The sequence below is a fragment of the Anser anser genome (genome assembly GCF_964211835.1).
Source record: "Anser anser genome assembly, chromosome: 17".
NCBI classification, from domain to species: domain Eukaryota; kingdom Metazoa; phylum Chordata; class Aves; order Anseriformes; family Anatidae; genus Anser; species Anser anser.
This window is the reverse complement of record NC_139738.1, coordinates 4,431,499-4,717,211: the sequence shown is the minus strand read 5'-3', so window position 1 is coordinate 4,717,211 and position 285,713 is coordinate 4,431,499. Positions and strand designations below refer to the sequence as shown.

Sequence of the window (285,713 nt, the reverse complement as noted above, 5' to 3'; positions counted from 1 at the left end):
AAGTTCTTGGCCTGCATGAGCTTTAAAAACCAAAAATGAAATCACTATGAATGCAGTCCAAAAATCCTGTAATGAACTCATGGTATTACTGCCAAAGAACATTTACCAAAATGCAGTGAGTGCAATTATAAACAATGGAAAATACTGATGATACAAAAAATCATTCTAATTTTAACAGAGTATTCTTCGAGGTTTAGCAACTATAAAAGTCTATTTGGCTTTACGCCAAGAGAAATGGAAAACAGCAGTATCTTCAAGTCAACATCATAACTTCTATTTATAATTTTTAAAGTGGTAAACCACATGCTGAAAGACATGTACATCCATAATATTAAGAGTTTACTGTTGAAGCCTTTTTAACAGATAATACAATTAGTTATTCCACCTTGGAAACCAAGGGAACAAGGCAAGTATCTTCTGCAAAACACAAAACAGCGCAAGCACAGCTAATGCTGTGCTGTTTCTGAAACTGTAAGTCATCTGCATGACTTCTATTTATCAGACATGTAAACTTACATGCAATCCTATGGCTACGCCAAAGAGCCCAAGCATCCACACACCATATTAAGTTATAATAAATAGTGTTAAGTCATGTCATGGAATCCGAAATACTCTGAAGATCAATCCAATCCTCTTTTAAATGGAAAAGTCTTCTCACCAATTTGAGCTGCCTTGTGTAAGTAATATCCTCCCTCCTACTATTACTTGCATTCCTGATGCAAGCCACAGTCCCTTAATGTAAGCAAAATCCATAACTGCCAGAAGTATCAGATTAACAAATGGTTACAAATGATCTCTGACAATTTGTTGCTGAGTATCCTCATTTCCATGAAGTTTGTAAGACCTGCCATCATGGAAAAAAAAGACGTTGGTAGAACAGCAGGGGACATACTACATAACAGCTTCTAACCTGTTGAGTTCCCTGATGGCCCGCAGTCTACGTATGTACCGACGGCAGCTTGGCAGGATGGAGAGATGATGGGCATGCAGGGTTAAGAAGAAACATTCTGTTGGAAATTTCGGCTCAGAAAATGGAGACGGATCACTGTCTAGAAAACAAACAAACAAAAAAGTGTTGGTGAAGAAGTTAACAAACGGACTGCCTTATGTAGGGGTGAGACCTTGAACTCTTTTTTTTTTTCTTTACATCAAGTTTCTTTACATCAAGTAAGAGCAGACAGCATCGAGAAAAAAACACATTTACAAATATGGGAACTATCTGCTAGAATCAAGTACTTCCATGTTCCTCCAACAGCAAAAACACAAAGCAGAGTAAATGTTCAAAATATACTCAGTAAAGCACTCACAAAGCTCAGCAATCCAGGCTGCAACATCCTCCATTGTTGCTTTCACTCTCGTCTCATCTGTTGGGAGGTCAATACGACACCTGGGATGAAATATGTACATGGGATCAACCGTTTCCAGCTTTATCTTCGTACTTAGTTGCTGCAGTACCCATAGGAAGTTGAGCATAAAACCATCTGTAGATACCAAACGATCATCTGTCTGTAGAGACAAAGGAAATAGTTCAAAACCTAAGTTTAGAAATACAAGCGTATTTTCTGATGCTTTAATAGTAGTCAACAAAGTATATCAGTTCAAGAAAAGGGAGAAGCGAGTAAGAACACGGATCTGTAAGGCCTTCCTGACAACTGGAAGATCATTTACTAACATGTATTGTCTTTTTCTTTCTCTATGGTTCATGTTCAAACAGGCATTCTCAGTAACATTAAACAAACAAAAGTAGTAGAAAACATTAGAAATGAAAAGGCTTTAAAAGTGTTTCTTTCAGAAATGGTTTGCTACAGGTAGTCAGCGACAGTTGTCTCAAATAGTTGCTGAGTTTCAATTTGTAACTTCTATCCTAAACATAAAGTTTCTATTCTTCATTGGAATTTCACAGAAATACAGTGATGGTTCCAAATGTTTCGTTTTGAAATTGGAGTTGAAGACAACGATTCAAACTTCAGTTGTTCAGAATTCATGCACAATAAATGAATGCAATACATTAATTAAACGATGACAAAATAATGCCCTGGTCCTTCATTGGAACCACACCAGCTCATATCTGCATTACTCTTTTTATGGGACCACACAAGCAAAGCTTAGCAACTTACCAACTGGGGAAAAAGGGTTTTTAAATACAGCCAGCTGGAAGGAAACCCTCAGACTGGAGTGTGTTTGTTTTTGGGGGGGTAAGGGGAGAGTTATAAAGCAGAATCCTTGTTAATGAAGTGACATGTCAGTCCCAAGGGAGGAAATAACACAAGTTGATCAAGTACATAGAACAGAATTATTTCAGAAATGGGAAATGTACTGAAAGAGCTGATAACTGATGACACAGCTTCCCGCCTGCTGTAGTACAAAAACAAAATTCTTTAGTATTCCATTCAAGAACCACCACTGCACCAGGCATCTAGTGCTAGTTCCGTAAGTCACAGAAAGAACTTTTCCTTTATTTACCTGCATTTGTGCCTTCTTCATGTTGGCATTGACAACAGCTGCCATGTAACTGAGAGCTGCTTCTCGAGTTTCACCATTCAGTAAAATACTATGTAAAATCTTGAACAGTTCTTGCTGGAATTTCAAATAAACACCATGTCAGGTTGCACAGACTTTTCAACATTGTATTCCTGCTATCTATTGCTTCGTATTTTTATGTTCTACAAATACCACTTGCTACAGCTACTGCTATGATCCTATTTGTCAAGATTATATGGACGCATTAATTACAACATTAGTTACAGAAAGGATGTATACGGAAGACAAGCGCAACACAGATCTAATATAGAAGGCGATTTTTATTTATTTATTTTTTTACTCATCCTAACTAATTGTTCTAATACTTTCTGAATTGGCTTACAGCCTTAGAAAAAGGCTTGTAGAGCTCATCAACTTTTTTTCTTAATTCCCTTCAGCCATATCCTAACAGACTTCTTGTTAACATAGATGAAGAATATAATATAAAAAAAATCTAGTTTCTATGTGAACACTCTCCCCTGCAAAACCACAACATTTTTGCAGTTGTTTACACACAAGGATACTTACCCTTGCTAATTCCAGGTAATGTTGCAAGGACTGGCTAACAACCCGGGTGTTTTCAAGCGTGATGGCAGGCCCTGAGAAGTACTTTTCAACTACTTTGTTCTGGAAGTGGAATGAACATTGGCAAACATATTAAACACATTAAAAATAAAACATGCTACTGTCAACATCCTTCTGTAACACTTACATCATCTTCAGCAAAGACAGAGAGACTGAAGAAGGCTCCAAGATAGGAAAGTCTTTGCAGTTCTCTTCCCGCACCTGTGCTTAATGATTTAGGCAGCCACAATGGTAAAGAGACAACCTAGAAAATCAGAAAAACAGCAAGTTGACCATAAAGTTGCCATGTCAACCATACTCCTTTATCTGCACTGTCACTATTCAGTGTTTAACCACACACCCTTGATTCTTCAAAATTCAGTCATACTGTTTGGTAAATGGGAATTCTCCTCAGCATTTCAGAAATCTAAGCAAGTTAACTTCGTTCTAGTTTTTCTAAATTCTCAGGGAAAAGGACTTCCTTTATGAGTTTAAAGTGAACTATTATTTAGCATGAGATATTACATTAGTCCCTCTTCAGAGTTCTAAGGAAGATTATAAATATAGATTGTATCAGCCAACAAACTAAGTTACATGATTCATTTAACTTGAAAATCAGCCTGGATACACTTACCAAACTGCACATGGGGTGTGTTTTCCCAAACTTGATTTCACAAAGTTCACATAGTGCCTATAAGGAAAATACAAGAAAAATTACTTGTGTGTGTAATTCTTAGGTAATCTGTCTGCAAATAACAAGATAAACATTGTAAACTGCTGAAAAAAGAGCCAAACCTTTTTCCCCTCAATCAGTGGGAAAAAGAACCAAAAAAAAAAAGCCTAGAGCACACCCTGCTCCCATTTTAGTTCTTACATCTGTTCCAAAAAGTTTCCATCTGTCTCAAAAAAGCTAACATCTCACCAGATAATAAGATATTGCACTTATTTCAAAAATTAGCTGTGCAAATTATTTGCTTGTTCAGAAAATAACAATAGCTTTGCTGGGCGCCTGAACTGCCACATAAAAGTCATTAACAATAATAAATAGAGCAATTGTACTATACATACACCAAGGCCTTTGTCTTTTGAGTCAGAGTGGAAAAATGTCAGATGAACACAGTAGCCAGAAACAAAGAATCCTATCCCAGATCTCTAACTCACTTTCAACTGCAGCACAGAAAAAAGAAAGCAGTTATAACAGACAATTTTGAAAACACAAAAATACTGTAGGCTTTCACGTATCCCGCTTCTCCTGAATTTTATTTTCTCATACTTCAATTACACTGCATCTAGTAACTATATTCCTTCTTTTTGATGCACACTGTGCCCACTAAAGATGACCAGAACGGAGTATCATTTTCAAATAGCCCTTACTGTACCTGACAGTCAAACTTGCAACAGTTTGCAATTTAACATGGAGGGGAGTTGATTTGCAGCACACACCCCCGTCCAACTAATTTCCGGAGTTATAAATTAAACTCGAGATATGAAGGAATGCCTTTATTGGCACGATGCACTGAAGATCTTAAGATCTGAAGGTACTAGCTGCCAATGCTCAATTTAGTCAAGAATTTAGCTTGCTCTTATGTGGCCATGCATGCTGTTCCGAAGTTTTTTTTTGTTTTGTCAATAAAAGCAGCAGGAGGGAAGCAGATCGAGGGACTAAAATACACACTTTAAAAAAAACTTTTCAGACAGGGAACATTACATTTTCCTACAGTACACAGCCATCAACTCATAATTTTGGTTTTAATGCAATAGATTTTAATTTGCTACATACACAAGTGAGTCCAACAAATATGGTTATGAATTAGTCCTTATTTCCCAGACTTAAATTTGGAAGAACTTAGCATCCCCAGTATTTAACAAGTATGCATGATGAAGTCCATACATTTGTTTTATATAGAGCAATTCATATAAATATTTGAATAACCCACTATACCAAGTCTGCTGTACCTTACGTTTGAGATATCACTGACTTTACAACATCTCATATCACATTAAGCTTTCAGTATCAAGTTTAATATTAACCCACTAACCAAAGGAGATCCCAAAATGTTAAAGTACGTTATCTTGTATAGAATTTCCTTAAGTTATCAATAATCATGAAGGCAAAAAAAAAACTTGTAGTAACGTACAGCCCTTACCATAAGGGGGTACTTAAAATTGTCACTATCAAGGGAGCACTCTTTGGAAGCTAGAGCCAGGCCTTGTAAGATGGGGATAAAGATCTGTAAAAACAGAAATAGATTACTTTCTTCAAGAATAGGAAGCAATCAAATGACACAGCATGAAATGCCTGCTCATTCTTCAAATACTGCAAGTTACACTACAGAAAAATTAAGATCTTCTCTCCAAATTTCCTTCAGTTATGTCAGGGAACATTTCAATGCCTGAATGCACAAGAGTATCAATGCTAAAAAAAAAAACACAACAGCTTTCAGCCAATTGTTTTGCTCAAAGCTTTGAAATAAGATCCATAAAATGGCATTTTTTGTTACATGCTGAGAAAGTTATCTGGCCTGAATCTTCTCTGTAATCTGACGTAGCATAAATGATATATTGACTTCATGCCTGGGCATAACAGCTTACGCACACAAACTTCTTTCCAAGCACTTTTATGTATCTTGCCTGATCACTTTCTAACTTGTTTCTACTTTGCAAACTAAATAACCCCAGAAATATCTATATTTAGATGTAAAACTAATAGATACAAGCTGAATCTGAAAAACAGTAATGTTAGCATTCCAACAGAATCAGGTGTTATTCCATTAAGTTTTCTGCACGTGGAAACCACAAGGGGAAGCACACATTTCATACAAGATCACTGGAAACAGTGCTTGTGTACAAGTGTGTTTGTTAATCACACAAATGAGCACAAGTACTGTGGAGATCTCCAACAACTCGATAGCCAAGCTGGTATCAATTTATTTGCCTATACACTTGGGGAAATCATACAGCTTTAATTTTTACATGTCATGGAAGTAAGTTGTTTTTGTGCTGGTAAATTTTAAGTGTGGTAGGTGTAAAGATAATAAGCAGTCATCACAGACTGTTATGAAAGAGGAAGTGACATCTCAGTGAACTACTCTGACACACAGGATAAGCTAATGTTTTTCAGTCATCTCCTCCATAAAATATAAAGACTTCATGACCTAGGATTTGCAAGGCGTTCTTAGCACCTTAGATATAAGCTATTACAGTTGCAAAGAATAGTAAAAATAGCAAGATAGCAATCTTCTGTAATTATATACAGAACTGTAATTTTTTTTATATCTTAGATATACATTTTTAAGATATTTTGCAGAGAAACAGACGGATGGAAACAAAATCAATCCTGTAATGTAGATCGGTAATACAGACATATTCTGAGTAGCATACTTCAACATTTCATAAATGTGCGCTGCTTAAAACACATTTAATAAAGAGAATCACCAAATAAGTTGGTCGTCTTCACAAAACCATAAGCGAGTTACAAACTCCTTTTGTTTAACAGTTTGCTAGCCCTTGAAGTAATAGGTACAGAACTATGACATGCAGAATAAACTTTTGAAGAGATGCTCTCTTGGATATGGAAATCCTCCAATTTTTATTATTTTTTAACCTATGCCTTACCTGTTTGAACACCTCTTCATCCTGATAAGTTGTTCTCACCAATTCTTGGATGAAACCAAACGGGAGATTCCTACACAGCATATAGGGTACCAGCAAAGACTGCTGCTGCAATGACCTTTATTTATGTAAAAGAAATGCAAAACTATTGATTACTAGCAGAAAAAAAACACAGACATCACATTTAAGGATGTGCCAGAAAGTAGATCATCCATATGTAGACACCTGCTCTTTTCAGAAGTAACCAACCTTGCCTTCTCTAGTGTACTTGTGTAAAGATTATTCTCAAGCAGATGCTGCTGCCAACATCACACTTCAGTTTAATGAGTCTGGAAGAAAATAACGGCTTCTGTGTAGTAATTGGCTCTGCCTTCTACTCCTCTCTAATGAAAAGACCTTTTGTTAATCTCAGCTAGTGAAAGAACATTTTTTGTTGTTTTACCAGCATTAAGAAAAAAATTAACATTAGTCTGTGCTGAATTAATACAGTCATTACTTTTAACTGCTCCCGAAGTTTCTGCAAAAATATCTTTGTCTTATTACATATACAGAACTTATTCCAGTGTCAACACTGATTCACATAAAGACAAAACTAATCTCACAGCACAATGGATAAAAGGTACAGTTTGAAAGATAATCAAGTAGCTATCTATTTCACATCCCCCATTTAAACTGTTCCAATCAACCTGAACTGTTTTATATAAACACAATTTAAAAGCACCTAAATTGCTCTCCAACGTATTAATGGGAGTATTCAATAGCAAAAGAGTAAATTATTCTTCTGGCACATTAATGTATCCTGTTCCAAAAACTTAGCCTTTTTTTTTTTTAACCTAATCTTCAGAAGAAAATAAATCCCCAAACAGTCTAGCTTTCGTGATTAACATCAGCTGTATTTACCTTGGTTGCGTTAAGGATCCCTGTAGCACCAAAGCAGCATGTGAAATGCACTGTGATCGAATGTTGCTCAGTAACTGACTAACTGTCGGCTGGCTACACATCTGATAAAAAATAAGGTCATTTTAATACAAACTAAAAGTATTCAGATACAGAACAAGCAGACAATATGATAAACTTCTTAATTCATGTAGTATGAATGTAATATGCAAATTAAAATTTGCACTACTTCAGCTAAAAACTTACAGTTTATACTTAGAAAGTTGTGTTTTGTTTTGCTTTTTCACCTAGAAGCAAAGCTTACAGGAAAATACACAAACCTGGTTGGGAGCTGGTCTCATGAAAGTATGTTTCACATAGAACAAATGCCAAGTAAATGCAGAAGATCCAAAGAGGAAAGACAGCTTCTAATAGAGTGCTTATTTTAGAGATGTAAAGCATATACAAGATTCAGATATGATGATCTAACAAGTTAGAGAGTAAATTCTCTAAATCTGTTTCTACAAAGCCATCAAGAACGAACTACCCATTTCCACTAACTTTCCCCACTAAAGACTAAGAGTCTGCAACAGCGCTGACATGATTTCAGTCTGCTCAAATATACCTTTGGTGCTTTTCTCTCCTCTATTCCAACTCGGTCAAAACACTCAATGAGGTAGTTCAGCATCTCTGTCTCCTTACAACTTTCAATGGTGAAGTGGTCGTTGCAGGAATCAGAAACGCTTGAGCTGCCAGAGCCTCCCATACTTTAAAAACACACACACAAAAAGAAAAGAAACAGAGCATAAGGTGCAGTTCTTCACTCTTGCACAATCTAATAATTTATGAGCTCTTGACTTCTTCTGTCAATTCTCTGAAGACTCCGCTCCATCACACACGTGACCTTCTCAACAATTAATACCATTTCTGTGCCCTATATGAAGAGCTCTCCATTTAACAATTCGTCCGACACACACACAAAAAAAATCCCTCAGCTGTCCTGTAACGAGTGAAGAATTTGTTATCTTATTAAATAAGATATATTGGAGATGGCAATAAGGTGCAAGAAATTAATGGGAATCAGTAAATCGTTACTATACGGCAACACTGAAAATGAACAGCCTTTATGTTGTACTTGACATCAACACTCTTTGAACTCCTAAGACATCAAGACACTTCTATGCAATGATGCAACCTCCACACAGTTTCTGCAGAAATCCCTGTGTATATCACTCATGAAATTATAAATTTCACCAACTCTGTTAACACTAGCCAGCCCATGGAAAGCAAAAGTCTCCCACTACAAAGAAGAGACCCCAGATTATAGATGAGGGCTACAGGCAATCATGCTATATACTCTAAGGAAGGAGAAAAAACAAAACAGGAGGGAACACATCCAAGCAACTGTTTCTTTTGACATTTCCACATTAAAGATTATTTAATTTCATCTCAGTTCATTTTAATTCCCTTATAGTAAAATAGGCCATTTCATTAAGTAGCACAGCTACAGGGGGAGAAAAAAGAAAACACTGATATTGTAAACATGAAAACTAAACCCAAAGACAAAACTATGCTTGAGACAAGTGAGAAATTAAATAGGAGAACAGACCCCCAGACTCACAGCCCCAGATTTGTTATCTCAACAGAATTCTTCTCTATGTAACAGCTTAACAAAGCTAATTAAAAATGAAACCCTCATTTTACAGAAGGGAATCAAGATATATTCATCTTATGTAGATAAAATACAAAGAAAATAAATTGCAATCATGTGGATGGTCTATTCCTATTCCTCACTGAAGAAATCAATGTGCACAATCAGGGTGTATTTAAAAGGAAGATCAATTTAAAAGCCCAAAACCTTAAATTTAAAAATAAGAGTATTTTTCCTTAGATGCAGCTTTATAAAAATATGGTTAGAACTACAAACTGCATCAAAATTGGGATTTCCTACAAAACGTAAAATATTTTCTGCTTTACAAAACTAATAGGTAAGTTTTGCAGTCCAACCAATGAATTGCATAAAGGTTATTACTTGTGAAGTATCTAGTAGTTGAGCATCTGAAGAAACGTAACTTCCAGGAGCAGTCTCTTTTGCAGAGAGAATTTGTTTTCAGTTATTCAATTGAAACTAATGCACGTAAAATGTAGCTCTAATAAAATAGTACTAGGTGACCATGAAACCGTGCATCTGTTCTCTGTTGTCTCTTATATGATTTTATGGTTCTAAGGAACAATGTCCTGGTTCTATGATTCTAAGAGGCAATAGAACCTCTTGACTTCTCACATTCAGCTTAAAAATTACTCCTTTAAGAATATCTATTTATTTACAAAATTACTATTTCTGTAGTTACTCATTCTGGTAATGATTTCACTGCAGCAGTAACTGAAATTATTCCAATGCAGAGCTCATACATCCCCTACAAACATATTGAATGCCTTGGTATTTTCAGAATGCAGTTGCTGCGTAATTGTATAGTCACTGTGTTCATAATTTAACTAACATCTACTGCTGTAGAATGCCAGGACATAATATAGAAACCAAGATTCCAGATGCATAGCAACCTCAGGAATCCTTACCAAAGGCCATGCAACTCAATCCAATATTTACATTGAATTGCTAACAGCAAAAGAATTAAACAAAACAATAGTGAAAAACAATCCTAAATTCCATGTACATGTACACACACAAAGGCCTAAACCTCTGCTATCGAGTTCCCTCTCCGCAATTTAGACTGGTATGGAAAAGAGGAGAGGCAACTGGAAGGTCTTCTAGTTAACTGACTTACCAGTAGTGTCCCAACATACCACAGGAACAGTCATGGACAGAAATGCTAGTGGGGGGGTGGGAAAAAGATTTGTCTCATACCAAGTCTTTTAGGGCATTCCTTAATATCCCAAGATACTTCCTAAAGTCTGCACCTAGCCAGTTTTAAAAGGCTTGAGCAATTAGCCTTCCCTGACTTGCTGTAACTGAAATACTTCAAAAAGGATTGGCAGTCTGAAAAAATTCTTTTCATCACATTTGTTCAACAGGAAACATTTTTAAGCTGTCACTGGCTCTGTGTATTACAATAAGACAACGTGGCCAGCCATAAGGCACCTCCAAAGTACTATCAATAGTAATCAGAAACCTGAACAATCATAGAAAATGTTCAAAATACTAGCAAGACTATAGAAGTATCATTTTTCAGAAAGTCTTCCTAAAATATACGGTTTTGTATATCACATTTATTCCCTTTCTCCTGTTTGGGTTGATACAAGACAATTGAGCATTACTTTGGGAATTTTGGTGCATACGATGAAGCTGATGAATGTCAAATTTTAATGGGAAAAGAAAGAATCACCTGCGCCAACAGACAGAGAAAGAACACAAATCACTTGGATATGACAAACAACCTTGTAGGAGGGCTGCTCATTTTTTCACATCAAAAACTCACCCCTCATATGAAAACACTTCTGTACGTGCCAAGACCTTGCAGTATTACTCTGCAATGGGATGTAAAACTCGAGATCCTACCCCACATTCACATTTCCAAAAGCTTTTTTTTTTTCTCCTTGGCACATCCAGTGTTCTGTAGGTTGTGTTATTTTTGCACAACTACCTGGCTAGCCTCCAGACAACACTAATAACAATCCTCATTTTGCAGAGTGAAAGGTTTTTGCTATATGATTCCTAAGCCTGTTTCACAGAAAAATATTCTGCTCTTCCCTCCATTCTTGTCTGTTTCAGCTACATCAGCTTCTACTACCCACCACATCAAAACCTGTCAGTCCCCAGCGGGTCCAACTTTCAGGTGTGTTTTCTTTATAGGCTAGAGGAGAGATCCTCAGCTGCCAAACAGCAATGAATCTGAGACAAAACGATAGTGATTGCATCAACTGGCTATTTGCCACTGTATTTTAATATTTGTCCTAATTTTCCAACTTTTGATTAGGAAAACATCAACTGGTTTTAAAATTACAGCCATGGGTGAATAATATTCCTTCTCATAGTCAACGAGGAGTTCAACTCAAGCATCGTTTCAGAAACCATGCTCATTAAACTTAAAAGGCAGCATGATTAACATTTCCTTTATCTTAGTCATCTCTTCAAAAAAATAGCTGACTAACTAGCATTCATTATCCATGTTTATACACCATCTTAAGAACCATCCCAGTCAGCTGCTCGGCTTTACTCATTTCCCAAGTTACTCTGCAAAACACTTGACGCTGCACATACTGTTAGTGCCTAGGCAACCAGACATGCAGGTTACGTTCTCTTTCTCCAATACCTGGACCCAAACTGGACACAAGAAAAATCATCATCTTCATTTTCTTCATCACTACTGTCCTCAGACACATCAGAAACGGCAAGGAAGAGGAGGGAGAAAGGGTTGTCGTATATACTACCACAACAGAAATGAAAAAGGCCATCAGATATTTTTTTTAAGCCGAAAATAATACACAACTTTTCTTTGCAAGTCTGCCAAAAAACATCTTCTCTAAACATGCAGACAACGGATAACCCCACGTTAGTAAAAACCAAGACTACACTAACATGCTCCATGGCACTATTACAAGTTATTCATGTATCCAAACACCACACAGTCACAAACCAAAAATTTAACAATTTCGGAGACCTTATAAAGAATATGGCTGAAGTGGGAATATTTAGATATCGCTGAACAGTATTACAATTGTAAGCTACTGAGCTGTAAAGCAGTGGTTCCAAGACCTTGCCTTTCCATTTTTCCCCCCTGCAGGAAATGGGGATTCGAAGAGCAGCCAGGGAGAAAATGCAGCAGTACTTGGCCCAGCCTACAGAAACAGGCTAATCTGTAATTTAAATGTATGCACTAGGGAATCAAATCTAACACAGCCCAGCAAGTAACAGCTTTCATCAAATCGACTAAAGCCCTACTGAGAAAACTGCTTTCAAAGCAGGAGGTCTGCTTGGTTTACTATCCAGCAGTAGCAACTGAACAGAAAGCTAAGTTTAGCTGGGATGGATGTAAAAAGCAGAGAAAATCAAAACAATATTGCTACCTTTAAAGCAATAGCATACACCTCAAATGCTCACAGAAGCAGCTTTAACATTTTGGCAAAGACAGCTTGTTAGCAAGTCAATGTATTAGTGCAAACCGAAATACAGAAATCATCTCTGGGTGAGTAGGGTGAGCTCGGCACAAACATAAGTTCTTCCAAATTGCAAGATCATGCCACACCCTGCACTGCACACATGAAACGCACTCTTGTGCTCTTGTGAAATACCTAGAAGGAATCCTGTTCAGTAAAGACGAACGCCTGCGCGAGGTACTGGGTGAAGCAGTAAACAAAGGCGGACCCATTGTTGTGGGTCTCTGTCTGGATGCGGTGACTGGCATGGCTGGAGGGCTCGCAGCCATGACCGAAGGACTTGGTGAACTAGGTGGGATGGAAATATTCAAGGAACGCGGGACAGAAGAAGCTGAAAAGCCTCCAGAATGGGCAACAGTGTATGGCCGGTACCTCGGAGAGGAAGGCTGCATCCAAGAAGGGCTTGTTGCTGTCAGGTGAGAGCTGACAGTAATGGAAGGCACAGAGGTGGTGGCAACTGAACTGGCTGGTGGGGTAAGAGATGAACCAGTCATTGGTACATAGCTTGTGAAATTGGTAGTAGGAGCTGGACTAGTCCCATAGAGACTAAACCAGTTACAGGGGAAAAAGAAAAAACAAAAAAGCAATGATTTAGGATATGAAGAAAAAGGGTAAAGAAGATAAAATGAGCAGCAGATGCCCTTTCCCTTCTGTTGACTCTTCAGCTATAGCTCTGCAGCTCACACACATTAGTCCTTTTTATTAATGTTGAATAAAACTATGTCACAATCTACACGTTAAGAGCCACAGCCTTTGCTGATGTATGTTAGGAATACTTCTTGGATGAAATGACCTACATGGCTTTAATCTGTCAAATATGTTTCTAGCCACAGCAATGCAACAAAAAAGGGTGAGACTGCAGGGAGACATTCACATGAAAAAGAATGAAGAACTTTTAATATCTATTCTATTTATGGTTCTTGGGACATTTCTATGCCTCTCTAAGTCTACCAATCAATATTAAAGTGAAATCAATATTCAGTTATAATCAGAAGTCACCTGGATAATGAACTGGAACCAAAGGAGCCCACATTACAGAACATAGGGCTGGTTCCTGGGTTGGAGCCTGTGTTTAAAATTAGGCTTCTGTCAGGAGACCGGGCAGTTGCAGCAATTGGCTGTGATGTAGCTGTCAGACTGGCAAATGGGTTTTCATCCCTTGACTGGGTGGACATCATCAGCACTTCCATCAAAATCTGCCCGATCAAGTCTTTAAAATCTGAAAACACTGTAAAGAACAAAAGAGATTTAGTACCCTCATCTACTGTCTTCAACTACACATTATTCAGAGATTTCAACTAAAAAGGACAGTAATTTACGCGTGAAAACAGAGCTGCTCTTGGCAAAAGCAACTAACGAAATTTACATTTATAAATATGCCAACTACGGTTCGGTCTATATTAGCTAGCTTCTGAAATTACAACTACACAAGAATACGACTGTCATAGGAAGTGCCGAAGATCATACGTGACCTAATGCTGTTACTACTCATTAATACAGTTGCCTTGTCCATCCCTCTCACATACTCCCACCCTGACGCTGCATGGGAAAAGGTATGTCATAAAACAAAGAAAAACAGCACAAAACACCATCTACACATGCCTACATATAAAAACAAGTTTCATTCTGGCCATATCTTACAGCTGACAAAATATGAATTGTATAAAATAATCAGAAATTGTTAGCTTATCAAATGAACTGCTAAATTTCTATATATATCAATAGGTTATCTTGAATCATAACTAAGCCAGTAAAAGTTTTCTGAAAAAAATTCAACAGCATAACAGTATCAGCATAGTAGTCTCCCAACAGAAGAAATAACTAGCAAGATCATAGCAATTGACTACAAGAACTATGACCAAGCTGTCCCATGTTTCTTCCTGGGAATTCCATTTCCTGGTACGACTGCTGACTGCACATGCACTTTCCTCCTACCCTTGAAATCAAACAAAGACTGCAAGTAGGTGGCTCACAGCAAAAATACAAAAAGCTAAAGATAAGGGGAGGAAATATGCCACTCAACTGAAACCACCTCTAACAATAACAGCTTGGATTCCTACCTTCTTTAGGGTTCTGCTTAAACTGGGCAGAGAGGGAATTCAGGAATATAACATCTCTGTCTCGGTCCTTCCAAGAGACTCTGAAGATCTTACAGACCAGCTGTAAAGCTTGCTCCTCAGATACTTCAGACCCAGACAGAGGTTCCTTGGTTAGAGGGGAGAAAAGAAGTTAACTTATTTACATTAATTACAACCGTACTGGTCAAGTCACAATTTTATCAGATGTAGGTCTTTTTTAAATAGCTTCAGACTAACTCTCAATGGAAGATTTGGCATATTTATGAAGGAATGCAGATATCTGTCAGTTTAGAGAAAAAAGGAAAGATGAAGCAGAACAGATGTAGCAGAAACACACTAAACCAGCAGGAAGCAAATTTCCCAAGCACATTAGAAAACGGTATAATAAGAAGGCTGATAACCAGACAAGAAAACGTTTTGCTCATAAGTGAGGACCACACTGCCTATTCACTTACTCATTTGGAGACACCACAAAGTTAAGAGGAATTGAGCCAAGTGTGCAAACCTTCACTTGACTCTCCGCTGAGCCCCCCCTTTCAAGACTGTCCTTGATTCCAAGCTATTTATTTCACAGCAGCACAATGCAAGCTGTCCAGCTGCCCTGTTTGCAGCTAGGAATTGACTGGAAAGGATTCTGCAGCAGGGTTATTGCTAGATGGCTTTAAGCCAGGCTTTTACCAACTGAGCTTATTACTGACAGTGCAGGAATAAACAAAGGCATCTAATGAGCACTGCAAGAATTGTAGAAAATTCTCTCCACCAAGCTCATGTCCCATTTCTTTGTGGTTTTATTTCACAAGGGCCTTAAAACCCAATGACAAAGAGGACTATCTCAAAAGTGAATTAAGGCTTTGTACATGCTTTCTTCCTTTTTCTATTTTAAATGATTTTACCTCCTGTGTAATCCTTGATAGCTAAATATTCTTATTTACTTTCATATAATATCATTAAGAACAAAATCTTATTACATAGCATTATTTCAGCTTACATAACATTTGAAGTGGCACTTAGTCGACTTCTAAAAGCTACACATAATCTGCAACATATTCTTCAAAAGTATCTTAAAAAGTGTTTCTTCTTAATATTGCATATTAAAAAAAGTAGACCTGGACAATAATAGGTCACTTTGTAGGATACATAACAAAGTATTTTCCTTCAGAGCTTTCAGAAATCATTCATAATCCTATTTCTGAGAAAATCCAAACGCAGCTTAGAGGTTTGGAGGTTGTTTCTTTTTTTCTTCAGGCAAATTTCAATGAGGAACAGTGAAGAAGTTTTTCACAGGTGACATCTGAAAGCTAGTTCCATCCTCTCAAACAAAGTGTTCAAAACAGGGAGACAGCTGAACTTTCTGCGAGCTAATGTTCTGCATCAGTCCTCCGTCCTAAACCCCTTGCTCCTGTTTCAATTCCACTATTTGGGACACTTACCTGCACGCGGTTCTATTAAGAAAGTTTCTCCAAAAAACAATGTTGTCCATTTTGAGAAAGAAGAAAACACCTGGCAAACATCATTAATATTACAGATGGCAAAGCTGTAGCCACGTAAGGTTATACCAGTAAGAGAAAACTTAGCAGTAGAAAAAAAGGCAGAATTTATCAAGTCTGAGGTGAAGTCTTCATAAAATAAACAAAGTTTTACATAAGAGAAGCACATGCTACATTGAAAAAAAATGAAAAACCAACACTGCTAACTGCAAATTGCATGATTTGAACAGGTATGCCATGAAATCCTGAAGCTTGATGTTGCAATAACCTACATATGTAGTATGGAAGAGAACAGCCAACATAATAGGCTAACCTTATCTGTCAGACTCCTCTTCTCTCTGCGATCATTCTCATCAACCTCCATGTTTTCAATTCCTGAATCCACATCTACCTGGGACATGCTGTAAGTGGAAATAAGAGGAAAAAGTCCATTAACTTGCAGAAAGCCACAGACAGTCCTCTGTATGATGCTGACCAAAGGAACATCACCTTAAGCAGCCAAGAAAGAGCCAATGCAACAGCAGTAGACGTGCACAAACAGCAATTAAAAGTCACTAGTTGATGAACGCTTCTCATGTTACATTTATTTTGAATTCAAGAAACACAATATTAAATTTCTTCAGCAGGCAATACAAACCACATTGCTATCACACTCCATAATCTTTTCTTTTTTAAATAGAATAGTTGAATCATCCCCAACAGACATGCTCATCATTTAATGCCTGAGATGATGCTTTGTCTTTTATCATTTTAGGTAAGGAATTACCGTCAAAGACAGACTAGAAAAAGCATTACAATGGTCTAAACAGTGTGTCATGTTTAAGCATTTAAACCTACTGTATTAACATGGCTGGAAGTGAGAAATAGCAGAATATTTTCCTGTGTAAGTGGTTTTGATGATTAGCACAGTGCGACATTTTCTGGCTTATACAAACTGCTTTCTTTATTATTATTTTTACCTTTTCTCACAGGAGACACTATCAATATCCATGCTCTGAGACCGAGAGAGAGATTGAGATTGTGTTTCAAGGCTGTTAGATGGAGAACTGCTGAGTGAACTCACTCCTTCGCTGCTCTGGCTTCGGTGGGCTACTCCTAAAGAAAAGGCACCACCAAGATTACTACTACGGAGATGAGAAGGCACTACACAATTACTTGGATGGAAAGGGAGAGGAAATACTGTTCTTCAGTACAACTGTTAAGCATTCTTAGTAATGTATTAGGAAATAAACGCTAATAATAATCACATTTGACTAAAGATAATGACACTTTCTACCTCCCTTTGCAGCAGCAATATAGTAATGCTTACCTGCATTATAACACAGAACAGAATTAAATTTGCATCCATGAGTGCTCAGAGACTCACTCCCGTAACAGAAAGTACTGGCAAACTGTCTGGACTTAAAATCTGATATGGTCTAGCTAAGTGAATGATGTCAGGCTTGAGGAATACTTAAACCTGACTTCATCACAGTTAATGAATTAGCATGGACTTATAACAATGTTAAAAAAAAAACAACAATAACTTTTCACTCATGTGCATCCTTCTTTTTCCAGCCTCATCAGGTGAGAAGTGAACATCAAATCCATATACTAAAACACAACATACATGGAACACAAAGGTGGCCACTGAAGAGCAAGTCTGCTTTTAGTCGGATTTTGAAACAGGGGTTAATTTAAAAAAATCCATGCAGATGTTAAAAATGAAGTTAAAAAAATCCAGCTAGTTTAAAAGAACATCATTGAAACAGTTTGCTGAAGAACAACTGGATATTCAGCATGGGAAGTAGGAAAAGTTGCTTCATTGTACCACTCTGAAACTCCTGTTCCACTTCCCTGTGCACAAAAACAGTTTATATTTAACTCCTCCTTATTTAAGTTGGAAATTAGTCAGTATCCAGAAAACACAGAGATCTTCATATAAAAAGTGGAACAAAGCATGAGGTCAAATTAATTTGCACTGGTATTCAGAAAAGAATTGAACCAGCAGATTATCCAAACAGCCACCTTCTGTAGCTGAAGACACCTAAGATCATCTTGCTAGAATGCGTAAGTAACTTGTGCCCACCACAAAATACTCTGACTTACAATTTTACTCCATTTTGTCCAAAGCTTCTATGTTTTGCTTAGTATCTTTCAGGCTCTAACTGGGTATTATCACTCATTCACAAACAACATTCTGGACTACTTTTGTTTTTCCCCTATGAAAGGAGAAGATCCTTCAAGAAAGTTACATTTTGCTTAAGCACCTATTTACCCATGTTCATGTCTACAAAAGATTTCACCCAGGAAGCAGGAAAATGTCAAGGAAAGCTGTCCATTTAGAACTGGCGTTTTTATTTCCTCCAGCCCCGGGACTGCAGGGATGGCTATTACAGCTCTGACACTGCAAGCCCTTACAGAAGGCTCAGACCCAAACCCCAGCACAGTCTCTGCCCCAAACCCAAGGATACAGAAACACCCAACGCGGCCTCTGAACTAAGTTGCTCAGGTCAGTCAGGTTAAATCTATATAAAGGCAACTTTCAAAAGCAGAACTTCAATGATGCAGTTTCCCCACAGGTAGCACCTAGCAGAAACACTATCCATGGCAGGGGAAGGCTGGCTTCAGGAGGGTATTCCAGCACGTCTCTGATTCAAGATATCCCAGCGACAGCCTGGTTCTCTTTCAGTACATCAGTTATAAAGACGCAGTCTTGCTTGAGTCACTCCAAGGCACAATCCTTCCGCCTCCTCCTTCTTCCCAACTCGGTGGAGAAGTGGACTAGAGCAAACACGGCTTATCACGGTGAAGAGCACACTGTCCTACATTCTCTTGGGGTCTTTCTCCCACCCTCTTTCTGCCAGGTAAATGTACTTTAGCCACTGTACTGCAGCAGTCACTAACCAGCCTCTTTAAGCACAACAGCATGCAGGGACTTGTAAAAGTTCCGAAGACCACACACCCAGTACGCGTGGCTGTCCATGATACACTATTTTTAGGCTCTCCAAAATATTTTTGAAGTGCATACAAAATAAATGATCACACTTTCCTTGAAACCAATGTATGAGTCTGATCTCATCCTGACATGCAACTCCTTACAAAAACAGATGCTTACAAGGACATTATTCTGACGGGGCTGCTTTCTGTACATCCAAATGAATTTAAATCCTCTGCAGTCATTTCAGTCCACTGCTGCAAAGGAACTCCTGCAAACCACACAGCGTTAGCCGAGTCCTCGTTTATGCTAAACAAATACAGCAGATAATCCGTTGTCAAGACTTTTTCGTGATTTATTCCCCAATTTAACCATATCCCTTATCCTGATGAAAAAAATCAAGCCTTATTAAATTGCTGCTATGACTGGCACTCTAGGAAGCAAACACTGGACTGACTAGATACCTTCTGTTGCTGGTGATCAGTCTAGTCCGTGTATTTAGCAACCGTCCAGTGCAGATGGATGAACTCGTTAAAAAAAAGTCTCTAAGGTCTTAACCGTAAGACCACTTTAAACCACAACAAACCTGTCTGCCAATGTATGAACATTTCTACCCTCAGGTAAGTGTTTCCACATGTCCTGTTCTGTTGGCATTCGTGTTTATACAGTTGTGCAGTCACATGGATCAGGACTTCATCTGTTTAAAAACTAGACATTAATTTTTTTGTGGGTTAGTTTCCACCTGGATTAAGTCCACAATCCACCTCACCACAGAGTTGCTACTGACAGCAGAGGGAGAGGCAGAGAGAAACACTCCTTTCACCAAGGGCCAGACCTAAGAGGGATTAAAATAGTCATGTAACCACAGGCTGAGTGAACGCAGCAAGTGAACTCTGCACTATTCGTAAAATAAATAAGTGAAATAAAAGACACCTTTGCTTCTGGGTTGCTGTGTATAATCATGAGGACAATATGCAGTGTTAAATTCCAACTGCAACGAGCTTTGCTCAGGAAATGCTTTTGGTAGCTTTTCTCTGGCCTGCCCTGGATAAAAGGCAACAAACTAAGCAGAAAGCAGTGCCTTCCAGATATCTCACAGCAGCACTGTAAATAATTCATTTACAAGCTACCAGAAGACTAGACATCTCAATTTATTGTTCTTGCCAAAGCAAAAAACATAACATTTCAGGAAGCAAATATATTAGGATTTCTGCATGCTCACCAAGGATCATCAGAAAATTATTTCTATCAAATTATTAGAAACCATATTGAAAACCTGCTTAAAACAATCTTGACATATTTCTTGTGAGATTGGTGTGTTTTGTGTTAAGAGGGTCACAAAACCAAACAAGTTTGCAGATGAGAACACCTTATTGCAGAAACATGCCAATTTGTTTTGATTTCCAGGATATACAATTGTAAATCCAAATATGTTAGGTCAAAAGCGGCATTATATATGAGAATACAGTCTTGACCTCTCTACAGAGACTCTCCCAACTTTCCGTGCTTTCTACATTGTCTGACTTTAATAGATCAAGAACTATTCATATGTTCTAATAGCCATTTATAAATATGCTACTTGTACCCACTGCAGTAAAAACTGGAACTGTCAGAACCTATAGTTTTTCAAAAACATTGAAAAGTAACACAAACGAGAAAGTAAATAATTTATTCTTACATTGATAATGCAAAGTCACAGCCTACTACGTTTTATTACGCCAAACACTAGTAATTAAAAATCAGAAATGAACTTGGGACTCATTGTTAAAACGTATGTAGGAGCCAAACATTAAAAACTGTGTCGCAAGACTGGAACGCTTTTTTCATTTCTTGTTGGTAGACTGGCATTCTTTCTGTAATATTCCTCAGCTTAAAACTGTATTACAAACTTCAGCAATCTTCAGTAAGATTTTAAATACCATCGTTAGTTTACTGATACCTGGAAAAGAATTGTATCTAACCATTTATTTTTTGGAAAATGAAAACCGAAGTACCTTCAGTCACTATTTTAGAACGTTTCTTTCTGAAAATTATTTTTAGTAACAGCAGAAAGAATGCCAACAACAGCATTCATGCTTTCAACATAAGGAGTCGCATAAAAACCTTCAGCAGACGTGTAGTAACAACTGCTGTCACTCAGACATCAACCTACCTGATGCACCAATTGGAGAGGTAGCTGGGGTCATGCTATGGACATTTAGGCCTAGACTATGGGATGGCCCCGGGGCTGGTGCTACTGCAGGTGGTCCAGGCGGGGTCTCTCTCTGCGGTGACGTAAGGGGTGTAGTCGGCTGGGAAGATGGTCCGCCTGCCAACCGAGCAAGGCGCCTTCGACGGATCTGCACAAAGGAAATCAAACAACACAAATGCACAAATTCATTTGCATGTGCATACACACGTACGTACACCCCACTATCTCCCCCTCTGCGCCTCCCACACGATATGGGTATTTATTCCTGCAACACTGCAAACAGGGCGGCTTTACCTGATAACCTGCCACCTGTAGCTGAGTCTTATTGCCATTCTTTGCTCTGTGTGACAATATTAAAGTACCTCTGATGTTTATTTTGAACGTATGTATTTGCTGCCTTGGAAAACCATCTGCACTGAGAATTTGTCCTTCAAACAGTTGTGTAAGACAAGTTTAACATTTACTATTCGGCTATTTCAAAACCCCTAACACACCTCCTGCTTTATTTTGGCATTTGATTAAACAAACGGCATTAATCTGATAAAAAGGATAATATGAATGTGACCTTTGCCTTAATTTCACACCACGTAATACTAATAAAAACTTCTGCTTAAGAAGATCCAACAAAATGTTATTAAAAAAACATTATCCAATACCATGTGAAACATCTGCAACGCTAAAAATCTACAAGGCAACTGCTGGACAGAAGCATCTCAAGTAGTAACTGAAGACAGCAAATAACATCCTCTCATCATCTGGAGAGGTTGAACTGAACAGAATTAAAAAAAGCAGTTTTTGCATGTTACTAATAGGGCGTAGAAGCATCTGCATTAAAAATCTAACTTCAGTATACTATTGTGAACCTATTTATTAAAATTAATCTGTGACTGCATAGCACTAATATGATGCATGAGAAACAAATGGACAGAACAACTTATAGAACTTGTAACTTAGAACCATGAAGCTTGAAGCATAAATGAAAAAAAATTATACAGGCTGCCTCAGAGGATCCAATACAAAAGCTTCAGCTAGAGATAAATAAAACCATCATATTTGAGGGTGCCCACACCCTGCAAAACTAAGCCATTCATTTTATTCCCTATTTGTGTTACGATGCCTGAGCGCTGAATGCAATATATCAGTTTTCATCTCTGCTCATAATCCCGAAGAACTGGCAAGCAAGTGAAAGAGTGAACAAAAGATTTGTGTCAAGTCAATGTCTATGCCACATCACTGCAGTCATTTAATGGTCTGTGAAATCTACCCCAAGAGGAAGAAGAACAGATCAAATTAAATCAGACTTCAAAAACTGTGGGAAAACAGTGTCTGGAACAACATCTCTACCATGAGTGCTGTCACCACATGAGTATGGAGGGCAGCTACAAAATAAATCCTTTTTTGTTGTTGTTGCTCTTTATACATTTTAATCATAGCGTTTTTCTATTTAACTCCTCCTCCTCGTTGAGCAAAACAGGAGAGCTTATTATTGCATAAACAGTTTAGTTTTGCCACAAGTAGAAGCTGTACATACTAGTGTCTCTCAAAAAGAAATGTAAAAAGTTATCTCAATTTCTCTCCACAATTGTTATCTGGAAGAAAAAAAATACCAAAGAATTCTCACTCCTCAGAGGCATACCTGAGAACATGTCAGCCACACATCCCCATATCTATTTTCCCTATTGCTGGGTCCAAATGAGTTGTTCCTAGCTAACAAAGCTGTGCTAAAATATAAAAAGTTAAACAACCTGAATTGAAATCTAATTAGGGGGCTGAATTAAAGTTTTAAAAGCTGTTTCTTCATCATTCACCTAATCCATAACGGTGTTTTTCAGATAGAGGAAGAGCAAGCAGGAATAGAGGGGGGGAAAATAGTACGATGCACAAACGCCCCCCATATATGCACACAACCCTCCCTCCGCCCATATATGCAGAAGTGGCTGAAGGAGAAAAATGGAGTAATTATGCAGAGATCAAGAAAAATAAATGTGATGTGAAACTCTTCCCCAAGTGTTGATATTCTTTCTTGCTAGCCATTTCACTTCTAACATCAGAATTAGAACTGTAGGAGGAGAAAGGGGAACAGGCAAATATATTCAAATATTAATATTCATCAACTTATTTATCATTTATTCTCAAATACAGCCAAACCTTGATTACTCAAACAAGCTCATCTCCCTCACAAGGTATAATTTGCACAAATCCTCTTCATCATCTCCCAGCTTCAAGCAAATAATTGAGGTCCTCTGTGCCACTCAACATTTCTTCATCTACAGAGCTGGAGTAGATCAACACCAAAGTTACGTCAATAGCAGCTGCAATCAATGCTTTTGAAACAGGACACTGAGCCGGACCTTTTGCTGTTTGTTTGTCGCTCCGAGTCCATCAAGCAGGCACCTATCTTCCTTACGGACCTACACTGCAGATTGCAAACTGCCCTGAAGAAACTCTGAAAAAGGGCAGAGGTAACAGAGGAACCTGCATAGACACTGAGATGCTTTTAGATAAGATACTGCAATTAAAGCAATACAAGATTTTCCCTACCCGTTTAAGGATGACAGACAAATTATACTTACCCTTCCTACTGCTGAACAAATTAACATAAAAATATAAATACATTCTGAATATTTTTACACTGAAAGAGACAGATTTCATGAAGGAGGTTACATCTAACGATGGTTAAAAAAACAGATTCGGTTCCTAGATACCCAGAGTTACCATATTCCTCCAGGTTTACATAATATTTTCAAGGAAATCTGAAATTTGATTTGCAGATTAGAGACTTAAGTAAGAGAGGAAAAAAAGGGGGACTGAGAAACAAAGATATGATGCTCGAACGGGAAATCCGCAGGCTGAAAGAGAGGTCTGAGAAGACAACGTAAAACCGGTGCACACCTTCTACCCAATTAAGTCACTTGGGCCTGGAGACCAAGCAGCATCGCGATGGGGAAAGGAAGAGAGAATTTCTGCTCGGGGCACAACGTGGGGACTTGGAAGACGCAGCGTGTTTGTACGGTACTAGGCCCAAGCGAGGCCCCGACCTCCTGCCTCCTCACAACACAAAGACCATACGCTAGAATTGCGGGTTCAAAGTCAGTGACCTGGTTTCCTTTCGGGTTACATCACTATCCACATCACCACGAAGTAACACGTGTGTTTTTTTTATATTAAATATTTTGTTAGGGACATTTCGGGTACCTCGGTAATACCCAACCCTTGAGTTCAACAATAACTACTTGCAATAGCAACCTATAACAGGCTGTTACACGTCGTTAGGTTACCTAATAATGACAAGTTATTTGGGACCAATTACTACATGGGCATTCTTTGCTCCATAGCCTACCTTCCCTACAGAGAACAACTCTGTAATATACGCTTTAAAGGGTTAATGAAAAAATCTAATTGGTTGAATGGAAATGGGACATTGTTTTTTTAATTAGTACTGTTGTTGCTGGACACATCTGGACTGTGTCTCAGGATAGTATCTTTCAAAAATGCATTTTGGATCTTACTGGACTTATAAACAACTCTTAGCTGGGCACACTACAACAAAGATGTTAAAATAGTACCCTGCTAAAGACAGTCAAACAATAATTCAATTACACAGCAGACCAGTAAAGACACAAGCAAGAAGACTGGTCCCTCTGGTTCACGTACCCTGTTTATATAAAATTTCCTGAGTCAACAACTGTTTCAGTAGCAACTGCTCAGTGAGATTTTAAGGAGAATTTTCATCCTTCCACAAGCACAGAAGAGTTCCGAATTTGTACATTAAGAGCTAATTTGAATGGATACCTTTATTGTCTTGCACCCTTTACAGCCTGTTAAAAGAGTTTAAAGAATGCTTCCCTTTCTGGGGATGCTGGTCATGGTCTACACTCAGAAAGCACAATGCTAAACTACTCAAAAATCATATGTAGATAGTAAAAGATGCTAAGTTCACATCATTCTTTCCCACTTTATGCCATGCTTTTTTCTATGCAGTCCCTATTCTCATTACATTATTTATCACTCATGTTAAATTTCATACACAGAAAAAGAATTTTCTCCCTGTCTAAAGATTTTACTATGGTCTGTAGTGAAAGACAACTTTACTGCTTTAATAAAGTAAACACCAAAAAAATTTCAGTGAGAGAAAAAGCAGTGGGAAGCATCTTCTTGAAGTTATAATACATTCTATAATCCCAAAGCCGTTAATCAATTGAATCTCATCTCTCCTCTTTTAAAGTTAAAATCTGTTAACGTTATACTTAATTATGTTTCAATATAGGGATATAATCAACTTAAGTGTTTTTTCCCCTTCAGCTAATGCCAGATAAGAAGTTTTTCAGATACAAGTCGCACGTAAGATAGAAACATTTCTATTTTAGAAGGCTTTTTCTATGCAGTTCAACTCTGATGCAGGATCCACTGCATCAAATAACAGTAAATGGTGATGTGGTATTAAAATTGTCTTGGCTCTGTCTTTTCAATGAGGGGCCCATTAACAATAAAAAGTGACAGCACAACTCTCTTAAAATGCTACAAGATTAAGCTTGTCTCAAGCCATCACCTAAAAGATGAATCAGTTCTGGTCCTAGATGAATTGCACTAGAAGGACATGGGAAAACTCCAAGTCACTTGGGACAAACATTTTGCCAGAATAGGTGGATGACTCCCTACCAGAGAGCTCATTTTCTGCAACCTCAGTTCATAATGCAGCATTCTGAATGATGTCAGAGACTTGCAGAAGCAGTGACACAAACAAGCTTACACAGATTAAACAAGTCCGAAACCATAAAACACCTCATAATCAAGATGCAGTTTACAGGAATGATCAGAAGGATCACAAGTAAACAAAGCACTCATAAAATACAGCTATAAAATGAGAGATCCCTTTTGACGGCAGAAATGACAACACTAGCATCCTACCCGACTCTCCCCACCATCGGAACTGGGCTCCTTTTCTCAGTGCTTCCCTAGCATATAAAGACCTCATCAAATAAACAGCATGAAGCATTTCCTCCCAGTTCCTGCTGCAACGTAGCAGGATTGCTAAATCACGAGGCACAACATAATCAAAACATCTCAACTTGTTGGAATACAAACCTGAGTGATGGCAGTGGTCACCTTGATCTACAATCCAGCCATAACACACGGTACAGCACAAAAATAACTTCTTTTGATCTTCTCTGGAGTACGAGTATAGCAAGAAGCCTAGGCTGTAGCTGGTCTGATAAGCATGCATTACATACAATGCACTTTGATGTAAACCCATATTTTATGGAGGTGAGAGAAGAGTTGAAGATGCATATGAATTGGGCAGCATAGGAGGAAACTCCCTACATCCTGATCAACACCATGGCAGAATTCATTTGAGAATCCACCAACATGTAAGCAAGGCATAAGACCTTAGTCTATACTAAAAAAAAAGGGGTGGGGGCACCCTTTTAAGGGAAGAAACTAGAAATAGTTTCATGTCTGATGCTGATCACAACACCTATGACTTTGAAGTGAAAGAATGAGAGGTTAAATTGAAAAAGAGCAAATCAGAAGGAAGCATCAGAAGATTGGCAAGCCTGTTTCAAGGCAAAACTATATTCAATATAAGACCCCCACACACCTTGCTGTTCAGCAAAGACCCCAAGAAAGCAATATTTTAAGCGTTGACTACATAAAAGATAGCGTATGTGTAATCATTTTTAAAATCACAGGCAGAAGACGCACACAACGCCCGTCGCTCAGCACAAAGACATCCTCCAGAGGAAGGCAAGCGGAAGGCGGGGGACGGGCAGCGAGCAGCAGAGCAGCAGCCCGACCCCATCCACAAGCCGGGGGGGGCCCGGACACGGGGAGGAGGCAGGGGGCAAAGGCACGGGGCTCCCGGCAGCACCCTCCGGGCACCGATCCCACCGGGATCTCCAAGACGGGAGCCGGGAAGAGCCAGCGGGGCTGCCCGGGGGGGGAGGCGAAACCCACCCTCCCCACAGCCCCCCCCCCGGTCTCAGCCTCACCTCGTCCGCGCTCAGCTCCTCCATCGCCTTCCTCTTAATGGTGACCGCACCGAGGGCGCTTATCCTCCGCCCCGCCGCGGGGCAGCTCCGGGGGAGCGCTCTGCCGCCGCCGCCGCCTCTGCCCCCCGGGCCGCCTCACAAGGGCATCGCCGGGGCGGCCTCGCCTCGCCTCGCTCCTCGCCTCGCCCGCCCGCAGCCCGCCCCAAAGCAGCCGCCGCCGCTGCCGCAGCCCCCGGTCCGCTCCCCCGCTGCTCGGCTGCTGCCGCCGCCGCCGGCCCAGGGGGAGCCGCCGCCGCCGCCGCCCCCCGCCCGCGCCCCTCAGCCCCGGCCCCCGCCCGCGCCGCGGCCGCTGCCCCGCGCAGGGATTATTCATCAAAACAACAGGGCGGCGGCCGCCATCTTGCGGCGGGATCACGTGAGGCCGCCGAGGGCAGCGGGCATGCCGGGCCCCGCGCGGCGCCGGCCAATGGCAGGGCCGGGAGGAGGCGGCGGGGAGCGCGGGGAGAGCGGGAGGGGCGGGGCCAAGCGGCGGCGAGTCGTGGCGGGCAGGGAGGGAGGAGAGGGGCCCGGCGGCGCCATGGCAACGGGGGGGGGGCGAGGGCGGTGCTGAGGGGTAGCGGCCGGGAGGGGTGGGCTTGAGGTGGGAGTGAGGGGCAGGGGGGAGATGTCCGCCTGCAGGGGCGTCGCCGCTCGCCCACAGGAGGGAGAAGCCCCAGAGGGAGGTGAGGAGCCGCTGGCTGTGGTGGCTCCGACCTCCAGCTGTGGGTCCCTTCGTGCCCCGCTCCTTGAAGTCCCCGTCATGGGTTAGCCCGCCCCGCGCCTTGAAGGGCTTAGCCCGCTTCTCCGTGACCCGTAATTAAGCTTTTTGTCTAATCGTCACATTCGGTGTGATATCCCAAGGGAAAGCCGAAGCGCTGAGCACTCAATACTGGGCCTTACGCCTAACTCTTGTTTGAACCTGATGTATATTTTTCCCCTTCCTGTGGAAAAACATCTAGACATCTGCATCTAGTCACGGAATCACAGAATCATGCAGGTTGGAAAAGACTTCTAAGATCATCTAGTCCAACCTTTAACCTAGTGCTGAAGTCCACCATTAAACTGCACTGCTAAGCTCTACATCTACACAGGTCTTGAAGACCTCCATGATGACTCAACCACTTCCCTGGGCAGCCTATGCCAGTGCCGCACAATCCTTAAAAATTATATTTGTGTGGAAAATATTAATATTTTCTTTCGCTTTCTTTTCTTTCCCTGTCAAAAATCGTACTCCAGTTAGAGAACAAAGCGGCCAGGGGCTGTGCTGACTTGGGGTGAGTCGGATGTTTGCTTCGTGCTCCGTGTTACATCAGTTACAGGACAGGTAGGCAAAAAGAAAAGGGATTTGAAAAGTTGCTCTTTTGGAAGAGGACCAAAAAAAAAAAAAAAAAGGGAGTTACATCAGCAGACTTGCCCGTAGGATGAACACTCACTAGTAATAAGATCTTAGTAGACAGCTCTGTGCCATGCCGTGTAGTTTGACTCAGCTGGTGAAAGAATCCCATAAAGGAAGGACAACAGGATATGAGACGGAAGCAAGCCAGTCAGTGTGAACAAGGAATCAAATTAAGACATATTTCCTTAAGTACCATGAATAATTATAAAGCAATACAATTGAACAGCTCTGGGTTTTTTTATCCATATATGAGGCAGATATCCTTGCTATTGTATTTCAGCACACACCTTTCTTAATTTGATAGGAGCTTTTTATTTTTTTGAATAAAAATGTTTTTTGATGACTTAACCAAGTTGCCCAGAATGGAGAACAAGTTCTCTTGTAAATAATTGGATCATAATATATACTGCTGGTCTTTTTGTTGAACACCTACCTATCCTTACCATTGATTTTAGATTATGTTTTATCTCGTGTTTCTTCATCTTCTTGGGACAATGTTTAATTTTGTTATATTTTATTGTTTGGAGTTGGAGCTGTAATCTAAAACACTTGCTAGTTTGTTCTTACACTAAATTAGTCCAGTTTATTCCATATAGTAAGTACACAGAACATTATCCAAGAAAATGACTACGGGACTACACACAAATGTATGTCTTAAAACACAATTTTTAAATATACGCTTCTGAGTGAAAATTAGTAACCTTGATGGTGCTTCTGGTGCTGTCATGGTGACACCATGTCATGGTCATATACCACCTGTATAACTAACTTTTTTCTTTTCATATAATCTTTAAAGAAACTGTTTTACAGAGTGTGAATTCTGGCTTTTCTTTTGAATGTTTGTTGTCTATTTTGATTGTAAAATCCAGAAGGCAACACATATCCTTCAATTCATCCACCTATAAAGTACTTTTACATGCAGCTGACATATTTTAAACTCATGTAATACACATAGTCAGCAGTTACACTGACTAAAAAACTCAAAGGTTGGTTGCTGAAAAAGTTTCACCATCAAAGCTTTAGAGATAATTGAAGTGGTCTGAAACACCTTTGAATAAAACCCTTCAAGTGCTTACCTGGGGAATTTTGTTCCTGTCCTTCAGTTCTAGAGTTCAAGTGCATGTCTTCTTGGCAAAAACTATCTTAATATCTTTTTTTAAATTTTATTTATTTATTTTATTTTTTGGCCAGTTACAGAATATAGGACTGTTCCCTTTCTTTTTTTCACCTTGAATTTCAGGATGCTTAATTTGTATTTTATAAAAGCATGCAAAATAGTTGGCATAAAAATGAAATTATAAGCAGTTCTCTCACTGTAGTAGCTTGTCTCATCCTCAAGATCTCCAAACATCCTCAAGTGAGTTCTGCATGGCATCACCTGCTTTCAAATTATCAATTTGAAGTAGGAAGGTAGCAACAACAAAGTAATATCACAGCTGATAAGTCTTCTATAGTTTGTTTTTGTTTTTAGCAAAGGCTTCTGAATAGCAGCCTTACTACTGAAGTATTACAGTTCTTGTCATACAGTCTTTGAAGATTGCATTTTTCTGATTTCTACTTGATTTTCTCCCTGTACTAACAGACTTCTTAAGATCATCATGGCCTTTCTGTGTTGCTTCTCAAGTACATCTGATTGGAGCATACAACTTCAAGCTGTGCAGTTTAAGCGTTTTTGCAATATTTAACACTTAAAATACTGCTGTTGGAAACCTCAATTTTAAATAAAAAAGCAATGTGTTGCAGTGGTGCCATCTAGTGGAATAGTGAAGCCTGTGCTGTTGCAGTACACTGCCGGTAGACATGACAGAGCAGATTTGAGGCATTGTGTTGTTTATATTAGAGTAACGTGGTAGCATTAATCTTATTAATCAAATAAGTAAAATCATCACCCAGTTCCATAAGGAAGACACTGTCAGGAATCATAGAATATATGTAATGTTTTACTCCCTGTCCACCAGATTTCCCTGTCCAGAGTACAAGTTGTTTCTTCATATTTTAGAAGCTACTGTACCTTTACAGAGTCTGATGGTATCCCACATAATTACCACAAATCTCACAAAATCTCACGATGTTTTTAAGCCCTTCAAGCTTCAACAGGTTTTGTATGCCTCATTTAGTAGCTGTAGTAATTCTGAACTGACAGTGAGGAAGAAGAAATATCTGTAAGATACTTAAGTGTCAGGGGTAACTTCAGTTTCTAAAAAAAAAAAAAAAAAAAGTTCTAATTAATTTATTGTGCTTAAGCTAGATTTAAGTTAAACTCCTCTGTCTTTTTCCACTAGCAAGCCCATCCCTGCAATACTAGTGTTATCAGAGAGATACATTGCACATGCAACAAGTCGGTCTGACCGCTTAAAGGTATTTACAGGAGGCAGAATTAAGCTTCTGTGCAACAGCACACAGGGTCAAAAATGAGAGATATGTTAACCTAATTGAACAACCATGTGCAAGTAAGTCTTGAGTAGCATTGTTTTTACTCTGTATATGTGCTAATAGCATTCAATTGCTTTGCAGACTGGAACCTACGTGATTGCTCAAACCTCTTGTCGTTATTGTGGGATGACACTATTTTGTCATAGGCTTGCTCCCCCTCTGGTAAGCTGAACTTAATTATTTTGTGAACAAAGCAGCTATGGCACAACATAAAGTTTACATAACACATTTAAAATGCAAGCAAAGTTAACTTCTCCTGAAATACCAATCTGCAGCTTAAGGAGAAGTATTTTGAATAATGACTTCGTATCTTGTGTTGTCCTTTTTACTTTTTACCATTCCCAGAATTACACAGGTTTAAGTTCTCCTCTTGTTTGATGTTGGCAGGCCTGTTTAGACTGTTTTTTTATTTATTTTTTTATTGTTCTGGTTTAGACCAGCAGTTAAGTGGAAACCAAGCCCTATCATTTGTCTTTTTTCTCCTCCCCTCTGTCAATACATTCAGAAGACAGGTACTTAGGATTGTTTTTGGTGTTTATTAGCAAAAATCAGATATTTAACATGGCTAACAGACAGCATTTCCTGAGCCAGAAACATCATATCATTTAGATTAACAGGTAGAAGGAATCAATTCTTGTCTGTACAGCTATCACTGGACATGAGGATGCATGGCCTCCTGTATATAGCTGTCTTTCCACATAGTGACCAACACTCATATTCAAGCTCTCTTGAATACTTGTTTACATACTTGATTCTCACAACGAAGCTCCTAAAAAAATAAATAAATAAATAAATAGTAATGAAAGGGATCATCTCCAAAAGTGAACACCAATCATTTGCCATGAGTACTGACCATCACTCACCTGCTATGCTAATAAGTTATGGTTAATATTCTGCATTTAACTATGCAGAAGAATGAAGAATGAAACAGTAAAATTGTTACAGCTAGACTAGCTGAAAGCAGAATGTGTTTCTTATGTACTGTCAATTACATATACTACTGAGCTAGAAGAAAACTTGTGCATGTTATGACCACAATAAAGACTGTATTTTTGTCATAGATACAATTCTGAAATATATATAAAGATCTGAAGTAAAGCAAATACCAAGTGGAGGTCATCTCCTTCAAGCCAGTGAGTCCAGCCCCTGTTCTTCTTCTCACCAATCTGGACGCAGACAAGTTTGTCGTTGTCCCAGGTAACTAGGCTCTGTTGAAGAAGAAAGAGTGTTCCTATATGTTATCTCAGTTCTGAAATATACCTAGTAGTTAATATGCTTTTTGATAAAAAAAAAAAGAGGACTAAATACTATTGTGCAGGAAAGTGAAAATAACTCAGGTTCCTGCCTCTGTGTCACACTAGAAATAGTATTCTTGATAACTTCAGCCGAAGTAGCAAGATTGATCATGGCATCTTAATTCTGTAAGAACTTCTTGATTATTATTATTTTTAATAGTCAGTCTTACCTTGCATTTCCTGTTGTCCAGGCCTTTATTGTCTTCTTCAAACTCTTCTCCAATTTTGAATTGGAGCATGTAGTCTCTGAATGTGCTTGTGGTATGGATAGATAACATGTCCCCATCCTGTTTGATCACTTTCTGAGGCTTCAGCATTTTTGCTATCTTGCGTGTTGCGAAATCAATACCTTTGACAGGAGAAAAAAGTATAAGTTGTGCTCATCACCAGCCATTCTGACAGCTGGGATTTACCTTTGTTGCTTCTAGAAGCATTTCTTAAGAATAGCTTGCTATGCAAGGGTTCGATGGATTTTTTTAGTTGCTTTGTTTTTTTGTGTTGTTGGTTTGGGTCCCCCCATCCCAAACTGTTTTATGTTGTACAGTTCAATGAATGTTCTTCAAAATTTGATTTCCCCACACATACCCCCAAGAACCCCTTCTTTATTTGATACAAGGAATAATTAATACCTATTCTTTCACCCTTTGAAAGAGGAAAGGCATTATTCAAATTAACAAGAATTTTTTGTACACTGTACCTTAGAGTCAAATGAAAGACAGTCCTAAAATTGAATTACTCAGGCTCATTTTCAGGACATGCCACTGGCTATTAAGACCTTTTGAGTGCAACTAGAAAACATCACACTTAAAATATTGCCTAGTTATCTGTAACAATCAGTTATCTTGAACATCATCCTCATGGTCTTGGTAATACTGGGCTTGAAGTATTGCTTTTAAGCTTTATTCCTATTTTTCTAGTGAATGTTTATTTATTTAGAGGAACAAACTATCTATTTGGCAGACAATAGATACATGCTCCAGTTTTTCATAGGACGGGGTGTTAAATTTCATTTAAAAGTCCTTTATATAGGTGGACAATATTTACTATCATGGAAAAAAGTGAATCTATTCCTTGTAAAGAAATTGGTTTGTATTCAAATTGCAGAATAGACCTTGGGAATAAATCCTCATTATGGAGTACCCTCCTCCCCCTACGACAACACAGCAGGATGAAGAAAGGGAGGAGTTTTCAACATGGTAAAGCTATCAACTAGACGATTAAAGTAGGTCACCCAGCATATATATGGATAGAAAAAAGATTGCATTCTACTTGCACATGCAATTACCTGCAAGCGATACTGCTAGCAGTCAGCTTACACAAATCTACAAGGCAGAAAGAGGTGGGAGAGGTAGGTGAGGGGAAGGGGATATGCAGGGTTACCTGCTGTCAGTCTGTAATGAGCTTTGCACATGAAAGCTAACAGAGTACCAAGAACTTTTAGTTCTCATTACAGCTCCATTAGTATCTCCATAAAGATCTGAATGAGATAAGAGGTTAACTTCAAGCACATGAGGAAAGGGATAGTTAGAAGGACTGCTCAACAGGTCACAGAATAAGTGAAGTCTTTTGTGAGCTGTTTAAAGGTTCATGATATTAAGCAAAATAGTTGCCTTGAATCGACAAATACACAAGAACTTGTTTGTTATTTAGTAATTAACCCTAAGACATAAGGTCTATAAGTTTGTTCTGGAAAGCAAGAGAAACTTAGTAGACAGGAAGAACTCTTCCTCATCTCTGATAAAAAGTATTCAAGAGTTCTACTTTAACAACTACCAGGCTGAGAAGTTCCTGGAACCTGCCAGGATGCCTGGGTTACAGATTAAAATAATTGTTAATACTATGTAATTAATCAGCAAACAAATATCTCTCCATTGCTTTTCAAAAAAGCTTCACCAATATCTAGATTTTAGAAGAACTCGAGCATTTAAATTCAGAAGGAATCTCATGGGGGAAGGAAGAAGGATAGAATGAGGTATTTCACCTACCTAAAGCCACCATATAGCCTTCAAAATTGTCATTGCTGACAAGGTTCCAGGTTCCACTGAAATCTACAGGCATTTCTAGACTGCAGAAAGAAGTTGCAATCAACCCCTGAGCAAAAAGCAAAAATAAAGAAACAGCTTTCCAACCAGGCCTTATATGAGGAAGACTGTGGGTGGAATTACATCAGAGATCCTTTCTGATGGAGGGGAGGGGTACTGTTGCTGAGCCAATAGGTGACAGGATATTTGTGGATTAGCTTCGGCTGGGTTGGAGGGAAAAGTTCACAGTTTCTGAAATCTTTGTATGGAGCAAATGTTATTAACCCAAGAGTCACAGTACAAATGAAAAACTGGTTAAACTTCTGTCTGTCTTGTATACTTTAAAGGGAATCACGGACACAATTTGTCATTAGTCAGATTTCTTGCGTGTATATTGGATATGGGGGTTTATGATCTGAAATCTACATATTTGTTGAAAAGACGATCTACCCACTGCAAATTCATGATGTGTTTTAGCAGGCAGGGGTTGACTGGTAAATTGTTCATGGTACTCTATCTGCAAGTCTTAAAGTAGTACTTTACGATACAGTAATAGAACTAAGTAGAATATCTCATTGGTTTATGTCTGGAGTGAATAACAGGCAGCATTGTTGTCTAGTGGCTGTAACAGGAAAGTGAAAGACCAATCATTTTTGCATATGTTATTCTCTAATGTGACTCTCAACACAACTCTGCTGTGCCACAGTTTATCCATTTGTGTTCTGTACTTCTGTTAGTTATATCTTAGGTAAATAGACATCCAAGCACATGGGAAACATGAAGAGCGAACACCAAATTCTCTGGTTTGCCTGGTGCTTTTACCAGACAGAAAGTTTATGTAACAGCTAAGCATGAGACACCAATCTAGAGGCCTGAGCTCTGTTCACAGTTCTACAGCTCTGTATTTATCAGTTTTTCTAAAGGAAAGAAGTCATTTTCTAGAGGAAAGAAATCTAAAGGAAAGAAGCACCTTTCCTTGCAATTCCCATTTAACTCCTAAAAACTGCTAATAACAGTAAGAAATTCAAAAAGTACTCATGTAGATAGAAGATGTGGCTCTCCCCTTGCTTTTTATTCTTGACGCATACAGTAAAGGGGAGATCATATGGAGCAGTAATCCTGATGATGCTTTATTAGGTGCTATGCATTGTGGTAGACTATACAGGGAGTATAGCACATGGTGCAGCTGGGAAGCTTCAATATTGGACTTTATCTTCAACAAAGTGAAATCAATTCCTTAAGTGATGACGCAGTAATATATTTTGGAAAATGAAATAGAAGAACACTTCACTTCAAAGGGAAATGATATGTGAGGAATTTGGAAATAAGACTTGAACTCCTACAGAATACATACAATTCTCCAGTCACTTGCAGTTCTTCCGTCTGTGGCCACTTTTTGCAAACTGTATGCCTTATTGTGACAATTTACAAAGTACATTTAAAAGGAAATAGGAATTTAATAACCCTGAAATAGTAAGCACTCTAGAATTTTGAAGTACTGGAGTTCCTCATCTGTAAAATGGGGAAAACAACAGTTCCCCAAATTGTGCATATGTTTTAAGCGTCACCTTAATCCTACATTTTAATTTGTCAGATGGGACAGTACCAATCACAACCATGAAGGCTACATTGAAAGAAAACCCCAAAACTGATGGACAAGGGAAATCTTAACTGCTGCTAGTAAAAAGAGAATTTGGTATTCAGAATCTTGAATGAAAAAAATCACCTATAGCTACTACATTTACCTGGTCACTGATACAGGTCAGGCTGAATAAAAGGATAATATTTTGCATAGAAAATTGTTTCACTGAACTTTAACTACATTTTTGGAGCTGACAGTTTGACCTATATGACTCACAGAATCATGTGAGTAGGAAATTAGGACGTCAAAGCTTCTTTCCTGTTTGCAGATGGATATTGTTCTCTAACCTATACTAAAATGGGAATGGTACAGAGAAATGCAAATTAATGTTTCCCCTGGACTCCAGTAGTAGCATTTCACCCACAATTTGTTATTACGAGGTTACAATACTAAAAGAGCACTGTTGCAATACTACTGACTCTTCCAAGTAAAGAGAAGTCAGTACTAGTATAAATCCTACACAAAAGTCTGGATTAACTTTTTAGTTGAAAATTAAGATTGTACTGATTGTCTGGGATGTGGTGCTTCTTTCTGTAAATCAGTTCTAAATCTCAAACTAAGATACATAGAGGATACTCAGGTAACTATTTCAAGACTAAGCCAAAGAACTGTGTATCTAATTTTGTGAGAACTCCCTAATGTCCTGGCCACCTCCTGTGATGGTTCATTTCATCTTCCCTTACAAATTCCCCTATTTTCCTTTTTTTTTGTGGAAAGATATTTTTTTCCATCTCCCTCTTAATTGTTGTGCAGCACTGAGCATATAAAACATTCTGCCAACGATGTGGCCTCATTACAGAAGTAAATTAAATGGTTCCTACTGCTGTTGCAGTATTTGTAAAATAATTTGAATCTGAATTACTTACGTGGTATAAGGACCCTATGTTCTCTTAATAGAGTAGAACCAAAAGCAATAACATTAAGAAAGCAAGCCTCACTTTTTCTTGCAGAATAGCTGTGAATGCATTACAACTCTTTTATAAAGAAGTGCAATGAACTGCATGATTCACAAACCTTACAAGTATATACATTCTCTCTTAGATTTAGTCCACTCTTGCAAGTTTTACTACTTGAACATTTCAGAATATGACACCTCACTGACTGTGATGCTGATATTTAGAACTGATTGGAACAGCAGATTGTCAGTATATGTTTACTTCTAGTGTTGTAATAGGGAGATTTCCGGATCCCACTGGTAAAACAAAAGATCAATATTCACCACAATTTTTGAACAATATTCTGTTTTGTATAGACAAAACAGTACTGACATCATTACTACTTAAAAGTTATGCAGTCATCAAACATCAGATTTGGTTAATGATTAAAATTATCATATTCCATGCAATTTATTTTATCGAAAGACCCATCACATAAAACTACATTAAAACTCGGTGAAATAACTGTCTGAAGATCACAGCTTTATAAACATGCAGTTAGATATGCAGTTTCTCTAGAATTATACAGTGCACCAATATATACCAGTGTCATTATTTAGAAGAATAATCCTAAAGTGCAGTTTTACTCTGAAAAGTGACCACATAAATGGGGTGCTTTCCTACTGGAAATATCTGCTCTGTTTATTCAGAAGCACACTAGTTGACGTGCATGCTGAAAATAAAACTTTTCTGCTCTCTGTTCTTGTCATCCATTAAGACAGACAACAGACGAAAGAGTAACAGAGATCTTATCCTTTCACATGCACCATCAATAATATAGTTTATCTTCAATGGCAGTTTGATGCTAAGGTGTGACAGAGGGGCTTAATATGTCCTTCAGTGCCTTTGTAACTGTTGATAATACATGAACACAGCCTCATTATCAAAAGACTGTGTAAGCTTGCCTAAGCTCTAAGGGAAAAAATGGCAGACTGAGCACATTTGATGCAGAAATCACCAAGGGAAAAAAAAAATAAGATCTATGATGCTACTCTATGTCACAGTAGAGTTACAGATGACCTTCTAAGCTGTGCCTTGATTTTGTTACACTAATGATCTCCTTGTACATTCTCTGTAGATGGCGTGCCTTTGAAGAGGGGGAGTTAGAGAGCGACCGTGGTGGAACTCGGCTGGCCACCCGAGTAAAACCACCTTTACAGGCTAGAGCTAGCAGAACAGAGGTTCTAGTACATGGTAATTTTATAATATCGTGGGGCTCCAGGTTTGTATGTGTGATCCTAGCTCCACTGCATGTTACATGTTCTCCCACTAGAGTCTTTACTCTCCTGATGGGTTCTATATGAGCCCTGCACATTCTAGGGCAACCCGTGATGTTCTGTGTTTGGCTTCTGGCTTCCAGATTCACCCTAAGCTCTCAGTGAAGCCCACACCTCTGCATTAGTTTTTGGGAATCACCTGCCAGGGAAGGAGGATGACAGGTTGTCACAGTTATGATCCCAAAGCAAGTTCATGGTTCTAGACTTGCCCACCAGCAGCTACGCTCTGCACACCAAGAACTTCATGTTCTGTTGGCTTTGTTGATCTGAAAAATGTGAACAGATTTGTCTTGAGGAGATAGTATGAAAAAGCTGTTGACCTGTTAGCTAGCATCTTGGAAACCTTGACATTTTTATTAAGGCACATAATCCAAACCAAAAATGGGATGACAGCAAAGAAAGGGAGGTAGAATTATATTACCATGACATTCACAGTGCCTCTTTAGTTTATATTCACTTAATACAGACAATATGTTTTTAGATTCTAAACCAGATTTCCAGCAAAGAAAAACATTTCACTTATGAACAGTCCTAAGTGTCCTACTGTTTCTTTTCAACTCCACTAACATAAAAACATATCTAGCTATATACATTTGGCTCAAAAGTAAAGGCTCATTTATTATTTGAAATAAAGGGACAACTGTCTGAGAATCTGCAATGACACTATTATTAACTTCTTTCCATTAAATCAATGGCTATAAACCAGTTTCTGAAGTAGGTCCCTCCTCTTGTGAGAAACATTGTTGAACTGAACCTACAGCTCTGGAAACATGAATGGGAAAGTAAAGCACAAGGCATTTTGGGGAGCAAACTGTGTGAGACCAAGTAAACAGGCTTCATATTTGAAAGGCAGGCAACTAAAAGCGTGATTATCTAGAGCCATTTCAGCAAGGAGTAAATTTTTCCCTTCCAGGGTATAGCTAAATCATTTATTTAAGTTGCATCATGTGTTAGCAACTTAAAAAGTAATAATTATAGGGATTTACTATCAGTAAGTGGTACATTTTGAAATGAAATGGCTTTATTACTTACAGCACAGTTATTAAAAATATTTGTGCTCCTATTTTATAAATAGCAGTCAGAGCGGTCTGAGATAAAACACATCAGAACATTTTCATTTGTTCTGTTCATCAATTTGTATTCTCATATACCACTGTGAATTCTTGTATTTAGTTCATGAACTGTGACAATATGCTTAAAAGTGAAAATCTTCTAACTGTATTTTTAAAAAAATTGTGTAGGCCCAATTCTTAAGCAAACCAAACCTCAACAGCAACTACATGTCTACTAAAGCCACAGAATTTGCCTGCTATTTGATAAAAAAGTCACCAAAACCAAACAAGCAAATAAAAACTAAAAAAAAAAACATTTTCCTCTACTGAACTAGTACCTTTTCACAGCAGAAATAAATTTGCTGTATAGTGCCTGTTAGTTCTTGGAATCACTTGCATATTTTTGTAAGGGAGCTAAGACAACCCCAGCATTCTTGTCTTCACTCTCTGGATTATATAGATTATTTTTTTCTATGTATGCCTGAACTACATCAGGCACTAGGTAACGAATACTCTGGCCTCTCCGCAGTGCTCTCCTGATCCTGGTGGAGGAAATGTCATTTGTGATCCATTCTTCCACAAGGTGAATATTATTCTTATGTCTCCACAAAATATCAGATTCGTAGATGAATTTCTGAACGTTGCTTCCAGCCCTACTGATGCATACAAGGCCATGATTTTGCACAATTTCAGTGATGTCCTCCAACTTCCACAGGTTGGGGATCCCAAAGGATTCCAGCACGTCACTTCCACAAAGCAGTTTAATCTGTGGGGTACCTTAAAAAGAAAAATAAATGAGAAGCTGGGCTTGGTTTAGGCCACCAGATTTTAGCTAGCTTGATGGGGACATTTAATATCTAGGCCAACTCTTCCCATCTTGGTTAAGATGAAATTAAAAAAAAAAAAAAAGATTCAGAGCATATAGTTTACAATTAGTAGCCTTAACACAGGGTTTCTCTGAAAAAAGGTTATGGAAGCCTTTTCATTCAAGAGGACCAGAAAATATACTCTAATACGCTTATTTAGCTTTGGGGTGAGTCAATCAAAGGATCAAAGTAAAAGAAAATCTAGAGAGGATTTCAGAAGAGCTAATTAGGAAGGGATACTGTAATGGTTTTAAAACTTCATGTGACACTCCATAGAGTTACAGAAGAGGAGCTAGCTTTTGCATGGCAGGGGGTGGAGGGGATTGCATAAAAGGAAAGAAAAAACAAGCAAAAACCACCTATTTATGCTTTGGGATCTAGATGAGTAACCTTTTTCGCTAAAATCAGAAACAAGAAGTAGCATAAAAAAAGTTACTCATCAGCACAATTCCCTTGAAATAGCAACTATTGTTAAGCATTTAATTTGCAAATAGACTTAACTTTTTATATCTGGACTCTGATTTTTCTTTTTAATAGGGTCGTGTCTATTTGGTTCCTGTTTCCTCTTCCGTCCTGGCTTTGTTAAAGGTAAAGCATTCTGCAGACTGTTAGTGGGATCAGAAGACAAAAGCTTTTGATGATGGTACCTGCAAAACAGAGGTATTTTAGATATTTTAAAGATGCAAGAGAATATAGGGAAGAGTATTATCTACTAAATAACCTTTCACCACTTCCTCTTGTAGTGTCTTCACAGAAAACCCATCCAAGAACTGAGCTGCTGAAAGAAGGACTTCTGAGAGTTGGCTTATAAGATGGCAAAAGTGCAAAGATTTCAAAGCAACAACTACAAGGTTTGTTTCCTTGTTTTTAAAGAAAAAGAAGAACCTCAGTTAAGTAGCAGTGACTGAAAGAGGGAAAAACATAAAATAAATAAATAAATGCCTTTAGATGATTCTCATGCCAGCCTTTAAATACACAAATGGGCAGCCTAACACAAACAAAATCAAATGAGGGAAGCTTGCATAGCTTATGCCCACCCTATTTTAGTCTCTTTTCTTTCCTTAGGAATATCTTTTCAGCACAAAAACTAAACAGAGCCTAAGAAAAAATATATGATCTTAAAAATTGTTCACAGGCACATTTTGTGTACGTTTAGGACTGATATTGCAATCCTTCATTTACAATGTTTATAGAAATAGTATTTTTGACTTCACTGAGTTTATTCAATGATTTGGGGTTAGTTTAACTTGTAATAGCTAACACCATTCCTTATTATTCTACAGGTTCTTGATACTTTTTAGGATTTTGCAGAAGAATACCTTAAAACTTTTACTGTTTCCAGCCACTCACTCTGGGTGCTTTCCCAGTCATCAACTTCCACCCAATCTGAGTTTTTGGTAGCTAATTTTGCCATGGTTACTCGGTGATCAGCACTGATCAGACCTTTCTTCTTATATGCGTCACATACTGGTGAAATTATTCCTTTGATTACTTTGTATTTTCCTGTGGGGAAAAAAAAAGCATATCACACAAGAACATGAAAAGTGGCTGAGCAGATGTTATTTCCACAGTACTGTATTTAAACTATTACACACTCATTGTTCACTGCAGTCTCTAAGAACATCAGTGACAGCTCTAATAACTAGCCCAGTGGAAAAGTACGGTATATTTCTGCCACTGTACAAGGAGGCACAATTAAATATTCAGTAAGAAATATAAGAAAGATATATCTCTATGACATCTACTCATGCCTTTCTAATTTCAGAAAGAAAAACTATAAAACCAGTGCTTTAGCTCATTCGAATTAGTAAAAGGCAGCAAATAAGTGAGACTGTATTTAGCCTACAGGAGTCAGTAGGATACATACTCATACTAGCGTCAATACCTAATTAGTTTTCCAAAAATATCTATCGCTGTCAAACAGGCATAAACAAAATATTCACCTTAACATTTAAGTGTCTGGATAGAGAGCTGTTTTAAATGATACAAATTACCATCCTACCTGTTTCATCAAAATAGTCTTTAGCCAGCTCAAATAGCCTGAGATGCATGTTGGTAATGGGATTAAAGGACCCACAGGCCAGCAGTACTACTTCAGTCTTCTTGTCGGGATCTTCCATAGCCATTCCTCACAGCTACAGAGCCAAGAGGAGAATGTTGGGCCTAGTTACTGCAAGAGAGATTAAAAATAGTTATTTCTACTTATTTGTGCTGCCAATAAGCAGATGATTTCAAGGGCAAATTGATCACCGTATTTTCCTTCCATCAGCATTTGGCCTGTGATCATTCATGTGATACTGCATTATCCAGCTTTTAAGAGATTAAAACCACTGTCTCTAGTTCTTCCTTGTTATTTCTGAATAGAATGCAAGGAGGACGACATATGTAACAGATATGTGAACCTACCTTTGCCTTGTCCATGTATTAGCTTGGCAGTTGCAATTCCTTCCTATACGCAAGAGAAGGAAGCACCTTTAAGAAGTTCATTAAAAATGGGCAGCTCACCAAGAGAGGCCAGTGTACTGCCCACTCTGAAGAAAAGCAGCTTGTGCAAAAAAAATCCAAACAAGCAAATAAAAATACCCAAAAAAACAACCAAAAATCAGGAGGAGAGATTATTAAGGTCTCCAACTTCAGAACAAACTTTATTAGAATGTCTTTTTTTTTTTCAGATGCCAATGCCAATCAACTGCCAAGAGACATGTTTGCAGAGAACTTCCTTATAAATAACTTCCTTACTTTTGGTGCTTATAGAGGGGAACAGAACATCCTCTGAGAGTTCCCAGTGCTGCTGATGTACTTTGCAGTGAATATTTTCAGCAAAATCTACATAATTAACATTATATTGAATTAAATTCTGGAAGAGAGGAGGGTTAACATTTCTTTGTTTAGGATTTATTTACATTTTACAGGTTCCTAGTATGCAGAAAGACAGTGCTATGGCCTAAACATGAAAACAACCAATCTACTTGGTTTTGTGGAAAGCGGGTACTGTGTATACCAGTGGAACTAACGATAGAAGAAAAGTGAATTTTAAAAAGTTTAGTGAAAGCTGCAATTAAATACATTTTTTTCCCTTTTTAAAAATACAGCAGCACTGTTTCAATTCTGCAACTTGAGTTTCAGAAAGGTGTTTAAAAATTGGGGAAAATAAGGAAATTTCACCACTCGTCTTTTTAATTTCTCCTCCCACTGCATGGATTTTTGCTCCTCAGTGCTTCATGAGAACATCCTGGCTTGCCAAGATGGTTTCTCCTAGGCTGGCCCTGAACAAGCACATGAAAACTGGAATATATTATGGGCCATTCTCTTGCTTGTTACTGTTTGTGAGATGTCTGAGGCATTTGTGTTGAGCACTGAATAGTCTGCCATTATTTCAACAGCACAATCTGCCTGGAAAAATCCCACAAGGTCAACCTCATGATCAGTCTTCTTTGCAAAGAAACAGCAATGCTCGGTGCCGCCACAGTGGTGATATATCTCATCACAGCTGAATCTTCTAACAGCTCCTACCTACTAACATCAAATAGCCCTTGAATAAAAGGAAATCCTGCAAGGCATCTTATGAGGTACATTTTGCAAGTTTTGGTACTTTTCTGTGCTTTTGAGTTTCACAAACTTTTAAAATATTCTGTATTATTGCAGAGTAGTTCAGCGTTTGAAGGGTTTGGTGTTACTTGGAATGCAGTCTTCACAGGGGCATCAGCTAGAAGAGTTACTATGGGAACAGGCAAGGAAAGGAGTTGGACTTGCCTTTGTAATGCATAAAGCCCCACTTGCTAAAGAAAGTGACTCATACTGCAAATTGGAAAAGGATTGATTTTCTGTTTAAAAAAAAAAAAAAGGGAAAAAAATGGAAGATTTTAAGGTAAAAATGTGTAGTGCCTTCTCTGGAGTTAGTCAAACGTCCTTGTTCATCCTTTTTTGCACTCTTTAGAAACAGGCAGGTATTGCATCATAAAATCACCTTGTAGCACTGCATATCTGCATAGCAATTAAGAACATAACAGTATGCCCATACCCTCAGCCTCCTAATCTGCGTTGACATCCTCTGTCTAGGACCATTTGCATAGAAAACAGCTACATGGCTGATGTGGAGAACAGCGCAGATGACAAGAGGTATCATTGTGATTACTGATGCTATTTTGTCATCATTATACCCAGCATAGTACCTACAGAGCTGGGACCTGCTCTGTACAAAATGACCTTCATACAGCTCTAACTCTTTGGTATGAGCTATGTGCATGGTCAGTTAAGTGTGGTTTGTTTCACAACACTGCAAACAGCCACATCCGTTATTGTTCTCTTATATCAAGTACTAAATAAAATGTTAGTAAAATCTCTCTGTAGAGACTTTAAAAGTAACAAGGTAAGGCTGTGCTCAGTCAATGTTTCTGTAAGCACTGGATGCCGTGGATCATTTTCACTTTTTCATAAGGAAAAAAATGTGCATTGTAATGTATATGATCCTTTACATGTATGTTTATATAGTCTCAGCATGCTTATACGTGATTTCATGTAGTGTGCACCACTTGCAGCCCTGACACTCGACATGTATTAGCACAAACCCCATCAAGATGTGCCTACAGCAAATTTTGGCAGTCCTGAAAACCAAGCTGTTCGCTTCCACGGGTGCGCAGGCAGCGTGGTGAGTGCCCTGGCCTACCACCTTTACATTTCCGAGGAAAACACTCATTTATTAAGAACAGCCGAAGAAATAGAAAGATTCAGACGTATCACGCCGCCAGCGTGCGGAAGGAAGCTCCTGCTGGCAGCTGCCCCGCGCTGGGCCCGCCGCTGCCCGGCCCGTTTCAGCAGCCACCCCCTCCACGAGAGCCCGGCCTCCCCTGCCCGGCCCCCCGGGTCCCCTCGGTCCCTCCCCGGCCCCCCGGATCCCCCCTCTCTTACCGCCCGGGGCCTCCCGGCGCCCAGAGCCGCAGCGGGCGGCGCCATCGCAGTGGCCCCGGCGCTCCGGAAGCGGCCCCGCGGCGCCCCGCTCCCGGCCTGCCCCAGGTGAGGCGGCGACACGGGGCCGGGCGGCGGGAGGGCACCGGGGGGGTCCGTGTGGGGCTCGGGCCCCTCTCCGCGCTCCCTGCCCTGCCTGCGGGCAGCCCTGCGGCCTCCCCTCCCTGCCCCGCGGAGCCGCAGTCCGGGCGGTGCCGGCCTCGCGTCTCTTCCCCGTCTCCTCCCTCAGCCCTTCGCGTTTACCGCTCGTCTCCCGCCGTGGCCGCGGGAGGGTCGCGTCTCCTCCCCGGGTGCCTTCCAGAGCCGGGGCGAGCCGGCGGCATTCGTGCAAGTGCTGGGAGCCGGCTGCTCAGTACCGGGGGAGCCGGCGTGTCGCCCGGGTGCAGCCTTCGGATCGTTGCGCTGAGGCCACTTGGCCTATTTAATATCCGAAGAAGTGCGGATTTTCTCTAGAACGTTCTAGTTTTCTCCAGCTAATGGTTTCAACTGGGGTGTTTACGTGCTTCAAACTCCTAAATTTGGGTTGTTGACTCTTACGTAGTTTCCCAAGGGGCAGTTGTAGAGAAGGCGAAGAATAAAAATTGAGGAGTTTTAGGATGCAAGGAGACGGCCTCAAGATGTGCCAGAGGAGGATTAGGTGGGCTATCAGGAAGAATTTCTTCACGGGAAGGGTGATTAGGTGCTGAAACAGGCTGCCCAGGGAAGTGGCAGTCGCTATCCCTGGAGGTATTTAAGGGACGTGGACTTGATAATGTTGATGGTTGGGCTTGATGACCTTAAGGGTCATTTCCAACCTAAAGAATTCTATAAGAGCCTGCTGTTCCGTATAGAGAGACATGAAGTCATCAGTAATTGATGCTAGATTTTGGAGTTGTTTCTATGTGATATAGCTGTTTGAGTTATTATCTTGGTGTATGATTTCTTGCTAGAAAAAGAATGGTCCTGTAGACCCAGCCTAATATTCCAGTATTTCTGCTGCTGGGATCTCGAAGTGCTTATATTAGACATTCCGTCATCAATATATTGATCAATTAGATCACTTTAAAATATGTTTTAAGGTGTTGATACATAACAGTAACACGTTCTTTCTCCTAGGAGTGTTATGTTACAGCTTCGGATTTTCTTATGAAAACTGAAAATGGCTTCAAGGGGAACAACAGAGACCACTAAACTAAAACAGAACTTGGAAGAGCAGTTGGATAGGTTAATGCAGCAGCTTCAAGATCTGGAGGAATGCAGGTAATAGAAGTAGATGCTTTCCTCTTAAATGGGAATATTTTTCCTAAGTGGTTGGCAGAAGGGAACTGTACCTTTCAAAAGTCTTGTGTTTTTTTGTTTTTGCTTTGTGTTTTGATGTGGCTTTACTTTTTAAAAATTATGATAGGGTGTTAGTATTAGGTAGTAAAAGTGATGTGGAAAAAAACATTTTTTATTAAGGTCATTCTATTGTCTTGAGGAAAATGAGGGCAAAAATACTCATTACTATTTTCTTTGAAATTTTATATTTCAGTGGGACTTGTTAACCTGCAGTAGCTGTTCACAGAATTCTCAGTTTTCATATATGTTTTTTTAATAGCAGTTATTTGCTTTTGTGTGCTTTTATTTTGCTTTGTCTTATAATTACAGATTTGGTTGTGTATTTTTTTCCATGGTTTGTTTAACATCTTCATGTGATACTCCTGACTCTTTTGGTCTTTGTAGGCTAGTAAAATCTGAAATAGATGGAATTGCCAGGGATTTTTTTTTCCATCTCATTAGTGGTACTTAAGCGTCCTGTCTGGTTTTAGATGCTTTCTCTGGCTATAATTCTAACTAGCCTAAGCGATACATATTTAGTGTATTTTCAAGAACAATTCTGTGTGTCATTCTTTGAGTTTACCAAGGCTTAAACAGCAGGATTAAGGGCTGATGTTTTTTTTTCCTGAATTGCTTGATGGTTTGGGGGTGAAGAGGTGGGCTTTTCAGATAATTTGATCCACCTTACCTTTAAGTAAGGCAATCTCACTGCATTTTGTTGTTGAGATCCCAAATAAATTTTTAAATGTTGCACCATGTGTTTAGTACCTTGTAGTTGTCAGTGTCTTTTTAATGCAAGTGAATTTGTACAAGCAACACAACTGCAAGGACAGCTATGAAGAGGTGCAAAAACAAGAAGCAAACTCATGTTCATGAGCCAAATAACAGCTAAGAGGCCTAGAAGCAGAATAACATGAAGTGATGTGAATATTTTTATTGCTATTTGAGGATACGTGCTTCATGATACACACTGATGTCCTTTTTTCCATATTACATCTCAGCTTTAATCCTGTGATTTAATACGTCTTGTTGGCTCTTCTTTAGAGAGGAACTAGATGCAGATGAGTATGAAGAAACAAAGAAAGAAACTCTAGAACAGCTGAGTGAGATCAATGACTCACTGAAGAAGATTATGTCCGGAGATATGACTTTGGTGGATGAGCTCAGTGGCATGCAACTGGTAAAGAAGTTTCTTACTCAGATCTGTCTGACTGATGTGTTATTAAAAGTAGGTTGTATTCTGCTTGGACTCAGCAAAACAGGAAAAAGATCTAAGTGGTCTATTATAATATCTATACAGGGGCACGTGAAACCTGCATCTCTGCACTGAATGTTTTTATTATTTAATGTATGTGTACATATTAAAAACTTGGTTAGGTCTCTTCATTTTACAACAGGAGGGGAAAAATAGTATCAGTGATAACACTGTAGAAAAAAAATGTGGGAAACTGCAGGGCCTGAATATTAGAAAAAGTTACTAAATAATTTAAAAGGTGTGAGAGACAATCCAGCATGATACATGGTGAGAAACAAAGTTCTTGCCTATTTGTTAGGAAGGGTAAAGATAGCATTTCATATGCTCGTATCACTGGTTTGTATTTCAGAGAGTCATCCCAGTCCAAATGAAAAGACTAATGGTGACTGTAAATTCACGTTCTTCTGGTGTATTGATCTTATGTCAACTTCCAAACTTTTGATCCGTTTTCTGTCTTTTCAAGTGTTTAATGAAAGCGTGGTTTGTTCCTTCTGAGCCCTATGTTTTGAGTTCTGTTTCCAGAGAAATGATGATTTGTTGAAAAATAACTGTGGTGAGATTTAATATAATAGCTCTGATATTCTGTAGAGTATTTTGAATAGCAACAGGAAATTGACCTCATCAATTACATTCTGCTTACTCTTAGAAGAACTGTAATTGTCAGTGTGGGCATAAAAACTGCTTAAGATAGCACAGCACATTCACTTGTGTCCTGATAATATCAGGAAGATGTTGGAAATTTAATTAAGACCTGGACTCTAATTAAAAGTTCCACATCTTTTTCTCAGAATAATTGCACCAATTAGTGGATTTTTCAAGCCCTGTGTAAATGTTGGATTTTTTTTTCATCTAAGTTCCATGGTTATGCAAACAAAGAGAAGCTCTCTTATCAAATGATGCAGAGGATACTAATGATGCTTTCCAGCCTTCATTAATCTTGTCATGCAGCTATAGTTTATGATTGCTATTAGTTCTGGTCATTCTTGTTCTTTTCCTTGCAGGCAATACAAGCAGCCATCAGCCAAGCATTTAAAACTCCAGAAGTAATTAGAATGTTTGCAAAGAAACAACCAAGGCAATTGAGGACAAGGTTGGCAGAGGTGAAGGTTTCTGTTTTACTTTAAGAACGGTTTATTAGAACTAGACTGATTTAGATTTGTAATGTTTGCAAGGAGAGTACCAAGTGTGTTAGGAAACTTGGTGGTGGCATCACAAGGAGATAAAGAAGTTATCTTTCAGTTTGTCCAGTTTCAAATGTTCATTGTGGTAATGGGGACAACAATGTATATGAGTTGTTCTCTATCTTGCTGTTTCAAAACAAAAATGTGGTTAACAAAAAGTGAGCTGAGTATAATTGCAGATGGAAGATGTGAAGAGTTTGAATCTAGAATTGTGTTGGGGGCATTTGAGTGCATTAGTGTTTCAGATCATGACTGAACTTGAGATTTAGATTAAGTGAAATGTGATTCCCTTGTGTATCAGTGATGTGTGAATCCGTAATTTTGGATTAGAAGAGTTTCAAGTCTTTTATTAGAAGAATTTCAAGGTCAGAGACATTGAGAATGCCAATGTCAGGTGCAGAGTATCTGGAGAATGTCAGAAAAAATGTGCAGCCATCTTTTAAAGTATAGTTAGGTCTGTCCCTTACTTCCATGGGTACCGTGCTTACTGATGGTATGTTTAGGCTGTTGCAGTGGTCATGCTGTTTTATTGAGTGAAACTACTGGGATGTTTATGTGATTTGACTTTTTATTTCTTGGTATACAGATGGACAGAGACTTAATGGTTGGGAAATTGGGACGAGATCTGTACACGCAACAGAAAGTTGAAATCCTGACTGCCCTCAGAAAGCTTGGTGAGAAGGTAAAGTGTTAGTATGAAAGCTAGTTGATGAATAGACTTTTTTATCTATATAATGAAGACAAATCTTATATATTAAAATAAGAAATTACAACTTTTTTTTTAATGAACAAATCCTAAAATGTAGCTTGCTTTCATAGCAGACGTCTTGAAGCGCTCACTACTAAACATGCCAAATAGTATTGTACATTTATATAAGACTATTACTATCTTTGTTGGGCCATAGGAGTGAATCATGTAGAAGCTCATACAAGATGATGATACGAAAGCTGCAATACGAGTCTTTTACTAGCTAACTACCGCCTATCCACCCAGCAGGGACTGTCAAAGACTTTTGACACACATTGAGCTTCAACTCAGTTCTGTATTGTTGATAATATCTGTTCCTTGGTGTGAGATATATACATTTGAGAGGTAGATGTTAAACGTTGTATTTCTCCGATAATCGCATCAGTGTGCAGAACAATCCTGTTTTTTTTGTGTGTGTGTGTGGTGTGTTTTTTACCGCTAGAGGGAGGAAGAGAAGTTATTTCTTTTTGTTGAAGGTGTATGAAGAAAATGAGTTGCTGTGTCTCTCTGTAGTTAAACTTTCCTAGTAAATGAGGGAATGTGATAGAAAATATCAAGTGTGGTACTAAAGGGAGGTACGTTCCAGGTAGGTGATATTAGCAAGTGCTTTCCGTCAGAATATTGTTCTTGTTAGACTGTCAGAGGAAAAAAATGTTTTGGAAACATTTAATTAAGGTTCACATCTAATTAAGATTGTGAACTGAATGTGTGAAGTTACCTAGACCTGGCATGAGTTCCTTGGGTCACCTCAGACAAGCTTTATGTTATGCTTTGACAGCCTCCTTATCTTTTAAAATGATCAGTAACCTACTTCACAGAGGACTTCCCAGGATAGCGGTTTCACATCTATTCTGAATGTGACAAATGTTGGTAAATATTAAGTGCTTGTCTGCACAGTACTGCAAAATGTTAGGTAGTTTGATGCTTGCTTACGAAATACAGCAAAGACAGGTAACTAGTAGTTTTTCCCCTACATCTGACATAATTTTCAATGTTTGTACCTGATGTTCCATTGTAGCCTGTATTTTTAATTGTTAAATTGACACAATTGCTGTGGGTAGTTTGACACATTTAATTCTTCATCACTTTAATAAGGATGTATATCTGAGGTACTTAAATGAGTGAATTTTAACTTAGATACCTGAACCTTTCAAATGTAGGTTGTTGCTTCATTATTGTAAATATTTTATGGGCATCTGTCACCAAGGCATCAGAACACAAACATAAAAGCAAAATCTACATGTGTAAATGTCACTGATGGTTCACAGCACTTTAAAGGAAGAGACGGTTTTCTAGGTCACTGACTGTTAATGTGGTCAAAGCTGGCTGTGGCTCTGTTTTGGCTTTTGTCAGTAGATGATAGGAGGTGAGCTGAGAGCTTAGCTCAGTAGTGTATGGCCCACATGACAAAAAAAAGTGGTTTGCTTCCTTTGCCTAGTTTTGGTACAGAGATGCAGGGTGACCATTTCATCAAAAATTATCACTGGAGGGCTTGAAAACCTAGTGCATACGCTGTCCTTTCTGGACTGACAGAGGATATTGAGGAAGGTAATTCAGTGCAGGGCAGTAGCTTGCGTTTTTACTTTGGCTTTTAGTATTAGATAAAACTGCAAATTGATAATCCCTTTAAGCTGTCATATTTCATGATATAGATGATGGGAATATGGTGGGGATATGCATAGTTAAGGTATCAAGTTCAGTTCGGCCTTTTTTGATTTAGCTGACACCCGATGAGGAGACCTTCTTGTCAGCAAATGCTGGTGCAGCCCTGAGCCAGTTTGAGAAAGTCTCCACTGACCTTGGTAAGTTTTCGTTCTCATAAATTCCAATTTCTTTGCCTCTTCAAACAGTGATAAATAGAAATACCTGTGATTCTACATGAAACAGAAAATACAAGCAAAAGATTCATGCCATTAAATTCTGACATGCGTTTTTCGATTTTATTAACAATAAAACTCTGATACACTGTCCATGAGGGAAAAGAAATGCAGCAAATAAACTCAGTGCGAAAAAGCCACAAAAAGGCAAGTGTTCCACATAATGCTGAAGCCTTGAATGCCCTGTCTCAAGCAGACATATCACTCGTACAGTTAAACAATACTTTTTTGCATTAATGACTCCTCAGGAGAGCCTTTTCCTCTGCTTGATGCAGAGAACCCTGCAATTACTGGCACACTATCAAAATAGAGCTTTAAAGCACTCTTCTTGCCGTGATGGTTGTAACTCTAATCATGTTGACAAGACCAAAAGTTCATTTATAATATGCATTAAATAAGCACGACACTTCATTCTATTTTTACTGTTAGAATTGTGATGAAAGAGCTATGAATGGCAGGAATGTGCCAGACTAGGTCAGGCTACAGATGAACTAGTTCTGTGACCGAACTCTCAGTACTCCTCTTTCTGAGTGCAGGCAAGGTGGGAACCCTGTTGTTCAAAATGGTGCTTCATTAGCAGCTCTCTACATAGTTTTGGAGCTGTCCAATCCAGTATATCTCTGTTTTTTCTTTTTATGAGCTCAAGTGTTCTACTTTTTAAAATGCAGGTTTGATTTCTTTTGATTTCAAATGTTTTGCTTGATTTATATTGCATGTAAGGAAATTCTCTAAAATACGATTTCTACTAATACTGAAAATATTTTTCCTTTCACAGGATCAGGAGACAAAGTTTTTGCTCTAGCAAGTTTTGAAGTAGAAAAGGCAAAACAGTGAAGAGGTGTGTGAGGCTCGAGTCTGTCCAGTTGTCAGCAGCATTGGACTTCTGTCATTGTAATTGTTTTTTCTATTTTTAAGATGTTGCAAAAAAAAAGGGGCAAAACCTATCAACAAACCCTAAATCTCCTGGGTTCTTAAACAGAAGATATGAAGTAAAAAACCTTAAAGTGCACTTGGTAACATTGGTGTCTGTGTACCTCTTGGTAACGTAAGTTCTGAGGCTAAACACTAAGTGGTACTCTAAAAACAAAACCTTGTTATGACTGTCTTTGAAAAGAATCGGCTATTTTCAACTTTTCTGAATGTGTATTTCTCTAACTATTAAAATACAATTTTTTTGCATGTGGTTGTACCAAGCAGATCTTTTTTCAGGAACAGTCCTAATGAATGAGTTATTTTTTGGGTGATTATTTGAGTTGCTCTCGAGTTGTCTTAATTCTTGTCTGGGCCCCCTACTAAGTATTTTATACTAGGAATCCATTGCATCTTTTAAAAACTGACATAGCTTATTTGAAGTACCATCTTTCTACAAACTGTTTGCAGAAGAACCAAAATGAGACTGTATGCTGATCGTTGGCCCTTGTCTGCTTGTTTACTGTGCACATGAATGAGTGTCATTGTGTCCCAGCTTTGATTGACAAACAATGGAAGCCCTGTAGAGAGACTTCTGGAGAAATTTAACCTTCTGTGTTGAAATGACAGGGCATTGCAAGGAAATGGCAATGAGGAGCCCTTTCTGTGACCTCTTATTTGAGCTCTCAGTGTATAACTGCATGCTACCATTATTTCCCAGGATTTCTGAGATAGCATGGAATAACTTTAAAGTAGAAACAAATTAAAAAAAAGGGAGGGGGAAGAAGCTCTCGTTAGATGATTGATGCAACTGTAGCTGTCTAATTATCAGGTGGTGGTGCTGTGCAGAGAAGAAGGTCAGTGCTTCCACAAGGAAGTTAGAATCCTGAATAGTTTCAGATTATAGGGTGATTTAAAATCTTGTATTGTTGAATTTTTAGCTCTGATGGAGGAGAAACTACTTGGGACTCTAGATCTGTGTTTAACACTGATAAATTATTTTTTATATTTCTTTGTAAAATCAATATTAGGGATCTTGTTCTTCCAGTACTGGCAGCTTCATGTTTTAATTCAGCACTATTTCTCCTTATTTTATCACTAACTGAAGAAAAAGGATATGAATAGAATACATAAACCTCTCTGATCATCTTAGCTATTAACAATTGTATCTTTTACGTCTTAACAGAAAGAGGAGAAAAAGTTTGGCTTTTTTTATGAGTGTTGCTTCTGAAACTAGAAGCAGTAAATCATATTTTTTTTTACACAGTGTAGCTGCATGTAGACATATCTGTTCATCTTTCTGTTTCTAGCCCATTCAAAAACAAGCAATTCAAAAAGAATTCAAATATTGGATAGTTTTTGGTCATTTGGACTAGATGTTGTAACAGGGAGTTAGCACTTCCTTTCTTTGGAGAAATTCAGAAGTGGAGAAAGCACGTGAAGCATCATTGGCAAAGGGAGCATTTGGCTGCAAGAGAATCGATGTGCTGTTAATACAATACTGGGAGGGGGACGGAGCACTGGGGCAGGTTTCCCAGAGAGGTTGTGGAGTCTCCTTCTCTGGAGATATTCAAAACCCGCCCGGATGCCATCCTGCGCAACCTGCTCTAGGTGATCCTGCTCAGCAGGGGGGTTGGACTGGATGATCTTCAGATGTCCCTTGCAACCCTGTCCATTCCGTGATATGGCACCTGTCAGAGAATGTGTAACTAGCCAGTTGCAGACAGACAATTCCCCTTCCTGTAAGATGGGGCAGAAACGTATCAAGAGAGGAAAGCTACCACTTTGCTGCTTAAACTCCACATATGATGTGCTTTTTCTAAGTGATAAATTTGTATTTCCTTAAACGAGAACAAAGTACATAAGCAAATAACCAAAGGCCACGCTGTTTATTCTAACTTGCCAGAAAATAATATTAAAAAGAAGACATTTTTGTATTGCAAAGCTGATAGGACAACAACATTGGTGATAGTCAAAAAATAGGCAGTGTGCCTATTTAAATTTTAAGCATGTTTCTGAAACTGTGGCTCTTCATTCAGAGGTTTTGTCTGTCATGGTAAAAGCAACCTCCTAAAAACATGATTTTAAGTTTTGAGTTTCTGTGAATGCATTAGGAACCTTGACAAGCTAAACGTTTTCCTGAATTGTTGTTGAATTAAATTTATCTTTTTGCTGCTGCTCTGTAAAATGTAGTAACTCCTGTCACAGTAACTTTGTTGCTAGAAAGAAAAGAATGGCAATAACACTGGAAAGAACTCCTAGGGAAAAAAATATCTAGATTCCATCTTGCTAGTGCTTCGGGTTATAAAAAAAATAAGAAATTCAGGTACCAAAAGTAAGGATGCTACCAAATTATTTTAGAATTGATAATGGTTTAGAAACCAACTTTTAAACCCAAACGTTGAGTAGATTTAGTACCAGTTCTTGATGGCATGGCTGTTTTTGGCAACAGGGGAGTTGTCAGCACTGTTGCATTTGTCAGCAATGAAGGTGACTGACTGTTTTGAGGAATCCTGTGCTTAACATAGTGCAATGTCAGTGTTTTACCTACTGTGTGTGTATCTTAGGCTTTTATAGCAAGATCCGGGCTTCATTGAGAACAGCCATTAAACCGAGTGGAGTAAAAATAGTCTTAAATGTAAATAGTCCACTGTGATGTTAATGTCTGTCACATAATAGTCACTTAGAGGATAGGTGGTTAACATAGACTAGAAACAGAAAATTAACATGATCAGTTGTAATGTAGATTGCATTTATAGGGCATAACTGCGCTGTAAATAAGCAAGTTTGTCTAATTGTAAACTAGGATTGGAGTAAACCAGATAATGTTTTTTTTAGAATGATTTTGCTTTAGTAGTTAACCTTTTGAATTCTAGTCTTTTAGAAATGAAAGGCTATATAGTATAGACAGCATAATTCATTCATTTAACTAATGGATTTTTTTCTCATTTCTGTTTTTTGAGGAGCTTTTATTTAGACAGGGTCTTTTGTGCATTCTATCAGAACTATTTTCCTGTCTGGGACAGTATTATCTGCTCTGACAAAGGCTGACTGCAGCTTTATAGCTGAGAGCAGCTTATTAAAGGCTTTATTAGACAGTCTGAAATTATTGAAAACAAAACAGTCCATGGGGACTGTTGCTGCCTTCTTTTTCTTTCTGCTCATTACTGGTGCTAAGTAACTCTTCTCCCTCTCCCAAACTGCTTGCAGCATTAGTATGTAAATTAAATCTCTCACTCCAACAGATCACAGTAAGTTTACTCTACAATAACTTGCAAATCTTTTTCCTTGCAGTTTTAGAGAGGTGTGTACATTTCCGGGAGAAACTTTTTTATTGATTTGCAAATACTTTGGGATTTTTTTCAAGTTTTCTGTACTGCAGGCAGTTGTAAAATTCCTATTAAAATGATTTCTGACTGAATATCTTCTTAGTGTTGTGCTCCTTCTGCTCTTGAAAAGATCTCTTGTGATTTAGATGGACAAGATGAGACTGAGATTAATGATCAATGTTATTGAAAGATTCTGTATGCCAGGCCAGACTTCCCTTCTCACAGCCATGACGGGTCAGAAAGCATAGCTCTAACCCAGAGGCTGGATATTTCCTGCAGAATAACTTGACTACAAATGTAATTTAACCAAGGAATCTGTTGCCAATACGAACCTATTTATATGTTGGCCCTAGCAGACATTTATTTAAGCTAACCTACTTGAAGTGGTTAGATTAATTTCAGAGGCATAGAAGATTAATTGGTGTGCTATGCTAAAGGTTTTGCCAAATAATCCTGGGAATTACCTCCGCCAGTATCTCTAATGTTTCTACAGGGGCTGGATAAAAAATGCCATATTCCATTTATCATAATAATCATTTGCTCAGATAAAAACCGCTAACAAAAGAACAGATTCTACATGAATGTCTAGTTTTGCAGTTTAACATAACAGCTTGTGATGTTTGAGTTCCATCCCTGGTTCACCATTAGACTCAGGCAGATCACTTATTGTCTACACTTTTTTTTTTCCAGAATAAAATACAGATTATGATACTTGACTCTCAAGTGCTGTGAAGTTGTCATTGATCATGCATTGCTTTGAAGATTAAAAGTGCTTTGTTTTTTGTTTACCATTTTGCTTCTGAAATACAAAATATAAAGTACAGTAGCTTTAAACGCATCAGCAAAGTTGCCCAGAGTTCTTTTTGGCCACATATAAGCTCCTTTATCTAATTGTTTTTCTCTATAGGGTGAATCTAGTGACTGCACTGAGCTGAAATAAGAGGTGTTAGAAAATTGAAGCTTCAGATGCTGTCAGTTTCTTCTGTTTTTTGTCTCCTTGTATTATTTCCCTTCTTTGATCTTGAATGGAAAAGTAGCAAGTTACCTTTGTATTAAAGGAAAAATACAAGATTTCTTAGGAAACCCCTTATTTATAATTTGCCATGTTAACTTATCTGTTAAAATCAAGTTCATTTTGACAGAGAATTTTGTATTAATGACTCTGAAGCCTGTATTAGTGATACCCTATTGACCAGGGTATTTAAGGCTGTATCATTAGTGGCTGAAAAGGTAGCCAAATTAAAATATAACCATTTATTTTTGTTTCCAGTGTGGCCTCTGTAAGGACAAATACAGTTTTTACGTTGTAAAGATCTGAAAGTCAGCCTGCAGGCATCTTTTGTTTTCCCCACATCCATCGTTTTAAAATCATCCTCACTGAGTTCTGGTAAGTCTTTTCTGGTAGGGAAGTCAACTCTTATATCAATTCTCTCTGCTGAGCTACCTGCAAGAGAGGAATAGGAGTGCTCATAGCAGAGTTTTTCTTCAGGAGTTGTGGAAAATGTGACACCTTGCATTGCTATGGGGTGGGTTTGGTTGGTTTGTTTGTTTGGTTTTTGACTTCATAGAGTTTTTACACCTGAGGGAGGGACAGTTAGTGAATTTTCTGTTGCCCAAGATTTCTCTCCCGTGACTTTTAAACATCCAAGCTTCCACCTCAATCATATGGGAGCTGCTGATGTTCAGAGCATCTGAAGAGGCGAGCCTAAAGTATCTGACACTACGTGTCCAGGATAAATAAAGACATTTCGGAATAAGTAGTCTCTGAAACAAGATCTTAAAAGACAAAATGTTAGTGAATATAACTATATGTATTGCTGTATCATGCACTGAAATGTGTACTGTAATTGAATACATTTTACTGTATTAATGATAGATTTAATAGCAGATTTCTTAATTAGAACCTTAAAATCAAGTTCTAATTGTGAGAAACAATCTGTAGCCAATAACACAGGCTCAGGCGTAGCATTTTTATTGCAATGGTGGGCATCCTGCAAGCAGGAGAGCACAGCATAACCTTATCTTCCCTATTACCCAACACTTGATTCCTTATGTTTCCACATTGTCTGAGTACTACAGGTTCACGAGCTACTCAATGCTTTTTACTACATATATGTACAATTTTGTATGACCAACCATTACTTTCTCCTTTTTCTTTTTTTCCCTTCCTGTCTCATGACCATAGGGACTCGTGATTTTTTATTTTACTGATATCAAACTTCTCATCTTGTTTTTCTTATCTATCCTCCTTTTTTGGGGACAGTGGGACCTTCCCCTTTTCTGCTTAACATAGACCTTACTGTTCAATCACTTTTGAATATGCAAGATCACTGGAATTTTCCTCTGCAAAAACAAAACCTTATGTCACGCAGGTCTACAAAAAGGCTTCCATTGTGAGCACTTTTTGATGGGAGAAATCGGCGATGTATGTGTTGCCTTAGGGTCGTAATTAGGGTTAGGGTTGTTAGGGTTAATGTTAGGGTTGTTAGGGTTTGGAGAGCGAGAAAGCACAGAGTCCTGTTGTGTGTGGGGTTGTGTAAAGGCTCCCCAAGGGAGTTCAGGTCTACCCAGAGGCTTCCATTGGGAGCACTTTTTGACGGGAGAAATTGGTGACGTAGGTGTTGGCTTAGGGTCATAATTAGGGTTAGGTTTACTGTTAGAATTAGGGTTAGTTTTAGTCTCTTGAGCATGCAGCATGTCCTTTGACACTAAAAGTGGCTATTACAACAGAAAGTTGTCACCTTACTTGATAGCATAACTGAGTAAGGTTGGTGGTGATAAACTAAGGTGGGTCAAAACCTGGTTTATACTCTATTGTTTTAAGAAAATAAATATAAAATTTCCCAAAGGTTTAGGAAGCCTTCTAGTATCTTGGTCCGCAAAAATCTTTCTAAATAAATCTGGGATGTTAAATTTTGTGACATATGATTGTATAATACTGTTGTGCTGTCGCCCAGCTAAACTAGGACAGGAGAGCTATACAGTACTTAGTTGTGAATGGTTTGTTGCCCATGATGCTATCAGGAAAAAAACTTATATTATTGCAAGGGTGCAGACAATGGCTTAATTGTACGGTCCTACTGGCATAAGATGCTTTTGGAAATTTTCCTGAGACTCATATGCTGTGCTAATAAACAGTAATCCAACTGGAGGATCCCAGAGCGATGCTTCTGCATATTTTTTTTTCAGCTTATGCTGGTGCTCTTATGTTCTTTTCTTAAATAATTAATAATCATTACTGCCTGCTGTGCTGTGGGTATATGCTAGTGATCTCAGATCTCAACGTATTTGCACCATTCCTGTTCCTGTCAACAGCTTGGTTTTGCTCTTTGCATAGGCTTTCATGTTAAGACCTTCATTAACTGGCAGTGGGGTATGGATTTCAGTGGCATCGGGCTTTGATGTCATTAAGTAGCAAGCTGTTAAAGGAAGTGCCACCTATTTCATTACTGTGACTATTTTTATGCAATTAAGTTAAATAGCAAGTAGAAAACACGTGCCTGTTACTAAACAGCACTTAGCACACAAAGCCCTTTATCTTGCTGACCCCACAACGACTATTACAGGTACGTGATGTTACTGTTAGCCTCAGTGGGAAGCCACAACGTGGGTTAGTGACAGCAGGAGCGGATTCTGCCTTGATTTCTCTGTGTTCACCGTGCTTTTACTCGGCTTCGGTCTGCAGCGGGGACGGGCTGCGCCCTCAGCACCTGAGATCGGGTTGATTCGGAGAGTCACGGTAACGAGTGGTTGGGCAGGTGAACGGATGTCTGGCCCGGATGGAGGCTGTCAGAGAAGGTTGTTGGAAGATAACTCCTGGTGGATTAGCTTGAGTTTATGACTTTTCACAGAACCTACTGACGTTTCATAGCACCATAGAATAGCCCGAGCCGGAAGGGACCCCCAGGGACCATCGAGCCCAACTCCTGCTTTGCAGAATTTAATGTTCTTAGCACGCTTTTATCCGGCTACGTAGGTGCCTTAACAGCCCGGGGATTTATTTACCCCGGCACTCCCACAGTCGCCCCGCGCAGCTCAGAGGCCAGCGGTGCGCTCCTGGCGACGCATTTCGGGGGCGGATCCCAAGGGCAGGTAGGCCCCGCCCCTACCCCATCCGAGGCCACGCCCCCTCGCACAAAGCCCCGCCCCCTCCCAATACGCCACGCCCCTACCCTGCGGAGCCACGCCCCTCTCGGGCAACACCACGCCTCCCTCCCTCCGTAGCCCCGCCCCTACCCGCCGTGACCACGCCCCCGGGTGCAGTGGCCCCGCCCCCGGGTGCAGTGGCCCCGCCCCCTGCCGCGCCGCCCCGCCCCTTCCTGCCGGCCGGCTCTCGGGTGCTGCCTGCGGCGCCGCCGCTGCCCTGGGCCCGGGGCCGCGGCGGGTCCCTCCCCCGGAGCCGCCCAGGCGCCTCCCTCGCCGCCCCCGTCCCCGCCCTCCTTCCCCGGGCCGCCGCGGTGAGTCACGACGGGAGGAGGCGGCCGCACGGCACCGCACGGCTCCGCTCCGCTCTCGCCTCGCTGCCGCCCGCAGGAGCACCGGGGCCGGCCCGGCCCCGCCCGCAGGTGAGCGCGGCCGCCCTTTGTGCGCGGCGCCCGGCCGGGAACAAAGGCGTCGGGGCGGGCAGGGAGGCGCCCCGCGGCCCCGGGCCTCCCGCCGTGCCCGGTGAGGGGCCGCAGCCCCGGGCCTCCGGCTCCGTCTTGTCCTTTCCTTCCTTTTCTTCCTCCTCTTCCTCCTCTCCTTCCTCCTCCTCCTCCTCCCCGCCCCGGGGCCCGGCCACCTGCGGAGGCGGCGGCCGCCAGGCCCGGTGCAGGTACGGGAGGTGCCCGCTTCGCCTCCTGGCATCATCACGGGGCGGCCGGCTTCGGGGTCCCGGCCCCGAAATGGCCGCGTTTCGGGCCGCCAGCCGGGGGTCCGCTCGTCCCGGTGCTCCAGGTGCGCTGGGGCAGGTGGCCCGCCCGTGGGCCGTACGGCAGCAGGCAGCCGCCCTTTGCTTCCCAAAGGCTGCGGTGCTTGCGGCGTCCGAGCCACGGTGAAGCGCAGGCAACCTCCGTGCAAACACCTCGCCTCGGCCGGTGTTTAATTCATTAGATGTCTTCGCCTATTAGACGTCTTCTGGAGCATCCGAAGCAGCGCTCCGTAACTTTCTACTTGGCGTAAAAATGGACAGCATCCGCAGGCTCACCATAGTTTGGTCTCTCTTAGATCCACGAGCAGCATCGCTTCTAAATCAGAATACAAATTGTGCTCTAGAAGCAGCTGAGAGCTGATGGTAGCTTCTGCTCAACGTCCAGATGCGCTGCATCAGCGAACGTTTGACTTGCAGACTTGCGTTTGCTTTCTCTCTTCCTCAAGAAGGGGATGTTTTGGTCTGTTGTATATCATCTTTTATTTGACCGTTCCTCATCCTGGTACGTTTAACAAAGTAAGCTTTGATGCTTTATGGGATGAGAGCGAGACATTCTGCAGATGTGATGGTTAAAAAAAAAAAACAATAACAAACCAGACACTGGAGGCGAGTTAGGTTTACTTGTTTAGTTTTCTGACCAGACTTACCTCCGGTATGGCGATAGCTATCTCTCTTGAGAATTTTGGGAACATCACTTTTCAATAAATTTACAACATCCAGATTTTCTGTTTAGTTTTTGTTGGTCACTGAATTTGCAAGCTGTCAACTTCTTTTGCCCTTGATACTTGTGGACATCATGTGTGACGTGAAGTAGCCTTCTGAAAGAGAAACATCGTGTAAATGGTGAAGAGTGAGGCTAAAGTTTATGCCTAAAGAAGTTTGTTTTAGAAGTAGAGGCCTTCAAAGTGAAGGGACGTACAGAAAGCTCAAGTATTGCATCTTTTGTAAATGCAGGCTTATTTTCTTATTAATCTAAAAGTTACTGTTTGCCTTGAAAAATAAATACAGATAGCAAATAGTGGCAGGTGTACTTCAGATACACTGGAGTTGCTTCGCTTTGGCACTAGCTGGAAAAGCATCATCTCTTATACCGTAATTCTTGCCCCTTGGTAGAAATTGGCATCTTCTTCAGTACAATTTAAAGTTGCTGCTAAGCTGCTTTGCGTGCTCTCTTACTTTATGTGGTGCATGGTAAGAGCGGAAATCTGCACGGAAGCCTGTAGGATTAAGCAAATGAAAGAGCAAGGCCATTTTTAACAAGTTAACTGATAGTGGATTGGCTGAAGCGTTATTATGGCTTACCTAAAACTGCTTCAAAGCAATATCTTTGGTTCAATTCATTTTAAACATTGCAGCAGAGATTAGGGAAAGTCTTACAGGACATAAAGGCTTTCTGTCATCTTTGACAGCCAAACGGGAAGACACTGAATTCTTCATCAGGAAAATCTTCCCAGAGCTTGATAGCGTAATAAATACATATCAGATATACCACGGTTGTTACTTGCTTGGATGCCTGTTTGCGGTTGTGTATAGGAGCTCTATTTATTGCACAAGCACTGTAGGTGTGTAGGCAAAGAGGGTTATTTCTTTCCTTGCGATACGAATTGAAGCCTCTATCATCTTAACACGAACTGGTTAATACTAGTACCTTTCAATAAATATATAACAATAATGTTAGGGAATAGAGGAGCGCAAAAAGGAAGTTACGAATCCCAGTTTAGTGGGAAGTCTGTAGTACTGTGAAGTTCTTCCCTCTCTGCCATCCTGGTGTCTCAGTACAGTTGCTTTGCAAGAGAAGAGAGGTTTCCAAAACAATTTGTTATTTTCTAACAAACACAACTGAACTGAAACAAAATTTTGTAATCGCAAACGTTGACTGATACACATCTATTGCTAAAAATTAGTCTGCAGTTGCACACAAGGAAATAAACTGAACAACTGCATGTGTTTGGTAAGGTGTGACTAATGTTCAAGATTGATGATTTGCTTAGAAAACTGCTTGTGTAAAGATACCTATTTGTATTAGTTTAATTTGATTTTTTTTTCTTTCCAGAATGTTTGTCAATAACTAATGTGTACACTTGTGATTTTACTAAATATTTCAGTTTGTAAGTTGTTAACTACAAAGCATCCTGAGCATCTGACCTAGTTTTAGGTGTCAAAAATGCACCAAAGTGGAGTTTGTACGGAGAAACAAGAGGCTTTTGGAAGCTGCTGTTGAATATGCATGGAGAAACTTCCAGTAGAGTTTTTTTCAAAAAGGAAGGATTAGGTATCTTCAGAAATATTTCCATGCGTGTGGATGCAAAGCTGCATTTCCTTTTATTGCAAGCTGTCATCAGATTGGATTTCCTGCTGAAATGCAGCAAAGGTAGTAGCAGCTGTCATAGCTATACCGGTACCCGTGTGTACATAATGCTGAAGTGACTGGACCTGATGTTAGTGTTTCTAATTGTAAAAATTGTAATCCCAAGAAATATGCCAAATATTTACATTATGGGAGTTGACCTAAGTGTATAGCAAGAGGGTGGTTATAATTCAGTTTTCAGACAGTGAGAGTAAATGACTTTCTGCTAGGTTTCCAGATATTTTAACAGTGATGATGCAGCCAGTCAATCATGTTCTTTATTTAAACTATTACTGTTCAAAATGGTACTTCAGAAATGGTACGGTAGGAAATTCAGCCAAAAATAAATTTTGGTTTGTAACAACAAACGTGTCAAGAACAGCAAAGAAATCTTAGCACATAACAGTTTTGATTGAGCCCTCTTTAAAAAGCAGTTAGTCCTGCATGTTTTTCCAATAGATTAACTAAAATCCATCATATCTTGTAAGATTCTTTCTGAAGGTATGTCCGTAAATATTTTTTGTCTTCCGTGTTATGTACGGTTTCTGCTTAGATGGTTTAACTCTTATTTGTGATGCCTCTTTGTAAATTTTAGTTTGAAATAACTCTTTGTATCACAAGTATTAGAGTTTTTGTTTTTAGTTTGAGTGTTCTGATTTGCTGCCAAATTAATGGTATTCATTAATTTAATTTCAAGAAAGCTCTTGCAAGTATACAAGTAGGTGAATAGTCCCAGAAGATGTTAATATTTTGACGCTGATGTACACAAAAATGTAAATTAGTATAATGAAAGCATTCTGTCACCCACTCCACACCCTAAGAAATGATGGTAGTCTAATGGTCTTGCTTGTAAGTACATGGGAGAAATAATAAATATGTTTTAAATTTAATAAAAACTTTGTACCAACAAACTTGACTTCAGTTAGAAAAAAGCAAAGCATTCTGTTACTGTTCATGATGATGTTCTGTCTCTAATAATAGGTGAGACTCACGGTTCTTTTTTCCTTTTAAAGAGCCATGGCCTGACCACGAGCTTTTTCAAAAGAAAAAAAGACCAGAATGAGTAAAACTACGGAAAGTTAATAGGTGAGAAGAAACCAAAGATCAGAAAAATAACTGAAAATCTTCAATCGATGATTGAAAAAGGAGAATACTCTTCTGACTCTGGAATTTGTTTTCAGACTCAGTGTTGGGGAAACATTATGTAAAACATATTCCTTAAAAATGAGGAAGGGGAATTGCTTGTTTCTGCTCACTATTGTTGATTTGATAGAACATTACAGTGCTTATGCATAGGTTAAGTGTCACTGTGAAGAAAGGAGGTGTAATCATACTTCTTCACTAAGTGTTTTGGGGGTTTTACAGAATATCAAATCCGCAAGCGTATTTTTTGTTGGTAATTGTGATTTTTTTTGTGTGTGTTGTTATGCTATTTTAGCATTAAAACAAACAAACAAGAAAACCATCTGTAGATAAAATGCTGCAGAGGGGGAACCAAAAAATTCTACTTGGACTTGTGGAACTCCTGTGACTGACTTGTAACAACTATTGATCAGGGAACAGAAATGCAGCCGATAGGTTTGTATAACGCTGCACTTGACTCGGGATGTTCTGTTTCCTGCAAGTATTTAGACCATTTATCTGGTTTTGGAATGTCTATTTTCTCAATATATTATGAGGATAACTAGCAAATATGGAAGCAACTGAAGTAATCAGCTCTGTTTATGACCATGACCAAGCTCTGAAACTTTCTGACTCAGTTTATCCTTCTGTAAAAATGAGTTGACTAATTCGCAAGAATGTTGTGATGTTTAATTAAGTGTAATTGTTTTGCCTGTGAACTCATCCAGGTCTTGATTCAGTGCACACTGAAGTCAGTGAGGAGCTTTTAATTAATTTGATTGAGCTTTAACTAAGTGTACGTGTACAGGCACCCATGTGCGCTTAAAGGAAGCGTGACCTAAGTTTTTGCTACAGACTTTATTTAGAGTGGCAGCATGAAGGCTGAAACAGTTTCAAGTAAAATTACTGATAGAGGCTTTTTGTAGAAATGAGAAGGGGATAGTGTGGTTCTGGTCACCTCTGATGTCTGTTACCATACTCATTTAAATAGATTGCTAACTTTGTGCTGGATCTTATATGGAATGCTGGTAATTTCATTGTGTCCTGGTGGCTTGCTCAGTCGGTCTGGGGATGCAGTACCAAACTTCAAGATAAACATGGTAACTGAATGTTTATGCAGAAATAATCAGCAATAACACACTTAAAATATAATTAACTTTAAGAGTTGATGCCAAATTGAGAAAAATAGGAGCATTCATGTCTGCTTAGCTCTTTTTTTTTCCAGGAATGTATGTAGATGCCAAATCATACTCATTGGTTTATGTGGAATTCGTGAAAGGGTTTGCTTAACTCCAGAGGTCAGAAATGTCTTTTTTTTTTTTAAACAGAACTGTTATCACTGAAACTTTATTTAGCAGCTCCAGAAGACTGCAAAATACATCTTTCACAAATCACATAAACCTTTTTGCAACAAGTTTCTCATGCTTTACTGCCATGATTTAGTTCACTAGCTCTTACAAAAGATGTTTTAAACCTTAGGTAAGATTCCATATGTGTAATAGTGCTTGTATGTGAGGAAATATAGTTTTGGCACTCTGTTTTTAATATATCTATTTCATTGTTCTTAATAGCTGTGATTTTTGATATAACCGCTACAAGCTCCTTCCTTTGGTTGATGTTAATAAAGATGTACTGTAATTGTACTAACAGTTTGGAAAGTGTAAAAATCTGCCTTCAGCTTCAGTAATTCTCTTTTCTCAATCTGCCTTAAATTAGGTGGCTATTGCATGCAGCATCTTCCTCGGGGAAGCTTTCTGAAGCGGTGTGAGATCTCATGGTGCTTTTAACTTGCAGAAGAATCTGCCTTGTCTTGAATGTTGTTGTTAATGGTCTCTGAGCTAAGACCTTTTGTTATAATTCGTATATATTGGAGTTTGATTAATCAAAATGTATTTTATTGCATCTTTATGATTCTCCCGTTCTTAGTGGAAGGAGTGACATTTATCCTGTAGATGTACTGAACTCTACGTATTTAGGAGATCTTGAAACAATCAGTTTTAAGTATTTAGCTTTGTTACTGTTAATCCTTGAATAAATCAAACCTGCCAGGCAGTTCTGCTTCCAGTTTTCCATGAATCTCAGGTTGGTTGCCTTTAACACGTGAGTGTCCTCGATCTTGCCTTAGCCTGTGATTCTTCCTGTTGTTTTGGGACTCTGACGTTGGCCGGTCCAGCACTGACTGGGACTTCATATAACGCCTAAAGCTCCTGTAGGCAGTATTTACTTCTCTCCAGCCTGTGTGTGTGTTTGTAGGGTAGTGCTAAAGAGTGATTTCTGCTGTCAAACAATGACCTCATACAGGATTATTTCACAGTTCAGGGCTAATATAATTACCTTTACATACAAAATTGTGGCTAGGGAGGAAGGAAATTGCATCCCTGTTCCTGAGAAATAGGAAGTCTCTTGAAGGCAAGAGTTCCTTCCTTGTAATTCCTCTTTACCAAAAACCATAGATAGCAAAACATCTGCAGTGAAATTGGGTTGTAACTAGGAATTTGTATCAAGTTTGTGAACATTAAATACTCTCTTTAATTGATAAGTTTTTTTCTTTCTCTCTGTTGACCTAAAGAGACTAACAAAAATCCTTTTGTTTTGCTTTTTTAATAGATCCTTCAGGAAGTAGGCGAACTGGTATACTTCTGTAGATGTGATTAGAACAGCCATTTAGACCAATTTATCAAACATTACCAAGAAACTTTTCAATGAGTATTCTTTTATGAAGGTCCTAGGGGAGCAAGAAGGGTCTCTTGGCCATATCATCCAATAATAAAGATGCTACCAGATCACTGAGGAGACAGAGGTTCTGTGCTGGGGTCAGGGGAAAAAAGGTGGATCAGAAACATTTGTATTAGACAAATAGCCATTAAGTCTTAGTTTGAGCAAGAAGTATTAATGAAATACCACTCCAAAGGGTTTGAAAACCTGAACTATGAAGGTTCAAAACTGAAAGCATTTGGCTTCTTTGCTTATGCAGCGCATCCATGCAGAAAGGGATGCAAAAGGGTTATGGTGTTCATTTTTTTTTTTCTCTGAAGGGGCAAGATAAGTTGGTGTCATAAGGGGTTTATTTGTAACTCTTTTCCAGCAAATGTTATTGATGTGTGAGGCCAGAACAATATTACATGCTGTTATATCCAATGGTTAGGCAATTTTGGTAGTCAACAGCTATTAATCTGAAAGTGTCCTTGATTCTAACACTGTACTTTGATACAGTATTGCAAAACATTAAAATGCTAAATAGCAACCTAATAACAGCTCACGTTTTAATTGCTTACAAAAAATCTAGTTAGCCATAATCTCTCTTATAAAAGAGCTGTAGGTATTTTCAGTGTTAAATGCATATGATCTGGCATTAATGGTGTTCAGATGTCAGTACAAATTACAGGGCAACATAAGTCATGTTTTAAATTGAAAGCTATCCCTAATATGCTAGGCATCTGTAGAAAGATACTATGCTGATGAGTACCAAAGTACTGCCTATAAATATAATGGTGCTTCAGCAAGTGGGATAGTGGAGAGAAATCCTTTGCAGTAGGCATTGCTTGTGATGTCTGCCATTTCTGGTTAAATATAACAATGCTGTGTGCTTAAGCTGCTGAGAAGTTGGTTGCTAGACCACAGGCAGCTTGCCTCCAAACGTGGTACTTCTATTTTGGGGGGGCATGCTTGTAAATTAAAATTAAATGTTATTGTTAGTTTAACTGCTTGCAGATACTTACTGGCATTTTGCGTGTTCTGGTTTTAGACTGTTCTGTATGGGTTTGTGATCTGTTAGCAGTGTCACTTGCCTTTTTGCTAACAAAGATTGAGGCTGCAAATTTTTGTACTAGCCAGAGGTTAACAGAGCAGTTTAATTTAAAAATCTGAACGCAAATACAGTATTGAAGCTGGCTGGAAACATAGCAGATGCTGAAGTGTTTTTCCATTAGTGCTGCCTGGTAATTCTGAATGTGTGATTGTTCATGCGTTTCATGTTCCATTTCAAGCCACTTGAGAATTACCGAGGAATTCAGAAAAAACATCCTACCTAGGGCATTCATACCTACTTGCATCAATTTTGACATTGTATTTTGTTGCAGGGGAGCACAATGTAGGCACAGTAGGCTTTTTTTAGGGTCATTAGGAAGACTGAACCAATTTCTTGCTTCTCCAGTCAACTAATTGTTTATTAGTGTTTATAGTGTAAGGTCTTTATGCCCTATGAATTAAGTTTTTTTTTTGTAGCCTGTTGAGTTTGGTTTCTGTAATATTAATGGCAGTCTCCAGGAAAACCCAGTTTTACAGGTAATGATCTGTAAGTCTTCAGAAGTTTGCAAGTTCAGTGTTACTACTTCTTGCAGAGCTTCTTTGAAAGCATGACTTCGGTCATAAAGCTGAGTTTACAAGAAGATGATGTGACCACAATTGCTGGCCTTGATCTTCTTTGTGCATGTTGTGTATTGCCCCTTGGGTCAGTTCCTGAAATGAACATGGGATAGACGTGTGCTGCAAGAGTCTGTCATTGGTGACCATAATTAATAGCCCCAAAATATGATACTTCATTGACGGAGATGTTGTACGGATATGTATTTGTCTGATGTGTGTAGCACGCCAACTACGGAAAATGGGAGAGAGATACAGAAAATAATTTAATTCCTGTAGGGTATTGATAAAATTGTTACTTCTGATGCTCATTTTTTTCACTAGTTTGATTCAAGAGAAAATCAAACTACGCAAATAAAGCTAGTTTCTTTAGAACAAAAGAGGCACCACAAGTTGTCTCGTATGTTCACATGCTGGAAGCTTGGTTTTTTGTTTCCCAAAACCTAGAATATTTAGAATTTACAAAGAGATCCATAGAAAGCATTGTTTTGTCTTGAGGCACGTGTGGCACTTGTTTTACAGCCCTAATTCTTTTGTGAGAGATGCCTGGTAGTTAAAATTATTGGCTATCTATCATTATGACCTAATTTCCTGTTTAGAAGATTTGTAGCTTTGTTATAAATAGGTGCGTGAGCCTATGTGAAAGGTGCTAGCGATCAGGACAAGAGCAGCGCTCTTCAGTTCAGCTGTTGAAGATCATCTTGACTAAAGTAAAGTATTGTAATATTTCTTTAGTTGTTTCTTTGGCTTGGGATAAAATTTGAGGATGAACTGCTGTAGTTAAGTTTTGTAACTTTTAAAAGATTTTTTTTGACATTCCTTTTTGAAGTGTGAATACATACATGAAATTAAAATCTTATTTACAGTTGTGTTGATGTTACTACGTTTAATTTCAGAGGCTTCAAGACGACTGACGTGAACTGCCTAGAAATCTGTACTGCCTCTTTTAACTATATGAGGCATGATAGATGTCTTCTGTTATAAAGCTTGCTGCTGTGGTACACCAAAAAATATAAACCTAGTTTGTGTGTGCCTGAAGGTCAGGAGACAAGCATCATTTTCATAAAAATTGTGATTATAAAGCTAGGATTGTAGCTTGAACATTGATGGAAGAACTGCTTTATTAAATTGGGGAGCTTTTCTCAATGCACTTCATTACCACTATTGAAGTGCTTTCTGAAGCTCTGGAGGGTGATCCAGCACTGGGGGGAGAGGAAAAAAAAACACAACTGCCTGTTTTTGTAGTTTTTCATGTCTAAGTGGCAGTGGTTTGGGTTGTTTCCCATCCCTCTTGAAGAGGGAGGACTGTACTGTTGTGTTCAAAATTTAAATCTAATGTTTAAAAGATGTGAACCTACCACTGGAGTTCCAGCTGACTGGGACTAAATTGAGTAAATTGACTAAAATCTGGGATTCAGATTCAATAATCGTATAGAAGATTATACTTAACATAAAACAATAAGATGAAAAATGCATGTTAAATATTTCAGTTCTTACTGTTCACCTATAAATAGGTAGCTGTTACGAATTCTCCATTGTCATGTCCCTCTGGAGATGGGAATTAATCCAGCCTCCAGCTGCCTGTGACTGAAGGTCATGAGTCAGATTGAATTAGAGGAAAATTTGTAGCAGGATTTTGCAGACTCTGGTTCCTGACTTCAGGTTTTAGGCTCCAGCTTGGAAGGTTTTTAGGGCTCAAGCTGTTCTCTGAAAAATGTCATTTGAAAATTAACAAGGCTTAAAGGTGCAGCGTCCCCTTGCGCTTACAAGTTTCCCAGTGTGACCATATTTTAACCACTGAAGTACTCAATAGTACAGCTGTGGAGGCTAATAGCTTAACCTTGGATAATGATATCACAGAGTTAAAGGGACCTCTTCACGCTGGCTGTTAACTCAATTTGTGTAGTGCAAATGAAAGCTGCAGTGGTCGGTCTTATTCACCCTAACTTCTTATCTGAGCTTTTATAATCCTATCCCATTAATTGAGGTTTTTAGCTGCCTTGAACAGAACCTGCCAGATTCAAGGAAAAAAAACCCTAGCTCCTATTGGATTTCTTTTGGCTATAACTAGAAATGATATAATGCATTAAAGAGGTAGTCGGCTGTAACCTACATTTTAAAAAGCTCACCAGGTGGCTGCTGTAAGTACCCTAAATTATTAAGACTGAATATGTAAAATATTACTAACATTTACTGACAGTTTACTGCCTTTTTTCCCCTCAATTTAGGCTGTGCAAACTGCTTCATTTCACCTTTTTTCCAATACCAGTAAAATGGCGATGTTCACAACGGCAGCAGTAGGAGATCTCCAGTGTTGGGGGAAATACGGAATTGGAAGGAACAAAAGCTCACGTTGCTTTTTGTTGCATGAAATAAGCATGCCTTTAAAATGAAGTGAGGTGCTTAAATAGTTCGATTTATGCAAAATTTACCAACGTTCATTTTTCAAATTTTTTTTTTCTGTTGGGATGTGAAATTATCTTAGGTTCTTTCTCTTTTTTTTAAAGGGTGGGGGCGTTAGTAATTTAGAAATTCTTTATTTTAAACCCTTCTGTGGTGTTGCCCAGCAAAAAAGCCTTTCCAGGTTTTGAATTCATAAGAGTGTAGGTGGAAGTGAGAGAAATACAGTTATAAATCTGTGATTTCCAATTGCTGCGTGCTGGAATCCTTCTTTACTGAAGGAGCTTGGTGAAAACACTTCTTGCCAGCGAGCTTCGGTTTCCTTAGGAGCTGTTTCCATCTGTTCATAAAACAGAGCTGTTAAACTGAGTGTGTGTTCACATTTCTTCTGTCTACATTTTTTTTTAAAGTGAAAACGGGGTAGTTGATGTTCTAAATGTGGCAAGGAAAACAAAGGGGGCTGGCTAAGTGGAAAGGTCGTATTTTTTCACTTCATACTGGACTGTTGTGTGCAGGGTAGTAATTGAAGGGAAACCTGGTGTGGTCTTTTCTTTCACTTTTGGGAGGGATTTTCTTTTCGCAATTGACTTTTCAACTTAACACTGTGGAAAGGTAGTTGAGCATCATTTCCATTAGCGGAAAAGTTGAAAAATATTTAGTCGTCTTCTACCTTGGCAGCGTTCTTGTGAAGTAGCCCAACTGTTCTCGGGCATACATACGTCTGCTTCCAAAGTATGTCCATTTTACTCGCATCCCTAGCTTGCTACCTTGCTAGAAAGTGCAACTTTTTGCACGAAGAAGGTGATATTTGCCCTTCCTTTTGCACAGGGGACAGCATTGCACACACTTTTTCCACTACCAGACAGATCAGTTTGGTAGGCAGGCAAACGGGGACTGGAGCAGGGATGTCAGACGTGCTTGGCTCTGCCCAGTCCACATGTTGGGCCTTGCAAAGCAAAAAGCATTCCAGTGATCCTCGCCCAGCCCTTCTGCAGGCAGAGCGAGGAATGAAGTGCTGAAGAACAGGGCAGCTTTTCCATTTGCTTACTGACCCGCGTTTACTGCTCGAGAAAGGGAGACAACGTTTTTAAACCCAGATTTGCGCTCTGGTAAAGCTGGGCTGGCAGCTTTGGCTGTAATATACGGATCCTCCTCATTTATTATTCTGCCTTGTGAATCATATTAATAATACATGAGGCCCAAGTTTCGTTCCCTATGTGTGTGCCAAACAAGGAAAAATTAGGTGACCCAATTATGTCTGTTTTGCAGAGTTGGATGCAGCAGGACAAACTTGTAGGATTTGGTCTTTTAACACAGTTTAGTGAAAGATACAATTATTTCAGCCAAAAAAAAAAAAAAGCTATGTTTTTGAATTGCACAGCTGAGTCTTTTTCATGAGAGAGGCATTAAATAATGGCACTGGGAAGTACAACTGTGCTTAGCTGCAAGATAGACAAGGTATTGGCAGCTCAAAACATTCCTTTTGACCTTGCGAAACTGTCTCACCCGTACCTGGAGAGACCAGTTCCAGCCGTGATAGAACAGGGCATCCCGTATGGCTTCACCAGCTTTTGGTACCTCTTCCTTCAGCACTAGTAATTTAGGTGTGATCACTGGGAATTCGACAACATTCAGAAATACTTTGCTTAGACCAAGAAATATCAATGGATGTGTAACTGGGCTTATGAATATCCTTGGGTTCTACCTCTTTATTCTCAAAAAGTTTACGCAGAAATCATTATTAATTCAGTTAAATCTTTCCTTTTTTAGCTGGGAGATAACAACTGTGTTTATTTTTAGATTCAAATTCTTCTAGGCCCATATCCCATTTGTTCTCTTGAATGAGCAGCCTTCCAGTGAAGTCCGGTTAATGCTGTGGAAATCCCTTCAGTACATAACTGTTTGTATTTTTCTATCTCCCTGTCTGGCTTTTTGTGCTGAAAAGACAGATCAAAATGTTGTGGGATTGTTTCTCGTATGCAACATAATGTATTTGACAAGAATAGGAAAACACATTAATTCTGTGTTTTTCCTATTACAGTAGGATTCAGTGGTTCTTTGATAACAGTTTGATTTATAGGACATGCCAAATTAGTTGCTGGTTGGTTTTCCTCTTTGCTGATCAGCTGCCGTTGAGCCGCCAGCATCCTTCACTCGGCATGCTGCGTCCTGGTGCCTGTTCCATTTCCTTAAGCTGCTGTAATTCAGTGACATACATATTTTAAACCATGTTTCTTTTTGATTATTATGCCTTATGTTTTAGCTTAAAAACTCATTTATCTCTCTGGTTGGGGCAGCATCGTGAGTTAAATGTTAGAGCCTAAGACTTCCACCTCTTGCCAGCTCCTGCATGGACTACTCTGAGCTTGTAAACATTGCTTCACTGCTGGTAAGACTTTTGTATGTTAAAAAATACTCTGACCCAAGCATACAGCATTGTAAGGAAGTAGAATTATTTAGGAGAGAAGGACAAGCATGGAATGAAACTGGAGACTTTGTGCGCAGTGAAGTTATTTCATTTCCGTGGTGAAGGACCTTGCATGGTTTTATCTGTTCCGAAGTCTTTGCCTGGGAATGTAAGCCCATTGGGGCTGGAAGAATTTTGATTGTAAGTCTGAAAAATGGTTTTATGTTCTTGTATTCCAGTGACACCTTAAGTGAAAGGTGTTTGGTTATGCTTTCTCACGCGTGTGGGAGTACACAGTGTGTAGCTGGGCTTCAGCAGAATCTCGCAACCAGGAGAAAATCTGCGTCTTACTTTCCGTGGAGGAGGTCCTGATCGGCGTGACTAGCCCAAGCAGCTGTTTTTAGTACCTGTACAATTGTTGAGAGGCTTGTGCGACGATCAAGTGACGCCAACCTCCCCATGTCCTGCAGCACTCACAAGCTGCACGAAGCAGTCACCATTTGTGTAGACAGAGGGACAAAAAATTGAGCAGAGGCAAAATAAGCAATGACTTTGCAGGAGCGGAAGGTGGGTGCAGGTGAGCGACGAATTAGCAGAATTTAGAGATGGTAAAATTCTAAGAGCCAAAGAATTAACCTGAGCTGAGAAGTGTTTTGGGATGGCTCACTGTGTTAGCACACAGGTCCATTGGGGCTTTCAAGGCTGTGAGCATAACTCATCCTGGTGATGATTCAGCTGTCCTTCAGCTGTCTTGCTAAACTCTTTCTCACATTTTGCACTTCTTCCCTCCCACCCCTAAAATACATAGTTGCGAAATATTTTTAGATCCTATTTCTTAGGGTTCGTTAGGGATGAATGTGGAAGTGTTGATGTATAATGGAAAGCGCTGGCCGTGTGAGCCGATGGTTGTCGTAGCTGGGAACAAGGAGGTAGAATGTGTGGCTTTGGACTGGTCACCAGGCCTTTTGTTTTGTCCTCACACCTTTAAGAACAAGTGATGAAACCTGATTTATATCATTTACTCCAGGCATTTGGAAGCCTTTAGCAGTAAATATGCACATTCAGAGGATTTGCCCTGCAGTTTAGCAGAGATTTTTTCGAGGTACGGTGTGCAAGCTTGATGATCTGTCCATTTATTTGCTGTGACGATGGTGAGGTGAGTTCAGCTGGTGAGCAACTGTGCGGATCTGACAGAGGCAGCATGTTTTTAGTACTGTTGGTGACATGGAAAGGGGCTGCTGTTGTTTGTAAGTGAGACTATGCAATTGAAGCCTTCTAGCTGGTCATGAAAATGACGTGTATAGAGTGTGTTTCAGTTCTCAGCTGAATTCCCCTGAATTTATAGGGTCAGGAAAACGTTTGATCTTTCTCTTTTAATTTGTGTTTGGTGTTAAATATAACATAAATGCATAATGACTATTCTTAGCAATTTAGGGGAGGATTGGGAATTCTGCTGGTAGCCATAAATACTCTGTAACTGTCAGTAGGACCTAAATGCATCTCAGAAGTGGTTAGTACCTGTGTGCTGATCTTTTCCTTTAGGAAGGAGCTCTCACAGGTGTGTGGTGAGTATTTGTACAGTCTGTGTGGGTTCTTTGAGGTCTACAGAAATGAGAGCAGCAATTAGATCCTGTAAATGGTCCTGTTGTCAGTGCTGTAGATAATCTTTCCTGGGACTGCGTTGCATATTTAGAGGGCAAGAACAGTGGGAACTAATTAGCGAGGTATGGCTTAAATAGAGCAGGCAATTTTTCTCCTCTGGAGAAATGAAATGAATTCTTTTAAGCCCATGATAAAGCTCAGCTGCTGCAGCGCTGCTTAGTAAGAGTCACAGTTGAGAACATATGGGTGAAGCTAGCACGTACCTTGAATTTAGCCTTTTTCTGATAAACCTGTTGTACAGAATGGATGAGTAGCCCTAGCTACTCCGTCCTTGTTTCTCTGCTAGTAAAGGCGTCTGCATGGGGTCACCATGAACAGCCATGAAAGAAACTGGATTAGTCTAGATTTGCCTTCACTTACTAACTTTATTTTAAAAAAGAGAGTGTGTTTGATAAGTTAACAAGTGGTGCAGGTATGTGTATCTTCCCTAATCAGAAGTTCTTAATTAAATATAGCAGCTTATGGTAATTATTACATAGTTCTAGCTGTGATGCTGTCCTAAGTAGCAGGCCCTTACTATTTCATTGCACGTAAAAGGACCTGAACTACCACTTCATTTGTGAGCTTGAACAGCTTGTCTTGCAGACTAATGTGATGGCAGTAAGAGTTGTAAACTCTTACCAAGCCGATGTGCCCAGTGTAAGTTGTGAAATATGTTCAGAAATATGTCACAAGTCTAAAAAAAACGCATGTAACTGTTCGACATTGGGGACTGAACAGTGAGGTTGGTCTGAAACGTTCTGAGCAAAAGAATTTTATAGCCCAGCACTTAATTGCCAGTCTTTGTAATTGCTATATTCACATAACATATGCATAGCTGAAAACAATAATTTTGGTCAAAGTCACCATGCCTTCCATTTCTCCCTAGTTTTCCTCAAATCTTTGGTAAGCTACGCCTGTTTTTTTTAATCTAGAAGAAATTACATGTCCCTACTTTTATTGGCTTTTCCAGGGAGCTGGGGTTTATGCTGAAAGCTTCTTAAAGAATGCAAAGCTGAATGCATTCCATTCTCAAGTGATTGGGAATGTCATTGGTATGGACAGGGTGTAAATCTTGCAGATGTAGAATGGCTTGACCTTTAAGAAAACTTATTCTTTAAGAATAAAAAGGATCTACAAACTCCAGACTAGCCTACGCTTTTATGAATTTTGGCTAGACCAAGATATAAAGCAGACTGTGATTCAAAACATACTGAATAGTTTTTTTTTTTTTTTTTTTTTTTTCTGGTTCTCGGCTTTTCTGCATATATTTCTGTAATGCTTTGCTCATTTTCTTTTCACAGGGCAGTTTCTCCATCCTGTTTTTCCCAAATCTGACCATTAATCGGGACTGAACACACGGATTATCTGATCTTCTGTGGTTTTTAGAAGCAGGTATGTTGGCAGGGAAATCTTTTAATATTTTACTTGTTTGGGACGGTGGGGGAGCTTTCTTCATATATGTACCAGAAAGAGTTGTAGGTTTAGAGAAATTCTGGTAAGTAACATTTCATTATGTATAGCATATTAATGTCACTTTCTTGAGAAAGCGAATTGGCTAAGTACTTCAATAAGACTTTCCAGTCCTTCGTTTGTAGAGATGGATTGTGCTGACTTCTGAGAATAGACTAGCTTTGTAAGTGGTTGTGGAAATTTACTGGTGTAATTATATGATACATATGGTGGGTATTATTTGTCATCCTAAAGGATATGATTCTTCTATGATTCTTCATGAAAGCTTTATGTAACAGGGACAGAGATAGGTTTAAAGTTTTCAGTCTCAATATTGACTTAAGACTTTTGTTTCTACTTGAATGTCAAGTAGGAAAAGCTGTGGTAGCTGAAATTCACCCAAAATAATTATGCGGTGTATGAAGAACAAAGCACTGTTGCGCTGTAATCTTAATTTAGCCTCTTTATACATATATTTTTGTAGCTTTTGAATCATGCTGCGTATTTTCACACCATGTTGCTACTACCACTGTAAGGTATTCACCGAATGGGTAGATTTTAGTATTTCTTAAAACTTCCTGTTAAATAGGTAGCTTCATGATGAATCCATCTTGGTTGAAGCTTGCTTCGGAAGAACCAGATTTAAATAGGAATATTTCATCATCCCTTTTTAAAAGTTTGATAAATTAATAAGCAACTGGAAGACTATTATACTGGAAAACAATGAATAACTACATATGATTGACTGTCAATCTCTCAAATCATCTGATGTGTAATGAATGGGATGCTGAAATGTGTGGATCTCCCCAGCTGGCATGGAAGCACCAGCGGTATTTTCTTGGAGCTTGTGGATAGTGCCACCTATTGGTTGATATTCCATATAACTTCCATTCTTAAACCCTAGGTGTGTTACCATGTTTCAGGTGTCTTGGTTTTGTTTTTTTCCTGGAGAAAGGAAAAAACAAAACACTTCGGCTTCAGAAAGAGCTTTTTTTTTTTTTTTTTTTCCTCAGTGCAATACATGGCATGCTGATGGAGGCCTTGAGACTGTGAAAAGACCTCTTATACAGTGTTACCGAGTTCTCTTTCTGTAAACATGATTTTTCATCCAGTTTCTTTAGAAGTATAAAGTCATGCACTTTTAAACTACTTCGAAGCACTTATTTGCTGTCTCTGGCTGCTCCACTCGTTGCCCTGTCAGTCTTTGTTCCCAGACTTTACTGATTGCGTTTCTTAACAGAACCGTTGGATCCATTTGGAAGGAGAGATGTGCCCATTTGTCTGAGCAGACTTCTGTGAAAGCTAAAGTAGTGAGAAGTTATGTCAGGTATCATTATAGAGTATATTTATATGAAGAACCACATAAAAGAATTGAGGAAAAAATACAAATATGATAAACTCTTAGATTAATTTTTTTTAATTACCTCCTTATTTGTGGCATTTGATGCTGTAAGTCAGACCAGTCAAGATATCCATGCATTTCCAAACATGGATATGACAAAATATTGTAATTACTCCTAAGAACATTGTATCTTTTTCTTTATGATTTTCTAATGTAGAAATTTGAATTATTTTTTTCTACTGCTGCAGGACTAATTAAGTTCTAACAGATTAAATTGTCCTATCACACAGGCCCATTAGGTGTGATATTATTAAACCTTGCTGCTCTGAGTGTTTTGTAGAGTGATAGATTGGTGCAATTTGGAAATGCTGGAACGGCATATATTGGCGTAATCTAGCAGATCAAAACAGTACTGTAAGACATATTACATGAATAGAATTTCTCTATTGACAGTAAGTAGAAAATGAGGAAGAATTCAATGCCTTTTTTGGGAAGGACCAGGGCAGGGGGATAAGTGCGTAAAGAGAGGTCTGTAGGAGAGTGGAGAAAAAAGTAAGTTGGACTTGATGACATAAATGTATTGTGTATTTGAGAGGGGACTGTGCAGATGAAGAAATGAGGCAAAAATGTATACAGGACAGTCCTGTTATATTGTTTGTTCTCTTCTAAATTGATTTCTTTGGCTATTAATACAGCACCTTCCTGCTTCAAGTAACAATATTAAGGAGATAAAATAGTAGTATGTATCAGTTCAACATGAAGAACCAGTCGCACATTTTCAACCTTTCAAACTTGTTTGGTATCTTGATTTAATGGTTATTGTTTCATCTGTCTCAGGATAGACATAACATCTCTTGCTCACTGTCTTACTTGGTTCGTTAGCTTACTGTTGACATCACTTGTTACCACTCACAAATTGCACTGAGGATTGCACTCCTAGGAACCTAATCCAATCTACTTATGTCAGAGCTGATGTACGAAATTATGAGATCACTTCATTCCCCCTTCAGAAAGCAGTTTGCTGATTATAGCAAAAAATAAAATAATCACCACCTTGCAAATTTACAGGCTACAAGTTTTTGAGCCCAACCATCTCTACCGAATGGGTACAATGCAAATCTTCCCAGTGGGAACTTCTTCAGACAGGACTGGTGATAGAGCTTTCTCCACTCTGCTGTCTTCATGCTAAGTAATGTGGGTGGTAAAGCCTATCCCTGCAGCTGCTACTTAAGTTTGCATTATTTCTGACTCATTCAGGAGGGCCCGTGTGTAATTTTGAACTGTTTCCACACCCAGATTACTTTCCCTTAAAAATAATAGTGATGATAAAGTGGGGGGAGAGGTTGGTAATGACTACAGGAGAACATTACATGGAAAAGAGTGGTGTTTGAACCTGCTGTGGTACAGTCTTCACTAAGCATATCTCATGTCTCAAGTATTCCCTTCGTTACTAAGATTTAAGAAATCAGATTTATAGATTCATATAGGACCAGACCCAGTTGTGTGAATGAAAACTAATTGGAGGATGATTCTGGAGCCAATTCTCTGAGCTGTGCATTGTGGAAGAGTGGCTGCTTTACACTTCCATCCAGGGATTCCTTAGCAGGGGTTATGTTTCTCCAACATACAGTACTTGTAATAGGTTTATTTAGTTTATTATGCTGCTGTATCGATGTATTATTTGAAGCATTATTATTTCCTAAATTTACAGTTAAGATTTTTACTGTTGTTGACTTAAAAATCATCTTGGAACATATTTATTAGTAGCAGTTGAAGGTTATTCCTGAACACTTTTACTTTGTCTTGGTAAACATGGTATCGTGGACTTTGAAGAATTATTGGATACTCAGGCAATAAATTACGATCATGTTATACCATCTAGAATTTACTTGACTGTTTAGTCTGTTTATTCTCTGATGTTGCTATTCTTAATTAAAATAGAAAAGCGAAACTTCAACTTAAGCGATGTGAGAAAGGATGCTAAGCTGTACTCCTTCTCTGTTCCTCTTAACTCTTTTTTTCTCTCCACAACCATTATACGAACTGTTAAGAACTTTTATAAAATGTGAAGTGGCTTTTTTTATTATAAAAGAAAAGGACTTAAGATTTCATTCAGCTTTTTTTTTCTCCAATGTAAGCTTGATGGCTGTACATTCTGCATCCTGTTTTCGTGTTGGCTGTGGTTATTTACGGGGGAATAAAACAAAAACACAGGCTGTTCTGTCAGGGTGATTCTTTCATCTAGTTAGGTTTCTCTTTTTCTACTCATGCAGTAATGTAACAACAGATAATGAGGTACTAGTGATTTTAATATCAGACTCTTTGAATCTTTGGGTTGAGTAAGGCCCAGTTTAGCTATTCAGATTTTTAAGGGGTTTTCTGATAAAGCTTGTGATTCCTCACTATTTCAGGCTACTTACTGTTCTGCCTGCTGGTGAAAAATAGATGGTTTAAGAATTAAACTTTATTATTGTTCCTATTATACCCCATTACCTGTTTGGTTTGTCTTTTTCTGATCTTATCATGCCTTCAGGAAATCCAGGAGCTGGCAGGAGGGGAATGAACCGTGAGGGCGTCCCCGGAAAGAGTCCGGAGGAGATGTACATTCAGCAGAAAGTGAGAGTCCTGCTCATGCTGAGGAAGATGGGATCAAATGTAAGATGTCATAAACTGTCACAGCCCATGTTTTATAGCTTTCAAATATAATTTCATAGCAACTGGGATTGTGCTGACTGAGATGGGCAGGTGATGGTCTGGTTTTATTGCTGAATTGTTTTAGCCATCATTGATTTAACCATCACCTGTGGTTAAATACAATTGATTTTTTTGCAAAAAAAAGTTATGAGGCTTGTGATGCCTGAAACTGCATCTGAACACCTGATTATTACTCTATATAAGCTAAAGTTTTTCATTACTGTGAAACGAGGAGAATAAGGCATCTGTTTTAAAGTGGCTTTGAATCTCTCCATGAATGCATGATGTACCAGTTTGCTGCTGTTATTGCTTGCTGGTATTATAATTTGTACAAATAGCAGCTTAAACTGTTGAAGAGTAGAATAGAGACGACTGTGACATTTCTTACTGGGGAGTCAGAGATGATATCTTCAGTGTTTCTTCATTGTAGTTTTGCTGACTGACTCTTTGTACATTTCCAGCTGACTGCTAGTGAAGAGGAGTTCTTGCGCACATATGCAGGTGTAGTGAATAGCCAACTTAGCCAGCTTCCTCAACACTCAATTGATCAGGGTGAGTACCGGATTTGTTTGCGTTTTGTTTAATTAGTGAGAAACAGTCTCAGAAAATACTAAATTTAGATTCCTATTTTTCTTAACAGGTGGTTTTATTTTGTCAGATAAAGTAAGTCTTGGATATACCTAAGATTACTTAGGATTAAGGGCATTATTCTCCATGATAGCTCAAAACATTTTTGGCTAAAATCTTGTGAAATGAATTAATGTGTATCACTTTCCAATGTATTTGATAAATATAAATGAATTCTAACCTCACTGATTTTTTTGCTATAGGTGAAGTTAAACTCAGGCATGCCTAGGCCCCTCTGATTCTGAGTGTCTTACTGTATTCAGTATGGGTCCTCTGCCTAAGTCAACTTTCATCTGAATTTTTGTATTTATTCTTACTGTGCTGAAATGGCCCCGTTTCAGAGAAAGTTTAGCAACAAGAGGAATTTGTTTCCCATAGCATTTCTTTAATTTGCACAACTCAATTCCCAAACAAGGGTGGTGGATATGAAATAACTTCACAATCAAATCTGCTTAATGTATGTGGCACATAAACTCTGACAGTAAAAAAAAAAAAAAAAAAAAATCTAGTTCATACTAAAATAATACAATACCTTTGAGATAAAGTGCAGCCAGAGATAACTGTTGCAGTAGAACTTCCGTACTTGTTCTGGTAAATGCTGAATTATTTAGTACACTGTTTTAATTAATTGCCATACTGTATTATTTTAATTTGATTCCTTCAGGTTCCCATTAGTGGAATGAAGTAGGTAGTATTTTTGTGAATTCGTTACAGAAGCCGTGGAAAACAATTGTGTGGTGGTATTCTGAAGCTACAAATATGTTCTGAACCTGAATGTTTATTTCTGAATATTTTTTCCCCTTCGTAGGCTTCCTACCAGACCACATTTATAATGTGGGATTTGGTTTTGAAGGAAAATTGCTAGTCTCTTATGCCAGAAAGAACTGAGTTGAACAGAAATTTAATATAGATCTGAGACATTTAGAAAACCATTAGAAACACGACCTGTACAGACTTGCTCTTCAGATTTAAGCCTGTGTGTTCATTCCTCACATAGCTGGGGGACTGATAGAGATAGATACACCTGTGTATTTTGGCTCAGAATTGTTAAACTTTTCTGCCAGTCTAAAGAGAAAATCTGCCAGTTTCTCGTCAAAAACTAAAGATGACGTATTCGGTTAAGAATGACTGCCTTAGTTACCAGACAGTTACTATCGTGCTGTCTTAAGCAGTTGGCATTTGTCAGCTTTATCCCTAAAATAGTTACATTTCTCATAATAAAAGTGTATGCTGAATTGTCTGAACTTTGGCAAAGACGAGATAATAAAAACAGAAGTCCAGCCAGGGGACGCTGATACTTTGTGCAGCTGTGCTCCAATACAGCTTAATCTAACTCTCCTGTCTAAGCTGTCTGCTTTTATCATTTGTGAAATTAACAAACTATTTTCTTACTTTACAAAGGGCTTTGGAAACTTAATTCTAATAATGTTGGAGTGCTTAAAAATTCCTGGCCTAGTGTTGTAAAGAAAGCCCAAAGTACTGTTTCTGATTGCTTTCAATTTGTCAAGATGATATGAAAAGTAAGAACCCCCAAAGGGTGCTCTTCCAGATAAGGGTCAGAAACTTGCAGCTGAAAAAAAATTTGACTTAAAATTTGAATGTAGTCAAAAGAGAGACCAACAGTTATTTATTCTGCTTCTAGACTCCCTAATGATGCAACGCAGGAAATCTAAGAGCTTTATGCATTGTTCAAAAAGTTGTCTTTGTTCCATGGTTGAACAGATGCTAAATGATTTCCCTGTCAGCATTTTCTTAAAGTCCTTGAAGATTCTTTAGACTTTTTCCATAGGGAAGCGAAGTCCTCCCTGTTGTTGCTCGCTTTGATCTGATCTGAGGCGCTGCTGTCTTTCCTGTGTGATTTGACCATACGATCCACCTTCAAGTCTCCTAAATTATAGTGAAGCTGTTGTCCTGACCATTAAGATTTTTCGTGGTAGAAGAAAATAGAACGAAGAAAGAATATACTTAACTATTTAGAAAAGCGGGAAAAGATGTTGGTCCTTTTCATATTCAGACATGCTGTCTCTCCAAATTAATGAGAGCGTATCATGAAGAATAAATTGAAATGAGGAAACCCAGCCAAATACCATTTCCTCTGGAGAAGGATGGAGCTGCAGTATGCTGTAAAGGCATGAGCAACTGTAATTTGTTGCTCAGGACTTTGATATTTGGAAAACCTCTGTAGATTTGTAATAGTCAATTATGATAATGTTGGTCTTTGCTCTTTTTCTTCTGTGATTTTACTTTATTAAGAAATGTAATGTGTCATTTCTTAATAAAGAAACACAGCAGTGACTATTACCAGCTGTCAGTACCTTTTGCTGTCTCCTAGTGTTGGTGAAGCATGAAGGGTAGATCATTAAAGTACCAAAACCAGAGGATAAAAATGCCACGGGTGTCAGGTTTGGCATTTTAAGGGAGATTCCATCTCCACTAGATGGCATTATCTTGCACTGAAAAACCCTGTCCCAAGTCCGCACACTTGAGGAACTTAAATGTTTTGTGTCCTTCAAGATTCCTTAAAGGAATTTTCTTCCCTGCTTTTTTTTAATATTCTCATTGAGTCTCCTTCAGAGGCTTTTAGTCTTTATGCGGTTTGCCTTACACAACAAATAAGAGGTGTGTTATTTAAGGAGTTAGTTGCAAAGACTTGGTAGACTAGCAGATTTCACAGTCCTTTTTTTTCCAATAAAAGCACGAATTGCTCTCGGCCTAATTTGTCCCAGACTTCAGAGCCATTTTTCTCTAGCGGGCACACACAAGGCAGAAAGCTGGTTTCATACTCTCATTTCTTTCCCCAAAAGGGAATGACATTCGTGGCATTCTAAAAGCTTCGGTATAGACCTGCAATTTTTCGTGAATCACATATGCTGTAGTCTGGCCCCACAATTGCAGAAAGCTTGTTCTTGTTGTTAAGAAGAGTATAGATGATGATTTAGGATTTCATAAGTACATTACAGTCCCCATTACAATTTTTATGCTTTTCCTTGTTGTGCCTCCATGAAATAGTGTCCTAGAACAGCTGGCAGGTTGCCTCCCAGTAATTACCTGAGGTAGGACTGCTGAGCCTTGTCACTGTCTGGTGCTCCCTACTAAGTTTTTTTGATAAAGATCTGTCAACTCCTTAGTTGAGTCTATTTGTCTGACCACAGGGAGTCACTCTGCAACCTGTCCAATATATATTTGCAGCTATGTGACAGTGCACTGAGGAAAGAAGTTTATACTTGTCCCTGCTGAATTCAAGTAATTGTGCTATAAACCTTCATTTAGCCACTATTTAATAATAATAACACTGACATTTAAAGTGCCTGCATGGTACTATGCTTACCTTATTAGGATTCAGCAATATAATTTAATCTCTAACTTTCATCAAAAAGCACCTTAGAATGCGTTATTTTTAAAGCAAGTCTGAAGTCTGACTCCCCTTCAGTTTGTGTTTAGTTTTCTAGGAAGAGGGGAAATTAAATTCTTAGCTTTTTGTTTCCTGTTTTGCTTTCAGAAGAAGTTTGTCAGTTTAGAAATACAAAATCATTGTTTTAGGATTATTTGCAGATCTCCTTTTATATTTGACACAGACATCTGGAGCAACTTAACTCCTGAAGCACCTACGTTGTGTCCTGTTGAACTGAACCTTGATTTCCTGACAGGGAGCTCAGAGTTAGTCTGACTGCATTACTAAACGTATTTGTGTAAATCAGATGATAATAACAAATGTCCAGGGCTCTCTACTGTGTTCCAGCAGATAGCAAATTGAAATAGGTTCTATCTAGTATGTCTTCTATACCCCTCACTTTCAGAGGCACAGCTTATATTAGAGCAACAGATCTGTGAAGGCATCTTGAATACCCAGAACATGTATCCCTGTCATAACAGAATTGTCTTTTTATTCCAACTCTATTTGCCCTTTCTTTTTAGGGTATTCCAGAATCTTAGGAAGTGCTTGGCCTTTTGGTGTGTTGCCTTTGATATGCCTCTCTCGAGTTGCTGTTTCCTTAATCTGGACTACAGTTCACCAAGAACAAGGAATGTTTGGACAATTTAGATGTCTGGAGTCAGTTCATAGCTTGATATTTTGGCTGGTTTTATTAATACTTGGCCTGCTCACCCATTCTCTTCTTTAAGGGATCTGGCCATGTTGCATCCATAGCAATTATGAGGCTTATCTGATAAATGAAATACCTGATTACCCATCAAAAGGTACTGCTGGCAGAGGGGATGAGATCTCACTAACGCAGGAAGGTCTGAACAAAAGTTTAAAAAACTAGACTGAAGTATTTAATGCTTAAGTTTAGTATTAATTAAGAGTCTAAACCTTTGTACTGTGTTATTAATGTTATTTTATAAACATTTTATCTTTGGATCATTGCTGAAATCTTGTTAAAGTGCAAAATATATCGCATTTTTCTTAAGGAGCGTTTTTTAGCTGACATCTGTGGTTTTTTTTTTTTTTTTATATCCCCAAGAATAACTGAGGAACCCAAAGCCATCCCTCTTCAAATAGTGTCTGTTCTAAAGGGGGGATGTGATCATGAGCTGTTTTGAGATATTGCATATTAGTGCTCTTCCCTGCATTGCAGCAAGAGCTAACGCAGCTTAGACTCATTAGGTTTCTTGAGCTTGAAGTGATGAAATTGAGGCTTTCTTAAATATTTTTAACACAAGCAAAACGCCTCTCAGGAAGTTATATGCATAGAAGCATCACCTAAAAAAAAATAAAAAATCACAACACCATATTTCCTGCTTCCCAGTTACTTAAATTTCTAAATGGTAGGCTAGCACTTGGCTGCCTTAAGTCCCTGCTCTGTGGTGTATCTGAAAATGGAAGCTATGCAGCTAGTAAGCATGATATGTGAATTATACCAAGACCTTGGTGATTACAGCTCTGTTGTTCCTATAGCAACAGGAGTGCCATGCTGGTTCTTGAAGAAAAAGCTGGTCCCTTGGGGAGGGCAAAGCTGAGATGCAAACGCACGCCTCAGCTCGGTGAGACACATTCTCTGGATGGTAGGGTATTGAAAACAAATCTAGGCTGCTTGTGGAGCTAAGAGGCAGACTGCAGCCATGAAGTATCAAATACTGGTGGAGAAATGGAGATTTCAGAGCTCTTCTCAGTGTAGGGATGTTTTTTCTTTTTTAAACACCGTGCTTGTCTTAATGTGTTCCTCTTCTCAGCAGTGCACGTTGTATTTTTAGAATGCCAAACTAGGATATTAAGACTGGGAATTTCAAAGAAAAGTTAATGTTTAGAAGATAGTTGCTGGAAGGTGATTGAAGAAGTGTGTATCTAAAGATCTTGAGGAAAGTAAAGATTTTTATTTTTTTTTTCAATTTGGCATCCTTTCAACACTCACAACAGGTTTAACCTTCTGATCTCCAAAAGCTTTTTAGGCTTATTAATTTTGCAGGTGGCTACAAACAAGACAGTTCTGTGTATCTATTCATCATTCCTGAGACACTAGGAAATAGCAGTTACAGGTAACATTTTGCTCTGTGTTAAGGCAGTGTGTTTTGAACCCAGCTTGTACCCTACTGGCTTGATGTCCCTGTAGGTGAGTACTTCTGTGGAAAGCATTAGATACGAGTTAAATATGGTCAACTTTCAGGAAGGATAAAGGTGCGAAAGTATAAGGTGAAAGAAGTGGGAAAAGGATTTTCATTTCTTAAAGTTTGTGGCAATCAATGCTTTGCCCCTGTAGGTAGATGGGAAACATTTTGTTGGGTATATGCAAGTCTCTATTTCAGTGTAGAAATGTGTGCCCAGAAAAGGGAAGCTTGGGGAGGGAGATGTTGTATGTATAGAATGTGTTAGGTCAGGTGTACGTGTACCTTCCTCATTGTTCTATAAATTAATTACTGGAAGTGCAAAGCTCAGTGGAGGATGTGCTGAAAGTAAACACGGTTCACAGTCCTATTGTCTTAATTGCAGACTTTTGGCAATGTGCAGCTTAACTTTATAACCTGTGCTCTGCTTTTTCAATTTTTTACTTGATTAGAAAGAAAACATCCGTTATGAGAGCCAAGTGAGACTGCTGCAGAAGCCTTATTCATTAGTACTTTAATCCCAGCCTTCCTTTCACTGCATAGAAACCCCTGCTCCATTCTCTGGAAATGTTTGTGTTTGCACAGGAGTAAAAGCGGCTGTGCAATTGCTTAATGAGCAGACTTGCTAGATTGGTTTCATTTAGCTCTGGATAGCTTGGGTTGCAGGACTGGATTTGAACAAAACCTGCTTTTGTGCTGAGAAATGTGGATGAACTTTTTCTAGACAAATGTCACCAAGGATTTTTTTTTTTTTTTTTTTTTTTTTGCTACAAGGTATCTTCAGAAATAATGATTTACTGTAAGCGGCCCCTGGAAGGTTAAAAGTGGTCACGAGGGTATCCCTTTCAGTTGCAGACAGTGCTGAAAATTATTATTCAGCAGATAATTTTTTCGTTCTGTTTTCAGGTCATTGAAATATCACTAGGTAGATGCTTCTCAATCTTACAGCGCCTTCTCTTTGAGGAACTGAAAATGCTTGACAACGCTCTTCTGCTAGAACATCAACATCTGTATTAGAGGCAGCATTTTGTTGTAGGGAGGATAAAGTGAGTAGCCAGAGATTACATGCTGCTTTGAGGCACAGTCACACCTAGTCCTGAAATTCCAGATTGGTAGAGTGAACCCCAAACTCTAAGAAATAAGTTTAGGGAACTGAGGCATCGTTTTACTAGTACAATATTTCTTCTCTCTTTCTATTGATTTTGCTGCCTCTGTCTCCTGTCAGGTCTCCAGGTATGTATTTATTTTGGGGAGCTTCCCCCTCAATATCACGCTTCACCTGAAAGTATATTTTTGGTTTTGTTTAATTGGCTGTTTTCACCAGATATGTGGTAAGGCTTTTGTGATGGTTCTTGTACAGTGAGCCTTCCTTTGTTCATCCAGAGGCTTGAAGCATGGTACAGAAACCTACCCTAAAAACATCCCTTCTCCTTCCCCTTCCCCTCCCCCCTTTTTTTTATGCCAAAAACATCTGAATTTGGTGTTTTGACAACAGTAATTTGGTTCAGACTGTTTAATGTCATTTCTGCTTCATTTTTGCAAAAACGGAGGCACAACAAAGAAGGCCATCCTGGAGTTCTTAGAAAATTGACATTTTCTGTCTCTTTCAACATCCCTGGTGCTCCTCTATGAATCATAGAACTTACTGCCATTCAAGGCGTTGTGGTGGTGGTGTTTTATCGTTCTCTACTCACCCTATGGACATGGAGATACCTTCCCTCTTTGCAAGTCCCTTGAATAAACTGGTCCCAGATCTGCGGAACGATATTGCTTTTCATATCTGTCAAGAGCCATGGTGCTCTTGAATAAAAGAGAAATGCTGAATAATGAACTCCTTTGTTAGTGAATATAAAGTAAGGCCATGAGACCGAATAGCCAGAAGGTAGTGGCACATGTGTTAGAAGTGACTGGATTGACATCATCTGAAAACCACTGGGTTTGGTGTAAATTTCTTGCTTCTGTGCTCGTGACTTCATGCTAGCGTCAGATTTGGTAGCCTGCAAGAACTATCCATGCGGCTGCTATTATTTGGAGAAAGGATGTCTACCTCTTTGTAGTAATGCATCAACTCCTTAAGTATAAAATTGGATCCTTAATGTGGGAATAAAAGAAATCAGCATTGGCTTGAGTCTTTATTGCAAGATGAGTGGTATTCGGTTGGGTGTTGTGCCCTGGGGGTTACCCACCCACTTACTTCTACCTTGAAGGTGTTGTATTATGTTTTATTTGATAGATCAAATTGTCTTCTTGAAAGAGCCTCAGGCAATTGCATTTAAATGCTGGCTTGCATGTAATTCTGCAAATGAAAACATTGCTAACCTTCTGTTAAAATAGCAAAAGGAACCGAGGAGGGAGCAGGAAGTAACATTGCTAGAGTCACGTATAAAATCCATCCTTTACAGATCTTGTTTAAAACTGTACCATGGGACATAGGAATATATCACTTTTAATGTTAATCTTCTTTTCTTCCCGTCTAAAATTAATAGCTAAACCCCTTTAGTCACTTCTGGTCTTCACTGTTCTCCTGTTCGTTCCTGTATATTGTTTTGCTGCTCCCTGGTGTTTTGGCTGAACTCTTTAACTTTGAGCTGCCGTGAAATTTCATTAGTATGTGGCTACTCTTGTGTTCCAGCATAACTTACGAAAGTAGCAAGTAAACTTGGTACAAAGGCCAATCATTGATAAAGTGCACTAGTAACCTTCCTTTCAGCTCAAGGGTTATCCTTTTAAATACAGTTCACGATCTTTCCTTAACAAATTTTTTACCCTCTTTGGTTCTTGCACTGATTGTCCAATTTCAGTTAAAAGTGCTATATGGGAAATAATATGTTATGAAGTACTGAAGAAATCAGAGAGGGAGCATGCTTTTTGATGATGATATACTTAAAAAAAAAAAAAAATAATAAAAAACACTAGATGTTTTGTTCACAAATTCAGATAACTTTAAAACTGTAGTTATGATTACATTGGTGACAAAGCAGGAGTACTAAAGTTTCTACTTTGTTGTTAGCTTTGGCTGTGAAAGACTGAAACCTGGAATTTCAGACTTTCTTCATCCACTGATCACCATTTAGGATGCACATAGTAATAATGCAGAAGTATTACAGATATTCAAGCATTTTCCATACTTTTATACCATATTCTTTACTGTACTCTTGCTTTTTTTCCTCCAAGTAGAATATAATTTTTCTTTTTTTTCCCTGTTTTCTGGCTGTATTTGCAAGCTGTGTTTCTTCTGTTCCCTTCTCTTCTATTCATAGTCCAGGCAAAAGGCAAGTTACCAGTTCCTTCCACCAGTGACACTGGTATTGAGGCAGTGCCACGCGGGCCTAGAAAAGGAGAGCGGGAGCTAGTTAAGTGGGACCTTACTCTTCAGTGATAGCTGTTTTGGTTGTGAAAGCCCAAATGAAAGGCAGAATTCCCGGCGTCCTTTGCCGAAGGCTATTTCTGCTCATCATGTGCTTTAAACTGCTGCATGCCCGCCACACAGGAGCAGCGCTGAAAGCTGAAATTGCTCGGGGCAGGCAGAACCACCGACCAGCAGGCTTGTGGGGTTGCGCCATTAATAGAGAATGAAATTTCCTTTTCCACACCAAACTTACAAGAATACTTGTAAGTATTTTTTTCATGTTCAGCCTGTGGAGAGGGGAGACCTCAGGAAAACAATCGACATCTGTTAAGTAATCCCGCTCATCTCGGTGCTGTGACGTTGCCTGTGATTTCGCTGTTGCCAGGCTGCTCCAGCTGCTCGCGGCTCACACAGCAAAGCTGCTGCAAAGCCTCCCCGGCTCTGGAGGAGGACTCGTGCAAAATGCAGAGGCATAGGTTGTGCTTCATGTGCACTGGCTTTGCTAGTGCTTTTAATTATTGTTACTCCTCCTTCTTTTTGGCACACGTTTGTTTTTGCAGGCTCCTTACGAGTAAAATCCCTCTTTCTGTACAGGCTGGTAGTTGTTATACTTATGCACGTTTAAGAAAAAAAATCAACATGGTAACTTGCTAATTCTGAGCTGGGTTCCAGCACTATATATCATTTATGTTTTGATCAAGGAAAAAACAGTTTGTGGAGGAGATGAAAAGGGAGAAGACCGCAGGGCTTCTGAGTGTTGGCAAGAGGGAACATCAGAGCAGGTTTTGATGTACTTTTATAAAATGTGGGTCCTGCGTAAGAAAAACAAATTACTGCTTGGTCCTTAGTATTTCCTCCTGTGAGTACATATAACAAACTGTGAAGTGTATAAAAATAAATGTAGTTGCATTTCATAAGCATTGATTTAGTTTATAAGGACATTAGCAAGGGGAATTAACAGCCTTCTCTTCCTCCATGTTTTTTGTCACTTTTCCTTCTGTATTGCAACTAGAGAGCAAATCAGATAACTGAAATTTCGGCTGATGTTCATGCAGTCATAAGAGGTGAGGAGTTTTGGTTAGTCCTCTTTCTTTTACCTTGTGTGCAGGTGTATAGGCAAAGTTCCTTGGGGCACAAAACTGAAATCTGCTGCTTGATATGCCTCAAGTGAAAGCCTCTGGAGAGTTTTACGCGCTGATGCTCAATCCAACCTGAATCTGAACTTTCCAAACCTCAGTAAAAGATTTCTTTCTGTAAAAAAAAAAAAGATTTTTTTCTGTAAAGCTGATCAGTTATCTGAATGGCACAGGCAGGCAGTGTTACTTTTGGCATTTCCTACTTTGTTGTCTAATCCTTTAATAGAGGCTTTGAAGGAAACCTTATTAAGCAAAATTATCCCAAGCAGGCCAAATTAATTAATGAAGGCCAAAATGGTCATTTTCAGTCATCTGTTGCACTGAAGTGTCTAAGATCATTTCAACAGAGTAAATAATTTTTAGAAATTATATAAACGGTGACTGGATGTTTCATCATATTTTTCTAATAAGTTAAATGCTGTTACAGGATCTACAGATGAAAGCAAGCATTTACTTTTATCTAACTTTCTCAGGGATCAAATTTTTACCAGAAATTTAAAATATTGCATTCAGCCCTTCAGGGTTGTTTTCCAGTTCGTGTCTAGACTAGAGATATTGATTTAAATCACTGCTTTGACACTACTGTATGATGTATTTTTATTTCCCTATTGTCCTGAAGACATTTCTCTTGAAGTGCCTGTTAGGCTGTGCTCTATATTTAGGAAGTCCAGAGAGGTGATTTTTTTCCTGGATATCTCAAGGTATCTTTTGAAGAATGAGACCTTAGGATGGAAGGCTCTTTACAAGCCTATATCAGGTATGATTCTTCAGCCATTCAGGACTTTCTACTGTAAAGGCCCACTCAAAAGACCACCCAAGTTTGTAAAGACTTGGAGGTGGTTCACAGGAAGGTAATAGCATCTTTCTGTATTTAGGGGACATGAGTTTTGGTGGTAATTATACACAGTTGATAGCCTCAATTGGAAAAAAAAAATGAACGAAGAAAGTCTGAATTATTCTGGAAAGATTTCTTTAGTGTAGGGATAAAACCATTACTTAGCAAAGCTGTATCTGTTCTCTGGGCAAATGGAAGGTTTCAGTTGGGAAGAAAATACTGTATTTCTACTACAGAATGGAATGCTTGCAATATGTGTTAGTTCATAAAAGGTGCTTAAACAATTTTCAGTGAAGAAAATGCAAAAGCCTTTCAGTTGGCCTATTAACACAATTTTTATTCTTATAAGTTAAAAAAGGCAGTAAAAATCATCTAGATGTCACTGAAAAGGACAGGGCGATGCACAAGGCAGTACAATTTTTGTTGAACAGTTGAGTTCCTCATACTTCAGGTGGAAGCTCTATGAGTTTCCTATGCAGTGTAAGAATTTACAAAGCAATGAAACCAGAAGAAGATTATCTCTAAATGCCTGTGGTGACAACCTTGTGATTTTCTATCAAGTCTGTCTTCTTAACAATATTTGGGATCAAGGAATTCTTGGTTTTCTCTATAAACAAACTGATTTCTGTAGTCTTGCAAAAAAAAAAAAAAAAAGGTTTAAATCTGCTGTTGAAATGTGTAGTCTGCTTTAAGTTCCAGTCCCAGAAAAATAATCAAAACCAAACTTTTATTCTCTCTATGCTCTTTTTACTTTCCTGTTGATTTGGTTTAGCGGATGACATTGGTAGTAAGGGGATGATTGGACCAGATGATACGGGAGGGCTTTTGCAACCTTTATGATTCTATAATCATGGCACACATTTTGCTGTCATTATTACAGGTGCTGAGGATGTTGTGATGGCATTTTCCAGATCAGAGACAGAAGACAGAAGACAGTAACTACAGGATACCTGAACAACACAGAGCTGGAGAGGACAGTGAGATTCCTGAAGATAGAGGACGATGGCTGAGCATTAATAAGTTCCTTTGCCCACCCTAATTTTTCCGTGGTAGTCCTTCTCCTTTATAATTCTGTTTCCTTTTGCCCAACCCTCAGAATGCATCTCACAGCCATCTATTCCTATAAGTTGTTGCTACTCAGCTGGGCTGTGTTAATTAAGGACAAACCTAAAGGTGTATTTTCGATTGGCTCAAAGGGACAGACTGATTGGCTAAAGGAAGACAATTTTTTAAACTTGACCAATGAAAACCTTTTCTCTCTTATTTTATGTTTTAAAGTAAGTCTCTTGACATCCTACTTCTAAAGAAGCTTTTCATGCTGTGGTGCTTATTTAGGTCAAACTTGTGAATTTGAAGAGGGTTTGATTTGGCTGCGTAGAACTGGAAGCAAGGTGTGATTGGTTGACGATGCAAATGCTTTCTTCAGTTGGCTTGCAGGTGTTTTGCTGACATCGACACTTTCATTGCAGAAAGCTGATGTTTTGGTGCATTGGTTATTACTTTATCCTTACTTGGGGAAAAAACAAATGTGCTTTGCGATATTTATTACATCTATACACGTATACATGCTTGCTTTTTTGTTGTTGTTTTTTGTTTGTTTTTGATTGGCTTTGAAATCACGTTTTTAATTTCCTCTTGGCTGCAGTGTCTCTGATGCCATCAGTTTTTCCATACTCATCTGCTCTGTGGCCTCAAGCTCTTTTGGGAGCATGTGTTGAAAGCATATTCAGTTCAGTAAGTCTACCTGTTTCAGCTGGAACAGAGAGATTACCAGCCGTTCTGTGCTTCTGTGTGGGCTGTACTACGAACTCCTGGTCAATCTGGTCGTTCAGGTGGCTTCTCTCTTTGCTTCTGACAGAGGAGCTGTCGTTATTTTGCAGGAATTGCAAGAATGAGATCTATGGCTGTGACATGAATTTGCCAAATTTGTATAGAGAATATGTGAACTTGTTTAAAATAACTATAGTTCCACTTTAACCCTTTAATTGCTGCACAAGACTCGCTCTCATACAAGGGAAAATTATTGATCGTTAACTTAAATCCGAGTTTCACGGGGCTTTAATAAGCTAAGTTCCTAGTCACTTGAAAAAAATTGTATGCAGTTTGGTTCCCTGAAACCGCTTGGTGAGTTGGAAATTATCTGGATTCTAGGCTAATACCATTTTCTCTAGGCACTGGTCCCAAGAGGCAGCAGCACTGCGTTAAGCTGTCCGACAGTGAGTGTACAGGTGACATTCAGGTTTACTCTGTTGGTAGTTCCAGGGCCTTCAAGCAGATGCATTTTAAAAGTCAAAAACCTGCCGTGAAATTCCCGAATTGCACTGACTGTTCAGGAATCTGCACATAAAATATCAGAAGCCTAGAATTTCTAGCACTGCTGCCTAAAACCTAGCACTTCATTTTCTCCAGTGTGTGCAGGTGATTTTTACAATACTTCTAGATTTTCCTGTGGTTGCACTGACTTTAAGATGTTTCAAAGCCTATTAAAGCAGAACTCCATTCATTTACCTGTTCTTGGCTCTTTTCATGTGGTTGTTAATTATTTGGAGTAACGATTACAGAATCTGGCTGTGACAACATGACCATTTTTCATGGCAAGAAGTTCTGACGACAGGATGCTGTTACGGTCTCAAAGCGGGGAAAAAGCTTGAAAGAAACCATGGAATGTGTGCAAAAGGAAGAATGGACTTGTGAGCATGAGGAGGGAGATTATCTTGAGCAAATAAATATGAAATGAGAAAACTTGTACGTCTATTTATGAAAAAGTTCCTTTTCGTTCATTTGCGGCTTTGTAAAGTTCAATGTGAAAGTGTCATTGCCCCTGTTGGTTGGGGCTGGATAAGAAGCTACTTTATTAAAATAAACCAGGAACGAGCCCAAATGATTCCTTAAATCTTGACCTTGTTGCCTAAGAGGCACTTTAATCTTAATTTAGTGCAAATGGGGCAGCCCTTCAAGGGTTAATTGAGGGGGATACGTGTGTTTCTGGCTGCTGGCTGGATGAATGGGGTGGATTGTGGTGGCCTGTTGTTGTCAAGCTAACGTGCATCCTCCATGTGTATCTATGGCATTTCTGAGCTGTTGAGTCTTCAAGGAGAAAAGTGAAGTGTTTATGTTGTTCAATCTTTTCACTGAAAAATGTAACTGTTGGGGGGAAAATACAATTTTTAATAGCTTCTCTTGTTTCTTACTGATTTATTATATAGTTAACCTGCCAAATGGTAACTGTTTGCTCTACCCTTGTGGAAGACTTCCAGTCTTGGAGTCCTGAGTAACCTGTTGAGAAGGATACATTGAGAAAAGTTAATGTGTTGTGTAACAGCGTGATTTGAGATTCAGAACCTGGAGGAAATCCAGTCTCTTGAGAATATTTGTGCTTTGTTACCTGTGTGCTCCCCAACTCCCCGCAAATGATTTCTTGCCTTTAAACCAGGGCCAGAAGATTTATAATAAAGAGTTGATATATAAATCAGTGAGAAAGTGGAAAATACAGCTTTCCAATGTTCCCCTTGAATTACATTTCAAATTAATTATCTTCCTGCTATGAAAGCTAAATGTCTATTAACACTGTGGAGCCTGGATTAATTGGGAGTTAGAGAAACCTGCACAGAATACATCAGCATGGTTGACTTGTTTATTGCACGTACAAATTTCTCTAGCTTTACCTTTGTGCTTCTGGCTTCTAAGGCGAACTGTTATTAATAAAAGTAAGAAACAGTGTTTTAGAGGTCAGAGATGAGTATAGGACTGGATTGAAAGACATTTATAAACACAAAAAGCTGTATAGTTCAATTACCAACCAAACAGTGCTTAAGGCATTCAGAGAGCATAAAAGCTTTAGAGGCAATTTCCAAAAAAGCACGCATCCTTTGGGTGGTCTTTTTGGGGAAGACATGTTCCTTTTAGATATTTACAATGTGTTGTTACGCTTCTTTCTTCTCTTATCAGGCTTATCATCTACCTCTCCTTTACACGCTGTGTTTTCCAGAGCTTGAGGAAAAGATTTAGAGCTGAATCAGATGCCCCTCTCATCTCTCTCCAGATGGGTAGCAATTGCTGTAATTGTCAGTAAAGGTCATTGTGTCTGTGAGCATTGCCTATTGTAAATGAAAATGAGACTCCTCGCCATTCACATAAGCCTTTAGATTGATTCTCCCAGGTCCTACAATAAACCCTGAAGTAACGCAACGTGTGAGCTGGTGGCGTAGTGACACTTGGGAAGGAACTGTTGCCTGAGAGAGACTGGACCACAAATAAAATAAAATAAGCTTTTTAGAGTTTTTGTTCCTTTTCATATCTAAGGTAAGTAGTCACTGTAAGTTGTCATGTTCTCTTGGCTGTTCAGTGGCCTGTGTGAAAGTTCTTAATGCTTTACTATTAAATCTCTTTCAGTTTCATAAGGCCAGTATTTCTAATTCACCAGCAGCCTAAACAGTTCTGGTGAAGGCTAAAGATTAAATGGCCCATGAAATTCAAAGACCTCTGTCACCCGTAGAAGACATCATCCTAAATAAGGCTTCAGGGTCATATGTGGGATAAATTTCTATAGCTATTGAGAATCCTGTTATAAGAATAGAGCAGTGCTATGTCTGAAGTTATCAGGGTTTTTGTTATACAAGAGGAAAAAAATTAAAGGCCAGAAGATGAAAGCTTTGAATCAAATGTAAATAAAGTGTTAGAGGTTATTTTATGAAAGGTCTACTAAATGCCTGGGCGAGGAGGGGAATAGATGACTTATATTGTTTTAAGATCAGTCCTTCAGCCTTCGTTTTGGTCTCTTCCCTCCTAAAGAACTGTGTGGCAGAGTTGACAGCAAAAAAGGCTGCAGGATATGGGGACCAGCAGAAACCAACAGTGCCATAAGGACAGTTCCTGGAGGTTTAAGAAATCTTCAGTTGCATTCAGTTTCTACCAAAGAAAGAGTAGTGAGTAAGCATTTTTACCTGTTATTCATCAGTAACAAAGGATTCCGAAGCTTAGTTGTTCATAGAGATCTTTTAAGAAGCTTTTTTAAAACTGCAGAATAGTTGTTTTAGGTGTATGAGTAACAGGAGCACTCAAGTGTTGCACAGTTGCTACCTTGGTGGGATTTTTGCTGAATGTGGTTGATTTTCAAATCAACTGACAGTAATACGGCGTATGTCTTGCATGAGCAGCAGCCTCAGCAACATCTGAGTGAAACTGGACCTGTTTGTCATTCAGTGCTGGGGTCAGAGAGGTGTTGTATGCAGGGCAAGTTCTTCCCTGTTCACAACATCACCAGGAAATAAAAATGATTTTTTAAAAAATTTATTTTAGGTGGAATGTTCTCATTTGTTTTAAATTTACTTTCCTTCTGCTGCAGATTAGTATTAAGGATCCTGTCAGGCCTGGTTCAATTATTTCAGTAAACTCATGCAATAAAAATTGTCTCTCACAAAACTAACTTAAATGCATTATAATAGGTCAGATTTTGGTAATCGTGAGCCAGATAGGTATAATGTTGATGGGTATTTGCTGGACAGTCTTTTTTTCTTGCAGCCTCAGGTGTAACATCAGTTTGGTGTGGTGTGTGAATCTTGCGGATTTTGTATCCTGTATATCTGTAACTTCTGAGCTGTAGGAAATAGGTCACTGCATCGCTGTGGTTCTTCCAGATCTGCCCTGGGCTTGCTGTATAAGTATGGCAAGTCTACACATATACCTTGCACTACAGTTTCCTATAACCTTCCTCTTGTTTCTGATGCTTTTCACACTTACAGACGTGGAATTGCTGTAAACAGGCAGGAGCGCTGTTATATAGCAGGTGCCCATACAAAGACAGAAAATAAATCACCTACTCTGTCTTCTGAGCTCTGCTTTCATTTTGTTTGCAGCTGATTTGCCCTAAGCAGAATTCCTGCAGTGTGTCATAAACTATCTGGCTAGTTTCCTTTGTAGCCTGAAGCACTTCAATTTTGGAGATTATTTATTTTGGGAAAGAGTTATTTGGTTGTGATTCTTTTTTTTTTTGGGGGGGGGGGGGGGGGTATCTTTATAACCTGGCTTACTTATAAGCTGCCTCATATATCAACATGAAATAGTTATATGCATGGAGCTTTTTGCTGTCTTGACGCTTTCGGGGTTGACGTTCCTTGCTACTAAATGCAAACCTATGACTAGAGGCCTGTGATGCACAGAAAACAAACTTTTCAGTCTCCATTTAACGCTTTCAATACTATCTTCAACCCAGGTGTGGACTAATGCACCTGTACCTCTCTAGTTTCTCACCTTGGATAGTTATTGTTGCCCTTTTCTAATGGCGTTACAAATGTGGCAGGCCCCACAGGTTCAGAAGATGATCCCTTGATTGGGAGCAGCTGGAGATGCTCAGCCAGTGCATCACAAGCATGCACCCACACCTGCTGTGCTTGTCATTGTTGCACAACACCTGAGCTCTTCAGAGTCCCCCAAAGAGGCCATAAATGTTCTTTTTCCAAAGTTGTAAAATACCTCTGATTAACCTGATTACTGTCAGTTGATTGAGCTGACTCTGGAGGTTGAATGTTTCTGTGCTGAGACTCTTAACGTTAGGGACCCATTCGGCCAAGTTTGTGTTGGAGCAGTATGTAACAGTGCTTCTGGCTCAACTGTTCGGTTCTCAAACCTGAGCAAAGGGTTCCCTGGGTTTGCCTTAGTATATGTGGAAATTGCTGCTTACAGTGTGGTCCACACATTGCTACTTAAAACATATCCCAGTTTTGCAGTGAGGTGAAATTCTCAAATAAAGCCTATAGCTATAACTCAGTACTCACCTGATGTTTGCAATATTCCAGCTAATGTAGGAAACAAGGATGATTGTTTGGAAAATATCTCCCCAGATGAGGAGAATTTTGTGAGATGAGCACGGATAATGTAAGTTCAGATCAAGCCTTGACATAGAGATGCACCGGAATAAAAATGTGGTTTTCGAACTGCTCTCCAGCTGTTCTGTGGGGTTTGTTTTGGTTTTAAGCTGCCACAAGAGCTCAAAAGTTGCTTTTGTTTCCTGCCCTTAGTCTGTTCTTTCAGAGAAGCTAAATGCATAATTATGGTTCAAGACTGCAGAACAACTTGTGACTGGAACTGAGACAATTTAATCATGTTTAGTATGCAAACTGGAGCCCTATGTTCATCTACAGCAAGAAGGGAGCATGGCACTGGATTTAATCTTTGCCTTTATGCTGTAGGATAAGATTGTGAAGGTCTCAGTACAGTGTCACTGTTGTGGGTTTTGTTCTTTAAACTGTGTGAAAGGATGGAAAGTTTTGTAATTTCAGAAGAAAGGTGCTGCTCCAGAAGAGCGCGGCTTTGCGTGTTATTGTATGCATGCACTTATCCCATAAGGCAGGAGAATGCATGAAGTTATTTGATCGTGCAGTGACACAGGAGCTTGTCTTGCTGCTGACAATGCACTGTAATCCATTTTCAGCTTTATGTGTGACCTCCTAATTGAGGGCGCAATGGAAATTGCTTTGAACGTGATTGGAATGGACAGTGGTAGCCAAGCATTTTCCTTCGGTCTTTTGTCGTGTATCTCAAGTGGCTGGAGCAGACTGACATAACTACAATTTTCCTAATCAGTGTCTGTAGTCAGCACTCGAAGTGAGCACCTGATGCCTGGTCACAGCTAGGCACAGAGTTTTCTTCTGTAAGTAGAGCTGTTCACAACAATCTGTACTCCTTTTTACAGCTTTTTTCAGTGCCTAGCTTCTACTAAATCTCTCTGGTGTGCCTGAGGAGGAAGATACAGCAGGTCAGGAATGGATGAATTTCTGCAGGTGGAAGCATAAGAGGAGGATTCTCTGTCACTCTTGTCTTCTCATAAGCTTCTTTGAACCTGGAGAAAGACGGTAATTACACTAGACAGAATCTTAAGCTTTTGACTTGCCTCGCCAGCAGCACCAGGCTTCGCAGTCCCCCTCTAAAAGGAACTGTGCTACGTGCTGGTTCTGTAGCATGCTTAGCTGCTTGTACCTTATGCGTGTGTGATAGAGCCTTTTGTTTTATTCTGGCCTTGACCTTGAGGTCACGGTCTTCTGAAGCTAAGTGGGACACTTGGACTTTATCGTCCTGGCTAGCGTGATCATTTTAACTGCTCTCCCCCACACTCAATGTATAGATGTCAGAGGATGCAGCAGCACAGGGAACCAAATGAATTTTTTATTTTCAGTGCCATTGTCAAAAAGAGGAGGCAAGACTTAGCTGAGAAGTGCTTAGGTTAACTACATGCCAGTAACAAACAGGAAAGGCTGTCTAAGGGTTTACAGACCCCAGAATCAGCGGAGCTCAAATATGGACTCAAATATAGTAAATACTGGACTCCAGCAGGGTAGCACTGCTAGGTACGTAAAGATTCATAGTTCGTGTCCTTCTATATCCTCTCCTGTGTCCTGAGGGATTTAAATAGAGAATTTGTCAGCAAAAGCACCTTGGCTTAAGTCCTAGCAAGATGGATCACAGAGAATAAGTAAGACACAGTAAGATCCGAGACCTGGTAGTGCTTACAGCTTAAAGCCAACACCTTGAATTCAACTTGGGCAGATGGAACATGAAATTCAGCTGTGTCTGGCTGTTGTAGAGCAATGCCACAAAAACACGTTAAACACGAGTTCTATTACGTAGATATCACTTCGGGATAGTCTAAAATGACGTACTGACATCCTGGCAGGAGGCGATGCTGCTTTTGTGATCTGATGGATAGTGTTTTCTGCCACCTGGGCAGAAGGAAGAGGTCGTGTGTTTTGTTTCTTGCCTCTTATCTTGACAGAGTGCAAAGAGTTGGTTCCTGTCTGGACCTGAATTAATCTTTATGAAGGTTGTTAACACCATTCTTGCTTAGAGCTACTAAAAAGAGAGGGGGAGCAGTAAGGAGAGAAAGAGATTAAAGGGAAAAACCCAGTAGGTTATAAATGCATTTTCCTCTGTGCTGCAGGTTAAATAATACTCTATGCATGTGAAAGAGATACTGTGATTAAAGAGCTGTCAGGCAGAATGAGAGTTGGGCAAGCAAAGGGAGCAGAGATGCTTGAGGGAAAAGGGTATGAAGATGTTCTAATGCTGAGCTTTTTTGTGCATATCTAGCATGTGATGTATGGCTTTCTGTGCCTTTCACTGAAAAAATGGATATTCTACAGATATTTAGGTTTTTTGCCCTTTGTTGCTCAAGTATCTTTTCCCTCTGGGATGTCTCACTGGTTGCTAGTGACATTATTTTAGAAAATGGTCAAAAACTCTAATCTACGCTGCTACTTCAGGGACAAGGATTAGGACTCTAGGATCCTGTATAATAATCTTGTACTTAAACCATGGCTTTAGTGAATAGAAAAGATGTCACCTCCATTATTTTCCGTTCAGGCTTGTTGCAGAAAGACCAGCTCTTGTGCATGTTACTTAGTTTGAGGACTCCTCAGTCGTTGCAGAGCCTTGGGGAGTTTAGCTGTCATCATACACCTCCTGTTGAAATCACTGAACACTGGGCACTCGGACTCATTTTTAGATCAGGTCAATAATTATTTGACCTATCCTGAGCTGTATTTTAATGTAGCGTTGCACAGACACCAGTCATTCCCAGAGGCTGCTCCTTGTGCTGCAGAAGTTGCCTGTGTAAGCCGAGCCCCAGACAGGATGATATGCCTGTCTCCTCTCATAAGCTTTTTACTTACGCTCAATGGGTAATGTATCATCGAAGCAGCAGTAAACATGGAAAAACTTGAGTCGTTAGAATGCAGTGCAAAGCCCCGTATTTCTGTCGCTTAACACAGCAGGGGATTTACAGCCCCCCAGTTTCACTGGCAGAAGACAATGTGTCATTCCCCTTCTTCAGCTGGTTCACTTGTGACTAGTACAGAAGAACAATGCACAGACCAGAAGAAGAAAAGGTAAGAATGCTCATTGCCCACGCTAAAAATAAGGAAAAACCTGAAATGTTGAAAAGTACAAGTGGAATGGAGATTTGTGGCTGCTGAATGTTTGTCGAGGTGGTAGGGTGGTCCTTCAGGTTGCGTTGGATCCTGCAGAAAGTGATCGTGCAGCAGTAGGCATGTAACATTTACAAAACAGCTCTCTAGAAATGTTTTCCTTCACTGAGTGGAGGAAAACACAGGGTTAACAATCTGACAGGTACATCAAAGCAGAGCATGATGGGGTGGGGTAATTATTCTAAATCACTCCGATTCGCTTACAGATATTAGACTGGTTGGGAGCAGGGGGGACACCCTTACCTCAGTGCTGAGTACAAACTGCAGTGATGTTGGTTCTGCCAGGTCTTAGCTCTGAGTGTGCATTTGTTTCGTGCTTTTTTAAAACAATACAGCTCTCTGCTGGCTCCCTTCTAAGGTTAGACAGTGCATTCGTGACATGTATCCAGCCTGCAGAAAAGCCACCAAACAGAATTCCGTTAAGTTTTCCTGCTGGTGGTAAGTCGAGGCTGAGACAGCGATACATACAAACCTCTGCTTATCTCCAGTGTGTTCCAAGAACAGCTCCACTTCTTTAAAGGAACCCTCCCACCCCAGGACAGTTTGCTGTTTAGAGAGATAGGGTCAGCATTTAACCTCCTTTCTGTTGCAGAGCAGCAGCTAGCATTAAAAGCAGAAGACAGACGTGTCCTTGTAGGGAGACTGTCTGCCTTGGAGCTCCCCACGGGGAGGCAATCAGCCCCTGCTATTGGCAAAGAGCTCTCACTCACTCGGCAGCATTAATCAGGGTTGACTGTTCCTCTTAATCCTCTGATCCCCTCCATAAGGACGAGAACACAAGCGTCGCGTTTGCGTGTTATGCTCCTCTTCACCGAAAATAGGCCTGGCTCCATGGCTTGCAGCAGGCAGTGATTAGAGGGGTGGGTGATCAAAACATGATTAGCAAATCTGCAATTAGAGTGAAGGCCAGGAGGGCAGTGGCTTACTGCAAGAAAGGGTCACGACTGGTATCTGTCAGAATAGAAATAAATATGTGAAATGGCAAAGGATTAAGCTGCACTCATGTCTGATGAGGCTGTAAATAGACAGGACACTGCCAGGAAGATGCTTGGAGCACTGGAATTTTAGAAAAATAGCAAGTAAAAGGAGTCTGCTCCTGGATCAGATAATTTTTTAAAGGCACTTTTTAAAGCAGCAGAGGTAGTTTATGTAGCTTGAAACACGGACTCAGAAACTGGGACATCTCCATCAATTCTTAATTTTGTCCCAGACGCTTTTTGTGATGGATGTACAGGAACTTCATTTTCTTCAGCAGCTAGACAGTAAAGGTATTGACCATGCCTTGCAGAGGTTTGTGGGGCTTTTAATATATCAACGTGTGAAATGCTGTGAGACTCTGGGAGAAAGCTGTGGACTATTATTGCCAGATAAGATGAATTTGAGCAGGACAAGAGTGGAGAGGAGTTCATATCGGGAAGATCAACAGTTTGTTTGAAACCAGCTGCAGGACAAATAACGGCATGTTTTAGATTATTTTTATTGTCTTTAAAAACTCTGTGTTGTGGAAAATACAGCAACTGGAACTCTGTCTCAGAAGACCTGTTTAGTAAAACCAATCCTATTTTTCTACATCTAAACAAGGCTGTTCACATCAGCTTCAAAGACAGCAGGATCAAGCCCCTTTACAGTGCTTTGCAGGTCACTTTTCTCAGGAGTAGGAAGCATTTGCTTGTAGTGATAAAAAAAAACCTAATATTGCATGATGAAAATTCACATTACACATTTACGTATCTCAGATCTCCCTGGAACTTGTAATCCTTGGTCCGGGTCCTGGAGTTCAGCTCACTGCTACCAAGGAATATAACTGGCATCTGTGCAAACACTGGGACTTGTTCTCAGGGCTGTGGCTGCGGCATTGGCACCTATTGCACGGCCACACTGAGCATCCATTCAGCACACTGCACAATCAGGGGGAAGCAGCAGCTAATTTGACTAAGGAGCCTTATGTGCTATGGCAAAGAAAAACATGGGCAGCTTTTTTGAGGTCCAGTCAGAACCATTGGGACTTCAATAGTTAGAGCATCTACAAGCTGGGTGACCTGTGAATTAACCTGAGTAGTCTTACATTTGTCTGCTACAGAAGGATAAAGAGCTGAGTAATGCTTGTGAGAATTCAAAATGTTCCAGTGGGTGGGGAATTTGAACCTAGCTTCTGATGACATTAAATCACTCCCTTTGCCTGAAACTCTGACCCAGCAAGTCAGCCTCAGATAGATGTAACATGATTTATGTTTTTTTTCCTTTTTTTTTTTTTACAGACCTATTGTATGACATGCATTGCACAACAGGATCCAGTATAAATCTGCTAAATAGAATTGCACAGGGAATAAAAATGCCCTTTACTCCAAATGCTTTGTGCAGAGACAGTTAATGATCCTAGTGTCCTTTATTTGCCTTATTATACATTATTAAAAGATATAAGCATGAAAATGTTTTTAAAAGGCTGGGCTCTGAAGAAAATTTTGGCAATGTGGTGTGAAGAAAAATGCATTCTGGGAATATGCTGCTCCCCTGTCTTTTGAGCAATCAGGTTTTTGAGTCTCTTAGTTGCTGCAAGATAGTTTTATTTCATTTATCTATAAAGAGTGTACAATTAATCCTAACGGGCTCCTTTCCTATGTCTTCCATAATCTAGTTCCCATCCTGACCTTTCTTCCAGAGTCCCTCATCAGAATGTCAATAGAGTGAGTTTTGGCAATGGGAAGACCAGTGCCAATTGTCTGTCCTCCAGTATTGTTGTGCCTGCTTGCCTTTGTTATTATTAGATTTGGTCTGTTAATTGCACTCAAAGGAAAAGAGGAGAGGCAAGTTTTCTTTCCCCATGTGAATGTGGTAGTATAGTAGTATACTTCCAGCTTCCTGGCCTGGTGACAAGGACTGGCAAGGAGTAGTACTGAAGAAAGAATCAAATATTGAATTATCTGTTTTTCTGGCATTCTGCTGTTCCTAGTTCCCTGTGCCTTACAAAGGTCCCCGAGCTACTTTCAGCACAACTGTGAAGACTAAACATTTGATGCAGCTGAATGATTGCTCTTAGAAGTGTTGTACATTTTCAGGGGGAAAAAAATCAACATTTGGGCAGGAAAGAAGAAAACAGTTTTGCCGTATGTAGCCTTTTAATTTTTTATACAGTTTATTGAGGCCATGAATACCAGAAAAGAAAATGTTGAACATGATAGCTTTTATCTAGGCTGGGGTGTTAGGAGTTTTCCCATCTTTACTCCAAATCTATTCTCAAGAAAATGCAGATAAATCTGGACTTGTTGGGTGCTTATATGCTAAAAGTCAATGAACAGTCAAGTAGGAATCTTGATACTTTTGTGCTCTTGCATAATATTCTTGGTTCAAATATTATTGAATAGTATATTTAAAATATCAGTCTTCACGCACCTTAAGGTTGGTTTGGAAATGGGACTGTCTGTTTGAGATATATACGGTAATTTAATGGTAGGGAACTTATAAATGCTGCCTTCTTAATTAAAATAATATTCAGAATTTCTAGAGAAGCTTTTGTACTAAGATCCTGAAGTACTTTACAAACGTTAGTTAATGAAGTCTTACTACATCCTTGTGGAATAGGCGAGTGGCATTAAATTGAGAGGATAAATGAGGCATAGGGAGATTAAGGGACTTGTCTGTGGGTAGAATCAGTCAGTGGTGTCATCAGGAACAGAACACAGCAGCCCTGTCCCCTGCTTCAAAACCTTACTTTTGTAAATACTTCCAACTAAGAGCTCTGTGCTGTCTGAATTGGGGTCAGTACAATTGGGTTCTGAGATCAGTTTCGGGTGGTTTTATTTTTTGGTCTGGATAGAAATAATGATGACAACTGTCTTTCAGACATCCCCGATAGATAATTTTGGTCTACTAGTCAACCATTTAAAATAAAAAATACTCCAGATGGTGTTTTCGGGAAAGGCAGAGCAAGCTTTTTCAACACTGATATTTGCCTGCTGAGTTTTTATTTCTTTTCTTCCCCAAGGGACACAAAGGCAATGCAGTACAATAGGGAAAAATAAAATAAAAACAGTAATGGAAGCAGACACAGTTAAAAGCAATTTGCAATCATAAGCTTCAGGTTTCCTTATGGGTAACACTTGTCCCAGGTAGCAGTAAATAATGAATGCCCACTGCTGTCTCTGAGAAGGAGTGAGTGACATTCATTCTGGCGTGGGACACCTCTGTTTCCTGCACCCAGAAACATATTGCAGCCAGACCCACCAGAGATCTGGACCCAAGAGATTTGGGGAGGAGGGAGGGTGCTAGACAACATACTGTGGAGTTTCTGCCCTGTTGTGGGAAGACAATATTTTGTTCGTCCTTTTCCTCCTTCCGCAGACAACCACATACAGAAGGAAAAATAAATCTTTCCGCAGTGGGGCTTTTTTGCCCATAGCAGCATCTGTGACCTAGTGGAAATTCAGATGTGTTTTTATAGAAAGCTAGAGAGAAACAGTAACTTATTTTCAGAGGAACAATAATTTGTCCTAAGGGGAAAAAGTATCTTTTACATGTTTGTGTGGTACCTCTACACTGACTTAATTTAGTCAAAAAAAAGGCTACCCACCTTATTGTCTTACAGTAGTACGTGTGCATTTTTTTTGTTGTTCCTTAATGTTTTTCAGGAATATCCTCCCTGATGAACGTTCATTTGTGGGCGATCTGTGCAATTGTAAACCATTTTGGCTGAGCCTTTGTTGTTCCTCTTTTCTTTTTTTTTTTCTCAAAACGTCATTGGGTTTAGTGCATGTAAGCTGGAGATGAAAGGTCTTGCTAACAGTGAGCCTTTGAACAGCAATAACGTTGCTGGAAGAGCTGTGTGTGGAAGTGCTGGTCCTGTCCTTGTGGCCCTGCTGCTTCAGCCGCTGGTTACGATGCTGCACACATAACTGGAGGCTTGTAATTTGGTTTCCCTTTAGAAGCCTCTGAGATGGGCTGCAGCCCAACAGGAGAGCATCTGCTTTTCATTTTGGTGAAGAATACTGCTGGACCTTCTCTCTGTAAGCTCACTTAAAAACCTATAGCTTGGTTTTATTAATATGTAATAATTTGGCTTCTTTTACCTATAGAAAATTACTTATCTTAATAAAGCGGAAGAATATTGTCTAACGAAAGAGGAAAATAAAGAGTATAATTGTGTTAATTACCAGAATACCAGACATGTAATTAATATGCCAGAGGAACAAAGAGCAAATGTACTAATAGCATATAATTGGACTTAAACTACACCCTTGGTAGAAGTCTCTGCAATGGAACTCTTGTGTTTGTGCTCCTTTTCAAATTAGCAATAAAGAATAAATTAACATCCATTTTCTTGCTCGTATAAAGGCAGAATCATATTGTGGGGCAGAGTAATGAATTCAGAGAATGCCTTTACATTCCCATATGGCTCTTAGGGAGGGGAGTACTCACGCACAGAGTCTCCTCCTCTTCCTCGCAGGAAAGCAAGCAGAGAAGAGGAAAATGTCATTGTATGACCAGATGTTCAATGAGTACCATGATCCTAAAGAATACAGAAAATCTGCAAGCTGAGTAATTTAAGCATCATCACCAGTATATGGTGCAAATACTGGAGTCTCTTCACAAATGTTAGCTTATCCATCCATACTTTTATATGTGATATGTTACTTTACTATGTCGTCAGATAAAAAATACGTAGGGAAAGAGTTAGTCCCTGACCCAGGGGGGGCAATTTGTGAAAGAACTAGAAAGGCAACCCAAGATTCTTAACTTTTTTTTTCCCCAGCATAAATCATTCAGTTTTCTGTGTAAGTGAGGAAGTTAAAGCAGTTGTTAATGTGGATATAGCACACGATGGTGATCTTCAAAGCAGGTTAGCACAGTAAACCAGCGTAGAACCACAGGAGTCCTTGTTTTTTATGGACATACATTCTAGAAAGGCTCATCCAGAGCACCTGACTTTAATTTTTTATTTTATTGAGTTAGAGGATGATTAGTATATGTATTTCTGCCGCCTGTTTCACTTGCTGTCTCCCTCTTTGTCTTTAGCAGTGCCTTACTAAGCTTATAAATAATTTATTTAATGCTATTTAGAGGCCATGGTGATTTCAGGGATTTAGGAGGCCCCAGTACCCCTTGAAATAAAGAAATCAGCCTTTTAAGAAACAGGTCCATTTTCATTCAGACTTCACTCTTCTTTATCTATCACAACTTAAAATAGCTACTGTGGTACTAGATGCAAAGGCCCATGTTTAAAAAGCATAAATTTTCTTGAGGGCCTTCAGTCAAGTATGGCTTTTTACCTAAGCACTTGAAAGCCTGTCTGTCTGCGTGTGGTTCAAGGTGTTCCAAGGTGTTATGGTATTTTTTAACATTACCTACGCTCTTTGTGCTCTGCTTTCCTAAATATGCAAATGATGAGCCTAGAAATTGTCTTATTCTATTGTAATGCACCTGTCATCACAATATCTGCACACCTGCCTTTCTACTTCACAGAAGTATTGTGAGAGTGCATTAATTAACGCTTGTAAAATGCTTGGAGATCCTAGGATGGTAGGTGCTAATGAGTAGCAAAATATTATAATCATGTTGCAGAATATTCAGTCTCTCTCTTAGTAAGGAAAGACTTGCATCTTTCCTTCATTGCTTTCATGTTTCTAGATGTATATTTTTCAATAGTAAGTCTAAATGGGAAAAAAGGGATAAACAAGGTGGAAAGATTGCTAATGCTGATGGTTTTCTTGTGAGGAAGCTAGTGGTTTTTATGTACTTCTTTGCTCATTGAATTTTCTTTTTGTCTCTCTGATAAACCCATACTTCAATGGCTTGTTGAGAATTCTCTGAATGTTCAGAAATGTCAGGGGAGAAGATTTGCTTCTTCAGATTGCCAGGGCCTTCATTTGCATCCCCTAAATCAATTCTCACACATGATCAAAGCAGTTCTGGAAATGTTCAAGCGTGGGGAAAATCAGTCCCCTAATTCTTTTCTCTCTAATATATACAGTCAGGTTCCAAAGTGTTAAAGAAAAAAGACAAAATCATCACCCACTAAATCTAAAAGCACATGAATTAAATGCCTTTTTATGGTCGGGGATTGCAACTCTGTGTATTAGGGACAGCAAGGCTAGAAAAGATGCAGTAGGTCATCTGTGTGTTTTCTTCTCAAGCTAGTAGGGGCATTGCTGTAGCATTCTGTTGTGGAATGACCCAAAATATGCCACTTCTGCCTGTTGCCTTATGAGAAGCACTCTGGTTTCATACATCTCTCATTGTGAAGAATGAATTTTTGATATTCACCTTGAATTTTTGTTGTTGTTAATATCATCCTAGCTCATTCTTCCTGACTCAGTCTGGTAAAGCCATATCAGAATCACAAAATACTAGAATTTAAATTAGCAAAATGCCTTGGGATTCTCCCATTGTTTTCTCCGGTGGGAATGGGGGGGAGCTAGAATGAAGGAGCTGTAATGCAGATTTTCAGAAACTGGTCAGCTGTTGCCTTCATGTAATATTTTTGCTTGGCTATGCATGCAACTCTATCATGAGCCTAATTACATTACAGCGTAGTCTCTATAGCAATTAGTCCCCTTTCAGAACTGGTTTCAGGGCAGCTGTGATAAAGCAAATGCTCAGTAGAGGAGATAAAGCTAGGTTCTGAGTTCTAACTTCCCATTAAAAGCAGTCATAATCTGGAAGCAAACTAGCATGCATACATTAATTGAAGTATTGAGACAAAAATCAACCCACAGCTAGTTCTAGCTTCTTTTTTTAAAGTCTGGACCATTTTTTATCAACCTAGTTCTGGACTGTTTGAAGTTTGGACCCTTTCCTCACAGCTCCCCTTTGGAACAAGGGTCCAGGTCTAATATCTAGAAATACTGGTGCACGTTCTAAGTGTATTCAGAATTGGGTACGAGCCTCAGCTGTAACAATCAGATCCAAATGTTAACTTCACTGAGTATGCCTCGCTTCTCTAGATATGGTATGCACCAGCTTCCTTTAAGTAGCAAGCAGACATAGGCATTCATTTTTACCTATCACCTTATCTTTTCATTTCTGGCTGCTCAGCTCCATTCTGACAAGTGCAATAAATATGTGTCCTCCTGGGTCCTTGCAAGCTGGGCATTAGTCACACTGTGCATTTCAAGGACATCAGTCCAATAGTTTTTCAGCTGTAACAGAAAACATGTTCTGCCAGGAGCCATTTGTTCCAGTTTTGTTGCTTACTAATAAAATCAAAATCAATGGGGTTTTTTTGAGCTTGAGAAGCAGGTCGGAGAGTAGGAGGGAGATAGGTGGTGAAAATGAAGGTGCTGAAGTTAGTTCTGCGCGTTTCTCTGAAATAATGGCATGTGGCATTTCAGAGAAAAGTGAGAATCTCTGTCAACTTGTGAAATGCAGTTACCTGTGGCAAGCAGTGTAGCTATTGTTTAACAGCAAATAGGACTGCTGCGTGGTGGGCTTCACGGGCAATTTAATTCAAATTTTGTTTTGTAAAATAAAAGGTAGGTATTTGAGAGGCTGTTGTATTTGCTGTACTTATGGAGTAAGTGCCAATGGAACATTAGCGGTGACATGGATCAGTTTTAATTTGTTGTCTCTGCCACGGATGGAGTACCCATACTATCCATGTCCTCAACCACTGAATTGCCAGTTCAAACCAGTTAGTCATCTAACTAAACAAAATTATCTAACTGAGCTTAAAATACAGGGTAAAGAATTATTGGCTTTACTGAATCAGTGCCTTAGTCACAACTGACTCGGAGGAGTTTTGCTCAGAGGGAGATGCAATCAATGCCTTCTCCTGCCTTGGAATTTTCCCAGTTTCATCATGACTGATTTAGCTGATTAATTTCTCTGAGCTGATAGTGTCATTGTACAATCAACAAAGCATTCCTGGACACACCATTTATTCCCTTAAAAATGTCTCCTCTTTCTAGTTCTGCAGAATCAGAATCATTTAGATGAGTCCAGATGGTAACACTGAAGTCCCCTTCTTGCTACGGTCAAATGTAGAGCCATTTTCCCCACATTAATGCATTATACAGACAGAGTGGACTATGGAGCAAATTCAACAATTTGAGATCTATCTTCTCTGCCATACCTAATGAATCTAAGTTGCTCTACAGTTTAAAGGTAAAAAATTGTTATTTTGCAGAAAGTGTTAGCGTATGTGATCGTATGTATTTGTATGAGAGCTGGCCACTGACTTACAAGCCTTCTTCAGATACTATCATATTGATATTCAGCCTTGGTTATTCCTAATCCAAATCTAGTACTTGGGCAAAAGAGGTGTTATATTGTGAATTCACCAGCAGGCAATCATTTTAACTGATGACCTCTTGCCTCACAAATCTTTACTCATAGGGGTGTTTTATTCCTCACGCACGAAGTCGATAAGGCTAGTCTGAGAGTCATACTGAGCTGAACAGCCCTTCTACTCTTCATACAAAAGAAGAATACATGATGTAGCATACCATCAGCTGAAGCTGCGTTGGCAGAATGTAAAGACTCAGCTATCTGGCAACAGATGGGCTGCAGGCTTCTTCTGACACGATCTGCCATCCAGCATATGTTAGGCTGAGAAATCAAGGGGTTTTAGACTGAGGCTTTACCTTTAAAAAAAGAAAATGTCTTAGCTGTTGAGAAAGCGGGTTGCATATATCATACAGGCAATGAAGTAAATGTGGACTAACCTGGTTGCTTGGTGAAGGGACAGGTTCATAGCACAGGATAGTAATTGGGGCACTGTTCACTGTAGTGTACCACACTCTGTCTCTTGAAATTCCTTTTCTGCGCAACAAACATTCATATTAGCAAATGTGTTTAAGGTACAAGATGGCTGGAATTAAGGATGGAAAAACCCTTGTTGGGGGCAGAACAGCTCATCTTTTGTGTATCTGCATGCACTGTCTTGCCAGTTTTACATCTTGCTGCAGACCAAATCCTGTCAACTTGCTGAGACCTCGGGGACTGATCAAGGACCGTGAATAAGTGAGCTTCTCACAGTTGGTTGGCCGGACCCCCAACTCGAATTTGGGGTAAACAGATAGTGAGCAGAGAATGCGAACAGCACCGGGCTTGGCTTGGGGGAGTGGGGAGAGGAGGGTCTAGAACAGATCAGACTTGGTATTTAAATCACATGTTTTAAAATAAATACCACATTTCTAGGATCTTGAACATTCTGGATTTTATTTTTACCTCACTGTGGGAGTGGAATGGCTAATAGGTACAAAACATGAGTAGTCATATCTAATTATAAAATAAGTTGGTTGCATTTTAGCTGTCAAAACTCTAATCGTGGCAAGGCATTTCTTCTTTTATTGAAGCATTTTCAAATTGAAATTTTTGACTAGAGAGCAAATAACCTTTCTGTTATGGGAGAGGTTGTATAATTTAATTATTCCTGTGAACTGTCTTGACTTAGATAGTACTTGTAAATGTTTCCAGCTAGAATTAAGAGACCTCTGCACTGTTAAAACTCAGTAAAACTATGGCAAAAAAAAGGTTTCTCACTATGCAGAGGGTTCACCCAAACGGCAAGCGCTGCCCTCGCTCCATTTGCGCAGGGTTCGCGCTACGTCACGGGCCCGTCATTCCCTGCAGCGTGTGTGCAGTGGGGATGAGCACCAAGGAAAACCTCGCAACGTCAGCCCCCAGCTCTAAAAATGTTCACCCGGAGAGGCGTGCAGTGGTGCACTGAGGTGCGTATGTGGCTGAAAGAGACAGATCTCTGCAGGACTGCAGTTCTACGGCCAAGAAACCAGAGCAAGAAGGTGTGTGTGTGGCTCCAGGTGCTGGTTTGCTCCCTGCCTCCAGGTGTGGAGGGTTTGTGCATCCTGCCTGTGGCAGCACCGGTCACTTAGCAGGAGGAGAAATAAACAGCTTTTTCTTGTTTTTTTGTTTTTTTTTTTTTTTTTTTTTGTAAAAAGATCTGTGTAAAAAAGATCTGTAGAAGAATTTAAATGGCTCTATGAAGGTTTTAACTCTTCCTCTAGTGTTGGGGTTTCTAATCAGTACTCAGCTGTGCATCTTCAGCGGGGCATCAGCCACTTTCCCTCTAGGTAAAGTTCAGCTGTGCAAATAAAACCCCAAACGCCCCCCACCCCCCCCCACCCCCCAAAATAGACCAATAAACCCCTAAAAAAACGCTCCCGGGGGCAGGGCTGAGCTCCTTTCCGCCCCCCGGCCGCCCCTCACGTAGGCTCTCCCGTATCCCCTCCCCGGCTCCGTTGGTTCGTTCCCTCCCCCGCTTGGTAACGGGCTCGGAGGGGGGGGGGCAGCGGCCGCCATTTTAGGTGCCGCTCGCGGGGCGCCGCGGCAGCGAGGCGGGGGAGGGAGGGAGGGGAGGAGAGAGCCGGCGAGCGGAGCGGGGCAGCGCAGCGCTTCTCCTCCCTCCCCTTCCTCCTCCTCCTCCTTCTTCTCCTCCTCCTCCTCCTCCTCCTCGGGGCCGAGCCCTCCGCACAGCGGAGCCCGGACCAGCGGGGGCGCCACAGCCGCCCCGCCAGCCGGGGGTGCCCCAGCACCGCTCGGCGCTGCCATGCCGCCGCTCCGCCCGGGCATGCCGCCGGCCCCCGCCCGCTGCCTGCTGCTGGCCGCGCTGCTCTGCGGAGGAGCCGGGGCCGCTCGAGGTAAAAACAGAGCCCGGGGGGAAGGGGCGCGGTGTCCTTGATCCCCTCGGTGGTGTTGCGGGAAGGGAGACCGGGGGGGGGGTGGCTCGTTTTGCACCTGCGGCGGTGTGCGTGGGGGGTATCGGGGGAGCATCGCCCTCCGTGCTCACCTTCACGGCGCCGTTCCCCCAGCCCTTTTTCCCTCCCCGAAGGTCAGCCGGTGGCCGTTATGTAACCGTAACGGCCGCCCCCAGCAGCCCCCCAAGCCCCGGGGGGGGTCACTTGTTGCCGGGGGAGGTTTTTGAGCTCTCAAAATGCGGCGGGGCCGCCGGCCTGCCCTGTCCCGGCGGTGTGTGCCAGAGCCCGCACGGGGTTTGGGCTCCTCGGAGGGAGCCTCGGCGGCCGAGCGAGGGGGAAAGGGGAATAAAACACCTCAGGGAGCCCCCGGGGAGCCTAACCTTCAGGGTTACATAAAGAACGCTTGTTTGGTTGCTGGTGATAACGCGTCGCTGTGCTGAGGCGGTACGGCGTTTGGAAACGTTGGCCTTGTGGCTATTGATTGATCTCGGGGAGTAAAAGCATACGCATTGCAGGTCTCCCGAGCAGATTTCAGTAAGAGGCTTGCAAACGCTTCCTACCTGAAGGTTATCCCTGGCATCGAGAGTGCCATTTCTGCAAGATTCAGCTGATCATATGACGAGGTTTGGGATCTGGCATATAATTTGAATGCAGATTAGAACTGGGGCTTTAAAATGGCTTGCGAATAGATTGAAGGGAAGTTCCTGATCTTAAAAACAACTCATTAAGGATGCATCTTGCTGCAATTTCCCTACAGAGGATCAAGAAACTGCTCCTGTAATAAAGGGCTCTGCCATCTGTTTAAACGTGACCATAATTTACCTGTACAAGATCTCTTGAGTGCAATCTATTCACTGCTGTTCTTGGAAACAATTTTTTTACCACACTGACATAGAAACACAGTCTCATTGAATTGATGGGCTTTTCACCATCAGAAAGTATGAATAAAATGAAGAGCAAAAACCATTTTCAAAGAAAGCTAATGTGCATACCTGGAAACGAGTGGCAAGTTTAGATAGCGTTTAATGGGCAGCTTTGTAAGTCAGCTCTCGTGCACTTTGTTAGAGGCTGCACTTGTTTTCAGTCTAACATAACAGAGCTGCTGACTGCAAGTCCTGTTTTGTTAAACTTCATCACACATAGTTAAACTTCATCACGCATACCTGAGTTAACATACGAGTCCGGGTTTGGCTTGGTTCTCATGATATTTTGGCTACTCTGGGTTGGCCTCTTAAGAATGTTATGTGAAGCTGTATCTAATGACAAACTCTGGAGAATACAAGAGTACGTAGACTAGGGAAAGCTGCAAGGGGTATTCACTTTCACTTCCCTGTTAGGAAAAACATTTTTGTGGAAGCATTTATGGTAAACTTCCAGTTTTGTGCTTTACTGTCAGTTCCATCTCCTACGAACAGAGCTTCCTTTTTTTTAAAAAAAAAATAAAATAAAACAAAACCTGTGACTTTAAAAGTCCTTGGTACTAAGGTCATTGAGCTTTATTTTACACTGTGAAAACTGAATTGCACTTGGTTCAGAAATGTGCAGAAATGGAGTAGAAAGACTAGACCAGAGTGGTGAGTTTCACTCTCCAGCCCTGCGTATTCCTGGGTTAGAAAAACTAGTTTATTTTGTAATGAAGGATGGAAACAGAAATAGGTTTTGGAGAATGTGTTCTTGCACAAAAGTTAGGTGCGAGCCTACCATCTTCTCTGTAGTTAATGTAAGGGGTGCAAATTGTGGTATTAGGTTTTGAAGAAGCATATTCCTGTCCAGTTGATGCAAAATGCTTAATTTAACTGAATTTATCTTATAATTGCTCAGGTTGACCCAAATATTTCAAACCTTGTTTGACTAATATTGCAGTGGGAAAGCAGTAGTTAGGAATGCATTGAAATATTTATTTTTTATCAAAGTGAAGTAATTGGGTATTTATCAACAGAGCTGGGTGGGAGGTGGAATGGAGTGACTTTCCAGAGGAGAAGGCAGTGCCTCTAATGGCTCCTTCGTCTGTAGTTACTGACCAGGTCAAGCATTATACCCCTGTGTTGCCTTGGACCCTATCTGATTTACTGTCATTTAGGTAGAGAGAGCATTGATCAAAAAAAAAAATAGTACTCTGATTTGTGATTATTTCAGGAAGTTGTCTGGTAATATAAATGTCTTAAATCCAAACCACAAACCACTTTGTCACTACCACTGTTTTACTGCAGATATTTCTTTGACATAGGAACAGTCTTTGTAGTATATGGCTGGTGGTTAGGTTTCTCTCTCTTTTTTAGAGGGAGGGAAGTTTTAAGACTACCTTTAAGCATTATGAAGAGACAGTTTGGTGGTGGTGTTTTTTTTTTCCCCTAAGGATTTATGAAAGTAAGAGACCGCTGAGGGGAGGCAGAAGTAACCAATGCTAGAATTTTCTGTGATGCATAATGCTTAGGAAAGCACAATTCAGAGTCATCTGCTCAGATCAAATATCTAGCAGAAAATTTTCATCTGTTTTTCTATTCATGTTGTATATAAATATAACACTGCTGTGGAAATTGAAATGGAGGAGAGGGGGACTGAGCTAGCATCCTTTGCTGTGTGGTTAGGATGCTGTCATGCCAGTTGCCGTTTCCCAGATTATTAGACTGCAGGTTGTGCTGTCTGTGCCAAGTTAGCAGGAAAAAATTATCAATAGAAACTTTCTAGACTATTACTTGTATCTTTGGTTTGAGAAATTAATGTTTTTATAGGCTTGAAATCACCAGTTTTAGATCATTGGAAGCATTTTTTTGAGGTCAGAAGCTAGGCTCCAGGACTTCCATTTCTCACGGAAGATGGAAGGCTTGAAGTTAAACCCAGGTCAGGCCTCAGGACAGCATAACATGAACATCTCGTCCCAAACAGATTAAGTTAGTCTGGTATTCTGGGTAAAACAGCATTTGCTGCTGTGAAAATGTAAATACTTGATAGCTTGGTGCCTCATAGCTTTGAAACTGTTTTAGAGAGTGGAAAAAAATTACGTAGTCATTGACTTTTTCTGAACAAAAGCCCTTTCATCATTTTTCTGAGCCTTATCTCTCATTCTGTTTAGTTGTGTTTAGAGCATTCTCTATGAAATTTTGTTTATGATATTAAGGGGCATCCATCTTGTTGCATTATCGTTATTGTCAAAGACAGAAGTGATGCTTCAAAACATGGGAGAGTTCAGTAAGTCAGAAGCCTTGGTCTTAAATCTTGTTTTGCACTCTAATTTATTTGATTCATGCTGGTTGACTCCCATTGGCTTCACTAGGAACTAAACCTCCTTAGGAGCCTTAAGAAAGGATTATTAGAAAACCTCAGTGCCTTGGAAGAACTGTCTTTCTGTCCTTTGTTTATGGTATTAGGTCTCATCTCACTTGCTTTGTAGTCAGATTGAAAACAAGTTGCTGCTACTACTCCCAGTTGGTTTCCCTGTTTTTAAAAGGAATCAACAAGTACAGCCAGAAACGCTGGCTATACGGAGGTGATATTTGCTCTATTGGTAAACTCGATTCCCTTTCAAGGAGTCAAGTTTATAAATATGACAACAGTTAGAAAGTGATTTCAGCTCCTGCACTATAACTAGCAACATTTAAGAGAACACGTATTAAATTTATGTTTACGGTTAGAGGCTTATGTTTTCTATTTTGGTGTTTGCATTTAGTTTAAAACATTTCGAATTTCATTTAAAAAATGAAGGCTTTTTTCCCTCAATCCTATTTAGGCTATTTTGTGCTGGGATATTTTTTATTTTGCTGTTTTCTTTGCGAGGCTTTTATCCAAATTGAAATTTGGTCACTATATCTTCATTTTAAGATATTTGGTGCTCTGAATATTTCTTTTGCTGCAGCTGTGGGTAATAAAAACAAATAAGCAACTAGTTTCTCATCAGTCATTTACATGTTCTATAGTTTCAGGCTTTTAGCAAAATCTCCATGTGTCTTTGCACAAATAAAATTGGATTTAAGCAACTGGTTCTGTGTAGAACAGGAAACCCACTGCAAGTGGTGATAAGCCAGAGATTTCTCCCTAGGCAGAGTATATTTTAATAAACCTGTTGAATTCTTACAGCCGTTAGTCTGAATGTAGTGTTTGGAGAATTAGTGGTAATTGTCCAAGCTTAATCTATAAACACTGATAGCTTAATTTACAAATATTACCGTGTGCTCCTGACGTATGACAGTTGAGCTCCGAGAGCATAAATTACAAGGGCTCCTTAACTGTGGTAGAGAATCCGAGATTGCGATCTGGAACTGTGGGATGAATTTCAACCACCTGCATTTCCTGCATCTAAGAACCATAGAGGTCAGTGTTGGTATATGCCCTTGCCCTTTACCCAGTCCCTCTCCTACTGCAGATTTATCCCTCTACATTTTGTTACAGCCTATAGTTTTTATGTATCAGTAATGGAAATTGTAGTTCATCTTTAAAACCTGTGCTACAGATTATAAAAATTCCATAATATCAAGAAATTCAGCGTTTTAGCAGAACTTATGTTTTAATCTCATTGTTTGTAGCCAGTTACAAGATGACGATTTTTGGTAGAATCCTAGGTATGAGAAGACCTGCTTAAATAAACAAAGAAAATAGATCTTTTCATTATCACTGATGTATTTCAAATTGTTTGTATGCAAAGTTAATCCTCACCCTTTTCTAACAGAAAATAGAGGCACGGCTCTGAATTGTCGGTGAGTGTAGGGCAGGTGAGTGTAGGGCAGGAAGAGAACACACATAATCACACCATGCTACACCCTTTCTTATTAAACTTTGCTTTCAGGGTGGAGAAAGTATGTTTTACTGTGTACATCCTTTACTTCTTGGCTGAGCTATATTTTTCTCTGATTATCTACCACATAAACTTTGTTCTCATACTGATATTGCTAGAAATTTCATCAGATCGGTACTAACTTACAAATATTCAAGCTTTAGAGTTTTTGTTGTCTCACCGAAGGCATGTGTGTATTCTCTTACACCGAGAGGAAGACAGTCACACAGAAGATGTACAGTAATCAAAATCTTTGTCAGACCTTCAGGGCAGGAACAAAGGACAATTTACTTAGTTCATTGAGTGCAATTCGTTTGAATTGTCAGAGAATATCTTTATGCATTTCTGGATTTTTCATGAAGTCTCAAAGGTGAATTTTAAAAGTGAATATTTTATTTACTATCATTAGATTAAGCATCTAGTTATCAAAGTCTCTAATACCTGTTATTGAATTCATTCAATGTGTTTTATCTGTTAATTCTTACAAATTTGTTTTGATATACATCATCTCGATCTAGATCTAAAAACATGTAGCACGGCTGAACAACACCATATATGTGAAGTTGATGTCCAGAAGAAAAAACTGTTGTCAGTGACAGCCCTTTCAGGTTGAGGTGTCTCTAAATCTCCAGTTGCATAGGTGCCAGATCCCATTTAAGTCAAATGAACTTCTGACCACTTGTAAGAAGATAACTGAAGTCCTCAGAAGGGACTTCATTAAGTACATTTAACTTTAATATGTTCACATCCAAATACCAGCACTGAGTTCAGTTGGATTAAAACTGTAGGTTTTTATTAAAGTCTCCTTACTAGCCCTAAACCCCAGTGTCCTGTCCAACACGTGCATTTACGTTCATTAATTCTTTAAGCAGCAGGAAGGGATTGCTGCTAGTTGATCTGATGGATTGCATTCTGCAGCATCAGCCGTTGCTCTTGGGGAAGCATCCTTTCTTTAGGATATTATTCCCTTTCTGCAGAACGGTCGGTAGTTGTTCGAGTTAGTATTAATAAATGCTGTTCTGTTCAGTTTCACGGGAAACTGAGCATACCCACCTAGAGTGGATGGTATTTTAAAAACCTGTGTTCAAAGCACACATACTTTGTCATTCCTCGTACAGCTTAGCAGCAATTATCTTTAGATAAACCACGTTGAGTTGAACAGGTGGCTTGTGCTCACCTCGCAGATGCATGTTCGGTCATTGCCCGGTAGCAGTAAAGACTCTAGCATGAGCTTTACAACTCCTTTTGCTGCTAGGAAAAAGAGCTATGCCTGGCTGTTTATAAGAAGTCTTGGCCACTAAAAGCTAAATAGAAGGCCAGCTTGCTGAAGTTTGCTAGGGAAGCTTCCTCCACTTGACTACATTAAATGCTAGTTGGGATTTACAGCAGATTCCAGTTGAGGCTCTCACAGATAGTGTGAATATTGTATTTCAAGGAAACCAGTGTAGTTTATCCTAGTTAAATGGCAAGAGATTAACAGCTCAGGGCACTTTGTTAGTGTCAAGCTTGGGACAGGCTGACTGTTTCAGTTTGCAATTAGCAGTGTGGCTTTGGAAAACTCTCTGCAGATTCCAGGTATTTTTTATCATTTACGGGGGAAAAAATGTGAAAGAACAATTCTTACTCTAGCATTTAATGGTATTTAAGCCAGCTGATATTAGACTAGTGCTTGCTTCAATTCCAGAGTTGGTCTGAGGGAAGCAGAAATGTACTGCTCCTAAGCTTGGCCTCGTGTTTCACATAACAGATTGAGAATTTCTTATGGTAGGTGGTTATGCTAGAGTCTGGAGATCACAAGTCTGGATAACAGGCCTTTCCCGGATATTCAGCAGTAAGTTTGGTTAGTGATTTAAAATCCAGTGAAGTTTAGCCTTCATAAACACAAAGGGATTTAAGCTTTATGTTTTAAAATCCGGTGATGTTTTAGCCTTCCTGAACACAAAGGGTTTTAAGCTTTATGATTTTGTCTATGGCACAATAAAATGACATGACTTTGCTTTTAACTGGGCCTGTTGTTTGAAGGTTCACTAGACTTTGCAGATGCTTAGCATACTCATCATAATTGTGTTCATATGTGGTTATGGTACTTTAAGCTTTTATAAAACTCCCTACCCTACTGTAATGGGATTTACCATAGCTTGCTAAATTAGGAGAGGTTTCTCAATGCTTTAAAAAAAAACAAAACAAAACAAAAAAAACCCTACATTTAGAAGCATTAGAATGGAGAAGGTTTTGTTTTTTTTTTTTCTCCTGGCAGAGATCTGTTCTAGTATTTTATACTAGATCTTGTAAAGACTAAGATGAGCAGATGAAAGGACTCCGATATGTTCAGTCAAGGTATAACTGCCACAGGTACACCGACAAAAATACACAACTGCATCCTCCTTGCGCTTCTGACTGCAATAGCTGTAGTAGTGATGCACTTACGGTTTAAACCAGATCTGAATTAGTAGACCTGTTTCAATTAGAGACACTTCTAACAGTTACTGGCGCCTTCCCTCTGGGGGAGGAATGATGTGTTGGTCCCTTTGAACACGATGAAGTTTGTTTTAAAACACCAAGTTCCTTGGAGGGTGCTGCAGCAGTGTACTTCTCTGGGTAAATAGAACAATGTGGCTGACATTTAGCTGGCTATTTGGTATGCTGAATATTGAAAGCATGCCCATGTGAGTGTATTGAGGCAATAAAGATAGTGTTGCCATATTGAGTAAAACCACACGGCGGTAATTAAACACTCTGCATTAAAATAGTTCATTGCAAATTCTCTCTTGCTGAATCATGATGTATGAAGAAGTTATATCCTATCAGTTTGTTGCTGCTAACCAGTAAAAGATGGCAGATGAAAGCATATTGGGAGACTGTTATGGCTTCCTGTATGAGTTCTCTGCATCTAGGTTTAATCACTGGTTTAAGTGTCATTTTATCACCTTTTTTTTTCTCTTTAATTTCCCAGGGTAAGCATATGACAGACATCTTGAATGCATTTTAGCGTGTTGGAGAGGCAGGATTCAAAAGTCCAGGTTAGCCTTGCATCCCTGCCTCTTTTGACAGTCTGCTTGTATAATTCTGCGGCGGGGTGAAATAGCAGGACTCGTCTGCGCAGGAGCGTGCTAGTTGTCACACAGGCTCTGTGCAACAGTTTTCAGGGCATCTGAGTGAATGTTTTCCAGAGGTACTAAGCAGCTAGCTACATGCAGCCTTCCAGAATTAGATCTGGGCAATTAGTATTAATTCAATGAGCAAGAAGAGCACATGGTAGCCTAAGAGGTTTTGTGAAATGATAGATGTACCTTGCCCCAAACAATTTAGGTGGAACTGATGCATGTTAGGACCTCAGCATGAAGAGAGCATAGACCAAGGAAAAAACCTATTCAGCTGTCAAGAGAAAGTAGTTGTTATACCACATTTGCTGGTTCTGTGGAATAAGAGCTGTATTTATCTTTAACAAGTACAACATAAAAATACGTAACAGCGAAGTCTTTCTCACGTTGGATTGTCAAGTAGTAGATGATAACCTAGTAGGTAACATATGATTTTGTCTTGCATCTTTCGTGATGTTCTAGAAAAAAATATTTTTGCAAGCTGACAGTGAAAGATACTGGGATTCTTTGCAGCAGAGGAAGACCAGTCATCTTAAACTTGCTCGGGCCATCAGTTTACAGAGTCCTTTATGCAGAGTCAAAGAATGCTTTTATGAGTGCTGCTTTAGCGGAGCTTCCCCATCTCCTAAAGCAACTACTGCACAGGTGATATAAAAAGTAGTCAGTATTTTACTTAGATTTCAAGGCATTCTATTAGATATCGGAAAAGGCCTGTGTAAAAACTAGTTAAGTTTGATCTTTCTTCTGTTTGTTCTCTTAATAATATTTATAAACACAAGAAAAGAATCTGAAACTAGAGAAAGTGTTCACTGGTAATACCTGTACTCTGAAGAATAATCTACCAACTGGAGAGAAGCAGAGCTTAAACAAACCCACGTGTTTCCTGTTGGCTGGTCTATTTTGGTCTGGTGCTGAATATGTGTTTTCTAGTGTCGTGTTGGCACTGATGACAGCAGCTCCCCATCACTGTTAAAAGGTTTTTGAATTGCACTTCGGGGGCATCTTAAATCCCATCATAGTTAAAAGAGACTAATTTAGATTTTTGGAGTTAGTTTTGGAAAGCCTATAGGGACACTGATCTTTTCTGAACATACTTAGCCAAGATTTTGTCCCAAATTCTTGAATTCAGTCAAATAATGATTCAGATTTCAGAAAAAAAAATGAAGTCAGTATTATAGAACATTTTTAAGAAGACCTTAGTTTCAAAATTTTTAATCTTGTATTGTTTTTTTTTCTTCAGTTAACAAGCATAAGCCATGGATTGAAACAACGTATCATGGTATAGTTACAGAAAATGACAACACAGTACTCTTGGACCCCCCCTTAATAGCTCTGGATAAAGATGCACCTCTGCGTTTTGCAGGTAAATAATTCATCTGCCTTTTTTTTTTTTCCTTTTTTTTTTAAGAAGTGGAAATGCTTTCTTGATGGCAAATACTGTGTTTTCCCTAACAGCAGCATAAAGTTTTGTAGAAGTTAAACCCTAGGAAATGTTTGTCCATGGACCAGAGTTTAATTTGATATTTACAGCTGCATCCAAATATTCAATCTGGACAGTACTGTATATTGCAGGTATTCCATGCTCCTTTCAATTTCATGTGTATATGTTAATTTTTCTGAATATCTTTGCATAATGTCTAACCTCTTCTTCAGTCCTCTGGATTCCACATTTCACAGCATTCAGTCTGGGAGTTCTAAAATAATTATGTTTTTTTTTTAATCATTCTGAATAGACTTTTCAGTTTTCCTAGTGGTTTTGATTTATGTCTTAAAAGATTGAGAAAACAATGAAAACAGTAATTAATAGAATTAAGATTGCATTTCCTCTCTGCAGTATTTGGGCTGAGAATTTCTGTAGAAATCCAGACTTTCTGTGCTAAGTTTGTGAAACAGTTGGAGTGTTTTAAAAAATGGACAGACTCTTCTGCTCAAAGAATCACAAGTAGTTCATAGCTTAATGTATGTCACAGCAGAGGTGGTATAAGGGAATGTTATTTTCAACACTTTTTTTTCTCTGAGAAATGTGAAGCTTCACTTATTTAATAATGGAATATATTTTATAGTTGAGGCTTCTTTAGCTATGAGATAGTGTTAGAAATCTGATCTCTATTTAATTTCGGGAGGAATTGTGGAGGGAAGCTTGGCTCTTTTGAAGTCTTCCTCAGTGTCAGCTAGGAACCCTCTGAAGTTCCTGCATCTGGGAAGAGTTTGGATGCTGCATGACTGTAAGCATGAGCTGGTCTTGCTGGTGTACAGAATATCTTCCCAGATAATGGAGTTTTTCACCGGTGTGCTAGCATAATGCTTACCAATTATGAGATTTAAAAGTAAGCTCACTGTAGTAGTCCTGCAATTTTCTGTTAGGTTAGCGGGGTACAGCTGAGGAGGTCTTCTAGGTGCTGTTCAGCTGCATGAGTGGATAATCTCTGAACTATGAGAACTGCAGCCTAAATAGATGAAATTGATAATATGCCATTTCTTTTGCTCTGTTTTTCTTTGTTTCAGATCAGAGAGCTAAAGCACAGATAGCACTGCATTTTTATAAAAGCCAGTGATGAGTTCAGTTTTTCTATCTCCTGTGTACCTTAGTGTTTTAGCACTGGGACTGTCTTAAAGGCAGGTTCTCCTCAATCAAAGAATATAAGGAAGGATGCACAAACTGTTTGCAAAATGCAGACTATTATTTCACTTTTAACATCGGACTAGCAGCTGACCATTCTCTTACATCTTCTGCAATAGGTTCTGCAGAATCTGCAGGTATCTAAATTAGTTGTAGCGGTTAACATATGCTTATGTTTTATACTTGCAGAAGCTTAGTTGGTTAAATACATTTTTAGAGGATTAGAATCCTAGTAAAATGCCTAGAGGATGTGACCTTAGCCATTTTTGGGAACATAGCTTAGATTAGCTTCAAGGAGGAAGCTACAGGAAAAGAGAGTGATTAAATTAAAAGCCATTTGAAACATTCAGCATGAAAACTGCATTATGTGCTACAGTGGTATGGTAAGGTGGTCACAGTTTCTTAAGGTGGCACTTAAAGTAACATTTTTGTTGCTTTATTTTAAGAATGTAATCATCTCCAAGCCTGCATTACAAATTCAGGAAGTTCAGAGATAATGGTAAACCTCTGAAATTTAACATGAGTTAGATAAACATGGGTGATGCTATTAAATGATCCTAACTGGAAATAAAACTATTGTCTATGAAAAAATATTTCATCCCCAAATGAAGAAGCTTGTGTTGGGATATCTCTCTTTTTACTTAAAAGATACGGTATAGGATCATTTGGATTGCATACGTGGTGGTTGGGAGAATATGAAACATCGAAACATCTCTTGCAATTCAGTATTTTAAATGTAGGCATTAGTAGTTTGAAGTATCGAACAGATTTTGAAAGCAGCAATTTTATACATCTTAGTGGATAGTAAAGTTTTATTGAGTGTTGGATGTCATGAAGCTTTCAGAAAATACTGGCAGAATATTCTTAAGTAGATGGTTGATTTGCAGAGGAAAGACCAATGTCAAAGCATCACTTTAAATGAGACTGCTTTTCCATTGTGTTGAACCAAATTGTATAAACCTGCTTTAATTTAATGAACCCAACTGGAAGCTGTCCTTTAATATCAAAAGTTTGCATAAACACTATTTATTTTGTCTCAAAAACCAACAATTCTTCAGCAGTAGCAGAACAATGGATTTAAAGTAGTTACCTTAAATTCTGAATATAGGACCCCAAAATTGTGCAGCTATTTCCATCTTGGTATGACTCTGGATCTGAAGTGTGACTGACAGTGTACTGCGGGAATCTGTAAAAGTAACTGTCTGCCGTAAAATGGAACAATACTTGAATCTGTCTTTGAGGAGACCAAATGTGGGAGTGGTGTTGAATCAGCATTACCAGTTCTGGTTGGTGGTGCGGTAGCTGCGTCCTGGAACGGAGAATAGCATTGTTATTGTCCAGCAGCATCTATGTGGGTGTTCACGTGTGTGAAGCCCGTTAGATTAGCGATAGAATGTTTTCACGGCGAAACAAAGCATTTTCAGGATTAAGTGGCTGTTTCAGCCCCAAGCAGTATATTCCTATTGCAAATCAAATATATTCTTGCTTCAGAAGGTTATCTGTTCTAATTAGCTGTGTCTCCTAGCTGAGCTGGAAACACTTCTGAACTGCCTACGGTTAAAATATTTTAGATAGTCTTTTGCTTTCCTTCGATTTTGAACGTGTCAAAACATCTTGAAAATAGTTCATTTAAGTGCTTTAAAGTACGTGAACTGTGGGGCAAGGAAAAGTAATGTTTTACTGCTTTGTTCCCTCTGCTGTGGGTAGGATCCAAAAATTCGGGTATGCAAAAATAAGTAAGGCTATATAGAGGTCTATTTTGCGGATAACTTGTGTGCTTTCACATCTGAAACAATACATTTTTAAAGACAGAATTTGAATATAGTCATGCCAAGTTGTTTTGTCTATCTGAAACACAGAGACCCTCTGGAATCAGTCTTTTGCGTCATGATTGTTATGGATCTGCTTGCGAAGACAATGGGCATCCTAGTTCAAATGCAGTCATGCTGGAATTTGATCCAGCGTGATCCATTTTTTGCTGTAAAATAAAATAAAAGGCAGCAATGTTTTCTATTGTACCTTAGAGAAATATGTGTCTAAAATCAGTTTATTTTTTGAAACTCTTAGTATGGATTTTCCATTTACTATGCAAAAAAAGAGCTGAATTTTAATTGCTTTTGAAACAAACTAGTATATCTGCATGTCTTCACATAGTTGAACATATTGTTAAGAGAGTATAAAAGAGGGTCTTCATAGCAAAAGGTTTGAAATGTTTCCTTTGTGGAAGGAAACCTTATTTTTTTGATGCATCTGTAATAGGTTTTTAATTCTCCTGCCCCCTGAAACCCAAGAGAAAAACACTCCTCAGCCACAATATGTTAGTTTCCTCTTACTAATCTGGGATGCAAGAAGTATTTTTGAGGGGGCTCGGAATTTTTGAATTTAGAACATGAATATGCATAGAGCTTTGAAAATAATCTTGCAGAATCTCAAATTGTTCTTCAAAAAATAAAATAAAATAATCCGTCAAGCCTTTTGTCAGCCTCTCCCTGGAGGTGTGTTCACATGTGCCAGTGGGTGAGGGCTGATGCCGTCTTTCCACGCTGTACTGCCAAGCCTTGTTTGTTTAGGGCACGGAGCTGTGCTGACGTCCTGTCTGCAGCAGGCTAGTGTGAACGCAGTGCTCAGCTGGATGGTGGCTATAAAGAAATGATACGTAGAGAAGATGAATGCCACTGTGTAATCACTGGATTTTGATCTTGTCACATCCAAGGAGTGATTCAACAAATCAAGGAGTGTTACAACAAATGTGGCGTACAGCCATGTCTGTAAAATGAAATGATTTTACAACAGTAAGTACAGCTGAGTCAGAACGCTCTGAAATAAAGTTCTATCCCAGTTACGTGCTTCCAATATATCAAATAAAAGAACAACTTGCAGATCAATTTTCGTTCTCGTTTAGGATTAGGAGAGGTAGAAATTTATTTCAGTAGTGAATCTCAGCGGATTAAATGAGAAAAAGTGATATATATACATATGGCATAGCATGAAACCTTAGGGAGCATATCTGCCACTAAATGCATTGTATGGGACTAAGCTTACTTAGTGGCAATGAAAAAAATTCACTGAAAAACAAATTATCTATTTCTCTGCAATATAAATATATGCATTTCTTAACCGAGATGAAAATGAATATCATCCATGTATGGCAATATTCATCTGTAAATTGTCCTATTTGTCTTGAAACAGCTCTATAACAGTCTAATATCTTTTGGAGAAAAGAGGAGGAGCTTTCATTTTTGAAATATTTTGTACTTCAGAAAATAAAATGACTCCTTTTTGCTTCTCTTCATTGCAGAGATCTTTGAGGAAAAGAACTTAAAAAGCCTGTTAGGTTTGCATATTTACAGCGCTTTTACCATAAGTAACACTGTTAATAATAATGTGTGATAATAAAAGGGCTTTTTGTTAATCTTGTTAGTGTGAAGTGGGAAATACAATTGTATTGGGTCAGTTACTGTTCTGAGAAATACTGGGCAGGAATTGAGCTGTAGTGCACCTTGAGCAGAAGCTTTGCACTGTAAAAAGCATCTGGAGACACATGGATATTAACTGGAGAGCTTATTTTATGTTTTATGCTTGGGAGCCAAAAATACAGTGCCTGACAGCCAAAATAAAATCGGTGTTGGTGCCAGAGCTAAAGGTCACTTCGGATGGTTATGAAATGACCAGTTTTCAGACCAGCTCCCCTTCTCCCAAATCGGTAATTGCTGCATTAACACGCTTCTCCCTCTTCCTTCCTTTACCAGGCTTTCTGCTTTCGTGTTCCCTTCCATATATTTTTTTTTGGTTGTCTTCGTGTTTCACACACAGTGTGTGGCTCTGAAGGTTAGAGTTACTGGAAGGGGGCAGGAGGTTCCTTGCAGTTGGATTGTCATTTCTGACTGACCTGTGGTGTCAGCCATGGATTTAAGCAGTGTAAGATTTTCTTGAATGATCCTATGGACAAAACATATTCAAACACGGTTATATTTATACCCTATGTAAAAATACACTGAAATAAATTACGTGGATGCCTCCAGAGGCAGTATATTTGGTGCATTAAAATAAAGAGCTGATTATAAATCCAGGGATTACCTGAAGTGGGTTTTAGGAAGCACTTAATGAGAGCTATTTCAGAAACCATCTCTCTTTGAAATGAAGGACTGCAAATAATGATACGTTAGAAGGTATTTTTCCTTAATGATATTTTTACTTCAATATTAAACTGGAAATTTCCATTTTATGAAAAATACTTGCTTGTAACTTCAGTGCCTCATCTCTTTCTGAGGCCACTCAGGAATGGAGAATTGAGTGACTGTGCTACTGCAAGTTGTGAGAAAAATGTGAGAATTAACAGGAGATCTGTTTGAAGTGATTTTAAGGGTACAAGTCTGCTTTGTTATACTGCGATTAAGGTCAAAGATAATAGTAAACAGGAAAAATAAATGATAAGTTAGATGATACGCAAAAGGTGGTAGAATAGGATTTTAACAAAATTTACGTTTCTAGGGGAGTCACCTGTATTTTCATTAAACTTGTGAAGCCTTTCCAGGTGCCTAACACAGTCATCTAATACCATTTTAAAACTCAGTTATATCTGAGATCTCCTTGTAACAGTGGAAAATCCAGGACACTGTGGAAGCCTTTAGTTTTCTGCAGCATTCATTACTTCAGTATTACAGTATTCAGTATTTCGGCAATCGAGTAAAATAGAAGTTGGTTACTTGTTTAACCTGGGAAATAAATATGCTGCAAAGAAAATATATGGATTCCTCCTAGCTGCCCAGATTTTCTTAAATAAAAGCTTTTATCATTATTAGGATCACAGTTTAATGTGTGTATTTTTAATTCTGAATTATGGCAATACCGTAAGTTTGATTTTGATGCAGAATTTAAACTTTCCAAATGCTAGATGTTATACAACGTCTACTGATAAAATATTAGTTGGAAATGCAAAAATCCCACAACTATTTAAGTTGGTCGGTTTGTTTGTTTTCTGAATACAAATTATTTTTAATTTTAGAAACATAGTGATTTCAGTATAATAGTTAAAAGCTTGTTTAAATTATGTAGCCTGTCTTCTTTAAATAGAAGAGTACCAATAAATTCTGATGAAAATGCTGCTTTAAGGATAAATTTCCATCAACATGAAATTTTGAAAATTTCTTGTACCTACAATTTAACTACCTCACTTCAAATTTCTACAAATGACAACCTGGAGATAAAAGGTTAAATCATGTTTAACGTAACTAAAACTCTAAAATTGTAACAGTTACAACAAATCACCACTGAATTTTTAAAATACATTTTTTTTCCAAAGCTTTTCTGTGTAATGTGTGCATCTTTGCCTTTTCCTTATTTGCTCCCTTTCAGCCTTTCCTTTATTACTGACTTGGGTTTATCTTTTCTCCCTTTAGAGAGTTTTGAGGTGACAGTCACCAAAGAAGGTGATAAAGGGTTCTTTCTATCCCTTTTATTAATATTAACCCACTAACTTTGGTTATGAAATGGGGAATCAGCACTTAAACAGAAGATCCTGTCATGCTCTTTGTCCCATTTATTCTCCCAGTTTTTTTCTATTTTAAAATATTTCAATAAAAAATTGTTATGTAACCAAACCCTTGGTTAGAAATATCTGTAAATCAGACATCCATTTGAACCATTGGGAATTACTGTATGTTGTATGGACAATGAAGAAGTTGTTTTGGGGAAAATTAGTATTTTCTGATGTTTTCACCGATAGCTTACTTCTTTGGGACATGTTAAGTTTTTTTCATATGCTTTGTAAAGTAATATTTAGCTGCCAAAGCATCATAACACCTTCCCTGCAGGATACTTCCTTCAGTACATATTTCAGTAGCTTAAAATCTGAGTCAATTTTTTTTTTAAATAGTTTTAGACTTGCTGCAAGTAGGAGTGCATTCTTGGTACTATGATGCCACAGCAACTATAATAACAATATGTTGTTTTATGTTGGTATAAGAAAATCACCTTCAAAACAAAGCACGTTCTATGAGTAAAAACACAACGTAGCTGATCAAAGTCTTCACTGAGTGGCTTTTGTTAGCACAGCCAGGTCAGCAAAGGCTCAGTCCTCCTTACACGCTGGCAGATTGACCAACCCGTGCCAGCAAAGATGTCTTGTAGTATAATCTTAGGCTTAAATGTTTTTTAAAATGGTGTACTGGGGGCTTCTTTTTCAAGTTTGTTAGGATGAAGAGAACAGAAAGGAAAGCTGACCAAATTGTTCTATGTGAGGACTTCCTTGACTAACATATTTGGTCTGTGTTAGTAGATAGCTGTTGAAATGGATGCCTGAGAAGTTGGTATTTCTACCTTTCTCATTCAGTAGTTTATTTTGATTCCCTAATTTTAGCCAGGTACATTGCACAGGAAGACTTTGTTCATTGATCTTTTGACAGAATTTCTGTAATTATGGTGCTGAACCTGTACTTAAAGCTTTTTCATCCCTCGACTTGTAACTGTGCATTTTAACCTTTTGCTCTGGTCAAAATAAACAAGCTGCCCAGCTATTCCCAGTAGCTTGGCATAGAAGATATTACCAGTGGCCTTGGCTGTTTGCTCTCATAATATCTACTCTTATCCTAGAGCTATCTCAAGTACTCCTGTGAAATGCCTGTCTACATTTCTCTTTTTCTCTTTTGTACTCCTGCATGAATGGATGCAAAGTAAACAAGTTGCTTGGAAGGCAGACGTATGCTTCTTTTTACTAAAGTTCCCAGAAACCACGCATCTTAAAGCACAGTGCTCTTGCTTTGTCCACAGACCCTCACAAACCCTTGGCTGCAAACTATTTGGTCGTTCATTTAAAAAAATGTTTAATAGTTTTGACCAGTTCTAACCTCTGTTACTTTGCATCTGTAGGTGAGATTTGTGGATTTAAAATTCATGGGCAAAATGTCCCCTTTGAAGCAGTGGTAGTGGATAAATCCACTGGCGAGGGAATTATACGCTCCAAAGAAAAACTCGACTGTGAACTACAGAAGGACTACACATTCACCATACAGGCCTATGACTGTGGGAAGGGACCAGATGGAGCGAATGCAAAAAAATCCCACAAGTAAGTAAATCTGCGGTTGGCTGAGGGGAAGTTTGGTTTCAAGTGGTCGCCTGCTCATGGTGATTTATGGTCTGTGTGTTTAGAGCAAATGCAAACCAAGTGTTAATGCTGGAAGATTTTCATATAATGGCAATATAAATAGCAGCAAAACGGAAATGAACTGTTTTGACAGCTCTTTATATTCTGAATGGTACTGCTTCACCCTTGATATCTCTAAATTTACATTACAAAATAGTGTGGAGTTAGAAGCAGGAAGACTGTTGAAATAGTTCAAATCTGGCTTGAGTTGATAAACAGACTTCATATTTGATACCGAGCCTGAACATTGTTTCAGAATTCAGTTTATAAAACAAACAAAAAAAGATTCAATAAGTCATATATATTAACCTTGATGAAATGGAAAAGAAACATGTTATTGTGATTTCCAGACAGCTTCAGCCTAAAAAGCAAGATCAATAGCATATGGTTCATCTCTGCCTAGATTAAAGAATGGAAACAAAGCAGTCTTTATCTAAAGAAAAAACCACAATGTAAAATGCTTCCTAGAAAATAATTTGCAAATAACTGTAACACCCTGGTATAAACATCTGTAGAGCATGTGGAAGATTACTGTTTGTGCTAAGCAAAGAAGGGCATGAGTAAGATGAGGACTAGTTTAACAGCAGTCATCTCGATGACAAATACAGTGTTGTTACTCTATAGCTGTATGTTTCAAATAAGCAGCAGAAAGTTATCTTGTTATGGGTTACACTCATGGAAAATAGGTATCCCTGTTAAATTTATGTTTAACACTCAATCTGACTTTTGAAGAAAGATCTCAAACAGAAAGATGGCAATAAAAATTTTGGTTGGTTGGCTGGAATTATATTCTTTGCTCAGTTTGATACTGTGCAATTCTTTCTCCTCACTGTAGAAAGTAATACATTATTGTGCCTGTGCAGGCTGCTTGAGATATAAACTTTCTTCTGATTGATCCAGTAAAAAGTATACAAAAACAAAATATAAGTTGCATCAAAATGTGTAAGCCAGAGGAAAAGGTAACAAGTGGAATCGGGAAAGTTCCTAATAAAAAGGCAGCTATGAAATCTCTTCAGTACGAATTTAGAAACTCCTTATCTCAGACATCTGATGAAAGCGCATGAATTCTAAAGAAAATTTTAAAAAGTCTAGTGCACAGGTGGCTGATCTTTGGCCTTTCTGAACAATGTAAATACAGCTTCCACGGTAGATTTGTGATATGTATGTTTTCAAGTGGTGTAGTGTTATGGCTACTGAAATTCCTCGCTATGTAATGAACCAGAACAGCAGCGGTTCATGAAACCATCATTATGATGTTGCTCTGCAATCCTGCACCATGTGCTGCAGCTCTTCTTTTCCCACAGCAGAGTAGGGGGTTTCCAAGACCTGCACCTACAAACCTCCATTGAAATTTCCTTGCCTCATGGCTGTCTGTGTTACATTTTTGTGGCTTTTAACCATATTTTTTTTTGGAGTAGAGCCTTCAAAGGCAGTAATATAAACTGTGTTTGGTACAGAAAGCTTTTTTTTTTTTTTTTGGTGAAATTTATTTGATACAAAGGCTAAAATAAAGCCCTAAAGCTAGATAGATATATTTAACGTAAGCATTGTAAGTTTTTTGCTCGTAGGCAAGGATTGTAGTTATTTAATTCTTTACAAGTTTACATCTCAGATACTTTACCGTATTCACATTTTCTTCTTGGTCACTGACAGCAAATGTGTATTTTTTCCCATTGTGTGTATACCAGCCATCAGTGGCAAGTATAAAAGGGAACAATTCAAGACCCAATCTGTTTAGGGTTATAAAGCTAGCTATGTGTTGTGTTGCAGTGTAACACTGTGATTACTACTGTGATTCTTCCATTTAAATTGTCTGATCTCTCGTTCCTACTTCCAGGAAATAAACCAGTTTTCACTGACTTACAGCACACAGTACCACAGTACATTATTATGAAAAGAAAGTTAATCAAATGCACTTGACTGAGCTCTTAGTCTAAGACCAGTCATAACTGTCATTCTTATTCACATGAAATAAGAATTGGATGTTTATATCAAATACTCTGACAGCAGAAAAGAACTGGAAGGATCGTACAGTTAACAGAGCTAACTGCCTATTTTGTCACAGCTGTACTTTGTTATATTTCTGTAAAATGGCAGTAACTTAGTAGTTGCAGTACAGGGGGTTGAATTTTAAACAAACAGCGATAATAAAAAATGACCTGGAACTACGTAGAAATATACAGCGATGCATGTGAAAAACATTCACTGCTTTCCCAGTTGGAGTACTTAAGGTTCTTAGTCTTGTTAGTCATTGGTCACCTCCTTCAGAGAGCTTAAATTCTAAAGGATGACTTCATCTGTAAAAGAAGGAGCTGTTCTACCAGACTCCTTGCATGAATGGGACATCCGCAGTATAAAGAAAACTGACTTTTCTGTTTATTTCCAGAGCAACAGTACATATTCAGGTGAACGATGTTAATGAGTATGCTCCCGTGTTCAAAGAGAAGTCATACAAGGCAACAGTTATCGAAGGGAAGAGGTATGATAACATCCTCAAAGTGGAAGCTGTGGATGCAGATTGTTCACCCCAGTTCAGCCAGATTTGCAGCTATGAAATAGTAACTCCGGATGTTCCTTTCGCTATTGACAAAGATGGTAAGAATATGATGCAAGACGGAGTGGGAATTGCTGTCATTTCACTGCCTTAGGAATAGGGCTTCAAAGTAATCAGCATAAAACTAGAGCAACTCTGTTTTAACCCTTTCCTAGGATGTAGTTAAATGAACACGTTCACTTTAGCAATTTGAATTTATAATGAAAAATTAGATGTCTTTCAGTACCTATACCATGCAGTATCTACTGATGTAAGGAGCAGGTGGTCTGCCACACATTTTGTTTCTTGTACGTCTTTTTTTCAAAATAAAAAAATATATAGATGGGAATTGTATAACGGTTTAGACCATCTCTTAGTAAGCTCTTTTTTTTCTTTTTTTCTGTAGTTTTCTTTTCTGTGATAGTATAGCCTTTGCTAAACAGCTTTCAAAAATGGCATTCTGTTTGTGTGCTTTTTACATTTGAAATGCTTATATGTGGTTATGGAGATTACAGTATTGTATTGAGTATATGATACTGGGTTTGAAGTGTGGTGATTCATTTAGGTCATTTCCTTTCAGCTGGTGATCTGTGAACTAATTCTACTTCTAAGGGTCCAAGGAAGCTGAGGTCTGCAAATTAAAAATAAAATAAAATAAATTGGAGAACCCTGGCAGGCACATGCCAAACTATTTGCCAGTTACCACTTATGAACAGTTTCATTTGGAGTAATATAATACTATTAAATGTGTTATTATATAATGTACTATATATGTATATATAATGTAAATGTAATATAATATACCATTAAGAGCAGGATAAGTGTATACCTGTTGCTCTTGGTATTGTGCATATCTCCTGGATTTATGTGATTTTTGAATATCTGGGCCTGATGTCTAGCATTGAAAGCACAAGTAGTGAAGGGCTGTCACTTGTGGTTTGTCTGTTAACATCTTGGTACCAGTATGAAGTACGTAGTTAATGCCTCTATGTATTTCATGCAGTAGTGACCCTGAAATACTCGCTTCTGATTATCACTTTTTTTGTCAGGTTATATAAAAAACACAGAAAAGTTAAACTATGGCAAAGAGCATCAGTATAAACTGACAGTAACTGCGTATGACTGTGGGAAGAAGAGAGCTGCTGAGGATGTGTTGGTTAAAATTAGCATTAAGCCTACATGCAAGCCTGGCTGGCAAGGTTAGTTTGATCTCCTTCTTATCTGCTTTTAGCAGTTGCCAGTACCTTACTTCAGTGAAATGTGAGAGATTTTTTAATATTGTTTCTTTGGATGAATATACAGGTTGGAGCAAAAGAATAGAATATGAGCCTGGAACTGGTTCTTTAGCTCTCTTCCCAAGTATGCGTTTGGAGACGTGTGATGAGCCAATAACCTCAATTCAAGCAACGGTTGAACTAGAAACCAGCCATATTGGTAAAGGCTGTGATAGAGACACCTACTCTGAGAAATCCATTCACAGACTCTGTGGTAAGAATGCTTTTGGTATAATAAAGTGCTTACTAGTCTTACTTTGAATATTATGTTAAAACACAAGTCAGTGAGTGAATACAGTCTTCATTTGCATGTAGTTTCCCCTAAATTTTTGCCTAGTAGGCAATAAAAATAATTTAAATTGCTTGAAAGTGATGTTTTAAAATAATTTTCAAATGCAGTGAAGGGTCTTTTTCTTTTGCCTCTCTGCTAGGTTATACAGTGTAGTAATTTCTCTCGTGAGATTTGTGTTCAAGAGCTGAAAGGATTTTATATGTACATGTGGAAGAGAGTAGTCATCAGAACCTCTGGTTTTCTGTAGGCATTGATGGATTTAAAGGATGCCATGTGACAAGTCCATGGAGATAATGTAGATGAGAAATTCAAGAAAATATGATTTGGAAAACACAGCTTACTTGAATCAGTTACATTTATGCTGTGTTTGCCCCAGGAATAAAGGGCCTGGGCATCCATATATGCTGCAGTTAAAGGTCTTAGGAAAAGTTTATTGATGGCGGAAGAATTAAGATTACAGGACAAATTATCACTGGTGCTTAATCACTTCAGTTAAGTTGGTGAAAAGTGTATGTAATCCTAGAGACAGACCTAGGTTATTCCCTGTTTATATCACTGTGACATTGATAATTTAAGCTTGAAGAAGGGGAAAATCAGCAAGCCAAGCACCTACTGGGTATCATTGCTTCGGACTAAGGTTGTATTAGACGGTGACCTGGGAGGGGATGCTTAGGTTCTGCATGATATTCTTATGCAGCTCTCTTCAGTGGGATGGATACTATTCTTACAGCTAGTATAGATACAAGAGAAAGGCATCATGTTCATGGGTGTGGGTATTAAGTGGACATAATTGGTATTAATATGTTTCTTGAGATAGCAGCAAAGTAAAGTTCTACATCTGCAGGGATAGTAAGCAAAGCATTTTTGGTAAGATGGGTAAACTACCCAGATGTTAAAGGTATGAAAGTTAACATGATATTACATATGTCTAATGTTAATGCCACATTATTCAAAGGGTGAACAGTTTGGTATGTGATGGTAGTGCATAATGCTGATGGTGCTGAAAAATTAGTGCTCAGAAAATTTGATATGAAGCTAGCTATGATCTTTCTACCTGGTTTTCATTTGAGCGTGTTTATTGTAGGTGCTGCTTCGGGCACGGCTGAACTACTTCCCCCTCCAAGTAGTGCTGCCAACTGGACGATAGGACTTCCTACTGACAATGGTCATGACAGCGACCAAGTCTTTGAATTTAATGGCACGCAGGCTGTGAAGATTCCAGATGGTGTTGTCACCGTCAATCTAAAAGAACCCTTCATGATTTCAGTGTGGATGAGGCATGGGCCGGGAACCAAAGAGAAGGAGACAATTCTGTGCAATTCAGACAAGACAGGTTTGTTGGTACCTCAGCTACAAGCAGTCTAGTTGGGGGGTTGTGTTTATATACTCTGGCAGTATATGTGAGAACTTGGTCTTTTCGATCGGTTTCTCTAGTTTTTTCTTGGAAGTGAAAGAAAGTGGACTGCAACAGTTGTTCTTTATTGTATTTACCTATAGAGGCATGCCCTAAGATTATATAGCTTCAGTTCAAATTGGGCAGACTTGTTTTTCTAACTCTATTTTAATTTATTTTACGCATTGCTTTTCATTATGGTAGGTGAAGTATTCTGGCAAAGAAATCTTATTTTTGCATCTCTACAAATAGTCTTACTCTTGGTATTGCCAAAAATCCTTAAGATACATATATCAGGGTTAGCAACAGCAATTGCTACTATACTGTGGTTTTTTTTTTCTAGGAGGAGATAATTTCTCTCTCTAGTGATGCAACTTTTTTCATGCTATGCACAGTTTCAGTCTCTCTGAATCCTGCAGACACTATCATTCTGAAGATGATATTCATAAGAAGAAAATCTGATAACCCTGTTTCTGTAATTGCTATCTAATGGGGGTAAAAGAGCTCTTTCCTTTGTAATCTGGAGCAGTGGATTTGTTCAGTGTATTAGAAAGATATTTTAGTTAAAATGCTGCTAGGTTTTTCAAAAGAAACCAGGCTGAATGCGGACCAAATGCAGCAGCCTTCACATTTAACTTATTTAAATTGTATTTAAAGATAAGAAAGATTTAACAGTATCTGTAATATCCTAAAACTATTCCTTTGAACAGGAGAAAAGTCACTGTCATTCAGAACCAGGTACAAATAATTCTCTTCCCTAACTTTACCCATTCTCATTAATCAAAACCTAAAACTTTAGATTAATGAAAGGGAGTGAACTGGAGAAAAAAGGCAAATTTAAATACAGTTTTTCCTGTTCTAACGTACATGGGAAGGAGACCTTCAAAACAAGTTTTCTTATTCCTTGGTGTGACCTAACCATATAATAATTGCAACAGATAGTTTCTGGTATTAGAAATGTAATTTGCCTTGATTTCAATGGTACATTATGCAATATTGAAAGTCTAGAACTAGGTTTGTTGGAGAGAGATAATTCTGAATAAATTGCACCGGAACAATACAGTTAAGTTTAATGATGTCAGACTGAAAGATTGGTATGGTTTTGGTACTTTTTCATTCCATTTCTTGACTTATCCATGCCATGGTATGGATAATGTAGCTAAAATGTTTCCTTTCCTTATTCTTACTTGTTTTTCTAGCTTCTCACCTTTCTATTTAAGTTTTACATTCTTTAGAGCTAGGCCTATATGCTTTACACTGAAGAAAAAGTCTGTTGAGCAGCCATCATGTATATGTGTTCCAAAACAGTAATTAGATGTGGTAGAAGATGCTCATTTGTGACAAAAAGTTTTTTCTATTTGTAAATAGAGCTCTCTTTTTTTTTTTTCTTGCTTTCTTTTTTTTTCAGAGGGTTTTTTCCCTGTCAGTTTTCAGTCCTAGGCCTTGGTTCAGATTGGATTTTGAAATAGATGTCTATTGTTTTTGCTGTGTGTTATTCTTGGTCTGTTCAAGAATGTTTCTCTGAACTACTGCTATAGATGTTTCTCATTCCTCTTAACATGTCTGATTTGCTTCTACATTTGTTTTTCCTATCAACTACTGGGCATTTACATATGGAATTTCAGAATGGGTGAATTTTTTGGAGTTCTTGATGCTTACAGAAAAGAGTAATACTAATTGTACCTCTTGTGCAGATATGAACCGACACCACTACGCACTGTACGTACACAACTGCCGACTGGTTTTCCTCTTCCGCCAAGATCCTTCAGAGGGAAAAACGTACAAGCCTGCTGAATTTCATTGGAAACTGAACCAAGTAAGTTTGGAAGGGACAGTTGGTAAGGTGTTAGAATGCAGTGAAAAACACTGGAGCCTAAACTCCTTGATAATATAATTATTAATAAATACTTTTTGCAATTCCGGACTCCTAATACCAAGCTTTATAGAACCCAATTTATGATTGTGAAGAATGAAACGGGAGGGACTGCTTTTCCAGCCCACTGGATCTGGTCAGTTACCTGACCAGAGTTGCGTTCTAACATAGCTCACTATATCCTAGTATTTTCTATACAGGGCAACGTATACTGCTTTAGTGGTAAAATGTCCGTATATATCTTTGGGGAAAGATTATTGCTTTTCAAAAAGTAACTGACTTTCCGTATAAATAATTATGTTGTGGAAAGCTTTGTTGTATTCAAAATGGTCACATGTTTCTCTAAACAATCCCTCTCAGCAAAAAACAGATCCTTTATCAAGTAATGTTGTATTATAACAGTCTTTATAAATGATAACATGTGGATATATATATTTTTAATTTAAATAAGTGGTTAATATTTAGATCCTATAAAAATTGAAGGAATGGAAATACACGCAGCTTCCTATATTGGCTATAGAAGAAAAGAAACTTTTTATAAACCTGTGGTTGCCTTGCTTTTTTCTGTTGTTCCGTATGTGTGAAACATAAAGTATGTCTATACAAGTTTATAGTTTGTCAGTATGTCTACATGCATCAGATCCAGTTATTCAAATGCAATGTTTTTTTTTAAAGATTAAAGCAATTTTTAAAACTTTTTTGTTCAGGTGTGTGACAAAGAATGGCATCATTATGTCCTCAACGTTGAATTTCCTGCGGTAACTCTTTATGTAGATGGTGTTTCCTATGATCCTTTCCCAGTGACTGAAGATTATCCACTTCACCCTTCCAAAATAGAAACTCAGCTAGTAGTTGGAGCATGTTGGCAAGGTGACTATTTACGGTTGTTAAGACATTTATTTTTTTAAACAAAACCTTTGTGGTTAGCCTAGTAGTACATAGCTAATCTTTTTAATGCATTAAAGATGACTTGTTATGTCTTATGCAGATTATTTTTGGTCCTAACTAATATCACATATTTCTTCTCTTAGCCATTATTTCTGTGATTTTTTTTTTGCTTATTGGCCGCAGGTTTGTATGAAATACAGGGCTACTCACCAAGCAGCATTCCATCAAAGGGCTTTCTGTGGTAACTGAGAATATAGATGACTTAATTTTAATAACAGTTTTAAGAGTACATCTTATACTTCAGATTACTATGTAGAACGCTAATTTCAAGTAGGTTGAAAGTCCTATTTTATAAGTGTTCTCATAAATTGAAATATGGTCAGCAGACCAGCTAAGCAACACAGTGATGATGTCTCGGTATTTTACCATTTCTGCTTACAGAAATAAACGTAGGAAGCATCTGCATCTGCTTTATTATATGCAGGCTACGGTTAAACCACAATATTCTGCAAGCTGTAAAATGCTGTTTCATATTCTCTAATACTTATGAAACTATTCTTCGAAGCTTGTGGGGGGAAAAAAAAGGAAAGCATCTGAACATGGAACATTGGCTAATCAAAGTACACTGGTACCAGAGATCTCTGTAACAAAGCTCTTGCTTTACAGTCCTGAACTGAGATGTTTTGCTCGCTGATTTAGTTACCTCCTAGGTGATATAAAGCTGATCTTTTGGGTCACAGAGAGAACAGTGCTAAATCATTCATGCTTTATTGTAGTTCAGAATATGGACTGTAGTTGCAGTCTGCAGTAATGCATAGAATTAGCTTGTGAATGAAAGACAAATGGGAAGTTTGGGGACATTTATGTCAAATTAACAGTTTTTTTTGTCATGATGTCTCTTTTTCTCTTGGAGTTTTAAGGCTTTGAAGTATGAATGAAGGTTAAATTATCAAAATATCCTCTCCGTCAAACTTACTATTTTGTGGGAAGTTCTCTGTCTTTCAGCATTTCTTATTTTTGTGTTAAAATTCATTCTGTTATCTCTTTGAGTCAATTAATTATTTTCTCCATTATTCATCTCATATTCTGTCTGTGACTTTCTAGCTATCTATTTTAGTTCAAAGGGAAGATATACTGGCTGGTTTTCAAGAAACTGCAGCTTGGAAACTGTTCCAGATGAGCATATAAACGGTGTAATGTCTTCTGTATATGCTCTATATCGGAACAAAAGCATTTAGTCTACAAACTTTTGTGCTTTCACATTAGCAACATTATATGATTCTTTGATTTCTTGTGACGTTAATTTACTTTTTTAAAGCAGCATACTGAAGTAGGAGCATTAAAAGTCTGGAATACAAGAACTTGAGGGGCTATCTTTTTAAAATTTCTACCAAGGTCTGATTTTTAGGCAGTTAGAGCACAGAAGGAAAAACAGTTACGCCAAAGGAGGGAGAGATTCTGTGATTTTTGGAAAAAAAAAAAAAATTCTTAAAGAAGATTAAAAGCTGTTTTTCTTTTTTTTCTTATTTAACACGCTTCCATCTGACCAATTGATTACTTGATACATATGTTACTATTATTATGATAAGAAATCTGTGTCACTAATAGCTTCTTTTGATTAACATTCAATACCATTAGGTGATTTACTGGTACAGGCTGGATCTTACCTTAATTTCTCCTTTAGGGAGAGGGGAAAAAATAAGCCAGTTGATAGACCTGCCTCTCATTACTAATAGGGTTTGTGTGAGACTGGGTATTTGTAGTTAGCGTTCTCCAGTGTGACCATTTTTACTGTGTCTTGTGTTATGGGGCTCTTCAGATTTGTCTTGTCATGAATGTTTATTCTTGTAATAGCTTAGTAATGCTTCTTCCCTGAATTGCAGTTTTCAGAGAACTCATAATCTGTGAGAAGCTGGGTGGAGTATAAGCATGCTTTTGGGGGGAAGTAGTGGTATCTATTTTCTGTGACCTGAGAGAGAATTTGACAAATGGTAACAACCTGGTCCCTTCCCTGTTGTCCTATTCTTTGTCTTGCTTTTCTACAGAATATACAGAAAATGAAAATGACAATGAAACTGTGCCCGAGACCTCTGCAGGTTGCTGGAGTTTTTTCCCTACTGTTTTCATTTTTAAGCCAAGACATTGCTTCATCTCACACGCAGCATGAAATGCAGGCATTGCATTCGGGCCATTGACCTTCACATAATCCTCTCCTAGGCTTGTTTCTTCATTGTGCCTTTATTTCCAGAGCTTCACCAACTGATTTTTTTTCTTTTTTCTTTTTTTTATTGCACCTAATTGCACATCCATGTACAAATTTGCAACCATTGTGATTGCAGTGAAGTGGTGTAAAATAAGTTGCTGGTACAAAATATTGGCTATGATCTCTTTTGTTCAGTTTGGTTAAAACATAAAAATACTTCATCCTATATGTGTGTATAAAAGCATATGTATGAAGGTGTATGTATGCATAGCACAGAATCGTTCAGTAGGTTGGAAAGGACCTCTGGTAGTTGGATGGTCCTGCTCTCCACTCAAAGGCGAAGCGGTTTCATCTTTAGATCAGGTTCCTCGTATTTAACTCAAAGCCAGGCTGTAGCTTACAGTGGGTTGGATACTCATTTGATGAAAAAATGATACAAAGTTCAAGTTAGTGAATAGACATAAAGGCTTTGGCTCCCAGGTATTCCTGGTTGGCTACAGGATTTTATTTTCTGAAACATTTATAGTTGATAGCTCAGTGGATTTTGTGTCTTGAGTTGGGACAATGAAATAAGTGTATATTTCTAAAAGTATATTCAAGTTATGTACTTGTTCTGTGTAGTTTAACAATTTCTGAAATGGTCTACATAAGATTGAGAAGAGGTTTTGAGCTGTGCATTGTGTTTTAGTTTGGCAAGGATGTAACAGAATCCAGGGAACTTTACAAGTCTAAATTGGAAATGATATCATTTATAACAGGACAATTAACTACTGAAAACTTGTATCGAGTTATGTCAGGGATCTTTCATCACGTAGAATCTTTAAAACAAGCTTAGATACGTTTATTAGAATCTGTTAGCTTATTAAGTGATGACCTTGAAATACAAATTTCTAGCAGGTGTTTTCTGGCCCCCATTAATAAGCTCAGTAGGTGATCATTTGGTGTCATCTTCAAAAAATCACTGGGTTGTAATTCATCAGGCTTAACTCAAATGTCTAAAAAACAAATTACTTGAGTTTAAAACTCCTCACTTCTGTCCATGTGGAGAAGTATGCACTTTTAGAGGGGACCAGTTAACTCTTAGATGTCTTTTACAGGAAGAGCTGGATCACTTTGTGAAGTTTATTTGTCTTATTTGAGTGTAAAGAGAGCGTGAAATGATTGGCTTAGATTTAGGTAGCTAACATCTAGATGATTGATGCTGTTGTCTTCTATCCTGATAGACTGCTGGTTTTGTAGAGAAGCTGTTAACTCATTGCGAGGATTCAGGATTCTGTTCATCTCACTGGTTTTGTCTTTCATTTCTGAAGAACACCACCTCGCTGTATGGGCATAAGATACGTTTTTTTATGGAAATAGTAGCCTTAGTTTCACAGTTCAGGATGGCCACACTTTCCTGTTTTGGAGGCCATATGCATGGTGAACTGCTTAATTCTTTCTTTATGCTTGAACATAATCACAAGGTTAACACCCCGAATGGATGAAAACTAACCTGCATGTCTATAATATATTGTGGAGCCACAAAGCATCTTTGTTGTTTTACAAGAGAAAAAGGTAAAATAAATAAAAACAAGATGTTTAAGATTTTTCCTTTCTTCTGTTATGAAGGTGGTGAACTCCGCATGGCTCAGTTCTTCCGAGGCAATCTGGCAGGTTTGATGATTCGTTCTGGTAAACTGGAAAACAAGAAAGTGATAGATTGCCTATATACCTGCAAAGAAGGACTGGATTTGCAAATAGCTGATGGTATTGGCAAAGGCGTGAAGGTAAAGTTGCCTATGAATAAATGCAAGCATGTATATTACTCTGCTGATAATAGATGCAAGTTTTGCTCGTAGAGGTGTCCCAAATAAAACAAACTTACCTATTGTGACATTTTGCATTAAAACTGTATGAAAACTAGCAAATCTTTCTAGTATAGATATGGGCATAGTGCAGTTTAAGAATGAAAGTTACTGTGTTCTCTCCTTTGGAGGAAAAAATCCATATTTGAAAGCCTCTTTGTTTTGCCAGCTATACCAGATTGTCATAATAAAAGATAGGTTAATTCTACTAAGATGCTTGTTAAGAATCTCTAACTTCTATGTCTTATTTTTTAATAGCAGGGTTGTAAGAACAAACATAAAATTCTCTTTTATACGAGTTGTTTCTCCTTCATGTTACTTCACATCAGAACGATAAGTGTCTAGATTTCTTCTTGAAGAACCAAATACTAAGCATATTTGACTGGAATAAGGAAGTGAATAGGGAAATCAAACTGTGAAGCACAAGGCCAGTCAATAATGGCCTCATTGCTTTGAATACAGATGTTGTTATCCTAGCATTTACCTTGCTAGGCAGTGCTGTACTTCTGGTTTCGGTTACCTGATGATGTTACTATTTTTATTCTTTTTTTATTATTTTTCCCTGTTATTTCAGATCCACATGAACCCAAGTCAGTCAACGCTGACCTTAGAAGGGGATGATATTGACAGGGTTGATAAGGCCATGCAGCACATTTCCTATCTGAATTCTCGCCAATTCCCAACACCTGGAATCCGGAGGCTTAAAATCACCAGTGCTGTCAAGTATGTCCTAGCGCTGAAATAATGTGTCTGTGTATTATGGTAGTGAAGCCTGGAAAAATGTTCATGTATCTCAGGTGTGATACACAAAAAAGTCTTGCTGTATGTAAGTGTTACATATCAGAATGTGGCATCTGTTCTGAATATTGCTGTTTTCTTCCTGAGCCTGTAGTAAGGAATGTGTAAGATAGGAAATTTATTGTTCCAAGGGTACACAGTGAGGAATCGCCAGTATCACAGGCTTTATTGAAGTTGTTATCTGTGGCTGATAGTCATAGCAGAGAAAATGGGGCAAAATGTTAAATGTAAGTAAAAATTAATTGTAAGGTTGTTCCCTTGCTGGGAAATTCTTCCAACGCAGTTGATGAATTTATCTAAGACTCTTGGGTCTGAAACAGAGCTTTTTTTAATTTATAAGGCAATTAGTCTGCGTAATTGTGGCTCCCTCTCACATAGCCGCCTAGACTGCAAAACTGCTTCTCTATCTCATAGATGTTTCAATGAAGAGGCCTGCGTCTCCATTCCTTCTGTGGAGGGATATGTGATGGTCTTGCAGCCAGAGGAACCAAAAATCAGCCTTAGTGGCATCAACCATTTTGCCCGGTCTGCTTCAGAGTTTGAAAGTTCAGAGGGTATTTCCCTCTTTCCTGAGCTTCGCATAATAAGCACCATTACACGGGAGGTGGAGCCCGAGGGAGATGGAGATGAAGATCCTACAGGTAACATAATTTCTGGTTAAGACTGTTACCCTTACTCCATTCAGTGTTCACATTGGAGGATCTTTCTTTCGCAAAGAGTCATGGATTTCTCTCATGGTACAGAATCGAGTAGGGGAAAAGAAGATGTATATCAGTTGTATAGGTACTTTGCTCTGGGCTAACAGAAATTTGCCTGGAAATGGTAGTAAGCCTAGGCCATTATCTTCGTGTAAACAATCCCAAAAGATTGATTGTTTTATCATTATCTTGAATCCTTGGTCTCTACTTCAGACCCAGGTCTTAAAATCTGATTTGTAAGAAGAGTTCTGTTTGCGTGGGATATTTTATGGTTCTTGGGCTCTTGTCTACTTCACCTTTGTTTCTGCTTATCTCTTTGGACTTTCCTTTACTCCTTAGTTCAAGAGTCTTTGGTATCTGAAGAGATCATGCATAACCTGGATACATGTGAGGTGACTGTGGTGGGAGAGGAACTAAATCAGGAACAAGAAAGCCTGGAGATTGACATGACACGGTTACAGCAGAAGGGCATTGAGATGAGTAGTTCTAACCTTGGCATGATCATCACAGGTAGGACTTAGTACTTCTGCTCATGCAACTGGGTCTGAAGGGTCTGAAATCAGTGATAAGGGGAGCTGTGTGCTTGATAACACCTTACTCCAAATATTTTGATTTTTGACTAGAATTTCAGGCTCTGAGGTGTTCCCACTATATTCTGTGGAAATCTGTGGTTCTAGAAAATACATTGTTTTAGAACCTCCTTTCTATTCTCCTCTTGTGTCCTGAATTGCAAGTCACTTTTCAACTGTGGAAATGAAATACACTCTGCCCCCTAGAAGAGGCTTGCTTCTTGCACAGATAACCTGGTGCCTTGAAGCATGCGTCATTCCTTTCTGTGTCATATTCAAAACATATTACATATGCAGAAGGAAAGATGCCTTTAAAGATAATGTGGGTCTAGGATTTTATCACAAAGTAAACACACAAAATTTTAGTAAAGCCACATGTGTGCATGTCTGTCATAATGATGTTACTTTTTATTCTGCTGACAGAAAATCTATCAGCCCAGAAAACTTGCTTAAAGAAACGGAGTGAAGTTTGTAGAGTATATGATGTTGCCCTAGTCTTTTACAAAGTAATTGTTTTACTTGTTTCTCTCCACAGGGGTGGATACTATGGCTAGTTATGAGGAAGTTTTGCATTTGATACGCTACAGAAACTGGCACACTGTTTCTCTCTTTGACAGAAAGTTCAAATTAGTTTGTTCTGAGCTTAACGGGCGCTATGTCAGCAATGAATTTAAAGTGGAGGTACGTAAGCTATTCTGATCACTCTTGGAGGTTATCAAGTCTGGAAGGGTAGGTGGGTGATAGCTGGTGCCTCGGCTGATGGATTATTGATCAATAATTGATTTTTTTTTCTGTAAATATTAGTAAACTTGCACATCTTAGGCAGTATTTCATATGTCTGTTCTCAATTGTATATTTAAATAAGGGTGCTTAAACAGAGGTGAAACTTGTGTAGTAGCAGAAATGGTATGGCTAATGGAATTGTGAAGGCAAAAGCATTGAATTAGAAAGACAGCATATAAATTTAACAACAAAAAAAAAAAGGCGATTGAACTGCTAATAGTGGTGCTATACTGACCAGAGGCTTGAGTAGCTTTCATGTATAACTTACAGGATTCTGCAAATGAACTTGCTGGGCCCTTTAGTGTTTTGCTTGTGTGATCCCTAAAACACTGACTGATACTAAGCACTGATGTAAAAGCCTAGATGGGCTAAAATTGCATTTCTTCTGCAGTAGAATACAGGTTAATTATTACTTGGTATGCTTATATCAAATATATGGAAGTACAGCAGAAGGTGACATAGTAGACACTAAAATTTCAGCTGCTGGAACATGAAGTCATTTTAGTTGAGTGGAACTGTCACGTACGTCTGCATCTTTTATCTATAAGTTTGAATTCCTACGTTTTAAAGCTGATCAGAAGGGCTGACAGTAAAGGTAACAGTTGTATTTACCACTAGTTGGGTGGATATTAGGGGCTAGGAAGAAAGGCTGCAAAGCCTCTTGTGTTGCAGAACAGAATTTTTTTCAACTAAGTAATGTGATTTTGTTTCCTGAGGAAATTCTGTGAGCTTGAGTTGGGATCTTACCAAACTATTAAAAGCAAATGCTTTCCTTTTTCTGTACTGAACTTGCTCTCTTCCTGTTGTGCAGCTGCTCAGGTAACCTATATCACAATGTTCTGCCACAGGAGAGGTATATTTAGCTCTGCTTGTTTGGCAAGGAAGCATGAAAAACTCTGTGAGGGTGAGCTTGCAGTTGTACTTAAATGCCAGCTATGCTAAGCTTGGGTTAAACTGTAAAGAACGATTTTTTCTTAACCTTTGGTCTGCAATGTGGATTTTGTCTTTGCTGTTAGATGAAGATAAACAGCAGAGTAAGAAAAGAAGAGAATGAAGAAGTGTAATTAATATGTCATACCTTTTTATATACTGTTTTGTCAGGATTAAAATGGCTAGCTACCAGTTTTGATAACGAACCGGCTTTACCTGTTTTATTCTGAAATACTGGTGTCTGTACAAAAACTCGCCAGGCTAACTAACACAGATTAGAAAGATGGAAATATGAAAGGTTATGTGACAAGAAACTATAACATAGGAGGAATTGCTGGTTGGGATGATTGTCCCCAGAGACAAACCATTGCTATGTTGAATGAGAATGGGATGCTTAGTATGGGAAATTGTGTTGTGTTTTTTTTTCCTTTTTTTTTTTTTCTTTCTGCCTCTTGAGAGGTAAGCTCTTGTATTTCTGGGGTTTAACAATTTTCCTTTTGTACCTAGGTGAATGTTATCCACACTGCTAACCCCATTGAACATGCTAATCACATAGCTGCGCAACCACAGTTTGTTCATCCAGTGCATCATACGTTTGTTGACCTCTCTGGTCACAACCTAGCTAACCCTCATCCATTTTCAGGTAAGAATTCTCAGTCACTGAAGTTCAGCTGATTTTTTCTGTTGTTAAACTGTCACAGAGGCTTCTTGCTGCACCCAAGATTTTTTTTCCCGGTTAACCCAATGTGTTGGACTAATAAATTTAAGCAGCATCTTGATCCCATTCTGCTGTTGCCCGAACAAGGAGGAGAACATTGCTATAGTTCTATGAAATATCTTTTCCTGCCAGCAGGGAAACTCTCTGCTGGTGTGCATGCGTTGGAAAACAGGAGGTGTACTGTTCTTGGCAGGGACTATAAGACCTAGATAAAGCGCTGTGAGGAACTGGGACAATATTTCTTGTGAATGGCACAAGGAAAGAATTGCAGTGTTATTCCCTTGATGAGTCGTGGTATCTGCCCTTTCTATTTTAATTACATAAATTTGACCTGGGGGTAGGATGTGAGAGGAAGGAAAGTAAGCGTATTAGAGAGGAGTCTGTGTGGTAGAATCTGCTTTCCATGTCTTGTTAGACCTTCAGATTGATGTAATTATACTTAGGAACTAAGTTTTGTTTCTGGTTCTCCCACTGACTTTTTTAGTGGCCTTATACAAACTGCCTCTGTGTAGCTACCTACAATATTTGTATAATGCCGTTTCCCTCTTGCAGGTGATGGGAACGGAGGATTAGTTATTAGCTTTACATAAAAGTTGTTTATCAGTATCATCTGAGAAACTCCTTTTATTTTCTTGTTGCAGTTGTTCCAAGCACAGCCACTGTTGTGATTGTAGTTTGTGTGAGTTTCCTGGTTTTTATGATTATTCTGGGAGTGTTCCGAATCCGAGCTGCACATCAGAGAACGATGCGTGACCAGGACACTGGAAAGGAAAATGAGATGGACTGGGATGACTCTGCTTTGACCATCACTGTGAACCCTATGGAGGTAAATCAGAGTGGTGTCTCAGCACTGCACAAAAAAATCCCTCTTCCAGCTGTAACCAGTATGACTGTACACAGACAGAGTAGTAGAGCAAAAACAACCGTAGAACACAGAGAGAACAGACACTGAGTTTTTAATAGATGCCCAAAAGTGACATATCCCAAGAACAGTTACGTTTGGGATCTTGCATGGGCTGTAGCTTTGTGATACATAATTGGGCAAGAATCACTTGAATCAGGTTTTACAGATCAGTGTTTAACACTGGTGTTTATCATGCTGCACACTACCTTAATGACAATCAGCTTTTTTCCCAAAGTTGTAAAAATTTATTGTTGAAACATTGTCTGTATTGAGGACGTTTCTGTCTGCTGTGTTTAACATCTGAAATTTTGGAAAATCAGAAACAAGATGTGCAACCTTAATGTTATTTGTGTAATCTTACTGAAAGTTCTTTTTCCAGTAGAATTTGAAGTACTGGACCATACTTATGAGTTAGTTTGGAGTGACAGGATTGTTAGAAATGTTACAAAACAAGAAGAGCTGTTTTAATGAGAGCTTAAGCTTTGGTTTCTGGTTGCCTGATTACTGCTGAACTTCTGAAAACAGTAATGAATTAACAGCTCTTTCTCAATAAGAGTACTTTGTGCCCAATCCAAAAGAATAAAGGGAATTTTGGCTAGTATGATATCAACAGTCGATTTCTATCTTAACAGACTTACGAGGATCAACACAGCAGTGAAGAAGAGGAGGAGGAAGAGGAGGAAGAAAGTGAAGATGGAGAAGAAGATGACATCACTAGTGCAGAGTCTGAAAGTAGTGAGGAAGAGGAAGGAGAGCAGGAGGAGGACCAACAGAATGTTAATAGACAGCAACAGCTGGAATGGGATGACTCTACCCTCAGTTATTGATTCTAGCTGTTCCCTTTGTCTTTCTTTCTGCTCTAGAAGACTCCACTGTAATACACTCCATTGTTCCCAAGGATTCATGGTGTTTAAAAAAAAAAAAATCATTCTGGCCAGTAGATTCAACCAACACACATCCCAGTGTTTGTGTTATGTCGGCTAGTTCCTGATGCTGTTTCTAGAATTGTAGTTAGCACCTCTTTTCCCTCAGCCATGCCTCAGTGACTGGATTTTTTTACACTATGTGAGGAACCACCTTGCACTTTTTCTTCATGTCATCTCAGCTAAGTGACTCTGCAGATCTGTAGCCATTGCACATGAATTTCTGAACTTTTTTTGCTCTGTGAAACAAATATGGCTTTGTTCCTTTTTGTCTTTCTGAAAGATACAAAGATTGCTTGTTGACAAAGGGTAAAGCTGATCATTTCAGCCTGTTGATTTCTTTTAATTTTTTCCCAAATTAGTGCATGTGTAAAGTGGCAGAATGAGGTTAATATGTAGAAGATTAACAGACTTTTTAATATTTTGTAAATATATTGGAATTATGTAATTATGTCATTTGTGGTAGTGAAAACAGGGATTGGGGTATAAAACATGCTAAAGTAAAAAAAATCATGAAGCATGAAGTAATACAAGTCTCATACTACTGCAGCAGGAGCACAGGCACAGTTTTCTAGTGTAGATGTTTCAGTAAAACAGTGTCATTGGCCTTGACTGCCGTGTTCACTCATGCCCCACTCTGGTTTTTCTTTTTTGTTTTTCTTTTTTTCCTCCAATCCTTTGTTTTTGCAGAGGGAACAGACAAGCTTGTGAGAAACTGTAAAGGCTCTTTGGAACCTGTGCAGAGGTTCAGCTGCCCAACTGCCCTGCCTAATACAGTTTGTTGGATTTATTTTATTTTATTTTTTCCGGTAAAGTTTTAGCATAAGGGCTGTTTAAGTTATTGGGAGAAAAACACTACTTGGATGGTGGACAAATGAGTGTGCTGGTGCTGTGGTGTGCTGCCACAGCACCTACTAATTACAGTGAGGCTGCCTGTAGTACAATGATGGTCTGTTCATCTTGCTGGCAGGACAGATTGTTTGTTTAGTTGATTGATTGTTACATTGGTAACTGAAGCTGGAAAGCCTGAGACCTGTGTACCTGCGCACCTTGGCTACCAGTCTACATAGATAGGTTTTTAGTTTATTTGACTGTTCAGTTTTTCGCATTTGGGAATGGGAGGGTTTGGGGCATAGCTGATACCATTTCTATTAACCACACTCCTGCTCATTCCCTGTAGCTCCTTGTACAGTAACTTGGACTGTTGGTGTATTAAGCCTTTGTTTACACTTAGTAATTGTGTTTTCCTGCTGGTGAAACTATAGCATAAATTATCCAACCAGAAAACCTTGGGAATCACATTAATATTATTCCAAGTCATGGCTAATTTTGGTTGTTTCCGATCAAAGTTCTAACTTGGAATTGCAAAGGACTTTTTTAAAGAACTGACTGAAAGGTACGAAAAGTAAGTTATGACCCCATGGTGGAGAGTGCTAGTTTTTTCGTAAGGCAGGTCTTATTCATTTAACTGTATTTGTCCTATGCAGAGCCTTGAATAATGAATATCTGCTTACTTGATTATTTTATGTTTGGAGGTGAATTAAAGAGTAACTTGTTTTGCTTGTAACAGGAAACTAGGACTCCATTCACTCCTCAGCACGGTAAGCAAAGTTTCAGTTTTTGATCTTGTACGTAATCTGCCTGTGTTCTAGATGCACAGACCATGCATGTGATAGCAGGTTAGTTAGTGGCTGACAGTACACAGCAGGGAAATGTTGCACTGGATAAGCCTGCTAGAGAAGCAACAAGCAAGCCAAAAGGTGGGAAAGGAGTGGGAGAAAAAGGGTCATAATTTAAAAAAAGATAAAGATTGATCCAAATGTGTTCTGTAGTTTTGATTTTTTCAGAGCAGACCTATTCTCACCTAGTGCACATCTTGCCTCCTGATGTGTGTAATGGGATCTAATGGTGGGTTTTATCTGGTGGTAACACTTGACTCTGTGGAGTGCCTTTTACAATAATAGATGGACCTGGAAGCAGGGGAGAGAACCCACACAACTAGCTTACCGTTTTTTTGTTTTTTTTTTTTTTTAAATGTAAAATTTTAGATTTCTAAAATGGGGAAATGGTTTTGACTACTTATGTGGTAATATAACTGCTAGTTTTAAGTAAACTGGGAAACTTTTAACTTATGTCTGACAGTTGTCCTGTGTTAATGTGTAGAAGACTTATCCTTCCATATACTGTCACTGTAGCTGCTGTATTTTAGACTAAAACTGATCATGACTTAATGGTAATACTGAAAGGTTGTAAACGTCCTGATGCAGTTTGTAGCCACTGTGGGTATAACTTTCAGATGTGTATATTGGTAACAGGTCAGTTTGGAAAGTCTATAAGCTACAATAAATTTCTGGTTCTAAAGGTTGTTTGCATTTATTTCTTAATGAACGGAATGAAGTTGGGTGAAGTTACATTAACTGTGTGTTAGTTTGCCTAGTAGTAGGGTCCAGTTTTATTTTCATTGATCTTTGAAGCACAGAAGGACTGGGGCATCGTGGTGTACAATTTAATCTTTTTTTTATTTTTTGACGTACAAAACATGTACCAAAAACAACTGAAAAGTTAAACATGTAAACATTCTCTTGTTACAGAACCATGGTTTGACTTAAAAAAATACTTTTTTTAAAGGCAACAGAATAAGCACAGTCTGTTTGTACAGTTAAAAAAATCACAAAAACATCTCTAAATAAATAGAAGTAGAAAGGGGTATCACTTTGAGCATATTTATAAAATCAGAAGTTACTTATTTACAGTGAAATGTAACATTTTTCAAAGTAATTTTAAGTTTTAATCTTCGGTACAATTCAACTTGCTGGGAAGTATCAGGTGAGCTGCTGTTTTGTCAATTTTGTCAACAAAAGCCTCTTTGCTGACCCAGTACAGCCATCGGAATTTCATTAAAGGCTATTCCAGTGGAGTACAAGGGAGGAAGTCCACTCACTGACTCATGGACGTTCTTAGTTGTAGGTAAGTCAACTTTCTAGACTACAAAACCTACCTAAAACTGTGCTGAATTGAGAAACACCTTTGGAATTGCTCAGTTCTAGCAGTTTACGCTGATACAACTTTGTTTTATTGCACTTGTACGATTGAAGGACAGATGACATGAGCCACTGCTGCTTTGTACTTCTGTAAAAACAGGTATGAACTGCTGCGAGCCTGCGAACAGAGTACCTAAGAGTGACCAAGGAACCTGCTAGGTAAGACTGCCTTTCTACAATATGACAGATGGGATCCTGGATTTCAGTTGATGGCAATGTAAGAGAATTGCATGTACATTTACAGATTTTTAGATTGTTCCCTTCCATTGTGATTGCAGTGCATCGCAACTTGGATGTGGCCTAATGAAAAATGTGCCTGTGAAAGCACAGGCTCGCTGTCAGTTGTAATAGAGCATCCGATACACGGTAATCTGCTGCCCTGTGGAAATGTTTGCGTTTGTCCAAGTCCTTAAGGTACTTGAATTTTTTAATTGGGTGTAAGAGAGATGAGCGTATCCCTACTGCTGCTTTGTGACACCTAAAACCCTTTTAGCCTGTGAAGCAAGAGGCTATACAATCTGGCACTGAAAAGTATCCTTATAATACTTAAAATATTAGTTAAAAACATGTCAGATAGATTACTCTCATAATTTGTTAAACAGTTCAGCTTTGTAATACTATATTTACAAATATAGATCCCCTGCTTTAAGATTTAGTTTGAAACCTGAGACCACTGACTGCTATTCAGTTCAAGAAAACAGTGAGGAATGTACTACACTTGGGAACCACATCAGTGAAAGCAATTTATACTGTATGGCAGTATTCCTTTCACAGAGAACAAGTCAAAGACCATTTGAAGTTTCTTTTAGTCTAATCTCCAGAAGCAGCAGCAGTTCTAGAGTGTTGTCTCCAGTCAAGATAGGGTCAGTTTGTACGCATTTATCCAATGTTGATTTCCTAGTGTTCTAAGTCAAATACATAGCTATGGGCTGATACAAAGCCTGGCTTTAGGTTCTAGCTAAATAACTAGGGTCTGTAACATAGAGAAAGTACAGCACAACGGTTGCTTTTTGTAGCTGCAAACAAGCTTTCAATATTACTTAATACGCTGAAAAACTGTTAGAGAGAGTTGTGTAATAAATAATTTGGGTCAATTACAAGGGCACATACCGTTCTATCTTGAAATGTTCTGCCAAATCTCAGTTACATACAGCATCATTTGAAAGGTGTAATAAAAGGGGATCAGTGAGGATCGTGTCAAGTTAAAAGCAGTTGTCTGCTCTGTAACTGCTGCTTCTGGAAACAGGTGCTGTATGAGAAGCAACCTGGTTTATACCACATATATATATATATATATAAAACAGTATAGAATAGACTTCATAGCATTAAAAGAAACCTTAAGTCTGTAAAACAATTTAAATGAGCCACAATGTTACATTTAATCAATCATCTGGTATCATCTGTTTGTATATAAAAGCAATGAAGAAAGGTGTTTTTTTTTTAATTAAAGTTGTTTCATGCATACTAAACATCGTAATATCTACTTGTACTTTCTACAGAGGTAGAAGTTACTTTAAGGCAGTATAACTTAGTTATGCAGCTTATGAAAGATATGTTTGAACTTGTGCTTTTTAAAAAACAATGGACTTAGCATTATCTGGAAGCATTTTGTTTGTTTTGAAGTACTAGGAGTACCTGGTTTTAAAAAGAGCTAAAAGTCAAGAATGAGTTGTACCTAGATGCTGGATGCAAAAACAATAATGAATCAAATTTACCCCATAATAGGGAAGATCTATTAAGAATAAACAGTTCAATTCAGCCTCTGTCTGAAACTGGCTGTTTTTGTGTAAGTTTTAGGCAAAATAATTCAAACCAGGCATGGAAACTAAATTTATATGAGAGTAGACCATTGTTTGACAGTACTTGGATTTCTTGTCACTTAGGAAACACGATATGAAATGCCTGTATTTCACAGAATCACAGAATGTTAGGGATTGGAAGGGACCTTGAAAGATCATCTAGCATTGTTAAACCTAGTTAAGGGCGTACAATCAAAGATCTGATTCAGCTTTAGTGATGTCTTGAAAATGGAATGACTTTGTCATTCCTTAACAGGTAGGAATGATAGCACCTTCATAGGAACATGATGTTGTGGAGAACACAGGGAAATGGAAAGAAAGCACCTCAGGGAACTGCTAAAGGAAGCAGATACTAACCAGACTACTTCAGTTATCTTCCAGCATGACCCATAGGCTGCAGCCTGCTTGATGCACCTCACTGTGCTCATGTGAGGCACAGAGGGACAGCAGTGGCTCTTGTTCATCTGTCCCTTTGCAACACCAGTGCTCAGAACTGCCCACCAGGTGAGGATGCTAGCTGGAAACAAAAATATGACACAGGAGTAGAAATACATGATTAACAACAGCACCTTGTGGGAGAGGAGATTCCACTTGGGAGAGAGACGTAGGCAGCAGTGAGAGCAGGAGAAGGCTGGAACAGTTTGTCCAGCTGTAGGTACCAGCACAGACGGCTGCACCTTGCTCTTTGGCTGCACCACCCCTTACAGACAGTCTTTGCACCCCAGCTCTAATAACAGACAAAAAGTCACGTACCTTAGTTGAGAGCAGGATGTATGTTGGAAAAGAACAAAGAACAAATTTGTAAGATGAATTGAGATGCAAGTTATTGTAAGTAATTTTTCAGTGTTAAACCCACTCATCTGGCACTCCTCTATCGTTACACAGGAAGGCAGACTGGCCAAATAACTTAAGCACAGAATGGTGCCATCTGTCCCAGCTGACACTGGATTACAGTGTTGTATCCTAGTGATTACGTAGGTGTAGGCCAGCGCCCTGCATGCATGCAGTAGAGGGAAGCCAGGTGGCAAACTAGCTCTAATGTACCCCAACAGAGGAGGTACATGTAGCAACCAATTACTTGCCAATTTTCAAAATGCAATCTTAATGTTTTCAGGCTTAAAAACAGAAAAAACACAGAAATCCAGGAGCGGCTTGAGGTTGAACTGAAGTCTGATTTAGGAAAGCAAACAAATGTACCTAACCCACATTAGGCTGACCCACGCCTGTTCTTGTGGCATTAGCTTTTAGACAGCAATAGGTGGACTCCAGTTCCATTTCAGAATGCTTTGGCTTCTGAAGCAGAGAGATAGTAATACAATAGTATGGATATTTTTCCCTGTCACACTGCAGAGTAAAACAATTCACCCAAGTAGGTTTCAGAGGTGATGTAGACTGACCTACCTTGCTGCACACTGCAACAGGCTAGAAGGAGTGATCACGTAGTGAGTTAAAGCCTCTGAGCTGTAATGGTAGGGGCCTACAAGAACAGCTATAATACAAGAGCTATAGGATAGTAGCTTTCCAGCGTTCAGCTGAATTGTCAAGAAAATAGACACGTTAGCCCAGTTAATGACTTTAAAGGATGTTACGACAGCCTGAACTCTTCCATTAGAAGATGTATTTGAAGCTTAACAAGTTCTTAAGGATACAGTACATCTACCTACCTTTCACTGTGTGCAGTAATTTTATTGCCTCATGCCTGCCCCTTGTCCCCCAAAGATCTAGAGCAGGCATGATTAGGCAGCTGACGACAGTCCAACAATCTTCAGTCATGCAGAAAAGTGTGACCTCCGGGAATGCAGGTGAGGGATCTTGAACACAGCAACATTCATCAGTCTTTATAAAACAGTCTACAATGGCTGGATTCAGTGCAAGTGGCATTACATTCTCTCGGAGCAAGTGTGCAGCCTGACTCAGTTGCTCTACTGTCTGTTATCTTTGGATACGTTGTGTGCTAGCCAGTTCACTTTGGTTTTCCAGCTCTCTCGCAGGGCTTCATTAAACTTTAGTCTGAAGTGCTTTAGTGCCTCCTCGTCCGTTTTACCGAGAGCTAGGGAATCCTGAGGGTAAGAGACAGAAATCAGTGTAGCCTTACTGAAAGGGCAACTGAACAATTTAGCCAGGCAACTGGCTAAACTGCTAAAATATTTACTTGCTCAGAAATTACTCTACTGAAAGGAGCACTGTGTAGGGAACAAGTATCCAAATAATTGTTTTGAATGGTTACTATAGCTGCACATTTTTTCATTCTGATAAATAGATGCATCCTACTCTTAGCTTTTAGAATTAGGGAAGCATTATAATTTTTTTATTATTCTTGTACAAAGCTACTGTCTTTCAGATGGACAAAGCTAGGTTGTTATAATGTAAGAGGCAAGTTGAGAACAAGAAGTGATACTCCACCAAAAGAGTTCTGTGTGGTCTTAGCCTGCAAGCTGGTTCTACCAGGTACCTATTGCCTTTTGTGCTGAAGAATCTGATGAAATTCTTCCCTGAGCACCAGTACCTTGCATTTCTGACACCTGCATGTAAGTATTGGACATTTACTCATGGTTTTTGCAGTTCAGTTCCTTCAAAGAAACTTCCACTGTGACCTACAACTCTTCACAAAACTGCACGATCAGGTATTCATTTTCAACTGTATCCAGGCTCTGCTTTTCTTACCTTTAGATATTGAATGTCTTTAGAGCAGCTGAGTTCTGGCAGGCCAGCAGCTTTCATCAGTGCAAACAAGTGCAGGAAGAGAAGACCATGGCGCCTCAGAATCATATAGGCTTTTTCACAATAACCTCTGAATCTATTCAGAAAGGAAGGTGAGGCAATGCATTGAAGACTGCAAGATACACTATTTTATAAAGCAAGACTAGGTATTAGTCTGAGGCCTACTGTCTGCATTGATGACTAGCATGTCATTTCACCTTGTCTAAAACATTATTTATTTGCTTTACCTTGTTTGTGTATATTCAAATGGACTAGCTAATGTTTGTAAATTCCTCAGCTCTCCATTTAGCAAGAGCTAGGAATATCTGATTGCACTGGATTATCTAGTCCAGGGATGTACTCCCCACAGCCACAAACCTCAGTCCAAGAACCTGGACAAGGGACCACAGACTACAACAGTTGCAGATTCAAGTGCTATAGTCTCTATTTTGTGCAATGAGATTTGACAGCTACAAGGTAAGTGACTGACTACTCACATACTTGGTCACTTTAAAAAGCCAGTTCAGAGCCCTCTAATCTAGGCAAAGGGTAAGGGGTCATGCTTGAGCCTGTGTGCTCTGCCTGCACTGATGGATTTAACAGCTATAGGCTACGTACCACTGCTAGAAATAAATTGTGACAATTCAAAGCTTAAAAAGCTGAAGTCTAACACTTAACTGCTAACACTTACCTTTCAAACTTCTCATTGTTGTTAGTTTTTCCTTGTTGGATGACATGCACAAAGTCATAGGTTAAGATGAAAGGAACTCGTTCTCTATTAATACCAAATTTGGTTTTGAAGTTCCCCAAAAAGTGACCAAAATCAATATGGAACAGCTGGAAATAAGGAAAAAATTGTTTTCAGAATAGTACTTTTTAGCCAACCTCTCTTCATGGTTACTGTATTCAAAAGATACTGACCATAGGATTTTGGGAGGGAAAAAACTGACCTGTTCCATTGGGGACTGTTTTCCTTTGGGGAAGGAGGCAATATTTACTTGCCAAGATAGCCTCCAGTGTAATTGGAGGTGGGAGAGCACAGAAAAGGTACTTAGCTCTTTCGTACTTGGTATAGCTGGAAATACATTTTAAAAGCATTAGGGTGTCACTAGGAAGAGCAGGAAGACAACTAACTATGATGGGCTGGTGTCTTACCCTACCAGTGCAGTCTGCAGTCCCAGACTGTGGAAATAAGGCATCCTCTTGCTACAAAACATTATTTGTTCAGGTAAGGCTTTCCACCACAGCCACTTTTTTTTTTTTTTAAATACAAAGTACAGTGAAGTTGTTTCATCACCGGTGCAATGACGGGAAGGAAGATCATGTGCCAAACCTTGTGCATTATGGCGAATTTACAGAGCTACTGTAAACCCCAGAACATATACAAAACCCACGGCTGCATACCGCAGGGCATCAGCTCCCCCAGGTGGACAAACAGCTAAGTGGCCCCCTACTCTGCAGAAACAGCTTTGTAGGCTTCCTCCCCAACACTTGTTTTTTATATGGTGAGAAGAAGCAATCCTAGATAAGAGCTGCTGCTAATCACAGCCCAGGGAGAAAGGTTAGTGGCTAGTTAGTGAATGACGTGGTGGCTCTGTCCCTGCAATGATCCCAGAACAAAGGCGCTAGTAGGTTTTTATGACCATGACTGCTTGGATTTAGGGGAATAAGATGTAGCGATGGGGGATGTTACACAGAAACAATACAGGCAGGCAAACTGTTGCCAGGAGTCTCAAATGTCAGCAGCTAATTTCTTACTTTCAACCATTAACTAGCTGACTTCGCTGGATCTGTAGGAGACTAATCTTGCAGTGGCTAGCACAAGGTTGTTCAGGCGTTGTGGAATTCATGATTAAACAAGAGACACAGCTTATACTTTCCCCTCTACCAGAATATTACTAATGTAATTTAGTCCATGCTCTACTAGAAGAAGTATTTTCTTTTTTTTTCTAGTTTTGTCCTTTGTATTTCAAAGAGAAGATAATATAAACTCTAATAACTATTCTTGTACACTAGAGAAGTAAAGGAATTGGTACAGGTGAAATTAAAACCACACTGACCATATGCAACTGTTTAAGAAAAAAAATCTAGGAGAAAGACTATAAAAATATCATCTTGGGCAAGTAACGGAGGATCTTATCTAGCAACTACAAGCGATTTGTAATTCTGCTGAAGCCAAGTAAGTCTTCAGACTGGTAAGTACAGTGCTCAGGTTTGGATCTGCAGACAGTTATAGGTCTGAGATGTATGAATTGTTCCACTGTGCTTTCAAAGTGGGTATTAACAGCAGCCTGATAAGATATTACATTGGCGGCTGCTGACACTTCCAGAAGCGTATTCAAATTATAAGACTGTATTTACCCTCTCAGTGATAGAAGCTATTGAGACTGGTTGTCCAGTCTGCCTCTGCTGGAAGGGGCGGTACATTCCTTAGCGGTAGGACTGCACTGGGATGTTTCTGTCCATTGCTAAGTAGCATTCGTGCCCCTCTCCAGCAGCAGCATAGCCCCTTACCTGGCCAGTTTCCCGGATCATGATGTTATCGCTGTGCCGGTCGCCTATCCCCAGCACGTATGTTGCCACGCAGTAGCCAGCACAGGAGAGAGTGAACTCCTCTATAGCTTGTTCTAATGCATCACTAAAGAGGGTAAGAAAAAGATTGAAATGAAATTTTACTTTGAACAGCAGTACTTCACAGCTGGGAAGGCTGCTGTTATAGCTTCCCCCATGCAGACGTGCAGGAGAAGGTAAGGGAATTATGTGCCTGAATTACACCTTCTGTAGCGTACTCCAGAGTCAGTATGCCCCTCCTCACTTCACAAAAACCAGCTGCAGTAAAAACTGTCCGTAATTGGAAAGGCCTGGGTAAGATTCTGTCCACAGTCTCAGCTAAAATGACTTGGTATTAACTCATTTCTAGGTCTCCACAGATCCAAAACACCACCTGGGGTTCTTGAATGATTCCTGCTAGCACCTTCGGAGTTTGAGCAGGGTAGGGCTGATATTTTCTGCTTTCTATTTCTGTGCCTGCTAAACCCCCAAGCTGCACAGCTGCTTTGCTGTTTTCTTCTTTCACCTTCCAGTTTTGGCATTGCTCTTTCTCCTCCTTTTCCAGCTCTTACCACACTGACTACTTACTCAAGAAAGTAACAGGACTAAGGGGAAGGCCAAGCTTTGGATCCAGCCTGTGACAAGTGCTACCTTAAGCTATTGAAGGTCAAAAAAAGCTTGCAAACAGTAACCCAAATGCCTCCATTTCTGTTCAAGATCCCTATAATGCGTTCTAGTGCGCTATGCTGTGGAGCAGCCATGGCTATTGCAGGACAGCTTGGAAATACGTGTAACTGAAGGGGGAGGAAAAAACCAGTAAAGCACCACTGAGTAAAAGTCAAGCCCGCTTACCCTGGGTTCTTGGATTTTAGCCAGTTGAGCAGTGCATCCTTGTTGAAAGCTGCAGTGGCCACCATGTTGCTCTTGTTCAGCTGGATGTTAGCAATGGTATCTGAATGCATGACTACTTCTATCAGCCCAGTCTTGTCTCCTGTGGAGAGGCAGCCATAAGGGGTCATCCTGCAGAGATGAAAGAAACCCTTCCGCTGAAATATTGCCCACAATTGGGGTGTCTTGACTTTCAAGCTTTCCCTTGTCTCCCATATCAAAAGCATACTGATAGAGGAAATTCCAACAGTACTTTCTGCCTATGTTTTATGTTTGGAATCAAGGAACATCCCACAGTTCTTCAGGGTGTTGAGCCAGCAGAAATATTCCTAAGGGCCTACCTACCTTCACCTTATAGTGCTTCAGATGTGCTAAGGGCAGGTTGCAGCTGGGGTGCACAGAAGACAGAGCTACCAAGCACTGGTTTGGTACAGATAGCCTTCCAGCGACACATGCAGCATAACTAAGGCTTAATGGGAAATTGGTGAAAGAGCCTGATTTAAGCCCAATACCACTTACGTCCTAACTTAACAGCTGTGCAGTTCTGTTTCTAGCAGCAGCCCTGAACTTCAGGTCCAGTAACAACATACATCATCAACACCTGCTTGCTATCAGTGCATTTCCACAGCCTCTGCTCCTGGACTGTATTACAGTCCTCATACTTCTTTCCTTAAACGTTGCTGTGTGGGAACAGCTGTAGAGTGTTACTTAAAATAGAACTGCCTGCATCCCTTCTCCTTCACAGTTCATTTAGTTGGGAGTCTCTGACGTCCCAGCTCTCTCTCCCACCTCTTGTTGCATTTCTACCCTCAGCACCATAAAACCTGACTAGCTGTTCACAGAATACTGGACAGACCTGGCAGAGACAAAACAAGCTTGCAGGTAAAACACTCTCACCACACCTGACCTACCACTGCAGCAGGCCAACAGGGAGCATGTTACCCACCTCAGGTCCAGGCCCTCCTGCTTCCACAGAACATCCATCAGCTGGATCATCTGCAGAGTCAGCATGTCCTGACGAAGATCTACACAGCATTACAAAGGAAGAAAGGGTTGTGAGTGCCTCCCATTTTCCCCTCTTGTTCTTTTGCAGTTGAACTTGCTCTGCCCCTGCAGCAGGTTGCTAGAGGGGGCCCTTGCCACTTGCTACATCTTGCTAGCAGAGAACATCATCACAGAGCAACGTTCAGTAGTTCAGGAATATTATAAAGTATTGTAGTGTAATCAGGTCTGAGTTAAGGGATCTAATGGAGATAAATGCTACCTCACTTTGCCAAAGCTCTTCCCATAGCAGACAACATAGTACTAAACTAGAAAACATCTCCCTGACACAACTGAGCAGGAGCAACTCTGACCCTACAAGGTTTGGACTGATGTAGCATTTCCAGACCTCACATTTTACTTTGCAAGGGTATCCAGCTATAAATAATTGGTACTACTTTGTTAAAGTTTTATGAAATACAGAGGAGAGTTTACTACATCTCCAGCTTACTGTCCAAAACCTCAAACACGCTGATGGTCCTTATTGACAAAAAAATCTTAATGGTCCATTTTTAGGCCCATTCACCACAATAAATATGTAAGACTATTACGCCTATGAAAGCACATCCTTTAAAGACTTACCATCTCCATTTTTAAAAATGATACCCACTCCACCTCCACCTGTCTCTTCATTATTAAAAACAATCCATAAAGGTTTCATTTTGGAGTCCATAAAGGTGCACTGATCCACACTAGGGGAAATAAAAATACTACCATCAGTGTTTCTACCTATTAAAAAAGCAGCCGTCTAAACTGCAAATTCAACAGCACCCAGCATTGTTAATGACCATGTGCCACCCATGAGCAAAGAGGGCCTCAGAGTAACCACAAACCTGGCTCTCCTGCTGAGCAAAACCTGCAGCACAAAGGGAGGAAGAGCTGCAGCTATCTTGCTTACCAAACTTCAGCGAGGATAATGCTGGGATTCAGGGGAGACTGGAGGTGGGAAAGTGCTTCAAGATAAGTTTCCTGCTTCATGCACACATGCATCATCTCTTTGGTTTGAGGCTTGGTGGCCTTCTGAGAACTCACTTTAACAAAGTCATTCAGAGCTTTCATCTTGTTGAGTGCTTCTCCCTGCAAAGAAATAGAGACACGAAATAGGGTTAACAAATAGGAAGTACCTGGAGAAAGGTTTAAAAACTACAAAAATCCACTGTGCAATGCAAACATTGCTTGTATTGGTTACGTTCTCCTCAACTTGTAGCAGTTCACACATTACAACAAAATGAATTTCGTACTGTCTGCTTAAGGACACCTATAATCAGTTACGGATATTCTGCTGGGCACAAACGTATTGCAAGGTAATGATTGCTGTCCTAAATATCAGGGATGATGCACAGCATCAAGCACCAGAGGAAGGCATGAAGTGCACTGGCTAGAAGACATGAGGATGAGTCCTCTAGCCCCTGCCCTGTAAGGCTGTTGGGGAGTTCTGGTTATGCAAAAGCACCGCTTCAGCTTGCAAATGGAAGCAGCACTTGTTTGTGGGCACGTCTTAGCTCTGACTTCATGTATGCAGGAGTCCCTCACTTCTGAAGCGGTTGCAGTGAGCCTTGACAAATAATAAAAAAGAATTTTAAAGAGTGGGCAATGACCAGGATTACCTCCACATGGCAACTGAAGGAAAGACTGCACTGCTCCAAATCAGGCAGAGACTTTTGAGCAACGCCTACTAGATGACAATTCATTCAACTCATCTAATAACAGCAGTCTGAACATTTCAAACCATTCTAGACACCTCTTGTAGTCTGGGATATGTACGGGTGAGTAAGAGATGAGCAAAGTCGCATGTGATGGGGGAACTCCAGGCTCATAATAGGATATGCCAAAAACAATATAGCAGTTGCAAGGCTCTTTTTGTATTACTGATAACTTTAAGTTGAAAAAACTAACAGCTGAGAACAAGCTCCAAGCAAGAGGGATGTCAACCTTATGGCTAAAAGCAATTTTTACCTGTTTCATCAAAACTTTTATATGATGGGTGCTGCCTCTGCAATATGCTTCCAGGATCAAGCCAAACCTCAAGGCAACTGCAGGGACATGCATTTCTGACCTAGAGGAAGAAGGGAGGTTAAAGCAAAACTGACTCACCACAGCGAGTGACTAATTCTCCCATTCATGCCAGCAAGAAGTGTGGAGAGAAAAACAAAACAAAACAAAAAAAAAACACACCCTCCCCAGAAGGTGCTGTGGAAAAAGTATTGCTTGAAGTGGTGAGACAGCTTTCTCAATGACTAAAAAGTTAACCACTCCTTTGAAAAGATTAGCTGAGGAGTAAGGACAGGTCAGAGCCTATGGCTCAGAGCTGCCAGGTAGCCAGGGATGTCCAAAGTAAATTTCAACTCCAGGCATGTAGATATACAGAGCCTAATCCAAACAAAACTCCTCCCCTCCCTGCCACCTGGGAAAACAAACAAACAAAACAATCCCAAACCAACCAAAAAATGTCACATCCTCATTGAATAAACCTCATTCAGTCTCTCAAGTAAAAAGCAGCAGTTCCTGGGGATTTGTAACCACAAGAAGAAAATCCCATTCATGCTCTAGCAAAAGACACTTAGGTAAAGGCCAGCTAATAGCCTTTACATAAATACCCTGGCATCCACACATACAGACATGCTTGCTATTTTATTTCGCAGTGCAATGAGGAATCCAGTAAATGCTCATCTCACTTTATTACTGAGCAAAAGCCTAAAACATTTGTTCTTACCTGAGATGCCAGAACAGGAAGTGGCCTATCTTACGGTTGGATAATGCCCTATCCAGCAAGAACTTGGTTAATTCACAGTCTAAGTAGGATTCATACTTGAGCACCTGGACAAGCTGCAGCAGGTATTGGAACAATTCGTGATCTCTGTGGACAGAAAGGCAAAATAAAAGACCACCTCATCTTTACTGCGACGAGTGTAGTTACAAAAACAGTATAGAAAGGACTGTCGGCCTTATTGACAGTCCTTATTAGCAACCCTAAACACATGTAGAAAGGGGCTCCACATCCCCTAACGCTGAACACTTACGTCAGCTTCTTTAATGAGTTGATAGCAAAGGAGCCAACGTAACGGTCAGGGAAGCTAAAATCCAGCAGCTCCAAGGCATTCAGGACAGGCAGCTCTGGCCAGGTCTGAAGCAGGGAAATCATCTGTAAGGGCAAAAAAAAGAGCAAAAAGGGAACAAGTTTTTTAAGACTGTTTAAAAATCTACTGATAGAAAAGCAGATCCTTTGTGGGGCCAGGGGGAACCCTCTATCTCAGTCACTAAAGATGCCTCCGAGCCAGCTTGCAGAAACCATGTCAAATACCGTCAATTTTTGGGAAAAGCACCGTTCTGCAGCATAACAATGTAGACTGAAAGGGGATCTTCAGAAGCTCCTATAAAAGCTCTTGAAGTGAGGAGGGATAAACAGCACAGACACCATTCCTGACATCTGAAGTTCTCAGTGCAAGAGCTTCACTGACACCCTTGCAGTAGCTTGTGACTGGTCTCTGACTAGCAATTAAGAATATCCAATCCAGATCCTCTTTCTGGCTGTGAGATAATTTTTTTCTTGCCTCCAGTTTCCTCCTTTCTAGAGGGAATAAGCACTACCTTGTTGGTCAGTAATGAGCCTGGGACAGCGCACAGAGCCAAAGCTCAACTCAGCTGGGTACCACTCAGCATACAAAGGTGTTCGCAGCAACTGGGACAGAACAGAAAATTTTGCTCAGCTCCAGTGATGCCAATCCTGCCTGCACAGGGGCACTGCCAAACATCCCTAGTTAAAGTGGCCTCTCGAACATAACAGAGGGATATAGACACTGAAAGATACACTACATGTGTCATGACCGCCAGCCCCAGCATCCTCACCTGGGCAACATCTTCATGCTTGTTCCATTTGGTGATGATAAGGAGCTTTGCCAAAGCTTGTGGGTACTGGTCACGGATATCATATCTCATCTTCCACACCAGGTCTTTCTCATGTTCATAGAGCTCAGTGTGGCTCCTCCGCTCCAGTATCTCCTTCAGTTGCAGCTTCTGCTCATGGGAATCACAGAAAAGAGCATACAGAGGGCTCAGCCTCAAGCCAAAGGGCTTGCTCAGCTCAGAGAAACCCTGTAGGACTGGGGAATGACCCAGGTTGGTGAAAAAAAGCTGTTTGTGGGCAAGATGGAAATACATGACTTGATCTAAGAAACTAGGCTTGCTTGTAGCCTGTACATACCCAAACAGTTGATGCCAGAAACTCACCTCCTCTGGATCTTCTGGTGCAGCGCGGGGTGGTTCTCCATTCCTCCCCAGCTCCAGCAGCTAGAACACAAATACAGAGTCCTCATTTCTTAATTCCACCTTGCCATCACTTCAGGCATTTCTGCTGCATTAGAGACCAGTCACTTGCTACCTTTGGAGAAGGGGATCACCCCTCACAGCCCAGGTGTAGGTAATGTACTCAGTGGAACCTCTGCTCAGAGGTGTAGCCTAATTGCCCATGGTGCCCTTTCCCCAGTAGGGATGAGAATCAAGGGATGAGTTCTTCCTCCAAGGACAGCACAACTGCACACCCACACGGTCCATGTATGGGGCGCTGGGTCACTGAACTCCAGGCTACCACAAGCCACTCCAGGTTCCTACAACTGGCATGTGCTTGCCAAAGAGACAGCACTGCCCAAGGCGCCTTGCATGCTGGCACAATCTGTTAAAGCTTCTGAGCCAGAACGTGCATCATGGATGAGCATGTGTATATGTCCCTGGCAGAGCAGATCTCCTTCTTTCCTGCAATAGGCACATTTCTTCTTCCCCATTAAAAGTCTGGCCAGTTGCAGTGACAGATGGAAAATTCTCATACCACACAGTATGTTATCGTTCTGTGCTGAAAGGGAGGGAGCTATCTCCTTTCACTCATTTCCCCTTATTCCTCTTCTTTCCTATAGAGCCCAGTGCCGCCTGCAGTTTAAAGGCAGCTCAGTTAAACCCATTTGCAAACAAATGCTCATAGATGACAGTGTTGTACCTTAGTACTTCCTTTCAACTTGAAAAACTATTCAAAGGTCCAGTAGAGGTTAAGAGAAAAGGTCATTTTTTCAATTAACAATATCCACTCAATGAGTTTGTACCCGGTCTTTGTCAGCAGCCACCCAAGAGACAGTGATATTGCATGCTCCTGCACTAAAAAGCTAGGGTATTTCTGTGCCTCCCAAAAAAGCATCCATGTCCCCTACCTGCTCAAATGATGGGTAATACACAGGATGCGATGCAACGTTGGGGAAGCAGATGACCAAGGATGCTGCACTTTCCGTGTTGGGGTTGCATTGTACTGTGCCCATGGGGTTCAGAAGTTCGCCTTTCTCATCTGAAAAACAAAGTACATAACCCATGAATCCTGATCTTCCAAAGCTTTGGTCCAGAAAGCAGAGCACAGAATTGCTTCCAGCTCTGTCAGTGGTCATTGCATGGCCCTGAGCAGGTCGCTTCATTTTCCTGACCTCTCACAACCAAAATATACATGGTCTCTGCAGGACAGCAGCAACCTCTTATGTCATGAGTGCAATGCCAGATAAAATGAGGCCTTAATCTCGGCAGGGCTCTAGGTGCCATCACAATACAGAGTACGGTACAGGAACTGCTAGCACAGAGAGTTACTGCAGCACCAGTACGCCCTTCCTACAACCCCTTGGAAAGCAATGGAGGATTCAGGGCAGGTCCCATCTTTGTGGCGGGGGCTGAAGACACAGAAAAACACGGTAGCTCTAGCTCCTGACGTACCTGGAAAGGAGGACCACATGTGCAAGCAGCATTCCCCCGTTTTCAGCTGGTCCTTATAGTCGAAGAGCATGACATTCACCCAGGCGATGGGGCAGTCCTGGAAAGCAAAGAAAGAAACTTATCAGGGTGCTGTAATTGCAAAAGCTAAGGGAAGGGAAGAGCAGAACAAGAAAGAGATATCCCTATGCAAAGCAAATCCCTCACAATAGCCAGGGATAAAAAGTTCTTCCGAGTCTGCAAATTGCTACGCAGAATGCTGCAGGCAGGTAGCTTTCCATTGCCGAGGGCACAGGCATCCCCTCAAAGAGCTGCTGGAAAGAATTCACCACCCCAAGTGGCGATGCCTGCTGCCTACCTTTTAAGTTCTCCTAAAATTCGAGTGTAAGAGAGCATCAAATTCAGATATTTACCAAAAGTTAGGGTCCTTTTTGTAATGCTGAATGGCACCAAACACTCCCCACAAATATGCTTAAAGCTTCATCACTCAATGTTTAGCAGAGCTGCAGATGTCCAATAAGTGTCCAATAAGAGTCCAATAAGGCCACACAACTCTACACTCAATGATATTTGAAGGAGCTGACTTTTATCCTTCCTATATTTCACAGCTTGAGGGGAGACCAAAGAGCCTCAATTTTGAAATGGGGAAGAGGCGGTTAACATGACCTGGGAAAATGATACAGAATGCTAAGTGTGTCTGATAACGGGAAGAAAAGGCTTGAATCCTTTGTACAGTAATGAACACCATCTGTCTATAGATGACAAACTTTACCCCGCCAATCCCAACAACAGCAGCAGTAAGAGGGGGAAAAAAAAAAAAAAAAAGCACCCCAAAAAAACCTCCCAAAAGCCCAAATCAACCCAGTTACACAAGCCAGTCTCATTTCAGGGGTGAAGGACTCCAGCAAGTAAAGTGACTGGGACACGGTCAGGAAAGAGAATCCATCTCCGTGCTCCAACCCAGTTCCCCGCCACTAGAACCGACAGGCATATCCCATAAGTGACCTAACATTTCCTGTGCTCGGGTTCCCCGAATGGAACAGCTGACTTCATTTAACAGTTTCAGCAAAACCAGCATTTCACCCAGCTGCTCAGAAAACACCAAGGCTTAAGTGAACACCGGCACAGAGACTGACTTGCAAAGAGGCTGCAAGGCAAAATTCTGGTGAGACAACCCACAAACCGTGTAATACTGAAAGGGATCCCCACTGAGGCATTTTCCTGTCCCACTGATACATTCTAGAGAATATATCTCTAGATCTCTCCAGAAGGGACACCAAAAGACTTGGTGGAGGTAACATAGTCAGCATTTTTCCCTAATGCAGCTAAATGAATCACTTCCAAGTGGCCTCTCACAAACCTTGGTGTCAATTTGATTAGACTCAGCATCTTCAGTAAAATCCTATTTGAGACATCAGCTTTCAGACCGGAGGGAAAAGCCAAACACAACATCACCACCAGTAATAACCTTTTCTAACAGACTAAATGAAATAGTCTAACAGACTAAATTTCTAACTAAATGACATCAAGTCACTGCACAGAGCCTGCCAGAACCCTAGGCAAGATTTTTGGTGGATAAAGTCCAGCAGAGCAACGATTCAGCATCTTGAGGACAGAAATATCTCCTGCATGACTTACAGAAACACCGAAAGCCAACCGGTGACATTAACACTCTGACTCACCCCAGCCAGGCTGCAGGCTCGCCTATTTTTGTGGTCGTAAATGATTTAGTTCTACCTATCTGCTGTGGACAGTCCACACAGACAAACAACACGCATGTAGTTAACCTCTGAGTACTATGAGCAAAAAGATAATTAATCTAATAAAAAATCAGAGTGCACTTTGAGTGGAACTTCCAGCTACCAATCGTTTCAAACGAGATCTGGACACCTCACTCAGAGCTGCAGCCTGAAGATGTGGACAACTCCCTTTCTACAAAGCTCAGCTCCAGTAAATACTGTGATTTCACATTAAAAGCTCACCTGAATGCAACCACTTTTCCTCATTACCAGAACAAACATGAACAACTCAGCTAACTGCACTGGTTTTGTTTTATCAAACAGAACAGCAAAATTTCCTTCTGACTGCTTCAAAACTGAAAATTGTTCCTGTGTGACCACAAAAACACAGACTGTGGATGAATCAGATATTCTGTTCAAGAAAAGCCTCCAGCAAGAGTTGGATTTCTGCTATTCTTAAGTAAAAAAACAAACAATAAAAAGGTTGTTCCCTGTCTTGGCCTCAAAATGTTTCCAGCCTCAAGTCTCCAACCTGAAAGCTGGTCCATCAGGACTCCTGGGTTGCTCCCCAGATATTAATGCACTGTAACCCCGAGAGCCCTATTGATGTCAACACGACAAAGCTCGGCAAACCTCCCAGCAGTGAAGAGGAGCAGGCAGAACCGAGACTTAATAAAATCTTCTGTGATCGCATTTGTCAGTCCCTCGTTTCTCTGTACTCTAGTAAAGGTGACATGACTAATCCTCTGTTTAAAGCACGGTGACAGTGCTTTTATGGCTGCAAAAAATCATTTACAGAGGAACAGATGCATTTGCTGCTCACAAAGAAAAGTCCTCGCATGCAAAGAGCTAGAGGCATCATGCTTACTTAAGTTACAAGACCAGGAAGACAATAATTCAATTACAGACTGCACTTAGATCTACTCTTAGTTATTGAATTATTGTTATTAATGGGTTAGAAGTTTTGAAACAGAGGTGAGGAAAATGAGAAATATCACTACCTCTCTGATTCAGAAGCTCAAACCAAGAGCTTCCAAAGTGATTTGACACTTTCCATCCTCAATTTGCAGCATTTGAACAATAACCCCAAAGGTCCTGCACTTTTATTTTATCTCACCTAGAGCTTTGCTACAACCAGTGTTTACATTCCTCATTTTCTTCCCCGTTCTTGGCTGTTAATTTGCTCCATGCGCTTGCACGAAAGAGCTTACTAGAAAGAAGATGCAGCACAGAAGATGGTTTTAACCTCAACTATGAAACAAGGAAGTTGCGGAACAGCAAAACGGAGAAACTAACACAAATGATTCTTTTTTGTATGTGTTCAGATGCTGGGTATGTTTCTTAACAGTCTTTCTGGAGAAGAAATTACAGTTAAAACATCCTTTCCTACAGGCAGCCACTCCTCAGCTTCCTGTTCCTGTTGGGGAAGTTACTGGCGGTCATTCTGTAAGCTCATTTATTAACAAAGCCATCAGAAAGCAAAGGGCATTCGGCTCAGACTGGTGTCCCATGCCCTCCAGCCCTGGCAAGCCTGGCTCGGTCCCGCGCTGGCTTTACTTACAGCTTTCTTGGACTTCTTCTTGGTGGAGCGTGCCTTCTTTGCCTTCTCGATGACAGCATAGAGGGCAAAACAGAGCCGCGCCATGCGGGGAAGATCACAGACATTGATATCAAAATCCAGCCTTTGCTTCCACACCGGCTCCGAGCACACGTTCACTTCAGAGCTTGACACCATTTTGCACAGCATCTCATTGCCGTGAAAGAGACCTGCCTGCACCACCAGCTGAGGGGAGAAGTAAGAGAATACCGTGAATCCATGGAGACCTGACCTGTTCACACAAGACCCATGACTAGAAGAGGAATAGGACAGGGAGTCCAGTCCTGTGAATAGGATGCCCTGCTCCTTTCCTCTTACGTCCCCTAACCTCCAGCTTTACCCAGCTGCAGTAAGGGCACTGTTACCCTCTTACTTCATGCAGACTTGCAAGAGCTGCTTAATCATTGCAAAATGCTTGGGTAATCCATCGGTAAGGGTATTACAGGTTCCATCCTGTGAAGCCAAGCAATATAAATACTCACCAAACCTTGCCCACTGAGGTGCTACAAAACCTCAGCAACCTGTCACGCTGAAAAAGCAGGGCAGACACTGAGAGCTGAGCCAGTGCTTAGGCCAAAGAGGGAGCAAATCAACATTGCAGGAGAGGGCGCATGCAAACGCTGGGCGCCAGAGCAGGCCTGCAGTGCAGTGCCAGCTGTGAGCTGTCTCTGGGTGCACATCTGCCTGCAAATCTGCACTGCTCCTGCAGTCTGCCAGATCACTGTACGGCTGTCAGGCCAAGCTCATCCCCAGCTTTACCTCGTTACAGCATTGCTGGCTAGTCTGAATCACAGAAGACTCCCCAGGAGAAGCTCCCTGCAAACGATGGGGCACTGGACGGAAGAAATAACTATTTCATTGCCTGTTTCTTTATAAAGCTTTGCCCTGCAGAACACCTATACACGATATATTATTGCTCTAGTTCCTTCCTCTCCCAAAGGGCAGCCATTCCCCTTCTCATTTCCCTGCTCCCTCTTCCCAGCAAGCACCTTGCAAATCCCAGGGCTTTGCTGCATCATGCTTTCTGTCTCAACTTTACCAGTCACCACATCTCCCATCATTCTCTCTTCTCAGAGCTGAATTTCCCTTCCTCTGCTTTCTGCAGACTTCCCTGCCCCTCCACACCTCTGTCAAGCAGCATCACTGCAGGGGAGCAGCACTGTTTGCTACTCAGAAGCTCTTGTAGAGGAGTGTTTCTAAGAACGCATTGCTCTGCTGCTGTGCTGCTGGTTAGCAAGTTGCCTTCGCCTTCCTGTTGTGCTGCAGCTCAGAAGCTGCCCGAGGGCTGAATGAAGCATGATGAGGATCACATGAGATCGAGCGATCAGCCCCTGCCTTCCTCACCACACACAAACAAGACCGAGGCAACCAGGAAAGCAAGAAAGCCAAAACACAAAACCAAAACCCCAAACTGAGCCGGTACCTACCTTCATTCTCTCATCTGCATTGACCTTGCTGCCTTGCACCAGCTCAATGTAGAAAGGCTGCTCTAAGGACCAGAGAGAACTGTAGTTTGGCTAGAAAGAGGAAAGGGTTCAGATCAGAAATAGATGCAACGAAGATTTCTCAAGCTATGGCAAGACCTCATGGCTCATCACACGCTTTTTGCCCCAAGAGAAAAGAGCGTGACGCTGCAGGTGGGCAGTATGAAGGCTGTGACAACTCGGGCACTTGTGGAGGGAGCTGGAAGGTTGATTGGAAACCCCCAGCTCTTGGACCCTAGTGAATAACCTGCCCCAGGAGTGGCAGGAAGAACCAGCTGCTGTTCCAAGACTTCATCAGCATCTCCATGTGAGTTCAGGGTGACCTGGTGGGGTCACTGTGCCCTTTTACCTTTTTCTTGGGGAGCGGAGGAGGCTTCGGAGACATCTTTGGGGTGTTGGCAATGCAGTTGATCTGCTCATCTCTCATAGCAATGATAGTGGACGAGTGCACCATGGTCAGGTGGGGTGTTAGGCCTCGGTGCAGGCAGCTGCGAATATACTGCAAAGACAGAAGAGTCAGCACGGATGAAACAGAGCCAGGCAGGCATGAGCAGTCAAGCAAATCAGAACTGCCCAAAACAGAAACAGGTGGAAAGAAAATATGGAAAGGACACAGCAACAGTCAAAACTCAGTTTTAATTTATCTCCCGTTGCTTTTTAATCCAGCATCTCCCTGGACTCACACTGCCAGAGCCTTATAATATGCATGTGACATGCCTTATAACCAGCATTACAGCAACAGACTCCTATGGCTGCATTAAGGGAAGCTGCTGAGAAGGATTCAGCACTCCCAGCTGCAGTTTGCCCTGCCAGGTGAACGCAGGATAGGGGATTATACTTGCCCAAATTCCAGGAAGCAAACCTCCAGCCCACCATGCAAGCAAGCAGACATTTCCAGAACCATAATGTATAAATGCACTTATTTACACTGCACTTGCTACCCAGGGACAAGCTAGATCACTAGCCCCCCACACCATAAGGACCTGTCAGGTTGCTAGAAGTACCCCTGGCCCCAAGCAGCACGCAGGTCCTGCCATCAATACGCTGCATTCCTGTAAACAGCAACGTCTCCTTGATGGAGGACATGTCTCAACGCACCCTCCTTGCAAGAGCGCAAAGGGGAACAGACTCACTGATAAAGGAAGACAAAAGGCTCACCTGGAACTGGTACAGGGGGTAGTTTCCATACAGATATTCGTACTTCCCATTCACCTGCAGGGTATAGTCCTCCGGGCTTTCCATTGTCTCATGGCGGAAGACGGTAGCCTGCTTCTTGATAGCGTAGCTCATTAACGTGATGGGGAACTCATCTGGGGCGATCTGGAAAGTGAAGCTCTCCTGCAATCCCAACAACATAGCACGGACCGTCAAATACCAGCAAAGGGCTGAAATCAGCACAAGAAGCAGCAGTAGCTCAGCAGGGAGGTAACAGCATTCCTGTTGCTGACAATGAAGGGAAGGATAGGGAGGCACCCTATCCCCCCACAAATGCATTAGCAAATAAGTAGGGATGTTTGCCAAACTGGGCAGAAACGTGTTTCAGCAGTGCAAGCACAGGGCTGGAAATCAAGAACTTCAAATCCAGTATAAGCAGTATCACCAGCACATGTGGGTGCTATGCTAGCCGTTAAAAATCTTCATAATATCATCAAGGCAGATGGTGGCTAGGGTCATCGTGCTCAAACACACTGCTCCCAAAGGCCATTCTCCCCTGGGGGTGGCTTCTGCTTCATGCCCAGGCAAAACATGCGAAACTCACATTAATTAAGGGTAGCAGGCAAGAACAGGGGCCATGGGCAACACAGACCAATGTCTGCGAGCAGCATACGCTGAGCATGAGCTGAGCGGACTCTTGGGCTTCAAAAGGAAAGGCGTACATTTGGTTCTGTGCTTCTCTTCCACCCATAAACAAAAAGCTTTCCACCACGTGTGCATGCAGCAACCTCAGCTACCAGCTAACCAGTACACCCAACGCATGGTCAGGAAGGGGAACAGCTCCCTTGGTTGGAGGCGCAAATATCCCTCCCAACCATCTCCACAGGCAATGGAATCTGGAGGATGAAGATGAACACTGAACAGATGGAAACACTGTCCACGTACACATTATTCCGTCTCCAAATGCCCAAAGGTACCCAAAGGGAAAACACAAACAAGCTAAACATCGTCACAGAAAAATTTGTGCTTTACCCCACCAGACTGAAACTTGACGTTGACAAAAATGTTCTTGGTGGGGGTGTGCAGGAGTCCAGTCCCAAAGCCTTTGGCCATGGGCTCCAGCTGCAAGGGAAAGTTGTACTCCATCCAAGCTGCCCAGCTGAGCTGCTGCCGCTTTGCTGCTCTCTCCTCGCAGAACTGGCACATTTTGGTGCGGAAATCATTCACCTCTGGATCCTGCATGGAATCAAACTCGTGCAAACCTACATGCAGAGGAAGAGAGAAAGACAAAATAAGCACCTGCACCCAACAGGGGCAATCGCCCTTTGGTAATCAAGTGTCTGTGAAACAATCTTCCTAAACACATGCTTAATATTTGGTCAAAAGGAGAAGAGTCAGCCAAGTTACTAATGATTGCTTATTTCCTCCGCAGAATTGCACGGAGTAAATAAGCAATTACTATGGTAGAGTAACGATGCAATTACTATGTCCATCTGCCAGCAGGGAAGATCACCCTTCTTCTTGGGTTTCCACATACACTGTTCCCTTACCAGAGCCACTACAGACCAATGTTGCCTATTTCATCTTCCATCTCAGCAGGCTCCATTGCTATTCCATGCTTAGGAACGCTGGCTGGGACAGAGGCATGCATCACCAACAGCCAGCGGCCCTACCACGCTCCTGGTGAGACCCGTGGTGGGGGAACTGACCTTTCCCAATGAGCAGGCTGATTTGGGAGTTAATAACCTTCTTGACTCTGTCGCCTTCTCGAGCCACAAGCCGCAGTACCGGTAGGAAGGGCTGGATGTCACAAAGCCGCCGCTGCTCATCCTCCAGCTCTTGCTGCTCGGCTGTCTGGTTGATGCACGTGAAGACGTAGGCCTCGGGGTCACTGAGCATGTGGTAAAGCGGCTCATACTGAGCATGCTTCCACACCACCTGGGACAGAATGACAGCAGGGTGAAACTACTGCTGCTCCGCCAGAACCTCATCTTCCTCCTTCTGCCACCCCACAACCTCCATCTCCCAAACCTCTCATAGCATTCCTGCACTCACAGGCTGCTTTTCAGCCAAGTCTGGGGGCTCCAAATCTTGCTGAACTGTGGGGAGATTTATTTCTAGTGCCTTTAACTGGCGTCCTTTTTTTGTGCTTGCCATGTGCTCCAGGCAAGGTCAATCTCTTGACCTTGGTATTCAAATAACCCTCACCTGGATAACTCACAGCAAGTATCTGCTGACCGCTAGCCTGGTGAAATGAGAAATTACTCTCACTGGAAGGAAAAGTGGATTAAGTAAATTGCCCCCAGTAACATCAAATTTGTGACAGAGCCAAGCACTTTCCCAAAGTCTTCTGAACTCTATCCAGTTCTCCAAGCCTCTTTGCTCCCAGCAGACAACACTTCCACGTGTTTGTTCATATTCCACTCCTTTACTCTCCCTAAGCATCTGCTGTAGGAGACACAGCTCTGCAGTCAATGGGCCTCCAGTGTGACCCAGCATGCCTACTGGTTGTAAAACACAGACCTGGAACGTAGCAGCTGGAACCGATCAGCTCCACTTGCCCTTTTTTTTATTTGACCTGAAAGCTGCAGTATGAGAAAACTTGGAATAATCTGGCACTGTGCTTCTGTCCCTTGTGATCTGTGACTCATCTAGGCCAGGTTGCTGCTGCAGAGAAAACCTTTTCCATTCTGTTTTCCTTCACTTTCCCCTACCCCTCCTCCTGCCCAGGGAAACAAGAAAGTATCATGCCTTTTACACGTGGTTTCACTGCAGCGTTTTATTTCTCAAATGGAATTCTCTCTCTCAGTTCTCAGCTTTCACTGTTCAGTTTCTGTCAGGCAAGAGACGGGTGTGCTGACATCCTGAACACTTGGAGTCAGTCCAGCATTTGTATTTGACTATTTGGGGTGACTTCTCCTTGCATCTGCATACACGAGAGCATTCATAATGAAAAATCCAGCGTGGGGACTGGACGGCTCAGGAAATCACTGATCAAACATGCAGACCACGAGCCCTGTGTCACCAACGTGAATCCGCCCTCATTCCACAGTTACTCAAAAACCGATTCATGTCTCAGGGCTGGACAAGTGCCCAGTGAATTAAGCCCAGCACCACTGGCACCAGCAGCAGCACCTCGGCAGCTAGACAAACATTTAGGATTGTGGAGACTGTCACAAGGAGCAACACGGAAGAAATCCAACTTGGGTTGAGACCCAAAACATTTCCCCTGGCGTTCCCAAGAACAGACTCCTTGTTCCAGGAGACTGCAGACAGGACTGGAACAAGGCTGTTACCTGCTTGATGGTGCCCAAGCTGGCATTGCAGGACACAGAGAGGTTCAAGTATATGCCTGTGGGCAGCAGAAAGTCCACCTGGATGTTCTGGTTTTCCCCCTTGGACCAGAATTCCATAGGGCAGTAAATGCCCGGGGGCATCCTGCTCACTTCTTAGCTACAACCTGCAAGAAAAGAGAAAAATGTTGCTGTTCACTGCACAATATCTTCTAAGAGCACAACTCAAATCTGTGCTGGGCTCTGTACAAACTTAGTGTGCAAAAGGACCTAAAGAAAGGAAGATCAGCATATCTGCATAGCTCAGGAAAATTGGCACCTTAGTCAAATTTCCAGTCCAGTGCCTTTAAACCAAAGGGATATTCTTGCTATAGAATTTGCTTCTATTTCAATGCAACCCTTTCTTAATCTCTTTTAAACACCTCTATTTGACAAAGACACCGAAGAACTATCTTCCCAACAGCTCATTTTCCAACCAAGCCGTCAACAGAAACAATGAGTCCCTACCCCTGGCTTTGTAAGGTAATCCTCAGGCCACATGCTCCAAGCTCCATTTTGTTTTCCCAGAGCTCAGTTCCAGTCTGCAGAGGGAGAAAGAGGTGTTGCTGGTTCTGAGTACACACACATCTTTAAACAAAAAATAATAACACTCCACTGCATAGTCCCCACCCTGGTAAAAGCAGAGGGAAAATGAAAGCTAAGGCTGAAGCACTCAGAATAAGTTTGTTAACTCCATTTGCATCCCTTCACCTTGCACTTTCAGGTACAAACGCGGGATAAATGTGCACATGAACACCTAAAACAGGAGGCATTTAGCAGAGGGCCATCATATGGTTTCCTTCATAAAGACACAGTCTCAAAGTCAGAGAAATCCTCCAGCTCCATTCATTTGCCTATGAGCAAAACACTGCAGCAGTATAAAATCCTAGCTTCCTCCAGAGGTGACAGGCAGCCAGTCTGACTCTGCAGGTTCTAAATTTGTCCCTGCACATGCCCTGAGCAATTCTGACAGTGTCACTAATCCTCGGTCCATGATATCAGTACAAAATTTGCTCACTTTGCAACTTAAAATGCAGCTCTGCAGCTGTCAGATGTGTACAAACTTAGAGAGAAAACAAGCAGCATGCTGCTGAAGATTTGGGTCTCCCGAATCATGAAGTACTGCTGGCAGCCCTGTGCTTCACTACGACAAGAAGCCCAGCATCTTATCTGCAGTGCCTGGGAGCACAACACTTCCCCATCAGCAGTGAGGCAAGGATTCCCAGAAATATGAGCTATGTTTTATCTGTCCTGCTTCCTCAGTGCACATGCTGTATCACACACGGACCGGATACAGAGACCACAAAGCCACCCATGTGCCTTAAGAGGGAGGGAAGTAAAAGGGGGAGGAGGCAAGGTTTACAAGTTTGAATAAAGCAAAACAAGCTTGCCTGGTCCTCTGATCATTGACAATAAAACCAGCAGGTTTCTAGAATACCTGTTCCTTCAGCCCTTCCCAAGGGAACGAAAGCAGCAAACTGCCATGACCCTGCTGACAAGCTGAGACAGAAGATGCAATTTTGGCCAAGCTGCTTCCTTCTGCTGAGGATTTCTACCTGACAGAAAGCTCCCATCAGCCACAAAGTACCATACCTAAGATGTCAGCACGACAATGCCAAGTTCCAATTGCTCAGGACCTTTCCAAAGACATCATACCGATTATCTCATGATGTACAGGGATGTTTTCCAACAGAAGACAAGGTGGATATGCCAAAGGAAGGATAACCTCTGGACTCGTGCTGCCTCTAATACTTCTGTTACTAAATCTCTCCTCTTCTCACAGCTAAATTCAGAGCACTTTGCTAGATGAACCTTAGATCTGATCCAGCGTGACAGCTGTTACATTGAGCAAGCTCTGCACAGACTGGTATCTTGCACCACCCCAAGACAGACAAGGTATCTCCCCCACTTTCATCTCCCCTTTTGCCCTGGGAAATCAGAACAGAGCTGTCCAGGCCGTAACCTTGTTTGCACTATCCTGACCTCATGAGAAAGAGTAATCACAATTCCCTTTTCTCTAGGACACTTTGCCATTTACAAATAGCCAAATGCTGTGTGACTCCTTTTTGTCAGGGTTTACACTACTGGTATCATGTGAAATATACTCTTTGCTTTTCACTTCTGCAGTCTTTTTTTCTATAATAAAAAAGGAAAACATAGATTTCTCCTTGCAGCTGCCAATTTCTAAAAGTCCCAGCTTCATCTCAATCTTTCATCCTGTTGAATGTACAGATTACTGGATTATGGTAAGGTTACGACCTGTAGGCCTGGCACTCTGAGGTTCAAGTTATTCAACCCACACTTGACAGAAATTAGTTTACTGCACGGCCTGCACATCCCGCAAAGCCAGGGCAAGCATGGGTGAAAGAGAGGTCTGTATTTTTGTGGGACGCAAACCTACAGAATGCACCCCATGCAAGTACACATGCTACCTAAGGCTCCTACTTATCTACACTGGCTGTAGCCACCCACTTTTTACAGAAGACTTCCCCAGCCCTCGCCTTCCTACTGCGTACACCCCAGAACATCGTCTTCTTGCTACAATACTTCCACATTCCCCCACCTCCACCTTCCTACGACACTTAATCCTCCCCCAGCAGCCACATCTCCCACAGCCCTCCAGGATTTGTTTTAGGCCCAAGGCCTGGTTCAGGTCAGGGAGCGCGCAGCACTTGGCACCCCAGGGGCCAAGGAGCAGGGCAGACAAGCCGAGTGCTCAAATCTGGCCTACACACACGACATCCAAGAGGGATATTTCAGGACTGGCCGGCCAGCTGATCTGTTTGGGTGACCAAACGTGTACATCTGAAGTAAAGGCCAGGCCCTCACACAGGACCAACCTTTTGGAGCCACGCACAGAGCATGTGAAGAAAAAATGGGACCTTAAACACCTCCTCATCTATCTCAGGGCCTGCTTATATACAAAACTGACCTAAAAACTGCCCCGTGGCATGCATTCACTTGGGCTGGACGCCTAACATCGTGCAAGGGCTGCGAGTGACGGGCTGCGCAGGAGCCCCTCAGGCAGACTGACCCCAGGGAGCCAGCACGTCTCGTGGACAGCGCTGCTGGCACAGCTGGCAACACGAAAGCAAGATGCAGGTTGCTCAAAACATTATTCTGCCATTTCCTGAGAGGGGCAGGACCCCCGCTGCCCTAAAGAGCCGCTCTTCATGGCCCACACGGAGGCAATAATTGAAGTTTTTCTCTCACAGTAAGCAAGCACGTGTGGTGGGAGCCCCAGGTGCTGCGAACGAGGTGCGGTGAGCGGCCAGCCACGACGCAGCTGGCAGGGCTCAGTGTCGCTTCGGACTTCTCAGAGCATGTAAGAGGAAGAGAGATGAACGTTGCACAACGCAGGCCCCAGAGCATCGAGCATGCACCAACAGATTTCCACGGGTCTAAGCAAGAAGCTGTTCCCCACAATTCTCACAGCAGTCAAGTGTGATCCCCTTTTCACACGTATTTCTGCACTGTGGAATATTTTCAAAGGGGAAAGTAAAAAGCTGGGTAAGAAAGACTTTCTCATGAAACTAGAAATAAAATACACACGGACCCACTCCACGCTGCCCCCTGCTCTGGTTCAGCCCTGTCCAACCAGCAGCAAAAATTATTAGTAGTGGACACCTGCTCCTCAATCCCTCAGTAATTTTGGGATGTGGAGTCGGCCCATTTCCTAGGGGAGCAATCAGGAAAGGCGCATCCACTGGTGCTAATCACTGCCTTACTGAGAGCCGTATGGGCAACGAATCCATCTTACAATGCCCAGACCTCTCCATCCCTGGGCAGAAAAAGAGGCAGAGGAAAATAATTACGAGACAAAATTCCAGGTGAGGATGAATCCTTTGCTTCCTCTCCCTCTTTGCCTCAAGTGATTATTCTACAGGAAAGCTACAGACTGCTTTGCCCTCCTTAAGGTCTCACCTTGCTTTAATGTGAAGGTACTAAACGTGTGTTTTTCCCAAAGAGGAGAGATGGCCAAGACAGAGCTGAGATGCAGATGGGATGAGTCCATCATAAAACCCTTACGTGACTGGATGCCATGTAACGCATGTAGGCATGATACACGTTTTGAATTCGTACCACACTGAGGAACGTGCAGTGCACAGAAAGGCAAACCTATGCAGAACGTAGCAGACACATTCGAAATTACCTGGGTGGTATTCAGTGAGCCAGCAGTCAACACAAAACACACTAACACACATCTCCTCCTGTAAACTTATCAACCACAGCTCTGGTGTTTACAACACACAACTGCTATTGAGTGAAAAAAAAAAGCAGCAAGCTATCAAGATCACACGCAGAGTAGTGTTCCACAAACCTCTGCGAGGCTGCTGCGTTAGACAGACACGGAAGCTCTAACGCCTACAAACCGATTACAGAATTACTAAACCCCGAGACTACAAAAAACCTTTCAACTTTATAAGAAATGAGTGGCACGGAGCTCACAGGTGATGCGTGCAGCGTGGGAGACTGCAGGAAGCCACTTTCATTGCAGGCATCAGCTCAGCTGAGGGAGGAGACCACGGGAATTTTTATGTACACATGTGCTTGGCACGTCTTTACCACACAAGCAACATGTTTAGCAGGTCTGAACCAAGTCTGTGCTCTCCCCGACACAGCACACCCACATCAGGGAGTCTTCTGAAGGTGTGTTGAGCTTGAGCTTGCTTTTTTGGTGGTGGTCATGGGCTGAAAGAGGTCTGCTGTACACTGCGAGCAAAGGCAAGTCATTTGAGCATCAGACTTTTGTAAAAGTAACCTGCAAATTACCCTCAAAGAACAGACTGGGAAAACTCCCCGAGCACACAAGCGTGCCCCCAGAGACACGCAAGCAATTCAAAGTGACTGCAGGTGGGAGCTTTGGGGAAGGCCCCTCAGCAGGGCTAGCTGGTTACATGCACCAGGTGCCACTCATCAACTTAACTGCATATTAAAAACAGCTGAAATTGCTTGGCCTTGTGGCCTAACATAAGAATTTGTAACCCAGGCCTCAATACCAGGATGTGGATGCAACCAACAGAAGCTCTGTCATGACCTTAGCAGCTCTGACAACCTGTCTATTTGTTCTTCTAAAAATGAACACATGCTGGGGAAAGGTGCTAGAAGCACAGCTTGGGAGACTGCTGGGTGCAGAGGTGCAAGCGTCTGCTGTGCTCTGGCCCCAGCAGATTAGGTGGGATGTTCCAGACTGCTTAGAGGACCTGGAGCTGCTTCTGAACATCATTTATTTCAGAGAAGTTAATAGGATAGATTTGGCACGAGAGCTCCTGTGCTCTCACATGTCAAAAGTGTTTCCTTTACAGTTTCCATAAGTTCTCTATAAAGTACAGGTCAGTGTCCCAGCTGTGCTAAGCCATCTGTGCTCCCTTTCCGTTCCTGGGACAGCACTGCACCTTCAGCACAGCCCTGAGTTATACCACAGCTCTGCCTCTGGATCCTCCTCCTCCAACACACGCCTAAGTGTAAGGCTTGGACTATGAACCAGGCAGGAAAACCCCTGAAAAGGTGGGGAGAAGCATTCAAACCCTTAACAACACCTGAAGTCAACGCTTTTGTATGCTCGGGGTTCATTTCCTCAAACCTGGGTTTAGAATATGGTGATCTTTATTTGGTTTGCCATAGTCAGACTTCTACCTCTGCCAAATATAATACTCAAATAAAGACTTTTGCATATTATCAGCTTCTGTTTTATAGATTGATCTTTTATATCCCGCCACACAGTTCTCTGCACTGATTCGGTTGTTCTCACAATACTTTTTTGTTCCTCTGGCTCTACAGAGGGCACGTAGCTGCATTTTTTCCATGATGCCTTTCATGAGAGATCTCTAAGCCCCTGATTAATCACCTTTACTCATTACTTTGCTTACACAAACCATTAGACTGAAGCAGATGTATGACAGGATCTGTTCAAGACAACTGGGCAAGGGATGAAAATGCACGCGCCCAACATTTCAGGCCTCTGCAACTCCGCAGAGCATCCCCTTCCCTACCAGAGGGGTTGATACAAACCAGTATTTACGTAAAAATCGGCACCTTCAGCATCCTGAGACACTGACTGGGAGCAACGAGCCTTCCCACTGCCCCAGGAGGCATTCTAGCTGCAGGAAGACCACAGGGATCAGGCCTTGAACAACTGCTGGACCCAAAGAATCCCTTGGCTCCCGCTCTTCCCCTTCTGAAATACACACACCTTTATTTTGAGCGTTCACATTGCTCCATGCCCGCCTTACACGTGCACACGCCCAAAAAACAGGATCCCAGCAAGGAGCAGCGGGAAGCAGAACTGCACTAATGCAATCTGAACCGGAGCTAACCTTGTTTGCGCGCGGGGCCGATGATGAACGGGGTTGTCAGCAGGGAAAGAGAGAGGAAAACAGAATGCATGCAGGGCGATACCGGCAGGGCCACAGAGCTCCTCGGGCATGAGCATGGCAGTGCTGCACCTCGTCTGGGTTCAGCAGGGCCTTGGGTACGGCCACAAGTGTCAGCCAGAAGGAAGGGAAGGGATGGGAAGCTCAGGTGAGGCACCTTAAGAGCAGCAGAAGCAGGCAGCCATACCTCCTTCTGGAAGCAAAACAGCATCGCCAGAGAGAGGCAGAGGAATGTCGGGGGGTAGGAAAAGCATCTGACGGGAGGACTCGAGAACTCTGCCCCGGCGGAAACTTTCAAGCGGCCTTTTAGGCAAGTTTACAGGCACTCAGCTACGCTGCCAGCGCTGCCTGAGGAGGCATCGAGCGACAAATTGTGCATGTAGTGGTTAGAGCAGAAGCTCGCAAACCAGCGGCTCGCAAAGCTCCCTCCCCAGCCCCGACACGCGTGTGATGCGGGACTTCGACCACCCGACCCCGCTGCGGTTCGGTCCCCGCGTGTGCCCGAGCCTCGCTCACGCAGGCGGCCGCAGCTCCGGGTGCTGGCGGGGAGCTTTGGGAACTTCGCACACCCGCTGCCAGCGCGGGCACGGCTGGGAGCTGGATGAAGCGGCGCTAACAAAAACACCTCACCGAGGAGGTGGCTGAAATTGGTCTTTTTCCAACTGCTCCCATGGGCAGGCGCCACCAGAAGCCCAGATGCTCCTCACCAAGGGAAAAAAAAAAAAAAAAGAAAAAAAAAAGCCTTATATTGCCAAGGACAGCCCAGAGCGCTCCACCTCGCCCAGACTCCCTGCACCCGCTGAGGCACCGGGGTGCTCCAGGGAGCTCTGGGGGGCCCCCACTCGCCCTGCCGGGGCAGCACCAAGCCTGGGCACCCCCGGGGGCTCCCCCCGAGCCCCAGCCGAGGCCGGGAGCCGCTGCAAGCCCCCCACACCTCCCTCCTGTGCCCCCCGCCCGGTGCCCCCTCACCTGCTCCGCTCGCCCGTGCCCGCCGGGCTCCCAGCCCCGCTGCCGGAGGGGGGCGGCCCCGTTCCGCCCCGATCCGCCCCGCTCCGCCCCCGGTCCCAGCCCCCGGCCCAGCCCCGGTCCCGGTGCGGCCCCCCCAGGGCTGCCCGGTCCCGGTGGGCACGGGTTTGGGGGGCCGGGGTTTTTTTTTTTGGGGGGGGGGGGGTGGCGGTGCGGCCGGGGCCTACGCGGCGGTGCGGCACTGCTGCGGGAAGGGTGCGGCTGCGGGGGGGGGGGGGGGCGTGTAAATCGTGTGTGTGTGCAACACTGTGCATGTGCAAATTAAATTGTTTGTGTGCAACTCGGGTGTGTGCAATGCATGCATCTCCGTGCAGCACACATGCAGCTGCATATGTGTGTGTGCAACTTCGTGTGCAACTTGTGCATCAGTGTGCACAACTCGTGCATCTGTGTGCACAATTTGCACATGCGCAACTTATCGATCTGTGCACAACACATGCAGCTGCTTGTGCGCACAACTCGCGTGTGCAATGTGTGTGACTGTGTGCACAACTGTGTGCACAACACATGCATCTGTGTGCACAACTCGCGAGCGCAACTCGTGTGCACAACTCATGCATCTGTGTGCACAAGGCATGCAGCTGCTTGTGTGCACCTCTCGTGTGTCTGCTTGTGCGCACGACTGGTGTGCACACAACAGGAGATGCCACATGCCCAGCAAAGTCAATGCTGGCGGCCAACGCACGGTGTGGCAGCCACCAGCCCGACGCAGCTGCCATCATGCACGCAGTGCTGGTAACTGCGGGCAGTGGCTCATTGCTGCAGTGGTTCAAGGACTAAATACAGGACATGATGCCGAAGGTAGGCCGTGAATACACATGCACGGTAAAACTACTCACGGGGGAGACTGAAAATACTTTGGGATTCACTCCTTCCCAGGGAGGGGCTCCTTGGCAGCCTCAGCCATGCCCCTGCTCTTTCTTCATCTGGAAATGTGTGCAATAAGGCCGGAATCCTGCAGGAGAGGGAACAGAGCACACGTCTATGCTGGGTACCAAGCACAGCCATGCAGGCTCTCCCCCACCCTTCCCCTTCCCAGGCTGTCGTGCAGGTCCCACGGCAGCAGGGAACCCCCCCCAGGCAGCACCGGGGCACCCACAAGACCTCCCCCTGCACCAGCACCTCCTGACCCGTAGGAAATCAGCTGCTCCCCTGGCAGCAGCAGCTGGGGATACAGATCGTCACCCGTGCTCGCAGACCAATCACTCTCCTCTGTCTCATTAAATTTTCAGCAGCAATTCGATACCCAAAGGCCGCTTGCTCATCTGAAAAAACGCGCCGTGCTTTGGAGCATGGATAATGCAAGATTCGGAACGTGGATCTGTGCTTTGGCCATTTCGCTCCCACCCCTGGAAACAAACAGCCTTTGGCCGTGACACGGTCAGGGTTACACATTGCCCCGACCGGTCCTGCAATTTTACGAGTCCCAAAATCACCATTTTTCCTAAAGCTTCCACTGCCGGTGGCATGTGATTAAGGTATAAATTCATTTTTTTTCCATGTTATAATCCAAGAAAAGCTCATTATTCTTGCGATCTGACTCATTTTTTTCCCTGAACATTACTAGTTGGCAGCCCAGGCTATCTGAGCATCAGTACAAAATGTGACTGCCGAAACATTCGTTCTTCAGCTCTGCTCGGATCTACCAGCACGTCTCAACGTGACCTTCTAAAGCTCAGAAACTGCCTATTTCAAATCGGAGCCCCTGACATGTGTTGAAGATATTTTTAACAGACTGTTTACTGGAATTCTGGTTTCTGTTCCGCTTTTTTTTTTTTCCTTCCCCAACAGCTTTTCTCTTCATGCTCTCCAAGTTTCACATATAGGGCCGCGCTGAACACTCAACGGGACGTTTGCCTGCATGGCCTGTGAGAAATGGGACAACAAACTGTAGGGAAGGGAGAAGGGAACTGAAAGTCCAAAAAATAGTTGCAGCCTGCTAGTGTAAGGACCTGAGACCTCCAGGAAGAGCAGACGGGAAGGGTAAGCTGGTTGGGTTTCCTCTGGGTTATTGAGAAGCGGTGAAAACGCTGGCCAGAAGGGCTGGTAGTACCCACGCGGCACCTACAGCTCGGCCCCAAGCTAAGCAGCTCACCAAGAACAACAATTGGTCACTAAAACTGGCGCAGACGTAGCTGTTGGACAACACAAACTGACTTTCATTTTAAAAATTAGTATTTGCCATGCATAAATAAACACTAAAACCCAGCAGGGATATTCTCCCAGGCTGCATTATAAAGGACACACACTGCGAGCTGCGGCCAGTAGAAAGGCAAACGGACAAGAGGGAAGGGTTTTCAGACACGCTGCATCACAACTGCAGGTTCTAGGTACAAGTTTCTATGGGATAAGGAGTGCCCAGAGCTCCCAGGATGGGGGAGACTCCCAACGGATGGGGATGAAAATCCCACAGCGCTTGGCTGGGCCCAGGGGCTGCTGCCCTCTATAGATTTACCAATGCCAGACCTAAAGCACAGTTTTCTATTCATCTTTCGACTGTATCACACTTACAATGACTGCTCATACAAATACCTTCTTTTCACATCCTTTTTCCTTCAGCAAAGACTCTTTCAAGCCTTTAGTCTCAACTATCAGCCTTTCGTAGCTCTCCTCTCAGCATTTGTCCTTGTGTCCCCTTTCAGGTTGTTTCTTGTCTTTCCTACTCCAGGTACCCCATTCTTGCACCTTTGCTCTCCTCAGCATTGCTTTACAAATGCACGTGGTTGGAAACACCAAATATACAGCTCCTAAACATCTCCCTGCCAAATTCCTTCTCTGCACCAACGTGGTGCGTGAGAATTCAGCCCATTTGTAGCCCAGATGAATTGGCTGGTCAGCTTTTAGAGGAAAAGGCGACGGAGGGAGAAAGAGGAGGAGGACAACAAGCAGCAGAAAACGTGGCCGTGGCACCTTGTTTTTTACAGGATTGCCTGGCAAGAATGCTTTCAACTGCCAAGTGTGCACCTGGAGAGGAAAACACCGTGCCTGCCCTCCTGGGTCATAAGCCACATAGCTATTGGCAATTTTAGTAAATAATAACGTTTCACTAAATAAATAAATACAAAATAAATAAATAAATAAATTTCACTAAATAAATAAAAGTAAATAATAACAGTTCACTGCTTCTGCAGGCGGAGTAATGATAAGCCTAGAAGTACCGTCTCTTATCCTCCACTTACTCAAAAAAAGAAAGAAAAAAAAAAGAAAAAGCCACACTTAATTGCACCACAAAGCAAACAGGAAGCCAGAGCAGTTTTAGGAGAGTTGAAACTATTTGCTCCATGTGGTTAACACTACCAAACAGGCGGGCAACCGCGTTTTTGCATCAGCTATGCAGTTGGTCTGCGAATATGGCTGGTAACTTGCTCTTATTTAAAAGTCAAAAGAGCTTTTCTTGGCCACAAGGTCTGAAATAGGATCACAGCCACATGAGGTGTATGACAGTGATCCTCATGGGCTAGCAGAGGCGAGCAGCAGAGCTCGTCTGTACGAGCCACCGGATACATCCCTCGCTGAGAACTGCCCGTGGCCAAACCAAGCAGGGCTCAAGGTTTGAGGATCACCGTTTCTTTTTGCATCTCACATGATGGGGCTCTGGGCTCTAGCACAGTGCTACAGGCTTTTAGTTTTGGGGGGGATTTCTTTAAATCACATACATTTGGGGTGCCTAGGTTCTCTTGCAAACTAGCAGTGTGCATGTTGAATGGAAGCGAGGAGAGTGGAGCCCGGAGCCACGGATGTGCGCAGCCACAGGCTTCCACGTAGTCTCATATTTTGAGCCTTCCAGTCCTCCACCTTCATCACCCAGAGCCTCCACAGCCTTGCTAATTACGATGAACTTCATAAACAGCTTAACACTGCTGTATTTTACAGATATTTATTCAAGCAGGCCACAAAGTAAGAGAGAAGAGGAAGAAGAGACCTTCCTCACTTTGCAAATCTGTGCTAGCTCTCTGAGGAAAGCATGGACTGATCTAAACCAACCGCGGGTCCAAAACTTCCTAAACTTTGTTGGGGAAATTCGGATGTGAATTCACAATTTTAATCAAGCCCTATAGGATTATTCATACGGCAATCAGCTGTGATACACTCACGACAACACGCACAACCTGCTCAATTAGCCAGCAGCATTATCAGAGCAAACGCTCATCCCAGGGAAACCAAGCTCTGACCTAGCACTGGGAGCATGGCAATGCCAACCTAATTTGACAAATTCCTGTTTGTTAGGAATATAGCACTACTAAAGACATTTACTTTTTATCATTAACGCATTCAGAATACATACTCTCTTTCAGTTGTGCTGCTTAAAGAGCTTTTGAATGGTATTACACTGTCAGCTCTGCACGCCCAGACTTTTCTTTCTCTGTCCTTAAGAGGAGAAAAACAAGACACAAAAATGAATTGCCCAAAAGTTACCTAAGGGAATGGGGAAAAAATCAGATTACATGTCTGGTATCTTCACCAAAGGACATGTTTTATCAAGATAGCGTAAATTTACTTGTAAAACTTATATACGTATAGATATATGTACATATTCAGAGAGTAGAAGAAAAAGAAAAGTGGAGGAAATGGTGACTTAAGTAAATAATCAGGTACAGAGTAATTCAAGCATGCTGGGAGGTGACTGGATAAGGGGTAGTGCATGCATTGGGACCACTGGCTGGTGGAAATGTGGAGGGACAGACAGTGATTGCCCAGGAAAGGGAGTGCACAGAGAATTTCCTTGAGGAAGAACAGCACCGTTAGGATACACGGACTCACTGCAGCCAGCGGTGCAAGGACTGGGGGGTGGTAGCCCCGCGTGTTGGTCTCTGGACAGAACAGAAACTAGCAAAAGGCTGTGTTGAATAAAACTGAGAGGAGAAATTCACCAGCACACCTTCTTAAAATGAGGACTAAAACCACCACCTCTCTCTTGAGGTCACTACCACATCTCAGGTTCTCCTTTCCCGCAGCTCAAGTCCCACCAAAACGCCTTGTCCCCTGCTAGGGACAAAGCAGAGGACGAATTCTGGGTGAGGACCCAGCTCCTTGCTGCTGTAGGCTGAACACCTCTGAAGGAAAATGTGGCAGTAATTTCACAGCTTGGACTTTGGGTCAGCTGACTGCATGGTGGTTTTAATAGGAAATGATTGTGTTTTTTTTCAAGAACAAGGCCACAGTTTGCTTGTTGTTATTGTCACAAAAGAGCTATTTTGGAGCAGGAAGCCATGGCAGAGCCTCGGCATGTTTTTTCTCTTTGTTTGATGGACATGCTCGCAAATGAAAAATCCATAAAGTGAAATCTTCCCACGAGCTGTATTAGGAGCTGATGGTGAATTGTTAGGGGGTGGGATTCAAGGACTCAAGCAGCCTGTCTGTTCAAAGAGATTTTGAAAGAGTGTCAAAGCCTGGGACTGTCTGAATGACAGAGAGGGGGGAGAATGACGACAAAGATGCTCAGCTCACTTGCTGAAGGCCAGAATGGCATATTTAGGTGTCCTTGCCCAAATAAAAATACTGTTTGATTTGTGTGACTATGCATTTCAATGAAGGACATCGCGGACTTGAGAACAACGCATTCCTCCATGACTTCCCCATAAATATTTATGGAGGAAAATTGAGCAACAAGAACTGACCTGAGTTAGCTAAAGCAAGGAGCTCAGATTCTATCTTGGTCATCAGCTGAAGCCCAGGACTTCTAAAGGAGAAAAGCCCCTGGAGGCAGTTCTCCTTAGGAGGATATCGAAATGAACCAGGAGGCTTTGTTTGATACCTCCTTAGTTGTAACTTTGAAATTCCAATGAAGAGACAACATCTGAGCATGAGCATTGTGTTAAGGAAAAAGCAAATTCACTTAATTTTTGGTGTTGCAAGCAGTACAAGATCCCGGGGAACAGAGGGAAAGGTATTAGTTAAATGCTAGACAGGAGGAGATGCTACTGACCCAGTTCTGTGAGATACAGGAGGCTCCGGCTACATCGAGGATACAGTTTGGGTTACCGACTGCAAAAATAAAGCACAACAGAACACAAAAGCAAACCAACACCACTAAAACAACAACAAACAAAATGACACACTACAAAATCCCAAGACTTAACGCTTTCAAGGACAAGACCTGGCACAAGGACTCACGTTCTACTCCTCGTACTGGCACTGGTGCCGTGGCCTTTAATAAGTTGTTTCACCTGTTTCTCTGCATGCAGAATAGAGATAACTTTACTTCCGCATTTCACAGGGCATTTGGTGAAGCTTTGTTGTTTGTACAAGTCATCTGAGGTCTTTAGCTGGTGGTGCTACAGAAGTTCAAAGCATCGGCGTAAACACAAAATATTGTTTATTTCTTTATCGCTTCAAAACCTAATTGCATACATACACGCAGCATTTCCATCCCCCCAAGGAATGCCTCTCAAAAACTCACTTCTGGTGAAGATGTTTTTTGATACAAGACCAAAATAAGTCCAACAGAAATCTACGGAGGCTACGTCCCTTTTCTCACAATTCAGGAGTGACAAACAACTTTCCTCTTCTTGCTCTGCAACACATTTTCTTGGGAGTATTTCTTTTTGCAGAAAGTAAGTGATCTATAAAACCACAAATTTCCATTATGAGTTATAACTGCCTGCTTAACTTAACCACGCTATTTAATCTTGAAATTACTGTTGGGGGATTCTGGATCCTTTCCTTTGCTATCAGAAGAAAAGCAGCACCCGGTCTTCCTACAAGCAGAAGCCCAATTTAATTTCACAACTGCTGGGTACTCAAAAATATAAAACTGGACTTCGGTGATAAAGCCATACCATTAAAAACCTTCACCTTCCTAGTTTTGGAATTTTAGGGGTCTTTAATAACAGTTTCCCAGCAAGACCGGATCTTGCAGACCTCTGTGTGGGTGGCTGTCTGCACGCTGAAGGCAGATGCAGGTGCCTGCCTGCACTAAATATTTTGCACAAACTCATGACTTTGTTATGTTTGGGTGGTTTTTATTTGCTTGGTTTTATTTGATGTTTAAAGCGTGTATTCCAAATTAAGCAGCGTTCAGAAACCAAATAAATTTGCTCCGTAATAAACAGAATATACGTATCACGTTACAAAACGAGATGGATGCCAGTGAGAAATGCTTTAAGAATTTTAACAGCCACCTGAAAAATCACTTAAGCGTCAGGACTAAGCAGCAAAGGGCACTGCATGAGTCATCAACGGCAACAAGGAGAAAAGGAATGTGAAGAGAGAATTTTTTCTTTTTCCTCCAAAAATGAGAGCTGGCTTTCGCTTAAAAAAAAAAAAAGTCTTATTTTTACTGTTAGCAGATTAAAATTTCCATTTATGAACAGGGGAATTTCCACCTGAGGCAAATCGGTGAAGAGTCATTTACATAGCCAGAGGTAAAACCACAGCTTTTACCCTGGGAACAGTGTCGAAGGAAAAACAGTCTCTTTCTGGTATGAGGAAAGTGCAAAAATTTTGTCCTCTAATTTTGGTCCAAAAATAGATAATGTTTGTTTTTATTAAGTCTTTAAAAATACTTACAAAGAAGAGAAGATGTATTTCACAGAAGCAAACATTCCAGCCAGCCTAAACCCAACCGGGACTGGGAAACTGTACCGGGTAAGCACTGAATACATTAAGCTCTTACATTATAACTACAAGGGTGAGCATGCCTCTCAAAATAAAAAGCTTCACTGTTTATTATTACTGTTTCATCATTTAAAATGTGGCAGCAGCCAGTGTTTGAGTCAGGCTGGGAGCACCAGCAGGATGCATTTCTGCAGCTAACTCTGCTGCCTTGGAGGATCCTTGCAGGTCTCCCCCTGCCCTTTTCCACGACACCGGCTGCGCTGCGAACTCGCTGCCTTCGTTTCCCTCTCGGGCTGGAAGGAAGAGCAGTGCTGAGCACTGGATCAGTTAAGAGATTAGTGTTTGCGATGTGCAAATTACAACATCTGATACCATACCGGACTGTTTTGTGTGGTACTCTCACATCTTCTACCCGGCGATGCACAGGCTGATACTACAAACTTGGGCTGCTGAAAAACAATCATGGTAATATTTTCTAAGCAACCTGGGCAGCTTGTTACAATGGAACTTGATACTCTTCTGCCTTTTTTCCCTCCTTGTGCAGTGCTGTTTTTCCCCTCCCTGTTCACAAAATTCAGGCTCAAAAAGACCAAGCAGCTCCCCAACACAGGGCTGAACCAGACCAGCCCCCATGCAACGCCAGCACATGGCCCTTCCTCACGGTGGAAACTGGGGTTCTCTGGAGCTTATGGGATTTAAAAGAGCAACATCTGGGGACGCCTAACAGAAAAAAAATAATAATAAAACAGAAGAGTATTTTTTTCCTGGTATTTTCTTAGTATAAACATTTTTTTGCTGTCTTTATTGTTGTTTTTCTGCTATCTCCACAGAAAAAGCAAAGAGTACCGCCAACTAGCAAAGTCTTTAAAATCAGTCACCTAAAACGGGAGTCTAGGGAGCCTACTGGTGGGGAATGGCCATCACAAAAGGTCTCCACCAGCCCCAAACCAAAGCCATCTGCCCCAGCACGGAGATGAGCAGCACGTCGCAGCCTGAAGGAAGGGTCCCCCAGGATGTGGTTAGCTTTTGCCCCCTGTTCACCCTCTTCCTGAGATCCACGAGACAACAGTTAGCATCACGCTGCCGCACTGGGTGGAAAAGCATGCACATGATGCCTGGCAAGCACAAATGAAGAGATGAACAGCATGCAAAGCAGCAAAGCACGACACGCAGAAAGTGAATTTTACATAAGCATTGTGTCTAAGCTATCGACAAGAAACCCAACTCACTCCCACTCTTAGACCACATCCTTTCGGGTCATCGGGAATTTTTATCAATAGTTGCAGAGTTTGCTGTTCTCTGGGTCTTAATTGAGTAAAATAATATAAAAAGGGAGATTCTTCAGCAAAAATCGTGCGTCATCGTGTTTTGCAGGCTGTGTGTTGCACATACAAGACACAAGGTCCTCATCCCCACTGCGGCTTTTCAGAGCCCAAGCACTGCCCTTCTGGTTGCTTGCCTTCCCTCAGCACCAATGAAACAGTTAAACAGAATTTTTTTAAAAAATCTACTTCCTTCAAGTTTCCTGGAAGATCATGCTGCACAGTTATCAAGGCCTAAGTCAAGAAAAATACTTGAAAATTAAGGAAAAAAAAGTCCCACCCATTTCACTGGTGTTTTAGCTGAATCTAGCACATTAAATAAATAAACCACTCCTAACCAGACAATAAAATTGTCCATATTGGTCAGCAACATTGAATATTAATTCAATTATTAAATCAATTGAATGATGGCAGTTTCCGCATGCAGAAATTAATTCCTTACGAAGAAAGGCTTGCAGTCTATCTTCATATTTGTACCCTGTATAGCTGTGAGTAATGGGGCTTTCACTATGCAATTTCTCCATTTTAACAGAAGAACAGCAACGTACCACAAATTACCCCTATTATATTATTACCCTAATATTAAATGATATTAAATTTTATTATTACCCCAATGATATTAAATTACCCCAACATTATTATTACTTATAAAGCTTTTTATATCCAACTACTCAGCCATTCGGTTGGAAAATTATAAAGATCTTAGCCTGAATTCGATGCAATTTTATTTCCACCTGCTCCCTGATAGCCAGCTTCTGCATTAGCACGACAAGCACAGAGCAGCTCACACCCCTGCCACCTATCCCTTTTGAACAGGAAAAATTTCAAGATAAAAATGTTCGTCTTATCGAGGCTGCCTGAAAGTTCCCTTTCTAACTCATCTCTGCTGTAAGCCTGCTCTGCGCCACCTCAAAGACCTTAAATCCAGCTTTCCCCCGGCTCCGGGAGCAGCAAATCATCAGAGAGAAGCAACAAAACAGCACCCGCAGCCTGTGATGCTGGCAGGAGCTCAGCAAGATAATATTGCTTTGAGTTTCCTATTTTATTTCCTCGTTACCTGCAACAGGAAAAAACTCAACCTTTCATTTCCTTCCTCCTGCCTACTTGCTGTGTAATGTTTTGAGCAACTGAGATAAATTAGCTAGAGTCAGGAGCCAGATTTTCAATTTACTCTTTTTTTCCGAAGGCTCTGGTTAGAAAGACACAGGACAACGTCTCCTGGGTAAAACAAGAAGGTGGCAGGGGTAAGAGGAGGACGGTAACAGGAACACACAGTTAGCAGAGCTCCCAAGCAGCAACAGATATGATGCTTGGCTGCCTACAGGAAAAAAACAGAGGCACTGTGTTGCCAAAAGGGAGACAGGTTGTGCCACTGAGATCATCCACAACCGTGGCAAGGCAAGCCTTTCAGAATCAAGCTTGGAAATTGAATGGAAAAAAATGATTTCATTCATGCAGCCTCCTTCCATCAGCACCAGCTTTGTGGGTACGAACATACCACGTGCAGCATGGTAGTATCACCAGAGCACGACGCCACACCACACTGCCTTGCGTGACTTTGAGAATGAAATGATCCCACTGAATGAATGTTCCCACTGAAGATGCTAGGCAATGTGGAAACCACATGAAAACGCAGACCAAACACCATTTCCAGTACCAAATTAGGGGATGTAGCTCCTTTGCCATGCCCTGAGCCTAAAACTCTACTTCTAGAAAGAAAAGCTTTGAAAGAATTAGCAGCAAGGAATAAGGCACCACAAAAGGGAACTATTACATCTCCTTCAGTGTCAGCAGAGCAGAGTTTCTCCTCGCAGGAGCACCAGGAGCGCCCGTGCCTCTGGTATGGTTCTCTACTTGCCAGATGTGAGGCTCACCAAACAGATGCCCAGTGGGTCAGCAAACCTCAGCACGACGCCCCGAGGAACCCCTGGTGGTGGCATTTCCTGGCAGCCGCTGCGGTGAGCGCCCACCACCCACCTGCTTGTCTGGCAGGTTCCTTTGGGATGCCCTGGGGAGACAAGATGCTTGCTCAACCCCCTGAAGTAAAGCTTGCAAAGAAAAGGGGCCTTGAAAGACGTTTCCTCCCCAGCCCCAAAAGCCCCCAACAAAAATACACCTAGCTACTGCACACGTGATCCCTTTTGTGGCAAAAGCAAAAGAAATTCACAAGCTCTTCGACACTAAAAATACATCCTTCCTCCTCCTCAGACTTCTCCTTTTGCAGAAACATTTCTCTTTCTGTGCCATTTCCCAGCCTGCTGCCCTCGTCTCGCACCAGCTCCCACCCCGGAGCCAGACGAACGCCCTTCCACAACACACAGCTCCTGATGAAGCCATATGGGCTTTTAATAACGCGTCATTACAGCCCCAGCCACAGCACCCACTTACGGGCCATGCGGTGCTAGCAGGTCGTGCCCCGACTCCTCCTCCACGTGCATTATTCATTCACCATTTCTCTCTTCCTTCAGTCTGCTATCGATTGCTGCCGCTTACTCCCGTGCACTCTGCCAGTGAATTCCCCGTGTCGGGAGGCGGGGGGAATGGAGGCTGCTTTCTGCTTGCAAAACACCAGCGTGCTTCTACCTGTGTATACCTAAATAGCCGTGTGACAAACTTCAGATCAGCAAATGGCAAAATAGATAAATAAATAAATAAATAAGGCAAACAACCCCTCAAAATCCACACCTGATCTTGTTTTTCTACTGCTGAATCAGAGCCACAGAGACTTGCAAGAGGAGGGATGCACAAGTACCTGCATCTGGTTGCACTTCCCAGTATGGCTGAGCTCTTGTCCCCCCCAGGCTCCTGTCTTCACCCAACCTTTGTCTTCCTTCCTCTCTCGAAACAGACACCACGAGCATGTTCGGTAGTGATGGGATACACAGCGCAATCCAGAGCATCACTGCATTTCTTCCTACTCCTCTTGCTTGAACCTCTTTTGTGAGGTCCTGCTAGAAGGGAAGGCAGCTCCAAGTCTACTCCGTTCACAGGTGACAACAAATAATGGCATTCGAAATCCTGCTATGCTGCAAGGAAATAAAGATGAGAACACCTAAAAAACTTGCACAGAAAAGAGCACTCACAGGGCAAAGTCTTCCCCTTCAGGAACTCTAGAGAGAGCAAATGGCCACCCACGGGACAATCAAACCTTGATGAATTTTTTCTTCACTTTCTTGATGGTCAGCATCTCCAGCTTGTCGATAGATGGTTGTGCCTGCTGCCTTGGCTCTGCTTTGGAGCCCTTGTAGCTACGTGTGGGCAAGCGTGTCCTGGCAGTTCTGCCCACATGTGAATTAGCAAAGAGTGAGCAGAGCCCCCTGAACAATGCTTAAACCATCTGGCTTCAGGGGAAAGTGGTCTTCCTGCATGCTGACAGCATCAGGAGAGACGCTGAGTATGAATTGTCCAGTGGTACTCCCTATTTACTCCCTTGGGATCTCTTATATCAGAAAAATAAAGCTGTTCACACCGATTCTCTTATGTCACAGAAAAAAAATAGAGGAAGAGGACATGAAGAAAAAAAAGGCAAAAAAAAAAAAGCACAGCAGAACTGATTCTGAACACGATGTTTTTCTCTGCTGTGAATGAGGAGTCAGCAGCCCTGATTGCATGTGTGCAAATTCCCCCAAAGTTTCCCTGAAACTTTCCATTACAGAGAGGCAGCAGAGCTCTAGTAAAGATGGCCATCAATTTTATGCTGATACTTGTTTATTTACTTCAGTGAAGATACATCTGTTAGATCTTATCGCCAGTGACTGAGTCACCCTCTGCTACATACGTGCAGTTGATTCTCCCTAAGGAAGGGAGCAGATCTGCAGTTCTCCACATTACAAGTGCTCAGAAGTCATCTGGCTGCAATGGATCTCCACCCTACAGTGCTTTTCCACCCATTCTAGCTGTTGCCCTAAGTGAAGAACAATGTTCTGGTGGGAGAAGTGGGAATTGCCTGCTGATGGGCTGTTTCCTTTAAAGTACAACACAGCTGCAGCTTTTACGTTACCTGCAAGCTTACGAAAAATCTGCTCAGGTTATGTAGGAACAGATCTCTGCAGGAGATTGTATAGAGCCCAGTGAGAGACCAGACAGATGCAGCTCTCCAGGAGGAGGAGAGAACTTCTGCTAGATCCTAGACAGATGTACCTGGGAGATGTGGTGAAACACAAATCCAGGAAGATAATGACTCCAGGAATTAATCTGAAAGACATGAATGGGCATCACCACGAAAGCTCCAGTGACAAAGTCACATTCAGCACACAGTCTGCACTCAGCCTCTAGACTCCCTGCTAAATCTGATTAACTGCAGCCTTGTATCGCAGTAGACACCTCGGCCCACAAAGCACAGACCACAGCATTACAGTGCAAGAATCATTCATACAGCTGCTGGCGCCTCTGGAGGGAACTGTAAAGAAGAGAAGAAAATTAAATCTTAATGGAAGCCTGTTCCTGTCATTTGGGAACCAGCACTACCAGCAGGCTGGCCAGCTCCTTTACAGTCCAGATCAGATGCAGAAAAGCAGGCAACCCTTCTCTTGCTTAGCAAACATTTGCACAAGCTGCTTCTGCCTCTCCTTGTATCATTGGTCAGAGCGGGTACCACCAGTAACAGTAGTTGAGATCGAGCAATGGCAATGGCATTTATCTGCAGGAGTCTGATGGGAGCCAAGGGTGGGCGATTTAAAGGTGATGTCCCTTCCATCCTTGCCCTGCTCTAATCTGCATGCAAAGCTCATAGGTTAATTTTCCACCTCTCTCCCCAGCAGCTGATTAAAGGGGCATCTTATTCAATTCCCCTTCCTTTTCTATCTCCAGTTGAGTCCTATCTGTCCACGCTTTGGCAGCTGTTTTTCTCCTTCATTCCCGCCCATTTGCCTGCTGTTGTCTTGCTAATTATTTTTACAAGGCTCAGTAATTGATGCAATTTTCCTCATTTTTCATCTCCTTCCTCCAGCACTGTCTGGCAAACAAGGAACTCCACAAGCAGCTGTGCTCAGTTGGCTGCCCCATCCGCCTCCTGCAGAGGGAAGCCATCGCCAGAACACGCCTTTGAGACTCAGTCCTCTATTTACCTTCCTCTGGACTCTGTAGCCATCACCCACAGGAGCTGCATTCAAAGTCACTTAGCATCATGTGAGCAAACCGAGGGTCTGATGTCACGAGTAAAAGCAGTGGCTCAGAAAAACCCATACGTATGCGCTGTGCCTTGAGCCAGTTATCTGCAGCCATCTAGCTCCGTACCTCACCATTTTTTAGCTTCTAAAGAATTTATCTTTTGACTCACTGCCAGACAAAGCAGCAACACTGATTTCACAAGAAAAATAGCCTCTCGTTCTACACCAATCGCACTGACTTAAGCGCAGGACTGCTTGTACCTTTCTCTAGGGCGCGTGGCATCGAGCAAGAACGCAGATCAGATACCAAAGTGAACGTGGTATTACTGGTACCATATGGTACAGCAACTTCCTCAGCCCTACAGGTTATTCACCTACTGAAGATGAATTATGGATTTCACCAGAGTGAGTAGAGACTTACAGATGTTAAATCTGTGGGAAACAAAAAAAATGTTTTCAAACAACGTTGGTAAGGAGCCCTGTTCAGGAAAGGACGCTGCTAAGGGCTGACTCGAGCAGGACAGCTCATGGTGCAGTTCCTTCATCCAAGAGATGTCCTAGAAATACCTTTTTTTCACGCTTTGCCTTCTTTGATGGTCCAACATACCATTTCCCCTTCTGGTAGGAGAGTAACAGTAAAGAGAGGAATTACACCGACAGCAGAGTTCCTAATGCAACTTCTTGGTATGCTGTGAATACCAATCTGAAAACCACAAGTCTCACAATTTTCAGGTTTTTGCTAACTGTTAGGAATTGCTGCCTGGCTCGCAGTTTGGGAATCCCTTCTCTGAGCAGTTTGCCATTGTCCAGCCTTTGTACAAGCTGCTAACTGCCCGAGGTCGTGGTAAGGCAACCTGTAAATGTTCAAACAAGACGCTTGCTCATTTTGCACACTGGGCTGCATTTTTTTTCTAACATAAAAACCCAAATGCTGCAGGATTCAGCACTGGTGGTTCATCTTTCAGCATTATTCTGACACTGACTACCTCTGACTATCCCAGGATGCCAAAGCATAGGGCAAATTCTAGTTCTGTCCATCCAAGAGCAACTCGGGAAGACAACTGCCAAAGAGGAAAGTGCCCGGACTGTTCTGCTGCAGTCACACCAAGCTGAGCAATGAATTTCTGCAGAGCACGTGTGTACCACAGCATCACCTCCCTCAGAGAGCTGCTTCTCTGGTACACAGCAGCAGGATCTCACCCAGAGAAACACATAAGCACGTGGTGCCTATTCCAGAGCCAGCTCCAGATCTCTTGCAAGCATCACCGGAGGCTTCTTCCAGCCTTCTAACCTCCACCCCGTCCTCCCTTGCAGCTTGTTGTTTCAAAGAGCAGTGGTGTGAAAAAACAGGAAGCCATGCAGAGGAGAGAGAGAATACAGATTGAGGCACGAAACTGCAGCAGCAACAGCTCCTCCCCACACACACACACCCCACCCCCTCTTCCCTTCCCACCCCCTTACCACAGGCCACGCTTTGGGTGAGAAACGCCGTGCTTGCTCTTGACGGGAAACTGGTTACGGAGCCGCATGGCCAGAGAGCCACTGCGGGAGGGGAAATCCAGCAGCGTGGAGGGAAGTGCTTCTCTGCTCGGCAGGTCTCAAGGGAAGGAGGTGGGAGTGTAGCTGGTGTCAAGAGAGCCAGACAAAGCCATAGGCTGTGGGGTATCGGGGGCTCCTTGTACGTCTGCTGCGCTGTCGGCACAAGTCCTAGCACCTGCTGCCCACTCCCGTGCGGCAGAAGAGGCAGGACGGAGCACGAACGGCTCCCACTTCTGCACTTTCCTCTTTGGGAGGCCATGCTGTGGGGAGGCTGAAGCGGAAAGCAGATTGCAGGGGGTGCAGGACACCCAGAGCATCAGAGCTGTGGGAGCTGTATTAACCTCCCTCCAGACAAGGCACGATCCTGCACATCTCCCTCCCAGAGCTCCCTTGTTGCCCTCGTTCCCCCGGGAACTGGGATTGATCCTTTCTTCCCCTTCCCTCCTCCAACAAATTTCACCACAACTCTTGGAGGCCAAAGAGGGATTTTTGAAGAAGGGGAGATCTGAGACTCAACTGCTGCCCATTTGTCCATTTTAGAGCTTCTGCAGTAGGCCACTAACAGATATGGGCTGCTTTTGAAAGCATCACTCTCTTCGTAGCTTGGATGGGTCTTTCTTGGTCCCTGGCTGGCTTTGGGAGGTAATGCAAAATCATTCTTGCTCTGAAAGTACCAGGGCCACAGAGTAAAAGGAACAGGTCAAAACCAACACAACCCCACAGGCAGCTCTGCACCCATTTTAAGCTGTAAACTTCAAGGAAAAATACGCAATCCTCTTATTCCCGAGGTTTCAAACTGCCAGCTTCACATATCTCCTGTGGACCACTCTACAATCTGTTGACTTCATCTATGACCTGCTGTACCCAAACAGCTCTCAGCGTCATTTTCATGCCCATAAAACCTGACTGTTTAAGGAACAGCCTGCCCAAGTCACAGCTCCCTATTGAAGAGGTCACCTTGCCCGTGGCTCTCAGCACTCACAGCTCTCCCAACCCACCCTCTGTTGGCAGCTTCTGACAAAAGGTTCCTATTTTGCAGAAGCCTCCATTGCTCTCGCCCTTATCTTTTCATTCTTTTACACAAGGCTGAAAGATTAAAAGGGTGGAGATGAGGAAGCAACAGTTAGGGGCAAAAACACTGCAGCAAGGAAGAGAAAGGCCAAGCAAACCCCCTGATAAACGAGGGGACACTGCGACTTCCATTTCGCACAAGGTATTTCCAATGTTATCTCTACACACAACCACTTCTATTTTTCGTCAACCAATTAACGGGATAAAACAAAAGGAAAGAATCAATGTCACAAGAATCCTGGTGATGCAACAAAGAAAAGAAAGAAAAAAAAAACATGTTCAAAACCTAGCTTTGGCCAGTGTTTCTATAATTACTTTGGATTTTGACAATTAAAAGTCTTACATCTGTACTGATTCAGCACCATGCATGAGTGAATTCTCCTTTTCTACTGTTAATGACACACAAAACCATTACTTTAGTTGCTAAACCCAAGGAGGGAAATAAGCCAAGACAGATGTGAGACAACACAATGGAAAAGAATTCAACAGCCTGATGTCTACTGGTGGGAAAGGGGAACGTACTATTTTCTTAGCCATTTTCAAAGACTCTGTATTGCTTGCAAAGGGATACGCTGTGCTGGGGTTTATTTATAAAACCTATAAGAATGTTGACCAAAGAAGAAACTTGAAGAAAAATAAGCAGAGGTCAAGTTTTCTAAACTCAGTCACAAACCCAAGAGAAAGAGGATCACCAGTAAGAGCCTCTGCTGCTGGAGGGATGCAAAACACAGGAGAGGCCCCAGTACTTCTGAGCTGCTAGAAAAGCCATGCAAACCCTGAACAATCTCCCTGGTCTAAATGCAGCCAGCACTGCAGTTTCCTATTCCAGCCACAGCACGAGTGTGTGAGTGTCTGAGCAAGACTGAGGGGGATTCCCAGCACCTCTCTTTGCCGACTGCAAGTCTTCCCAGGCTCTAAAGCTTTTTGGTTTGAACTTGTAAATAACCGATGAGAAGAAATGCTCCTATAAAAAGTGATTCAGAGAAAGGACTTCATCTAAAAGCTCCAAAACACTCCTTGGAAGAGACCATCTCTGCTGACAATTGAAGGAACCGCTGGAGAAGGGAGCCAGTTAGAAAAGGTGATTCACTCTCTGTGGCAATCACACCATGAAATCCCTGCAAGAGACCTGCCTGACTCTGTGCCTGTGGGACTGTGGCATTTATCTGTGCACACCTGTGCTCTGCTGCTGGGAGGGTGCAAGCAGGAGAAAGCACTACAGTTGCAAAAGGCAGTTGAACTCTCATTCCCATCTTCCTTTGACACTGCTCCTACACATCCTCATTGCTTCATTTTCTAGAAGGGATGGAGATGCAATCCTTCACCAAAGACCAATTTCAGCCTTGCTAAAACGATCCCCCTAGACTTGGTATGCTGGAGCAAATGCACCATCTAGTGGCACACACAAATGGAAAAGCTGTGGAACCAATGAAGTGCTGGCAAATACATCACTTACCGACTGAAACAGGCTGCTAAAGGTAACAAAGGACCAGCACGACACACGCACCCACTGGGAAGAGAACACAAAGCTCTTTACTCTTCTGCACGTCCTCAAAAGCTTGAGATACCTGTGTATTTGTAAGTGAGACGACAATCAAGAGCTGAACCAACGTAAAATTCCTGCATCTGTAACTGCCACATATAACTTGATAACATTGTATTTCTTGGTGCACAGAACTCCTGTGGCCTTTTATTCCAGATGTTAATCTTAAAATACGGTTTAACTGGAAACTTCAGACCACTTTCTTATGCTCTACCTGATATATTGCATTTTGTTTCACAGCCTCTCCTGCCTACAGTGACACTCAGCATTTCATGCTTCACATACAGCTTTTTATCCATTGCTCAAAGGCACTGGCACACTGGTGAATTTAGCTGTGAGGAAGCCTTAAGAAATCAAAGACTGAAGTCTGCTCATAGCAGCCCCTGTGGAACCGGAGCCTCACCAAGACAACAACACAGTATCTGCACCCTCATGAAATGGAAAGGATAATTTAATCAACATTATTTCTCTGTAGAAGTTTCAGGTGAAACTAGAACATACAGGTAGCCACACATATGTGTATGATTCATATATCCACTAACCATAGGGGACATAAAACTTCTCTAAACATATATAACATATATATGAATATATATATTTAAAACGAAAACCCTAGAAGTCTTTGTTTTACATACATACAGACTTACCACCAGCTTCAAGATGCAACAACTCTTAGATACCTGTGTTCCACTTTGGGCACTATATTGATTTTATAGCCAAATATAGCCTGCAAGCAGTTAAATGTGGAAGATTATTAGGAGCTACAAGAAAAACAAGACTAAAAGAAAACAAAAAATTATCTAGAAAATAATTAAACTGCAATATCTTTAATATGTTGGACTTCTGTAAGAACAACCTCAGTGACGTTGCCCCAGATGAATTTAACAGTATTTCCAGCATTTTATTGACATTGTATTGTTAGAATTTAAAGACAATGTTAGAAACTCTTCTTAAATACAGGAAAATATAAAATACAAACTACAAAACTGGGTTTAAGTTGCATTTTTTTTAAGGATGAGCAAAAACCTGTCAAATTACTTCAAGTACTTTCTGAAGCCATGAACGCTTACAAGGTAGTGCTTATTAAACAAGTCATAAAATACAACATATAACAAAGTGCTGCTCTGCAGCACTCATAACAGTATTTGAACTCTTCATTAACAAACTTAAACATACAAATCTTTTTAGAAGCACGCTTTGTCCCTGATGGTCATCTTGAGGCGATAATACAGGAAGTATTCCTCTGAAATCAAGAGGAAAATACCCTTATAATTAGTGCATTATTTATAAGAAACGTGTCAAGAATAAATGTAAACATCTGTAACAAGAAACAGTATAAAATAACTCTTGACTGTATGTAAAACCCCATATAGCTCTGCTTTAAATACATAACAGTAAGATTCCCAGCAATAAAGTTTCACATAAATGAAAAATACACATCATTCCCAGTATTAAAGTTGTTTTTTTCCACAAAGAAGAAAAATACATTATATATATAAAAAAATATGAAAGAAAAGCTCAAAAATGAGTTTAAGGACACTTGAATAAATGCTTTTTCTGCATGTAACCAAGCTTCACTCCTACAAGGACTGGTACTTCATGGCTCTTCATGTATTTCCAGACTGAGGAAGACAACACAACATACAAATTAGTTCGCGCAAGCGCCACAGCACCCCTTCAGGCTTGCAGGTTCAAACAACAAAACCACAAATAAATTTTTAAAAACAATACACCAAACTGACAAATCACAACAAAATCATAAATAAAATAATAATAAAAAATAATAATCCAAACTGACGAGTCGCTTCAGGTAACGCAATTCCCTTCTCCCAACAGAGCACTGACACAAGGCACCTACACGTCAACAACCCCCCGAGCGCACAGCTCCAGCACAGCCCCTTCCAGCCCCATTCCCCCCTCACTCAGCCGAGGCCCTTTTTTTTTTTTTTAATTAAAATCCCCTTTATCTCCAACTTTCGGGGCTCGGAGGGGCGCTCAGGGCTGCGGCGGGTCCGTACGGGCGGTCACAAAGCAGCAAGGGCCCAGCTCCGGGAGGGGCCCGGGCGGCGGCGGCAGCGGCCCCGGGCACCAGGGGGGGCCCCAGGCGGGCACAGGCGGCGTCGGCCCCGGGCCCCACGGCGGGGCCCAGGCGGGCAGAGGCGAGCAGGGCCACCCGGGGAGCGGCGCCGGAGGCCTCGGGGCGGCGGCGGTGGCGCTCGGAGGCGGCTGGGGCCGGCGGCGGCGGCGGCGGTAGTCGCCCCCCGGGAACATGTCGTGGAAGGCCGGGTCCAGGGCCCACTCGCCGCCCCGGCGGGGAGCGGCGGGGCCGTGACGAGGAGGCAGGCGGAGGAAGCAGGGGTTGAGGCTGAGGTTGTGACGGACGCTGTTCTGCCAGCCCTTGGGGCCGCAGCGGTAGTAGGGGAAGCGGCTCGCGATGTAGGCGTAGATGCCCCTCAGGGGTAGCCGCTGCTCCGGGCTGGCCCGGATGGCCATGGCGATGAGAGCCACGTAGGAATAAGGGGGTTTCTGCAGCTCCTCCGCCGGTCCCGGGCTGTCCGGGGATGGACGCGGCTCCCCCGGCTGCGCTTCGCCCATGGTGCCCGCTGTGGTGGCGGCCCCGCCGTGCCCCTCTAAAAGCCGGTGTTCCTCCTTTCCCCGCCCCAAAAACGGCTGCTTTGGGGTCGCGGGAGGGTCAGGACGGCGCTTGGGTTCGCAAACCCAAACACGGGGGAGTGGGGGAAAGGGGGGCAGGGAGGGGGCGGCCCCGCCGCCGCGACCCCGGGCACCTGGGGAGGAGAAGGAGCCGCAGGAAAATGGAGGGAATCACAGAATCCTACAATCATTAAAGTTTGAAAAGAGCTTCAAGACCATCTGGTCCAACCATCCCCTACCACCAATATCGCCCACCAAACCCTGTCCCTAAGCACCACGTCCAGCCTCTCCTTGAACACCCCCAGGTTCGGTGACTCCACCACCTCCCTGGGCACCCCGTCCCAACGCCTGACTGCTCCTTCTGAGAAGAAATGTCTCCTCATTTCCAACCTGAGCCTCCCCTGGCACAACTCGACGCCATTCCCTCTAGTCCTATCACCGGTTACCTGTGAGAAGAGGCCGACCCCCAGCTCCCCACACCTTCCTTTCAGGCAGTTGGAGAGAGCGATGAGGTCTGCCCTGAGCCTCCTCTTCTCCAGACTAAACACCCCCAGTGCCCTCAGCTGCTCCTCACAATACATTGCCAGGTCTTAAAACAAATTAGCAGTACATTTTAACGAAATGAAACACAAATCATTGAAGTGTAAATGGAGGAAAACTACAACTTTCAAGCCTACGCTTAGGAAGTCTGTCTAAAAGCTTTTCACTCATCTCTTCCACACCATCAATTTACATTGCAAAATGAAAACAAATTTAAAATTATAAAACAAACCAAAAAGCAAAACCTTGGAAAGACTCTCAGCCCCCATGTCACAGAGGGGAGGAAAAAACACTAAACGACAAATGAACACAAATCATGAAGTGTGCATTTAACTGGACCGTGCCAGTGCTCTGTGCATGTGCACATCTTGGGATGAGTTCTGGGGCTTCCCTGAACATCCTTTACACGTGCCCAGTCCTTATCCATACAAATAATCCCCTTGGGTTTCTCACTGACACACGCATGTTTGGAGGATGACTGGATCAGGACCAAAGCACCTGCATTCCGTATCTCCCTTACTCCACACCCTGCCCACCAAAATACTGAGAATCCACGTGAGAATGTGCCGGTGTTAGCACGGCAGCTCTACCAGAGTTATCATCCAGGACGATCAGGGCTCTGAGAAAACACGAACGTACAGGATGGTCCCTATCCTGCAGAAGTTCAAGACAACAATGTCTTACAGGGGTGCAGCAACATCTGAGGAGAAGTTAATGGCAGGAGATGACTTTCCTTTTAGAGGAAGGAAAGCCTTCATAGAATATCAGGAGTGGGCCTCAAGAATCACTGAGTCCAACTTTGAGGCTTCAAAGCATAACAGCGCACTTCCCCTTCCACTCCAGATCACAGCCATGAGTTTCTCCTTGATTTGGGGGAAACTCACACAGATTTGTTCTTCCTCTTAGTTCTCACTAGCTTTACAAGAGTGAAGAAATCAGAGTTAATTTGACCAGACGCACGCACAACCCCAAATACTACCTCCCTTTCCCCCCAAAACAGAGAGTTCCCCAAGAAATAAAACCATAGTAAGGTGAAAAGTTTTCCATTTTATTTTTTAAAGAAAAATATTCCTCTTTAAACACAAAGCATGAACTAAAAACCTCCAAGGAACAGTTTCTCCCCCAGAGCACAATTTAACTAAACTGTACAGTGTTAGAGCTCCCCGAACAAGTACACACACATGACATACAGTATTTCTGTCACAGGAAATAAGGTTTAGGACTCAAAATTGTCCTCCACACCCTCTCTCGATACCCATTCCATTCATAACAGTGATGATCACTTCTGGTTGTGACATATAGATATATATATGAACATTAAAATATAAATGTATTGGCCAAATTGGCCCTTTCTAGCCTTCTAACAAATGTCTGTGATAGAGGTTAAGACAATAGTTATTTCCAGGAATGGTACTTGGAAGAAAAAATATAGCAGCATCCACAGGCCACACAAGCCCTTAATTTCAGCTGCCCTGTTTTAAGGAACCCAGTCAGTTCAGCAGTGTTTTGTAGAAATTCCCATCACTCGAGAAGGAGTGGGAATAAAACATTCACAGGCCAAATTTGTTGCTTGAGCAGACAGGCAAAATTCCAGTGAATCTGGCCTATGGACCCCAGCAATAATTTTTTTCCATGTTGCCACAGTGACCAATTTCATGTCTAAGCTTTTATGTAAAAAGATAACGACAACTTTCTGAAATCAGCAACTTGTTCTATCTATCCCATCAAACAGATATGTGTATAATATTTATGGCATCTGCCATACTACCCAGACTACAGAACTGGAACCAGACTCTAAAATCCAAATTCTTCCTAATTCAGAACAGTAAAATCATCAAACGTCTCTGCATGGTCTCATAACATGCCTAACAAGTCCATAGCCCCCCCAAAAAAGTACCTGGGCATTTTCAGAGGAAGGCAGGGAATGGAAAAGGTCTGGAAATGGAGCTCATTTATGTCCCACATGATGATTAACTGTGGCTTTTATTAAGTAACACTCAAATTTTTATCAGACAGACCATTTCACAAAGACCTTTTCCGTTCCGTACACTCCAACAATTTTTACAGTAGGAAAAATATTAGAAAAATAAATTTCACCCCCGAACAACACTGTATGAAGATCAGCATCACCAGTCAAGAAGACTTTTACAGAGGGACCAGCTAGTCTTTCATTTCCTCCAAACCAGCTTCATACAGAAAACAGCAGCAAGATAGACATGGTATCTAGGAGCTAGATTAAGGCCAACAATATAAAGACAAATGCAGGCTCAGATCTTTTGAAATGAAGAAACCCTCCAAATGTTTTTATACATATGCACGCACGCACACACATACACACATATAACTCTTGTGTACTACTCAAGCAAAGGCTTCACATCTGTGAAAGCACCACTGGAGAGTATTCTAGCACCAGGATGAAAAGTTGGTTGTCTTCCCTCTTCAGCAATAAAATCCAAAGTCTTTATATTGCTTTGGACAAGGTCACCAAATGCTCATCCATGAACAGTTTCAGCGAGCGGATTCAAACAGCTTAAAGATTTCCTGCTGCGGAATATGGGCAAGAAGAGGTGTGTTGAGAGGCTGCGGCTCCTTGGTTGCTGGGAAGGAGGGGAATTTCCATATTGCAATCTGGTAGAGACAGAGACCAAATTGGGCCCTGGGTGTGTGCGACAGTAAGTGAACTCGGCGCAGACAGGGGGGTGAAAGTGGAAAACTTGCATACATGAAATCACAGTGCACATCTGTTGGCATAATAAAGACAAGCAAAACCACCGTATTCTCTGGCAGGCTTGTCTCTGCATAGGCAGCCCCTGGCTATGCTGGAAGTCAGGACAAGGATCCGTGAATGGGATGTCACACACAGGACACCGAGACAACATCAAACTCATACAGCACAGGTCTAAGGGAAAGCTTGTAAGTAGGTCTGCTAGCATCTCGCCTACACACATGCTCCGGTGAGTCTGCACAAGTCTATAAAGGGGACAAAAACCTTGTAACAGCGATGTTGTGGGGCAGGTTCAGCTACCAGTAACAATGCACGCAAGACACAAAAGAATTAACCATCAACCTGAGCACATCCAGCTCTTTCTGCTGTGGGTCTCTATCTGGATCTAGGTCTTGCACAGGAGGTGCTGGCTGTGTGGCCCTTTACCAACGCACTGAGCAAGCTGAGAGAAAGATGCAGAGTCAGGAACGACATCTCCACGCTCTCTCAGTTAGCACGTGTGGCCAGACATCTGTCCTGTGCATGCAAGATAAGCAGGCAATAACCAGCCTCACTACCAAGGGAGGATGAGGTGCAGTGGCTGGAAGTGAGCTGCTAAAACAGTGCTGGAAGAAATGGAAGAGACAGAGAGATTTAATTTTTCAGAGATTGAATCACCAGCAGTAAAGTCCCACTTACTCTTATATAGCATGCTGACTGGTCTGGCCATTGCTTGTGTGATCTGTTAAGTGAGGCTGTGGTAGGAACTCCATAAAAACATGCAAGAAAAGAAATGAAGTGAAAGGAAGGGTGATCATCGCTCTTGTGAATTGTGAGGTGTGAATTTTGGGTCCAGGACAGAGATTTATCAGCACAGTTATGCTGTGTCTCTGTGCACATGCAAGAGTGCAACAAAGGGAACAGCGGCAGGACTGAGAGGAAGAGACACAGGAAGCATAACACTGTAATTCAAGATACAAACACAGGACAATAGGATGAGGGGAAAGGAAAGAGAAAGGATGTTTGAGGTAAAGGAGTCCAAAGGAAGAGACAATATAAAAACTCTTAATAGTCAGTCCTGCTTCAGGAAATACGTAGCTAATGTCAGTTAGTTCTCTTTTCACCAGGTCTCCTTGGCATGTTGGTAATTCTCCTCTCTGTATTCGGAATTTAAGAGTCAAGACAAAGATCATTAATTTTTTTTTTTTTCCCTAAGATATGCTAAATCATTTAGAGCATTCAGCATGATACTCCAAATGGCCCCTGAATACTAAGCCACGCTGATGACTCACCTGAAAGTGGAAGCACTCAGATTATAAGCTGCTTTTTGAAAACCTAGGGCTATTTTCTTTGGGTTAGAAAAGCTAACAGTTTGAAACCATCCAGGAGCAGGTCTGGCATCTCTCACTGAGAGCACATTGGCATCTAAGAAATACCTTCAACAGTTACTTGGCAAATCCCAACGTCAGACTGAGGCGCCAGGTTTATGTAGAAATGTATACAATCAGACAGCTCCTCATATACCTCCTAACAGGATAGATTTGTGCGATTTACAGCAAGAACTACGGATGTGCCACTCCCTGCTTCGGTGAAAACACCAGCAATTGGAGTTGTGAGCTGAAGCCCTTCCAAATCACGTGGGGACCCTTTTCTTTTACAACAGGATTAATGCCTCCTGGGCAAAGCAAAGCGTAGCTTTCCTCTGTCTATTGCAAACCACAAAAGATGCCTGTTTTGGATTTGTGAATCCCTAGAACAACAGTGCTGACTGGAGGTGTATGCACAGAGAGCAGTTTCTGTGAACCAGTAAGACCAGAAAAGCAACTGGTGAGAGTGGCCTCAGGGCAGAGCCCAGGTGGAAGCACGTGGTCAGACAAGAATATGACAGAGCAGTCAGGTCACACGTGATCAGGCAAGATTAAGGCAGCTAAAAAAAGCTCATCGATTATTGAGAGGAGAGTGCCAAAGGGAAGAGAGAAGAGGAACCACTGAGCAAAGAGGCTGGGAATGGTGTAGCCAAAGCCCAGCACCAACTACTAAGCCAAGCCTCTTCTCCAGCTCATTGTTCTAATGCTCATTTTACCAGCACCATCAGCATGAGGTTAATATGTCAGGAAGAAGAGCTGGGGGAAGCTCCTAAAAGTGTAGCTTGCACCTTTTCAGGCTCATGTCTCAGGTCAGTTCCTTTGAAAGAAAGCGCATGGGCCATTTGACCAGCATCTGGCTTTGAACTAGGGCCTTCTGGGAGTCCTGCTTCCCACCTCCAGGGACAATCCTGTGATATGTTCTACCTGGAAGTGACGGCAGCAGCTACTTAGGTTCCTTGTCATGACAGCTGAGCATACAGTGGTTATATAAAAAAAAAAAAAAAGAAAAAAAGAAGTAACAGCATGCACCAGTGGCACAGCCATTAGACATGAAGCCGTGGTTGAATTCTTCTTGTCAGTGTCTTCTCAGAAGCAGGTGGGACCAGCAAGAAAGAAAGTGTTGGCACAAATCAGCGCAGGCTCCGGTAGACATAGGCTGATGTGAAGATAGCATTGAGAGTCAGACTCACGGCTAGCAGACCTCGGAGAGCGGAGTTACCAAAATGACCTTGGTGGAAGAGGAGAACACAAAGAGAGAAAGGGACAGTAGGAAGAGATGTTAAAGAACTGATGAGATAAATAACAGTGAACATATGTTGCGCTCTCTCTTTGCTCTCTCTTTGTTTTCACTGTAAGCAGATATTGCCGCAGCAGTTTTCCTGTCAGGAAAGATTCCACTACTCTCCTTAGCTCTGTTTTCATCTTGTCCCGCTTCTCAACACCCACATCCCCATCCCTTTCCTTCTGTCTCAGTTTAGCACTCTAGCTGTCAGTACTTGCCAGACAGCCCAAAAAAAACAGGAATAGCCTTATTAAGGGCTTCAAATAGCAGAGAGAAGACCCATTTTGCTACTAGCAATTTGTTTGATCTTAAGATCAGATCACTACCACAGCACAGGAAAGATCTCAATTGTCCTCATAGAAGTGTTTGCACGCATATGAAACACCCACAGGAATTGCACTTACCTCTCCAGCCTGCCAAATCTTCCCCTTTGGTAGTTGTGTCTACCACACAGGTAGATGAGTGTGATGAATGATCCTCCTTTTTGATGGAATTATCGCTGCAAATACTCCCTCTTTCCACAGCAGATCTCATATCTGAAAAAAGAAAGAGATACAAAAATTCAGAAGGCACCCGTGGAAGTCAAAAGCAGCAGAATTTACCAGTCAAAAGGTAGACATCGGTAATGAATGACTGCCTGGTAAAATCATGAAAGGAATGAGGATGGGAGCTAGAAATAAAGGCCAAGTTTCACTGCTGTGCAGCAGAAGTTGCCTGTTTGCTTGTCTCAAGCATTATCTATATCAGCATCACCACACCAGCAGTTGGAGAAGCTATCCAAACAGGGGGAAGGGCAGTGACAGTAGTATCCCTGTGGCACCGCTCAGTGAGCAAAGGACATCGGCTTTGGCAGAAGAGAGTTTCTCCAGGCCAGTGAATTCATAAGGGAGCTTTGGTAGCCTAACAGTCATTACCATCTGGGTCTTTCCTAAAGGATTCCCATCTATTACAGGGCCTAGATGATGCATGGATTTGCTTGCAAGTCAACTCCTTCCTACAAGTGCACTTCAAAGAATGCAGCAGGCTGCCAGCATACCGTGCATTCCCCGCTCACTGAGGTTCTTCTTCGGAAAAGAGGACAGCTCTGTGGCAAAGATGTTGCTGTCTGAGTGGCTGTGCTCCTCTGAGCTCGTTGGGGTGAGCAGGGCCTCATTCTGGGATGGGAAAAGCAGCAGCTTCTGTCCTTTCAGGTTCAGGCGGGCAGGGCTGATGAGCGGCCGGCGATATCGCAAGGAACCTGAGCTGGAAGTCACAGAGCCAGCCACTGATGGTGCTGGAGAGGGGATGCGGGAGGGAGCACAGCTGCCTGACAACATGGAGAAGTGGTCTGGAATAGAAACACACAAAGGAAAAAGGGATTATAACCCCAATATACAAGAGGCACAGTTTTCTGTAACAATTCTACAAGAAAAGGGAACAGAAATTGCAAAAATCCATCAAATCTTGTACTAAAATTCTTTATTCGTTCCCATTCCCACACTGCAAAACATGGAGAAATTCCACATGCACTTACTTTGGTACACTCAAGGATGAGTTATACTAGAGATGTTTTTTTCAGGAGCTGTGGGAGCTCTCTCCTTAGTGTGTCCGTTCAGGAGAACCTCTACACATACTGTTTGCACGTGAATGAACAATTCTGGCATGTACTTTAAAGGCTGCTGTGAAGCTGTATCAGGAAGCAAGGAGTTTCCATGATGGCATTAGCCCAGACTGCATTTCCAGCAGCAAACACTTAGGCAGCACAAACAGCCAAACGATCCAGTTGGGGTCAGGAGTGCAACAGACAGGTCACTAGAGGACACGGGATCAAAAGGACAGAGCAGACAGGGTAGCTAAATTAGGAGTTCCTTGGGCTGGGGAAAGCAAAACAGAAGAGCTGCCTTAGGAAAAATTTCAAGTCTTCCTTCAAAGCAATCTCAATTCAGATACAGAGTAGGGAAGGGATCCTTGCTTTGTCTCACTGATTTCAGTGTGAGCTCTCCCAGAAAGAATAATATCCCACACGTTATTTTGATGCAATCAAAATTCCTTTAGTTGGAACTATCTCTGCAATATTTCCATTGAGATCTCAGCAGAGAGAAAAGAATTAAAATGGGGTCATGTGTTTCAACCCACCCACTGCAAATCCTGCAGAGACACTTGCTCTGGAAGCCCCAGCATTACCTGACGTAGGAGATTCCTTGGACTGAGACGATTGCGAGGCCGGTCGACTTCCGCTGAACAAATAGCCAGAATCTAGAAAAGCAAAAATGAAAGAGTTTGAACCCAGATGGCTCAGCTACCAGAGGTCTATCCTTCTAAAAGATAACGGTGTTGTTATCAGTCTCAGAAGGGGAGAGGTTGTAAACGTAGGCAGGAAAAATGTCCCTATATTCCTAGGTAGGCTAAATGCCAGAGTCAGAATAATGCCCTTTTCCCAGCTGCAGTGGAACAGATCTGTCCAACAGGCTCCAAAACTAAAATGAGCCATCCCCTCCCAAAATATCTGGAATTAAAAGCATCTAAATCTATTTAGAATAGACTAAATAGAACAGAATAAAAAATATTCTCTCTCCAGCCTGTCTATCTTTGGACCTTCACAAAAGAAAGCACAGCCTCACACGGGGGGATTAGCATGCAGGGGGAATCCCAGCCATCTGGTGCGTTTGCACCTATCCTGCCATGGCAGTTAGGTAATTGGAAAGGTGAAGGCTGCGCCAAAAGCTGCTGTGCTGCTGGAAGGTTTGTGTGGCTGGCCTTTCACCTGCTCTTAGTGGCAAAACTTAGTGGCTGCTTGCAGCTTGAGCCAGAGAAACGTGGAATGAACTAAAAAATCTCAGTAAGACCGCTCTCTTTGCTGCAGAGTTATCCTAGAAACTGCCACAATTCAGCCTCTGAGCTGGTGGTAATCAGTCAGTGACACAGGAAGGCTTAGCTTTCCTTAGACAGAGAACAGTATTTGAATGCTGTTCCCCATCTGTTAATCTTGAGCACAGCAAAACTGAGGGCTTAATGAGCTACTGGGAGAGAGTTGTTCATGAGGCCTATAAATCTTCCCTAGATCACAGAGCCTCTAAAGCAACCTCTGTAGCTGTGCTAGCACATATCAAACCCAGACGTAGGGATGAGCCTACCTTCAGCTCTGCTCCTCTCAGGTGTTGTACGAAAACCAGACTATATAAAGCAGCCAGAAGGAAGGGAGAGATCTCTCTCACCAGACCAGTTATCCTAAGGCTCTCAATCACTTCCAAAAGCTGCTCTTCTCCATTCCCATGCTGAAATGCTTCTTCTGTCTCTCTCCAACACATATTTGCAGCTTCTGCCATAAGGTTTTGAGAAGCCTCTGGATTTCAGTAAGCCCACTGGTCACTGTAGATTTCAGTAAACCCCCCAGACGGTAAGCACTCAGTGAGACTTCTTGCTTCATCTAGATGGCAACGCCACGCTAATTTCTTAATGCTAAAAACCAAATAACCAACACTGGACACTCCTCTGCGCCACAGGAGATGCAGACACTGCTTGTTTTAGACAGTTTAGACGCAGTCCTTAACTAACTGCTGCAAAAGGTATTAGCTTAGAAGCGATAACAACTGAGCTTTACAATCAGTAGTATCACAGCATCAGGCTTAGTGGCTCCCTCAGGAGCTAGCTTAACCTAGTCCTTACGACGTAACCTGCATTAGCGACAGCCCATGACATAAAGCAATAGGTGTGCCCAGTTAGCGCTGCCTCCCACAAGGCTGTTAGCAGACTGCTGGCCCTCACTCCAGCCCCAAGAACATGTCAGCGGTCTCTAAAACAGGACTACCACCGGTGGATACCTCACAGCCCACTTCCTCCTGAAGCACTGCACCACTCTGCTGTCATTGCCACATGGTTGGGAAGTTTCACGCACAACTTACCTGCTCTGGCCAAGGAGGGGATGGTACCCAGTGAGAGCGCCCTGTTGAGACGTCCAGGAAGAGAGGAAGAAGAAGTCCTGCGCGGGGACCTGAAGAGCTGCTGGTTTGTCAGCTGGAGAATACTGGGAGGTGTTGGGACAAAGAGAGACGTAGCGGAGGAAGGGAAGCCAGTCCCAGTGCCGTTGGAAAACAGAGTAATCGAATCCCCGGAAAGGTACCTGCAAATGACAGGCATGACAGGCATTTAGCAACGAGTATGTTCCAGGAACTCCCTCTCTCAATTCTAACTAGGGGAACCAGAATGCAACAACCTCCATAGAACAGAGAAGAATTTGTGTTTCTTTTGGACCAGAGCTACAATGGTGCTTGTGGCTCTTGCATACGAACATTTGCTTTGTTACCAGGTTTGTACTAAATTTTCAGTGCAAGAATGCAAGATATAAAATGCTTAGGGTTTATGAGATGGCTTCTACCCCTTTGAAACTGGGCAAGGAAGAAGCGCTCAACATTACTTAAATTATTGTGCACCAACCTGTCCAGCAACACAGGGTGGAAAAAGTGGTGGGACAGTTTAGAATCTCAGGTGCAAGCAGCTACAGTTCATTGGTTTTCTCCCTGAGAAAATTACCCTGATGTAAAGCATCAGAATGCTTTATCCATTCCAAATACAGAGGGCCTACAACAGAGCACATCTGATGTTTGTCATGTGCACATGCAAAGAACATGCTTACAATGCCATGACTCCGGGTAGCAAGTAGTTATCTGCTTATTTTTTTGTCTTTACAAACTAGAATCGGCATCTCTGATGTCAGTATAGAGAAAAGTGTTTTTATGAATACCTAGATAAAAGATTTAAACACAGATGTTCTGTTTTAAAGCCAACATTCAAGCCCCTTTGATACATTTGCCTTTATTATGTTTCTGTGAGACCCACTGCCCTCGTATTAAAGATGGGAAAGAGAAGCAAAAAGAAGCTAAGTGACTAGTCCAGGGTCTCATTGAAACTGTGAAAGAACTGAGACACAGACTTGAGTTTCCTGATCCTAAATTGAGGCCTCAACCATTATATTTTTTTCTCTCTGGATATCATAATTAGCCACAAATATGTACTAGTGTAGTCATTCAGAGGGCACTGTGCTCCCATAGCATACGCTCCGGGCATCGTCTTGCTTCTAGTGTGGAAAAAACAATTTCAGTTATGGCTCCCGGGAAAATTTAAAATTGGCAGTAATAATGGCAACTGTATACGTAGGTCTCCAAGCTGTTTCCTAGGGGTTCTTTGCAAGTGAAAGCAGGGAGCCATAGAAGAGTTTCCAATTTGAGAACACAACCTGAGAGAACAGACAAAATGCACTTAAGGATATCTTCACCAGTTAGCTTGATTTTTAAGTAACATGGACTCAAACTGACTTCTATTCTACTGATAATATAACTATAGGAAAGGACTTTGCATTTTACACGGTTGTTGCAGCTAGCTCTGTCACAGCATATGGTTTATATGCAAATAAACTACGCAATTAATTTGTGATACTCACATTTCCCTGTCTACCTTTGCAGTGGTTTACAATATAAGAATCAACCTAAACTGAAAAATCTGTCACAAAACTACTCCTATTTCTACTTTCTTTGCATTCCTCCTTGAAATCATGTGCTGATCTTAACCTGTGTGTGCAGGTTAGTTATCACATTACATCAGAGGAATCTGCTTTGGAGTCTCACTTGTGTTCTCCTGCCCTCAGAATGAGTGTTTCAAGAAGGTCACAGCGTTGAAAGTATGGGAACTTTGTATTATTTTTAACAATTCAATGAAATGCATGAAAAAGTCTAGAATTTGAACAAGGTATCTCAAATATCTCCTGTAAGATTCTTTAGTTAAAAGCAGGTAATAAATATTCTTGTCAAATAAGTAATGACAAAGTACTAAACAAAGTATGAAGTGGACACATACATTTTTAGACAGAGATACCAGACTTTGCATCCTATCATTAGGCTGCGACATTTAGAGGTTTAATAACACTTCTGATGAAAACACTGAGGCAGATGAGAGCAGAAACACAGCTTTTCATCTGTCAGAGGAAAGCCAAGAGTAAGAGAAAGAGCGGAGGAATATGTGCATCTCAGTCTTGTGCTGTGGGGTGATTTACTCATGTGCCACTCACTTGGAGATGACAAATATGATGCAGCAAAATTATGCAGTGCTAGCACACCCAGAAGCAGTCTAGGTTTAAGATCGTAATTTAAAATATCTTATAAAACTACTTATCTGCTAGTATGAGGCAGACATCAACAATCCCGACCAGCTTAATCAGGCTGAACAACATCTGAGCCAACCAGCCTCGTGGTGCTTGCAAGCAGGACATGCCTTTAACAGCAGCAAGGAACTCGTCAATCTTGCAGCAGAAAGTGCCCAACCTCTTCAGGTTCCAGAGGACCTGGGAAGGGTGTCATGCTTCGCAAACGTGCAGAGTCCTTTAGTGCATATACACATAAATATTTGCCCCACCACACATACAGACATCAACAGCAAATGTACACGTCCATCTCAGCTCCGTAAGAGGGAATGAATTGGAAAGGAAATGAGAGGTGCAGCTCAGGACTACAATATGAACCGTCTCAGAAACAGGGATACCTTCCGCTCACAGTGTCCGTGAAGGACCAAATTAGAGCATCACCCATGAACAACATTGCTCTTGTTTCCTAACTTCGCACCTTTTCTATGCTTGGGCAAAAGGATCCAGCTCTGCAAAGGAAGACAGCATATCTGCCTTATTGGCTTTTGGCAGTTTTTCACTTAGAAGGGCAGAAAACATTACAATTATACTATCACTCATAACTCCAATCTCTTTCCTAGGATTTTAACTTTTTTGGATTGGAGGTCCATGGGCTCCGCTGCTCAACAGCCCCCTTCTTCTGAACCTCAACACATTAGTGCAGTCTGAACCCCCAGGCAGCTGATGAAACGGTTGTCTTGCACCATCCAGAAAATCATTTTTTCTGGTTAGCAAAGAAGAGCTGGAGAATTTTGAGGATAGCATGTTAATGCCTGAGGACTAAGGGCTGACCAAGGAATGGCTTAAATGTCGATTTGCTCTGAATAAATCCCTACAATGTGCAAAATTCTTCTCCTTTTCTACGAGCAGCTAAAAAGCAGGGGTGCTGTCAGGGGAACACATTTCATGGCTGAGAGTGGTCAGCTGAACTAAAACTTTCAGAAGCAGATGGAAAAAGGTGAGAAGATCAAGAGGGTCATAAGGCAGGAAGCAGCCAGAACACAGCCCTGGAACGGAGCAGTGCAGCTACATCTTTGCTCTCAGCTTAGTGCATTGCTCCAAGACATTTGTGCACATGATAAAAGTGGGTCTGGCAACAGTGGAAAAAGTACCCAAAAAGGAAGAGGGGGAAAAAAAAAAGGCTCTGGAGTCAGGTGGTTTGTGGAAATAGGGCCCGGAAGCCGTTTATTTCAGAACTTGTCATTCAGAACATCAAAAATCGGATATCTTAATTAGTGTATACAACGATCACAGCGTTACTAGACAGTTGGGCACAACTCCGCTACACAGATACTTTAAAAATAAATAAAGAGAAGATTAAAGAAGAGTAGTACATGGTATGGGACAGTACACTGTCCTGAAGAAACACCTCCTGCCCATAGAGCCTCCTCTCCCAATACCTCCCTCTTTCCAAAGCCAGCACCTTTTTAACTGAGATTTTAACCACAGAGATGCTGCATCACCCCTGGGATAGGGAGAGCCATGGGAGAGCAGGGGTCAGGTCAGACTACAGGGCTGTAGATGGACCCCCTCCTGCTATCAGCTAACTTCGGACATGGAGTAAGAAGGTAAGGTGCAGAGTCAGGCAGCTGACTGTACGTACCCAGGTTTGTCTGCCTGGAAGCAGCCAGAACCTCTTGTCAGTTGTGGGATAAAATGTTTCCTAACAATTTACCTATGAGTTGTCTGTGTGTAACTGCACCGTCTTCTGCCCAGGTTGCAGAAGCAGCTCGCTACTGCCTTACTTATTGCTGGCTGCAAAATAAGCAAGTTTCTGCCAGCTGACATGCAGCCACTCGTCTGGTCCGCTGCAGCACATCAGGCCACCAGTCAGTTCCACAGCAGTGTGCCTCTCGTCAAGGTGACAGAATCAGGAGTAAAGAGCAATATGGCAAATAAAACTCAGGACAATAATGCTGAAAAAGAGCACAGGTCTCAAACACGTTAAGATTTTGATACATGACTTACAGAACTAGGAACTTTAGCTCCCCAGGCTAAGGATTGTTTTCTCCTACACATCACCCTGCTTTGGGTGAAAGAGGAGGGATGAATTATAGCTGAAAAGGTTCCAGCTGCCAGGTCCTGCACTGATACCTTCTGGAATACAGACGGATGTTTGGCATCAATTTTGGCTTCCCCCTGGCTGGTGGCACAAAGGTATGTGTGTACACCTTCCACCTCTACAAAATCCAGACTCACTTGCATGATGAAAAGGTTCAGAGGACCTCTCCCCTGCCTGCGTATTTGACAGCTTTGGTCCCAAATGAGGCTTTACAGGGGGTGACTCACTGTACACTTCAGGACTGAGTACTGCCCCTTTCTTGGGAGAGCATCTGCTACGGCTCAGAGAAGCCTCAGGTGGTGGTGCACCTGGAACGAACAGGCAGGTTACATGCAAGAGCACACAAGTTCAACGGCAGCTCTTTAAAAGCTGAAAGCCATTTACTGCAGCTCCCCACTTTCATGAGCAGAGTCAGTATGGAGCAATGAAACCGGCTATTAATTAGATTAATTTATATAAAAGTATAAATAATTTGTCCACAATACAACCGTACACAACTTCTACAGTATCTAAGCAAGATTATTAGCTTCACATAATTTCAGCTTACTTGAAAAATATTAATAAAGCTAAAATAAAACACCACTACACCCTTTTTATATTCCCCTCTTGTCCTCATCCTTTAACACACCCAAGCTCAGTTCACTAGGGCATGCAAAACACAGATGTAAGAAAGAAGGATTTAATAGAAAGGAAAGAATGGGATATTTATATCATGTATTTAAAATCGTAAAGGGCCACAAAGGGGTCAGTCTGCATGCAGAAATGTCAGTGAAGGCTTCAGGAACACCAGAAGCAGCAGAGATACTTACTCAGTTGCTAGCCCTGGCTTCTCCCCTCAACCCCCATAGGGTCTGCAGAGTTGCTGGAAATCTCAGAGTGCAGCCCAAGTGCCCTCTTATTCCCAGCCACACTCACTGGTGGCAAATACAGGCCAAAAGCACTAGCCTGCCACACGTACAGGAACTGTTGTCCCAAGCTGCAGCTGCAACAGCTCCACTGAAGCAGAGCAACATAGTGTTGTCAAAAAGTTTGTTCAGGGAAAGGCACTTAATGAACCCACCTTGCCCCCTGTATGCACCCCACACTGCAGGGCAGGGCACAAGGTGGTGCTGAGCTGGCAGACCAGCCACGGACAAAGATCCGAGTCAGCCACGTTGGGCTGGAGCAGATTTCATTTCAAATGACACACAAACCCACTTGGAGTTCCTCACCACCCCAGCTCCGCTCTGTAGTCCCATAGTCTGGTCCAGAAACCAGCACAAGGTCAGCGTCGAAAAGCAGCACCTAAAATGGGAGGCTTTGGGGCTAAAAACCTCTAATACTGCTGAGTTAAGGTGTTTGCATGCTCTGCATGGCTGGAAGCATCCTTAGGCAACAGAGCTGCACCTGGTGATCGCAGTTTATCACCTGTTTCTCTGTGGCTTGAAGTAAGAGCACAGCTAAGAGAAACCAAGAAGCTCAAAGCACCAACCAAGCGGTTCTGGACGATGTTGTCAGTGGTTTTTGTAAGTTACCAGCCCTTTGTTAGCTATTATCCCCCTCAGCAGGAGGAAATATGGCATACCAAACAGCATCTCAGCTGGAGGATGGCAACGCAGTGCTCAGACGTGGGGCTTGCACCAAAAGAACTGAGCTGCAGGTATGCCTTTCCTTCCGCTGGAGCCACTGGGGGGAAATGAACTAGGCACAGAGTTAGATGGCGTATCTAACTGCTGAGCTGCTTCCTAACTGAATCCCAAGTCAGAAGTGTGAAACCGGCAATGCGCCTTCCTTACAGAAGCACAGCATAGCTATGGCTTCCTCACAGAAGCGCAGCATATTGTTTAGAAGTTCTTTGGTGCTGAAATCAGGTACTAGAGGAATAGTCTCAGTAACGGCTGAAGTTGTTTGCTTAACTTTTTTTTTTTTTCCAGAAAGAGTCAACAGTAAAATACTGGTAACTCCTCTTCTTCAGGCCTAATCACCTAAGGAGGAGCTCCATATACAGAACTGGTACAGATCTAACGTTACCACTTCATAAATCCCAACATCTATGGGAAAAGACATCCGTTTCCTCCTTGCCTTCCTCTCCTCCAGAAGATCAATCGTGCTATTCCACCAGCCCTGACAAAGCACTTAAGAAAGGCAGAAAGGGAGGAGACTGTCAGCATCAGAGCCTCCGAGAGACAAAAATTCACTTGCTGCAGGTTTGCTCCTAAAGCTCTGAGGTTTTTTGTTGTTTTTAGAAGCAGCAGCACAGGCTTGCTGAGGCACCAAGAAGTGGGAAAATAAGCTGATGCCTGAGCAAAGACAACAGCTTCTTTGGCATGAGAAGTGAGTCACGCACCAGTATCTGTTTTGTTATTTGGTTTTGTCTTTAAAATTTTTCCAATTAGGAGTCTGAAAGTTCTTCGATTATAAGGTGTGGAGAAAGCACCGCAGAGACCAAGGCTTCAGTTGCACAGGTTGGCCATAAAACGAAGCAGTTTCTGATATGTAATGTTAGTGCAACCTGCAAATATATTTCACTTGTATTAATTTGTGTAACATGAAGACAAATGGATTTGCTTGCAATGTAGACAGCAGGTAACGTACCTCCCAGATGAAAAGATTTTAAACTTTCAGTACAGATTTGCACTTGCTGTGCCACCAAACCTCAAGGATTTTTTAAGTAGTATTATTTAGGTTTTACAGCGTAAACCCCACTCCTTCCCACAGTTCTACTGCCTGCCTGCTCCTGCTATCTAGTGTGCACCCCCATCCCACCACAGCACTGCACAGGAAAAAAGGCAAGAGAGTAAGAGAGAACCAGGCACAGAAGAATGATGTAACAACAGAAAAACAGCGTAAGAAGTGCCAGACCCCAGAGCACAAACACAGGGCCTGTTTAAATTGGAAGAAAAAGTTAAAATGCTGCCAAAAAGAAGGGAAGAAAACACCTTTTCAGAGGACTTATGGGGCTATAGTGACACTCGACACAACCTTGACTTCCAGCTCCTGAAAGCAGAATGTCTGAAGAGGCTGACAAGCATCTTTGTGTGCTGCCGCCAAATTTCCTTGCTACTGTGCAAGAAGATTTAGACAGATGAATTTTATTCTTGTTTAAAAAAAATAAAAAAGGATATTGTTGTTAGAAATTGGCCGTGACGTTACCATGACCATCCCTACACATTTTAATAACTTGTCAGCTGCTCACACTTCTCCTCTTTGTAGCAGCCCCAATATCCTTCTAAACGTGTGATTCCTCCCAGCATTTGGGTGTACCTGACAGCAGAGCAGCAAGAGGAAATTGCTTACCTCTGCGAGACCAGCAAGTTCACAGACTAGAAGGAACTTTCCATCCAAATTCTGTATGTAAGTGCAGAAGACAATTACAGCTAAACATAAAACACGAGTCTTTTCCTACATTTAACTTTATGGAGAGAACTGGAAAGTATCAAAGATGAAGAAGGGAGGGGGAAAAAAGGCTAGAGGTCTTTTATTTCACTTAATGGACGTAACAGCTCAAGGTCACCTGGGTCTTTAGTGCAGCTTGTTTAGAGAACAGCAGAGCCAGCACTGGATTTGTTCCCGCTGCCCATTTCATTAGGTGATTTTGTCCGTGCCGCTTTTAAGAGGAGAATACTGCATGAAAAATGGTATTGGAAGGACAGTCGCAGCAGGGAGCTTCCCAGGCCTGAAAACATTGTATTGATCCCTGCACTGGAGGGAAGGCAGAGCAGACAGTGGTAAGCCATCTTATTTTTTTTTTTTTTTTTGCCACTTACTATTCTTTCACCAGCCTACTACTGTCTTTCTTAACACTGCTCCCTGCTTGAAACCCACTGCTCCCCTTCAAACGCTGCTTCTAACCTCCCTCCCCGCTCTAGCTGACAGGACAGAGGAGCCTGCTGTCCGGTACAGAAAACCAACAAGGGATTTTTAAGGCACACTTCCTATTAAATCTCCTAATGGAGAACAAGAGAGAAGAGCCAGAGTGACTGTGAAAGTCTAACCTAGCCTTCAGAGCCATGCATATTTCAGGCTTTTTTCTGCTCTGATGAACTCATGTGGCTCCTTGTAAGTATTTACTTTGAAACAATTTTCTAGGTTCCATAAATATCCTTTGTCCCAGTGGAAAATGGGACACAGCGGTTGTTATTGAGCATTTCAGAAGTCTGAGATTAGAACAAGTAACAAACTGGAACATCAAGCTGGAAGACAAACCTTGTGGGTCAGGATTGGTAAGCACCAGGAACACAGAAGGGCAGAGCCAGACTTTGCAGATGTTGGATCCCTTTTGTGGGCAAGTAAACAGCCATCAGAGCAGCAGCATTTGTAAGCACCAGAATGGAGAAAGGTGTTCTCTTTGCACGGAGGTCGATATTGCAATTACCTGAAGGCACCGTTAAAAATATTTCCAAAGGAGAGCACACGTGGGAAATAGGTTTGCACGTCCCCTTCCCAAGCAAGCTGCTAAGTTACAGGCACAAAGTCTTTCAGCCAGGAGCTGTACCTGCCCACGACACTTACTGTTAACGGATCTCTACAGAGCTTTTGTTAGTGCTACATTTTTGCTTTCACAGTGAATACTAGTTTGAAGAACAATAACCATGAAAGCTCTGAAATACCTTTTGTTTCCTTAAGCAATGTTCCCAGCATTTCACTAGCACCTGCAGTCTCCAGTAGTGTCTGGATCTTTCAGTGGGAAATGCAGATACTTCGTCACAGTGAGAGTTCCATTCTGATTATTTTAGAGTTTATGCATAGGAAGATGAAGGTGTTCAACCAAGACATCATACTACTACTGTGGCATGTTCTGTGGGCTGTTCTGAATAGAGGAAAATAGCAGATTTTCTGTAATGATGCTATTTCCTCTTGAAAGCCCATCCCTAGCTGAAAGACCCAAATCCAGATAAGCTCGGTGGAGTGCCTTACAAACAACAGTGCAGGATAATCAGACGGCTTATCTTAAGAGGACCCAACACATCAGTCCAGCAAAAACCCAAGCACCTGAAGACTCCTTCCTCTGTGCACAGCGACACCCAGTCAGCCAAGCTTTCAGCAGAGGACTGCCCGGCTCAGAGTCAGGATTTCCGGGCCCCTTTCTTCAGCAGCATTGGCACCGATGCTGACTCCCACTAAGGTACCCCCATGGCAAACATAATCCATCTCTATCGCCCGGCAGTCCTGCGGCAGAAGCTCCCACCCCTTCCTACAGGCACGTCCTCCTGATCTGTGTTCTCAGTGCTAAGGAAAACATGGACTGAGTTGTGATGTACACCGACAGCTGACCGTACAGGATAGCACGTGGTTGCTAGTCCCATACATCTCCTCTTTCTAAGGCTATGGCAGTGGAGGAACACACACGCGTTTATCCTGTTGTGCGTTTACACAGATGCTCCTCTTAAATTGTAAACAAAACAAAACAGCACAGAAAGCAACAGCCACTGGTGGATTTGAGAAGTTAGCCTAAAACAGCTGAATATTTTCACATTATCTAAACAAGACACCCTGAGCTACGTAACCTTTTAAAGCACCCTTTTAAACAAATTATTGAAGTTCCAGTCAGAAGTACTTAAGGACTCCTCTCCGGTTAAGACAGGAGTTACAGGAGAACGGCAGAGCATGCGGTTAAGTGATGCTGCACAGTGGAAGGCAAGAAGAGCCAGGTTACGGACTGCGCGCGTCCCCTCCTCGCATGCCCACGCACCATGCAGTGTTACTACAGCACACACCAGGAGGACTCAGCATCCAGAGGTAAGTTCCCATCAGGTTGAAATTAAAACGACCAGCACCATTAGAAAACTGAATGTGGCCCAGGCCCCATGAAGGATCAAGGAAGAGGATTCCTCTGTGACTGGCTAAGGATGGACAGGCAGTGAGGAGAACTGAAGGACAGGAGAAGCCCGAATCTCTTTGGCTGGAGGAGCAGAAGGGGGAGGAGGCTGCATTTATGGAGCAGTTTGTGAAGCAGTTGCTGGAAGAACTGGCTTTGGGGAGGTTGGATATTTGCACTGCTGACGGAGGACTCAGGAGGAAGGGAGAATGGATGCAGCAGGAGCAGCTTCCTTGGCTAGCACCAGCAGTGGGAATGCTCCAAGAAGCTAGTACAGTGGGAAGCAAAGATGGGAGTAAAAAAATTATATAGAGAGGAAGAAGAGATCTTCACTGCTTTTATCTAATTAAAAAAAAAAAAAAAGGAAGGAAAATAAAAGGAGGAGACAGAAGCACCAGTCGCAAAGAGTTCACAAGGCTTTTTTTCCTCCTTCCCCCAGCGTCACTGCTCTGGCTCTGACCTTCGGGGCCGGTATCTCCGATGGCCCGTTGATTTCCGCGTTGCCACTGCTGCAGTGAAGCCCACCAAGCAGCACAGGGACGTGGTGCCAAATTTGGCTGTGTCTAGCCAGCTGGGCGTTTCTGTCTTCAGGTACCTCTCAGCTAAGTGCAGACCCATCACTATGAACCACAAGACTGAAGCAAACGCATCAATTCTTCGGAGCCTGCAATGCCAAAAAGAAACCCAGGAAGATGCAAGGTGAGAGTTTAAACTTAACGAACCCCTCGGTTCTGAGGAAGGGGAGGGAAGGGAGGAGATGGGGGAAAGGTGGCAGAAGTTCACAGGCTGAGCAGGTTAAGTACTACCTCTTACTATGGTGATACCATCCCCAGCCTTTCCCACTGCTGCGTTAAGTACCCAAGTGGATTAGTCCTACTCTCCACCAGATTACAGAGCTGCACAGGGAGCTTTTCGTTCGCTTTAATTCCAGCTTAAATTGAACGAATCAAGGCACAGAGCCAAAGCAAGTTCTGCTATCTCCATCCAGTTGGCTAGCAACCCAAAAACCAACAAGAACAGTGCCACCCAGTACTACATTCGCCATGCTGGGGCTGCCCCGTGGCTCACTGAGTCAGGACAGGGCAGGAGACTGCCAACACAAAGCAGTTTTTAAGTGGAGCAGAGGAGAAGAGGACACTCACCTGATCCGCCCAGCCAAGAACATTGCCAAGAGGCAGGTGAACAACCCAAGGACAGCGACTGCCATCTGATGATTCTTCCCGTAAGCCCACGCAGCGCTCAGGTTCTCCACCATCTGTTCTGGGAGCAGTTGGAGCAGCTCCCGCCAGCCTGCCACCGTCACGGAGGTGTCATTTTCCAAGTCTGCACGTGAGCTCGTGCCAGTCCTATTTTGAATGGCTGCTGGACTATAGGAGACAGGAGCAGGGACTGCAGCACCAAGTGAGAAGGGGTCGCCCGACCCATACAAGGCCATCAGGACCAGGAACGCACAGCTGAGGAAGGCCAAGAACCGCAGAAATATCACCTGAGCTGGTATAGTTATGGAAGTAGAGGAGGACGAACACAAACTCTGCAGAGGAAGAGAGAAACTTCTTGTCAGAAGCTGAAGAAACTGTTGTAAGGTTTTGAAAGGGTGTTTTGTGAAACACTCATGGGCTGCATGCTTTACTGGACAGTTTTGCCACAGGGATGTGGTAGGGTAGCAAAGAGCAACAGAGACAGAGTCCAGGGTCTGCAACGAGCAGAATCCAGGGTCAGGCAGGGCACTGAGGCAAAGAGGTCGCAAACCACCTCCCATCTCACTTACTCCTTTTTTTCCTGTACTTTGTAGTTTCCTGCATTGTGCTTGTGAACCAGCTTCCCCACCCTCCCCTTTCTGCCTGTCCCACCATTCTCCCTCCACTCTTTCACAATGACATTAGAGTTACCATCCGGCAATCTCCTAAATGACACAAGCAAGACAAAGACATCAAACTAACATCAGGAGCATCTGTGCTAACTATTCTACTGTTTTCTAAACTTCTGCCACACCCCCATCACCCCAGCATTAGAAAGCCCCACGACAGCTGCCAGCATTGATACCTTCCTTTTCCAGCTGTACGCCCAGGCGCAGAGGCACCAAGTTCTCTGCACTCCCCCCTAAATTCCATCATCTCTCCCACAGCGTACCTGAGCGTAGGTCTTGTCTGTCTCACGGCGTTTGAAGTGGTGGCTGAGCAGCAGCGCCCGCAGCTGCCGATTCTGGTGCTTTATGTAATACTCCACGGCAGCCTGGCATGGACGGCACAGCTTGTAGGTCTGCTCCAGGTGGTGCTTATACACCTCAATCTCCTCATCGTATTTGCCCTGGTGTGAGAAGAGGGAAAAAAAAGTAGATGAGAACTGCAGGTCCCTTGCCAATTATCTTGCTTACTGCTGACATGCAAACAAGGCATGTTTCCAGTCTCCAGAAAGACAGTCCTGAAAGCAGACCTTAACAGTGACTAAGCTGGAGGCAAGCCATACAACCAGCTTCCCGTACAGCTGACCCAGCCTCCATGCACCAGAAGAGACAAATGCAGCCCTTTGAGAATGCTGCTGGGGCTCTTATGAGGATGCTCCATTTGTGGTCAATTTTTCTGTGGCCAAAGACAACTTTTCTGTCTTTACCCAGATTTTCCCAGGGAAATCAGCCTCATAGGTTTTCCAAGACATCTCTCAGCATTGAGTTTTCTCAGGGCCCTGAACAAAAAATCTTCGTGCATAGGAGATGGTGAAATTGCCAGTCTGCATCACTACCCAGATGCCAGAGCACCCCAAGGAACAGGCACACGCTGGGCAGAGACAGCTGGGGCAGAATGACCAGGCAGTAAGTTAGCTACAGGGTACCCATGAGTGTCCTGCTACCTGGATGACGTAGTCCTAACTCGGGAGAGCAAGAAAGCAATTTAGTAGCTACTCCAGTTGCTCTTCTGAGCGCTGCATTTGAGAATCACATCTGCAGAGTCTGAGCCCCCTTCCTTTCTTGTACAAATTCCCTTTGGAGATGCAGGAAGGATGCTTTAGTATTTCAATGGCTTGCAGCTCTCCAACCTTGATTAAAAATGTATTAGATTCCAAGTCCATTCACCCTTCATGAAACAGAGCAGAAACATAACATACATGCATGGAAATGCATTAGACAAACATCCTCCTGTGGTGCCAGTGCCACTCACCTCCTCCCTTGGTGAGAATGAAGCGAGCTGTTTGATCTTGGTGGTTTGATGGTTGTTGCATTTCTTGCACAGCAAAATTTGGCTGCTCACCCACTGCTGTGGCTTGGTAGGATCGCAGAACGTTGTAGCACCCGACACAACATGGTTGAGGTGTTCCATGTACTGGGCAGGGATGGGCTTGTTGTAGTCTCCATTCTAAGAACCAAAGATAGAGCAGGAAGGAAACCAAATGTGAGATCATACGATCAGAGCTGGGTATTCCCTGGTTGATAACAAGATTCCCCAGGCTCTGCATGCCATACCTATGCAACAAAAGGAGTAAGCGAAAAAGAGATAAAACACTTCATATCTTCTCCCCATCCACTGTTTTAGATATCTATTGCAAGCAGTTCTTGTTGGGTTTTGGTTTAAGACAGCTTTTGTCATTCAACCCCTTATGTAACACAATTCATCTGTTCCAAAACACAAAAGCAGAGAAGAATTGCTCCATGTATTAAAAAGACTCTTAAGAGATATCGATAAAAATGTCAAGGCCTTCTTTGCCTTTTGAAGCAAAGGAAGAAAATTTGTCTTTATCATTCCATGTCAGCACATCCCTGTACACACTGCTTCTTTCTCAAATTTGAAAAAGCCATCAGCTGCTGAGTACACAGGTGCCCAGCACAGAGCCACCAGCTGTCAAACCTCTGGATGATATATCCAGAAGAATATCCAGACACGCACCTCCCCAGCCACCCTTCAGCCAGCTCTCGTCACAGTACCTCTTGGAAGCCGTTGTACTGCTCGCAGTTGGGGCAGTCCCAGCAGTTGCGGTTCCCATATGGCACCACTGTGTCCTGGTTACAGAACCAGCAGTTCACTGTCACATGCGTGGGCTTCTTCCTGGTAGGAACAGAAACGTGGCAGGCATCAGCACCAGATCCAGCTGATGGAAAGGAAAGCAACGGCTTTCAAACTGGGAAACACAAGAGAGCTTGGAATAAAAAAATCAATTTTCTCATTCAGTGTGTTTTAGCGGTCTGACTCACGGCAGTTGTTTTTGCAGTGAAAAGAAGGACAATTAGAGTAGAAATAAATTCCTGCCTGCTGCTAATGTGTCTTTGTGCTAGTACCAAGGACGTGCCAGAATTTTAATAACAACCTTGTGAATAACCCACTTCGCTCTTTATTTCAGAGGTATATTTGGGAGTGCAAGTCATGCCCATAATCACCAGCACTAACAGACATGAAGGGTGCAGTAGAGTATCTGTTTAACACACAGGATCCTGAGAAATAAGTACGACCCTTAAGAACTGCATATGATGGCATTCAGAAACCTAGGAAACGAGCTCCCGGTTACAGTGCTACCTGCCCTGTTTGTCACAGAATTTCTCCAAGGACAAGCATGTATCAAATTAGCCCAAGGTCCAGGCACTATAAATAGCTGCTGCTTCTCAGAGCTCTGGTTAAATAAGAAGGAACTGAGGAATCAGTAGGGCTTCCCCAGTTTTTACAGTCTTGAATTGAAGAGAGAAAGATCAATTACCTGGATCCATAAGTCCCTTTTAAATAATAATAATAACCACTGCAAGAGAAACAGCTGCGACATGGGCTGTTAGAACAACTTCAGTAACTCGGCCCTCGAGCCCGCCTGCTGAAGAAGCTCTGCACTCGTCTTCAAACCCAGAGCAAGACCCAAGAGGAAGCTCCACGGCAGCCCAGCCCAGCTGCCCGGGTTTAATCAGAATCAGCCCCAAGCACAGCCCAGGGAGTGCGGCTGCTCAGGCAGGGTCTGGCGGTGGTGGCCATGCAGACAGACAGCTCCAGCTGCTACCTGCCCTGCGTGCTGCCCGTGCCTCCTGCCAGGCTTCTCCAGGAAAGAGTCCGGCCATGGCATGCGCATAAATACACGGCTGTGGCAGGTGAATAGCTGCTAAGAGTTGGCCAGACCAGAAAAAACAGGACCCCGGCAAATGTCAAACATCTACAGCAGCAGCAAAAGCAACAAAGCAAGCTCACTGGGGGCCTGGAAAGCAAACAGCACCTGAAGTGCTCACAAACTGGGAGCAGCTTCCCGTCTCTTTGCCCTAGGAAATGTTCCCTGCTGCAATATTCTGTGCAGAAGCACCTGAATGCTACACAAAGTCCTCTGCCACCAGGCAGGGGGCTCTCCCCGTAGTAAAGTGGGCTTTTCTCTCAGCCGTCACCTCGGCAGCCTACAATTAATTAAAATTCTTCCCCACTCCTATTTCCACAGAGCACACCTTGAAAATCAGCTCATAAAACACCAAACCTCCCGAGGGATGCTTGGGTCTCCTGTTGTTGTAATGGCAAGGGTAAGCTTGAAAGGAAGCACCGAAAAGAAGCCCAAAAAGCCCGAGTGCACTGAGGGTTCCCTGCCAGATGCTGGAAGGAAATGGCTGGAGCTACTAGGGTGACAGATTCTCTTCTCAAAATAGATGTACACACCCACACCCTCCTAAGATGAATGTTCTCCGCTTGATTCTTTGGTTCAGCGCCAAAGGGGCTCAAAACAGTAAGTGATCCGAGATAAAAATACCCTCATTGAAGCTGACGGGCGAAAAAAGGTTAAACCAGACAGAAAATTCAGCGGCCAGTCCAAGTTACTCTTGAGCTACCCCTGCCTAAGAGCCGAGCAAACTACACGTCAAAAGACATACAAAGGCTGGACCGCAACACCTATTGGTGCTAGCTTCATCTCACTATTTTAAGCGTCAAAGCTATGAAAATAGGTTTTACCATGCTTGCCTAATACAAATCCTACTGCTCCTTGGGCATAGGCTTTGACAGCAAGCCTAACCCAAATTCCACCCTCAGATGTAGGTCACTGTACTGCTCCCTGCGCTAACACAGGCACTGCCGAGTGCCACAGGCCCACCTCCACACTGCTGCTGAGCCATCCTTCGGCATCCCTGAGGCACTACGAGATGCTGTACTTCAGCCTCTATCTCCCTCGTTCTTTCATGATACGAGAGCAGGCAGAAGCACTGATTTCATGGGTAATGCAGAGGTAGCATCACAGGCCAAAAATGCAGTAAAGCATGCACACTGTAAAGGGAAAATTAAAACAAAATACATAAAAAATAACACCAAACCGCATTTCAAAAAGTATCAGCAGTTAAATTGTTAGTGTACTCTCCCATCTTCACCAAACAAGGTTCTGCTTCTCACCCTTGAGGTTAACAAAGTGCTACCAAGATTTAAATAGCTGCCCTTCACTCCAACAACGTATGCGGAAGAAATCACTACGTCCTAGATTTTTTAGGATAAAAAGCAGTAATCCTCCCTTTTGTGAGCATATAATCTGTTGACACAGAAATAGGTTTAAAAAAAATCACCAACAACAATAAAAAAGATAAAAAAAAATGCAGAAATTCCCAACCTGCTGGATGCAGAAAGGAGGAAAAAAGGTCATCAGAGGCAAGAACATGTAGGTGGGGCACTCATTTTCTAGTAATTGTGCAAGGCTTTAAAAAACAAAAAGGTAAGAGACTCTCAAACGCAGACCGAAAGACTTTGAACTATCCATACCTTGACTAAATTCAGGCAGTGGATGAACAATAATAAGCTAGACCGTATACTGTTTCTGAAGCCAGATATTGTTATGAGAAGACAGACAATGCAAAACCCATATGAGCACCTACCACGTGTTCCACTCCTTACAAAGCACCGGGCAAACCATCTGTAAGGAGTTCCTAATCTAACACTGCATTAACTTGAATCAGCTCCGCTGGACAAAGAGCCCCGCTGCAAAATAAAACCTGAGCAGCAAGCAGCGATTGAATTACTGCACAGAGATTTCATTCCCAGCTGACTCGCTGTACAAACCCTAAATGTAGCCGGAACGCAAACTCTGGATGTTTGAACACCCAAACAAGCTGGAAAAGCCACCAGGTTTGGACTAATGGCTTTTGCAGGCAGAAGGTCTTTGCTTTAGACAACACTGCGGGGACATCCGTGACGTAAAGTCAGCTACGAGGTCAGCACCTAGATATCCGATCCCGCTCAGACAGCACGACAAAACGTAGCTTTGTGGGAGGCTATAGACTCATTTATTTGTGCTAACCATCCTTCTGTCCTGTGCACAGTACCTGCAAAATCATACGGTAGGCATACCCACTGACAGTCATAGCTTAGCAGTTTGCCTCTCTCACGCAACGTAAGAAGGAAAAGGTTGCCTTCGGGACTCTCAATGTGCTCCAACATTCCACACTTACACATACTCTGAAGGTCACGCCTAAATCCATACCTTTAACGGATTGCCAGAACAACAGCCTCCCTACTATTCCTATCTATTTCCACCCTGTCTCCCCCTCCCCTGCTCCTGCTGGGTCAGAAGATGAGGATATTTGGTTTTCCATGTTCTTAAAAAAGGCCACAGAGGAACGTGCATCCTTAGGTGGGTTACCCTCAGCTTCTGGCAGGGACTAAAAGAAACAACAATTCCCCATTACAAGTATTTAAAGTAACACTTCATTCTGGCACAAACAGATTACAAAGCAATGACACAGATGGCTGTGCCAGCAAATCTGAAGAAAAAATGCTGGGAAGAGAAGCATAGATAAGTTTTAGTCAGAACAATGATGATAATCAGAAAAATGTGACGGCAGTTTGACATAACCAAGCAGAAAAGCTCCCAAGGATAGACCAAACCCACGGCACTCGATGAACCTGATGCTGTTCAGCTCATAGCCAGGGAAGTTCAGCTCCTTGGCGGCATCTCAGCGAGCTGCCGTAATTCCACGTTGTGCCCATGTCTGTCACCTGCCAGAATAGACCCAGAGCTAAAACCCGTTTTCCAGTGTGACAAAAAAGCATCCCAGCTAACCAGATGCCAGCAGGCATCCAGCTGATGGCTCCTATGAGTGGCCTCTGCCACCACTGACCTGAAGAGTCCCAAAAGAGACCTCACGGGGCACTCTCCATTCGTCCTGGCAACAAGTCCGTAGCCAACAATCAGGAGGAACACAAAAAATGAAGGAAAAACGGCTACAGCTGCAGGTCTGCACTCAGCAACCCGACTTCCAACATGTACCAAATCTTTAGCAACACGGTGGTCTCAGAGGAAGACCACAAACATATCAGAGTTTTCCTATCTGGCCCAAACTCATAAAGATTAAGTAGTTCCTCTACATGTCCGGATGTACATCAAATCTTTTTTAACCCCGGTACAAGGTCTTGGACGCTGGCACAATTACAGCAGTGCAACTCTATATGCTGACAGTGATTCCGGCGCTACTTTCCACTAGGTTGTTCAGATCTATTTTATTTCCCTTTCTATAGGGGCGGGAGCTGTTGTGGTAAAGGCACCTTGCTATACAGGTAAATGGAAAATCATGGGAAAACGGAGCAGAGCTGTATGGTAACGTTAACAGCAAGGGCAGCATCACATCTGCGTTTGGATCAGTCCCTTATAAAGCTGTCCTCTGTGCTGACTTTGGATGATTCATTTAACTAAGGCAAAGAAACGATTTAGGTTATATTGGAATTGCATCGAAAAACACAAACACTTAGCCCCAAAGAATTACCAAGGTCACGTGCTGAAACTATTTACAGCTCACCAGCAGATTTCAAGGACTTGGAGAGAAATGCTTTCCATTCCAGAGACCTTTTGATGAACTTAACCAAAACAAATCCAATTTCTTGCCTCAAAAGACACGTTAGTGTCAGCAGGGTCAGGGATGCTGCCTGTTTCACTAAGGATTGCTTTAGGGCACTAGTATTTCTCTACCGCCATCAATATACCATAGAAATGCCAATACTTGTATACAGGCTAATATACCACTATACATTATATGACACAACAGGAGATGCAGCAGAGCAACCCTTAAATATTTGGTTGTGGAAATATGCTTGAAATTCAAAGCATAAACTTGAAGTGAACCTTAACACAACCAGCCCTTGGGGTCTCCTTTTACTCCAAAAAGCACCCAATTGATGAGCAGAAAACTGCTCAATTCTGTTCTGTCACACAGTCTGAAGTGCCTCTTACTCCATATATCCCTTCGTTCAAACTATGCTGGAATAAAGTCCGCCAAATTAAGCTTCACGTTTTTCATGAAATCTGTGTCCTGAATTCTCCCCAGGTGGTTTTGAGACCTCGTTTTTAATGGATCTGCTTGAATTTGTAGTAAAATCAGACGTGCCCGTGCAATTAAGAACCAAACGGCTACAGAGTTTTAGTCAGGAAACAATAATTTCGGCTTGTATTTTATATTCCCGAGTTTTAGCACTGCACCAGCGCTCCCCTACCTGCAGCACCCCCACCCCGCTCCCCCTGCGGTCGCGTTTTCCTGGAATTCTGCTCTCCGCCTCAAAAAAAGGCCGAGGAGAAGCAAACCTCTCTTCCCTCACGCCCCGAGCTCCAGTGCCCGCCACACGTTGGCCCAGCCCCGCGGCTCCAGGCCGGAGGAAGAAGGCAAGATGGTTTTGAGCACAGCCCAGGTCCCCGCCGCTCAGCGCCGGGCCACAAAGCCTCGGGGGGAGCAACGAGGGAATATCCCCAACCCTTCACCTACCAGCGGGCCGTTCCGGGCAACTTTGTGGGGCCGGGGATGGTTTTGGGGAATCTTTTTCCTCACAGACACCGCCCCATGCGCGGAGCCTCCTTCAGAAGCCAGCGGCGGGGCGGCCCCGCTCCCTCCGCGCCCCGGGCGGAGTCTCCCTGCCTCCGAGGCCTGCACCCAGCCACCCACCCCACCCCGCAGCACCCCATCCCACCCCGCAGCATCCTATATCACCCCGTAAAACCCACTCTCACCCCATACCTCCTCGCGATGCGGTACAGCAGCAGCCCGGCGGCGGCGGCGCACACCGTAACGCCCAGCCCGGCGGTGGGGCAGCGGGCCAGCAGCTCCCCGGCTCCCTCCATGGGGCTCAGGACGCCCCCCCCCCCCCCGTTTCCCAAGCCCACCGGCACCGCTTCCACCTCGGCGGCGGGGCTTTGTACGCGGCTCGACCGCCCCCCGCCGCCGCTCCTCCCCTCACGGCCGAGCGGGGGCGGGCGCCGTGAGTCACGGCGCGGGAGCGCGGCGTGAAAGGCCGGAGTCGTGAGGCGGCGCCGCCATGACTCAGCGCCGGGCTCCCTGCCCTGCCCGGCTCGGGGGCGGGGGGGAACTCGTCGTGCTTGGCCCGGAGCCTAAAAAGCTGCCCAAATTGAAGCGAAGGTGGCAGGCTTGCAGGCAGAGGGGTGGTGGAGGCTGCGGGAAGGAGGCTCAGATGCAAAGCTGCAGGCCCGAGCGTGCCCCCGGTGCTGGCGGAGGAAGCGAAGGGGGCTGCAGGAAGGAGCCCACAGGAAGGAGGCAGTGAAACGTGGTACAGTTTTGAGGCAGGCCAGGAAAATAAAATAGACACCTGTGATACTGAAATCTAGCGAAAAATAAGGATCTTAGTCTTCTGTAACTGTCCCTTATCAAGATATACTTTCCTACCATCAAACCACCTTCTCCAGAGAAAACGCAATGCCCTCCCAATTACTCTACCCCTCCTGCTGACCTTGTTGTTAGCACCTTTCTGTGGTCCCCGATCAATGCTGTCCTGTCAAGCATGTGCTGCAATAACATCTCCTTTTAGCCAAGGCATGGCTGGCCAAGCAGAGCAGGAATTAGAGGGCTTTGCAGGTAGTTTGTTACCTGTGAGCCAGAGAGGTTGAAAACCGATGCTATATTCACTTTCCCTCTGTCTGGTTAGATGCAGTTTTGCAGAAAGATCTCAACTCTTTCATGCAAGCAGTTCTCAAGTCAGGCCTGTTCCTGACGAGCTCTCCCCTAGAAAGCAAATTAACACTTACCTGGTCAACCTCTGCCACTCTCAGCACATCCACGTTGGATTCACTGTCCTTACAGCCCTAGAAGCAGCTGGTGGTTTGACAGTCATGCCCTGTTTTTACATGAAGGTAAGAGGCAAGCCCTCTTCAAAAGATGAGACTGATCCTGCCTCAAATTGCACAGCTGTTTTCCTGGTTAAAGAAAACAAAAAACCCTTCGTCGCAATAGACAGAATGGCTTAAAATGCAGGAGAACCAAGATGTGTTAACATGTTTTTTAAAAACCTAAAACTAACTAGCAGCTCTGCTTAAACTAATGGAAGAAGGAAAAGGTACCACCATAGACAAGTACTCGCACTGGAAGTAAGCTATACTTTTAAGCTTAATTGTGGTTAGGGTCTTAACTGTCCCATTTCCATCTCCACAGATTTAAGCATGGGAATGAATTGTATGGAATTAACAGTGATCATTTCCTCTTGATAAATGGGAGGGGGGTGTATTTTTTCCATCTTTCTTCTATTGTTTAGCTTACTTACTCAGGGATTGTTTTAAGACCAAATGACAGGAGAGTGAGGAAGTACAACCTGGTCATTTGGTACATCAAGACTTTCTGCAAGCCCTCCAAGATCTCTATACTCAAAAGCTTGTCTATTCTTTTACAGAAGGCCCTCCCTTCCTATCAACTATATCTGTAATATCAGTCCTACTACCATAGATGAATTGTTTACCAGAAGTTTCCTCCTTTAGATGAGCTATTGAAGAACTTGTTCAAAACAACTATAAATCCTGGCAAGGGGCACATTCACAGTACAAGCAAGCATCACATCAGTGAATGCAGATAATTCTGAAGGATATCAAGGCAATCGTGACTACCCAAAGGGAGGCACTAAGTCTTTTAGGATTTGGGAAGAATGCCTACATCTTCAACTGCCAAAGAAACGCTTCCAAAGCTAAAATAACCATCCTGAGGTGCTGTTACAGTTGTAACAACGTGTTTGTAATTTCAACTTAACGGTTCATTTATGAACAGGAACAGACTCGGTCCTGGTAAAGTTGATGGAAACCTTGTGATCATTTCAGACCACAGTTTCATCACCTATCTGATAATTAAGCTACAAAGGGTGCAGTTATGAAGCCCAAACTTGGAGGGAAACCGTCCAGGAAAATCTAACCAGTGACATGTTTATCTACTTTCCATGAAACTAACCTTCTGTGGGAGCTGAAGAAGCAGCACACACAGTAAAAAATGCTTAAAGTTTTTCTTTCACAACCAGAGTAAGGTTGATTGAATTTAAATTCAGATATCCCTTTGGAAAAACTACTCCCAATTCTTCCCTCTGCCAATAGGCTTATCCCATACTCAGTGGCATCAATGGGATTGTTCATAGAGCATCACATGAAAATGTTAACTCTTTACAGGGTTAAAGAACTTTTAGAATTCTGGCAGAGAGGAAGGAAAAAGGAATAAATTTACACTAATTCAGAAATTCTATTAGCTCCCAATATAGCTTTATAGCTCCCCCCACAAGCCAATTAAGAATAATCTTGTCAGGGTTGTCAGCAAAGCTTAAAGAACAACCACAAAAATCCAGAATTCCTGTTTTTCCACCAGATTTAGCTGGAGCAAAAATTTGTTCACTTTCTCTAAGCCCCAAACTCTTCAGAAGGGTCATTTAGCTCCCTCCCCTCATTCTCAAAAGGTACCAGCAGGCTACACATTTGACTAACACCTTGTAAGTGAGCCAGTGTATTGTGACTACAGAGGAACACTAATTTAAGAAAGCAAGTCTCAGAAAAAAAAGTTTCAAAGCAGCAGCACAAGTGTCCCGGTTCTCAAAAATAGAAACAGCACCGCATGACTCCCATAGAGACTAAAGCTTTGCTGCTCATCATCTCCATTAAAAAAAAAATGCCAGTTTTTAGTTACTCAGCTGTTTCTTATTTTAGCTTAAGGGTAACATGATATGTTCTTTTCAGTGAAACACAATAGAAATCAGTTATTTTTGCACTGTTTTGCCTCATAATGAGGTATGCATACATTCTACCCCTCTTTGCTCGGTGCTCCTCCATCACACTGATGTCAAATATGACATCAAGTACCAGTCACCAGCGAGGTTCTAATGAGAATAAACATGAAGGTTTGAGTCCAGTTATCAACCCATTATATTTCTACGACAAAATAATAGCCTGAAAACTTTCTCTTGTAAAAGCCAGCCCTACTCACTAACAGGCTGTTTCTTAATGCTTTGCATGATCTTTCCAAGTCCAAACACCACCTCCACTGTATGTGCTCCTTGAAGTCAAAGTTGTCCATAAACACTTGGGTTATGCTCAAGAACTCAACACCTGCTCAAATCATGAGAAGCTCATTGTTCGGTTCACCAGCAGGGAAGACTGAAGCTGGGCTCAAATGCTGGAGTGTTTGCCTCAGCTGTCAAAGCAAATGACATTAGTGAATAGAATAGCATAGAATGGCCAAATTAAAACACAGATCTACCCATTTAAGTTCTAAAATGTTATCCTGCTCTATCAGGAATTATATGGAAACAGTATTTTATGTAATACATGTTTACATATATGTAAACAGTATTGCTGCAGTGCAAGTGGTAAAGAAATTACTGAAGTTAAAAGTACATTTTAATGTTTATGAAAGGACTAATTATATCAATTATGCAGGATACTTGATTTATAACTGAAAAGTAAGAACTCTGTCATGACTACTGCTGAAGAATACCCCTTTGATAACGTGTCTTTGATGGGGAAGGCAGATATTTATATGAAACTTGAGCACTGTTCCAGCAGCTGCGCTAGACTGGCAGATCCTTCTTATTTCCTTCAATAAGAAATCAAGTAATTATAAAGAAAATATTTACACAGGCTCTATATTTTTTTGGTGTTAACTCCACTGACATGTCTGTGAGATCACCACCAGAAGCACTGCTCTACAAAGACATCAAGCAAAGAGGGACTTGTTCCTGAACGTCATGTTATAAATAAGAATCCAGAGCTGCAATCATAGTCTATAGTGTTTGGGACCTATCTTCTCTTCCACTCTCCAGACCCCTAGCACTGAAGTATAAGGAAAATTCAACACAAAAACGCCTCACAGTAGCGAAAGGCTTACGTCAAGATACACAACTAAGTTAGTGCATCTTGTGGAATCTCTGCAGGTCAGCCAGCCCGCAAACACCGGCTGTCCTTAAGCTCTCAGTCCTTCACAAAAGCAAGGTCTAAAAGCAGTCAGTCAGGACAGATCGGTTGACACACACTAGCACTCAGGTGCACCCAGTACTGTAAATAATTACATTTTACTAAAGAGCCTCCCATAATCTTATTCCAGCAACACTGCCAGTGTAAGTGGCTTTTCTGAGATGCTGGTGTGACACTTGAACACCCCAGAATGTTCACACAGCAACAAATGATGCACCATGAATAAAACAGAAGACCTCTCAAAGTTATTTGGGCATTAGGTTATTTTAGTACTAAAAAGTGACATGACATTAGTGGTAGGAAGACCAACTTTCAAACCAGTTCTTCAGTTTTAATACAGTTTTAATGAACATCAGTCCAAGAGATCACTTGATGGTACGAGGTACATTCCTTGACCACAATGGCTGTGCTTAAGGAAAAGGACAAACATAAATTAAATAGTGTAATTTAATTTAGTAGCTGTTTAATTATCATTAAGTTAAAAAAAAAAAGTTATAATTAACTATTAACGTTAATGACTCAAGACCTTTCAGAAAGCATGAATCCAAAAGGAAAATATCCAGCAGGTGATCACAGACTCGTAGCTCTTCCACCAGCACTGCCACCTGCAGCAGTCATAAAAGACTATTTGTTCAATGAAGAAATTGGTCTACAGTCTTTAACGGTAGTCTTGGCTCTGCTACTTTGCACGGTCTTCTAACAGATACACAATTAACTCATAGGTTGACAACACAATGGCTGTGTTTGGTATCTGTCGGATGAGCTGGGCAAAGAGTCCTCTATAGAAGGCAAGATAGCCTTCCTCACGTGCTACCAGACGTGCTGTCTGAATGAAAGTCTTGTATTTAGTGCCTTCTTCTCGCAGCCGTGTCCGTATGACCTCTGTAGAAAAGAGGGAGAGAGCCCAAAGTTAACGAGACTTAAACCTTTCCATTAAGAAACATGCCGAGACCAAGAAAGAATATGCAAGGCCCATGGGCATTAAAACCTTCCTGCATCCATCGCCTCCTAGCCAGTACTTCCAGACTGCCCTTCGGGCAAGAAGGAAAGTTAAAGATGACTTCCCCTCCATGTGGAATATATGGATTAGGTGCTTATTCAAGCTGCTACAGATCTAAAGGCTTTATTGATGCCCACCCACATAGCCAATATCGCTCTTTGTATATAACCATGACAACATTCACATTTATCCAAAAATACCTCTGTTCACCCCACAAGCGTTTCCCACACTTGGTTTGCATGCATGCATCCTTTTTCTGAGTTCTTATTGCCTCATGTGTGAATTAAAATAACCAGACGACCAGAAAACCACGTAGCTAACTAGGAATAATGGGGCCAGAACTGGAAATGCCAATGCATATACACATGCTGCAGTAACATGCATTTGGCCATTCAAACAGCCAAGAATTTTACAACCCTAAAACCCAACATTTGCCTTGGATTAGAGGCGACAGCTGTTCTTCTGCAGTCATAAATGGAAAAGTTAACATACCATGTGGATAAGCAATACAAGAGGCACAGCCCTTGGAAACAGCAGCAGCAAACATCAGTCCAAAGAAGTTTGTGGAGTTCCTTTCGGTCCCATTAGTAGAAGAAGGGGGCAGCTGGACTTCCTTTAAGTGCTTTTTTAAACTTTCATAAATAGCAAAGCAGATTATGGTCTCAGAAATCCCAGCATAGGAGGCAGTCAGGCCTCTATAAAAGCCACGAATACCTTCTGTCTGGTAAACGTATCTAGCACACTGCAATGCATTCATTGGTTTTGAACCCCTGACTCTAAAAAACAAACAAAATAGAGAATATAATGAGCCTAGAATGAGAAATAAGATTAAACAAAAACCCCACATCCTCATGGTTTTCAGTAGTTCCCCTAGCTATAGAAATGGTTCTGTACTAAGTTTTACGACAAAAACTCTTCTAGGAAAGCTGCACAGAGCAGGATTATCATGCTAGGAGTGCACACTTGGCTTTGCTAATTGACTAATACAGACTTGTAATAATTCCTGCAGCTCCAGTCCTATCCAGTCTGTGACAGTTCACGCCAATGCTTTAAAATACAACAAACATTGAGAACACGCTGCTTTGTATTAAGGTAGTAAATCCATTTAAAGCCATCTTCAGCAGGCCAAAAGACAGAGGTCTCCCACATCAGAAACGATCTTTCATTTTAAAGAGGCAGCATTCAGTTCAAAGGTGCCACCCTGTGAAGCGCTAGAATTAAGGCTTATAAATTATTTATAAGTTGTGCAGTGCTAAAGGATCTTTCTTATCTCACCTAACCCATCCTTGCAGGAAAGAATTTCCATTCTAAGGAGTCATAAGTAGAGTCCCTCATTGCTTCAATATCCACCAGTGACTATGAATTGCTCAGCTAAAAGATATCACTGTCAAATTCCCTCTCTGCCCTCAGGAGGTACACTTAACAGTAATACAATGCTGAAAGAAGCAAGAGAACATTAAAGCACTGCAACAGATTCTTACTGCCTCTAGAATGTTTTATGAAACTAAACTAATCCTGCTTCATTAAACTTTAAAAACCATCACCCTTTCTGCTTACAGCTACCTAGCTGTGTACCAGTAACCTTGGTTTGTTGCAGTAACACACACATCTGCATGATCTGGGGCTGGCACAAGTGATGCTGCCAAGTGGGACACAGACTGCAACCTCGTGTTTGGCTTCCCACACAGGCTCTCTGACCTTTCCATGGCCTCCATTATTTCTGTTTCAAAGCACTTCAGTCCTTGACGTATTTAGCCTCAACATCAACCCCTGAGGTACAGAAGACTTTGTAAGCAGGGTCTGAGGGCAAGTTAATGCTATGCCCAAATTTACTCGACGTTTACAGTGGAACCAAAACCTGAATCGAACTCAGCACTGGAGGCAACTTTCACATCCCTCTCAGTAGTAACTGTATATCAAAATTGAAGTACAACACTCAAAACCTTAACCTTCAGCCTGATCAGGCAAAAGGATGGCAGCTGGAAAGGTGGGAGTCAGGGGAAAGAAAGATCAAGATCTACGAAGTCTGAAGGGCCATCAATAAAAGCATCTTAAGTTTCTCAGTTTTCCAGAGGCTCCCTTAGCCATCTAGCAGTATCCTATCTCTGTCACTTACTTCCGTTCCAGTTGCATTCTGGTTTTCACCATCCATATAGGATTCATCAGGGAATTTGTGACAAAGGCTGAAAAAGAAGAAAAACAAAGTATAGATGAATCCGGGCCAGTGTACTGCCATTGTTCATGCAAATATGAACCACATACATTGCACAGTGACACAGTCCTAGTGTCACAGCTGCAGAGGTTTCAAAAGACATGCAGGTGTGTGGCTTACAACCTGGCTCTTGCTAGAGAACTATCTATGTTCAACTTCAGAAGGTATCATTCAACGGCCTTGGAATTTCATATGGGCTCCTTCCTTTTTATACCTGTTCTAATATGTACTTCACATTCCTAAAGACTGCTGTAGGCAAGAAAGCTTACCAACTGGGTTTTGAAAAATAGATAAAAGGAAAACCTGTGGGGAACACACATGCATATTAGTCTTCTGCTTTCCCCAAGGCTCTAGGTGGTGCCATTGAGCCATCTCATTAACAAAAATCCACCCATAATTATGGGGTTAGTTTGGGAAAGATGTTTAATGATCCCTCTGGTGACCGATGCTTGAACTAGTGGGGCCCTTCCGCTCCACTGTTTCTCTGTTTGTCATATTTTTCTGATGACAACAAAATATTTTCCCATCCTGCGAGGAAAAATACAACAAACCAAAAAAATTCAGCTAAAACAGTATCAAAGGTTTGATGATGTCTGTTAACTTTTTTTTTAAACTGTTTAGAAGCATTACTATAGCATTTCAGTTAGAAAAACATTTATCCCCACTTACTAAAAAAAAGTCTAGAAACATTTTAAAGCGTTGAACAGTAACACAGTTCCTCTGCAAATACATTAAGTTAGGAGCTAGCAAACTCCTGTGATCAAACTCCATGAAGTCTGCCTTTGGCTTCCTCCAAAAGCTGATTGTAGAATATTTCCAGTAACACTGAAAGGGTCACCATCCTTCAGAGACGAGGATCAGATAGATCATGCCGCTATTCACTGTTCTGTAGCTGCAATACTTGGTGCATGGCTTCAAGAAGCTCTTATTGAAAAAATCTTTAATTAAAAAGACAGCCAAGCATGTGTCTACATCAGTCTCATCCGCTTCAGTGATTTCTTAAAACCTCCCTCAACACTGAATGTGGACAAAGCATAGAAGTTCACAGACAGGAGAAATAAATAACACCGCTCTGACTCATTCACGAGGGTACTATGAAACCTACGGAAAGCGCTGTGCCAGCTGAGCATCGCTGTATTATCTCTTGGTATACTGGCACAAAAATCTGTGAAGGCCAAAGCAGAAGGATTTCCAGCTCCACCAATATGCTTTTAAAATGCCCTATTACTTCAGGCAGCATTCAATTTCTGAGCCTTGCTGGATGTAAGCGCCACAGGCTTGCACAGGTTACAAAGCAGATGACTGCCAGTTGACCGATACGTACAAACCATACATATAGATCCATCTATCTATTTATTAGGCTCTTCTGTGAAGTCTTACATGCCTCTTCTCTGCCCCCTCACATATGTAAGGATGACTTTTTGAAAAGGTGCTAAGGCTTCGTACAACTACATTACATAACAAACACATGCAATACCTTTGTTACAAACTCTTTAGATTGCACCGATACGTGGTTGTTAGAACCAGATTCTAGAGAAGAGCATATTTATCTTTTCAGTATGATTGTGAAACACCAATTTAAGTTCTTCAGAGAGTGTGTTCCTTAACAGTCTCCACAGCAAGCTTGCCAAGTACTCGTCTGTTTGTTTCCCAGAGAACGGGATGTTTCCAGCCTCACAGATTTTATTTTTAAATAGTCTCTGAACTTTGGCTCATTAGGAGTGCCTTTTACATACCTCTGTTTCATGAACTCGGTCACGTCTCCTGATCTCGCCCTTTTATGGAGATCAGTGCTAGATGTATTTCCTAGAAAGTATATCCTTCTACACCTAGTAATACATTCTAATATTTTCTGGCATATACAAGCACAAACTGCATGTATGTTTCAGAATGAGCCACATACTGCCTCTGAATTCATTTACATTATCAATCACAATTATCCACAGCCCTCAGTCCAGACCTGTCTATCTACCCAGGTCCTGTACAGACTGAAAGTCCAGTCCCTGCCTGATTCTTTCCATTCACTTTCTAGTTACTGAGAGGGACAGAACACATCTTGAAGCAATAACAGCTTGCAATACATACTTTAAAAAATTAAAGTGCATCTCAGAGCCACGCAGATGCCAATGCAGACATTCCTGCTACTGCTGAGGGGCTGGACACTGGGGTATTGCTGCAGACCATACGGAAGATGAATTACAAACACTTACCTGCAGAACCCGCAGAACAGATGTGCACAATATTGCTGTTGGGTACGAAAATGCCATTAAATTGCTCTTTGGCTTTGGAGTAGCATGCAAAATAGACAGCTCTGTGGGGGAAAAAAAAAACAGGAGAAGAAAATCTATGTGATACTCATGACATCAAGTTAGACATGTTGCTATTTTACCCCCTCTAGAAGAACAAGACTCTTTCTCCAAAGGGGCCTCCATACGACTGCTTCCATCTGCAAGTATGAAGACATTTTTTCTCCTTGCAACACAATGCCACTATCTGACTTATCAACCACAAAGTAGAAATATTTCCCTTTCATACCAAGTCTGAGATGGGAGGCAACATGGTCTTGCAGATAAAGCAAGTTGGATTGAATCCTAACATCAGCTCTGGCATTAAATACCCGTTGCAACCTTGGGAAAGTCACATCCCTACTCTGAGCCTACGCCTTCCCTAAACTTGGTCAGAGCTACAGCCGCCTTAGCAGCACTTGGTACTTTAAACACTTAACCCTGGGCTGAAATGAAAAACAGTTTTACCCACCTGAAATCCCTACATAATGCATGCAAAAAGTAAAAACTCACAGCAAGATCTGCAACAGCCAGTGCTTTAATATTAGCTAGGCACAAGATCTTCAGCTCTGCCAAACACGGGACAGTCATAGGTATGTGTGGAAACCAAACATTAGGTGCCTGCAAGGCTTCCAAATACAACCACTATAGGTAGTTTTGTTGTTACTGTTTAGAAAAGAGTGGGGGGACCTTTGGGGTTACGTGGCAGCTTTGCAAGTCCATCCCCCTGACCCTCAGCTGCAGTTTTTCATTTGAGAAGAATTTAGGCAGTCAAGGACCAGACAGGTATTCCTGTTTCACCTTGCATCTAGCTCCTACTCAGTGTCTGGGAAACACTTATATATTCACAGGGAAGTGGTAGGCCTTATTAGAAAAATTAAAATATTAACCCTGCAGATATTTCTACAGTACCTTCCCCTGTTTTCTAAAGCATAAAGTCATTGCAAAAGCCACTTAAGTGACTTATTTAAACTACACCTTAATTTAAATTCTCCTTTAGTACTAGGCTAAAATATCCCCTGCCCCCCACTTTTTGTTTTTGAGGATAGCATCATAAACTAAGTTCCACTGATAACAGAAAGCACAGATCAAAAGAAGCAGCTAAGATACACACACACAAGTTTATAGAAGCCAGTAAAATACGAGAAACCTGTCAGATCCAGGTTTCATTTTTAGAAAGACAGGTACTGACTTTCATACCATTTCATCACTTTTTAGAAGAGAATATGAATACTGATGAGAAGCAAGTTCTGGATACATTTAGTGATTGATACATGTAACTGAAAGTGTCATCCAAGTATAAAGCAAATTTTAAAAATTATTTGCTGGCATATGCACGTCTGATACTCTTAAAAAATCTCAGCTTACAGATGGGAGAATTTTCTGACCTATTCTTCTCGATCACAGACTACAACATTCGGGTCGGTGCCTTAAACGTGTCTTTTAGCAAAAGTTTAACTATTTACCTTGATGGTGCAACTCCAACCAAGTTTGGACCCAGACCTCGGAAGAGCGACCTTGGTCCTTCTTTTTCCAGAATTGACCTTAAAATAAAAACAAACAGGGGAAAAAAATGGGTAGTATTTGGGTTAAAAGTTACATTTCTTGTTCTGGCAGGTGGTCAAAAGAACTGTGCTAAAGAAATAAGTATTAGTTGTGAACCTGTTAGCTCTCAAGCTACACAACAGACTTGAAAATTAGCAGAATTATAGACTCCTGGATAAAAGCCACTGTGCTGTAAAACTTCAGTGTGCTACAGACCAATGCGTGTTGTATGACAGAAGGTTATAATTTCCATTCTTTGAAAGCTGTCAGGAACTGAATTAAATAGTTTCATGGAGAATCCAATGCTAGTTGACTCTGATGAATACAGAATATTTTTGGCATTTTCTGTATCTAAGCAATTTAAGCAGCTCAGGAGTTTGTTGCCTGTATAGAGACATGGGAAAAAAAAAAAAAAGCCCTCTTCCCTTTCACAATTAGCTAGTCATGATTTTTTTCCCCAGAGTGAAAGCTGAATGCAGCACCATATTACAAGCTATGTCTCCCCAGGCAGTTCAGGGTAACTGTTCTGGTTCTGAGGACATTCTAAAGAGTTCACAGCATCCTTCCAAAGGAAACACCAAGCACAGAGGTTCTCCTGTGCATCACTGCCACACTCATGACCCGGTCTAAAGCAGGAAAACAACCAAATGATGTTTTCCTGCAATTCTGCAGTTGCTCCCGTCCAGGTTTCCAAAGCCATTTTCACCCATTTCCCCACACATCTCAGAAGGCATGTTCAAACTGGGCAGCTTCCTCAGCAGCTGTCAAGTTCTGTACAATACCTTGCTCAGGTGCCTCATTAAAAAAAGAGCTAACCTTACACAAATCTTTGCGCTATTAACAGGAGACACATTCACAAGGAACACTCTGACAGCCAAACACTAGGAAACAGCCAAGTGTTCACCAGTGACAGCCAGGTACGGTCCAGTAACCATCGGGATGTCAGTGCACAATCTGCTAGGCAGCAGCTCTCCACTTGAACTAAAGGCCCATCATGTGAAAACCATGCAATAAAATCCAGATAACACCAGGATCCAGGGGTAGTTCACATGCACCTGTTTGAAATGTCCATTTTTCAGAGTTTGCTTTCTAGGTCATTAGCACTGTTGGGAACGTTCCCCACAGGGTCCAAAAACAAGCTCATTAGACAGAAGAAGACATAGGAGCTTCTGAAATGCTTTTTCTGCAGTGGAGTTGAACTTTCTGTGTAAACTCCAGGGCTGAGTGTCTCCAAGGAGACAGATCCACCAACTACTTGTTCTTTGTCACTTAACAGTCACGACTGCAGCTTCCAGCTGGGGTGACTCATCAGAATCTTAAATGGATTAGACAAAAACAGCCTGTCCTTCTGGAGTGCTTTCTATTCAGCAGCAGGCTTAACTTGCCCTCCTGAGTACCTACTTTCGTTCTATTTACAGCAGTTAAGGGGCCTTCATACTCAACACCTTTAACTCACAGACAGATTCTATATGTACGGCTCTGAAGGGCTGCTTCTTTAGCCAGATGGTTTTCCTAAAACAGAAAATTCAGTTCACATCCAATTTGGTCATGCACACATGACCAGGCTTGAGAAAGGGATGGAAGAGTAAAAGAGATCTAACTTCCTCCTCTTTCTTCATGCACTTGTGTTTTATCACAAAGACCACAATCAGTAGCGTTATCTGTACTTCATGGATACTGCCACCAAGGGAATGACAGAGCATGATTATTTTGCTCTCACTTCTTAATCCTCTGGGGTAAACAGGTGAAAAGCTTGGTGATACATGCAGCTGAGCAATTCCTGAAGTAAAATGAACTCAGGATCATAGTCACCAAATTTAATGAGCTTAATAAATATATTAAATGGTTGACTCAATTTTAACCCCCTTTTTTAACTCCCTAAAAGGAGGATCTCAGAGAAAGATGGGAAGAGGAGATAAATTGAGAGCCTCGTGCCTCTAAGTTACCACTTCCTTGAGTCAGAGCTCTCTCAAGTCCAATGCTGCAAGTCAAAAAAAAAGTAGAAAGGGAAAAAAAGAGTTGAAAATCGAAGGCAATTGGCACTGCTTTACACTTTCAGTCACGGATTGCTCTAGATTCACCTCTGAATATACAAAGTGTTTGGCACGGGAAAGAAGCACTGTTTACAACACAGAAACTCAAGTCCCAGAATGACTCTAGCCATCTAGTTCTGCAGAGAATTTGAGTGAGCACTGTACTGTTATATAACCGCGCAGCTTCTCCCCAGGCAACCTGCCAAGTGTGTTGGCCTTCCATAAATCATTCAACTTGTTTTGCTAGTCAAGTTAGCTATTTTCTTTGGCATTTCTACTACCTGATCTAAGCAGGACCTCCTCTGCATTGCCCCATGGTGTGCCCAGTGATCCAAATGTGGCGTGCCTCAATGCATTTGCGTGAGGTCTGAACCAGATATTGTGCTTTGATAGGAAATATAATAGTAGAGATTTGTCCTTCAGAGTTGCTGGTAAAATTAGTCAGCAGTTCTAAGCGACACGATTTTACGTTTCATCTTCTTTATGAATACACATCTGAAAGGGGAACAGCTAGAGCATCAGCTGCTGCAATCCGAACCAAGAAAAGTGACTAAATAATACAGGTGTTGACAGGATTGATGCACAATAATAATTAGCTGAAGCAACATACTAACAGCAAACAGAAGAGATCTCATTAAGTCAGATACAGCTGAAGAAAAGATAAGAGCTTCCAAAGCACCAAGTATATTTTGGCAAGACTTCTTTTGCAAAAAGTGCCCTTCCCTGACTCCTCTAAGTTTCAGTTACAGATCATCCACACAACAGAGCAGACAAGCACAGCTTAAAATATATGGGATCACAGAATTCTGGAGGTCATCTGGTTCAAATGGATGCTAAAAGCAGGGCAGGCTTCAAAGACGGATCAGGGGCTGGCATGAATCACTAAGTGCAGAGAATCAGAAACATCATTACAGCACTGCTCCATTAAGGAGGAGAAAAGGCTACAGGCTCTCACTTCTAAATGAAGTTTCGAAGAGAGTTCGTGACAGGAAAGGGCTGAATTAAAACTCACCATCAAACAGGTAAATAGCTTGGGCAGCAATAGAAACAAGGATCTCTCACCAGCCACTCAAAGCAAACTGGGAATGGCTCCAGGAAAGAAAGACAAGGAGTACACAACTCAAGTTCAGTCCTTCATTGTACCAGGAACTGGCCCCAGCTAATAAGGATTACCTGTTCCACTGCTCAAAGGAGATAATAAACATGACAATTCCCAATAACACACAACAACTACACTCTCTGTCATTCAAAATAATAATAAATAAGTAAACCTTTCATCCAGAATATTTTCTATGATAGTTCCTGCAAGCTAAACAGTATCAAAAGTTTGTGGCACGTCCTGTGTATTGATCCTTACAATGTAATAACTACCAAAAAGCTTCAATCTGAAGAGCTGACAAAAATAACACTTCCAGATACTTACTCAAATCAATTTGCTTCGGAAAGCTTCTGAGTGCTAGAAGCAAATTTCCGTGGAAGTTTAAAGGAATACTCAGGAAACTTATCTGTGTTTTTAAAAGAATAATTTATCCTTTGACTGTTGAATGCAAAAGCCCAACTGACCTGCATCCTCCCAGTGCAAATCTGAAGCAAATTTTGCATTCCTTGTTTGCACTGAGGAATCGAAACTCAGATCACTGGTGTCAACTATCATCAAAGGACCGCAGGAACAGTACTCACTTGAGAACGCTGAAGAGCCCAGGTGATACAGACGTTGGTCTAACCATTCCTTCACCACTGATGGTCCCCAGCTGGACTTGCGGGTAGTAGACAGCCCGGAAGGCTAGCTTTGAAGATTGGAGCCTAGTCTTTATTACTTCTAAGGGACAAGTAAAGATGGCACCAACTGTTCCTCCACATCTGTAAAACACAAATTTAAACAGAAGACAGAGTCAGTAAAACATGGCTGCACAGATACACTGAATCACAAGAGCACTGAGTATAAGTATAAAAAAATATAAAGACTCGACTTCACTTGCTCCATGCTGTGGACAAATATTAAGAAGCAGGGCAGTTTTTCCATCAGGGAAAGGGAGACAGATCCCAAGCCCTGGAGGAGGGGAGAGAAGGTTGAGAAACACTTCTGATGACTAACGATGATCCCATGTAGTGATGAGGTTGGAGGGGTGAAACACAAAGACAATACCCAACCCCAACAAAAATCCATGACTGATCATCTGCTGGTGCCGGAGTCTGCCAGGACTTGGAATTCTGCCTGTAAAAACTTCAGAGGCACCCATGTTTCAGAGGTTGTGCTCCTTACACAGACACAGCCTTGGATGGATTTTTCCTACGGAAAGCAGGAATCTTGCAGATAAAAACAAGCAACTGGGGATTAGGACACTGTAGGCTGAAAACACAGCAATATAATCCTTCACCATTTCAGTACTTACGATCAAAACAGCTGCCTACAGAACTAGCAAAGAGAAAAATTATTGTAAATTAGGTCTTTTTAAAACAATGGATATCAACTTCTGGGGATACAGGAAGCTGCAAGGATGAGAGAGAGGGTGGAAAAACACAGTAACAGGGTTCCTGTTCTTTAGGCTACTAAAGATGAACAGAAATCCCAAAGTCTGCTAACATAAGCACAGAAATAATAGATATACACACACGTGTGCATGCAGTTATTATTATATATAACAACATAATAAAATAAACATACAATTTTATATATATATATATAAAAGAAAGATTCCATCCTGCAAAGATGACCCCTTACATTCGAGGTATCTAACAACCAACCTCATTTGAAAACAAACTCAGCAGGGGGCAGAAAGAATGGAAATTATGGTTTTAATAAGGACATTTAACTTGGTTTGCCCACTTGTGACACTTGCAACTTGTTATCCAGCCCTTATCACTGTCTCACTCCATTTGTTTTCCTATTCTGGGGCTTTTTCTCCCTCTTTCTTTAAGGCATGTCTTCTCCCTATAATTGGGTAATACTAGAACTGAAAACCAAGCTTCCAGCCACCAGCAACCTGCTGTTACAAACTCTCCTAATTCACACTCTGGACATAGAGACCTACTGTAAAAAATCAGTTTCGAGACATAATAGAAAATAATCAAATTTGAAACAGTACTGAGAATTTCCAGCACAGAGCTTTTACTTACCCCAGGGCTAACTGCTCTTTACCTTAGAGTTTCAACAAACCACATGTTCTGCATGACATTATGCGAGTTCCAAAACCTCTCCCGTTACACCTTTCCCAAAAAGGGAGGCTAAGGTTGCCAGTGCAGATCACACATCAGCTTGTTGTTACTGAGATCTGTTGATATCTGAATGTTCCAGCACAATGATGGAAAAGCAGCCATGACTTTTATCACTGGTGCAAAAAAGCTACAAAGATCTTCTTGGAATCAAACCAGTCCTGGATATCATTGCTGTTTGCTGCCATTGCCATACAGGGGAGCAAAAGCTGGAAGTTCCCAATGTTAGCAAACTGGCTGAATCAAAGAGTTGGCGGTTCACTGCATGAAAACAACGCGCTGTGCTTCATGTTCTGCCGCAAAAGCCTGAGGAGCAATGCCGGAGCCACCTGTTCCCTTGCTCCAAAAGCCCACGCTCTCATCTTTCTGTAGTCAGCGTGGCTCAGAAAAAGCCTACTGGGCCAACCACACAGAGTGCACAAGACCCTATTTCCATCCATCACCTTGAAAATGACTTGTCAAACCATTTCTCTCTCCACCTCTGTTGCTCTTTTGTTTTTGAAAGTCCCTTCTGTCAAACTTCACAGTTAAAAACAATTCTGAGGATGGCTAAAAAGCACTCTAAGTTTTATTAATCTAACAACTTGGGATGTAGGAAGACAACTCAAGAGTTCAGTTTTTTTCAAGGGCATTTACTACAACTGATCATATTGACAAAGAAATATTTTCTTTATTTACACAAGTTTCAAAGTATGTTATTCCTTCAAAAACCTGTGTTTAGACTTTCCTTAGAAAACAGCATGAGTCAATAACTTAATTTTCTTTGATGTTAATGTCAAACTAAGTAGCTTTCCCATGAGAGGGCGAACAAGAAAAAAATCCCATCCTTTGACTTGTACTTAAAAAAGCATTACTTGCTAGAGTCACAAGAACTTTGCATGAGTAAGTTTAGGAACAGAGAACTACAAAATGACACAAATAAAGGTGAAAACGGCATTGAAAGACTGGCAGAGAAATTCCAGCTGCGGATACATTTAGTTTAGAAATGCTTTATCTGGTGCCACTTACTCTGCTTGCTGAAATAGTGTGTCTTACATCAAAATATAACAGTTCTTTGCCAAACCCTAAAGACCCTGGATTCTAAATGCCGTGCTTCTCAGATACAAACATCCAACAGAAGAAACTGTTGTCACCCAGCCTGACAATCTCATTTAACAGCAACACTTCAATAAGTTTTTCCTTTAACTTCTTGCTTCTTCCTCTTCCCTGATGAAAGGGGAAAACTTGGCTGGAACTAGGGACAATCTATACATTCAGAGTGAAAGACAGTGTAAAGAAAAGATTTGCCTTCATCCCGTTAAATCACTTAAGCTTTGATTGATGAATACAGACACAAAGGTGTTTATGGGATGAGGTACAGAGCAGCTGCAGTGGTGTCACTTGGATCAAGAATGGCAGTGTTCACGGAGACCTTATCAGGTCTCTGATTATTTTGTGTACTGAACCAGGGCTTGGACACGAGCCTTTTGGTCTGTCAATACCACTCTGGGGGACATGGCTTCAGCTTATCTGTCCCTGTTTTGTTAGATGCGTCTCATGTTGCTCACGTGCTGTAACCTAGATCTCGGGGGAAACAGAAGGGCCAGGAGCAGTTTCTCCTGCAAAACTTTTCCTGTTCCCATAGTTAGGACTTGAAGCGGGAAGTGTTTTGAGGATACCTCTTGCAGATCCACACTGCCACCATCCCTACTACGTATATCCCACACAGATGCAAGCATTATAATTAACAGCCCAATAATCAACATCCTCAAAAAATGGCAAATCTGAGGGAGGTCGATGAAAATAATTTGATTTCTTTCATTCTCAGTTCATCTACCAATGACCCTACTGTGTTTTCCATCCTTGTTTATTTCACATTTATGAACATTAAAACAATGCTTTCACAGTAACACCTGATAAATTCAGAACACAAATTCCACGTCCTGTCTCTGACCTACCAGCTGCTCGGTCTAGAGTGACACCTTGCCATGCGGTTCTTCAACCTCTCTGGCATGTTCTCTCCTTCATCAGCTGTCTTGCCTTCCTGGCCTGCTCCTTGCCTTCCATCCTTTAAGTTCGATAATCCAGTTAATTTATGCAGCCTTTAATATTTAAGTACTTCTGGGAACGTATATGTAATCCTCCAATACTCAGCACAATGAATTAGTATCTGCATCATGAGTTTTAACAGCTCAGAGTTAATGTTGTCAGCGTGACATTTCAGAAAAAAGCGTTACCTAACAGAGCAATTCTCAGAATGTCAATAGCGTGCACACGTTATATCCCAAATATAAATAGAGCATATAGTTCAAGTCAGGACTTTGATGCATTAGACATCTTGTACAGATGAGCTGATTTTCCTCCACACGGAATTTTTTTTGCATCATATCCTGGTGTTGCTCTATTCCCTGGAAAGATGGCTGAAAATAACATGCTGTGCATAAAAGAAACACTTTGTACTCCTAGGGTGTTCCAAATGCCTTCATCTGGGAAGAAAGGAAAAACACCAACCAGCCTTCCCCAGCTACATAAACAGCCCTAAACCCTGACAGATTCAACTATGAATATGCAGCGAGGTAAATGTGATTTGGGAGGATCTAAAGCTGCAATCGAGGCAATACCTTCAAGTCTTCATCCTGATTAGGCTGAGGTTTTTAATGATACACCAGTGCGGAACTACAGATCTGGAGATGATGAGCAGTGTTCACTGCACCAGCATCTAGCAAAAAGCTCAGCAACGCCTAAAAAATGCCCTTAGTGGAAGGGAGAAACCTCCTCAGGAACAAAAAACCATGGTACACTCTTCTCGAGTCACGTGGCAAGCATTGAATGAGAGGTTCCCAGCTCTGCTCTGCATGCAGCACAGGTACGCAGCCCTCTCCAGAGCGCGCCACCCAGCAATTCATCAGCCCTGGCCCGTCGCATACTGCCAGAAAAACAGCGTTTGTCCTTCAGGCTACAAATACCTCCTCTGGCTACAGGATTGCCAGGCATATATTGCCACTGGAGCAGGAGAATGCGATTCTCTGCTTTTGTCATGTCCAAACAAAGAAATTAAGGAAAGCGCGGTTCATATCCTCGGGCCAAGAGTTAAGTGTTTATGGAGATATATCCTGTGCTATACATTAAGACCTGCAGAAAAAAAAATATTTGCTTCCATAAACAGAAAACATTCTGTTTAAAAACCATGCCAAGAATGTTAATCTCAAAATCCAATTACGACTTCTCTTGCTGCCAGCTTTCTATTTTTACAAAGCCCACCCCCAATATATCACTGACTTGCATATGAAATCAACTCCCAGCGCCCACTAGCACAATCGATACAGATGATGCCAAGGATCTTAATTAAGAGCAGGGCTTATTTCATCCGTCCTAAATTTAATCACTGAGCAATAGTCCTAATATGAATAACCGGACATCATGCTTGATGTTAAAGATTTGAAAATTAAAAAGCAAGAAAAAAGCATCCAAACCTTCAACGATCCTTCAGTAGAGAAGCACAGACTTCACCAAGGTTGCAAGGAAAGCTGATTGCCTGGTTAGAGGAGTCGTAACTCCTAACTCAGTCTGACAACATCGGGGAGTACCTCCTCCTCTGGCCACTGCTCTCACCATACAGAGCAGCTAATTTTTGGTGGCCAGGAGTCAACTGAAACACAAGAGGAGAATTAGTGCAAACTGTCTGGCAGCTATACTTAACGGGCCACCTTAAGAACCAGGTTGACAACCACAATTCAGCTCACGCCTCGTGGATTACACTACATACTGCTTCAAACCTCAAAACACAGCTTGAAAATCATCTGGTACTACTGTCTGGACCCCTCCGATGGATGCAGGACTCTGTCCCAGTGAATTCAGTGGCACGACCAGTGCTTAACACTTCACTGCACTAACACTGCATCTGTTTTCCTGGTTGTTGACAGAGGATCGTGTCTGTGAAGGCAGATCAAGGAGATCTCAAGGTGAGCAGCATATTCACAGCCAGTGCTACACAAGTTTTCCCTGAGACTGTACTTGCGATAGGAATTTCATTTTGTTTTTCTCAAGCATACCACATGGTCTAGCATGAAATGCACAGCACAAACAGCAGGGCAGGTTGCATCTTTGATATTTCAGTATTGCATCATCAAGACTGTAAGCAAAACAAACTCCTGCATTCTCAGAAGCCGTAGGAAAGCCAACTTCAAAGCAATACAGACTGTTCTTCACGCCCCAGTTTTCAGATATTAAGCATTCAATGTATTTCCAGCTAACAAGGCTGTCATCAGGTGTGAATATTCTTGCAAGCACTTACTGCGTTCCTCAGGCTGATGCACTGTTAATGAATTATATAAAGCACATGAAAACCTAAACTAGATAAAGGACTGGAAGAGAGTGAATCTCTCTATGAAGTCTAGGTCTGTCCTGGACCACACGCAGCACAACAGACGTCCTTCGGGTGAAGACTGCTTCTGTCCATTTTACACATGGAAACAATATCTCCCAAATGGTTCGTTAGCAGTAGTACATCGCGTAACAATCAACATCTGTGGGAGCTGTATATAGCGCCGTACCCATAACTCATGTGGTTACTACTCTGAGGAGCAGCTTTACGCTAGTTCTGTTATTTGTGCTTTACACTCTCACAAACTGAGGTCAACCCCAACACTTCAAACAAGAATCTCAGTGACCTCATGCATTAAACACCCCTTGGCGCAACTGAGACAATCCACGTATGCATGTGAAGACAGGTGTCAATGTCTTCAAAGCAGCTTCCTATTATCGGTCTTTCCAAAGTATCTTCCAGCTCTTTTCCAGGTGGCTTAAGAAGGCTTTAGGATCTCAGGTTGCTTTCAGAGCAGCAAGTGAGTTACAGACTCAGGCCTCAATACCAAGACAGAAAAAGTCACAAACATGGTTATATTCACAGAGCACAGTTTCCCCATCTTGAATAAAACTGCTCAAGAAGAGACATCACAGAGAGCTTCTATGAAATCAAGGTAAGAAGTTTGTTCCTAGCTTTTTCAGGTATTCTGCCAGTTCTGTGAAAATCTCTGCAGCCTCTAAATATCACTTGCTAGAATCCCTGTAGTAAACAGAATTATTCCAGCTGGAGAGACAACATGGAGTCACCTCTGCTGAAGCCTGAGCCAAGCTTTGTCCCCAAACAAAAACAAGCAAGAACTCCACTGACTTCAGCAGGGAAGGAAGAACCCAGACTTGTAAACATGCTTACATCTGTTGTGCAACTTAAGCATCATTCTGTTTGTTGCTTCTGAAATCTTCCCTGCCCTCAGAGACATTTTCCCATCAACATCCCAAGACCTTTTGGTTTGCTGTTATTAATGTAAGCCTTAAAAGGAAGGAACAGAAATAAGAGGAAGCCAAGAACTGTCTGCCTGTAAGTAAGTCGGCCTGCTTTTCTGTGCAGACATAAGGGTGTTGTATTACATCTCCTCAGCATCTGACACACCGCCGCATACTCACCTTCGCAAGAAGCTAACATAATACCAATAATAAATCTCTAACAACATTATTTTAAGTGAATGAGCTTCATCTGCAGAAAATATTTCACAACAGAACAAAGCTTAGCATCTTACACAATTTATAAAGCATTCAGAGCTTCCAACACGTTCTGCTGAAGGAGGTAATTTTATCCAAGGACCTGGTTGTGCAGGAACTCCACCGCACAATACAACCCGTTTATTAAGGCTTAATAGGATTCTAACAGAAAGTGTAAATGCAAAGGTATTGGAAAGATCAATTACTCAGAGACTATTGCTCGAAGATAAACACAGTAATAATTCTAAAATTCCAAAACTGAATACCTTGCGTGACGGTTTGAAACTGACATTCATTTTCTTGCTCCACCCAGTGAGCCCCAGAAGTCTGCATTTCTTACTTGAAAAGCAGAGGTAATAGCATTAGTAGACACATACAGAATACATGAGCTCAGGGCCTTGAACAGGGAACCGCTCTGAAATAAACTCTTTTGGGATGGTGGGTGGGAAGGTAACATATTATACACACGTACCCTTATTTGTATAGGGCAAACACTTCAGCATAAGCTGGTGCACAAGAAGAGAAACTGAATTTGCTGTCTCATTTTCCTTTCTGTAACATCACAGCCAGATAAGTGATAGTGCACTTTTCGGTGCCACTTTAAATAAGAAGCTATTTTTCAAAGGCCTGCATACCCTACAAGGCCATCTCTCTCCTCCATGCTATATTTTCATCACTGCTTTAAAAATGGATCACTCTTACAACACACAGGTCAGGAGGATATTCTCTGTTGTGTTTCCATTCTTTCCTTCCATGCGCCATCAAAAACAGCTTGGACCTAATGGCTTTCTAGGTATACTGCAGAAACTGTTTATTAGGATCCTTGGAGAAGGTGGTGGGTACACTAAATGACTAAAGAAGATGCTGAACATCCATTGCGAGATTAAAACACCAGTGAGTTTAAAATTCCCCTTTATTTATTGTGCAAGGAGTTATGTGAGGACACCTAGAGTTCTGGAGAGGCATTGTTACTACCCAAACTAGTTGCATGTGTACATCCAGCTCCCATTTCTGACACAGCCTCCAGGCACTGGTCTAATACAAAGAGGGGGAAAAAGAAACAGGGGGAGAGAATATTTACAACAATACATAATAGTTGAGCCAGCAGGAGGGCCGTGTCTCTTTAAAACTCAGAAAAACTGGTTTTAATATTCGTATTAAATGAATTTACTGCTCCATGCACGTCAGAGGAGACTGAAGTTTAGTAACAGAAGAAACAATGGTGTACTATTAAACAGATTAAACCCAACAATAGGTTTCATGGGGGCTTCCTAACTGTTGTCAGCTGGCAGTCACTACAGAGTATCCCACTACTTAAGTCTAAATAACTGAAAAAGGGATTTTTCATAAGGACAGAAGTACATGGAACAGCAATTACGAGCTGTATATTAGGTGACTGTTTATTTACTTTACACCATAAAATGATCTTACAGGACTACAATTAAAACTCACGTGGTACATTATTTTACACGGGTTGGTTTTCATTTTCGTTTGTTTGTTTTAAGCCTCACACAACAAAAATAAGCAGTTGACAACTCCTTGAAAGAGCCTGAAGCGGCCCAGCAGGCCACCCACGAGTACCAGGACCTTCTCTCCCTTTTTTTTTTTAATACTTCCTTGTCGGCACAACCACACGGACCAAGAATCACAGAGCCGGGGCTCTGTGGCCATCCCCAGAGCTCATTAACGCCCTGCAGACACCCCCATGCCGCACAAAACCACGCTGCGGCCCACTCCGCGGCCCCCAGCTCCCACCCGCCGCAGCGGGGCCAGCCGTGAGGGCAGCACCAGCCCAAATTACGGCTTTTTGTTAATTAACCGCCGGCCGGGCGGCCGCGCGCCCTCAGGCGGCCCCGCTCCGGCCCCCCCTAACGGCTGCCGCCTCCCTCAGGGGGCCGTCAGCGCCCCTGGGCCCTTCCCCGCCCGGCATGGCCTCGGCGGGAGCGGCCGCCCGGTGCCCTGCACTCACCCCCCGGCGAAGAGGTGCAGCAGGGTGTTCTCCTGAGGGGCGCCCGCCATGCCGCCGGCGGTCCCGGTGCCGGTGCCGCCGCCTCAGGATCCGGCTGGGCGGGCGCTCAGCATAGGAGGCCGGGCCGCGGCACGCACGAGATGGCGGCGGGCGGCGCCTCACGGCGGCAGTCCCGGCCCGCCCCGGCCCGCCTCGCGGCTCAGGCCGCCCTCCCAAGTGCCCAAGGTTTCCCCAGTGCCCGAGGATTCCCGAAATGTCACAGATCCACAGAGTCACGGAACGGTTGTGGTTGGAAGGGACCTCTGGAGATCATCCAGTCCAACCGCCTGCCGAGCGGGGTCACCCAGAGCACGCAGGATGGCATCCAGGCGGGTTCTGGGTATCTCCAGAGAAGGAGACTCCACAATCTCTCTAGGCAACTGTTCCAGGGCTCTGTCACCCTCACAATAAAGAAGTGCCCCCTCATATTGAGCTGGAACACCCTGTGTTTCAGTTTGTGTCCATTGCCTCTTGTCCTGTTGCCAGGCTCCACTGAGAAGAGTCTGGCCCCATCCCCTTGACACGCTCCCTTAAATTATTTATACACATTGCTAAGATCCCCTCTCAGCCTTCTCTTCTCCAAGCTAAACAGGCCCAGCTCTCTCAGCCTGTCCTTGTACAACAGGTGCTCCAGTCCTCTAATCCTCTTATTAGCCCTCTGCTGGACTCACTCCAGGAGCTCCATGTCCCTCTTGGACTGGGGAGCCCAGAACTGGCCACAAAACTCCAGGTGTGGCCTCACCAGGGCTGAGTAGAGGGGGAAGCTCTTTTGGTTTTGTGTTAATATCAGGAACTGAGGAAACACCCCAGTTATTTCACTAGACACACAAAAAATGAAAGCTCTGTTAGTGTATTCAAAACCTGCAGCTTTCCTCCAGTCCTTTGAATGGCCTGGGGGAAAGCTCAGATGCTCGCAGTGCTGGGCAAGTGATCCGCTGGGTGTTTCTGAGAGGTGGCTCGACACTGAGCTTTAGCAGGCTTTATATTTAAGGGGCACATGACATCAAGCGTTTAAAATTTGCACTCCCCTAAAGTCAGTGGAAGACCTTTGGCCCAGTGCAATGATTTACACTCATCTGTAGGATAGATGCCATCAATTTATATGCTGTGGATTAATTTCACGGCCAGGACTTTTAGGAATGTCTGGCTTTTTACATTAAAGCTAAAATCCTGGGAAAAAGATTAACATGTACAAAAAGACCCTTGGTCTGCACATTTTCCATATACACAAGTTTTCTATTATCATGACAACGGGCTTGAACGAACAGCCTCCTAGTTTGAATTCAGATCCAGACATGAACCTCATGCCTCCCGTATGGCACAGGCCAAAATTCCCAATCTTCAAATTGTTGGAAGCTGGGGTTTGAAGGCTGGGTGTGCACACTCCCAGAGCTTAGGCTTCAGCCTACTTGGAGGAAAACGTGGCTTAAGGGTTAAAACCAAGAAGTGGAGCAGTACCTGGGTCCACACTGGGGGCAGTGCTGTTGGTGTGGGCCTTCTTGGATCCTCAGTCTTGAAAGAACTGTCCTAGACCTTTCTGGTTTTGAGGTGCTGATGATGAACCCCAAGGCGCTATAAAGAACGTTTACCTTTAAGAGTTCTTGTGTGGTGGCTGGAGGGTAATGATTTACTGAAGCAGAATCAGTCTAGCAGACAGGGGTGATGGGATCCCTAGTCTACAGCATTTGTTGAGACTAAGGGATGAATACAGCATTAAGTGCAAATAGGATCTGAGGCTATGTTACAGCTCTGGCCACCTGGTTCCCATGCAAGCCAGAATCCCAAGGATCCCAAGCTGTCATCAAGATTCTGTAAAGTTACTCTTTGTAATGATGTAGAATTTACACCAGAGATCCATACAGTGACATGGATTTGGTAGCTGTTAATATAGAGAGGAAGCTGGTCCTGTGAAATGGTGAGATAACTGAAGAGCTTTCTTTCAAGTGTAATCCCAACAGATCATGAAAATTAATCAAAGAATAGAAAGATCTGGAGAGTAGATGACTCAGAAGAGAGCTGGTACCCTTTGCAGGGTTATTGGAAGTCGGATGACTCTTTTAACACCTCTCTTTTGTTTGCTGGTGGTAGTGATTCAGCCACCATGTGATATTTGGAGGCCCACCTTGTTTGTAGTGTCTCTTCCCAGCCAATAAAACCACTGACCTTATCACAATGACAAAAGCATCCGGGTAGGTATATGGATTGAGAAAGCACACCTAGGCACCTGATAACATCAAGATGACCAGAACTGGCTGTAAGGACTCCTTTGCTAAGACTTCCTGCGAAATGCAAGTGGCGCACATTCACACGCAAGTAGATAAGGGTTTGCATAAGCACACGTATATACCAGTGAAAGCTGGGCCCAGTGTTCTTTACATCTACAAACTACAAATGCACAAAGGCAGGAGCACCAGCCTTTCCTATTCATGCACACAAAGCACTTATGCTTACATACACAAACAGGGATAGAGCTTGGCCAAGCATTTTCCTACATGCCCAACCACAAGAGCTCTCCCCACAACAAAACCGGTTTTGAGCCCCAGTTTCATGCTCCCAGTCCCACAGAAACAAAGCAGCCCTTCTCACAGTACATGTACAAACACTTGTCTGTGGGTAGCTGTGAGGTGGCAGGAGGTTATTTCTAACCCACCAGCAAATTCAGGAAAACATTTCCTAGGTCAAATGGGTCGGTTAAGCCTGGGGAGGTGCCAGGCAGTCTCTTACAGCATGGAACCAGGATGCTGGACCTGAGTGACAGAAGAAAATCTACTTCAGGCAGAGGGGAGAAGGGAGAAGTTGCTCTTAATGAACAACAGTGAATGAGGTGTAGGAAAGGTCAGCTGTTTTAGGGTCACAGAGAAGCGGGGGAAGCCGATCCTGCAGAATGCGCACGTGGGACGGGTGCCCTTTCCCTCAGCTTGTTTTGTTCTATTGCTGTTCCCTTGCTCTTTCCCTGCCCTTATGCTGCGCACACCGAGGAATCTCTTGCAGCTGTCAGTTGGTAACTGGGCAGTGGGCTCGTCTGCAAGGCAGAAGGCCAGACAAGAGCAGGAGCAGCTGCCAGACCGGAGGGAAGCGTCAGCGCTCTTGTCTTGGGCGGCAGCCCACGCAGGGGGTGTGCGGGAGGCGTAGGCTCTAGACAGCCACTCATCGACCAGCTTCCCAGAAAACCCTCTGCACAAGGGTTTCTAGCAGGGCTGCCTGTGCCCTGAGACCTGGGCAAGGATGTGGCCAGAGCTGAGCTGTTTTTAAATGCTGCCATTTCGAGGCAGTTCACTGGCTGGCATGGTGGGGTCACGCATGCAGGAGGGAGGTCAGGTCGCTCCTCTCAGCATTAAAGCTGTAGGGCCTCATTTCCATTTCCTCTGTTTCTGTGTGAGCGAGGCTGAGGTGGGATACATGAAAGTCAGCAAACGTTATACTGTTCATAACATTTGGTCCAATGTATGTTCTGCATCCCATGGACCCTTATAAATGCAAAGACGAGCAGCTATAGAAAATATCCAGGGCAGCCAGCAGCGCAGTGCTTCCCTGTCTGCCTGCCACGTGAAATTTATCAGGTCTAGAAAGCCTTCTTTACTCAGCTCTTACAGAGCCATCTTCCCTCATTTTATGCCCTTTCATACTGCCAGAGACATACAGCAGCCTTTGAGGCTTGGTGCTTGAGCTCTCATAATTCATGTAGAAGCAATGTAAGGGACATCTGCCTCCTGGAGCAGCAGAACTGACTACGAGTTGGCTCCTTGGCCATTGTCTCTACCGCCCAGCACAGCAACGTAGGTGTCTAGACTCCAGCTTAGTTTAACACATTTCAGCAGCTGACATAGGGTGTTTTAGGCAAGTACCAAGACCATCTACCAGTGAACACTTCCCTAGGTTAGCACTTTCTGCTTAGTTCTCTATTTGCTATTAGGTATGCGAACACATATCCCAAATTTATCCCCACTAAGAATCTTTAGTAGCAAGTTACAAGGTACTGGGAGTTTTTACAAAGACAGTAAAGCAATTACAGGCAAGGCTACTTATGGACAGCACTGCCTCTAATGAATAGTAATTAAATAGGAGGACTCTACACAAACACAGAATCATAATCATAGAATATCCCAAGTTGGAAGGGACCCACAAGGAGTCCAACTCCTCGCTCCCCGCAGGACCACCCAAATAGCAAATCATACTTCTCAGAGCATTGCCCAAATATTTCTTGAACTCCAACAGGCTCAGTGCTGTGACCGTGTCCCCGGGGAGTCTGTTCCCGTTCCCAACCACCTACTTGGTAAATAATCTTTTCCTACCATCCAACCCGGACCTCCCCTGACGCAGCTTCATGCCATTCCCTCAGGCTCTATATTGCTGGTCATCAGAGGGATGAGACCAGCACCTCCCCTGTAATGCCATACTGGTTGGATCCAGTATTTTGATTAAAACTTTGTTTTTTCACCTGATGGTTGGTCTACTGTACAGGCATTTTTTAAAGTACAGATGTGTTCACAGAGCCCCCTGGTGGAAGTACCATTTAGGAGCACAGATTTTTTATTTATTTTTTTTCTTCCAGGACATCATTATCAGCTTCTGAAAATGATATAAATTATGGTGGTAAAAGTATTCTTCCATCACCAGACCCGAATTTAGCAGGGTCTTTGCTAGTCTATCTAGGTGAATGACAGCTTATGGTTTTCCATTTTACTTGGTGGTAAACTGTCTTTGTGAAATTCACTCTTACCATATTTACCATTGCCAGCAGCAAAGTGGAAGCAGTATAAGACACTAATCTAATTGTCTTGTCAAGCTCATTAAGGAGTCTGTTAATACAGTTCTGGCTAGGTGCCTTGACTGAGCGGCTTGAATGTGTGCAAAGCTGCAAGTGAAGCCTGTTTACCTGGGGACCATTGCCACCCAACTTAACAGCTACATGTTACTGGCAGCTGTATCGAGCACATGAGGCTCCAGACATTTCTGCCATGTATTTCTGCATTGGCTAGAAACTTATTCCTGGAGCACAGTTCAGCCGAATTGATGCTAGTAGGCCAGAGGAGGTATAAATTTCCTGGAGCAACATATAAGCTAAATTTGTACATCATTCCTTAGCCTGGAACGCTTGTCTACCTTCTGGACTAAAGAATAATTGCAGCTGTGCTTTCCTCTAGTTCTCATTCCCCAGCAGAGAGCACTGTAAGACCAATGTTAGAAGCAGAGCCACCTTAGGGCAGTGAGAAGTTAGGCATATAAGGTTGATCTTTAACAGATCCTGTGCGTTTTCTCTGCCTGCACCTCCAGTTTTGCCTATATATGCCTATCATCCTGTCTGGACACTTTGAAGACACCCTGTCTTGTGGCTCTTGTTCCTGTCCATGAAACACATCTCAAAGGGGAAATCAGTCCTAAAAAGCTCAGGTGGCCATAACTTTTTCTGAAGCCCTAGAAAAGAAAGCCATAAATACTGTCTGAGCATCTTGCTGTTTTGACCAGGACAGCAAAAATATTACCTGCTTCCTGGCTGCCATCACCTTTACTTTCGTTTTCCTTTGCCAGGCGGAATGAGAGGTATGTTGGCTTGCATCTGCTTGCCTCAACAGCTGTACCGATGGTGTGCACAGGAGCTGGCTCTCCTTCTCCATCATCGTTTTCCTGTATAGCTCTGAAAATGACAAAAACATTGCTTGGTTTGTGCATGTAGTCCAGTATCTCACACTGTTTCGCACCCTCTAGGATATTGTTAGAAAGCCATTCTCTTTCTCGGTTTAGCCACCCATTGAATTTGAGCTCTTGGGGTACCCCACACTAACAGGTGTCTGCTCTTCCAGCACACAGAGCGCTTCACCTATGGGACCTGAAAGAACACTGCAGAGTGCAGGTATTCACTCCAGGAGCTGCGGCTACAGGCAGAGAAATCAAAGAGGAAGACAGGTCTTGTGGTTATGCTATGACTGCATCAAAGCAGCAGGAGAGTGGGCCAGATCTGGGAAAAGCACTATGTTCCAGACACTGTTTTTATAGCATGTAGAGTATTTCTAGGGAATTTCACGAGGATAAATGTGCACAGAAGCACTGTGGCCTCCGCAGATCAGACACCACAGGAGCCACATCAGGGGAAGTTCCTGAAGTACTCACTTGCCAGTACAGCACGAACCCAACCAGGAAAGGGTCGAGCTGGCTGTTCATGGGACTTGTTTTGTCTGGTGGCTTCCTACAAACTGGAGCAAGGACTCACCAACTTGTTCCACATCATTAGCAGCTGGCATCTTCCCAACCATTACCAGCCTTGTCTGGATTTCACCCAGCAGTTTTGAGATGAAAGACACCGCAGCACCACTGCGCTCACTGTTTTAGGTCCTAATCCAGCTCCCACTGAAGTCAGTTACTCTTTTTCCACTGACTGCAGCTGGAGCTGGGTCAGACATTTCTGTAACAGTTTTGTCTCAAGTCCTCAGCTAGCTGAAACATTGCTAAAATAGTCCAACGCAACAGATACATGCCTGCAACTCAGCTATTTTCTGGCATTCAGATCAAAACCAGCAACAGAGTCGAGCAAGATCATGAGGAATTATGTTTCTTCCCTGAAGATCCTGAATGTCTGAACTGAAAGCAGCCAAAGCACCTGGTGAAAGGAATCTGGAATTGTGCAGTAAGTGGGTGTCTATCAGGAGGTGGATACATATCTGAATCTCTGTTCTCTTTTCCAAAGTGCATCCCTGCCAGGAGCACCATCAAAGCCATAACTCCGGTGGTAATGAAGATACTAATATCGCTCAGCTGCCCTGGGAATGGCTGAGGTCATTGCTCGTATTTTGAGCGGGGCCTTGGGAGAAGCATATGCCTAAAAGAGGATCCAAAGTCCAAGGATTTAGGAGCATGCAGGATGTATGTTTTTATAAACATAGCGAGGAGACGCTTCACCTGGCTATTCTGTCAGCAAAACCTTGTTGAGAGTACTTTGAGTGATTAACCTACCAGCCTAAAGGCCCTGAGTGTACACACACAACTTGAATTCCTTCTACCTGTCGCATCGTGCAGTGCGTGATCATTGACTCCCTCTGCTTTACACGGGGAAAGCTAAAACACCAAGGCAGCCAGCACAAAATGAGCAAGCAGAGATGAGGCCAGGCGGAGACCGGCTTGCCCAGAGGTCAGCAGTTGTCTGCCACAACATGTGTGCCTCCCAGTCGGCTCTGCTCAGACGCTACGAACGGAGGGCCTGGGTTGCTACAAGACTTGGCCGCTGTTACTAAACATCTTGTCGTTGCTGAAACGGGCTCCGTTCCACTTTCAGGACCTTGAGGACAGACAGACTTCAGGCATCTGCTACCATTTTAAATGCCGCGTCGCGCAACCACTGCAGGGCTGACCCAACACCAGGAGCGGCAGGCTGTCAGCACAGGAACAAGAAGGGCGCTCAAGAGAATGAGAAACTGGGTAAAATTAAAACTGACAAAAGAAAACATTCTTTTTCCACACTGACATGGAACTGGATTTAGGAGCTTGTGGTAAGAGGATGCCACCGAAGCCAAGAATTTACAGTCTTTTGTTTTTGTCTCGGGAAGAATAGGAGGTGCAATCGGTCGGAAGGAGTGACTGACGGCCCTGAGAGCCCTGGGTTATTGCAGAGTGAAAACACTGCCCGTGTACAGCCTGGCTCAGCACTGACCGAGAGCTGCCAGCCATTGACTGCGGGAAGAACATCTCCATGTCTGCTGTCAGCGTACGGAAATCCTGCTGTCTTGTAGCTATGTTTATGCTGTGGGCAAGGATGACCTGTAGCATAACACCGAGACACCTCGGTAGCTTTCCATCTAAAGGATGAATGAAACTCCTGGAGGCCTGTGATGAATACCAGGAGCCCACAAGTGCCTTTTCCCAAGAGCCAGCATTACAGAGGTGCGGCGGGTGAGCAGAGTTCCTCCACCCATGGTGGTTCAGTGCAAACATAGCCAACACAGCCAAATAAAGGTAGTAAACCCAATTTCCAGGAAATGACAAGGGGAGGGATGGAAAAGAGGAGCACCATCCCTATTCAGGAACCCGCTTCCCTTCATCCCCATAGCCAGCTTCTCTGCAGACAACATGAGGGCTAATAGGAAACATATGGGAGGAGAGCCTGGGATCCAGGGCTCCAGGACAAGCAGCCGAAGCACTGAGGAGCTACCTGGACCCCATTCAGGAGTGAGCTCAGCGATCAAACATCTCATGAATGGGGAGTGGGCTGGGTGGGGGACTTAAAAGGTACAGGGCTCCAGTTCAGTGCTTCCCACCCTCCCAGGGCAACACGCCAGTCTGAGAGGAACTTTCCAGCTCCAGCACAGCAAAGCATGAGTGTCACTAACCATACCCAGCATCTTCCACGCAACGTCTCTCTCTTTACCTTCCCATCCCAGTTAAATTGCTAGAGTTGGACTCATATTAAGCTATTAGGGTTCCAGCGTGCTAGTCCATTCCCTGGTCTCAAGCTCTGAAGCCTTAAGGTGCATCCATGATGTTACACCTGCAAGCAACGGAGCAGTAGAGAAATGAAATGCCCTTGAACTTTCGTAGAGCTGAGGACTGAGTTCAGAGGCCACAGCTCAACCCCTCTATGGAATTTGCTAGAGGCAGATTCTTCTGCCTCCCTGAGGACAGCATGTAGGTTCAAATAAACCCTACATCCTCCTTTCTGCTCCATCTTTTTTTCGCCTCTTTCCTTCTCTTTGGATTTTCAGCTTTTTGTCCATCCCAAGTACAAAGCAACCATTATCAAAGCCCAGCACTCTACAATTAAATAAGACCCAGTGAAATATGTGACTTAGCAGACACGGGACAGCTGTAGAAGAGCAACTAGGCAGCCAATATACAGCCATATACAGACAATGTACCCACTGCCATTTTTAGCTGTAAATTCACCTGAGTACCTCAATTCACTACGCTTTGGGTTAGAAAAGCACTGGCATTAGACAACGTGATTAGACCATGGCCTGCATAATGACCTGGGGTCTCATAAAATGTTTGTGCCATTCCCAATGTCCCACTGACTTTCTGGAAACCTGGAATATTCCCTGCATGATGTCTAATCAGGGTGTAATCTCTTTGGAGTGGGTGCTGAGTCTCTCCAGAGCTTAGCAAGAGGGGACAATGTCCTTGCTGGGGCCTTCAGATGATGCTGTAATGCAAAGGAACAACATGAGCATCACACAGAGCAATTGGAGTTGCTTCCAATTTAAACCACAATATGATGTTTATGGACTGCATCACCTACACGCTCTCTCCATTCTCCAAGTGGAATTATAGCAGAAACAAGGTGGAGGAAATTTTCCAATGTGACAGCGATCTGAATATATATATATATATTTTTTTTTTTTCCCTGTGTCTGTGCTTCTCTGCAATTTAACTAACAAAATACTTGCAATGAAATATGCTTCTTCTCAACAATACCTCCCACCTCCCTGGATTTGCACATCATTACTCAATTGAATCTTTCTCTTAAAAATAAAAAGGTTTCTTTTAAGAGGAAAAATTAATTTAAGTAAGGGTGGAATGCACAGAGGAGATGACCTCAGTGACCAAACACTCTGCTGTTCTATTAGCTAACTTCAGCAGAAAGTGCTTAGCAAAATGGCTGCCCATCCCATCAGATTTATTACGTTGCACATATGTTATTTTATTATCATTAGCTTAACTTTAAATGATCCTTTCCAACCTTTCCTGTCTCTTGATTTTGCTGTCCTCACTCCAGAATTAAGCAACATGGTTGCAAACAAACATTTTCCATGCCTTACCATACAAGGTTCCTTATGCTATTCCAGGACTGCTTCCTATAACTCCTCCCTGACATCCTGATTCTGCCATCAAGTCTGTGCACAGATCCCCTGAAATTAATGAGGCTCCAGCTACAACATCAAAGATCTGGTGACCTCTAAATTTAGCTCAGTAAACCTTTTTGTCCAACGTGGCTCAAAAAATGCTTGGTCTAATAGCCCAAGATTAGGATGAAGTTTTATAGAAACAAGAGCAATAATTGCTATGATTCAAACATATGGTTTCCTGCATTTGTATTTTTATTCAGTGGATGAGGATTTTCATTTAAATAAGCTCTGCAATGTTTAAATCTGGATACAAAAGCAACGAGCCAACATGAATCTTAAGATACCGCAATAAACGCCACAAGGACTGGGTGTCCTATTGTTACAGCTTTATTAGCCCTGCCTCTTTTCCCATAAATTTGACACTGTTGATCAGCAGATCCTTCCAGAAATCCCCCTTAGAACAAGGAGGGGGGGGGGGTGGAGGGGGGAGATTTCTACATTGCAATGCCCTGAAATATCTCAGGATTTCTCCTGAGACCAAACACAGGAAGAATACAGAGGTCAAGGAGATTTCAGGGCTCAGTCCTTTGCTTTTTTCCTGATGCTGAAGGGCTACATCAGTGTCATTGCTGTAATAAGCTTCCTCAGTCTCATTAGTCCCCATTTACACAACCAACCTGTTAATCTTCAAGTACAACCAGGACCCTCTGTGAGACGGGGCTCTGCTCTCTATCAGAGGTTTCACTGTCATATGTGATGCTGCAAGACTTTAGAGCTTTTGCTCTGCTTGGACCACCAGCCTGGACTGTAAATCCTCCTGCAATGTGGCCTGCTGCCTCTCTTCCTACTCTAAAGGAGCTCTTTAATACTCCTGGAGTGTGTACAGGCATTGTGTTTGTGTGTTTAATTGCAACCATGGCTATTTTATTGCTATTTTAGTGTGCTTTTTCCTTTTTGTCCCTTTGTAATCTTGTTGTGTGGCTAGGCTGGTCTTACTTGATGAGAGATGGTTTCATTAACACTCTGCAGCTTCCCACTCTCCTCCCAACCTGTGTGCTTTTGCAGAAGGATAGCTATTTACAAAGAAAGTGGTGTACACCATTAATATAACTCCACACTTCTGCACAGATGTTGGAAGAGCCGGTGAGCTAGCACAGGCTGAAGCATCCACAGTATGGAGACCTCACCTGGTTCCATATCTCTTTGCTGATAAGACAAGATAAATGCATGGCAGTGGAAGGGGTGGGCTGCCACGGACCACAGGGGTTCTGTAGGTAGATTTATGCTGGGGCTGCAGAGAGCCTGGATCAAGCCTCTCTCCTGCATGTGGTTAAGAAAAAAGCAAGGGAAGGAGAGAGGAAATGAATACAATAGAGAACTTGAAATAAAAGCATTTTATATCATCTCCTATAAAACAACCCATAAATCCCTGCCCTCCTGCTCCACCCCTCACATGTTTTTCATTTTACTGGCTGGCTGAAAAGCAGAGAAGTGTAGGGTACAAAGCACATATTCTTGGTGGGAGAGGCTCCCCCCTTCCCTACACACTTCCCACTGACACCTTGTGCCTGTGCCTACAGCACGGCATTCTCTTCTGGTGAGTAATCAAAACATAGAGGAATCCAACATCTCTCTGCCATCTGCATTTCTCTAATTCCTCCTGCCTGGGGACCTCTGTCCCTGCACCAGCATCCTCAGCAGCCTTTGTGCAGTGCAGGGGAAAGGCACTCGCTTGGGCAGAGCTGCTGGGACTTCTCAGCCACCAGGGTAAACCCCACGGGGCCAGCGGGAAGTCCCCAGGCACGCAGATCTGTCACTGCAGCGATGTTGTGCAAGGTTCCTACAGAACACAGAGGGGGTTAGCCAGGGTCTTCCACAAACCGCCCCTACGCTCAGGGTACTCACAGCGCTTTGCAGGCGTTCATCTCCCCAGGTGATGCAGCAGCCACTAAGGTTTTTGGCAGAGAGCGGCAGAGAATTTACTTCTTTCCTGGAATCTGCTGACTTATTTAAGTAGATATTCTGGGTAGGTCTCTAATGCCTGAACAGAACCTGAACATCCACAGTGCTGTATAAATGCTATTCATTACTTCCAGCAGAGTTGGATAAACAAAGATGCTGATAGTTTACATCCAGCATTTCTAGCTATGAGAATTCTGCTGTTAAAGAGAAATTAGAGTGGAACCCACTAGAGAAACGTGCAGCTCAAGATCCCCATGCTCCACAGGGTCTCAGAGCCCTCCGAAGCTCTCGAGGGGGTGCAATGCTGTCACTGCTAGCACGGAGGCTTGCAGGGAGGCTTTCCTTGCTAACAAGAGAAGTCACAGGCAGCAAACAACTTCCAAGATCAGCCAGGTTTCGTTCCACTCTTCCCACCTCCACCCCAAGCACTCCTCACCAGAAACAATGATCCAGTGTAATTCCAGGAGCCATCCAAACAGAGAGGGAGTGAAAACACCTGCCTGATTTACACAGAAATGTAAGTTGCTTTTTTTTTAACATCTGGTAGGACAAGCTCCAGTGAGAACATCTTGTTCAGAGTCAGAAGTCTGGATCAGGTTTATCCCAGTGTCCTCCACCTCACTGGGTGGGGACCCACACCAGCTGATACCCATCTTCTCCAACCTGCTGGTGAGCTACGCCATCAGCCCTGGACTGTGTCAGACCTCAGCTCCAGCCCTCCTGGGATGAGAGCTGGGGCTTGTTACCATGGCTGTTTGGCATGCAACAAACCTGGGGATGACTCTGTGTGTCTGTAAGAGCCACGCAGACGACTACAGTTCAGATCAAGGCTGGGTGCGGGTGGAGGGAATGTGCTTTAGCAGCTCACTATACAATGGCTGTTGCATTTTCCACTTCTCCCAGCACTGATGGGTGTCAGTCTGGCTTTGGCACGGGTATCCAGACCAAACCATCTGTCCACTACACTGTGCAAGCTACCACCCTAACACTCAGCTTTTCCTGGCCTAGCAGGTAGCAGTCTGCTGGTGTTTCCCCTCAGAACCACTTACACATTTTTTAACTTTAGACCTTGCCGTAAATGGATTCTGCACCTGGACCTGCTGGCAAACTGGGAAGTTCTCTAGGCTTTTCTTGAAACTCGTGTCACTTCCAGACGTGGTCCTTCAGCCCATACTTTTTTTTCTATTGTGCTGGTCAAGCCAATCCACAAGGGAAACGCTGGAGAGGCTCTAGATGCCACCACAGCTGTCATAACTTTTTATCTGATCCTCAGGTTGCCACTGCAATTTTGATCCCGTGGTGCAGGGTACCCTTCTGGCACCCAGCCCATGACCTACATGGTTCACAGTCGAAGGGGATGAGGCAAGTAAAAGAAGGATAATTATTCCTGTTTTATAGCTGGGAAGAAGTGCCTGGAGGAGCTGGCAAGCTGCTGACTGCAGGGTGAGGCACTGCCTGATCTCATGGTGTGCTGGCTGCTGTGAGGAACATGCCCACTGGCAAACTGTGACCCCGTGCCAAACGCTATCATTTGATGTAGTTCGTGCTTTTCTTGTCTCTGACTGAAACCATGAGGAAAGGCAAAGGATGAGAATGAGTTAACAGGGAAGGGGCAGCAGCATAAGCAGATTTAAAAAAGAAATTAGTCACTGCGTTCAAGGCAAATGGCAGCCTGTTGATATATCCCACCCAAAGGGGACTGAAAGAAAGTGACCTCATGCTGCTTGTCAAACACAATCCCATCCCTCCCATGACTACCTAATGCTACAGCTCCATCTGTCTGGAAGCAAGTCCCCGCTGCACCAGGGCCAGCTTTACTGTAGAGAAAGAACAGTGCTGGTAATTTTTAATGACCATATATTATACAATCTACCCTGGTCTAGGCATTTTCCAGTAAATCTAGGAACAGCAAACAAATACAAACGTCCTGTGCTGTAACATGTCTGTGATGCAGAATGGCTGAGTGCTTAGGAACAAGTTTGTGATGTGATTTCTATACACCCTGTGCAGAACAACTTATTTCATCAGGACATTGCTATTGCGCCTACAGACCTAGTCAGGGACCTGGATCCTCAGCGTATTATGTGCTACACAACCAGACAAACAGGACGATCTCTGCCTTGGATTTGCTGTTTGGATTGTGTGTAATGCTTTCAGTGAGCACAGTCCAGACAGGCAGGGCAAATTGCAGCCGTGATCCCAGCAGTACCTGCTGCATCCTGTGCATCTGATGAACCCTATGAGAGCTCACCACAGATCATCACCTGGGCAAGGAAGGCAGACCTGCAGAAAGTGTCAACCCCTCTTATCCAGGAGCACGGACACAGAAGAAAGGCTGCCACTTCTCCACAGCCTCCTGCTCTTCCCTTCTCCCTCCCATTTCTCCAGCATCTAAAAATCCAGGGGCTGCCTTCTGCTTCTCCTCTGAGCCAAACTTGTCACAGCAAAGCAAGACACAAGCCGTGGCTGAGCCATGCATGTCGTACCCAGGCTATTTTCATGCAGAAGGCCATCCTCTGTCCCCAGTTACTAGCATTCAGACCCACCTACCTGACCACAGTCCTGGACCAACGTGGCAGAGTTGCAGCTTGCCCTAGAGCTTTCCATTTCTTTTGCTTAGTTTCAAGGCAGAACTCAAAAAGTAACCTGTCATTGACTAAAGTCTAGCAAAGCTCTTGGGTGCAAGGCACCCAGATTACTGCTCAGAGACTGTAAGCAGCGTGCCAGGAGACTGTACCACCACCAGGACACTTGGGAAGCAGTCTGTGTGCAAACCTTTCCTCTTGTATATGTTTAACGGAGCCATCCAGAGCCTGGTTAAGGGCACAGATAACTCCGAGAGCTGGCCGGCAGTAGCAGGTGGCTGGGTGTGATGAAGCAGGAGGCCATCTGAAAGGCCCAGGGCACCACGGTGCCTCTGCCTGGGTGTAGTTTGTCAAGAGCTCTGAGCGCAGGTTGAGCTTCAGCCAATTTGGCTTGTACAAGTAGCTTTTCACTGAGGATTTTATGGGGCTCCCTGGGACAATGGGCAGTGGCAGCCCCCTTTCCCCCGCCTCATCTCCCTGACGCTAAGTTATTTTGCAATTATTATTTGAAGTCAATGTTTAGCTGTTGCCCAGGTAACAGCTCAAACATGCCTCACCTCATGGCCTCCCTGCAGCTTCGCGTGGCTGCTGGAGAGCTGGGAAGCAGACTTAGTGCCAGGCGCAGAGGAAATGAGCTCTGCAGCCTCCCCAGGACATCCCAAAACATTGGAGAGCTTGGAGGAGAAACATCCCCAGCCAGATTCCTGGGCAGGCACCTCATTCAGCGCACAGCGCCTGACACAAAGCCCACAGCACCCCCCACACCCTTCAGGATCTCCAAACACACGCAAGTCCACGAGGCAAACCCAGCCCAGCTCATGCCGCTCCCATTGCTACCTCTCTCCTACCTGCACAGGCAGCCCCCATGACATATCCTCTAGAAAGTACACGTCCTTTGACATACGCTAGTATTACTTACAGCCAAGTGTGTAATCCTGCAGTACGTACTCTGTCCTCCTGAGCCACAGCCTGAATCGAGGTGGGTGAACTCAAACACACAGCCTTGCAGACCATGCGAGGGGTTAAGAAGCTGGAACGAAGACCGTGGCAGGCACTCAGCAATCCGGTACTGCTAACGCAGGCAGCTCACTCGCTGAAGCCACAAGGAACATCCTCTACGTAAAGTAGGTAACGCCAAGGCTGATGTCCCTTCTGCAGCCTTCGTATCAAATGTGCTCAGCTTCCTAGTCAAAACACAGCTCTTGTAGTGTCGCAAGCTCAACCTGCTATCAGGAAATGAAATAAACACATCCACATGTTGCTTTGAACATCATGAGCGAATGAGGGTGAACAGGACTTGAAGTGCTGGGGCCTTGCATGTGTTTCTAGCTGAGTGCACAAGGAAGCAAAGAGCAATCAGGTTACCAGCAACAGCATGCAGGAGGCTCTTAAGTGCTGTGCCCCTGGTGTTGCCAGTCCTTGCTGGAATGGGGGGCAGGGAACAGGCCAAACAGGGAAACCAAAGCCATTTTAGCAGTTTCAATTCCTCCATGCTCATAAATCCACAGAGGTATGTTTTTGTGTGTGTGTTATCTCCGTGGCAGCAGTTGCACTGTAGCTCACACTTTAGCTTGTGTCTGCAAACTGAGATGCTTCCTGCCCAAGCGTGTTGTTGCAGTTTAGTTAAGTGCTGGCTGTGCACTTCCAGCACCCCAAAGAACTTCTTTTCTTTCTTTTCCTATTCCTCCTCCCCTGTTCCCCAAATCAGTAAGTGCGGGATCAGTCCCTGAGAAACTCAGAACATTCCTTCTTGGCACCCTACAGACTCCAGTGCAGATTTACAAGATGAGGATTTACCACCCAGCCACACTGAGACCTGAGACCTGAGTGGTAGCACTTCTGCACCAGATCATGTCTGATATGTGCCAGATCTCACGCCTTCTGGGCATCAAAAGCTCCCGTCAGCTATTTTGAAGAAAAGTACACAGGAATCCAAGGTGAGGCCTCTTGTACTGAATAGATGGAAATCTTTCCCCACCAGAAATAATCGCTGCTTGGATGCTTTTTCCCAGTCAGGCACTGGCAAAGCAATCCCTGGGAATTCTTCGATAGTTTTAAATACCGTGAGATGATGGTGGGGTTCCAAAATATATTGTTTTTGAACTGTTATTCAATTCATTTTACTGTCCCCCTGCTGGGAGCCTTGCTATGAGGGAATGTTTACCTCCATGAATGGGAGCAGATTTCAGATTACTGAAGAGCTGAGTGATTTTTGCCAGCACAACTGCAACTTAAGTTTGCTTCGTATTTTTCTTTGCTTTTTAAGACTAATCTCAGAGTGGTCACGCAAGTTGTCTGGGCACTGTCACAGTTGGGGGAGCAAAGTACCAGCATCTACTGTGATTTTCCATGAAAGAGGAGATTTCTCATGCGTGTCTTTGCCTTTTCTTCCCCCTTGCAAGCAAGAGAAGCATTGCAAAAAGACTTCTGGAATATTTGCAGCTCAATAATACAAAAGGAGCCAGCGTTGTCAGAAAACTCAATTGCTGGGGCCGAAAAGTAAATTAAGTCTCCCACAATCTTCTCTATGCATCATGGCAGGGAAGAATCTGCTCCTGTGTCCTTCTGACAATAACCAAAAGCCCATCTCTCATGGCTAAAACAACTCCATTGCCATCTCCTTGCAGCAGCATGGAGAACCCTCTGGTGTGGCAAGGTACAAGCTGATTTTGCTTGGATCCACATAAGAGGCCAGCTAGATGTGATATGGCATAAAAGCAAAGGAGCTGCAGTGCTCCCCTGAATGGGAACATGCTCACTTTATCTTCCTAAGGTTTGTAAAAGGTTCACCGTTTCCAATGCATTACCAGGGATTTTTCAGGGACTAATTGGCAGTCCTGCTGTCCGTGCTGTTGGGAGCGCTGTTTGCCCACATGGCACACAGATAAGGTGTAGCATGGGGCATCCAGGTGATGTTTGTCCCATGTGCTCAGTAGTAACCCACGAAGGGGGGCGAGCAACAGAAAGGAGAGTCTTTGGTTCTTTGCAGCTTGGGAGGGTGCAGCACACGAGCTGCCAGGAAGGGTGCTGATGTAGTTGTTCCCCTCTTCGTGCAGGAGAATAAACCAGGTGACCTCTCAAAGGCTTATTCTGGGATGCGATGATTCAGCACCCCCACGCTGACACTTCCCCCTCACAGCTGCATTTATGGCTCTCAGATGAGGGATTTGGCCCACTGAGATAATGCTGTGGCTCACTGCACTACCCACTTCTTTCTCTGTCTAAATGCGGTTCGGTTGCCTGGGATGACATTTCCCGCAGGTCAGATGGACAGGAGATAGGAACCCGTCTCTGCTGAGTCCCCCCTTCGCATTGCAGAGAAAGCAGCAGACACTGAAAAGCAGAGGGCCCTGGCGTGTGTACCAGTGTGAAATGGGACTCAGCATAGGGAGATGGCATGTTCTTGCAACACAGAATTTTGTCTTGCTGAACCTCCTTCCACTGCACATAATGGAAGATGGTCTCTTGCTGTGGACCCTTGCAAAGTCACCAGACATAACTACAGCTGTAAGTAGGAGGTGTTTGCCCCCCACTTTACCTGTGTTGGACTGCAGAGAATCAGAGGCCCAAGTTTATAGCTAGAGAGAAACTGAGTAAGGCTAATCTCTTGGATTAGGAAAACAGCCTCCTTAAAAGCGTGCTGGGGAGAAGGGACATTCTCCTAGCAAAAGCACTAAGGATTCAGTCCTTTGACCTTTCTCTGACTTCTAGGTTGAGCTAACATTTGGGCAGTATACTTTCTGCTTGGATAATCCATCTCCACCTATGAGTGACAGTGACATCTCTGTGTCGAGGGCAGAGGTTTGTAGGACTCGACAGATGTTTGTCCGGTGCGTGGGATTCTCAGGGGAAAGTACTGTGTTTGTGCAAGCTATTATTAAAGCCAATTATGTCTGTAAAAGTTTCTTTCCGGGATGGAAGGTTGAGGTGTCTCATGACATGCAAGTCACACAAAGGACACAGATGGATATTTATTGCCACACGAGTCCAACCTCACTCTTCCCTTTCTGCTCCCCTACCGTCCCCTGCAGAACCGGTTCCCCCCACCTCGAGGCAGTAACCTAAAACCCTCTGTAACAAGATGAAGAAAGAAGAGGGAAGAACTGTCATGTCCAGCTCTTGATGCGACACTCCTTTCCCTGAAGGGCAGTACCCGAGGAAGACTTGACATGGAGACTTCCTTCACCCTGTTGTCATTGATCCTGTCACTTTGCCTGGCTCTCTCAGCCAGCCTGTCTCATGAGGTCTCCATGTTCTAAGAGGTTTGGGTCATGAAGAGCCACCAGACATGACTGGGCCACGGTACGATAACATAACAGAGCTGCTGTCTGGTGAAGTGTGTAAGAGTTAAACCCCTATCTGATTCCTGCATCACGGCCAAGCTGGAATCAAAATCATGTTATGAACTTGCTGTAAGGGTACAGTTTCAAAGGAAGCCAGAGAGCTGGCTGAAAGCTCAGACTTCCAGGCAAATAATAACACAATGTGCTACCATCCCATTTCAGACCAAGAGCTCAAAGAGGTCCATAGATATTAACCCTCCAGTCAATCAATTTTATACTTAAATAGACCAGAATTCTGGAACACATCATTCTGTCACTCTTCTGTCTCCTCAGTTAGATCTTTAGGTGACATTGTCAGCTCAGGGCAACGTCACTCAAACCTCGCTTAACAGTGGACTGGATCTATGAGGCATGAAATTGAAGTAATTGCAAGGGGCTGCTAAGGTTGTATGTTCATAATGACTTCCTCAAAACCTGAGCAGCCTACAGGCTTTATGTTCTTCTGTTTTCCAGGTGCAATACAGATTCCGAGTTCTGATACTGTCATGAATTTGCCAGTTCTTAGGCTTGTGAGAGAGCTGCTGTCACTCAATTCACTGGACAGGGTCAAGCTATCAGTAGAGTATCCTTGTGAGTGTTACCTGCTGAATATGGACATTCTTGCTGTTGTGATTGAACGGATATTTGCCTAAATCTCAGGCTCTGGCTGAGCCATTCAGCTGTTCCTCATTCTTTTAATCTCTTACAGCAACAGGATTTATTCTTTAAGAAAAACCTACTGCAGCTCAAAGTTATCAGTGAGCTGTAGTCAGTCTGTGCCTTGCTAGAGTATATGTATGGGGTTAGACAGCAATCTCAACTCCTGTTATGTACCATTCCCAAAAACACTACTCCCACCGTTTGGATAACTTCTTCCTATCTCCAGTCAGTTGTGACCTCTGCCCTTGGGTCTGTGGTACCCTACATTCAGCACACTGATGTATAAATAACTTCGCTTCTCATCGTGTCTGAATGCTGTTTATACCCCACTGCCTGCCACGTCATGTGCCAAGGTTATAAATACACCACTGCGTCTAGACTGTATCTAAACTTGGCATTGAGTACCCAAGTTCATGAGAGGAGCAGTTTCATCTGTTAGCACAAAGGGGTGCCCCAATGTGTTTGATCAGGGGTCCAGAGGGGACTTGGCAGGGGAACTCTCTCCTCCTGCCATGCCAGAGCAGCACTGGCCCTGCTTTCTGAAGGGGCCTTGGAAACTCTCTTCCTCTCCTGCTCCAAAGCTACCGGGCACCCAGCCCAAAGGAAATACCTGACCTTATCCTTTCCTGATGTGCTTCAATGCACCATTGAGTGCAAGAGGCCCGAAACATCACAGACTCACCTTCACTAGCACGGACAGATCCAAGCTGAGGCTGGACTTGGGCTGGCAAGGCAGACTGAGGCACGGGTGCAGGGAATGCTGTAAGACGCTGGAAAGGAAGAACAAACAGGCATTAGCTGCCTGTTAAAGCCAAGCTGATACAGCTGCAGCAGTAGCCTCTGTCACAAGCAAAACCAATGTCTTTCACCATGCAATGTGTGAGTAGTAACATGTATTTTTGGCTAAAGGACAGTGAAACCTTACAGCCAGATTACCTGTACCTGTGCAAGGGACGCTGCATGAAATCCTTCCCACTTCTGTGTTTTATTTGGAGGATAGGAGTGCTCTTGGCATATTACGGGGCTGTTATGTGATGGTTGAATGACAGATGAAAGGATCACATATCACATCAGGGCACTGGCTGTAAATATATTTTGTGCCAACATTGGCCAGACCCATGTGAAAACTCACTGGACCATGACCTTAGGAAGTAGCAAGCTAAAGCCTGGTTGACTCCACAGGCTGGCTCTGTGCTGTACAGCCCAGCTCCTATCTAACTCACAAAGGCCACAGCAATCCCTGAAGGAAAAGGGAATCAGGACAGACTTTTGTTGCCTGACTGTGAACATGAAGCAACTCGTTGTGGTTAAATCTTTTATGATGGGACAGGTAGACTAACAAAGAGAGACATTTCTCCTAGTTATATTCAATCACTGGTGAAAGAAAGAAAAGGAAAGACAATCAGAAAGGAAGGATGGGAGACTTTTTTCTTACTTGCTTATTACAGAGCAGATGATTAAAATGAATACATCAATAAATAAACAGAAGATCAGTCATTTCAACTTTTTTTTTGATTTAAGGATGCCCTAAAAATTTCCCAGTGGAAATGCTCTCTCCTGACAAGTGAAAAGTAATCCTTCTAACTGTTAACTTTTCTTCTTAGCTACTTTGGCAGATGCCTCAGAAGTAGATAGCAGATTTATGGGTTTCAGGCTAAAAAATACTGGCGTATGACTTAAATTCATCAGCTTGGATGACATTTTACATACTGTCTAAAACTAAAATCCCCATCTTACAGCTCCAGATCTTATTTCATCTGCATCTATGAGGCCAGATGTATTTGTGAATATTTCCCCCACTCTAAATCAGCAATTTGTTGTGTGTTTGTACAATACTATCATCAGGTAGGGGAGAGAATGAGCCCACTGTGTTCAATGTGTCCAGTTTCCAGCACCGCAGAGCTCTAAGCAGATGCAAACATCTGAGCATCTCAGAGAAGCTACAACCCATCTGCACTTTTACACGTGAAGGCCAGAAAGTGCTGTTGCCTTTGTCTGGGCCAACCATCTGTGTGGCACAGATCATCGCTTTTTTGACTTCTAGCGTAACATCAACCAAAGTGCTGAAACTTTGCAGGCATGAAAAATAGGAAAGAAAAAAACGTGTGAGAGAGACAGAGGCAGGGAGAAATAATAAAAGAGATCAATCTTCCTCATGCCCCCTCTTCTTCCTCCCCTTCCCCTTTTCTATCCTTGTCAAGCAGCTGCAGGGCATTACTTGGTTTGTGCTGGACTGAGAGGATGCTGCCAGGTCAGCAGGATATATTGTCCATTGAGACACAAGGAGTATTATTTAGTCTAGAGACTCTCAAAGGAAATATCCATTTGCACGTGAAAAATCTCTGGAATTCCATTTGCTCTCTCCAGTGTCCCTGTATCTTGCAACCTCCAAATGCAATTGCTGCTTTCTCCATCCTCTGCTGGTTCTGGGCTTCAGCAGCTCTTTGTTCAGCTGAACTAACAATGGGTTTTTGCCTGCACCAGGCATGTTAAATAGCAGGTTGAAATAGATTTTTCTATTTCTGTAATTTCTAAAACCTCTTTTTCCTGTTTCTTTTTGGATTCACTTCTGGGTTCAGCTAGAGCTGTACTCTAGTCCTGCTCTGTTTTCATTTCCTTCATTGCAAAAATAGCTTAAAACTGTCTAAGAAACTGGAGTGGCCTGCAATACCATAGCAGCTGAGTGTCCAAGTACTATAAGAGCATTATATTTGTAGTGCCTCTGCGAGGTGGGACACTGCATTGTCCCTTGGCATGTGTAGAGAGAAAGGGCGTTTGTCTAAGGTCAGACATAACATCTGTGAAGGTGAAAGGGGCTGAATATGCATCTCTCAAGTTGCAGAGAGAAAACAACCAAGGAGGGGGCAGACGGGGAAATATTCCAACAAGCAAGGCACATTGCTCATTGTAATATCTCTAGGTGTCAGCTAGCTAAAAAAGCTAACCCACACTTTTGCTTTTATTTTTTAAGAGGACTAAACGGACTAAATTAGGACTAAAAGGACTGAAAACAAGCTATTTCTCAGAGTACCTGATTTTCAGTCACCCTCAAAAATTCCATGTTCCAATCTCACCCTCACCCCTGCACCCACAGTAACCTGCTGGATGATTGAGTGTAATGCCAAAGAAATGAACGTCATCCCACAGTGATCTTCGTCTACTCAGTTTTTCACCATCAGGGTGGAGCTCAGTGGCACCCAGAAATACAAGGCAGTAGGGCTACGTGGATAGCCAGTGAAAGTTCCTGCTAAGGTTCTCTCCTTCATGGCTTCCTTCCCTCACAGCAGTGAGGAGGGGAAGGTAGCTGTGTGAATGTTGTACTTTACTTCTAGAGGCTGCACATCTGGGAGAAGCAGGCAGTCCTGCTAGAAAGGTGATTTCCCTCTAGACCAGCCTGTAACTTTGACTCCTCTCACAGCTCAGGGATAGAGGGTCCTCTGAAAGCCAGGAGGCAGACAGTTAAAGAACAGTGGCATAAAGGATATGATGGCAAAGCTGCAGCAGCCTTCCTCCAGGTGTCCATTACACAAACTTTCCAGCCAGACAGCTGGCTCTGGTCTCTCCCTTTCTCTATAACTTGGGCATCCTTCGGCCCAAGTTTTCTCTGGAAACCCGGAGTAATGGACACCTGCTTCTATGCTGCTTCCACTCTGCCATCAATACCAAATGAACAGCTCAGTGTAAAAAGGTCTGGGAAGTCTGACAGCATGCTAAACAGATTTTCTCTGTCCAGCAAACCGGGCGAGTTGGTAAACAGGTAGAGCTGAGAGCACCTAAGCTCCTTGATGAATGCAGACCACAGCTATATGAACACAATTCAGGCCTCCACGGACTTGGATAAAGTGAGAGTCGTATCATAGGAAATCAGGGGAAGAGAGAGGATCTTGGACACTAAAGCAGCCTTCAAAGGCTTCTTCCCCTTCCAACCAGGAAGGGAAGTGGGAAGGGCATCTTAAAAGAGCCAGTAACCTAGCAGCGATTGTGTAGAAAAAGAATGGCCGAAAGGCAGCCTCCCACTTTGATGTGCAGTTAGGGTGCAGCAGCAGCGTTCCCACGCTGCCCTGTACAACCAGCTGCAGTGCATCTGGCACGTCTGGGCCTTGTTTCTCTCTCTGTACGTCTCCTTTATTTCTGCAGAGAGGACCGGGTGGGGTGCCCTAAACCACTAACGTCTGGCTTCCTCCCCACAGCCCTTTCCTGCAGGCCTAAGAGACCTGTGAAACCCAAGCATGAGTACGTGGAAATGAGGAGGAGAAACGACAGGCACCCAGGACAAGCTGAGGAAGCCTGTATATGCAATGCCCAGGGCTTGTGTTCAGTTCTCCCAATCCCCAAGACTCCTTCCTGGTGAGCAGAAGAGGCACTCATCAAAACCTGAAACTCTGAGGGCTGAGGTTTTCCCCCCACTGCTCCTTCCAGCTCCCTGAGCAGCAGGACGGCAGCTGGCCTCAAGGCTTTAAAGATGACAAAAGCACCCAGCCGCTTTGCAGGGAGGTGACAGGTGACAGTCCTAGCAGCTGCAGCAAGACCACGATGCCATGTTCAGCTAGATTTCAGAGAGCTCCGCGCTGAACTCTCCAGGCTCCCCGCAGCTGTCCCTGCAGCTGTGCTCAGGTTTCCCTTATTCCCCTTCCAGGAATATCAGTGACACACCCGGCTCTCTCAAGGCTATATAATGCCCTTTCACCATCTCCTGCAGTGGCCCGCCCTTACCTGGAGAGGAATGAGATCTCCCTGCAGGGCCATCCATCCCTGGCACGAGTCCCTCAGCTCAGGTGAGGGAAATGCCGAAAGGTGTGGCCCACGCTTGCCCAAGGACACCAGAGCCAGAACCTCGCTGTACCCACGCACGCTTTCCCTTCATCCCTTCCCAAAGCCCTCGCGCTTCCCCAGGCTCCTTGCTGGAGATCTGTATCATTGTATTCCCTGTCTTATTATTAAGATTTATCTTTTAACGAGCCCACTGAGATCACTGCAGTGACGCACTTGCCCACTGATGTCATCACCCTCACCACAGCTTCCAAGGCATTTTTGAGTCATTCTCTTGCCATACAAGCAGAGCCGTGTGGCTTAATAATAAAAACACCTTCCCCTCCCACAGCAGCAGCCACTCAAGGACTGGGAGTGAGCAAGCTCACAGGCATGGAGCTGGTGCTGGGAAAGAGAGAGCCCGGAGAAGAGATTTGCAGCCATCTCTTACCCATTCTGGGCTGGCAAAGCTTGGCTGAGGCCTTTCCTTCAATTCTTTGCTGTAGGACTTTTCTCTTTTAACTCGTCATTTTCATTTCTTTTATTTTCCTTTCTTTTCAACTCCCTTTTTCATTCTTCCTTGAGAACAAACCCCGGTGAATCCAAATCCATCTTTTCAAACTGTGACAGAAGGAGACAGAGGTTAATCAAGAACACGAGCGCCCATCCCTACCTTCAACAGCCACCCTTAGCCATGAGCAAGAGGGGCACTCTGGATCCTGTGACAATTTAGATAAATAACACCTGCCAAGGCGTTATTTACACCAGAGCAGCTCCCCGAAGCAAGCTACAAATGGTTAAAGCAGCAGTGGGACACTGCAGGGCTGGGTGGCACCGCGGCCGGTCTGCCTGCTGTGCAGGATCTCAGCTCCTCTGCTACGGCTCCAGCCGAGCTGATGGGATCACATCATCCATGAGGTAAATAGTGACGGACCAAACCCAACCTTTGTTCCTCTCGGGGTGGAAACAGCCCCGGCATTTCCAGTGCTGCAAAGCTGCCAACAGGATTTTGGCTGACCCAGAACCTTTGCCTCTTCTCAGAACCAACCAAGCAGAGGACATGAAGTTTTTTCCACTCAACCTCACTGGTCATTTAATGTAAAGACATCAGTTTCTTAGCGTGCACATTTCATTAGTAGCGGAGCAGAGAAATAGAAATGACAAAAACAAAAAAATCTGCAATTCAAGCTTCGGATTTTTTTCTGACCCAAAAAATACAGCAAATTCAGAGTGATGCTGGGTGTTGTGATTCTCACTGCATTTCTCCCTTGCCTGCCAGAGAGCAGATTCCTCCCCTCTGCATGCTACTCTCCTGAGAGCTGGGCTAGGGAAGACTCTTGCTTAACTGTTGCCATCAGTAGATTTATTACACAGCAGATCAACAGCTCCAAATATATATGAGTTAGGAAGCAGCTAATCCTTTGCAGGAAACAATTAGCATGTTACATTGCGTGCCTTGCCCTGGTCTTTCTTTAAAAGATTGCTGTTGGTCACTACCTCTGAAGCTAGACTTCAATATCCACTGGATCTCAACACCTGTTACCACAACCCTTTTTTATGACCTTTCACACAACCTCACCACCACAGGTGGGTCCCGATCTCTATATAGATGTAAATAGCTAACAGCAAAGTAGAGCCTACATGGATAACTGCACAGCAGTTTTCAGGTTTCTAAGTACATTCCACTTGTTTCACAATCAGGAACTTCCAGGGCATTGTACTAACGTACATCGACCTCACAGCACCTTGGAGGAGTAACTCAGGTGTAAGGTGTACCTCAGGAACAAGGAGGAAACATCACGTTTACATAAGGCTGTCACGTAAAGCAGCAACACTTCAGCAGCATGCAAATATTGCTAGGAAATTCTTAGGACTGGATAGAAAGGAAATGATACAAAGCATCTAGATCCAACACACTTTCTGTTTTTAAAGATTCCTGAGAAGTTAATACATGCACACAAGGAAGACAGGGCTAATTCTGCTTTACACAACCCCTTTTTTCTCCTGTAATCTTCCTAGGAATTTTACGTCAATGCTTTGTACATTGCTCATTTTCAGTGCTAAAGGTTATCTGATTCCGTAGATAGACAGTAAATGGCACTGTAAAGCAAGGACATCTTTCAACACTATGGATCATTTACCTATTTAGGGAGCCCTTGTGAACGTCAAACCATATACAACGGAACAGCAATGTCCTGCTGAGATATTCGCTGGCTACCTTATCACCTCGTGCTCTGCTCCCGTAATTAGGGACAGCTTCCCAGAAGGTGCAGTCGTGGATCCATGTGCTTTGGTGAAGAGCCATGATAGCTTGCATTTCACTCCTTCGATCTACACGCTATGTGGGTACCATGAGGGTCCTCTCAGTGATTCTGAGTGCATTTATTTGGCTGGACCATGGCCTCACTTGCAAAGGAGAAGAGAGGAGAGTTCTTGGCAATTTGCTTATTCTTGTTGCAAAAACACAACTTCTGACCTGGTTTCTCCCCCCGCTTGGTGTGCAGACACTGACCGTAGCCTCGTGATAAGGAAATCATTGTTGAGAAGTTATAAATAGCTATCAGACTGGGGTCACTGAGTCTGTGTTACTCACAGCAGATGTGTCAGCCAACATTCTTCCACCAGGAAACTGCATTTCCCACTCTTGGTCTGTC

The 285,713-nt window shown here is 42.2% G+C and overlaps 10 protein-coding genes and 2 long non-coding RNA genes across 34 annotated transcripts in view; 4 read left to right on the top strand and 8 right to left on the bottom strand.

The window, feature by feature from the left end:
• UBE4B (ubiquitination factor E4B) overlaps positions 1-27,512 on the bottom strand; it is a 40,018-nt gene extending 12,506 nt beyond the window's left edge. The window contains exons 1-18 of one of the 2 annotated variants that reach the window (XM_083802385.1): positions 27,351-27,512; positions 21,322-21,508; positions 17,212-17,347; positions 16,566-16,653; positions 14,748-14,892; positions 13,687-13,915; positions 12,823-13,233; positions 11,844-11,957; positions 8,198-8,339; positions 7,597-7,697; positions 6,700-6,814; positions 5,232-5,315; positions 3,719-3,775; positions 3,233-3,349; positions 3,049-3,147; positions 2,464-2,577; positions 1,308-1,506; positions 911-1,049 (exon numbers count right to left, since the gene is read on the bottom strand). In XM_083802385.1, the coding sequence (XP_083658511.1) occupies positions 911-1,049; positions 1,308-1,506; positions 2,464-2,577; positions 3,049-3,147; positions 3,233-3,349; positions 3,719-3,775; positions 5,232-5,315; positions 6,700-6,814; positions 7,597-7,697; positions 8,198-8,339; positions 11,844-11,957; positions 12,823-13,233; positions 13,687-13,915; positions 14,748-14,892; positions 16,566-16,653; positions 17,212-17,347; positions 21,322-21,508; positions 27,351-27,374 (2,501 nt within the window). In that variant the 5' untranslated portion in view covers positions 27,375-27,512. The remainder of the gene's footprint in view (positions 1-910; positions 1,050-1,307; positions 1,507-2,463; positions 2,578-3,048; positions 3,148-3,232; positions 3,350-3,718; positions 3,776-5,231; positions 5,316-6,699; positions 6,815-7,596; positions 7,698-8,197; positions 8,340-11,843; positions 11,958-12,822; positions 13,234-13,686; positions 13,916-14,747; positions 14,893-16,565; positions 16,654-17,211; positions 17,348-21,321; positions 21,509-27,350) is intronic. The other variant, XM_083802384.1, reaches the window with a different exon arrangement.
• A 550-nt stretch (positions 27,513-28,062) lies between these two features.
• On the top strand, positions 28,063-31,589 carry LOC310882889. Its single transcript, XR_014573213.1, has 3 exons — positions 28,063-28,202; positions 28,626-28,713; positions 31,300-31,589. It is a non-coding gene; the product is annotated as an uncharacterized lncRNA (long non-coding RNA).
• A 145-nt stretch (positions 31,590-31,734) lies between these two features.
• RBP7 (retinol binding protein 7) lies at positions 31,735-34,659 on the bottom strand. Its single transcript, XM_083802290.1, has 4 exons — positions 34,499-34,659; positions 32,684-32,862; positions 32,325-32,426; positions 31,735-31,987 (listed from the first exon to the last, which is right to left on the bottom strand). Exons 1-4 carry the CDS (start codon positions 34,569-34,571, stop codon positions 31,937-31,939), a joined length of 405 nt encoding a protein of 134 aa, XP_083658416.1. The 5' UTR covers positions 34,572-34,659; the 3' UTR covers positions 31,735-31,936.
• A 2,826-nt stretch (positions 34,660-37,485) lies between these two features.
• NMNAT1 (nicotinamide nucleotide adenylyltransferase 1) lies at positions 37,486-45,655 on the bottom strand. Of its 4 annotated transcripts, none has more exons than XM_083802277.1 (6): positions 45,515-45,653; positions 42,713-42,755; positions 42,309-42,476; positions 41,626-41,809; positions 40,808-40,953; positions 37,486-40,217 (listed from the first exon to the last, which is right to left on the bottom strand). In XM_083802277.1, the coding sequence occupies exons 3-6, from the start codon at positions 42,430-42,432 to the stop codon at positions 39,817-39,819; spliced, it is 855 nt and encodes a 284-aa protein (XP_083658403.1). In that variant the 5' UTR covers positions 42,433-42,476; positions 42,713-42,755; positions 45,515-45,653; the 3' UTR covers positions 37,486-39,816. The 4 variants fall into 4 exon arrangements, with proteins under 4 accessions (XP_083658403.1, XP_083658401.1, XP_083658402.1 ...); XM_083802275.1 differs by lacking the exon at positions 45,515-45,653 and adding an exon at positions 45,215-45,353; XM_083802276.1 differs by lacking the exon at positions 42,713-42,755 and having other exon boundaries at positions 45,515-45,655.
• On the top strand, positions 45,164-52,807 carry LZIC (leucine zipper and CTNNBIP1 domain containing). Of its 3 annotated transcripts, none has more exons than XM_083802284.1 (7): positions 45,164-45,319; positions 46,367-46,510; positions 47,612-47,747; positions 48,824-48,922; positions 49,590-49,685; positions 51,472-51,553; positions 52,404-52,807. In XM_083802284.1, the coding sequence occupies exons 2-7, from the start codon at positions 46,410-46,412 to the stop codon at positions 52,460-52,462; spliced, it is 573 nt and encodes a 190-aa protein (XP_083658410.1). In that variant the 5' UTR covers positions 45,164-45,319; positions 46,367-46,409; the 3' UTR covers positions 52,463-52,807. The 3 variants fall into 3 exon arrangements, with proteins under 3 accessions (XP_083658410.1, XP_083658412.1, XP_083658411.1); XM_083802286.1 differs by lacking the exon at positions 45,164-45,319 and adding an exon at positions 45,571-45,707; XM_083802285.1 differs by lacking the exon at positions 45,164-45,319 and adding an exon at positions 45,707-45,908.
• Positions 52,808-60,187: 7,380 nt separating this feature from the next.
• On the top strand, positions 60,188-152,269 carry CTNNBIP1 (catenin beta interacting protein 1). Its single transcript, XM_083802291.1, has 9 exons — positions 60,188-60,431; positions 76,359-76,449; positions 80,382-80,503; positions 81,004-81,094; positions 92,911-96,959; positions 99,721-99,880; positions 121,377-121,443; positions 122,765-122,887; positions 151,479-152,269. The coding sequence occupies exons 3-5, from the start codon at positions 80,408-80,410 to the stop codon at positions 92,967-92,969; spliced, it is 246 nt and encodes an 81-aa protein (XP_083658417.1). The 5' UTR covers positions 60,188-60,431; positions 76,359-76,449; positions 80,382-80,407; the 3' UTR covers positions 92,970-96,959; positions 99,721-99,880; positions 121,377-121,443; positions 122,765-122,887; positions 151,479-152,269.
• On the top strand, positions 96,847-152,269 carry CLSTN1 (calsyntenin 1). 8 transcript variants are annotated; one of them, XM_083802261.1, is made up of 19 exons: positions 96,847-96,955; positions 122,765-122,887; positions 129,544-129,573; positions 131,012-131,207; positions 133,672-133,880; positions 134,868-135,017; positions 135,121-135,306; positions 136,469-136,717; positions 138,472-138,593; positions 139,358-139,520; positions 141,584-141,634; positions 143,350-143,507; positions 144,160-144,308; positions 144,798-145,024; positions 145,421-145,591; positions 146,186-146,331; positions 147,871-148,006; positions 148,723-148,907; positions 149,618-152,269. In XM_083802261.1, the coding sequence occupies exons 1-19, from the start codon at positions 96,862-96,864 to the stop codon at positions 149,810-149,812; spliced, it is 2,940 nt and encodes a 979-aa protein (XP_083658387.1). In that variant the 5' UTR covers positions 96,847-96,861; the 3' UTR covers positions 149,813-152,269. The 8 variants fall into 8 exon arrangements, with proteins under 8 accessions (XP_083658387.1, XP_083658388.1, XP_083658390.1 ...); XM_083802268.1 differs by lacking the exon at positions 96,847-96,955 and adding an exon at positions 113,388-113,598; XM_083802262.1 differs by lacking the exon at positions 129,544-129,573.
• LOC310882888 lies at positions 99,863-121,437 on the bottom strand. Its single transcript, XR_014573212.1, has 3 exons — positions 113,748-121,437; positions 111,664-111,760; positions 99,863-111,582 (listed from the first exon to the last, which is right to left on the bottom strand). It is a non-coding gene; the product is annotated as an uncharacterized lncRNA (long non-coding RNA).
• PIK3CD (phosphatidylinositol-4,5-bisphosphate 3-kinase catalytic subunit delta) lies at positions 150,695-199,658 on the bottom strand. 7 transcript variants are annotated; one of them, XM_083802257.1, is made up of 28 exons: positions 196,002-199,658; positions 195,638-195,842; positions 190,297-195,257; positions 188,656-188,738; positions 185,210-185,325; positions 177,439-177,512; positions 176,935-177,098; positions 175,348-175,576; positions 174,671-174,900; positions 173,642-173,821; positions 172,833-172,982; positions 172,427-172,516; positions 170,964-171,185; positions 167,667-167,763; positions 167,123-167,253; positions 166,155-166,214; positions 165,774-165,941; positions 164,948-165,069; positions 164,641-164,784; positions 163,884-163,983; positions 162,826-163,004; positions 162,510-162,619; positions 161,833-161,911; positions 160,851-161,018; positions 159,963-160,086; positions 158,140-158,285; positions 157,413-157,545; positions 156,352-156,808 (listed from the first exon to the last, which is right to left on the bottom strand). In XM_083802257.1, exons 7-28 carry the CDS (start codon positions 177,073-177,075, stop codon positions 156,671-156,673), a joined length of 3,141 nt encoding a protein of 1,046 aa, XP_083658383.1. In that variant the 5' UTR covers positions 177,076-177,098; positions 177,439-177,512; positions 185,210-185,325; positions 188,656-188,738; positions 190,297-195,257; positions 195,638-195,842; positions 196,002-199,658; the 3' UTR covers positions 156,352-156,670. The 7 variants fall into 7 exon arrangements, 6 of the variants coding, with proteins under 6 accessions (XP_083658383.1, XP_083658384.1, XP_083658381.1 ...); XR_014573211.1 differs by lacking the exons at positions 190,297-195,257; positions 195,638-195,842; positions 196,002-199,658 and adding an exon at positions 150,695-155,265 and having other exon boundaries at positions 156,413-156,808; positions 188,656-190,187; XM_083802258.1 differs by lacking the exons at positions 177,439-177,512; positions 188,656-188,738 and having other exon boundaries at positions 190,485-195,257; positions 196,002-199,657.
• A 3,728-nt stretch (positions 199,659-203,386) lies between these two features.
• Positions 203,387-206,601, bottom strand: LOC310882883 (forkhead box protein L2-like). The gene has a single exon (XM_083802283.1). It carries the CDS (start codon positions 205,103-205,105, stop codon positions 204,506-204,508), a length of 600 nt encoding a protein of 199 aa, XP_083658409.1. The 5' UTR covers positions 205,106-206,601; the 3' UTR covers positions 203,387-204,505.
• Positions 206,602-206,729: 128 nt separating this feature from the next.
• TMEM201 (transmembrane protein 201) lies at positions 206,730-236,017 on the bottom strand. 2 transcript variants are annotated; one of them, XM_083802270.1, is made up of 11 exons: positions 234,988-236,017; positions 228,982-229,102; positions 228,221-228,415; positions 227,196-227,372; positions 226,208-226,596; positions 225,526-225,729; positions 214,937-215,154; positions 213,219-213,290; positions 212,092-212,382; positions 211,460-211,591; positions 206,730-208,330 (listed from the first exon to the last, which is right to left on the bottom strand). In XM_083802270.1, the coding sequence occupies exons 1-11, from the start codon at positions 235,089-235,091 to the stop codon at positions 208,233-208,235; spliced, it is 2,001 nt and encodes a 666-aa protein (XP_083658396.1). In that variant the 5' UTR covers positions 235,092-236,017; the 3' UTR covers positions 206,730-208,232. The 2 variants fall into 2 exon arrangements, with proteins under 2 accessions (XP_083658396.1, XP_083658395.1); XM_083802269.1 differs by having other exon boundaries at positions 206,730-211,001; positions 234,988-236,009.
• A 3,423-nt stretch (positions 236,018-239,440) lies between these two features.
• Positions 239,441-264,623, bottom strand: SLC25A33 (solute carrier family 25 member 33). 3 transcript variants are annotated; one of them, XM_083802273.1, is made up of 7 exons: positions 264,495-264,623; positions 249,951-250,130; positions 246,159-246,236; positions 244,618-244,718; positions 242,312-242,378; positions 240,688-240,971; positions 239,441-240,077 (listed from the first exon to the last, which is right to left on the bottom strand). In XM_083802273.1, exons 2-7 carry the CDS (start codon positions 249,995-249,997, stop codon positions 239,875-239,877), a joined length of 780 nt encoding a protein of 259 aa, XP_083658399.1. In that variant the 5' UTR covers positions 249,998-250,130; positions 264,495-264,623; the 3' UTR covers positions 239,441-239,874. The 3 variants fall into 3 exon arrangements, with proteins under 3 accessions (XP_083658399.1, XP_083658397.1, XP_083658398.1); XM_083802271.1 differs by lacking the exon at positions 264,495-264,623 and adding an exon at positions 258,973-259,131; XM_083802272.1 differs by lacking the exon at positions 264,495-264,623 and adding an exon at positions 253,421-254,841.
• Between the last annotated feature and the right edge of the window lie 21,090 nt (positions 264,624-285,713).

Coding starts and splice junctions, on each gene's coding strand:
- SLC25A33 (XM_083802271.1), bottom strand. CDS start 259,022: ATGGCGGGCGCCCCTCAGGAGAACACCCTGCTGCACCTCTTCGCCGGG. Junction 250,131..258,972: donor CTGCACCTCTTCGCCGGGGG/GTGAGTGCAGGG, acceptor TGTGTTTTACAG/ATGTGGAGGAACAGTTGGTG. Junction 240,972..242,311: donor AGAATGCAACTGGAACGGAA/GTAAGTGACAGA, acceptor TTTGTTTTTTAG/AGTCAGGGGTTCAAAACCAA.
- TMEM201 (XM_083802270.1), bottom strand. CDS start 235,091: ATGGAGGGAGCCGGGGAGCTGCTGGCCCGCTGCCCCACCGCCGGGCTG. Junction 227,373..228,220: donor CATTCTCACCAAGGGAGGAG/GTGAGTGGCACT, acceptor TTCTCACACCAG/GGCAAATACGATGAGGAGAT. Junction 226,597..227,195: donor CAGACAAGACCTACGCTCAG/GTACGCTGTGGG, acceptor CTTCCTCTGCAG/AGTTTGTGTTCGTCCTCCTC.
- CTNNBIP1 (XM_083802291.1), top strand. CDS start 80,408: ATGAACCGTGAGGGCGTCCCCGGAAAGAGTCCGGAGGAGATGTACATT. Junction 80,504..81,003: donor TGAGGAAGATGGGATCAAAT/GTAAGATGTCAT, acceptor GTACATTTCCAG/CTGACTGCTAGTGAAGAGGA. Junction 81,095..92,910: donor TCAACACTCAATTGATCAGG/GTGAGTACCGGA, acceptor TCATTATTACAG/GTGCTGAGGATGTTGTGATG.
- NMNAT1 (XM_083802276.1), bottom strand. CDS start 42,432: ATGGCTATGGAAGATCCCGACAAGAAGACTGAAGTAGTACTGCTGGCC. Junction 41,810..42,308: donor AGACTATTTTGATGAAACAG/GTAGGATGGTAA, acceptor TTTTCCCCACAG/GAAAATACAAAGTAATCAAA. Junction 40,218..40,807: donor TCAGAGTCCAGATATAAAAA/GTTAAGTCTATT, acceptor TTTCTTTTTAAG/GTACCCCACAGATTAAACTG.
- CLSTN1 (XM_083802261.1), top strand. CDS start 96,862: ATGGGGACCAGCAGAAACCAACAGTGCCATAAGGACAGTTCCTGGAGG. Junction 139,521..141,583: donor AGTTGGAGCATGTTGGCAAG/GTGACTATTTAC, acceptor GCTTTTCTACAG/AATATACAGAAAATGAAAAT. Junction 148,007..148,722: donor TAACCCTCATCCATTTTCAG/GTAAGAATTCTC, acceptor TTCTTGTTGCAG/TTGTTCCAAGCACAGCCACT.
- PIK3CD (XM_083802257.1), bottom strand. CDS start 177,075: ATGCCCCCGGGCATTTACTGCCCTATGGAATTCTGGTCCAAGGGGGAA. Junction 173,822..174,670: donor TCAAGTTTCAGTCTGGTGGG/GTAAAGCACAAA, acceptor TTGGGATTGCAG/GAGAGCTTCACTTTCCAGAT. Junction 157,546..158,139: donor AACAATGAGAAGTTTGAAAG/GTAAGTGTTAGC, acceptor CTTTCTGAATAG/ATTCAGAGGTTATTGTGAAA.
- LZIC (XM_083802284.1), top strand. CDS start 46,410: ATGGCTTCAAGGGGAACAACAGAGACCACTAAACTAAAACAGAACTTG. Junction 47,748..48,823: donor AGCTCAGTGGCATGCAACTG/GTAAAGAAGTTT, acceptor TTTTCCTTGCAG/GCAATACAAGCAGCCATCAG. Junction 49,686..51,471: donor TCAGAAAGCTTGGTGAGAAG/GTAAAGTGTTAG, acceptor TTTTTGATTTAG/CTGACACCCGATGAGGAGAC.
- RBP7 (XM_083802290.1), bottom strand. CDS start 34,571: ATGCCTGTAGATTTCAGTGGAACCTGGAACCTTGTCAGCAATGACAAT. Junction 32,863..34,498: donor AGGCTATATGGTGGCTTTAG/GTAGGTGAAATA, acceptor CTCCTGTCAAAG/GTATTGATTTCGCAACACGC. Junction 32,427..32,683: donor TGGACAACAGGAAATGCAAG/GTAAGACTGACT, acceptor CTTCTTCAACAG/AGCCTAGTTACCTGGGACAA.
- LOC310882883 (XM_083802283.1), bottom strand. CDS start 205,105: ATGGGCGAAGCGCAGCCGGGGGAGCCGCGTCCATCCCCGGACAGCCCG.